We start from the raw sequence: 256,608 nt of genomic DNA, 5'->3' as shown, positions 1-256,608 counted from the left end.
GATGGAGAGTTAGAGTGAGAATTGACACTGTGGAGAAAATGTTCAGAGCTCACCTTTCTGCCACCAGTGTGTCTCCAACCACGTGCGGGGACATAATGCAGCCCTCAAGTTTAGTAATCTGAAACATAGTATAGAAAGAGTAATGGCAGAGCACATATAACTGCACACGCATAATTCTCTGTTTTGACGTTGCGCCCTCAGGCTGTTGCACACCATTGACTCCTGCTGCCCAGAGGTGTCTGCCCGCGTCTGTGCACCCAGGCTGCTGTACCCCATCCACTCCCACTGCCCGGATGTGACTGCCCCGCGCTGCGCACCCAGGCTGCTGCACCCCATCCAATCCCACTGCCCGGAGGTGACGCCAGTCGCTGCGCAAACAAACATCTCTCCTCACCTTCCGCCAACGGCGTGTGTAGAAGAGGGTCCAACACGTGCTGAAGCAACCTCCTCACGCATTGTGTACACACGGTTAAGCGGAGCTCACAATTCGAAATAGATGTTGATTGCCAGGATGGCCACGCAAGATCACAGGCTGCACACACACTCAGCTCTCGTAGCAGTAACTCAGTAAAACTGAAGTCATCGTCTCTTGGCGGGAGGTCCGTGTCGGGGGGCATGAATCTGTAAATCACAACCTGCTGGACAAAAAGGAATATAAGATTTTGCGTCATGCATTCATCAAAGGAGAGAGAGAGAGAGAAAGAGTGAGAGAGAGGAAGAGAGCGAGAGAAAGAAAGAGTGTGAGGAAGACAGAAAGAGTGAGAGAGAGATGAAGAGAGAGAGAAACAGTGGGAGAGAGGAAGAGAAAGAGAGAAAGAAGGTGAGAAAGAAAGTAACAGGAAGAGTGGGAGAGAGAGAAAGAGAGAGAGAAAGAGTGAGACAGAGAGGAAGAGAGTGAGAAAGAGAGAAACAGTGTGAGAGAGAGGAAGAGAAAGAGAAAGAGTAGGAGGGAGAGAAAGAAACAGATGAGGAGATACCGTGAGTGCCCACACTGTGAATAAAACTCTGAGAGCTCACCTTTACGCCACCGCTGTGTCTCCAACCATTGCTGGGACCTAGTGGAGCCCTCAAGCTCCCACATCTGAAACATAGTAGAGAATCAGGAATGGCAGAGTATATATAACTGTGCTTGACTAAATCGCTGTCCCGCCTTTTGTGCATCCAGGCTGCTGTACCCTATCCACTACCGCCACCCAGAGGTGTCTGCCCGCTGCTGCGCACCTAAGCTGCTGCACCCCATCCACTCCCGCCGCCCAGAGGTGTCTGCCTGCCCGTGCGCACCCAGGTCTCACTGCTCACCTTTTCGTGGACAGGGCACCCTTGACATCATACAGCACCGCTCTACAGGCCAACAGGTCTCACATTTGGTACTGAGGCTTGATTTTGCCATGGCAGAGGACATACTAGTGAAGTCCTTCACATACACATCACATATGGCATTTTACCCAGTAGAACAGACCCTCCACTTCCTGTCCCACCAACTGTGACCCCGTCCATTTTTACACGAGCCGTGTCCCTCTCAATAAAGTTTCAGGATTGCATTCCTCCAAGATGGCCGCCAACACCACTAGCATTCTAGCCTTTACCATATAAACAGGAGACCCGGACGATTTCACTACGGGTCCCGGAGCAAGGGTAGGACGAAGGCAAATTGCCTATCAACGCCTGTAGATATTCCTCTCATTCAGGAGCTCCCACACTACCGATAAACCATCTGCGCCTTTTAATCATGCTTGAACGCACCGCTTGTTCCTTTCCAGATCACCAGAACAACGACAAGCTTTGGCCAGCCTATGACGCTGAGACTAGGGGTGAGTTTATGCTAGCATTGTGAGGGTGTGTGAGTTTATGTCATTGCTGATTGTGCAAGTAGGCATACTTATGTCACTTGCCAGTAAGCACCCGTATAGTTCCCTTCACGCTATCATCACCGACGAGTAAGACTGTCAGGTTAACTCCACGGGATCCAGTCGCTGCAAGTATGGTTCCACCTCCAAATGTCACCAACACCCTGAAGTATAAACACAGGGTGTTCGAGCCATTAGGTGAGGGAGAAAAATAACAAACTAAAATAAAAAATTGTGGGATGGGTATAGGTAGGGTCAGCAGGGAAAGGACGCCTGAGTAGAAAGAAAACCCGACCTTGGATAGGAAACAACTACAGCCCTTCTGCCACAATCTGTGAGGAAGGCCACAGATGTGCCAGAGGACGCAATGTACAAGGGGTGTCCAAGGTATCCAAAGTAAGTATGTTTACTCCAACACAAAGTAAGAGGGATACGGTAGTGTGTAGGAAGCAAAAACTACAACACTCCGCTCTCGAAATAATGACCCCACAGTATATGCTTGAATAATGCCAAACAGCAAAACGTGGTTGCGACCACCACTGAATTCTGCCAACAATAAACCCAATGGGTGACCTCACAATGAGAACTGGAGAAACCTGTAGTGTCCTCACTACATGCCCAGCTCTTTAGTTTCTTGTAAATACCCGATTCATAACGGAGACGCGTAGTTGTCCTCACTACAGCGCCCCGCTTTCATAGTACCAGAACAATACCTGGGTGTACGGTAACACGTGGTTTCGACCGCCACCGTGTTCCGCCACACCCAAATTAGCCAAGTAAGTATCAGCAACCTTCAGGATCCGTGCACAACAGACTCTGTGCTTCCCCGCTATCACTAAACAGGATAGTACACAGCTGACCGCCAGAGCGGCCGAAGATAACGGAACGGCAATACCTGCTGGCGCTGTAATCCTTCAACGGCAGAGACAGCATGCAGGAGTCCTCCACACGGAGCCTTAAGGGAGGGGGCCAACAGGAGACTCAAAGGCGGGCGTGCAGAGCGGCCGCTCTCACGCCGAATGCAAAACAAACTCCAGAATAACGCGCACCCGGAAGCGCGTCTGTGTCGAAGATGTACATCCTGCGGGACTCCGCCAGCTCATGGGAAATGTAGTTCCTGAGCGTGGCAGGCGCGATCGCGCTGCGGATCCTGACAGTACATCCCCCCTCCCTAGCGCCTCCTAGGACCAGGGCGCAGCGGGCATCTACGATGGAAAGCACGTACAGCAGCCGGGGCGTGGACATTCCCGACAGGCTCCCAGGAGTCGTCCTCCACCGAGTAGCCCTTCCAGGATACCAGATACCACAGGACCCCTCTACACAGCTTGGAGTCCTTAATACGCCGCACCTCGTATTCAGCCCCAGCATCCCGAAGCACCGGAGGTGTGGCCCTTCGTCTTGCCGAACGAGCAGGTTTCAGTAGGTTACAATGGAACACCGGGTGTATACGCAAAGAACCAGGCAGTTTCAATTTAAAGGCAACAGGATTAATTCGTTTCACAATGGTGTAGGGCCCGATGTACCGTGGATGGAACACACTACGCAATTTGAACCGAATGTTGCGTGTCGACAACCAGACCCTATCACCAACCTGGAACGAGGGACCCTCCTTGCGGTGTTTGTCCTCCCACTTCTTGTACACTGCTTTAGCCTTCTCCAGATGCGCCCTGACCTTTTTGTGCAGAACACGGAGCTTCCGCATCTGTCCCAAAACCGAAGGCTGTCGAGACACCTCCTCCGGGATGCGCACAGGAAGGATACGTGCATCAAACCCGTAGTTAGCCAGGAAAGGTGAGACCCCCACAGAACAATGCCAGGCGTTATTGTATGCCATCTCGGCCATCCACAACAAAGAAACCCATGACTCATGGGCATCCTCGACAAAACACCGCAGGTATTTTTTCAATGTTTGGTTTAACCGTTCAGTTTGCCCGTCTGTCTGTGGGTGGAAACTGGTCGAGAGGGAAGACTGTATGTGCAACGCCTGGCACCACGCCTTCCAGAACCTCGCAATGAACTGAGGGCCTCTGTCAGACACTATAACCTCTGGGACTCCATGCAATCGTATGATGTTGGTTAGCAACAGTTGAGCCGTCTGCCCAGCGGTTGGTAGGTTGACACACGGAATGAAGTGGCCTAATTTAGTGAGGCTGTCAACAACCACCAACACAGCCGATTTTCCCTGATCAAGAGGGAGTCCGGTGACGAAATCCAGACTAATGTTCTGCCACGGCTTCCTTGGAGAGGGCAACGGCATCAACAACCCTTTTTTCTGTCCGGTAGAGGACTTAGCCCTTGCGCATGTCTCACACTGCCCTGTCCACACAGGGACATCGGTGTTAATGGACTCCCACCAGAAATGTCTTTTCATGAGATGCATGGTCTTTTGCACCCCCTGATGTCCTGCCAAAGGGGAATCATGACACCACATGAAGGCCTTTTTTTGCAATGATGGAGAAGGGAGAAACAACCTGTTATTTTGAAAAGGCAACCCATTCACCAAAGTGCGATTACCCCCATACGTGGCCCATCTGACCCAGGCGTCATGATCCTTTGCTTGTCTAACAAGATCCAAAAAAGTGTTTGCCTGTATTGCGCAAACCACTTTCTCGGGACTGATTATGGACACCTTAGCTTCTCCGTTGTCCTTCTCTTCCAACTGATCCCGTCGGGATAGGGAATCGGCTTTCAGATTTTCGGTCCCTGGTCTAAAGGTGATGGTGAAGTCGTACTCCACGAAAAAGAGCATCCACCTCATCTGTCTTTGTGTTAGGTGCTTTGCTGTCTTCATATACTGAAGGTTGCGATGGTCAGTATAGACAGTGACAGGGGATCTAGCCCCCCAAAGGTATTGTCGCCATTCCTGGAACGCTCTTTTGATCGCTAGCAGTTCCTTCTCAGATATGGTGTAATTCTGTTCGGGGGGGCTTAGCTTCTTGGACAGATACGCCACGGGGTGGAGTTGTCCCGTGTCCTTATCCCTTTGAGACAGTACTGCTCCGATAGCTTCATCGGAAGCGTCCGCTTCGACTACGTAAGGATATTCCGGTCTTGGATGTGCCAGGATCGGAGGCGTCGTGAACGCCTCTTTCAGAAACTTGAAAGCCACTGTGGCTTCGGGGGACCACACAAATTGCACTCCTTTTCTTAACAGTCTCGTCAAAGGAACCGCCACTTGAGAGAACTGCGCAATGAAACGGCGGTAATAGTTAGCGAAGCCTAAAAACCTTTGCACGTCTTTCACGCAGGTAGGGGTGGACTACTCCTGTACCGCCTGTATCTTTCTGTCTGACATTTGCAGTCCCTCGTGGCTTAGCATGACTCCTAAGAACTCCACCTTGTCCACACCAAATTCACACTTGCTCAGCTTGCAGTATAACCGGTTTTCTCTCAACCGTTGGAGCACTTCAGTTACATGCCGTGTATGTTCCTTGACGTTTTCTGAGTAAATCAGGATGTCATCGATGTATACCACTGCACTGATATCCACCACATCCTTCAAAACGTTGCTTAAAAAGTATTGAAACGCCGCTGGGGCGTTGCACAGCCCAAACGGCATCACAGTGTATTCGTACAAGCCGTATCTTGTTTTGAAGGCGGTTTTCCATTCGTCCCCCTCACGGACGCGGACCAAGTGATATGCCCCCCTTAGGTCCAATCTGGTAAACACCTTGGCATATCATACTTGGTCCAGCAAAACAGAGATAAGCGGCAGTGGGTATCGATTCCTGACAGTGTTTTTATTCAGCATTCGATAATCGACACAGGCCCTCAAATCCCCGTTTGCTTTTTTGATGAAAAAGAGGGGCGAGGCTGCAGGAGACCTAGATGGGCGAATAAAGCCAATGTCCACATAATGGTCCAAGTACCTCTTCAAATGAGTAGTTTCAGGGTCTGACAATGCATAAACCCTACAGGATGGTATAGTGGCTCCCTCCACTAGATCAATCCTGCAGTCATAGGGCCTATGCGGAGGGAGCTGCTCAGCCTGACTTTCGCTGAAGACATCCCTGTAAGCCCTATACTCCATCGGTAGACACACCTCTTTTTCCGCTGCTGTTGCTACCACCAACGGAAGAACAGAAGGTGAGAACCCGACGTCTTCTTCCATGTGCTTTTTGCACTCCTCGGACAGAAAACGAATCGACTTCTTCTTCCAGTCGATGGAGGGATTATGATGGCTAAGCCAGGGCATTCCAAGAATTATCTCATATTGAGGGGCTTCGATGATGTTAAGCACCAATTCTTCTCTATGCCTGCCGTCAAGTACAGCAACCGACAGTGTTACCCTCTCGGTTTGTTCCGTTATGAGACCAGATATTAAGGGTTTTCCATCCACCGCCAAGACCTCCTCAGGGGTGTCTCTGGGTACCCGGTCTATAGATAAAGAGGACACGAGTCCGCTATTGATGAAATTCCCTGTGGCCCCTGAGTCAATCATGACCGTGACAGTATATACCTGTAACTGGCACTCCAGCCTCATGGGCACCAGGATATGGGAATCAGATTCGCGTAGCGTCAACACCGTCAATGAGGGCACCTTCCAGGGCTGTGGTTCATTCTGGTGACCCTCTCCCTGTGCACCAGCTTCCATGAAAGCGTTACCCGCAGCTATGGCTACTCTTTTATTCCGAGTCCAAGAACCTGTGTTTCTGGGTTTGGAAGGGCAGTCCCTAACATAATGACCCTTTTTGCCGCAGTACAGGCAAAGACCGGCCACACGACGACTCTCTTTTTCTTCTCTGGTTAGGGGGAATCGGACTGTCCCGATTTCCATCGGTTCAGGGTGCGCATCTGTAGAAGGCAAAGCCCTACGTGGACTCCATTCCGAACGGGGGGGCCCCTATCCCATCTTCTCCTATCCCCTCCTCTGTCTGTCATTCTACCATCTAGTCTCAAGGTTAGATTTACCATATCTACGCATGTGGTTAGTTGGGGATCGATCTGGGCAATGACGTCTTTAAGACCATCCCTCAAGCCCTGGTAGAACAAGGACATTCTTTTTTCCTCCGGCCATGAGGTTTCCGACACCAGTCGATTGAACTTGGTAAGATATGTTATCAAGTCCGACCGCCCCTGCCGTAATTCCAGAAGTTCTCTATCCGCGCTAAAGGTGGTTGCCCTTCGGTCAAATACCTTTTCAAATTCGGCCCGGAAAGCCGCCCAATCTGAGAGCATTGGATCGTCGTTCCGTACCAAAGGAACAGCCCAATTGGCTGCATCCCCTGTTAAATAAGATATCGCAAAAGCTACTCTGGAATGGTTGTTAGGGAATGAGGCAGGCTTACTAGAAAAGTGCAACATGACTTGCGTCAAGAACGCCTGAGTTTTTGACGGATCCCCAGAATACCTCTCTGGACTAGCCAGAGGGATAGGGGGAGGAACCGTTACTTGTACCTGAGGTACCGAGGTAGAAAAGGGATTCCTCGACAACCTATCTACCTTTTCTCTTAGAGTCGCAGCCTCTGCTTTAGAGGAGGCAAGCTCCTGCTGCACTAAAAGCAGAGCCTGCATAACATCATCCATGGTTGCCATGTTGCAGCAACTGGACCGGGCAGAGCAACGTTCGTGGGCGCGTTATTCTGTCAGGTTAACTCCACGGGATCCAGTCGCTGCAAGTATGGTTCCACCTCCAAATGTCACCAACACCCTGAAGTATAAACACAGGGTGTTCGAGCCATTAGGTGAGGGAGAAAAATAACAAACTAAAATAAAAAATTGTGGGATGGGTATAGGTAGGGTCAGCAGGGAAAGGACGCCTGAGTAGAAAGAAAACCCGACCTTGGATAGGAAACAACTACAGCCCTTCTGCCACAATCTGTGAGGAAGGCCACAGATGTGCCAGAGGACGCAATGTACAAGGGGTGTCCAAGGTATCCAAAGTAAGTATGTTTACTCCAACACAAAGTAAGAGGGATACGGTAGTGTGTAGGAAGCAAAAATTACAACACTCCGCTCTCGAAATAATGACCCCACAGTATATGCTTGAATAATGCCAAACAGCAAAACGTGGTTGCGACCACCACTGAATTCTGCCAACAATAAACCCAATGGGTGACCTCACAATGAGAACTGGAGAAACCTGTAGTTTCCTCACTACATGCCCAGCTCTTTAGTTTCTTGTAAATACCCGATTCATAACGGAGACGCGTAGTTGTCCTCACTACAGCGCCCCGCTTTCATAGTACCAGAACAATACCTGGGTGTACGGTAACACGTGGTTTCGACCGCCACCGTGTTCCGCCACACCCAAATTAGCCAAGTAAGTATCAGCAACCTTTAGGATCCGTGCACAACAGACTCTGTGCTTCCCCGCTATCACTAAACAGGATAGTACACAGCTGACCGCCAGAGCGGCCGAAGATAACGGAACGCCAATACCTGCTGGCGCTGTAATCCTTCAACGGCAGAGACAGCATGCAGGAGTTCTCCACACGGAGCCTTAAGGGAGGGGGCCAACAGGAGACTCAAAGGCGGGCGTGCAGAGCGGCCGCTCTCACGCCGAATGCAAAACAAACTCCAGAATAACGCGCACCCGGAAGCGCGTCTGTGTCGAAGATGTACATCCTGCGGGACTCCGCCAGCTCATGGGAAATGTAGTTCCTGAGCGTGGCAGGCGCGATCGCGCTGCGGATCCTGACAAAGACTGCACACCATTTCTTCACTGCCGACATTAAATTCATTGAACCTTCAGCACTGTGCTCCGTTGTCATTACCCACTCATCATTCAGGTGGCCACTCACGCATAAGCCCCTTCCCAAATGGAACATCCCGCATTGTGATAAAGTCACTCGTGAAGTTTGCTAATAGGTCTCTCATGTAGCCACGCATATTAGCATTGACGATACTGTTTTCGGTACAACACATGTACGTTGGTCTAAGAGCGATGTTGGGACCACTTTGTTACGCAAACCCGTCACGCTTAACAGTATGAATGCCCATATTCACATGTGACTGTTGGTTCTTTGTCACGTTTGCACTTAAGTTTACTATCATGGTTTTAACTTATTCACTGATCAACCGCTTCCATTGGCCCACTTGCCATAAACCTGCCATACGTGTTGAAGATTGCTTTTAATTAATTCACTGACCAACTGCACCCATTGACGAACCTGCCAGATGTAATTGATTTATGAAAGTGCATCCATGAAAAATTGTGGTATCATCCTGTGTTGCCACCATGGGCAACACATTTCCCTTCTTGTGGTTTCCATAAAACTGCCATATGTGTTGTGTGGTATATAAATAAATAATACCGGATCTAGGTTTGTCTGGATATAGCAATAACAGATAGCTCAATAAATAAGAGTCAAGATTCGAGGTAGTAGGAGTTTTGCAGGTTTTAATCAGCATAAAGGACAGGAACAGGACAACCTGCACAGGAATAGGATGGCAGGGCCCGGCAGCTGCCGGGGCTGGATCTGGGATGAGCGCGCTAGCATTTAATAACAATACACACGCATATATAGTAAAACAGTTGCATTACAGTACATATGATAGGCGGAGCGGTGGGTGGAGCAAAAGGGTGTGACGCGTAGCAGTCGCGAAAGATAAGGGTGAAGGTAGGTGTAACAGGGCGTATACATAGACATGTGATGCAAACGTAACAGAATATGTCATGAATGGGGAGGAAACATGGAGGGGGCTACCTAAGGAGCCGGGACCTCTAACCTAATGGTGCGCGCAAGCTGGCAATGACGTGTTACTAGGAGAAGCTGGGGGCTATGAACTCTGTGCTAGGAGTAGAGACTGAAGTCTGGAGAGTCAGGGCGACATGTACCTAAGCAGTATCTAGTATCTGATGTTTAGAGAACATGTTGATATAAACTAAGAATCAGGAGGGTAAAGGCTAACAGACACTAAGACTGGAGCATGCCTTATTCTACATGTAGTGCGTGATGAAGAATATTAAATGACCATTAATACAGTATTTCTCTAACATGGAGACGTAAAGGCTAGACTATGACGGTAACTATTGATGCGATTCAGTAGCTTTAGGAATGCAGAGAAAGAGGGCTGGACTGATAACTAGAACTCTTGGCAGACTCAGAGGCAGAGCCAGGCTGAACCGGGCACTGTGAGGCAGGAAGTAAGTGAAGGGTCAGGGATACAGGTGGGGGCTGTATCGCTCCTCAACGAGGGTTCAGGAGACAGGAGCTGAATCTCATGTCCGGGCCCTTTTGAGGCCTAGAAACGGGGACTTTACAATGAAATAACGTGCACACTGAGAAACGTGGCAACGTAACTTTACCTAGGCCTGATATTCGTAGTATTCACGAGAACTGGAAATTGGCATACTAGAGGTGGACACAACTATAATTGCGTCTTTAATCGAACATGGGGAATAACATATGCATATTAATCATGCACACATAACATATGATGGAGGACGCGTAGGGACACAGAACATGGCAAAATTTACTTTTCCACATTCCCTCCTTGTCACTACGTTTCCATCAGGAAACATCAATATTCATGATACCATCTATCATTTCATACAGTATCATTTGCTCGTCTCGAATTTTCTTGGAACGGGATTTAGAACGGGACTTGGGACTAGGAATACAAGAGGTAGCACAAATGCCGCAAATCGCAGGGCCACATTGTATACAGAGGCAGCAACTGAATATGATCGCTACTGCAATACCTAGAAAGGACAAGACTTTCCATCCCCAGGCGGAAACTATATTCCAGAACCAACCGGACCATGTCCAGGTGCCTGGATTCTGGTGTAACAGATGGGCAATTTTATGAAGTCTGGTTATAGCTGAATAAACAGACGGCGCGTTATTTGGAATGAAAATGCAGCAACTAGATCCGATGACTCTACATGCCCCGCCCCTATCGGCCAGTATGACGTCAAGGACGAGACGATTTTGTAAAACTACAAATCTCATAGCAGATTGCTCTTCGGTTAAGTTACCTAGAGCAGAGGCAGTCTCATTTACTACAGCTTCAAGGGTTCTGGTTAACCTACGGATTAGTTTACTATTCTGGATAGGTCCTATAAAGAAGAAGAAACCTCTATTGAAGTCTGTATACTGTTCTAAAGCAGTTCCAGTGTAATCGACAATTGGGGACTCGATCTCCCTTCTATGTCTAATGTGTACTAGATGTGTGTTTCTATGATAATCAGATGGGGCTAGAAAAACAGGTGGCAGTAGGAAGGCAATGTAACATGTTCCCTCCCAATCGAGGGGCAGACGAACATATGCGGTCTGACCACAAATAAAATAAGAATGACGTGAAGCTTTGAAAATAGATTTCCCACTGTCACTATATTTGACAATAGTAGTACAATCACTATGTCCTACATGTGCAGAACCATTATTTCGGACACATAATTCGCCTTTGACTGGTAGTACTGAAATTGCAGGTAAGTCTGGAGTAGTATCAGACTGAACATTCAGGACCATAAAATTCGAAGAATAATTACCTAAATTATACACTTCATTTTCTAGATCTAACCCTGTTCTATGGGAAAGACCTTGCTTGTCTGGAAAACATGTACTGTTAAGAAAAGACATATCTGTTGAGGATGACGTTAACGTGGACCATGCTCCACACGAACCATTATGTGAAAATGGATAAGGAAAGAGTGGCAGAACTCCCTTCGGTGTCTGGAAAGGGGGGAGTCGACCACACACCCAACAATTAGTGGCATTGCTGGTCTGGTGTGAATAATGTAACATGCGGATAAAAGAATTGTTACGCATAGCGAGGCGGTAAGAGAGTTCATGAGGAGGCAGATCACTAAACGTGTGCTCTACCGTAACATTAGTAGACTTATTTACATGAGAAACTGGAAAATACAGATAAAATGCATAACTGGTGCAGGAAATCATAATGCTGAGAAACAATACGAAACTTAGAAAAACGATACATCGGATTGAGTTTTGACTAACTCTCTCACTATGGGGGTCTATTTTATACATGTCAGAAACAGTCTAACCGTTTCACCTAGGGGAGGACTTAGACAATCAAACTGGCTGACTTATTTTACTAGACCGGAGTTTCAACTTATACTCCTGCTGCGGAGTTTTCTCTAACAGGGAGGGTGCAGTAACAGTGTCTTTTGCGGGACAGTCCTTAAGAATAGTACTTTGGCAGTCTTTCAAATCCTGGGAAATGTTCTTTGAAACGGGCTTCAATCCATAAAATTTCTTGATATGCGATAGATGCACCCAGCCTTTGCGTCCCTCCAACTTCACGGCTGTACGGGTGGCCAGGAGGACCTGTCGGGGCTCCTTCCAGCGAGGCTCCAGCGGACTTGAACGATCAAAATTTCGCACTAGGACCATGGATCCGGGAACGATTTCATGCGGTGCCACCTCGGTATTGTCTGGAAATGCGGCGGCAACCTGTGAACGACAAGAGTTGAGGGCAGACATCAAGGAAGCTAGGTAATCTGTCAGCATATTACTTGAAACATCGGTAATACTTCGGGGTCTAGGTGTACCCCACATGTTAGGGGGGCGGCCGAATACGACCTCGTACGGGGACAGACCTGATCTGGAATGTGCGACCATGCGCATATAGAACAAAGCGACTGGCAGAGCTACTAGCCAGTCCACACCTTTCTCTTTACATACTTTGGCGATGCGAATTTTCAGGGTCTGATTATGTCTCTCTACGAGACCGGCTGCTTCAGGATGGCGTACACAATGGAACTTCCACTGGTACCCTAACAAAAGGGAAACGTGCTTCATTAACTCTGATGAGAATGGCTGGCCGTTATCAGAATATACGACCCTAGGGAGTCCATAACGGGGGAAGAATTCACGAACCAACTGCTTGGCAGTGGTCGCGGCTGTATAATCTGGGACTGGATATGCCTCTGTCCACCTGGACAAAGCGCATACAACTACGAGGACATACTTGAAACCTCGACATCGTTCCATCTGAATATAATCCATCTGGAGGACTTCAAAAGGGTGGTCAGGAGGCTGGAATCCCCCTTGTTCCACCGGGACACTTTTACCTGGATTAAACTGACAACATATCATACAGGTACGGACTTTCTGCTTGGCTGCAGCTCGTAAATGCTTGTTGAACCAAAGGTTCTGGATACTGTCTAACATAGCTTTTTCTCCTAAATGTGCTGGACTATGTGCGGTATTGATAATGACTTGAACCATAGAGTCGGGGAGAAACCATGTGGCTCTACCCTTCGTTAACCATCCCTGATCTGTCTGGACCCCTCCTTGTTCGGACCATTTCTTGATTTCATCGGGAGTAGCATGTAACTGGATATCTATGACATCTTGAGTAGGGTCCTTAACTGTCATACATGTAGTCGGATCTGGAGTGTGTGTCATGTTAACTGGAATGTCTGGAGTCTGAGCTGTGAGCTTGGCTGTGCGATCTGCTAGATCGTTACCTTGAGAAATAATGTCAGTGACTTTCGTGTGTGCCTTGCACTTCATGATGGCAATGGATGTCGGTAAATGTATTGCATCTAACAGAGCTTGAATGAGGAGACCATGCTGAATCTTGGTTCCATGAGAAGTCATGAAACCTCTCTCCTGCCAGAGCACTCCAAAGTCGTGTACGACTCCAAATGCGTAGCGTGAATCTGTGTAAACATTAACTTTCCGGTTCTTGGCGTGTATGCAGGCTTGTGTCAGAGCAACTAGCTCTGCTGCTTGAGCAGACAGGATGTCAATACGGTGTGTCTCTATAACTTCGGTGTCAGTAGTCACTGCATACGCGGCCACTAGATCTCCTGCACTTGTTCTCATACATGAACCATCCACATAAAGTGTCAGGTCGGAATCTGGTAATGGAATATCTGTCAGATCTTGTCTTGGCTTAGTCATAGTGTTAACTACTTCCACACAGTCATGTGTGGCAGGATTTGAAGTAACTGACGGCAACAGTGTAGCAGGGTTCAGGATGTTGCAGCGTCTGATTTCTATGTGTGGCTGGAACAGTGTCAATTCATAACCTGTTAAACGTGCAATTGTCAAGTGCTGAGTCTGTGTTCGGTTTAAAAGAACTTCCACAGAGTGTGGAACTTGTACTGTCAGGGAGTGTCCTAATACTATGGAATCACTTTCTCTGATAGCTAGTGCTGTGGCTGCAACTGACTTGAGGCACGCAGGCAGAGCTTTTAATTAATGTATTGAGCAGCCGCACCCTTTGGCGAACCTGCCAGATGTAATTGATTTACTATAATGTAATGAAAAGTTGTGGTTTCATGCTGTGCTGCCACCACGGGCAACACATGTCGCTCACCCAGGCCAATGCTTTAAAGCCTTTCTTTTGGTTGTTCCCACCCCTCTTGTCCCCCCTTTTTCCGACAGGTCTACAGAACTCCCCTGTACAAGTCTACTAGGGCATTCCTACCAACCCTGGTAAATTATGTCACTATACTGAATACCAGGTGGTAGTGCACTTTATCACACTTTACCGTTCCTGACGAAGTGCCTATTGACCCGTTAGGGGCAAGCCAGGCACGAAACATGTTGACCATTCACACATAGATTGACCCTTGAGGAATAATATTTTCCACACAGGGAACACACACAGTTTTTAATTAGGCTAGAGCTACCTATTTTATTAAAATTGTACTCAATAGGACTGCTCCATACCTATTTTAACTATTTCACCCCCTTGTGCACTACCTAGCCCCCACACCCGCATACACCTCGCAGCTTCCTCTTCAAAAGATCCCCGGCAAAGAGCCCGATGATGAAGCATGACACCTCTCGGGGTGTGTGAGGGCATCGTGAAGAAAGACCTGTCTTTCCCACACGTCCTGACAGGAACGGCACACCCCTTCTAGTTCTTAGCATTTGGAAAGTAACCACAATTATCTCCTAATCCAAGTGAAAATGAGAACAAATCTTTGGAAGGAACCCTAGTCAGGTATTAAAACGTCAGTGTATCGGATTATAATTAGGTTTGATTCATCAGTTGCTAAAGGTCCCAATTCTCCTAAACACAAAGCCAAAATTACTGTCAGTATAAAGGATGTATTGGCAGAGAGGAAATAAAAAGCCAATAACTCCAAGGGTTCAAACAGATGCTGTTGTAGGCTTCATAAAACCAGGAAGAGATTCCAGACAGGAAGCAAAGATCATGTTTGTGCTGTGCTCTCCTCTGGAGGGGAACTCTCCTGGCAGAGTTTACTCTTCCCAGGAGCAGCAGGGTCAGCACTGGTTTGCATATAGAAGCTCTCTGCTCAGGGTGACACTGTGGGGGAGAAATGCCAAATCCAAGGCCCCGGAGCAAGGTTTCTTTTATTCACATAATTACGTACAGTTTGATGTGTGTATGTGTAGGAGAATGTTGAATTTCTTTGTGATGGAACACGCCTTTTAGTAGACACATGTTTACTAGTGCAGAGGTGTGACCTAGAGGTTAGAGTTGACGACTTTACAACTGGGGAACTAAGACCGGATCCTGGCCTCATCTCAAAATCCTGTGGTTTTGAGCAAATAACTGTGTATCCTTGTGAGTGAATATAATTTTTATATATTGTTTAGCTTTCATATAAAATGTCAGGAGCTTGTGTAAAGGAATCTAATAACCTTTGGCAAAGTTTGCGCTATGAAAAATGAACAACTTGCTCTGAAAAAGGAGGGGTGCTCTTTAGTGGCCCACAGTCCTCGACTGAAAGCACTTGCTATACCCTGTTAATGGATGGTGAGGAATGCTGGTTTAGCATGGGTTCCTTTACGGTCTGTCTTCATATGAATAAGACCCAGCCCTTGCTGAAGGGCTCTTTGAATTTGCAGCATGTGAGGACCACATTTTGTGGCAGGGTTGAATAAATTATGCGGCATGAGAAGGCAAATTATGCTGCCTAATGCGGCAAAATTTGTTCTACTACTACTTAATTATTTTTTCATTTTTACATCCTAACACTGTCTAGGAAAAGATTTCACCTCATTAGCACCAGTTCTATATCCAAATATAGCAAAAACAATCTTTGCTAAGTGCCTTCCACTGTGCAGCAACATTTTGCTTTTCTTTTAGTAACTTGATACATTTTAACTAGAAATAATTGTTTCCTTGAAATCTGCAGATTATGCTGCGGATGGATTAGCTGGAAAAAGTGGCAAATCTACATTGATGCAGAAAATGCAGTGGCTGCAAAATCACTTTATTCCAGTGGCCCTGCTGATGGGTGAGGTGAGGCTGCCAGCATAGAGGCCTCAACCTGCCTCACCTCAGCAGGATCACAGATCTGTGCCCAACTCCAGCTGGAGACATAAACATGAAAGAGGGATGGTAAGTAGGAGTGGAGGTTTGTGCTCAGAAGTGTGAGTAATGAATAGAGTTAGGCGTTTGAACAGACATCTGGGGAATGGATGTGGCCTAACAGCTGGAGCGGTCAAACCCTGAAGCCCGGGACCAGGTTCAAGTCTGGCAGGGACACTCAACATCCCGTGGTTCTGGGCAAATTACTTAATCTTCCTGTGCCTAACAAAATCAATATGTCTGTCTGTAGCAAGACTGGTGCTCATGTAAAGCCTCTGATACCTCCGGGTAGAGTTCGCGCTATATAAAACTAAAAATAAATAAATAATAAAGCATATTAGCACATTCAAGATTTAAAACTTTACTGACATTTTGCTTTAGAGGTGCCTGTCACGGGGGAGGCCATCCTTTTCATAGTTAGTATGAGGAGGTTACGCGTTTGTGTACATTATGTAAGTTACTATTTATAGCAGCAATTCTAATGTTACAAGCAGAGGTAGTTAGTGTTGAAGCCTGTCTGCCCTCTCCGGACTGACATTGTGAATGTGTGATTTTAGAAGGAAGCGTCTCTGCAACACTGACCTACACAAGCTACTCAACAGCCGGGACCACCTCAAGCAGCACACAGCTTGAAACAACAGGTACACTTTGTGTTTCGATTTCAGCTGAATGATTGTTTCTTGGTAACAAAGTAACATTTTATGTCTGCCCTAGTGCTATCCTAGAGGGTTTAGTGTTCAAAGGACAATTTAGTGTGCAGAAAACGGTTTTATGACTTTAAAGCACTACTGGGCATTTCTTTGTCATGTTCCACTCTGAGTCAGGAGAGAGCATAAGTTGTGTCGTCTGTGAAAGAAAGAAAGTACCAATTGCTTCTTTCTGAACAGTCTTTGGGTGCATGTTTCTTTTCAGTAGGTTTGTATCTCAAATGCAAGACTCCTATGGAAAAAAAGACATCATATTATGTGTGAGGTAGACAGCATTATTTTCAAGCCAAGCATACTTTGCATTCTGGAATTTGTAGTTTCAGATTTACCATTCCAAATGTATGTCTACAATTCTCAGCATGCATAGTCCTGTTGGTTTACAGTACTGACTAAATGTTTCACAAACAGTGTGGGCAATTCAAGATAGCTGCTTGGGCTGTTCAAGATGCAAAACGAACAGATGATGGACGGAATGCTGGACAAATCAAGCATTCCCCCCAGGGTTAAATCCATGTTTTTTTGTATGCCAAGCCATTCCGGTTTAGACCCTGCCATATGCAAATCAGACTTGACCCTGCTCCCTATGGTAACAGTCCAGCCCAAACTGCCAGCCCAGGTGCTCCCTGGGCTAGAAAAAAAGATACTGAGGAGGAGGGTCTAGACTGATTTGAATATGGCTGGGTCCACCCTTGAGTGACATGGTGAGCCAAAAAACCCAGATCTTTGTGACTGCGGGTGAATGTTTGCATTGTTCAGCATTACGTCTATCATTTGTTTTTTAGCTTTTGTTGCCTAAGTGGGAAGGATATGACCAGACATGGGTCCCGTGCTCACTGCGCCACTGGATTCAAGTTAGCCTGGCTGATGAAGGGCGATACCCCAAACAGGTCCCAGAATGCTTGTTTACAGTCCAGGGAGGAACTGACTTGGCAGTTCAGGCTCGACTGTTCCCATGAGGAGCAGGGTCTAGAGTGATATGCATATGGCTGGGTCCAAACTAGGATGGTACAATGAGCAAAAAAACATGGATTAAACCTAGATTTTTGTGACTGGGGGTGAATGTTTTCTTTGTTCAGCATTCCATACATAATCCCTCTTTTAGCTTTTGTCACCCTGTGTGGGAAGGGTACGATCAGACGTGGGTCCCATGCTCACTGCGCCACTGATTTCAAACTAACCTGGCTGATTAGGGGTGAAATGCTGAACGCAGTCCCAGGATGCTGATTTCCGTACCAGGGAGGACCTTGCTTGGAAGATCAGGCTAGACTGTTCCCATGAAGAACAGGGTCAAGAATGATTTGCATATGGCTGGGTTAAATCCAGGGTGGTGGGACGAGGACAAAACAATAGATTAAACACAGATCGTTGTGACTGTGGATAAATGTTTGCATTGTTCAGCATTCTGTCCATCATTTCTTCTTTAAGCTTTTGAGCTGTTCAACATGCATGAAGTGTTGAAGATAGCTGCTAGGGTGTTCAAGATGGCTGCATTAAGTGTTGAAGATGGCTGCTTGGCTGTTCAAGATGGCTACATTAAGTGTTCAAGATAGCTTCTTGGTCTTGGTTCTCCTGCACACAGTTCAAGCTGCCTGCCTATCTCTACACTCCGGATTCTGAAAGTCCACCAGAGCATAAAGAACTGGGAGGACCACAAGATGGTGCCCGCAGGGAATTATTGTTGTAGGAAACATTGACGAACTAGAACAGCAGACAGCAGAATCTACAGCCATAATGGACAAAACAGATACATAAAAAAACTGCTAAAATGAAACTGCCGCAAAGCAGATCATAAAAAAATTGAGGTACCCTTAAATTTGTGGGGGAGCCCTCTGCGATTCTGCTGTATTAGCCTATGTTTGAAAATTGTCATATGTTTTATGACCTAATGGATGCACTGACTGATGGTGAGGGGCAGTATACAGGGCTAATAAAGCCTACTGAATTCGCCCTAATATGTAGGGGTCCAAGAGTCAGGGTGCACTCCACTCTGTGGTGGTGAGGGAGAAAATACTGCAGGAAGTGACCTGGAGGAGGTCAGTGATGAAGCGCGAGTGTACCCGAACCTGAATCAGGGCACCCTGGTAAGGAAACAGAAAACTAATTTCAGTGATATAGGAGTTTCTTGGCTGGGGGCTTGTGGCATCAATCACTTTCCCTATTACATTTACAGTGGCATATTGTGTCCATGGTCTGTCCCTGGACATGGGATGCCATCAGAAGCAAAGCAATGAGTGGTCCAGTGAGGGCTGCAGGGGGCGCTCCAACATCTTCTCAGCTGCTCCCTGTATCCTGTCCCTGAAGCAGCTGCTTCCGGGTATGTTATGTCATGTAACGTTAGGTTACATCAGTTATATATATTTCCTATTTACTTGAATTGCAGAATATGCACAGCTACTCTGTTGGTGAACAGGTAGGCTTTCATTATCATCCAGAAACCAAAGGAGCAATTGTTCAGATTCTACAGAAAGAGACAGAGATTTTCATCCTTTTACTGCTGCAGCTGAGAAGGCGCATTCACAAAGGGAAGATGTTCTGACCTATGCAACCTCCTGAGTCTAAAAGGAATGGAATCCAGAAACCCTTGGAGAATGGCCTTATGTTCAACAACCATTGATTTGAACAATATTTTAATATGGGTGGGAGGAAAAATGAGTTGTCTTAAGATGAGGGGAAAACTCTGTCTTCTTTCCACCTTACAAAGAAGCCTGCCATCTGTCTCTTGAATAAGACGAAGGTGATTCAAAACATTTTTGGGAAGTTAAATGAATGGCTTTCTGAAAATCTAAGTGAGATTAAACGAATGCAACAATTACAGAGACATAACTCTTTCTATCAACCAAATGTGCTGTAGAGTTTACAAATGAAAATAAGAGGAACCGGCTACCTTGACAGTCTGTGCTTCAGGGAACAAGCTAGAGGCAAGCATGAGTCCCAAGTGCTGAGGTTCTGAGGATGAAGAGGGGCAAGAACCAATAGTGAGTGGCCAAACAAGAATCTCATGTGAAAAATGTAGGAAACTGGCTCCATATATACTACACCAAAATGAGGTATAGTGTGTATAGAGTCCAGGTGACCCCAAGGGCAGGCAGAGTTTAAAGTTAGATATAACCTTACTCTCTAATTGTGGCAGAGTTTAAAGTTAGATATAACCTTACTCTCTAATTGTGGTAGAGTGGTCGAGCAGTAAGGCATTATGTACACACTCAGTCAGCAAATGAATTCACACACTCGGGAACTGAACTCTGGGCCAATTGATTTTGTATAAAAAATATACTGTTGTTTTACTTTTAGAACCAAGCAAGCCTGGCACAGGTAAGCAATAAATACGTTACAGTAATAAGTTGCTGAATATAGAACACTTTGAATATGCAATAGGATTTGTATTTTGTTTGAATTACAGGGGATGCAGTAGGGGGCAATACTTAGCAAATACAGTACATTGAAATGAATAGGTATTTTCAGTAAATACAGGTAAGTTACTTTTTACGTTACTTTTCTAGCTCAGTGCTTGATACCTAGATTCAGCATTGGGACATTTCCTACAAACAGGTAAGTAAATAAGTTTTAGTTATTCGTGCGATTTTTAACAAGGCGGCCGGGTGCAGAGTGTTGAGGCCCAATATTATCCTGCGGAGGATAGGTGGTCTCCCGTTGGTGGCTGCTAGCAATCAGGCCACGCGGCTGTGGGAGCAAAGCACCTAGGGTTTAGCTTAGGGCAAATGGGGAAACAAATTAGCACCAAAGGTGCACCATCGGCGGCACTAGGGCCGCCGGGTGCAGGATTCAGTTTCGAGGTCAGATGCCCTGTTGTTTCCAATGGAGAACCTCCGGTTTACAAAAGAAGTGAGACAAAGGACTTCTCGGTGCAACCACCACTTCGAGAGGTAAGTTGGGAAGTTAGGGGTTGGTTAGGCACTGTCAGTTTTGGCACACAAGTCCGTGGGGCGTTGGGTGCAGGTGTGCCTTTTGGGGTCAGGTCTTCTTACAAGCTCCTGGTCCCGGTTAGGGGGGCCTTCTGGATTTAGACCGCAGGAGTCGGATGGAGGCTTGAGGCAGGTCAGGGGTTGCTGGATCTCAGTTCAGGATTGCGGGAGTGACCTCCTTGTTGTGTTTTTTCACTTGAGCTCGGGCCGGGTTCGGCGGGTGAAGAGTGGGCTGGATTTGCGGTTTCCGGCTGCTGCCAGAGGTTGCAGTTGAACAAATCCTTGTTCACGGGAGAAGCAGTCTTTGGAAGTGAAGGCAGGCAGGTCCTCTGGGGTTTTTGATGTTGCTGGCTGTAGGACACACCGGGATTTCACAGGAGCACGTTTGAGGGGAGCCAGGCCTGTAGGGCTGGGGCCAAGTCAGTGGGCGTAGTCCTCGTGTTAGCTCTGTATGATTCTTTAGTCCTTTGACTTGTCTTCTTTCTTGTTGTATCTGGATCTGATGATGCAAGTTTCAGGGTGCCCCCTACATACTAGTTTTAGGGGTGTTACAGGTAGGTAGATGGCAAGGACCAATGGGTCCCTTTCCCTGGGGTGGGTACATCCCCTATTGTGCCACCCTCCAGTGGGAGGGGGGCATAAGCCTGTCCCTGGTTGGTTGGGTCCCCCATCCTCAAGATGGCAGGGACTCAGAGTTGTGGTTCACTTCCTCTCCCCCACCTGAGGGTTGGAGTTGGCAGAGGTGGGCACACCTCTTTCCCTCCCTTGTTTTTCCCGCCAGTTCTCCTGCCAAAAGTGGGGGGCAGAACCAGCGTGAACCTGTTGCTGAAAGCAGCAAGGGGTCTGGGGAAGCTCACAAAGGCGGCTTGCCTTTGAGGCTTCCCCTTCGTGAACCTTGCCCATCCTGGTGGAGGAGGCTCGGCACCTCGTCCCAGGATGTGCATTGTTTCAGGCCCCCGAGAACGGCAGGCTCTCGACCCAGGGGTCCAGAAACATGTCTGTTGATGGCAGCCTAAGCTGCTACTCAGTAGGGACACTAGAAGTTTGTCGAGTTTCAGGGGGCACCTCTAAGATGCCATCTGTTGTTCATTTTACATTCAATCCAACACTGGCATCAATGTGGGTTTAATGTGCTGAGAAGTTTGATACCAAACTTTCCAGTTTTCAGTGTAGCCATTATGGTGTTGTGGAGTTCGTAATGACAAACTCCTTGCACCATATACTCTTAATGGCAGCACTGCACTTACAATGTACAATAATGGACCTGGGCTCTGTAGGGGTATAGGGCTCATGTACGTGTACCCTCACCACTGGCATAGTGCACCCAGCTGGAGGGATGGCTGATCTAGGCCAGGGCAGTGGGTTGTAGGCATGACACACAGGGATGTGTGCCATGTCGACTCTTCACTTGTGTTCTGCACCACGACACTCAGCCTGCACAGGCAGTGAGTGGATGAAAAGGTGCAGGGCCTTCTCTAAGGGTGGCACACTTAGTGCTGCAGCCCTTAGGGGCCTTCCCTGGTCACAGTGCCCTGGGTACCTATGGTACCATTTACCAGGGGCCTACCTGTGGCCGGGTATGCTAATTGGGTTTAGGCTGCAATGCAATTTTAGGGATGGAACATAGGCCCTGGGTACCTGATTAGCAGGAGCCCAGGGCTCACTCAGTTAAAGCACATCAGCAATTCAGCAAAATGTGGGGGCATACCATGCAGAAAGAGGGTGCTTTCTCACACAACCCCCCAAATGAAATATGATGAGACTAACCTTTCCCTAGAGAGTCTTCATTGTCTAAGTGGAAGAACCTGAAAAGTCCATCTGCATTGGCATGGGCAGTCCCAGGTCTGTATTCCACTTCAAAGTCCATTCCTTGTAGGGAGATCGACCACCTCAACAGTTTAAGATTTTCCCCTTTCATTTGCATTAGCCATCGGAGGGGTCTGTGGTCGGTTTGAACTAGGAAGTGCGTCCCAAACAGGTACGTCCTCAGCTTCTTCAGGGACCAAATCACAGCAAAGGCCTCCCTCCCAAGGGCAATCCAAAGCGGCTCCCTGGGCAGAACCCTACCGCTTATGAAAGCAACAGGTTGGTCCTGGCCTTCATCATTGGTCTGGGATAGGATCGCTCCTATCCCTAGCTCAGAGGCATCAGTCTACACTATGAACTGCTTGGCATAACCTGGAGCCTTCAGAATTGATGCGGAGCACATTGCTTCTTCCAGGGTATCAAAGGCCTTTTGGCAACGAACTGTCCAGTTTACTTTCTTGGGCATTTTCTTGGAGGTGAGTTCTGTGAGGGGAGTCACAAAGGACCCATATCCCTTCACAAACCTCCTGTAGTACCCAGTCAAGCCAAGGAATGCCCTGACTTGGGTCTGGGTGGTTGGAGCTGGCCAGTCCAGGATGGCCTGGATCTTGGGCTTTAAGGGCTGTACCTGGCCTCCACCAACAAGGTGGCCCAAGTACACCACAGTTCCCTGCCCTATCTGGCATTTGGATGCCTTGATAGTTAGGCCTGCAGTTTACAGGGCATTTAAAACCCTCCCAAGGTGGATCATGTGATCCTGCCAGGTGGAACTAAAGGCAGCAATATCATCAAGATAAGCTGCACTAAAGGACTCCAACCCAGCAAGGACTTGATTCCCCAACCTTTGGAAGGTGGCAGGGGCATATTTTAAATCAAAGGGCATAACAGTAAACTGATATGCCCATCAGGTGTGGAGAATACTTTTTTCTGTTTTGCTTCTGGGGCCATGCCAATTTGCCAGTACCCTCTAGTTAAGTCAAAGGTACTCAGGAATTTGGCTGCACTCAAGTATCAATTCATCTGCTCTTGGGATAGGGTGAGCATATGTCTTGGTGATAGATTTGAGCCCACTATAATCCACACAAAACTGCATTTCTCTTTTCCCACCCTGTGGATGAGGTTTGCGGACTAGAACCACTGGGCTAGCCCAGGGACTCTCAGAGGGTTCAATAACCCTTAACTCCAGCATCTTGCTGACTTCAGCTTTGATGCTTTCCTTGACTTGGGCTGACTGGCAATAGATTTTGGTTTTGACAGGAGCACTGTCACCAGTGTCCACATCATGGGTACACCAGTTTGTCAGACCAGGGGTCAAGGAAAAGAGCTTAGCATACTACTTGCAAGACTTGCATACAGTCAGTCTGCTGTTGGGCAGAGAGGGTGTCTGAAAAGACAACTCCATCTACTTACCCATCTTTTGGGCTGTATGAGAGGCAGTCAGGGAGAGGTTCACTCTCTGCTTCCTGCTCCTCATTAGTCACCATCATCATGGTGATGTCAGCCCTGTCATTGTAGAGCTATAGGCGGTTCACATAGATAACCCTTTTGGGCCGAGGTCAACCAAGTAGCTGACCTCATTCCTTTATTCTAGGATAGAGTAAGGGCCACACCATCTGTCCTTGAGGCCCGTGGTGCCACTGGCTCCAAAACCCACACCTTTTGCCCAGGTTGAAATTAAACCAGTGCAGTTTTTTGGTCATGTCAGTGCTTCTGAAGCACCTGGCTGGCCTCAATATTTTTGGATGCTTTTCCGTGTACTCAGTCATTCTGGACCTTAGGCCAAGCACAACGTCCACAATATCTTGTTTGGGTACTTGGAGAGGCTTCTCCCAACCCTCTTTTATAAGACAGAGTGGTCCCCTCACAGGATGGCCAAACAGAAGTTCAAAGAGGGAAATTCCTACTCTCTTCTGTGGTACTTATCAGTAAGTGAAAAGCAGGCATGGTAAGAGGAGACCCCATCTCCTTTTGAGTTTTTCAGGGAGTCCCATATTCATGATTTTAATGTCTTGTTGAATCTCTCAACAAGGTCCTTGGTTTGTGGGTGATAGGGTGTATTAAACTTTTACTGCACTCCACACTCTTTCCATATTTGTTTTAGGTAAGCAGACCTGAAGTTGGAACCTCTGTCTAAAATCACCTCCTTAGGAAACCCTACTCTGGTGAAGACATCAACGAGGGCCTTGGCTACTGCAGGAGCTGTAGTAGTGCTAAGGGGAATTGCTTCAGGGTACCTAGTGGCATGATCCACTACCACTAGAATTAATGTGTTCCCTGATGCAGTGGGAGGCTCAAGTAGACCCACGATGTCCACACCTACCCTTTCAAAGTGAACCCCCAACACAGGCATTGGTATCGGGGGGCCTTTGGGTGGCCGCCTGTCTTCCGACTGACTTGACAGGTAACACAGGAGCTGACAAACTCCTTCACCTTTTGGTGCATCTGGGGCCAGTAAAAGTGGCTAACTAGCCTTTCTCAAGTCTTGGTTTGGCCCAGATGTCCAGCTAGGGGGATGTCATGAGCTAAAGTTAGAAGGAACTCCCTGTTCCTCTGTGGCACTACCACTCTCCTGGTGGCTCCAGGTTTGGGGTCTCTTGCCTCAGTGTACAGTAATCCCTCCTCCCACTAAACTCTGTGGGTACCACTGACATCTCCCTTTTCTTCTGAAACAGATTGCTGCCTCAGGCTTTCAAGAGTGGGACAGTCCTGCTGCCCCTGGCACAGCTCTTCCCTAAAGGGTCCCCCTGGGCCCAAGAGTTCAACCTGGTAAGGGTCAAGCTGCATAGGCTCAGTTCCCCCTGGGGTTTCATAGTCCTCTCCCTGAGGAGAGGTGTCCCGATCCTTTTGCTGAACAGAAGCTGGTTTCCCAGTCTTCTTACCTTTTGTCTTTTAAGGTTGGGCAACACTTTCAGGCTCCAACACTTCTTTTTCACCCTGCCTCTGTGCTCTTGTTTTTACACACACCATTTCAGGGATATCCAGCATTGCTGCATGGGTTTTTAGTTCAACCTCAGCCATGCTGATGTTTCCAGGTAATTGGCAAGCAGACATGCAGCTGGTAGCTTTGAAGAGACCACTAACTGTTTTAGGCCAGTAACTCCCCCCCCCCCAGTCTAACGTCACCATAGCCATTGCATGGTTAGTGGTAACACTGTCAGCATTGGTGACTGGGTACCTATGCCCAATCAAGTATTGCTTTGGGGAAATCAGTGTGTCTCTCACCATAGTGACACTGGCACCTCTATCCCTCAGAGCCTCTATCCTGGTTCCAATAATCCAAGGGTATTGTAAGTACTTTTTTTTAAGTGGGGTGGCCACACAGCTGCAGTGGAATACTCAACTTCCCCCTCTGACACTAGAACTGCTTTAGTGTGCAACCTGATTTGCTAATGGCACACTGTTAATCCCATCTGGAGACTTGGTACACCAGGATAGCTGTAGGACTAGGGGCCTTTTTGCTAGTGCAAGCATTGTCTCCAGTTAAGTGTCCCAACTTTTAAAGGATCAAAGTTCTTCCCTCTGTATCTAGGAACAGATTGGGAAGAGTTTTAGGACCCACCCCCCTGTGCAGGTTTTTGGGACCCTTTAGAATACTCGGCTTTTTATCTTGGGGATTCTCACCACCTTTCCCTTTGGGGATGTTTTCTAACCCCTTTCTTTTGGTCACCCCCAGTGGTCGTCTTAGTCACTCTAGTCTTGACCCAGTGGTCCGCCTTCTTTCCCAATTCGTGGGGAGAAATTAGACCTAGTTCTACCAAATGCTGATGCAACTTTTCTTTTGTGCAATTACTTAAACAATGTTCCTTCATACACAGTTTGTAAATTCCAGTAAAGTCATCCACATTGTGTCCAGTTAACCAACCATCGAGTGTCTTTACCGAGTAGTCTACAAAATCAATACGGGACTGGTTTGAAGTTTTGTGAGCCCACCTGAATCGAATTCTGTACTCTTCCATTGTGAGTCTAAATCCCTCAATCAGAGTTCTCTTCATGAGGTCATAAGACCCAGCATCTGCCCCAGAAAGGGTCAGGAGTCTGTCTCTGCAATAGAGAACAGTTCCCATAGGAGTGCCCCCAGAGAGGTTTCATCACCTTTCTCATTTCACAAGCCCTCTCAAAGGTTATGAACTATTTAGTGATGTCATCACCCTCCTCAAATTTGGTGACAATCCCTTTGGAGATTTGGGATCATAAGATTGCTCTTTATCCTTATTATTTTGATTGCTGCCACCATTGATGGGTGCTAAACCCATCGCCTTTCTTTCTTTCTTTCTTTCTTTCTTTCTTTCTTTCTTTCTTTCTTTCTTTCTTTCTTTCTTTCTTTCTTTCTTCAGAAGTCTGGTCTCTAGATCCAGTCTTTTATTCAGCCTTGCTAAAAGGATGTCCTCCTCATTGAGGCTGCCCTCAATGTCATCAGCAGAACCTGGGACACCTGTGTGGCCTCTAGGTCCCCAGAGGTTGATTCTTGGAAGTAAGGGTACAGGGTCCCTTTCTTCCCTAGGAAGTGGTGGAGGTGGGCACCTATCTCCGTCCTCCTCGCCTCCTTCTCCCTCTGACTGGTCATCACCATGTTCAGAGGGGTGGGCCTTTGCATATTCAGCTAACAGCTCCTTCAGCTTTTGTCTGGTTGGATGAGGACCCATGGGTATGTTTTTAATATTACATAAGGTCCTTACTTCCTTGAAAGACAAGTGAAGGTAAGGGGTGAGGTCAAGCTCCTCAACCATGTCCTGTATGTCAATATGGTTATATTCACTAGTAGCTAAGTTCTTATTTTGACACATTCTAGCAATAAAGTTCCAACCCCTCTACCCTTGATTACAAGGACTTTTTCTTTTCTAAAGAAGGTCCTAACAAGACTTTTAGTAGTTTTGCAAAAATGCTAATTTGAAAAAATCAGAATTCTAAAGGCAATTTAAGATGTGGTAATCAAGTAGTCCAACAAATGCAAAGTTGTATATCCCGCCACTCATCCACCAATGTAGGAAACTGGCTCTATATATACTACACCAAAATGAGGTATAGTGTGTATAGAGTCCAGGTGACCTCAGATGTAGGCAGAGGTTAAAGTTAGATAGAACCTTACTCTATATTTGTGGTAGAGTGGTCGAGCAGTAAGGCAGTATCAGAGGACAGTGTTAAGAATTTGATGTACACACTCAGTCAGCAAACAACTCAAGAACTGAATTCCAGGCCAATTGTTTTTGTATAAAAAATATACAAGCAAGCCTGGCACAGTTAAGCATTAAATATGTTACAGTAATAAGTTGCTGAATCTAGAACATTTTGAAAATGCAATAGGAATTGTACTTTGTTTGATTTACATGGGATGCAGTAGGTTGCAATACTTAGCAAATACAGTACATTGAAATGTATATCCTTTTCAGTAAATTACAGGTAAGTTACTTTTTACGGTACTTTCCTAACTCAGTGCTGGATACCTAGATTCAGCACTGGGACATTTCCTGCAAACAGGTAAGTAAATAAGTTTTGGTTATTCGTGCGATTTTAAAGAATATTTTTAGGTTTCAAAACTCCACACAGAAACTTTTTGGGAGAAAATTGTCAGTGTTATCTGATGAAGGAAAAAGAGGTTATCGGTTCAAAGGTAAGTTATCGATGGTGGCAGTTAAGCTTCTGGGGTTGGACTTAGGGGTCCCCCAGGGTAAGTGATGTACTCTTGTTACACCTTCAGCGGCACAATGGCGGCCGGGTGCAGAGTGTTTGAGGCCCAATGTTATCCTATGGAGAATAGGGGGTTTCCGGTTAGTGGCTGCTAGCAAGCAGGCCACACGGCTGTGGGAGCAAAGCTCCTAGGGTTTTGCAACAACCACCAACACACCACACGAGAGAGGTCTCACTAACTCACCCTTGTCATAGAGTGAAAGGCGCCTTTACGTCTCCAGTCTGCTGTGTGTCTGCACTGTGTCAATCGAGTACCTGTAGGCACCCATACACAGCCTGTGACCGCTCTCACCAACACACCACAGAAGTGAGATCACACTAGCTCAACTTTGTCATAGGGTGAAAGGCTCCTTCACTTCTCCAGTCTGCTGTGTGTGTGCACTGTGCCAATCCAGTACCTGTAGGCACCCGTGCACACCCCGTGACTGCTCCTACCAACACACCACACGAGAGAGACCTCACTAACACACCCTTATCATAGGGTGAAAGGCTCCTTCACTTCTCCAGTCTGCAGTGTTTGTGCACTGTGTCAATCCAGTACATGTAGGCACAGGTGCACACCCCGTGAATGCTCCCACCAACACACTACACGCAAGAGATCTCACTAACTGTCTTCTTCATCACCAGTTGAGCAATTAAGATGTTTAAAAAGAAAGGATGCTGCAAGAGCCCCACGTACATACATCCCACAAACAGCCCAAGACAGCTTTCTCCCTTGTAAGATGAGTAGACATTGCAAAAGCAGTGCTCTTACAGGGGGTGTGTTGAACACACAAGGAGTTCACTGCTATGCTCTTGCAGGGCAGTGCAGAACACACCAGGTGTTCGCTGCAGTGTTCTTACAGGGGGTGTGCAGAACACACCAGGAGTTCACTGCAGTGCTCTTACAGAGGGTGCGCAGAACACACCCGGAGTTCACTGCTAGGCTCTTGCAGGGGGTGTGCAGAAGACACCAGGCGTTCGCTGCAGTGTTCTTACAGGGGGTGTGCAGAACACACCAGGAGTTCACTGCAGTGCTCTTACAGGGGGTGTGCAGAACACACCAGGGGGTGCACGGAACACACCAGGCGTTCGCTGCAGTGCTCTTACAGGAGGTGTGCAGAGCGCACCAGGAGTTTACTGCAGTGCTCTTACAGGAGGTGTGCAGAAACACAATAAGCATTCACATGCGGTGCAGTGCTCTTACAGGGGGTGTGCAGAAAACACCAGGAGTTCACTGCAGTGCTTTTTCAAGGGGTGTACAGAACTCACCAGGAGATTGCTGCAGTGCTCTTACAGGGGATGCGCAGAACACACCAGGAGTTCCCCAGCAGTGCTCTAACAAGGGGTGTGCAGAGCACACCAGGAGTTCACTGCAGTGCTCTTACAGGGGGTGCGCAGAACACACCAGGAGTTCACCAAAAGTGCTCTTACAGGTGGTCTGCAGGACACATCAGGAGTTCACCAGCACTGCTCTTACAGGGGGTATGCAGAACACACCAGGATTTCACAAGAGTGCTCTTACAGGGGGTGTGCACAACACACCAGGAGTTCACTGCAGTGTCAGGGACTAAGGGTCCACACTTCATATCCCTCTGCCTAACTGTAAACATGTATGAAGTCATGTACCCATGTCAGTGACGTGTGGTGTGCTTCTAGATGGCCTGACAGATCTGAGCACAGGGGTGCTGAGCATAAGATGATCACATCTTCATACATAGACACAATAGACCTGCAAGACATGATGCCCACAGGCTCTTGTGCTTCTAAGCTGTGTCCACCCACTTCTCACAAGTGCAAGGGATGAGAATGGGTGCAGAATTAAAAGCTGTAATTGCACAAGCAGTGTCGAGTGATGCACCGAGGCACAGTGTTGGTGTGTTTAGCAATAGTGGTAAAAGTGCCATAATACTCAGGCTGCACCAAGGTATATTGTTGGTGTGTTTAGCAGCAGTGGTAAAGGTGTCATAGTAATCAGGCTGCACCAAGGCACAGTGTTGGTGTGTTTAGCAGCAGTGGTAAAGGTGCCTTACTAATCAGGCTGCTCAAGGCACAGTGTTGGTGTGTTTAGCAGCGGTGCCGTAAAGGTGCCGTAGCAATCAGGCTGCACCGAGGCACAGTGTTGGTGTGTTTAGGAGCAGTGGTCAAGGTGCCTTAGTAATCAGGCAGCACTGGGGTGTAGTGTTGGTGTCTTTAAGCAGCAGTGGTAAAGGTGCCAAGGTAATCAGGTTCCACCGAGGTATAGTGTTGGTGTGTTTGGCAGCAGTGCTGTAAAGATGCTATAGTAATCAGGCTGCACCTGGGCACAGTGTTGGTGTGTTTGTCAGTGTTGTCATTAAGGGGCCGTAGTAATCAGGCTGCACCGAGGTATAGTGTCTGTGTGTTTAGCAGCAGTGGTAAAGGTGCCAAGGTAATCAGGCTGCACTGAGGCGCAGTGTTGGTGTGTTTGGTAGCAGTGGTAAAGGTGCCAAGGTATTTAGGCTGCACTGAGTCACAGTGTTGGTGTGTTTGGCAGCAGAGGTAAAGGTGCCAAGGTAATCAGACTGCACCGAGGCACAGTGTTGGTGTGTTTGGCAGCAGTGCCATAATGGCGCTAATGTAATCAGGCTGCACCGAGGCACAGTTTTGGTGTGTTTAGCAGCTGTAGTAAAGGTGCCACAGTAATCAGGCTTCACTGAGGCGCAGTGTTGGTGTGTTTGGCAGCAGTGCCATAAAGTTGCCAAGGTAATCAGGCTGCACGGAGGCACAGTGTTGGTGTGTTTAGCAGTATTGGTAAAGGTGCCATAGTAATCAGGCTGCAAATTGGCCCAGTATTGGTGTGTTTGGCAGCAGTGTCATGAAGGTGCCAAGGTAATCAGGCTGCTCCGAGGCACAGTGTTGGTGTGTTTAGCATCAGTGGTAAAGGTGCCAAGGTAATCAAGCTGCACCGAGGCACAGTGTTGGTGTGTTTGGTAGCAGTGCTGTAACGGTGCCATAGTAATCAGGCTGCACCGAGGTATAGTGTTGGTGGGGCCGATTCACAGAACTAATTGAGACAGCGGCAGTGCCATAAAGGTGCCCTAATAATCAGGCTGCACCATGACACAGTGTTGGTGTGTTTTTAGCAGCAGTGCTGTAAAGGTTCCATAGTAATCAGGCTGCACCGAGGCACAGTGTTGGTGTTTTTAGCAGTGGTGCCGTAAAGGTGCTGTAGTAATCAGGTTGCACCGTGGCACAGTGCTGGAGTGTTTAGCAGCAGTGGTTAAGGTGCCATAGTAATCAGGCTGCACCAAGGTGCAGTGTTTGTGTGTTTAGCAGCAGTGGTAAAGGTGCCATAGTAATCAGGCTGCACCGAGGCACAGTGTTGGTGTGTTTAGCAGCAGTGCTGTAAAGGAGCCATAGTAATCAGACTGCACCGAAGCAGAGTGTTGGTGTGTTTAGCAGCAGTGCCATAAAGGTGCCCTAGTAATCAGGCTGCACCGAGGCACAGTGTTGGCGTGTTTGGCAGCAGTTCCGTAAAGGTGATATAGTAATCAGGCTGCACTAGGGCACAGTGTTGGTGTGTTGAGCAGCAGTAGTAAATGTGCCATAGTAATCAGGCTGCACCGAGGCACAGTGTTGGCGTGTTTCGCATCAGCACCATAAAGGAGCATAATAATCAGGCTGCACCGAGGCGCAGTGATGGTGTATTTAGCAGCAGTGGTAAAGGTGCCTTAGTAATCAGGCTGCACCGAGGTGCAGTGTTAGTGTGTTTAGCAGTAGTGGTAAAGGTGCCATAGTAATCAGGCTGCACCAAAGCGCAATGCTGGTGTGTTTAGCAGCAGTGGTAAAGGTGCCATAGTAATCAGGCTGCAAGGAGGCGCAGTGTTGTTGTGTTCAGCAGCATTGGTAAAGGTGCCATAGTAATCAGGCTGCACCAATGTGCAGTGTTGGTTTTGTTTAGCAGCAGTGGTGAAGGTGCCATAGTAATCAGGCTGCACCGAGGTGTAGTGTTGGTGTGTTTAGCAGCAGTGCTGTAAAGGTGCCATAGTATTCAGGCTGCACCAAGGCGCAGAGCTGGTGTGTTTAGCAGCAGTGGTAAAGGTGCCATAGTAATCAGGCTGCACCGAAGGCGCATTGTTGGTGTGTTTAGCAGCAGTGGTAAAGGTGCCATAGTAATCAGGCTGCACCGAGGTATAGTGCTGGTGTTTTTAGCAGCAGTGGTAAAGGTGCCATAGTAATCAGGCTGCGATGAGGCACAGTGCTGGTGTCTTTAGCAGCAGTGCTGTAAAGGTGCCATAGTAATCAGGCTACACCGAGGCACAGTGTTGGTGTGTTTAGCAGCAGTGCCATTAAGGTGCCCTAGTAATTGGGCTGCACCGAGGCACAGTGTTGGCGTGTTTGACTGCAGTGCTGTAAAGGTGCCATAGTAAACAGACTGCACCGAGGCAGAGTGTCGGTGTGTTTAGAAGCAGTGCCATAGAGGTGCCCTAGTAATCAGGCTGCACCGAGGCACAGTGTTGGCGTGTTTCGCATCAGCACCATAAAGGTGCCAAAATAATCAGGCTGCACCGAGGCTCAGTGCTGGTGTGTTTAGTAGCAGTGGTAAAGGTGTCATAGTAATCAGGCTGCACCGAAGTACAGTGTTGGTGTGTTTAGCAGCAGTGGTAAAGGTGTCATAGTAATCAGGTTGCACCAAGGCACAGTGCTGGTGTGTTTAGCAGCAGTGGTAAAGTGCCACTGTAATCAGGGAGCACCGAGGCACAGTGTTGCTGTGTTTGGCAGCAGCGGTAAAGGTGACATAGTAATCAGGCGGCACTGAGGTACAGTGTTGGTGTGTTTACCAGCAGTGTCATAAAGTTGCCCTAGTAATAAGGCTGCACCGAGGCACAGTGTTGGTTTGTTTAGCAGCAGTAAAGGTAACAAAGTAATCAGGCTGCACCAAGGCACAGTGTTGGTGTGCTTGGCAGCAGCGGTAAAGGTGACATAGTAGTCAGGCGGCACCGAGGCAGAGTGTTGGTGTGTTTAGCAGCAGTGCCATAAAGTTGCCCTAGTAATCAGGCTGCACCGAGGCACAGTGTTGGTGTGTTTAGCAGCAGTGCTGTAAAGGTGCCATAATAATCAGACTGCACCGAGGCAGAGTGTTGGTATGTTTAGCAGCAGTGGTACAGATGCCAAAGTAATCAGGTCGCACTGAGGCACAGTGTTGGTGTGTTTAGCAGCAGTGGTAAAGGTGCCACAGTAATCAGGCTGCACCGAGGCGCAGTATTGGGGTGTTTAGCAGCAGTAAAGGTGCCAAGCTTAATCAGCCTGCACCGTTGCACCGTGTTGGTGTTTTTGGCAGCAGCTGTAAAGGTGACATATTAATCAGGCAGCACGAGGCACAGTGTTGCTGTGCTTAGCAGCAGTGCCATAAAGGTGCCCTATTAAACAGTCTGCACCGAGGCACAGTGTTGTTGTGTTTAGCAGCAGTGGTAAAGGTGGCATATTAATCAGGCTGCTCCGTGGCACAGTGTTGGTGTGTTTAACAGCACTGTTGTAAAGGTGCCCTCGTAATCACTCTGCGCATTGGCAGAGTGTTGGTGTGTTTAGCAGCAGTGTTGTAAAGGTGCCATAGTACTCAGGCTGCACCGAGGCACAGTGTTGGTGTGTTTAGCAACAGTAGTAAAGGTACCATTGAAATCAGGCTGCACAGAGGCGCAGTGCTGGTGTGTTTATTAGCAGTGCCGTAACGGCGCCACTGTCATCACTCTGCACATTGGCACAGTGTTGGTGGGCTTGTCAGCATTGTCATTAAGGTGCAGTAGTAATCAGGCAGCACTGAGGCACAATATTGGTGTGTTTAGCAGCAGTAAAGGTCCCATAGTAACCACGCAGTACTGAGGCACAGTGTTGGAGTGTTTAGCAGCAGTGCCGTAAAGGTGCCATAGTAATCAGTCAGCACTGAGGCACAGTGTTGGTGTGTTTAGCAGCAGTGGTAAAGGTGCCATAGTAATCAGGCGCTACCGAGGCACAGTGTTGGTGTGTTTAGAAGCAGTGCTGTAAAGGTGCCATAGTAATCAGGCTAAACCGAGGCAGTGTTGGTGTGTTTAGCAGCATTGGTAAAGGTGCCATAGTAATCACTCTGCACATTGGCACAGTGTTGGTGTGTTTAGCAGCAGTGGTAAAGGTGCCATAGTAATCAGGCAGCACTGAGGCACAGTGTTGGTGTGTTTAGCAGCAGTGGTAAAGGTGCCATAGTAATCAGGCAGCACTGAGGCACAGTGTTGGTGTGTTTAGCAGCAGTGGTAAAGGTGCCATAGTAATCACTCTGCACATTGCCACTGTGTTGGTGTGTTTAGCAGAAGTTGTAAAGGTGCCATAGTAATCAGGCAGTATTGAGGCACAGTGTTGGAGTGTTTAGCAGCAGTGCCATAAAGGTGCCTTAGTAATCAGTCAGCACTGAGGCACAGTGTTGGTGTGTTTAGCAGCAGTGGTAAAGGTGCCATAGGAATCAGGCGGTACTGAAGCACAGTGTTGGTGTGTTTAGCAGCAGTGCCGTAAAGTTGCCATAGTATCCAGGCTGCACCCAGGCACAGTGTTGGTGTGTTTAGCAGCATTGGTAAAGGTGCTATAGTAATCACTCTGCACAGTGTTGGTGTGTTTAGCAGCAGTTGCAAATTTGCCATAGTAATCAGGCAGCACTGAGGCACAGTGTTGGTGTGTTTATCAGCAGTTTAAAGGTGGCATAGTAATCAGGCAGCACTGAGGCACAGTGTTGCTGTGTTTAGCAGCAGTGGTAAAAGTGCCATAGTAATCACTCTGCACATTGCCACAGTGTTGGTGTGTTTAGCAGCAGTTGTAAAGGTGCCATAGTAATCAGGCGCACAGAGGCACAGTGTTCGTGTGTTTATTAGCAGTGCCATAAAGGTGCCATAGTAATAACTCTGCACAGTGGCACAGGGTTGGTGTGCTTGTCAGCATTGTCATTAATGTGCCCTAATATTCACAGACTACCTTCATAGCTTCTGATCTGTTATTTGTGTTGTTGCAGGTGTGCCGCAGTGTGACCCTGCGTGTGCTGATAACGAGCTGTGCTCGAACAGTTCCGGGTACGTCGAGTGCAAGTGTCAAAGAAGCAAATACCTAAATGCAAGTAAGTATGGAAAGTTCTTATGTATTGATGCATACACAGACTCTGGTGCAATCATATAGTGAGAACTGCATTATAACACCACCCTCCACAGTCAATTGTGATGCATAAACACAATTGAATAAGGCAGCACAACAGTTTCACTCGACACAGACCTAAAATACAATCCGCACATGCCTTTCCATAACCTGAGCAGAGAGCAGCATTTTTTTACATAGATATAGCTGACCCAGAGAATGACAGAGTGCAGATGGAGAAACAAAACAAGAAGCACCGATGACATTAACCAGGTATGGTTGTGGTGCAGCACATAACTTCTGCCACCCCATCAGCACCAGGATTCCCTTATTAATGAGAGTGCATCTTACAAATATAACATTGCTCTGTGCATGACATCACACATGGCATTGGTGATGACATCACACGTGACATCACTGATGTCATCCCTTATTACATATAGCAAATTTCATTGCTTTGTTTGGTTTGAGTGAGAATCATAACTGAGTTCCAACCATGTGTTTTATTTTATTTAAAGGTCATGTTTTTTATGACACTCAATTTTGAACCTCTTCTGCTCATGGCCAAAGACTGGGCACAGCTGAGGCTGGTCATAGGGCTGGGCCTCTGACCAGGCCCTACGTCCATGCCACAAGGACTGGGCAATTCCTACGGCATAGGGTTCGCCATAGAGCTTGGCCTCCAGGCTGGCACTGCGCCCAATCTGTAGCAGGTGTCCCACCCCAGTGAGTGTGCATATAAGTGAGGAAGCGAGTGAGACGAATTGCACAAAGGGAGATGACTTTTAGCCAAAGCTGTGCTCAGCGAGGGTTCACGGCAGCGCCTGATCTCCAACCAAGCCCTACATGTTGCAGCTACAGATGGCAAACTCCAAATGCACATGACTGGTTCACAGCAGGCACTACACCCCCTGCAGCCCACGGCCAATACACCTTGGGCGGCCACCATCACTGTGGACAGCCTTTGATTGCTCACGGCAGGAAGTGTGCTCTGCACCTGGCTTCCACCAAGCCCAGGGCCTTGGCTTGCTTCAGGTGGCCAACTACTGCTCCACACAGCTTTTGGCCATGTGCAGCTAGGGTATGCCAAGATAACTGGGTTCCAGCCAGGCGCCTCCGCAACCCACTGTGGACAGCCACCACTGTTAGGGTTTGGATCTCCCAACTTTACATGTAGACAGACTGTTTTCTTAACATTTTTTTTTTAGATTTGTTCCTACTTTTGTGGAGCTGCAGATACAGGGTAAGTTTCATGCCTGGCCCTTGCAAACCAAGTCCAAGCATCGCCATCCTGTGCACATCCTGTTGGAGAATCCCGGTTCTGATTCCATCCCAGTGATTACTCTGTTGTAGGCTGGAAGAAATTTAAATTATGCATTTGTAATTTGCATGAGTTGAAGAATTTCTCATTTCACTCCTTATGGGAAATTCCAGAAATTGCACCATTATGTGACTTTGCCTAATTAAGTGTCATTCACTGTAAAACGTTATCACATGGAGGACAGAGCTAGGATCACACAGAGGTAGTCAGTCCCGGATAAGCTCTTATGTAATGCCATCCTGTACCCCTGTTACACATGGCATTGGTGACCCTGAATAACATTCAGGGGACGAAATCCAGAATACGAATGTCCGGGCTGCTGAAAATGAGTGGTGAGGACCGAGTGACCAGCCCAAAGTGCATCCTAATCGACTGTGGCAGTGTGGCCCAGCCATGAGAAGTCTAGTTGTTTGGAGCCAGAAGATCCTACCATAAGGTCCTCTGGACGTGCCGGCTTCTCCAGCTCTGGACAGCTGAAAACAGCAAAGAATCTCAAGTTCAATATAGATGATGACCACATTGAGAGAGACAGATCTCCTTAAAACTCAAGGCTTCCCATGCACAAACTGCTGGCGATTGGTGTTGGAATCGGTATGAAAGGAAGGTACTGAGTTATATGGGCTCGCCTTTGGCAGGACTGCTGAAAGCAAAAGGGGCCTCAGCCTTGTGGGGCAGTGGAGGAACAGTGGAGAGGCACTCCAATCCCTTGCACCGCAACACAGAAGGAGAAATAAGGCAGGACACGTTGAGGCACACTGCTCTCCATACTCCATGCGGCAAAACACGGGAGCTCCAAAAAGGTTTAAGGTGGGGTAGCTGAGGGGAAATATTGCCCTGATGTAAACTGAGGCAGTAGGAGGCAATTAGCAACACCATCAATCAATCAATCAATCAATCAATCAATCATTTGTAAAGCGCACTACATACCCGCGAGGGTCTCAAGGTGCTGGGGGGGATGCTACTGATCGAACAGTCAGGTCTTGTGTATCCTCCTGAAGGACAACACTTGGGTCTGTAATAGGCTCAGTGGGAGGGTGTTCCATGTCTTGGGGGCGAGGTGGGAGAAGGATCTCCCACCGGTGGTTGTTCTTCGGGACGGTGGTGAGTGAGAGGTCGGCGTAGCGTAGCTGGCAGTTGGAGATGTAGAAGGAGAGCCGTCTGTTGAGGTAGGCTGGGCCGGTCTTGTGGAGTGCTGTGTGTGCGTGGGTGAGGAGCTTGAAGGATATTCTCATGTTGACGGGGAGCCAGTGCAGGTTTCTCAGGTGGTGGGTGATGTGGCCGTGGCGTGGTACGTCGAGGATCAGTCTTGCCGAGGTATTTTGGATGTTTTGTAGTGATTTGATGAGCTCGGTTGACGCTCACGTGTAGAGGGCGTTTCCGTAGTCGAGTCTGCTGCTGACGAGGGCCTGGGTGACTGTCTTCCTTACTACTGACACTATAGGACAACCTTCACATCGCACGATTGAAGGCTGTGGAGGATTACTTCCAACTCCCTAATGCTCCCTCAGGAGCTATGGTAGCCGAAAACAGGCACCACATACAGGGAGGCAAAGATTGATTGGTGGGCACCTCAGCTATGAGGAGGATTTCAGTTTTATCCTAGTTGAGTTTCAGATGGTTGTGAGATAGCCATAGTTGGACTTCTCTTAACCCCTTGCCTGCTGGGGTAATTCCCCCACAGTGCGGGGGTGGGTGGGTCCGTGGCCCAGCTGTGCTCAAGACGAGCTGAGCTCGTCAGAGACCCGACCACTCATTAATTCTCCCGCACAAGTGGGGAATTAGCCGCGCGTGGGCGGGCCGTGGCAGTTATGACGAGCTCAGCTCATCATGAGCACAGCTCCACTGTGCCTCATGACGAGCTCAGCTCGTCGTGAGCATGGGAAGGGTTAAAGTGACATTAAGTCTTTGCATGTCAGACATGTAGGAAGTTTCCACCAAGTTGTTAAAGTGCTCTCTCTACCTCTCAAAAGACATAGATAAGCATACATCACACTTACCTTTGAAGCAGAATGCTCCTGGAACAGACTATGGGAACTGCCCCTGAGGGAACATAAAACAGGGCAGTCTTTCCTGCAAGACACTGGATGTATCCTTCCATATAATGAATATGATTGCTTCATTCAATTGCTTATTGTTGAATATTCCGTGATTGTATGCTTCTGATGACATGCCTCAATACAGGAAGGATCATTCTAGATCTCTCCATTCTTGGAGGGAGATTGCATTTCCTGAACTATTTTGAACTAGCAGGACTACTACTAGATAGACCGGAGTTCCCACAGTTGGAAGATGTTTTGATGACGTTGTTGTTTAAGACTCTCAGGCAAGTGTCTGTTGATGGAGTCTGCTTGAGCATTTTGGACACCTGAAAGGTGGGTTGCTGTGATCTTAAGGTTGCTGGCTAAAAGCCATTTTCAGATCGTCTGGGCCTTATGTGACAAGGGCCTAGACCTCTTCCCTCTCTCCGTGTTGAGGTGGTATATAGTTGTTGTATTGCCTGTATGAACAAGCAGAGAGTAGGATCTTAATGATGGATGAAGCATCTTCAGCACCAGATGGACTGCGTGCCGTTCAAGGAGATTGATATAGTGTATTGATTCTCTCTGCGACCACTTGCCCTGGATTTGGAGGGGATCAATGTGGGCCCACCATCCATTGTTGAAGCATCTGTGACTATGGTTTGAGGAAGTATCTTCTGATCAACTGGGATTGTAATCCAGCAGTTGTCCCGAAGAGCTGTCGAACTGCCACCGACGACCTGTCGATGTTCGTCTGACCTCTATCCTAATCAGGGCCTATGTTTTTGGAAACTTTGTAAAAGTCCAGAGGTCCTGATAAGCCCATCACATGTGCACATATGCTCCTACAAATCACTTGTGCTTTACCTTACACTTTTGTATCTTTGTGGGCCTAAGACGACCATCTTTGTACTTTTCCACATTATCCCAGTCTCCGATTTTTGCAATTGTGTTCTGTCCATTCAGTACGCCTGGATTGTTTTGCTTTTTGGATCACACAGTTTTGGACTTTTTATTCTAGGTGAGTCTCAGTATATGTGTCTCACCCATGATAACCACATATCAAATGTACTGCAAGTGTTTAAGATAAGGCCACACCGATGCAGCAAGGGTAAGAGGCACTTGAGTGCTTACATGAGAACATGTGTGCACATGCATCTACAGGATAATATATTGACCTGGGGAAGGACTTATAATATTAGCATACACCAATAGCAAAAGTCACCACAGTGCGGTCTAGTCTTTTACCGAAACTGATCACATGCCTGGAAAGAACCACTATGCATCAGTTAAAATAAGGAATGAGAGACACCCATCGCTAAGATGCGTTCTCAAGGGAATCAATTTAGACAAGTAGGCCGAGGACGGCCTTGGCAAAATAAGTAGACAGGGCGGTGTTACGTGGCATACCTCCCAGTAGCCACAATCGGAGATAGGCACTTGACAACCTTTGTTTTTTCTCCAGTCCCTCGTTGATCACTATCTCCTGACCATCAAATCTTCTGTTTTCTACCTTTCCGTAGGGTTTGACTACATGCCCCTCCTCCCTGGTAAAGACCATGATACACTAGTATGGTGTCAAAAATGTATGTAATGTAGCGTTCGTGTTTGTCTTGTTTTGTCTTCCTATGCCTCACCATAATGGTGAAAACATTTTCACAGCCAATGAGGGAAAGCGACGATGGTGGGCATTTTTGTTTTTCATGTACAAAGTGATCACCGTTTTACAGTTTTAATGAGCACTCACACAGTAGGGTGTTTAACATTTGTGTTTATTTGCATTACTTGGGTTTGTCAGGGAAGGATGAGCAATTTTGTTTTTTAATTTTTAACCTTCTTTTGTTTCAAAAATGGAATACCACTAAAGTTACCATATGTATAATAGAGGTATGCATGTGGCATGCTATCCACTATGTCCTTATTTGAGAATTCTGAGGAGTGTCCCAATGGGATTAGATTTCCTTTAGGTCCTGAAGAAGAGTCAATAGGGGAATGGCTCGAAACATGTTGACCGATCATTTCTGCAGAGAACAGACTCATTACAGTCCACGATTTCAGTCACAACCCCTGATTTTATCTTTACCGGCTAGCGGCGGGAATAAAACAATAGTCCTGGTCAGGTATTTTTAAACTTACCAGCACTTCTTTTCCACTCCCCTTCACGTACACTATCTTTATCATAGACTCCATCTATAAGTGATCCTGTATAACCGTTGGGTCGTAGTATGCCTCAGTCCATAGTGAACCCAATGATGAAGCACACCACCAAGGGGCAACCCTGGTGGGTGAGGCGTCTCTAGGAAAAAGGTTTTTTCCCACTGAACAATCTTCGCTGTATCTCATACACCCTCCCCATGGCAGGTTTTTTAATGAATCTTTTTTGGGGGGAAATGTAATCCCAAACATGCTTGCCTCCACCTGTGTACCCAATACGGTGGAAATAGTCTTACCCACAGCTAACCAGAATTCTTCTGGTATTGGGCAAATAGCAAATGTGCATATCACCTGCCTCATTTATTCCGCACCACTTACATTTGGACTGCCACTTTCCCTTTTTTTCTGCAGCCTTTTTAGGTCCAGTCGACTCTTATAAAGGGTATAAGAGTGATTCTTCCTTAATGCAGCATATTTAACTGCTGTGTAAAGTATAGATAAAGATACTTGCCATAACTCTTCCATCTCTGCGTCCGGCAAGTATCCATCCCATGCAGAAGAGGGTGCTCTCATCTTTACATTGGCTGCTGTGAGTAAGTATTGGTACCTTAATGCTACTACCTTCTTATTGGGCTGTGGATCTTGGAGGTCAATATCCATTTGGTTAGATTGCACTTTTGTCCAGTTCTGGGTCTTTAGCCATGAGTTTACTTGGATTATTTTAAACCTGGAGATTTTCCCTCCTGTCTTTTGATTCCAGTACTCCCATGTTAGATTCTGTCTAGCATCTGTCCCCATCTACTTATTCCACTGTGTCTGAGGGGATCCGTAAGAGTGTCAAACATAAATTCCGGAATGCCCGGAGAATCCCATATGGGAGACAGCTTACTGTGGTACGCAATACCTAAAAGGGATCCGGCCTCAAACCAAGTTCTGGCCGTTGCTTGTAGGCCTTTTAATCTGACCTTCTTGAAGTATTTGGGAGCCCCAAATGTATAACGAAAGCCTTCCTTAGGTAATCCACCAAGCATTACTCCGTACATTCCTCCCAATAGGGTTTCGTCAGGGCTGGATAGTAAGATTCTGTTGTTTTCCGCTGGAAGGCCCAGCAATATAACTGGAAGTCCGGGAGCCCTGTCCCCCCTGCTTCTACCTTTCTCCACAACTTCTTCCAAGAAAGAAGCACACTCTTATTTACCCAGATAAAGGATGTAATTTCCCTCTGTAATGCTAAAATGCTTTTTTTAATCGCATTTTAAGGGATATTATCATTCAGGAATGTGATTTTAGGTAAAATATCCATTCTTACCAGATTAACCCACCAGTAGATAGACAATGGGAGATTCTGCTATCTTTTTAACAATTTCCCCACTTCTTCCCTGGTTTTCTCAAAATTTGATGCAACAAGTTTCTCTAAGTCCCTGATTATATTTATCCCTAGGTATCTCATTTCCGAAGCGCTCTTTATTTCTCCTTCAGTTTGATTCCAGATCATTAATTCAATTTTTTCTTCATTCATTTTATACCCTGAAAAGGTGCCAATCAGTCTTGCCTCTGCCACAAGTTGTGAGGTAAACAGTATTGAATTGTCCGCATACAATGCATTCTTCCTAGAGAATGTGTCCAATTTGAAGTTCTATATTCCCTCATATAGTCTTAAACTTTGGGCAAATGGCTCAATATAAAGATCAAAAGGAATAGGTGAAAGAGGACACCCTTGTCCTGTTCCCCTTTCAATCCTCACTAGGGATGAGCAGTTGGATTTCTATAGATCCTCTCAAGTGTGTCTATCAGTAGTTTACCCATACCAAAATGCTCTAATACTGCAAAAAGGTAGCTCCAGTTGTCCCGGTCGCAAGCTTTACCAGCATCTACAGTTATCACCGCACGGAAGACACCCCTCGTATAGCTAGATATTTGGTAGCATTCAAAGCATGGTTCAACTCTCTCAAATTCCTCCCAGGGATAAACTCCTTTTGGTCTTCATGTATTAAATGTCCAGCTACATTGTTGATACGGGCTGCCAAAATACTAGTAAAGATTTTATCGTCACTATTGAGTAAGGAAATAGGATAAAATGATTGACATTGAAGTGAGTTCTTACAGGGCTTCGGAATGAAGGTTATTACTGCCTCATTCCATGACTCCGGTATTGGCTTACCCTCTATTAAAATTGAGTTTAAAAGTTTAAACCAGATTGGGATCATCTCGTCTGCAATGGTGGAGTAGAGTTTTCTAGGAAGGTATCGGATCGGATGCCTTGCCTTTTGTTATTTTCTTTACTGCTGCCAATATCTCCCCACCAGTTATTTCCTGACCTAGGTACCCTTGCTGTTCCTGAGACAGTTTTGGAAGATGTTTATCTTTAAGCCACACATCTCTACACACTCTATTTGTTACAATGTCATCTGAGTATAGTTCCTGAAAGAACCCCTTAAGACCTCTCTTGCTGCTCTTTTCTGTGATATGTCCAGCATTATCCACTTCGATCTTCCTGATATAGTTTCGATTCCTCTCTAACCTTGCCTTCCATGCCAACAGTTTTCCACAACACTCTCCCTGCACTATATCTCTGGCTCTGCTAGCTTCCCACAATTGCCGGACTTTCTCTTCTATCTTAACTTTAAATTCTGTTAGTAGTTCCTCAAGTGCTGCAACTATCTTTTTCCTTTCTTCTATATCCTAAGTCTTACTATTCAATGCCATTTCTACTCTCCCTATCCCTTCATCTAGAGAATTACATGTTTTCTCTCCTTGCCCTGTTTTTTCAAGTACTTTTAAGTGTCCCCCTTAGCCACTGCCTGTCTGCGGTCCGCCTAGTGACGCCTGATCTAAACCTGAAATTTTTTTTCTTTCAGGGCCAGACTTAAATGCCTCTCTTTTATGGTGTAGGATAGGAAGTTTACCAAAATCTTGTGGGGGCTCTTTCCCCCTGGGTGCAATTTAAAGGGATCTCTGTGCACACACTGTATTTCTGCTTCAAGGTTAGCAAGACTCTCCTCCTGTGGGAATGCACTTCTCACCAGTTTTATCACAAAGGGTTTAATGTCTGTTCCCACGGCACCTAATAATGTTGACGTTGTTTCACCTGGTGTTATTCTCCAATTTTTCTAGCTTGTCCGACAGTATTTTTTCTCTTTGTTTCAAGTGTATTATTTCTCAGATGTTTCCTTGAACAACTGTCTGACATTCTTTTAACCCGGACTCTAAAACCTGTGTACGTTGCGCCAGGTTCTCTAAATTTACTTGCAAACTCATGCAGGCTACCTGAATCTCCTTTTGATTGGACTAAGTGATCGAGAAATAATCTTTGATCTCTTGGACAAGTTGGCCTAAGATTCCCTGCACTGAGTCTTTTCCTTTTGGCCGATCGCTCAATGACACCACATCTAGGGCCAGATGTAGGTAGCCAAATACCGGTCGGTAACGGCCGAATTCGGCCGTTACCGACCGGTATTTGGCTTTTGAGATGTAGGTGCCAGAAAACAGGCCATTTCGGTAATTTTACCGATTCTGTAAATATACCGGTCGGTAAATTTACCGACCGGTATTTTTACAGAATCGGTAAAATCGAGATGTAGGTGGGACTCTTCTGAGTCCCACAAGCCCTACAAAATCGGTATTTTACCATCAAATACAATTTGATGGTAAAATACCGATTCCGGTGTGCATGCACATGTGTGCATGCACACCTGTGCCATATGACAGGCAGACCTGCCCTTAGGGCAGGTATGCCTGCCACATGGCCCCTGAACCTTTTTTGGGGGTGGTAGAGGGTGTCAAAGTGACACCCCCTGCACCCTTGTCAAAATCGGTATTTACCGAATCGGTAAATACCGACCGGTAATGCCCCATTCATTCCTATGGGCTTCAAAGCCCATAGGAATGAATGGAGCATTACCGGTCGGTATTTACCGATTCGGTAAATACAGATATTTACCGAATCGGTAAAAAACACATCTGGATGGACCTACATGTCCACCCTTCATATTTACCGATTCTTAATTACCGAATCGGTAAAATTCGGTAATTAAGAATCGGTAAATATTTTTTACCTACATCTGGCCCCTTGTGTTGGGCTGCATGGGGTGATTGTTACTTCCTCCATAGTGCCCTCTCTTCCCGGGTTTAATTCCTCTATATCTAAACATGAGAATTAATTTTGCATGGGGACTGGCTACCTTGACTGCCTATTTCCATGACTATTGTGCCTCTCATGCCTTACCCAGCATATTTGTTGGAGGCCAGACCACTTTGTACCCCACTACTCATTTCACCCTACTTAGGTCTAATTTGGGCTTAAAATAGGACTTTAGCAAAGGGGTAATTTTGTGGAGCTTAAAGACTGTCTGGTCCTGCTTTTGCTTTATTTTAGTGGCTGTTTCAGCTCTAGTGGGCGATGAGTCAAAAAAAGCACACAGCTGCTGCTGCATGGGCTGCCAGAAGGACTGACATTTCATGAGCCTTCTCCTACTGGTTGATGGTTGGCATCCTTTCTGATGATAGGGTGACTAAGTTTCACCACCCTCCCCAAATTCCATATTTTACCATCATCAGTTTTCATGGCATTGCAAAACAGTTTGATTATATGGCTTTGGCACCCTGTAGAAGTAGGTCCCTCATGAAAAAGAGATGAGGCGTAGTTTGTTGGGTCAAGTCTGCCTGCTTTTATGGACTTCGCTGGGAGGTACATGTGCGGTCCCTTTCCCATTGGGCCTTCACCTCGCCTTGCACCTCCCATTGCCGCCTGACGTTGCCTGACCTCTGACACCCTTCAGCGTGTTGCCTGATGTTGCCTGGCGTTTACTTCAGCACGCCTGATGTTGTCTGATCTCCGACACCCTCCAGTGTGTTGCCTGCTTTTGCCAACACGTAGGCGCCATTTTCTTTCTTCAATCTATTGCGAGAGTCACAGCCATTTTCTTTTCCAATCTTTACCCTATCTCCGACCACAACATTGGACATTTTGGTGTGTTTGCCTTGGTCCTATCTCTTTTTTCTTACCTCCTGGTGTATCATTTCTTGTTGTCTCCAGGGTTGTCTTGTGCACGTCTAGTAATCATTTATCCAATGTCATCCATGAAGGAACTAGTTGAGATTAGTGTTTTCTCCACCTTAAAAGCTCAAATGGGGTATTCAGAGGGTTTTATTGTGTAGTCAGAAGAAATTCTCTGGTCCACCTTTCAATTAAAGTTATTAACTTTTGCTTATTGTATTCCTTCCTTCAAGGTTTTGTTGAAGCTCTCTACGGAACAGATGATACCTGGGTGGTATAGTGCTAAGTGCGGATGAGTTATGTAATTTTCTTCTAAGAATGTTTGCATTTCCTTAGAGCAAAATTCTACTCTGTTATCTGATAGGATAGTCAATGGTAGCACTTCACAAGCAAATACATCAGTTAAAAACGTTATGACTGTCTTTGAATTAATGTCTTAAGTAATTCTAATTTCTCGCCAGTAGGAGTATAGTTCTAACAGGAGTATAATGTAGGGTATCACGTTTTCCCCAGCTATGGGACCAATAATGTCCAAGGACAAATCTTGCTGTGGGTTGTTTGCAAGTTTGCATATGTAAATGAGGGGTTTTCTTGTGATTAAAATCTTGCCTCTCTCATTGTCTGGTGCTCAGTCCCTTACACATTTTTCAATTTATGTCCATGCCAGTGCACAAAAAGTCCATTCAGTTTTCTCATTGGTCTTGGAAACACCAAAGTGGCCTTCATGTGTCTTTTTTATGGGTTTCTCTTGCATACTCCTAGGGGGAATTAGTTTGGGGCCTCTAAAAAGACATTCATCCAGTTCTGTCCCTTGTGCTGGTGCCCAGCCTCAGGACTACCCCTTATCCCATTTCTTGTTGTTGTCGGTGGGGCCATCCCCACCTTTCATCCTCCTTCCCTTTCCCTTCTTTCCCCTTTTTATTTCTCTTTTGTTCTTGAAGTCTCCCTGAAGTGGCAGGTGGAGGACATCGGGAGGCAAAGCACAGCCAGCCAGAGTATACAAAGGCAGCTTCAACAACTGCTAAGCAGGCCATGAAGCTATTCCGGTGCAGGTATCAAGTTTGCTAGCTCACATTCGCAATGCATAGTCAGTCAGGGCTGACTGGAATTCTCAGCACATATAATCGTCAGCTTGCATTTACATTCTAAACGGCCCATGTTGTCTTGGGGCAAATAGTGAGGAGAGTGCTGACTGCGATGGAGGGGTCAGGGAATGGCTTGGGAGAGGCGACGTTCTCGGTTACGAGCATGCATTGAAGTAGACATATTGGCATTCACCCAGCAGGCGGCCCACATGGTGATTCCTACGGCAATTCCCGTCACAGATAAATGAGAACAGATGATACTTATAGGCACTGTCAAAAATTGCTCACTGTGACTCGGGGGCACTTCCGAGCTGGATTAAGGCTGGGAAGCGCTGAGAGTTACACAGAGCGCTAGAGGTGATGGGGTACGCACACACTTTATATACACATTAGTCAAAGTTTGCTGCCTGAAAACATTGAACTGTTCATCAGTCGTCTTGCCTCTAGTGCTTAAAGGTTCACAAGCACAGTTTAGATTAACACACACTCATTAAGACATGTAGGTCCTCATCAGATAAGTTGCCACAAATGATCCCTTGGTTTCTCACCAATCATCTTCCAGGTTCAGACAAACCCATGCTCGTGCTGGCGTGTTGTGGTGTCATCAGCTCGATCCCATCCTCTGCCACCAGTGTTGAAATATTAAATGAATGACCAGGAGGACAGTGTGCTTGAAGAGAAGTTTATTGGTAACACCTCAGCCACAGCTCAGGCGCAGCTCTTCACTGAGGGGAACACTCACTGGAAGGTTGGAATGTCATTTTGGAACGTTCTATTGTTCCAAGAAACAGCCACAGCATAGGCAACGGGTGGAACCACTATGGACGATACCACACTGCACCATGCTTACATTTTCCAAAGAGCGGGTTACCCAGGCAACGCAGATGCAGCCTCAATGTTGACCATCATAGTTTCCAACTCCCGTGGCAGGAATCAATTATCTGGTGTGACAATGGTTGAAGGGTGATGAATAACTGGAATGTGGCAGTTCAGAGGAATGGAGAGGACACTTTATAAGTTTTTTTTGTTCAAAGAAATGTTTAATGGTTTTCTTTACAACACAAAATACATAAATGACATCAAGTCAGTTATGTCGCCAAAACTGGAAGTCTACAAGAGGTGGACTAGACACTACATTACACTCGGATCAATGCAAAGGAGCACATGTAAGTGAGTGTACGGCCTTGGACTGCAGAAGGTCGTAGAGACCAAGTCATCGAAGAGACAGCATGCACACTAATTGTCTTTGGTAGATCCGTGTCAGGTCAATGCACTTGAGTTATTCTGACCTCTGTAAAGAACCGTGATGAACAATCCGATTGAAGCTTCTGGTTATGAACAATATATTATTCGAGCAGTTACTGATAATCCTAATTCTAGAGTGGGACGAATTAAGAATAGTACAATGCCCGTAAAAAAAGAGATGAGGATAGGAAAGCAGAGACTGAAATAGGTATAGATGGAAGGGAAAGAAAAGAGATGCTAGGGCTCGGTGTGTCAAAGGGCTAAGACTAGAAGCGGTATACACTTAAATTCAAAAGGGAACCTTAATTTAATCCCAATGGGATGTCTCCATCATCATGGAGGGCTGTGAGGTGATATGCTGTATGAACATCTCGGCGTAGAACTCACGGGGGTTTAAAAACACTAGGACTAGAGTCGAGCGTCTTCCATAGTTTCTTGTGCTTGGGTTTCCAAGGTGAGGTGTTTAAGACAATATTGTCTGCTCCTCTTAAAAAAATTAACCATTCTTGCCATTTTTTTTAAGTGATTTTCCCAAAGCTCTTCCAATTACACAGGATTATTTTACACGCTAGTGTTAACATTAAATCAAGCAGAAAGCAGTCATCCTCCTCCGTCAGGGTCCAAAAACCCTGCCAATATATAAGAAAGTTCTTTAGCTGGGGAGATTTTGAGTGTCTGTGCAATGTATTTGAAAATTTGATACCAAATATTTTGTAGCATTTGGCATAGCAGGAGCATGTGAGATAGATCACCCATGTGTGATTTGCAATTCTAGCATAGTGGGGACTGGATTACATTTAATTTAAACAATCTGGCTGGGGTCCAATATGACCTGCTTATGATCATAAATTTTGTTTGTGATAGAGTAGGGGAGATTTTGTGTTTAAAGGCATTGTATGTATTTGCTTCCAGTCCAGTGTAATTGTTTTGCTGTTCGGTTCTGCCTCCCATTTTGCTCCATTATTCAAATGTTGTTTGCAGGGTTCAGGGAGTAGTAGTTTGTAAATCCTTGAGACTGTGTGCCCTGCGCTTATTAGTTTGGTGAGTCTAGAGGGTAGCGAGCGAGAGTTAAACATAGAGCTAAGTTTTGAGATCTGGACTTTTACTTCCAGAAAATTGTAAAAGTCTAATTCAGATAAACCCTTTTCTTTTATAAGTGAGGAGAATGGGATCGTAGAAGTCTTATTATATAGGTCTTTGAGGAAGATGATTCCTTTGTGCGACCAGTCTCTCCAAAATATCGTTTCTTTATTTATTTTTATCGTAGGGTTGTTCTAGATTGCCTGTAGATTTGAGGCACCCATTTTTGTTGTAGAGAGAGTATCCAGTCGTTTTAGGGCGTTTTTTGTATTTATTATGATGTATTTAGAGTGTTCCAGGTTATTGGTCTGCATTGTCATATTTGCTTTGAGTGGAATTCCTTTAGTGAGGTGTAATTCCACCCATTGTGGTGTGTAATTAGGGTTATCAATGAACCAAGCAGCTCCTTGCTTGCAAATATAAGCTATTTGATAATTTCTGAAATTAGGAAGGCCTACTGCTCCCATGTTTTTCCCCAACCTCAGTTTACTTGAGGAGATCCTCGCTTTTTTTCCTTGCCACAGGAAGTTACTAATAGCTTTATCTACCTTATTTATAAAGCTATCCGAGAGCAATATGGGTAACATACTAATGAGATAGTTTATAATAGGTTTGATCATCATTTTAATTGTTTCACCTCTCCCCCACCACAATAACAATTTTGGGGACCACCCTTCTAGAAGGTCAGTGATTTTTCTTGAAATTATGGTTTCATCTATCTCTAGAGTGGCAATGAGGTTGTTTCCGAATTCTAGACCTAGATATTTTATTGCACCGGGTTGCCATGACAGTCCAGACTCACCTAGAACCTCCCTGGAGCCACATAAATTAAGTAGTTTAACTTCGGTCTTGTCCCTATTAAGGTTAACCTGATACTTCTGCATATGATTGGATCGAGTTCATGAGGGACGGTATGGCTACATCCTTGGACACGACTAGTATGTTGTCTGTGTATGCTGTCACTTTGAATGTATTCTTCTCGAAGTCTATGCCTTTTATGTCCTGGTTCGCTCATAAATGTTGGAGGAGAGGTTCAATGGCCAGTAAGAATAGTGAGTGGGATAACAGGCAGCCTTGCCTGGTGCCCTGTTTTAACTGAAAAAATTCTGAGAGAGTTCCTCCGGCTCTCACCCGAGCCCTAGGTTTGTGATATAGTGCCATGATCATCCTGATCAAGTTCTCTCCTAGATTATATTTCCTAAGTGACGGCTCTAGAAATGACCAATCCACTTTATCAAACCCTTTTTCTGCGTTAATCGTTATTTCGACTGTCAGAGAGTGTATTAGTTTTGCTTTTTCTATTGCGTGATAACATTTTCTGGTATTATCACTGGACAACCTGTTTTTTAGAAAACCTGTTTGAGATGAGTGGATGAGTTTATCTATATATTTTTGTATTCTGGTAGATGAAATCATAGCATATAGCTTGCAGTCCTGGTTTATTAATGAAATTGGACTATAGTTTTTTGGTAGCGAATGGTCCTTTCCCTCTTTTGGTATAACTGTGATAATGGCTTCCGATGGTGTGCCAGTTATTTGGCCTGTGGCTGCGAACTGGTGATATAGGAGTAATAAAGGTCTCGTAGGTGGTCTTCGAATGATTTATAAAAGGATGCATTATACCCGCCAGGCCCCGGAACCTTACCGGTTTTAATTTTTTTAATGGCCATTTTCAGTTCCTCCATTGTGATTAATTCATTAATGGAGTCCCTCTCCTAGTCATTTAGCAAGTTCAGTGCTGCTTTATTTAGATATTCTTGTGTTTTATGTGGTTTCACTTCGGTATTGGCAATATATAACTTTTAATAAAATTCTTTAAATGTGTCTGAATTTTTTTTAGGGTTTGTGTGAACAGTTCTTTTGTCATCTCTGATTCCCCTGATCGCGTATCTCTGGGCTTTGAATTTTAGATAAGAAGCCAGCATTTTCCCAGCTTTGTTTGCTTCCCACAAGCAAAGACTTTTTTGTTTAATTATCCAGATACCCGGTCTCGTACTAATAATTTGATTGTATTCGTATTTTTTATTCTGAATTTCTGTCAGCGTCCTTGGATCGTTAGTACTGATGTGAGTTTTTTCCAGTTCTGAGATAACTTCCTCTAACTTCTGCAGTTCCGAGTTTGCCTCTTTATTCATTTTAGACTTAATTTTTATAATGACTCCTCTCAAGGTCGATTTTAGGGCTATCCACCTTGTAAGATGAGAGGTGTCATTCACTTTGTTATCTACTAGGAAGTTTGTGATGACCTCTTCAATAGTTTTTTTGTGCTCGAGTGAGGATAAGACTTCATCATTGATCATCATAGCGCCAAGAAACCGTTCAGGTGTATGTTGCGCTTTACAAATATTTTAAACTTATTGAATCTCCAGAAAGATTCTTCGGTTTGTGCGGATGTGTCTGTGAGTGCCAGTGTAATACAGGAATGGTCGGAGACAACTTTTGGTTCAATGGTTGATTGATTAACCCTGCTTATATCATTTGCCTGAAACCAGGAAGTAGTCTATACGAGAGTATGAATTATAGGGAAACGAGTAAAATGTGTAGTCTCTCTCAGTGGGGTTTTGCAACCTCCATGCATGTAGCATATTGAATCTTTTGCATAAGTGTGTAAGTGCCATGTGTGATTTGTTCACTTTGAATATACATGACTTACATGATGAGTTCCTGTCAAGGCAAGGGTCTAGCGGTAAGTTAAAATCTCCTGCGATTACGGAGGGGGCAGAGTCTGGGATCATGAGAATGTTCTGTTCTAGGTCCTCCCAGAACAAGCTGTTGTCATTTGTCGGGGCGTAGATATTAGTTACAAAGAGGACAGAGTTTTCCCTCTGTATTTTAGCGGTGATACATCTCCCTTGATTGTCTGTTGAATGTGAAATTCATTCTAGCCTAGATCTCTTTGTTATCATAGTTATTACTCCATTTCGCTTCCAGACTGCTCCTGAACAAAGAACTTCAGCATATTGGTTGCCCTACAGAGAGTCTGCTAATTTATTGTCTAATTTTGTCTCTTGTAGGAGAATGGTGTCAGCTCTCTGCTTGTCAATGATTTTCCTTCTTTTTACTGGATGATTCAGGCCCTTAACATTTAGAGAAACAATTTTAATCTGCTTAAGTGGATTATTCATATTTGTGTCTGTTGTGCTTGTATAGAGGTTCGTGAAGCCCTATCCCAGGGAAACATCTTTTGAGGCCGTACAGCCTAGTAGCCCTTTGACCACTTAGCCAAGGAGAGAGAGGGAAAGAGAAACAAAAAGGTGAAAAAAGAGGAAGAAGAGGAAGAAGAAAGAGAGGAGAAACAACTAAATATAACATCAGGAGGGACAAGTCCTGTAGATGCACCTAAGCCCTTCAGCAGGAATACCCATCCCCACCCCTCCCCCCCACCCCAACCCCAACCTCCCATCCCACCCCCCAAATGAGATGTGTAAGACGTGACGATGCAGGAAAATGTCAGCTCATTCCCGAACCGATGGAAACTATGCTTAAAAATGTTAAAACCCTTTAAACATTTTGTGCTACATCTTGTAAATTCTCTTCAAATAAGCAATACCATTAGATAAAACCTTAGAAAACTGCTGTGCAACTGAATAACATAGTACGTCGTATTTTAGTTTAAGCATCAACTAATGCCTAAGGTAGTACATCAAAACAGTAAGTAAAAAGTGTGGTAGTTAGTACGTGGCAGCTAGTGGTTACTACCCGATGCAGTAATGTTGATAGTGGCCATAAGTTAACCTTGATTTAATTAGGATGTCGTGTGAGATATAATAGGCTTCTGCTAGACTGAGATATACTAGCATCCTGTCAGTAGGTGTAGTTAGGATAACCTTGGAGGAATTTCTTAGGAGATAAAGTAGTCTCATGTTAGTCTGAGACATATGTTAGTTTTATGTGCATATCTTACCTGTAGCTTTGTAGTACGTGTAAATCCTATAACAAGCAGTGTTATCACTACAATGTAATCAATTTAGTGACCCAATATTTACAGTACAGCAAAACAACATCATAAAATGAAGATGTATAGATCAAAGCGATATATGACAATTTTTTTACAATTGAACCATGTAATATCCGAACATGGGAATATTCCAGGAAACATGGAGATATATAGAACCAGGGAATATATCAGGGAGGCCTCAGGCCTTACTATCACACTTCTGAGCATGATCCAGCATGAAGCTGCATTTTTGACACAACAAAAACATCAGAGGTCAAGCATCAGGACTCAACTGTATGTTCTTCGAGGCAGATTCCTGAAACTTAGATGTGTCCATTGAAAGTTTATTGAAACTGTCTAGAAACTTTTTTAGAGATGCACCATCACTGAAGAGGTGGGTCATTCCGTGAGCAATAATACGGTATCTCACAGGGCCAGCAAAGGAGTACTGAATGCCCAAGCTTTTCATTCTTGGGCGGAGCGCTAAGACGTTTTTCCTTGTTTCCACTGTCTCTTTTGAATAGTCTTGTCATATGAAGATTTTTTGGAAGTTCCAAAGCAGGTGATTTTGTTTCCTCATTAAAGCTAGTATTAGCTCCACATGCTGGTACCGTAGGGGTTTGCAAACAATGATTGTAGGCTGAGCTTGAGTGGGGTTTTTCCTCGCCAGGGACTCTGGCGTGGCTTGGAGAGCAGAGAAGATGGCGGCGTGAGCTTTCAGCTCCGTTTTCACGGAATAGAATTGAAAGCAATAACCCTCTTCAGAAGAAGCGCTAGATCTATAATTTGCTAGGGCTGTGCTCTTGAATTGCCTGACAATCCTTGTTTATGGTAGCGCTGCAGATAATGTAGGATTTTCTCAGGTGACACACACAGAGAGTACGGAGCGCTTCCTGAGCACATGGCGCTGTGACCCCGATCCGATCCTGAGCCGCACTACCCTGAGCATTTTCCGACCCGGTCTCACCTGCCAGATCTGGGTCTGTGATCGGAGTTGACGCCAAGTAGGTGAGTGCGGTTCTGTTGGCCCTGAATGACATCGGCGGCTATAGAGTGTGATGCAGGCTGAAGCTCCGGGATGTGCGAGAACTCCAAGTTACACTGAAGGTTACCGCTGCTATAGTGGCAAACGGACTTAAGCATTTCACTCTGGATGAGCAGAAATAATTATGTGCAGAATTTGAAGAATTTGAGCTCCGGTGCGCATGAGGTCCGAGATACGGGGTGCGGAAGAAGGTTACCGCTGCGATAGAGGCAAAAGGGTTTAAAGCATTTCGCACTTTGCATAGTTTGAAGAATCTGAGCTTTGGTGCCTGTGAGGTCGCTGCAAGATACGGTGGTTACAAATGCAGCAAAGCTTGAGACCGGCTGAACGGCGAGATTGTTTGAACCTAATCGAGCTACGGTGAACGTGAGTCCCCCGAGGTGAAAATGACAATGAGCGATTGAAACTTCTGATGCAGGTTGAGCTCCAGCGCAATGTACAATATGTTCAAGTTCAAACTTATTTGTTTGATTAATTAAAATCTTACAAAAATGCTTAAAATATCATCAAGTATAAAAGAATTTAAAACACTATATACACGATTTTTCTAATATCGCATAGTTACTAAAATTCAAGACTTAATATCTTCAAGTTTTGTACCAACAACACATAAGAATTTTACAAATGCAGAGTTCATAAATATATCTTTAGAGTTTAGGCATGCCATCAATGCTTGTCTACATGTCCTTACTCCACGAACATTGAATGGTCTCTGTGGGTGATTTTCCTTTCAATTTCTAATTCAGGACAAAGACATAATAGAAGTATAATATCTTCTTGCCCACATTTACATAACCTACATCTATTGTTCTCCTCATTGCTCTTCCATGGAGATAAATGATATAAACCCAGCAATAATCCAAAGCGTGCTCTGATAAAGATTTGTTTACTTTGCTGCTACCATGATGTTTCAAGGTATTCCTGGACTTCTTTTTTCAAAAAAATCCATTTATAATTGGCCATGCGTTTCTTCTTTTTACAAATATATCTTTATCTTTTATCAGCGACAGTTGATTAATTAGTCAGTTAGTTAATTGTTCTTTTAAAACTTTCCTGGGTAATTCTTTTCTCCCAAATTGGTACTACACCAAATTCTTCCTTTGCCTTATTTACATAGGCTCAGGCTTGAAGTTTCCGATTGTCTTTGACTTCTTCCCATAATATCTGGGACATTTGGTTTTCATGATCATTTTTTATTCGGTTCCACACTTTAAGGGCTTGACCTTTTCTTGCAATCAGCTGGGTATTTATCCGAAATTCCAAACTCACCTGCGCTTGCGAGGCATTGTTCGGTAGGCGAAATAAGATCTTATACATTTTAGCAACTGCGTTATTAAATATCTCCGCATCTTTCCCGTTTAATACCTCACAGCTGTATGTCAGGGTAGGTAGTAATTTGGCTGATATGATCTTTAGTAAAGGACAATAGGACAATGCAGGTAGGGTTTTTTGTATAATCCTAAATGCTGCAAACAAACTATTAGCTTTCCTGATAATATCTTTTTTCTCCTGGAGAAAGTTTCCATCGTCATTAAATACAACTCCAAGGTACCGGTAGGAATCAACCTGTTCTAATTGAGTTTGTTCTAATGTCAATTTGCATTTATTTTTAAATGTTGTATTTTTTGTAACTACCATTACCTTGGTCTTAGTTTTGTTTATTACCATTTAATTTTCTTTTGCGTACATTGATATACGATCAATGAATCTTTGCAGGCTCACTTTAGTTTGACTTAATAGTACAACATCATCTGAGTACAACAGATTAGATATTTGCTTTCCAGCTAGCCTCGGTGAATGTGCATTAACTTCATTCAGAATAATAGTGAGATCTGCTAGAAATAGATTAAAAAGCAGTGGAGCAAGGACGCACCCTTGCTTTAATCCTTCCTTCGTATGTATTTCGTTAGTCAGTGTTCGACCATCACCAATTCTTACCCAGGCCCAATTGTCAGAGTACAATAATTGTATCATTATTAGTAGTAATTCTGGTATTCCTTGATCCTTGAGTTTCATCCAGAGTAGGTGCCTGTTCACGCAGTCGAATGCCGATTTGAAATCGACAAAGCAAAAATAGAGGGGTTGCTTAGCTAAAAGCGCCTTATCCATTAAAACTGATAGGATTTTTATGTTTGTGGAAGTTCCTAGACCTTTAATAAACCCAGTTTGATTTGGGGGTAATACCCGCTTCTCCTTATCCCAGTCTGTTAAACTTGATAGTAATAGCCCGGCAAACAATTTTGCATCAGTATCTTGGAGAGTAGTCAGACGATAATTCTCCGGTAATTGCCAGTTTCCTTTCTTATAGATAGGAGATATTAATGATCCTCTCCACGATTTCGGTATTTGCCCAGATTGTACAACTTCATTAAAAACCTATGTCAAATATGCAGTCCATAAGTCTGGATCTTCTTTGTAGAGAGCAAACGGGATGCCATTTGGTCCTGGTGCTCCATCTTTTTGTTTCTTTATTAAATTGCTCACTTGACTTTCTGTAATAACAATTTCCAGATCACATTCTAGGTCTGTTTCAACCATCATTGTCTGCCCGTCTCTCTGAACATTTATTCTAGATACAAAGTTTCGTTTTTTTTAAGGAATGTAAACCATTCATCTTCAGTTAATGCAGATGCTACCACAGATTTATTGGGCCTGCTTAATCCATTAATAGTTTTCCAAAACTCCCTTGAGTTTGCTTGATTACAAGCATAAAAGATTTTTGTCCACAATTCTTGCCTGATTTTATTTTTTTGTTCCAAATTAATTTCCTCAAATTATTATTGACAATTTTTAGTATTTTTTTATTTCTTCATTATTTGGGCGCTTAGTTAACTGTTTCCTAAGCCTTTTACGTGTCTGCCTAACTTTTTTGATAGCATGCGGGAGTTTGATATTAGTATCACTTTTTTCCAATTGAGTCATTTGTTTTTTCTGTTCACAAGAAGAGGCATCATACGATTTAACTATTTTCTGCGTGAAATGTTCCCACTGCTTAATTGCAGACCGCGTGATGTACATTACGGAATACACACAGTGAAAACTTTGGCAGTGACAACTTTGGCAGGCAGGAGCAGTTGGATAACAGTTAGGTAGATAACAGTTGGGTGCAATAATTGTTCTTAAAAGGGAATGGAGCGGCGGACATTTCACGAACAGCTAGATAGCAGTTTGTGACGAGCTTTGAAGGGATTATCTCATACATGTGGGCAATCCCCTGAGTGTCTGACTGATCTCAGTATTAAAAAAGCTAACAACTAACAAATCAGTTCTGGTCGCTCTGGCTGACTGGCAAATGCAGATATTAATATATTATTCGCTCTCTTTTGCCTGACCTTAAGATGGAGGCACCCTGATAATACCTGCTGTATTGAAATGCAATGCATCCCAATAGCGAACAGAGGTGCTGTAATGTTCTGTAAGGTGATGTGATGATATCTACACAGTGTGCATGACTCTACAGTTTCTAGAGAGCACCTCTAACATCCACATTTAATACATGTATCCTACTGCCTGACCCTAAGATGGAGGCAACCTGCAATGCTTAACTCAAGGGAAAGACATCCCATGACCAGTTCTATTAGTACTATCATTACTGCTAGCTGTTCATAGAGCGCAATCGTCAAACTAGTGGTCCAGTGTCCAGTGCACCGCAAGTTTTCCGGTCAAAGAGATACACTAACCTTGTACCCTTATGTTTATTATTATAACGGCTCAAACAACATATGAACCAAAATAAGATATCAAAAACAAAGGACAAGTGGCATTCCATTATGGCAGAGAAAGATCCAAAAGGGAGTCTAAAAAGATTGAAATCTGACCCACCATCACCGGACTCTCCATTCAAATCCTAGAAAGATATGAGCAAGCAAGATATGAACGCAACCATGGAGACAATCTTAATGAAACTTGCCGTAGTGCATGAGATAGCTAAATCCACTAAAGAAAACACAGACACCATGCAAGTCGAGATTTCCACCATTCGAAAATACATAAGGGAAGCAAACCGCAAAATTGCTGAAGCGGAGAACAGAGTCAGTCAGCTGGAAAATGAAACGGTCACAATGAAACAAGAAATGGTCACAATGAAAAAATCAGTCACAAACCTAGATCTAAACACTCAAGCTTTTAACAAATAGATTGTAGAATTGAAGGATAGAAATAGAAGGGGGAATCTCCGCATTTTTGGAATCCCTGAAGGAAGTGAAGATGAGGTTGGTTCCTGCTTTTTGTTTCTAGAGAAATGGCTGCCACATATGACGAAAATAAAATTCGACAAACCGCTGGAATTTGAAACTTTATACGTTTTACTGTCATGGCTATCATCTCGTTCAGCTTTTGTAAAGGAGTTGTGGAAGGGAGGTATTTCTTACCTCACATATTGATCTTCTAAATCTCATGCACTGACCTACATTGTGAAGGCTTGCCCTTGGAATTAATTCCTAAAATGCACTTCTCAAGTCAGGCGAATGGCTGACTGGATGAGTCTAAAAGCCCTTTTCTGTATGCCTATGTATACGCATGTGAATACCTATGCTGTGTGTTGTTTACTGTGTGGAGTTTGAGTGTGAGTAATAGGAATTATAGGAATTATAACGAGATCTAAAGGGAGGCAGTGAAACAGTTACAAAAATACAAGTAGTCTAACTAGGTTTCCATGTCTTCCCCCTCATCTCGACCACTGACCTCCGGTGGCGTCTGTGATGTACTTACACATGAGCACCTTACTTTAAGAGAAAGGCTGTGCTCAGTGTAAATATGCTGTAGCATTGAGGCAGAAAAACCCGGTGTGCAGTTGGTGGTTATCGTGTTTGATTGTGAGCATACCGATTAGAAAGGGTGTGTCTTACAGAACTGTAAACTACAGGAGTCCATGCATGTGATTATTTCTCACCAGTCGTGTTTTGTTGCAGGTCGCAATGACATCGTTCCCACTGTGCAGTGTGAAGCTTCAGCAATGACATTGTCTCTCAACAAGTGCCTCCTGGAGAGGTTCAATTACAGCTTCCCACAGATGCATTTTGAGGATACGAACTGCACAGCCACAACTTATGTGCAGCTGGAGGGAAATGAACGGGTGATCCAAGTTAAAGCCATTCCACGGGCAGGATGGTGTGGAAATGAGATGGTGGTAAGAAAGGATACACTGTGTGCATTTCAGGCCTTTCAGTTAGTAAAGGTGGCTGTTGTCATATAACATATTTACTTCAGTGCAGAAAGTAAATGAGAAGTAATGCATTGTGTAGTGGTGTTCTTCAACTCTTTCCTAAATTGGAGCAGCGCTGGGGTGGTCCTGAAGTAGACAGGGTTGTTGCTCCAGATCCTGGGTGCATGACATAAATGGCCTTCTCGCTTGTTTTTTCTTTTTTATACTTCTAAGTCTGCAGCCTGATGGTTTCCTGGCTGCAAGTTTACCACAAATACCCAATTATGGTGAGCCTGTCTACAAGATAAGTGAGGGTGATGGTTGTGATGGTTTTGTGAGTAATGCATCTGGATCAGAAGATGTTGTGGTTGGCAAGGAGAGTCAATGGAGTTCCATTAGCATGGTGGTGATCATGTTTTTTCAGGCTCTGCAAGAGTCTTGCTGCGGTGCGTAGAATGCCTTTAAGCGGTGCCAGTGCAGATTCTGATAAGCCATGGAGCAGAGAGTAAACATTATCCAGATGCAAGAGCACTACGATTCAAACAACAATTCTGATGTCACTTTCTGAGAGAGCTGGTTCCAGTCCATCTTTTTTATTGATAATGTGCTCCTTGAGGGAGACATTGATGTCCAGGGTGAATTCAAGTGACTTGGCATTCGGGTAAGCTCGGATTCGAAATTATTAAGGTTCATGTTATTATAATGTCATGTCATACCAAGTTTGTAGGCTTTCTTGTTTTTTGTTCTTGACAAATAATGCAAATTCTGTCATGGTTGGGTAGAGCTTCCGGTAAGTGCTGAACATCCACGTCTGGATGATGTGCAGGCAATGTTTGAGGCTTTGGTTGTCTGAATAAAAGGAAACTTTAAAATAGAGCATAATGGTGCATTTTTGTGGTTTCTAGCCCATCAAGCTCCATGTGGGATCTAACAGCTGGTAGACACTCAGCAGATTCAAGGCTTGTGCAGGTGAGATCTAGCAGTTGTTAGATACTCATTAGAGTTAGATCTACTTCATGTGCAATCAAAGTAAAACTAGACACTCAGCAGATGTGCGGCTGCTAAATGGGAGATCTGGCAGCTGTTAAATACACATCAGACTCACAGCTACTTCATGTGGGCTCAAATAGCTGGTAGACACTCAGCAGATGCACGGTTGCTGCACCTGCGGTCTAATAGCTGCTAAATGTTCACTATTATAGCAATATAGCCCACTGTAGAGGACAATACAAGCCATTAAATGCCTGTTCCAGCATGAAAGGCCTGATCCAAAGGCTTTCCCTCATCCCTTGGGTCTTAATTTAGAAGTCGCTTGCTTTCGGTAACACGCTTTTTGGTAGATACTAATTCTAACTGCTGTTTCCTCACCTTTAAAATATCTCCAAGGGCAAGACTTTTTTCAGAAATGCACCTGTGAGCCACTAGATGGTGCCACATGGCTCCTTATTGAATTCATACTACCCTGAAGAGCGTGGTTTGTTGCTGCTTTGTTTATCCCATCCGTAAAATTGCTCACCGCCATACCCACCTCATTATTTGATTCATGGGCGTGCTCTTCAACAGAACCTCAAGCTCACCTCTGTCTATTTTCTGCCGTGGGCGGTACTTTAGAGCTTAGGCAAGTTTGGAGGGGTGGCAGTTGTTTTCTGGTACCACTACATTGAAAAAAATTGCTCTGTGATCTGTTCACATTAGTGGTAAGACTTTATGAGCAATCATTTACAATGCTTTAGGTCTCGCTTTTGGGAGAGTTTAAGCTATTGGTATTGTAAATAGCAATCTTTTTTATTAATCTGTTTTGATAATTAACACATAAATAAAAGGCATTGCCATTTATGATGCCAATAGCTCAAACTCTTGCACATGCGAGACCTATTTCACTTCAAAGAAGCGACCGACATAGTCTTGGGCTGCTTGGAAAGTGAAAGCGTTTATGGCGTGCTGAATGTTGCAGGAAAGCATGCCATGCCTGCAGACGGAGAAACACATTAAAGAAAATGATGCTTACAGAATAAATAAAACCTACAGTGTAACAACAGAAGTAAAAGGGCCAGTTCTCTTGGGGGCGTTACAAATGAAGACACGGCGGGAATAACAATCCTCTTAACGAATCAGAAGCCAGCATTTACAAAGGACAATGACACAAGCCAATGGAAAATATGGATGGAGAGTGGGCGGGCTTCAAATCCATTCTTGAATACAGCATGCCTCACAGAGCAGTGTATGCGCTGCCCAGGATCGACCTAAAAATGAGTCTGCATACATGACAATACTGCCTGATGGCTCCATATGCCAGCGCTGCTGTGTTTTCTCTTTCTCCGGAGGATGTGTGTTTTTCAAGTCTGGTCTGACAGCCTAGCTGACTGAAGATCTCTCTCTACCCGCGGATGGTGCTGGCTGAAAGGCATAGACGACCGCGTATCAAGGCGGAGTTCATCCCACTGGGGATTGAGGGCACTTATCCTTCTGAATTTTGTCATTCTACTGTCATTTATTGAGGTGACTTGATGCTGTTTTGATGATAGATTTTAGGTGAACCATTGTTCTTGGCCCAGCTTGTGAACTGACTTTTGCTGAAGACTAATATGCCTGTTTGTGTGATTTAAAGAGCCCCGAAAAAGTTCTCTAGGCTATTTGCCGAACTGAACGACACACGTTGGCTGCCTGTTTGTGAAACCTTGTGTAAATTTGAAAATAAAGAATTGAAAGAAATATAAAAAGACTGAATAAGCTCTTTTTGTTCAAGCACACTGCTCTACATGTAAATGTTGCAGATCTATTGTTGTCAATGTCTTAAAATACCTGATAAGGACTTTGGCTCTGCCCAGATGACTATTTTTGTTTTCACCTCATGCTGTATTATCAGCCTAAGGTATTTTATGCCCCCTATGTAGGCACAAGGCATTATTTCACATCTAAAAAGGATAACATATGTTGAATACTAAAATCAATCCTGTTTTTTTTGTTTTTTAACAACAGCAGAGTTTTCCAAATCTTTTAGTCAGGAAATGTATCACAGACAAATAGACATATATGTTTTCGACAAACAGCCTTGAAAGCACACAACCCACCTGCTTTATAACAAAACACACATTGGCAATGCAAATGGTTTTAATGTGGGAACGCATCAAAATATAGGCATACACAAATGCAGTTTGCATTTATCGGCACCTTAACGTCAGGCCTGTTGAGTTTGCCAATGCTTGTTTGCACTCATGGCATCTGGCAAAATGGAAGACGCTTATAATGGTGTCCCACATTGGGTTTTTGACCCGGGACCCACAGAAACATTGAACAGCCGATCTCCAAAACGTGCACTGGAGAGATACAATAGTCAACACTGCTGCACTTCAACACTAAGGATGCCTTACCCTGCGCCTTCCTACATCATTTCTGTGGCATGCATCCGTCATGCTGCACCACTGTCGCCTGCACATGCGCACACGGCACGCCTCTGTGGGCAAGATAACAGCACACAAGTGACAGCAAGCACCCACAGTAAAGAAACAGAAGGAGGTGGTGCAAATAGTTTTTGCCATTTTACATACTGAAACAACAGTTTTAACCCACTGACCCAACTTAAACAAGACTGATATGCTAACTGAAAAGAAATCTTTGAAAATGGAAACATTTAGAACATTTTGTAACATTTAATGGCCAGAATGCGGGCTACTAGTGTCTGTGTAGCGCCCAGACCCTTGTGAAGAAGACAGAAGAAGTTTAGCCCATCATTTAATCTTAACTCTTTGAGGAATTGTTTCCTTTGTTCACTATGTCTCTGTATTTTTCCTTTAATTAAAAAGAAATACAATCCAAGAGAGGCCAGAGTAGGGGGAGGATCACCCTGCAGTGTCCCCGGGGAGCTGTCTGTCTGCATGGGAACTCTTCACGACTGACAGCTCCATCTAAGCCCTCTGTTATCATTGAAAAGGCCTTTTTGCAGAGTCGGGCCAGTCGAGGGCTTTTGGTTTGATGGCCCCAGGGGGAGAGAGAGAAAACAAAATCGCCGTTTTCAGTGCAAGATATCAGCAAAATAAAAGTGCTGGGAGGCGATAAAAAAAACATATTTAAGGGCAAATTCTACTCACCCCCAGAAAAAAAAATACTGGACGCCCACCCATTGTTTTTAACTTTAATCCATTTTATCAACAAGATTAGGAGTGCTGCTTTGAAAGAGTGGTTAGCTATTCGAGAAACGTGCCAAATGTTACTTATTTAGAAAGTGAAACTGTATGCTTAGTCGAAAACGCCATGGGGGGAATATCACATGAGAGCGAATGCTAGGGCTGAGCTAACTGTAGCCTAATCCTTTGACCCGGAGGAGTTTGGAAAGACTTGAGTAAGAATTCTTTTTTTTCTGTCTGCCTCTCTCTCTTTCCCTTTCCTTGTTTCAGACGCGTTGTTTTTTTTTTCTCTTGTATGCCTTTTCTTCCTCTCACAACAGCCTCAGTTTTAAGGTAGGGTGACTAGATGTCCCGGATTTCCCCAGACGGTCCCCGTTTTTGGAGAAGTGTCCCAACATTTTTCTCCAAATTGTACAAATGTCCCGGTTATTGGGTAGTGCCAGGGTTATGTCCTGGTTTTTAAGGGAGGGTCAGGTGAACCTGCATGTTCATCACAGTGTTGTGCAGGCTCACATTTCGACCGGCTCTCTTAGAAACGGGAGAGCGTTCAATTCTTTAAACTCTCCTGCTGAGCTGTTTCGCCTCTTTTTAGCAGCACAGCAGGATTTAACGAGGGGTGAATCGGGCGGCAGAGACCATAGGGTAAGCCAGGTCCACCAGCAGCCGGACCCTGGAGCTCTTCCCAGAATAGGAGGGCTAAAGTAATGAAGGAAAGTGGTCACCAGTAGGTAGTTAAAGTTAGGACCTAGTTTCCATAGGAAATCCGCAACATTCTATTTGGAATAACTTTGGCGCCAGTGGACGAATCTTCGTGAAATTCTCCAAGAAGATGGCCCGCTCCGATCCTATCCTGAAAGTTTGGGGTGATTCATCAAGCGGGGGCCGAGTAAAAATGGGGGTCCCAAAACATGTATTTCCCTTGCAATTTTCCATAGGGACATTTAGCCGTGGCTACAGCTCGAGCTGCTGAACGGAATTAAACCAAATTTGGCAAAATGGTAGAGTCTGATTCGCAGATCACGCTTTTGCTTAAATGGTGTAAATCCCACCAGTAGTGAACCTGCGTGTTAATCGCTGTGTTGTGCAGGCTCACATTTTGACCTGCTCTCTTAGAAACGGGAGAGCGTGCAATTCTTTAAACTCTCCTGCTGTGATGGGTGAATTGGGGCGGCAGAGGCCATAGGGTAAGGCCAGGTCCACCAGCAGTCGGACCCTGGAGCTCTTCCCAGAACAGTGGGTAAAGTAATGAAGGAAAGTGAAAATATTTTTTAAAAGAACACACATCTAAATATATATATATATATATATATTTGTATATAAGAAGCCCTGAGCCCTCAGACCTAATAGGACATTTAGGCCTAGATGTAGGTAAATGTGAATTACCGATTCATAAATACCGAATTTTACCAATTCGGTATTCATGAATCGGTAATTCAAATGTAGTTAGAAAATCGGTAACAAATACTGAATCGGTAAGATTCGGTATTTACCGATTCTGTAATTACAGAATCGGTATTTGCCATTGATTCCTATGGGCCTTGAAGCCCATAGGATTCAATGGCAGTTACCGATTCGGTAATTACAGAATCGGTAAAAATACCGAATTTACAAGGGGGACAGGGTGTCACTTTGACACCCTGTTGCACCCCTGTAACTGGCTTGTGCGCCATGTGGCACACAGACATGCCCTTAGGGCATGTCTGTGTGCCACATGGCACAGGTGTACATGCACAGATGTGCATGTACACAAGAATTCGTTATTTACCATGCAATTGTATTACATGGTAAATAACGAATTCTTAAGGCCCTGTAGCACTGTTAGAAGTGCTACCTACATAGGAAAATACAGATTCTGTAATTTTACCGATCGGTAATTTTACCGATTTGGTAAAATTACCGATTCGGTAAAATTACCAAATCTGCATGTTTTCAGTGCCCCTACATACCAATGTCTAAATACCGGTCGGAAACGGCCGAAAATCGGTATTTTCGGCCGATTCCGACCGGTATTTTGACACCTACATCTGGCCCTTAGTGCTATTTCTATGTCTGTGCCCGTACCGTTTTTTCATTCAGAAAATCTGGTCACCCTATTTTAAGGGCACTGTGGAAAAAAAAGTAAAACGCAGAGGAAGTAACCAAGGTTTTGTTGTGTTTAAGAGGGGATGCAGGGCAGTGCAGGTAAAACTGAGGCTGTTGTGAGACGAAGAAAGGGCATCAAAGATATGGTTTGCACGCTGCGCATTCAAGCCAGGCTGCTGCTCACCTGGCTCTCGCAGTGTTGCAGGGATTCTGCTCATACACAGAACTGTGCCCAGAGACGCAGGACCTCAGTGAATTGTGGTGGACCAAAAACTCACCTCAGTACCTAGAAAGCCTAACCAACTAGCATCAGTGTCTCATCAGCTCTTTGTCCTATAGTAAAGGTACCAATGATTAGACAACCCAGAATATGCGACTTAGGTAACTCTCATGAATGGTGGAAATCGAGAACACTCTTTAGTTTTATTCTCATGCCAGTCCACAACATGGATAAAAAAAGACACAATAAAGTTTAAAATGTTTATTTTAACGGTGTGCTCTAAGATGCAGTATTTTGATAACAAAAGCAGGCATATGATTAAAAATAATACAATCAGCATTGTTAAAATTCCATAACACACAAAGGGAGAAACCATATTATAATGATAGTGGAAACAGGTCCTATAGTGCCTTGTATGCAACCTCCTTAGCTAGGAACTAGGTTTTATATAATATTAGGAGGTCTCTCAGGGTTCAATGGGGAACCCCATATCTCCAAGATCAGTAGAGATGAATCACATCAGGATCTGCAAAAGCTCTCTCTCTCGGGAAACAGATTTTCTCCAAGTGTTCATGCATGCAGTGCAATATTAAAGGCACTAGAATTTCAGTCAGCCTCAGCTGTGTGCATGTTGTGTCTAGAGCGTGAGCCGATCCGCCCGAATAACAGCTTACATTGTTCTGTTAACCATGGAGGCGTCTGCACACATTTCACAGACAGAGATTGTGGTGTAAGTCTAGAGATGTCAAAAACAAGGTTTTCTCCTGTGAAGCAAAGCCAAGCAATCTAACTTATAATAACAGATACATGCAGTGTTGTGTGCAAAAGCTGCAAAGTGCCCTGCCTTCAGTACAGCAGGGGACGGCTGAGACTGTGGGAGTAGGAATGAGGATGCATTTCCGCCTACCATTGTGTGAAAGTGAAAATGTGCTTGGTGTGCTGAAAACAAAAAAAAATTTGCAAAACATTAAATGCGAGACCTATGGCATGGAAAGAAGTGTCCGCCATTGCCCCGGCTGCTTGAAAAGAGAAAGCACACATGGTGCACTGAATGTAAGCAAAACAGGTCGCGCCTACAGTAAGAGAAACTCAATAAAGAAAATAGTGCTTACAGACTTAAGAACACATACCGTGTAACAACCTAAGAAAAAGGGCCAGTCGCCATGGAAGGGTACAAATGAAGACAAGGCTGTACTAAGGATGGACTCACTGTTATCTCTACTTTCTAAATGAAAATTGAAATCTCCTAGCAAAGTAAAGTTTCGAAATTCTATGCAAAACTCAACAAAATGGATGCTAAGAAGATGTCTTTGGGGCTAGGTGGATGATACAGTGCCAGCTCTCCATTGGAGCATGGGGGCATCGCCTCACTGCTTTTGTGCAGTGCGAGAAGCAGAAACATAAAATGGAAAAACTACCATTTCATGTTTCTGCTTCTCGCACGGCGAGAAAGCAAAAGTGCCTGGTTGGTGGTGGGCGGGTGTGCAGTTCTGCTTGAGGGTAGGAGGGGAGTGGCTTGCCCACTGTTGTGGGCCCTTACTTTTTGTTCGGCCCCGGGACAACCAAACCATTCATGCACACTCTACATTTTCTCTATGTAGCCTAAATACAGAAAATGGCCTCCCTATCGGAGCCCGACTGGGGCACTGTCTGCTACACTGCACCAATCACAATGCTGCCATTGCAGCATTGTGATTGCCTTAGGGGAGCGGAACGGAGTCTGCCTAGGTTAAACGCAGGCCCTGCCCGGAACAGCGGGAGCTGAGGCGGCAGTGTGTGAGGAGTAAGGTATGTTTTTAATTTTATTTTGATTACCGTCCCGCTTTGCCTCACTCCCTCCCAACCCCCGCGTGAAACCCTCCACCACCGGCCCATCTGGCCGGCTGCAACTGAAAATCAGGAGAGTGAAAATTTGATGTTGGATATCATTAGCTCACCATTCTTTTAAAAACGTGCATTCTTGTCTTCTAGACCCGCTACCTTGATTTCAAACAAAATTACAATCACGGTTTAGATCGAAGGAGCTTTTTACAAAATTGCTACTTAAAATAATAATACCTGTAATGCCTGCTTCTTCGTTCCTTTTTTTTACTTAATTGCTAATGTTTTCTTGTCTAAAACTTAATAAAACATGTTGAAATGAAAAAAAAAAAAGAAAAGGCACTTTTCTAAGGAAATAAAGTTTAGCTACTCAAGGTTTATTGGTTATGAATTTATTTTAATTATTCATTGTTTATAAGCATCATAAAATGGGAGGACAACCTTGCAGGTTCAGAAATTTAGTACCGTTTTCAGTAGCAAGTAAATAGTACCCTGTGATACAGCTTTCGCATAAAATATGGATATTTCTTTAAAAAACGGTATCACGTTAAAAGATAAAATATATTGCCCACGGCAATAGGCATCTTTCATCCCCGGTACCTCTGTATTCTGTCCCTTAATCACACGCTAGCTATTCTTATACCCATCGTCTCGACTTTGGTCACTGATGCGCTTGCCTGACGCCACACCCTTAGTCACCACAAGCTTCCTCTACAACCAGCAACGCAGCATTTACCACCCTTATGGTAACTCCAACCACAAATGGCTTTAGGCATAAGCGCCTTTTGCTCTTTTCATCTCTCCTTTCTGTCCCTCCGTGGTCCACACCACCCTGGGATTATTTTCCATTTACCCTTAGAACTGCCTTTCTAACCAGTCCTAATAATGACCCAGACTTCGGCAGGCTGAAACGCCGTCGACTTCAACAGCGTAACTTCTGGCGACCCTCTTACGGACACCATGTCTATTAATGTAAAGCAGTGCTATCTTACCATGTGCTTCTACATATGATTTTTAATATGTCCAACCTGTTTTAATTGATTCCAATACAAGCAACCTTTACATGCATATGTCTCCCTGTGTTTCTCCCCGTTCGGATTGTATCCATTGCAATTGATTAAGCTACCTTTTTCTGATAGATACATCTGCCGTGTGGATTCCTCACCTTGTGAATATCCCCCTTGCGCCAGCAACGTTCGGAAATTTTCTTCGTAGTACGCCGACGTGGGCGACGTCACAGGAGCACGGCATCGCGCGCGACTCCGTCTGACGTCACCGACCCCATATCAGGCCCACGCCGGCGTGATGACGTCAGTTCCCTTTTTTCCGCGTCTTCGACGCTAACGGATCTTCTGAGATACTTAGTATCTAGCTATTATTTAATTGTCACTGTTTCTCTTTTACGACTTAATTCTTCACCGAAGATGTCGTCGAGGAAAACAGGCTTTAAGCAATGTAGGTCTTGTGCCCGCATGATGTCTATCACTGACCCACATAAGGATTGTTTGTGGTGTCTTGGTTCGGATCACGACGTTAAAAACTGCAGTTCCTGTTTTAAAATGAACCCAAAGGCGCTTCGGGAGCGTGAAGCTAAACTACTTTTAGCGAAGGTAAAACAGGATACTGGAAGATATTCGAGATCGACGTCGAGACGATCGAAGTCGAAGCAAAGGTCTCGATCGAAGTCGAGATCGGCGTCGAGATCCAGAGCGGGTTCGAGATCTGGGGAGGAGTCGAGATCTAAAGCGAAGTCAAGATCCAGAGAAAGATCTAGATCTAGATCTAAGTCGACTTCAGGTCATGCTTCGAGCTCCTCGAGGAGAAAACATAAGAGGAGGAAGCACAGTTCAAGACAGTTCAGGGAAGGAATCCTCTGACTCGAAGAAAAAGTCTCACATACACCGTAAGGACTTTGTCTCTCCTTCACCTGTCTTGTCAATCGAAGGTTCTCCGACTCCGGAACCTGAACCGAATCCGGTATCCTCACATCCTTCGGAACATGAAGAGGAAGAGGAGATGATTCCTCAGACTCCTGCTCCAATGGAGACTCCTGCAGACCCAGAAGGTCAGAGTGAGAATGTCTCGGAACGGCCTCCGTTGGAACATCCGGTAGGTCCGTACCCTCCATTTCCTGGTCCTGGTCAGGATCCCTCGCATTTTCTCAATGCGATGTTTGGAGTATATTCCAGGGCGATGTACCCCGCTGGAGCGCCTGTTGGTCCCATGGGTCCATTATCGTACAATCTGGGTATTCCACAGTCGTACGCCCCAGCTCCATTTATGCCTTTTATGCCGGCGCCTCTTCCACCTTGGCTCGGTACGGCTCCACCGAGGTCTTCGACTCCGCATACGGCTTCGCCGACTCCGGATCGACCTCGTAGTCGAGATCGAGGTACCACACCTGTCCATGATTCTCATCCTACTGCTCCGGCTCCTCGATCGACGTCGGAACCGGCTCCGTCGGAGTCGTTACCGAATCCGTCGACTTCGATTCGATTGGAGTGGTCGAGACGAAGAGCTCAGCGTCTTCTCGAACAAAGGGATGATGAAAGTTCTGATGTGGAGGAAGGCGAACTTCCTGATCATGATGATGATTTCGATGAACTTCGGGATGCTAGTGGTCTGGAACTCTCTCCCGAGTGGGGTCTACCTTCGGCTTCGGATGCTCCATCTAGGGATGTGGCTCCCAATCACGTGGTTATTAAGAAGGCTGCTGATCTTCTCAACTTGAAGCTGCCCAAAGTTGAGTACAAGCCCAACATCCTTACTGAAGTCTTGCACTCTCCCTCTTCAATTGTGGAACCTACACTGCCATTTACTGATGCCTTGACTGATCCAATTAAAGAGGTTTGGAAGAGACCATTATCTGCTCCTGCAGTTTCGAGAGCTATTGCAAGACGCTATAGGGTGGCTCCTGATGACCCTGCATTCCTTTCTTCACATCCATCTCCGGAAAGTCTTGTGGTACAGGCGGCTCGCTCTAATAGGGTTGCAGGCTCTTTCCCTCAAGTGCCAGCTGACAAAGAATCAAAGAAGTTAGATCAGTCTGCGAAGAAGACTTTCTCTTCTGGGAGCATGTCTCTTAAGTCAACAAATGCTACTTGCCTTTTAGGAAGGTATGTACATGCTCTGATGGACTCAGTGAAGCAATTGTCACCTAAACTTCCTGAGGAAGATAGGAAAAACGTTAATGAAGTAATCTCTGACACTCAAGCTGCTGCGCGCATGGTCATTCAGAGCGGCATGGACACTGTGGATTCTGTTGCTAGAATTATGGGTTCCTCTATTGCGACCAGGAGGGCCGCATGGTTAAAGTCCTCGGATTTCTCTGCGGATGTGCAGTCTACATTGCTGGACTTGCCTTTTGAAGGAACTGGCCTTTTTGGTAAAAAGGCTGATGTAGCCTTGGAAAGGTTTAAGGACAGCCATGCCACTGCAAGATCTTTGGGTCTACAGATGAGAGGGTCGACGACTAGAAAATTCAGAGGATTTGGTAGATCTTCTTTTCGTCCCTTCAAGCAGGGTCAATAACAGCAGCAGCAGCAGCAGAACCCTCTATATAAGTCCTATAGAGGTAGACAAAAGGGTCGTGGACGTGGACGTCAAGTCTCCTCTTCCTCCACTTCCTCCAATAATGCCCAGCCCCCACCCGCATCAGCAAAGCAGCCCTAGATCTACCATTCTGGATCATGTAGGGCCAGTAGGGGGTCGGCTTACTCATTTTCTACGAGATTGGGAATCGGTTACATCAGATCTTTGGGTTCTCAATCTCGTAGAGAATGGGTATGCTCTTCCTTTTCAGGAGTTCCCTCCCAATTACCCTCCTTGCCAAGGTTTTTGTTCAGAGGGCCACCTGCTTCTCCTGCAGGAGGAAGTCCTGGCACTGTTTCGAAAGGGTGCAATAGAGGTGGTTCCAGAGTAGGAGAGGGGTCAAGGGTGCTACTCCCGGTATTTCTTGATTCCCAAGAAGGATGGCAGGCTTCGGCCGATCCTGGATCTCAGGGTTTTGAACCTCTATCTCAAGCAGGAGAAGTTCAAAATGCTCACCCATGCTCAGGTTCTTCTTGCGCTGATGGAAGAAGACTGGATGGTGTCAATCGACTTGCAGGATGCGTATTTTCACATCCCAATCCTGAAGTCGCACAGGAAGTATCTCCGTTTTACGGTGGGATCGCAGCACTACCAGTTTGCGGTCCTTCCCTTTGGACTTACTACTGCGCCTCGAGTTTTCACCAAGGTGATGGCAGTGGTGGCTGCGCATCTCAGAAGGTCAGGGATTCCTGTATTCCCTTATCTAGACGACTGGCTGATCAAAGCAGAGTTGCCGGAGAAGGTGCTCCATCATCTGCAAGAGACAACTCAGTTGTTACACAGGGTGGGTTTTTCGATAAACGCACCCAAATCTCACCTGGTGCCCTCCCAGCGCAACCTGTTCATAGGTGCGGTACTGGACACTACTGTATGTCGTGCATTCCCTCCACCTCAAAGGATTCACGACATTCAGGAGATGATTCCTTTATTCTACAATGGAGCGGTTGTTCCGGTCCTGAAGGTCCTTCGTCTGCTCGGTCTGATGGCTTCTTGCATTCTGTTGGTCAGTCATGCACGCTGGCATATGAGGGCACTCCGCAGGCAGTGGTATCAGCACAACGGAGATCTCAGGGAGTCAGTGAAGATCTCCAGAGAAGCTGCAGCGGATCTGTCTTGGTGGGGCGTGGAAGGCAATCTGTCGCAAGGAAAGCCCTTTCAACTGCCTCCATCAGTGGCCACAGTGATAACGGATGCATCCACTCTCGGGTGGGGTGCTCATCTGGGAGACCTGGAGGTCAAGGGTTTTTGGTCTCCGGAAGAGAGGTTGTTTCACATCAACCTTCTGGAATTGAGGGCGATACGTTTGGCGCTCAAGGCCTTCCTCCCTTCCCTTCGCGGTCGTTCGGTTCAAGTCCTGACAGATAACATGACTGCGATGTGGTATATTAACAAGCAGGGAGGAGTAGGGTCGCAGTGTCTCTGCAGAGAGGTTCAGGACCATCAGATTTGTCTGGTGGCAAATCATCTGGCCGGAGTTCTGAACGTTCGTGCGGACAGTCTCAGTCGGCAGTTCTCTGCCGACCACGAGTGGAGGCTTCACCCGGAGGTTGTTCACGACATCTTTCAGATGTGGGGGACTCCTCGGGTGGATCTATTCGCCACTCGCGAGAATGAGCACTGCCTGTCATTCTGCAGTCTCCAGTATCCGATGCAAGGAGCCTTGGGGGACGCGTTTCAGTTGAGTTGGGGAAATCAACTCCTTTACGCGTTTCCTCCCATACCCTTGATTCCTCGGGTTCTGAGGAAGATTCGTCAAGACCGGGCCCAAGTCATATTGGTCGCCCCGGATTGGCCAAGAAGGGTGTGGTATTCGGACCTACTCCACCTCTCCTCTCACCCGCCGCTCCGTCTCCCTCACAGGGCAGACCTTCTCTCTCAGATGGAGGGGCAGGTTCTACACCCCCACCTCCAGACATTACACCTTCATGCCTGGAGATTGAACGGGGCAACTTGAGTTCTTTTTCTCTCCCTCACGATGTGGTGGATGTCATTCTCTCTGCCAGGCGTGACACCACTAAGTCCATCTACTCCTATAGGTGGTCGAAATTTGTTTCTTGGTGCAGGGAGAGAGATATTGACCCTTTGAAGGCTCATTTATCTAATATTTTACAATTTGCTCTTTGTCTGGCGCAGCAAGGTTTGACTGTGGCTACAGTCAAGGGGTATCTTTCGGCCTTATCGGCGTTTCTCTGTTTGCCGGATCAGCCCTCTCTCTTTAAATCTCCGGTGGTTTTAAGATTCTTGAGGGGTCTCATAAATATGTTCCCTCCTACCCCTTTTATTGTTCCTCACTGGGATTTGAATCTTGTGCTGACCTTTTTAATGGGTTCTCCCTTCGAGGGTAAGTGAGCTTCAAGCTCTAAGTTCTAAACCCCCATTCCTGACCATTCATGCTGAAAGGATGGTTCTTAGGACCAGGGCTGCTTTTCTGCCTAAGGTGGTGACTCCTTTTCATCTTGGGCAGTCCATTACCCTTCCTACCTTCTATCCTCCCCCACATCCTTCCAAGGAGGAGGAGAGACTGCATCGCCTGGACCCTAAGAGGGCGGTGTCTTTCTATCTGGACAGGACTAAAGACTTCCGGATGGACGACCAGCTGTTTGTTGGTTTTGCTGGCTGCAAGACGGGCAGAGCGGTGCACAAGCGCACTCTTTCCAGGTGGATAATCCTGTGCATCAAGATCTGCTACTCCCTTGCGGGTAAGGACCCTCCTGAGGGTATTAGAGCACATTCAACTAGGGCAAAGTCTGCAACATCTGCTTTGTCTAGGGGTGTACCTGTTGAGGATATTTGCAGGGCCGCGACTTGGGCCTCCCTCCACACTTTCGCGAAGCATTACTGCTTGGATACCGAGGTGAGGAGGGATGGCCACTTCGCGCGCTCTGTCCTCCAAGATTTCCTGGTGTAGCAGAGTGGACACCCTCCTCCGGGAGTGGGGACTGCTGTGGGAATCTATTTACAAGGTGAGGAATCCACACGGCAGATGTATCTATCAGAAGAACAAGTTACTTACCTTCGGTAACGCTTTTTCTGGTAGATACTATATCTGCCTGTGGATTCCTCACTGACCCACCCGCCTCCCCGTTGTCCACTCTGCTATACCTGGTCTTTCTGTATATATGGTTTATACTATTGTATTGATTTTGTTCTATATGTACTGTGTACATTGTATATTTGCATATTTGCTATTGTTGGTCCGTCCGTGTGCCTCGAAGGCACGGAAAAAAGGGCGGAACTGACGTCATCACGCCGGCGTGGGCCTGATATGGGGTCGGTGACGTCAGACGGAGTCGCGCGCGATGCCGTGCTCCTGTGACGTCGCCCACGTCGGCGTACTACGAAGAAAATTTCCGAACGTTGCTGGCGCAAGGGGGATATTCACAAGGTGAGGAATCCACAGGCAGATATAGTATCTACCAGAAAAAGCGTTACCGAAGGTAAGTAACTTGTTCATTTGTTCTCTAAATGATACCCATGTTTGAGACACTGTGGGTTACGGGATACCTTCTGTCGTCTGATACTGTTTGGAAGATATGTAGCATGCGACACAACAAATATCAACAAATATTTTTTTTTAAATTGCTTGCTTGCTGTAAGGTTGTTCTTGCACTTACTATAAGTTGACTTGGCTTACGAAAAATTACAATGGGTTTGGGACAAGACCCACATACTCTTGAGATTCATTTCTTTCCTTGGCAGAACATCATGCTCAGCCAAAACTAAAGTGCTGCCTGCAGGTTAGACCGCATTACTCACTTGTCAGAGAGTTCGTCTTTATATCTCTGTATATGATAGTATTTATCAAAGTGTCTTTTCTTTGAACATGTGCAAAGGCAACCTCACAAAAAGGTTCTCCTTCACTCTGCCCTACTTGGCTTTAAGAATAAAAGATGGTGCCCTCTGCGTTCTGCTTGAGTGATGACATGTGTTTGTGCAGCAGGCAGCCTGCTGCTTCAGAGGTTGTAGAGCGCTAATTATCTCCAAGTGATATGGATGAGAGGAGAAAAATAGGAAGACGAGATGGGCAGCTCGTTTGTCAAGTGGCCCTTCCCTGGAGCCCTTAAGAGTCACAGGGAATTTGTTACACAGATATGGACTAAGCTGGTGGTTTGAAACAGGGTCTTGTGAGAGGTCAAAGGTTTCACCCTTCCCACTCCCTGTTCCTTTATTTTTCTGTAAAAGCAAAAAATATGTCGCAAAAGAAACGGTGGGAGCGCTGCTACCAAATGCAACCTTTCAGACAAAAAGGTGGACACTGCCCATAGGAATATTTACACATTTAGCTTTACGTACTTGTATGGATAGGGGATAAACTTCTCGTCTCCATACATGACATGAACTTAAAGTGGGCCTAAGTCAGCCCCTTGTACATGACTGGATGGCTCTAGTGTCTATCTTAGTTGTCTCGCACTATTTTGATGGATGAGTTTACATTTTGTTTAGAATACTAGGGCCATTTGTGGAATTCAAGTACTACCAGCTTAGTTTAGTGCAAACCATCTCTTGTGTAAGAATAGCACAAAGTGGCACAGATGGACAGAGCATGTGGTAGGCCGGTATCTGATATGCATCCAATTGTACTGACAGTTTTCCCAGTCACTGTCTTTGTTAGAACAACTTTACAATTGCTTTATTAACCTTCCTGCTTTCTTAAATTTGCTTGAAAATGCATTATTTGCCCACCTGTTTTAAAAAAAATTCTTGGGAGTAGAACCCCCCCAAACCCCTAGGTAGGTGGTTCGGGCGCACTCGATACGCTCGCACGCTACAGTGTTGCACAACAATGTTTTATGCCTCATCACTTTCAAATATAATTCACCACCACTGGGATGATATACCAATGCACCATTAAAAAGCATAGTATTGTTGGTTATAATATACTATATACTGTGGCTACTGCTCCCCCCCCATTTTCCTAGTCTGTCAACTCTGAATATCACATATTTGTCTGGAATAGCAATGCTCAAATCGGTTTCCGATGTAACATCTGTCCAAGTTTCTGTTAGGAACACTAGGTCAGGGCCATACAGCTCAATAAAATCAGAAAATTCACATCTATGTTTAACTAGTGATCTAATGTTGAGTCGTGGAGCTGAGTGACTTAGCTGAACGCCCTGAAATCATATCATTGCCTACTAAGGATGTATTCTCTACTTTACTGTGGTCACCTTTAGGCTGTAAGTTAAATACACAATGAGATTGTTCGCATCAGTAGTTGTTGGGAATATCCTCACAATACAACGTTTACAGTTAATTCACTTACCCCCATTACCCATCAGTTGCTGTGTCGTATAAACTTGGTTGTTAATAAGATCAGTGGTCCTGGTGGCGCTTTGCGCTGTCTGGCCGCAGACAGCCTTGTGTTTGGCACACCTTTGGCAGTAGTATTCTCACAGGACTAACTGTTCAGATATGCCTAACAATTTTTAACCCCTTCAAGCCCACCCAAGCACTTTATAAACACACATTTCTTGAAAAGGCTGAATTAATGTACACAAAATTTGAAACAACAATTACTTAGTAAGTTACTTTTTGTCAAATTCTGATCCTCCATTTCTTCAGAGAGAAAATTCTCCTATGGTAAAAAACATGGGAAATTCACTGAACAAAACAAAGGTTACAGGGACATCATAGTTAGGCTGATGTTTACTCGTAGAAAACCAGAGAAATAAAGCGTTACAGTTAGTGAGCTAACTATAACTCGGTGCCTCTGCAATGCACTGCTTATGACCTCACAAATTACTACACTCTTGACATGGTCGGTGACATCCCTGTTGACATTTCAAATGACATCACAGATGACATCACTGATGGCATCATCCACAAAAACTCTGACACACCCACTCACACCCCAAATAGCCTTTCATAAGCCCATTCCAACTTCCAGACTTCCATTCTCAAACCCATTCACACACCCATACCACTACTTACACAGCCTGTCACTGATTCCTACATCAACACACACATCAACTCATTTACCCATACAGCCACTCATGCACCCGCTCACTCACAAATACATCCACTGATCTATCCACCCATACACCAACTCACACACAGAGCCAGTCACCCATAGAGCTACTCACACACCTACTCACTAACCCATACAGTCAATCACACAGCCACTTACTCACCAATACAGTATCACATACATTCACTCACATACTCATACAGACACCAACACATACTCACCCGCCTATACAGTCACTGACAGAAGCACACACACACACCAATACAGACACTCCCACATTCCCTCACCCACCCCCATACAGTCACCCACATACCCCATCACTCACATATACTGCCTTGCACAAACCCAGTTACTCAACCATATGCCACTGATGCTTGCATTCACTCACCGACACATACCATACACATACACTCACTTACCCACACAGCCCCTCATACATGCACTAACTAACCCATGCAGTCACTAATTCAGCCAGTGACTCATCCATACAGCAAGTCATAAACACTCTCACCCATCCAGAGAGACACTCAGAAACCCATAGAAGTACTCAATCACTAACCCAGAAAGTATCTCATGTACCCAACACTCACAGTCACTGGCTGATGTCATCAGTGATGTCATTTGAGATGCCATCAGTGATGTCACTGACCATGTCATGGGTAATGTAATATGTGAGGTCATAAGCAGTGCATTGCAGGGGAGCGAGTTCTAGACTGCTCACTAATTTCATATATGCCTCTGTGTGTTATTTTTTGGTTAGCTCCTTTCTCAAATGTTTCAGGGCGATCTGTCCAGCAGACACCCAAGAAAAGGATGGGTCTTAAAACACAAAATGTCCATGCATTTTCCATGGATGTATTTGGAATGCAATACAGCTAAAAATGCTGAACAAAATTACATCAAGTTTGGGAGCGAGCTAGATCTTGGTCTTGAATGCATGCTATAATCATTTTTTTCCCCTTTTGTTATCCTTCGCTCCAGGAGTAAGGGCGCCACATGAGCAAGCACACAAAATACCTCACGGCCAATTGAACACATTTTTGCGGTGGACTTAGAGCCCTGTCCCGAAAAGGTTACAAAAATATATAAGGGGACAGGGTAGGGATACTCTGCCTACCAGCGATGGTATCCGCCATTGTATTTTTTTTATTATGACCCCCCCAGGGTCAATATGCAAAATTATTTAGGTAAGGGGTTTGTGGAGCTCAACTCCCTGAGCCTCAAAAGGCCCTGGAACCCCATCTCTTGTGTCTGATTTTTTAAATAAGTAGATGGGGAGCGAGTGGTCAAAGGTTGCATGTGGTATGGTGTTGGCTGTCCGTGGGGGGTTCGGTGCAGGGCCCGGCCCTTTGACCAAACCCACACCATGCACAGCCGAAGGCATAAGCTTGGCTTTACTTTGGATTTCAGGTTGAAAAAATTCCATAGATATTCACTGAAAAAACTAAAGCTCAAAGTGACTTTATAGTTAGGAATTGTGGTTATATCTAACTTTACATTAAAAAATACTTTAGAAATCACTGGAAAAAGCAAAGCTTAAACTCACATTGTAGTTAGGTCACAAATTCAGTGACAACATAGCATTTTAAACACAAAAACACTGACATTTACAAATTATAGTTATCTCAAGTAACTATACCTTGTACCCTAAGGTAACCATAACCTGGGCCCCCACCATGCACAGTCTTGTCAGCAATGATGCTGTGTCATATTTTGCGGTCATGTTATCAGTGATGTTATAGTACATCATGAGTCATGTAATATGTGGGATCCTTAGCTGTGCATGGCAAGGGTGCACGTTATAGTTACATTAGTGCGCAAGTTATAGTTAAGCAGTAATTATAACTGGTAAAGTTTAAAACATTACATTGTCACCGCCATTTTCATCTAACCAGAGCTCAATTTGAGCCAGGGGTTTCTGATGCTTGACACTGATGCCTAATTGTCACTACCAGCGCTAGTGACAGTCTACCACAAGGTAGTGCTGTCTGGCTAATTTAGAAATGACGACAACAACAGATATTTATTTATTCAGTATATATTAAAAACGAATATTACCTGCTGTCCAAGCCATTCGTATAGCTTTGAGGGCCTGCCATTGTCCCCATTTTTACATGTGTAGGAGTGTGATGATTATTATTGTGTTCTTCCTAACATTGATAGCATGGCTGGGGCAGTGTATGGTGTAAGGTGCAGTGGCCTCCTGAGGAGAACCCCGGCACACACTGTTTTTTAAAAATGAAGCACTGCAACTAAATATTACATCACTTTAACCTTTGATTTTTGTATGAATGAATGTTTGTGTTTATATATGTACGTGTGTATATATACTGTGAACAAGGCCAGGCTGGGCCAAAACGTGTCATGACAGACTGAAAGAACAAAGTAAAGAATTTCGCATGAAACAATTGTGTCTGTATCGTTATGTCTACTGGAGCGGGAATGACGGGAAAGGAGAGAAAGTGAGATATATTACCTACTGGAGGTCGCCAGTAGGTAGTTATCATTAGGAACTATTATCCATAGGAAAACTGCATCATTCTATTGGCAATAACTTTGGCTTCAATTGGTGAATCTTCTTGAAATTTTCCAAACTTTTGTCCGCTCAATTCTAATTGGCTGCCAAGCGGTTGTAAACATTCGAAATCAGGAACTGTTGGCAGCCATTTTGTGCCTGGGTAGAAGCGAGGCTGAGGAAGTAATTGAAATATGCGTGCAATGTGTGAAAAGGGGGCAGGGTAGACACACCCTGACTCCCCAGGCCTGCTCAGGGGGTCACATAAGGACCCGTAGGGGCAAAAAAGTAAGATAGTATTTCTCTTTTTAAAAAAGGTCACGGGATGCGCGTAGGATCCGCGCATTTCACCGCCGAAAAAAAAGAATCATGTATTTTGAGATATACATCAAGCTTATGTGTATAGATGTTGGGTGGCTCTAAAAAGTGCTCTTGTGTTTATTGAGAGATTTTAGTACTTAGAAGTAAGTACTGATGCAGAGTCTAAAGTTCATGAGAAAGACTGTTCTGTTCTTAGTTATAGTTAGGACCTATTATCCATAGGAAAACCGCAACATTCTATTGGCAACAACTTTAGCGTCAATTGATGAATCTTCTTGAAATTTTCCAAACTTTTGGCCAGCGCAGTTCCGCTCCTTCCCTGAAAGTTTGGGGGTGATTAGTGAAGCAGGGGCTGAGAAAATAGGGCATCCTAAAACATGTTTTCCCTATGCAATTTCACATAGGACCTTTAGCCACGGCTACAGCTTGAACAGCCGAACGGAATTACAGCAAATTTGGCAGAGAGGTAGTCCTCAGTTCCGAATTGCGCCTTTGAAAAATATGGTTAAAGTCATTTATATATCTACGAGTCCGGAGGATCCACGGATCGTGCGAGGATTGGCCTCGTAGGATAAGCGCACCGTCCCAATCATGCACTCAATCCTAAGTCTGAATGAGGTCGCACACTGCTCGTCCCATCAGGATGTGACCCCGGAGCATGATGGTCGATGTGGTCGGTATCAGCGGGTGCGCTTCTACCCGAGTTTAAAGTCTTGAGGGTGTTCACTGGTGTGCTTGCCATCCCTGGACACGTGTTTTGCGTTCATTCATGCTCATCAGCAGGGATTAGGCGTGTGCACGGGGTTGCTGCGTGGGCTGCCGAAAATACTCATAGGTCCAGATACCTCTTAATGCACGCAGGTGCATTGTCTCGAGGTCGTCACCTCCACCGGCTCAAGGGAGCCTGTATAAATAGTAAGTCCGAATGAGGTCGCACACTGCTCGTCCCATTAGCGTGTGACCCTGGAGCATGATGGTCGATGTGGTCGGTATCAGCGGGTGCGCTTCTACCCGAGTTTAAAGTCTTGAGGGTGTTCACTGGTGTGCTTGCCATCCCTGGACACGTGTTTTGCGTTCATTAACGCTCATCAGCAGGGATTAGGCGTGTGCACGGGGTTGCTGCGTGGGCTGCCAAAAATATTCGTAGGTCCAGATACCTCTTAAGGCGTGCAGGTGAGTTGTCTCGAGGTCGGCACCTCCACCGGCTCAAGGGAGCCTGTATAAATAGTAAGTCCGAATGAGGTCGCACACTGCTCGTCCCATTAGCATGTGACCCCGGAGCATGATGGTCGATGTGGTCAGTATCAGCGGGTGCGCTTCTACCCGAGTTTAAAGTCTTGAGGGTGTTCACTGGTGTGCTTGCCATCCCTGGACACGTGTTTCGCGTTCATTAACGCTCATCAGCAGGGATTAGGCGTGTGCACGGGGTTGCTGCGTGGGCTGCCAAAAATATTCGTAGGTCCAGATACCTCTTAAGGCGTGCAGGTGAGTTGTCTCGAGGTCGGCACCTCCACCGGCTCAAGGGAGCCTGTATAAATAGTAAGTCCGAATGAGGTCGCACACTGCTCGTCCCATTAGCATGTGACCCCGGAGCATGATGGTCGATGTGGTCAGTATCAGCGGGTGCGCTTCTACCCGAGTTTAAAGTCTTGAGGGTGTTCACTGGTGTGCTTGCCATCCCTGGACACGTGTTTCGCGTTCATTAACGCTCATCAGCAGGGATTAGGCGTGTGCACGGGCTTGCTGCGTGGGCTGCCGAAAATATCCGTAGGTCCAGATACCTCTTAAGGCGCGCAGGTGCGTTGTCTCGAGGTCGTCACCTCCACTGGCTCAAGGGAGTCTGTATAAATAGTAAGTCCGAATGAGGTCGCACACTGCTTTTAGAAAACTGCATTTACCGTGATGCTCTTAGGGTATACCCGCTGGATTGGTGGAGTAGTGTGCGACCTATGAACCCTTTACGTAAATATGGCTCCCTCGAGCCATCGAGCTGACGAGCTCAGGTTACGCACCTACGCGCCCGGAGAGGTACCAGACCTGATAACACTTTGGCAGCCTGCACAGCAAACCCCTGAAAATCTACCTATACTCTGCTGATGAAGGACAATAATCCTGAAACACCGGTGTCCAGAGTTGGCCTGCAACCTTGCATTACACTTCGTAACTTTTGAAAAGCGCACCCGCTTTTAGAAAACTGCATTTACCGTGATGCTTGTGGGGTATACCCGCTGGATTGGTGGAGTAGTGTGCGACCTATGAACCCTTTACGTAAATATGGCTCCCTCGAGCCATCGAGCTGACGAGCTCAGGTTACGCACCTACACCCCCGGAGAGGTACCAGACCTGATAACACTTTGGCAGCCTGCACAGCAAACCCCTGAAAATCCACCTACACTCTGCTGATGAAGAACAATAATCCTGAAACACCGGTGTCCAGACTTGGCCTACAACCTTGCATTACACTTCGGAACTTTTTAAAAGCGCACCTGCATTTACCGTGATGCTCTTGGGGTATACCCTCTGGATTGGTGGAGTAGTGTGCGACCTATGAACCCTTTCTGCGCTCAATCCTAATTGGCTGTCAAGCGGTTGTAAACATTCTAAATAAGGGAACTGTTGGCAGCCAGTTTGTGCCTCGGTAGAAGCGAGGCTGAGGAAGTCATTGAAATATGTGTGCAACGTGTGAAAAGGGGGCAGGGCAGACACATTCTGACTCCCTAGGCTTGCTCAGGGGATCACATAAGGACCCGTAGGAACAAAAAAGTAAGATAGTATTATTCTTTTTTTAAAAAAGTCGTGGGATGCGCGTAGAATCCGCGAATTTTGCGGCCAAAAAAAAGAATCATGTATTTTTGAGATATACATCAAGCTTATGTGTATAGATTTTGGGTGGCTCTAAAAAGAGCACTTGTGTTTATTGAGAGATTTTAGTACTTACAAGTAAGTACCGATGTAGAGTCTAACGTTCATGAGAAAGACTATGTTCCCTTCATCTGTAAAATGTACAGCATCTGTCCTATAGATGCCATGCATATTGTAACGCAGATTTATGTGGTATATGGACACCATTCTATAGTCTTGGAGAAAAGAAAAAACAGGTTTATTCACATTTTTTCCTAGTTTTCTCAATCTGTGGACAAAATTGATTGGAGTATTTCCTTTTCTGCCTTTGGCATATGTTAGAATAGACAAAGGGAGTTTGGGGAAAAGTGAAGTCAAAATGATTGGTTGCTTGACAACATTCTACACAGAAAACTAGGGTGTTTCTGTTTTTTAACTCCTTCGACGCTCATGACGAGCCCAGCTCGTCATGGAGTTTCCATTGATTTCAATGGAAATTACATTTGTGGAAAATTAGTATGATTTGGTAAACATTATCTGCGCCATCTTGCCTTTTCCCCTGATGCCACACTTTTTGTCATACGCACCCGCCATTTTAGGTGCCTCGATCAGAACCACCCTCTGCACGCCACTGGCCCCCAGCACAGCCCTTCGCCCTCACAAGCCCCCCACGCACTGGCCACCCCCCCCGCTCTCACATGCCTTGGGTCGTAAACCCCTCTTCAGCGCAGCTCTGCCTCGGAACCCCATCCTGTTCCCAGCGCGACACCTCCCTTCATTCCTTTCATGGTCCCAGACCCTTTGATACAAACCCCTTTTCCTGTGTGCCCGTTTGTCTTCCTCGTTCCCAGGCCGCCACCTGGCCCTGCGGATACTGTTTATTGCCCCCCCCCCGTACAGTAGGAAGCTTCCCCCATTAAAGGACCCTCGAATTGATCAAAGCCCCCACCCTATGATATCCGATCAACCCCACACATTCCGTGAATCGGCGGAATGTCCAGCTGCGCGATAATCATCACCTATTGTGACCGGGGTGGGGACTTCAACTGTAAATGTGTGTGGGAACGGGCCTGAAGGGGAGATTCCGAGGATGTCCTTTCATACTTCAAAGCATTGCAAGAATGTGTTACCTGCAATAAAAATCATAAACCTGTGTATAAGAAGCCAGGCCTCAGAGATGCGGTTAGAGCACCTCGTGACGATACTGGCTGTCCGAACTGATGTGTTCTCCTCCGGAGAGAATAAACCTTGTTTCCTGCCTTCCAGTCTCCAGCGCCTGCCTCTTCATTGATTAATATTTTGTGGGTTAAAGAGGCGATACCGCCGGGCAAATATTGGTTGTCCGTGAACTTTTTTACACATTGAAGATCCAAAATAGCCTTAGCATCCAAGTGGTTAAAAGCATGATTCTTATTGGTTATCAGAACGTGATTGAAAATAACATTACAGTAGTTTATTGAGAAGTGGAGCACACTTGCTGTTTCTTTTAGCAACATTGTGTGATGAACTTTTGCGTTCTTCGGGAGCCAGTATTGCTTTTTTGCATGGGTAGATGCTAATTTGTATATGGAAATGCAATATGCTTTGGAGTTTGAAAGTGAGAATAGATTTCACTGCTCTGTCTTTCAAAATGCAAACTATGTTTGCAATGGGAGGGCCGGAGTCGTGAAATTCCCGCTCTATCAAAGCAAACAGCAGTATACCAGGGTAGGCAACCCGGGACACTGCAGGAGCCGGTCGTAGTAGTTTTCAGGGCTCTCGAGGGCACCAGGAAGAGGGCTACGCAGTCTGCCTCCCGTAATACACAAATTGCCGGGGTTGGTGATTCCCGGAGCTTGAGGGGAGTCGTTGAGGCCCACATACTTGTAATTTTGTAGAGGGGGTTGGATGCGAAAGTGGTGCAAGGAGGTTGTAAATCTGGTACACAGTGTTTTGTTTTACTTTGCTTTCCTTTCTGTCATGTAGAGGATCCAGGGTAAATATAATGGTTTCTGTACAGCCAGTAACTTTTAACCCTACCCCAAAATGGCTTTCTGCCTGTTACTATAGTAACAGTTCATGGAACACTTACGGAGCACAGAGGTTATAAGTTCACCACACTATGTTGCTAATGGCGTTGTACTATTTATTCTTCTGAATTGGAACCGTAAGTTGTAGCTATACACTCTGGTAAAGATCTGGTGAAGAGCTATCCTCAGAATTATACTTCAAATTATAAATATAATTTCTATTGTGGACTGCTACCTCCACAAAAAAAAAGAAGTAAGTATTTTTGTATCAACGTTTATTAAAACAATAAATAACTGAAAATAAAACTAAATAATAACAATACAATAAATAACTAGAACTATAACTTTAACAAAACAATATAACAAACAACATATAATATGGAGTTCAATAGAAGTACTGTAGTTAATCTGCAAAACAAAAAAGAAAATTAGTGTTAAAATTAGATCGATGTGACTAAATGAGGTCACATATTACAAGTCAAAGTAACACTTGACGATATTTTCAATTTTTTTAATGTGTGCAGTGTACCTGATGTATTTCACTTATCTTATGAGCTTGAATTCAAACGGTGTCAGTATAGAAGTGCCTACTGTGTCATATTTATATTACAGATGAACAGACCTTTAAAATGATTCACAGATGAGACAGAATTAGGTGAGAGATGAAGTCATTATGCAGGACAATATTTTTTAGGGCTTATTCACAAAACTCTTGTGCCACTTTTGTGTCCCTTTTCTCATGTTGAAAGTGACGCAAAAGTGGCACAAGGGGTTTGTAAATAAACTCTTTCATTTCTAATGCATTTAATTGGAGGTACTGTATATCTAGGCCGCTCTGCTTACCTTGTGTAAACACTATGGCCAACAGAGTTCACAACTTGAACTCCGCTTTGGTTGATTTCTTGCCGGATATGCAAGACTGCTTTCAAGAGGAGACCTCAATAAAGAGTACTAGTGTGGAACTGCAAGTATGCGGAAGGACTTGCAGACTAAGAATCCGGTCAACTTTGGAAGGGAAGAATTAAAGATATTGAGAGAGACTCGCTTTTTATGTCATCACAATACCTAATCATCCATTAGTTACACAGAGATCCACCCTGTACATTCGTAGAAGTGTGATTTGGACATTATCTGACACCAAAAACCCCTCAAATATTCTGTTACTTTTTAACTTCGTCGACTACTCATATTGAGAGTATTTACCTTAACGTTGTCTGTTAAAAATTTGTGAATCTGCATGGCTTCGGACAACTAGTAAATGCCAAATTTGAGACATCGGTTTAATCAGCTGGAACAGGAGGATATCGTTTTCTTCAACCTCGGCAACAAACATTTTGCAAATTGAAAAAAGAGTTAAAAACGTATATGTTGTACATATGTCCAATATTAATATAAATGTACATAAAAACATATGTTCTCAATAGGATTAGGGATGAAAAGCAATTATCAGAGGTTATATTTGGCAAGCAAAATAGGAGATAGCATTGCATTATACAAATGTTAGGCCGAGATTGGTCACTCACTTTATTTACAAAGTCCTGGCCTTGATCTGAAAGAACCCTTTTTGGTCTTCCATTAAGCGTGGATGTAACATCCATTTAGTTCGCGGCATTTGCGGATTTCTGGCAATTTCGCAATCTGCAAATCCCGCAAATGTGCCCAAAAATCTGTAAATTCGCAAGCTTGCGGATTTTTTTGCTTGGTCACTCTTGAAAAATACAATATCGCGGTCGTGGCGCTGACTTACCGCGATTCTGAGTCCGCCGAGTTGTTTTTCTCCCAGTTTGCGTGTGCTGTGCCATTTTGGATCTTGCTGCGTGATCGCGCAAGAGTTTTTCGACCGCAATTACGTCATCGCGGCCCGCCACAGCGAGAGTTTGACAATGCGAGTACGACATAAGGGCCCGCGATCACGCATCGTGGGAGTAAACAATGCCGAACACGTAGATGCGGCGCGCAGCTGACTTCTGGCGGGAGATTTGAACAGCTCGCTTTCCCGAACTTGCAAAAATTGCAATTCTGCACAAGAAATCCACCGCAGGCAGCATAAACCTTCTGAAAATCATGATTTTGATCAGAATAACTCCTCAGATTGACATTTGGCTGCACTTTTTTGTGCAAGGAGTCAATTTTTAGGGGGGGGTGGGAGGAAGGAAGTGCCCCAGAGTCTCCAACTTCCTGTTCCTGTCCAGCAGGCTCCTCCCAGTGCTTTGTCCATGTCCTGGTCACTTTTAATTTGGATCTGGAGCTGGAAGGATTACTTTTTGTGGCTGCTGCTGGATATTTGTATTCGAGGACTTTTTGTTTGGATCACTTTTGGATTACTTTTGGATTTGAGATTTTACAAGTAAGTTGGTGTTGTTTGTTTGGGGCATTGCAGTTGCTGCAACTACACTTGTTAATATATTGTGGGTAGCCACAGTATGCAGTAGGCCCAGGGTTAGTCATGGGTGCATGATACAACTGTTTCTGTGAGTTTTGTTGAACTTAAATATCATTTATGTCATGGAATTGAATAGCTCACTGTTATATGTGGAATTTTTTTTAAATTTTGGGGTGCGTGTAAAGCCACACTATCCAGTAGGCCCGGGGTAGTCAGTGGTGCATGGACCAAGTCTTTCCGTGGGGTGTCTTGAATTTAAACATCATTTAGGGCATGGATGGCATTGGATTGTCGTGATTTTTGTGTGTTTTTTTTTTACTTTTTGGGGTGTTGTTGGGGCCTGTCCAATTGGGTGGGGGCCATTTTGAGGCCTGGTCCACGCAGGGCCTGGCCATGTAGCTGGGGGTCAAGGGCCCATTTTGAAGCCAGGCAGTATGCTCAGGCCTGTACCCAGTTTGCCTTGCTTTCTTCCATTAGGCCCAAGGGTCGTGAGTGGTGCATGGACCAAGTCTTTCTGTGGGCTGTCTTGAATTTAAACATCATTGAGGGCATAGATGGCATTGGATTGTGGTGATTTTTGTGTGTTGTTTTACTTTTTGGGGTGGTGTTGGGGCCTGGCCATGTGGGTGGGGGCCATTTTGAGGCCTGGTCCAGGCAGGGCCTGGCCATGTAGCTGGGGGTCAAGGGCCCATTTTGTAGCCAGGCAGTGTGCTCAGGCCTGCACCCGGTTTGCCTTGCTTTCTTCCATTAGGCTCAGGGTTAGTGAGTGGTGCATTGACCAAGTCTTTCTGTGGGGTGTCTTGAATTTAAACATCATTGAGGGCATGGATGGCATTGGATTGTGGTGATTTTTGTGTGTTTTTAGACTTTTTGGGATGTTGTTGGGGTCTGGCCATGTGGGTGGGGGCCATTTTGAGGTCTGGTCCAGGCAGGGCCTGGCCATGCAGCTGGGGGTCAAGGGCCCATTTTAAAGCCAGGCAGTGTGCTCAGGCCTGCACCCAGTTTGCCTTGCTTTCTTCCATTAGGCCCAGGGGTAGTGAGTGGTGCATGAGCAAGTCTTTCTGTGGGGTGTCTTGAATTTAAACATCATTGAGGGCATGGATGGCATTGGATTCTGGTGATTTGTCTGTGTTTTTCGACTTTTTGGGGTGTTGTTGGGGCCTGGCCATGTGGGTGGGGGCCATTTTGAGGCCTGGTCCAGGCAGGCCATGGCCATGTGGTGGGGGTCAAGGCAGGGGTAATTTTGAAGCCAGGCAGTGTGCTCAGGCCTGCACCCAGTTTGCCTTGCTTTTATCCATTATGCCCAGGGGTAGTAAGTGTTGCTGCATGGGCCACGTCTTTCTGTGGGGTGTCTTGAATTTAAACATCATTGAGGGCATGGATGGCATTGGATTGTGGTGATTTTTGTGTGTTGTTCGACTTTTTGGGGTGGTGATGGGACCTGGCCATGTGGGTGGGGGCCATTTTGAGGCCTGGTCCAGGCAGGGCCTGGCCATGTAGCTGGGGGTCAAGGGCCCATTTTGAAGCCAGGCAGTGTGCTCAGGCCTGCACCCAGTTTGCTTTGCTTTCTTCCATTAGGCTCAGGGGTAGTGAGTGGTGCATTGACCAAGTCTTTCTGTGGGGTGTCTTGAATTTAAACATCATTGAGGGCATGGATGGCATTGGATTGTGGTGATTTTTGTGTGTTTTTCGACTTTTTGGGATGTTGTTGGGGCCTGGCCATGTGGGTGGGGGCCATTTTAAGGCCTGGTCCAGGCAGGGCCTGGCCATGTAGCTGGGGGTCAAGGGCCCATTTTGAAGCCAGGCAGTGTGCTCAGGCCTGCACCCAGTTTGCCTTGCTTTCTTCCATTAGGCCCAGGGGTAGTGAGTGGTGCATGGACCAAGTATTTTTGTGGGGTGTCTTGAATTTAAACATCATTGAGGGCATGGATGGCATTGGATTGTGGTGATTTTTGTGTGTTTTTCGACTTTTGGGGGTGTTGTTGGGGCCTGGCCATGTGGGTGGGGGCCATTTTGAGGCCTGGTCCAGGCAGGCCATGGCCATGTGGTGGGGGTCAAGGCAGGGGTCATTTAGAAGCCAGGCAGTGTGCTCAGGCCTGCACCCAGTTTGCCCTGCTTTCATCCATTATGCCCAGGGGTAGTAAGTGGTGCTGCATGGGCCAAGTCTTTCTGTGGGGTGTCTTGAATTTAAACATCATTGAGGGCACGGATGGCATCGGATTGCGGTGATTTTTGTGTGTTGTTCGACTTTTTGGGGTGGTGATGGGGCCTGGCCATGTGGGTGGGGGCCATTTTGAGGCCTGGTCCAGGCATGGTCTGGCCATGTAGCTGGGGGTCAAGGCAGGGGTCATTTTGAAGCCAGGCAGTGTGCTCAGGCCTGCACCCAGTTTGCCTTGCTTTATTTCATTAGGCCCAGGGGTAGTGAGTGGTGCATGGACCAAGTCTTTTTGTTGGGTGTCTTGAATTTAAACATCATTGAGGGCATGGATGGCATTGGATTGTGGTTATTTCTGTGTTTTTTTACTTTTTGGGGTGTTTAACTGATGTTCCTCTGGCTTCCATTGCTTTTAGGTGCACAAGAGAACCACCAGTGCCAGGAAGACGTCCTGCAGCGGTGTGTGCAGCACAACGTCACGTGATGTCACGTGTGGCCACAGGCAAGACAACTCTGCAACTCGTGTAACTGCGGCCCGCTGTTCTGACATCTGAAGAAGATAGGCCCAAAGAAAGGTGGCCGTAGCGCCTCAGCGAAAAAAGTTGCCCGTGCCATTTCCAGTAAGAAGGAGCAGAAGAAGCAAGTGGCAACACCTACCATGGAGACTGGTGCGCCCACCGACACCTTTTTTGGGAAAAAAAACTACGTTTGCAGCAGCACCTCCACTTCATTGGGCTCAGTGCCACCACGCCAAGTTAGGTCCAAGACCATGAGTGCTACTGAGGCTGCCACTTTAGTTTCTCAATCACCATCGACCAGTGATGCTGGCTCATCACAAGAAAGTACCATCCAATCAACGCTGGGTGTAACTCAGCAGACGAGTGTTCAACAACCACAGCCACACCGACAACCACAGGTGCAACTAGTACAAGCGCAAGTACATGGGCAAGTAGAGGCGCAAGTAGAGGCGCATGGAGAGGCGCATGGAGAGGTGCAACTAGAGGTTCATGGAGCGGCACAACTGCCTACAACGCTTGTTCCTCCAGAAGTAGGGGCACATCAGGAAATTGATATTCAAGCGGAGGTATCATCCGAGGAAGCCACTCCTCCTGATGATGATCCATTGTCTTCCAGATCCCCAGCAAGAAAAAGGTCAAGTAGGGCTACTACTACTACAAGTTCTTCTTCAATCCCCCTTCATTCTGATGACCTTGATCTTGATTGGAACCCACCAATGCAGTCTAAGAGTGAGGCACGCCATGAGCCGACAAAGGTTGCTAAGCCTAAAAGGAAGGTTCCCACAAGGCTTCCACTTATGGGTGATGAGGACGAACAAGAAGTGGTGTCTTCTGCGGCTGACGACCCAGTCATCACAGTCGTCACTCCAGCCCCAGCGGGCATGCAGCAGACAGACATTTTCACCCTATCCCGATTGGCTGCTGAGCGGGATGTGGGCGGCGTGGCACTGGTATCACCACTAACGCAGTTAACTACAACACCAACACGGCCTACAGCTTCCATATTTTTTAGTCAGAAGGGCCGGCAGGGACCTCCATCCAGCTCGACCTCCATTACCTCAAGTAGTGGTGCTGTAAGTGAACAACAGAAAGGAATTCAGCCACGCCCATCCTCCACTTCATCCGGCATTGAAACTCAAAGCAGCACCTCCACCACCAGCAGACATCTCCAGTCCCCAGTTTGGGGACTTCTTTACTGTTAGCCAAAAGGCGGAAAACATGGTTGTTTGTTCGATTTGTAAAATATTAGTTAGTCGGGTAAGCTTCGTACCAACTATGGTACCGGAGGCCAGAGAGGCCATCTCAAAAAACACCACACTATCCAGTGGGAGGCGCACCTAAGGAACATCCGGGAAGCCAAAAGTAGAACTGATCCAAATGTATCCATTCACATTGCATCTGATGCTGACGAGGGGCTGATTGTGCAGGGGGGAAGTCAAGAACCGACCAACATTTTGTTCTGGTACATCCAGTACCCCTGGTAGCAGCACTGCAGTGGTAGCGCCCACACCCTCTACCCCTGCAACATGTATGAGGCACACTAAGAGTCTGGGAGAGACACCAATGCGAAAAAGTACATCAATCAGCCTAACTGGTTTGAAGAAGTCTGCATCATCATCATCACGTAAAACGGTCCAGACCACCATTAGCAGAATGTTTTAGTCAGATGCGCCATTTGACCGCAACCACCCAACAGCACGTCTGTATAACGTAAAGCTGGCTAAAATGCTAGCGCTGGACCTTCTCCCTTTTTCTTTCGTGGAAGGGGTGGGTTTTCTAGAATTCGTGGCAACAGTCTGCCCTACATGGAACGTTCCTAGCCGGTCCTATTTTGCCAGGGTTGCTGTTCCAGCACTACATCAAGATGTGCTGGAGGTGATTGGCTCAGCTATTCTGAAGAGTGCTGTTCACACTATCCACCTGACAACAGACATGTGGACCAGTTGCCAATCCCTTGATTACATGTGCATCACTGCACACTGGGTCTCTTTTGCAGTAGTTAAAGACCAGTTAAAAGAAGGTGTTGACACGGACACAGTTATTCAAGCTACTCGGAAACATGCAACAATAGCCATGTTTGCCATGGAGAAAACTCATACTGCACCTAACCTTTTGGAGGAGTTTCATAGGAAAGTCTATGAATGGCTGTATCCGAGAAATCGCATAGTTGGTTATGTTTCCACGGATAATTGCAGTAATATAGTTAAGGCCATGCAGAATGGTGAGTACTTCAGAGTGCCGTGTTTGGTGCACAGTATTAACATCGTGGTGCAAGATGTCTTGAAAAAAGAAAACACAGTCAGCAAGTTACTGACCACCTGCCGAAGAATCTGCACACATTTCAGCCATTCTTTTAAGGCCCGGAAGCACCTGAGGAGCATTAAACATGAACGTAGACTGCCAGTCAAAGGACTCATCCAGGTGGTGGTACCACGTTGGAACTCAACCTTTTACATGCTTGAGCGTCTGTCTGAGCAGTGGGGGGGTAAAAGATGATTATGTCTATAAACTGGGTTCTACTATGAAAGACATGAGGCTAGAGTTGGAGGAATGGAAGCTAATTGCAAGCCTGACAGACATGCTTTGTCCTTTTGAAGTCTTCACGCGTGAAGTCAGCAGGGAGGACTGTTCTTTGGGCAAAGCTATCCCATTGTTGGTCATGCTAGAGCACCAACTGAAGGCGGTGTCTTCAACGTTCCGGGATGATGCTGAAAAGCAAGACGCATATCAGTTGGCGGAGAGGTTATTAAGCCGCCTAGTTGACAATGAAAGGCTTAAAAACATACATACAGAACAACATTACATTTGTGCAACTATTCTGGATCCACGGTACAAAAAGGCAGTGGCCAGCAAAGCACTAATTCCTTTTGATGAAGCAGATGTTTCAAAGTACAAACATTGGCTAGCTGGGTCAGCCACTCGGTGTGAAAAAGAGCGGCAGTAGATTCAAGGAGCCGGCAGAAGTACAACTGAACCAGAAGGCAATCCGGCATCAAGATCCACTTCTGAATTTGTGGCCGAAGGGAGTCACTTTCCCTCACAGCCGTTAACGACATCAGCAACCGTATCGTCATCCTCACCTGTACCAGGCCCAGCCATAATATTGTCGGAAGCGGATTGGCTAACTCATCAAGGGTTTGCTCGTTCCAGTGCTGCAAAGGCCACAGATGGTACGCAAAGTGGAGCAACCCTGGAGAACCTTGATTCGATGGTGCAGGCCTATCTGGATGACCCAACAGAGGTCTTTGTTAATCAGAACGCATTGCTGTACTGGCAGAGGAAAAGGCCTCTATGGCCACTGATCACCAACCTGGCTCTAAATTATTTGTCTTGCCCACTCGCAAGCGTGTCTTCTGAACGTGTTTTCAGTGCTGCTGGTGCCATTGTAACGTCAAAAAGGACCTGCCTCTCACCCAAAAATGTGGAGAGGTTAACACTGATCAAGATGAATCAGCAGTTCATACCACCAGATTACAAAATACGTGAATGCACGCAGGAAGAAGAGGACACCGACTTAGGTGACGGAAGTTCTTTTCTGTTAGCTGACCTACTCCCGTCTCAATTCATAGAGTTTGAGGATGAGCTCTACTTCCATGACACCGAGGCCTGAAAATGACTTCCTTTTTTTTGTCCTTATTCACTTTTATTTCTGTATGTCTTTCTTTGTTTTACAACTTTTCCCACAACAAAACTCTAATCACCTAATCACAACAAGTCCATCAGCAGCACTGTCTTCATCTTATTTTCCTTATTGATTTGAAGGTGCCACAGCCTGCATTCCTGAGGTTCACAAGTTCACAACTCAATCATGCTCCTCTATCCTCCTCCTCCAGACTCCCCCTATCCATTTCCCTCAAGGCAGATGGATGGATTACGAAGAATAAAGAAACGTTGTCTTCCTAGACGAATGCCCTCAAGTGGGACTGAAATTACTGACTGACTACATACTTGCTGATTGCTGACAGAGTTACTTCTGAAATTGACAGGAGAGGCTGCCCTGTGGGCCCTCACTTTCCGAAGAAGATGCGGACAAAAAGTAGAACAGGTAATGAACAATGAGAAGATGGCATGCAGTGGACAGCAATGGCTGTCTGGCTCTGATGAAACCAATTGCTGTTTGTTTTTTGTGCATGAAATGAATCATATGTCTTGTCTTAGTGATTATTTATTCTTTAACACAATAATTGTAACTCATGTCTACTACTCTGTTTTTTTGTTACCTTGTTTAATTCAAATTGTACTTCAACTTCAGGGGCCACTATGTTGCATTTTCTAATATGCAAAATGTCCTTGGAGTGGACTCACTTGCCAATATACCATGATGATTGATTAAATAATATATCTTTTTTCTTTACAGTCACTCACTGGGATGGATGGATCATAGGCGTCGGTTTACGGAAGAACTATGGCCAATTTGTGAGTGGCAAACAGGTAAACCAGTCTACAACAACTACTACAGCAGAACTACATGTCTGTCTATTCGTGGTATGTAGTGGTCGAGGGCGAGGCAGTGTACTGTTGTTGTTATGCCAGGCAGAGTCCACTCCACTCCAGACAGCAGTTGATGTAATATTGGGGCTATGCGGCTTGCTGCATACAATTAGATATGCTTTGTCTGTCTGACAAAGAGCCTAGGTATGCTACATCAGGTTGCTTCACTCAGTGGTGCCTGCCTTGACAGTCTGCATGGCCCTGCCTCAAGCTTGGGCCAAACATCCGTTATGTTTGCAATGTTGTTTTTCAGTTTTTCGCGAATCTCGCAAAATTACTGAAAATTCGCAAATTCTTGAGCGGAATGGATTTTTGGCCCATGATTGCGGCAGGGCCATGCAGACGGTCAAGGCAGGCACCACTGAGTGAAGCATCCTGATGTAGCATACCTAGGCTCTTTGACATAGACAGACAAAGCATATATAGGGTTTAGGGTTCAGTGCGATTTACTAGGGTTTTTGGGTTTAAGTTGGTAGGGTTCCTGCTGAGTCTAGGGCTCAGGGCCCGATGCATGCTACTTCATAATGATGTTGGCAAGGTTTTAGGGGGGTTTGGCGTTCTTTTGTCCAGAATTGGTAGAATTTTGGCCTCTTTTGGTGTTTTATGGGCGCGTGTGTTTGGAGGAAACATGAAAACTAGTCGTAGACCTTCTTCTTCTTCTTCTGCAAAGGGCGCAGTGGTTCGATTTTGTCCTGCCTTGCTGAGATTCTAGGGAATTGCTGGAACAAGTGTCCAGGTACGTTTCAAGAGGATTGAAGTAGTGGCAGTGCCGAAAACAGCAATTTTTGGTGAACAGCGCGATTTGCCATGTTTTGGATATACCAGTATTGCATGTTTTTTGGGGGCTGTTTGGGGGTGTTCTAGATTTGTGGGGGTAGGTCGGGGGCACTGGGAGCACTGCTGGGAAGGTCTAATTTTGACTGCAAGTGGTTTGAAGAAAATCCATGGTGGAAAAGGGGGGTTAGGGCCAGGCTGCAGAGCGCGTTTGGAGCGATTTTCAGGTAGGCCTCTGTAGATTTTGTAAGTGTGGCATTTTCCATTTTTGCTTTTGGCCTGTTTGGGGGTGTTCTACTTTTTGAGGGTTGGGTTGAGGGGTCTGGGGGCTCTGCTGGGAAGGTCTAATATTGGATGCAAGTGGTTTGGAGAAAATCCATGGTGAAAAAGATTTTCTTTTTTAGCTCACTTGCGTGTTTTGGGGGGCTGTTTGGAGGGGTTCTAGGTTTTTGGGGGTGGGCTGGGGGGTCTGGTAGCACTGCTGGGAAGGTCTAATTTTGATTGCAAGTGGGTTGAAGAAAATCCATGGTGGAAAAGGGGGGTTTGGGCCTAGTTGCAGACAGCGTTTTGGCACAATTTAAACTGAGGCCTAGCAGTTTTGCATGTTTTTGGGGGGCAGTTTGGCGGGGTTCTACATTTTTGGGGCTGGGTCGAGGGGTCTGGGAGCACTGCTTGGAAGGTCTAATTTTGATTGCAAGTGGTTTGAAGAAAATCCATGGTGGAAAAGGGGGGTTAGGGCCAGGCTGCAGAGCGCGTTTGGAGCGATTTTCAGGTAGGCCTCTGTAGATTTTGTAAGTGTGGCATTTTCCATTTTTGCTTTTGGCCTGTTTGGGGGTGTTCTACTTTTTGAGGGTTGGGTTGAGGGGTCTGGGGGCTCTGCTGGGAAGGTCTAATATTGGATGCAAGTGGTTTGGAGAAAATCCATGGTGAAAAAGATTTTCTTTTTTAGCTCACTTGCGTGTTTTGGGGGGCTGTTTGGAGGGGTTCTAGGTTTTTGGGGGTGGGCTGGGGGGTCTGGTAGCACTGCTGGGAAGGTCTAATTTTGATTGCAAGTGGGTTGAAGAAAATCCATGGTGGAAAAGGGGGGTTTGGGCCTAGTTGCAGACAGCGTTTTGGCACAATTTAAACTGAGGCCTAGCAGTTTTGCATGTTTTTGGGGGGCAGTTTGGCGGGGTTCTACATTTTTGGGGCTGGGTCGAGGGGTCTGGGAGCACTGCTTGGAAGGTCTAATTTTGATTGCAAGTGGTTTGAAGAAAATCCATGGTGGAAAAGGGGGGTTAGGGCCAGGCTGCAGAGCGCGTTTGGAGCGATTTTCAGGTAGGCCTCTGTAGATTTTGTAAGTGATGCATTTTCCATTTTTGCTTTTGGCCTGTTTGGGGGTGTTCTACTTTTTGAGGGTTGGGTTGAGGGGTCTGGGGGCTCTGCTGGGAAGGTCTAATATTGGATGCAAGTGGTTTGGAGAAAATCCATGGTGAAAAAGATTTTCTTTTTTAGCTCACTTGCGTGTTTTGGGGGGCTGTTTGGAGGGGTTCTAGGTTTTTGGGGGTGGGCTGGGGGGTCTGGTAGCACTGCTGGGAAGGTCTAATTTTGATTGCAAGTGGGTTGAAGAAAATCCATGGTGGAAAAGGGGGGTTTGGGCCTAGTTGCAGACAGCGTTTTGGCACAATTTAAACTGAGGCCTAGCAGTTTTGCATGTTTTTGGGGGGCAGTTTGGCGGGGTTCTACATTTTTGGGGCTGGGTCGAGGGGTCTGGGAGCACTGCTTGAAGGGTCTAATTTTGATTGCAAGTGGTTTGAAGAAAATCCATGGTGGAAAAGGGGAGTTAGGGCCTAGCTGCAGAGCGCGTTTGGAGTGATTTTGAGGTAGGCCTCAAATTTTCTAAGTGTGGCATTTTCCATTTTTGCTTTTGCCCTGTTTGGGGGTGTTCTACTTTTTTGCGGGTGGGTTGAAGGGTCTGGGGGCAATGCTGGGAAGGTCTAATATCGGATGCAAGTGGTTTGGAGAAAATCCATGGTGAAAAAGTTTTTTCTTTATAGCTCACTTGCGTGTTTTTGGGGGGGTGTTTTGGGGGGTTCTAGGTTTTTGGGGGTGGGTTTGGGGGGTCTGGGAGGACTGCTGGTAAGGCATTTTTTGTTTTTGCTTTTGGCCTGTTTGGGGGTGTTCTACTTTTTAAGGGGTGGGTTGAGGGGTCTGGGGGCACTACTGGGAAGGTCTAATTTTGTTCTAAAATCGCAGTTTACACTTTACACCTAGCTTGAGTGGAAAGATCCGCAAATTTCACCCACACTTATTTATCCTTGAAATGGAAACTCAGAGTACGCACTTTCAAAATTTGCTTGTATGTATTGTAATACTATCGACTCTGAAACTGAAAGTGTTATTTTTGTACCTTATATTTTTTTCTCCGTGGTGTTTTAATATCTCTTCCTGCTTTTCCATCAACAATTACAGGCCGGATCTTACCCTGTGCAATGGGAATTTTTTTTAACTCGGGCTTACCATTAGTAAGCCGCAATTCAGCATTCGCCAGGCAGGCAGTGGACAAGGTGTCTTATGGTCCCCAGCATTGATCGACAGAGCGTCAGATGGAATGGAGGAGTACCGCGAAAAAGAGGAATGGCTGGATGCATGCAACTTCCCAAATTCAAGAGGACACTACAACAACATACATTTACAGTATCCATCTTTATTTCTACTTATCTTTTAAGTAATGTTATTGCTGTGAACTTCTATGAGTGTGACTCTGTGCATTTGTTTGCTCTCTGCTTCAATTCATCCCTCCAGCCATTGTATACTTTTTTCTTTGCTATTTGCAAGTGAAATTGCGTAATTACTGCAGCCCTGTACTGTCACAATGTTTCTTCATAGTTAGTACATTGTAGAAAGTACTACTTACTTTTCAGTAACCTATCCATTTAGCAAACAACTTCATGCATGCAGTAGTGCATGCACTTCCTTTATGTCCCTTAAAAGATTTATGGATATCTTTGTATCCAAAGATTTGTTTATCTTCATTTGTTGTGTTTTTTCCTCTCTCCACAAAACATTCCCCACAAACCCCATTCCCATCCAAGTTTCAAACCCTAACCCTCTTCCCCCGGGCTGTGTGGTTTTCATCGAGGTGTGAGTAAAATACAACAATAATTCCACACACTTGCTGGGGAGGATAAGGTGCAAGCAACCTCCACAAATCAATTTTAAGGCAGCTAGATGAATCCTAGGATATTGTAATTCTGGTTAAAAAAACAACAATGATTATTTTAAAATAAATTCTGAATTTCAGGCCCACCATCGATTGGATCCATCGTCAACATCATCCTCCTACATGTCAGGAAGACTTGTTGTTACGCTGCTGTGTCACTGTTCTTGTTGTAGCCATAATCATCCATGCAATTCTTTTTTCCCCATACTTATCTTCAGCATTGCTTAGGCTACTGTTCCTTCTAATACTCCTCTCAGGCCACTCAATGTCTCATTTTTGTACTTTTTTTTTCATATGCTGCTACTGCTAGTGTGGTACCACTCCTACTAACACCACAACAACGGAATTTCGGTCCGGGATGGCGTAATCGCCATTTGCCATGCAGCCAGCGCTGTGTCTAACTCTATTCTCAAACACGAATCACAGATAAGATAAGCATTTTGGGGAGGTAGAATAATGGGCTAGGACTCGGAGGAGAGACTGACAGTAGTACTAGTAAAGTACTAGTAGGCCAATTGAATTCACTAACTCTGTTAGTGGCACTTTTGAAAATTTTTGGACGTTTTAGATAATTCATGCTGGTAAGTTTGAGGAAATCAAACGTGCAGTAACCCCCGCTCACCACCTCACAAAATAAGATCAACGCGTACACTATGTTGAAGTATGTAAAATGAATAATGATATATTTCCCCTAACAAAAATAAACTAGTCCCACCTCTCCCTAACCCAAACAATTGTCCTTTTCAAATAGTCCACTAGTCTCAAATAATCCCCAACTCCCGATTCCCACCCCCCCAACAGTCTTTAAAAAAGGGGCAAGGGACACAGTCACTTCCGGCGGGACCGCCTGTCCAGACACCGCAGAGGTCCCGGAGCTGTTTTTCAAGGTCGTCCACCTTCTGCTCCAGGTAGTCCACTCTTAGGCTTAGGCGGCGCATGCGTGCCTTCCAGGCTTTGGGGGGGGGGGGCAGCTGCTGGTGCTTTGCCGTGCTGGAGGCTGCTGGCTGGTGGACACTGGGTCAGTGCTGGAGGAGGTTGTTGACGCCCTCCCCTCCTGGTCCCGAGCCCACAGCCTGCAATATTCCACCCGAATGGCCTCCAGCTTCCGGGTCCTGGCCCGTATAGCCATCTCCCTTCTGGTGAGCTTTTTGGGAGCATTTACATGAAGAAAGAAAGAAAAATAATGTAACCAATACTCTTTAAAAATAACACAAAATAATTCAACCGAAAGTTCTCACAGTAACACTAGCAATTTACAAGCACAGTATAACATTTTGGCATGCATCTTTCCGCCGTCTTAGTAGGCCTGTAACAGTGGGAGATTCAGGAATTCTACTACCAGGCAGCACTATGGACTCAATAAATTGTCGGAGAGTACACCAGTATTCTTCTTTTTTTCTCTAGTTTTGCGAACGAAAGTACTTGTACGTGAACTTGTGTTAGCCGGCATAATGCCAGCTCAGTCAGCTTGCACCCAAGAAAAAGAGACTCAAGCCATGATGACGCAGACTTGCATGCATTACTTTAAGCAGTACATGCTGGTGGGGATAGGGAAGCTCTTACTTTTGTATAGTGGTGGCACTGGCCATACTCGGTTACAAGGGCTACTGCTCAATGTAATTTATATTTCGCACTGACCCCCCTGGGCCTTCAGTACTACAAAAGGAAAATGAAGATTATTCATTTCTGATCATGTATCCAGCTGATCACATGATCTCTTTGCTTATATGATGGATGACTTTAGGTGCTTTGTTGTGATAGATTGAGTGAACAACAGCGATAGTCCACCCATGATTAACACAGCAGAAAGAAAATTATGAACGTAGGGAGTGAGTGTGGTAACCATAATTGCCGGAGGAAGGGACTTGACTTGATATAATTGTCAACTATACAATACATACACACTATATGCTCTGCTTGTAAAGTAAACTACTGTACTGTTACTTTAGGCAAGGCAGAGTTTCTGAACAATCACAACTTGTAGTATTTGGATTTCTTCTGCTTTGCTACTCTGGCACGGACATGCTGTTCGAACAAAGTAACACTCTTCATGCACTGAGCGTCTGCTCTACATACACCTCTGCTATGTATGAGGAAGAAGATACCATTCAGGCTTCCAAAGTAAACGTCCATCATTCTTCTTAATGTCTCAACTGTAACAACTTTACTTTTTCTCAACAACCAAATAACACCCTTTTCATTTTATTTGGTAAACCACCGTCTTGACTTGCATTTGAGTTTCACCAAAATAAAATATTGCAATGTACACCACACATGAATTTTCAGATTGACCCACACAGGCAGTCATTTTTTCTTTCTCCTCCAACCATCCTTGCTTCAAGCAGCCACGCATCTGATTCCTTCCTATCAGCCAACTCTGCCTGCATTTAAAAACACGTATCATTCTTTAGTCGTAAATATTACGACTCGCTCGTCCTTCCATTGACCCTAAGTTTTTTCCCTTTTCGTTCATCACATCCCTCAAGTTCATCTGATATGACTTGGCTTCACGATAAAAGTTTCCCAGCTGATTTGAAGTCAAATAGAGTGTGCCATTGCTTACTCGATAACTACCGCCGCTAATGCTATTGCTAAGTCAAGGGTGACTGTCTTCTCCGTGATTTGCAAAAAAAATGTAGTTCTAAATCAGTAACTGTTCTTAACAGCGCAGTGTACTTGTAGTAGTGTACTGTCTACTGTACAGTACATCATACACTCCTTTGCGAGCCTACTCTAAAATGTCAATAAGTAAGGAGTATAATAATAACTTACCACCGTCCACCACTGCTGAGCCATCCCCCTCAGCTCCTCCTGGTGGCGCCGCCACATCCGCCACTTGAGTGGACCCCTCCACGCTGCTGGCCCTAGCACTGGTGGTGGCAAGTGCTGCATCCGATGCTGTGACGCCTAGAAAAAACATGTCATATTTTTAGATACCATACACCACCCCCTACTTCGTCTCGTAATGGAAGAGAAAGTGTTAAACAATTTTTAGTTATTGGGACTGAAAAGAAGTCACGGTTATGGGGAGGGTGTTAACTTATATGCTTAGCCATAACATACAACTCTTTTTGGCACAACTGATGAATGCTTGCTCTTTAACGTGCAACATTTTTATAATTACAGACAGAACCAACTACTCCTCATCACCATCTGGAGGACTTGAAGTTCCAACAAGGTGAGGGCTCCCGAGTCCCGCACAGTTACTTCTTACTGAGGTATGTGGAAAGTCGAACTGCACCTATCACCAACAATGTCCTATTTCTCTTGTCCATACTTTTGTATGTGCAGAATAGTCCCTGAAACACTAGCGGTATGGTATGTGCTACTATGAAATCAAAAAGCCAACTACTAGCTTATTCTTGGTGGACATTGACATTTTGTTGTTGGAAATTGTCAAAGCACTAACATTGCAAGGGCAACGCAGAGGACTGCACTGAGTGCCTCTAGAGCTATTGCTGGATCAGAGTTTTGTTTAACTCCGTTTACCGACTGGGCAAGCTTAGCTACCTACACAGACCGACTCATAAATAATGGTAAATAGAAGTAGCACAGAGAGTGATGGTAGAAAGGCAGGATAAGAAACTAGAAACAGTCTACAAGAAGATCAAAGACTATTTTGTAAAAAATAGAATTAGGAAACAGTTTGGAATGAATAGGAGCTGTAAAAGTTAGGGAAGTATAATTATATTAACAACAGAACAACTTACTGGGGCCAGCAGAAGAGCCTGCAGAGGACCGTTCCTGCCCACTCTGTTCTGCCGGAGTCTGGGATGTTGCTGCCTTGCCCCAGCGAGGTGCTGATGATCATGGAATAAACACAAACATGGATGATTGTTTTTTGGAAATATTTGATTTCTTTGACCACAATCTAAAATTATCTTGGGGAAACAAATTAGCAACAATTGCCCTTCATGTATTGACCTATCTGATCTGGTCAACTAGGAGGATACTAGTACAGTATTGCTGGATTCGCAGACCGTCTACTTGGAAAGTTATGTAAATCACTAACTAAACCAACAACAAAAACGTTCTACTATGACTGCCAGCACTCAGCAGTACGCGACGTGACAGACACAGTCCATCATCATGATTGCAGAGCACTAAAAAATGTCCTACTACTAATAACAAGTCATAATATACTCACCCAATCAATCCATCACTATCTCTTCTTCTTAGTGGCAGCAGGAGTACAAAGGAAGGTCTAGACTTGAGCCTCTAGTCTCTCTAGCATTACGCAGTTCTGTAAAGTACTACACTCATACATATTCAGGCCAAATGAGCACAAAGTTGCAAACATGTAAGCATAGTAGCAATGCCACTGAGGAGGCGAGCACCTGTAATCACAGAAGCTATTTAAACACTATTTTACCTGCAATGTAATCGAATAGGCAGCATTCTTGCTCTTCGGGAAAAACATATATTAGCAATATAAGACAGAGCAGAAGAATACAAAGTAGTTATTAAATAGCTACTCACCAAGGCCAGGGATCTCCACGCCTAGCAGGTGGAGCAGGTCCTGCTCCCAGTCGAGGACGTCGGCCCACCGGTGCGTCGCTTGGTCATCGGTGCGCCGGACCCCCGACTCCCTCTGCATGGCCCGGCACACCTTATCCCACCGCTGGCGACGCTCCCGGAGGCCATACCCTTGACCGGGCCTGCCCCCTGCTGCCACGGTCTTAGGGAGGTGGCGCAGAACAAAAAATATAAGAGCGACCACCTCCACCACGGTAAAAACCTCCCTTGCCACTACATCCTCCCCCTCAGTTGCCCGCATGGGAGCCGGGTACGGGGTGCGGGACCCTTCCCCCTTGCTTTTCCCGGCTCCCTTTGCCATGGTCCTGGGCAAAAGAAGAAAAGAATAGGGGGAAAAAGTAAATAAAATAAAAGAGAGCTAAACAAAAAAAGTAGTTATTAAAGTAACAAAAAGTTGAAAAAAACACAAAATATAGATCTAGACAAATAGAGATAGATAATGAGCAAAAAAGAGCAAAACAAAGTTCAAAGAAACAAAGGCTTGCAAAGATTGAAAGAGGATAGGAAAACCATGCCCAGAACCATAGCAATGAATGAAAAACAAGATGGCCGCGGCCATTGAGGACCGCGTGGGTAAGTTTGCGCGATATTTCCCCCGCGAGCACGCAAAAACACACGCGAAATCGTAATAGTGTGTCGCACACAAAGCGAGCTTGCCAATAGCGCCCGGAAACGGAAATACGCAACACGTACAAGTACGACCGCGCAAAAAACCCCGCGAACACGCAAAAAAATCTGCAAATTCGCACAAATTTGCGGATTATGCGGATCGCAAATTCGATTTCGCGCAAATTTGCGGACCGCGAATTTGCGAATTTGGCCCATACTTATCTTCCATGATCTAGAAATTGAGAAATAAACATCAAGAAAAATTGAAAGACAAGTCTTCAAATAAAAACATTCAAAACGACATTTTCACTTTGTGTCTCAAGTGCAGGCTGAAAACTTGTAACAAGCATTTAAATGAGAAACATGGGTTTCAGAAACAAACGTCTATAAGACTATCACAATGGAGATTTACATTTTATAAAAAATATTTATAGATGCAAGAAAAATTATGACACACATTGTTCAATTTCAAATCACATATTTGGCGAATAAAATCACGAAGACATGCTTTTATTCATTTTCTTACTACGAGAATGCCCACTAATTCTACCAAAACCTGAGAAAAGCACAGTTATGTCTGCAAACACATAAAATACACAAATGGTTATGTCAGAATGCTTTTCATTCATGAAATGTTAAAGTCAAACCTGATACTCCATTAGGTCCATTGCAATTTTCGGCTGATAGCATATGGAGAGCAGTCAGTGAATCTGGTTTGTCGAGTGGTTGACTACCATCTGGTATAGTGCATGGGCAGGAATAAACAGCTTGTGACGACCACTACGTTCCATGGTTGAGATATCTGTATAATGAGATAGAACAGGGGCCAAATCAAGTTTAAGGTCATTAAAAAAATTGGAGAGGGTGGTAAAATACAACATTGGCTAATCGATTATATGTGCAGTGCATGGGGAGGAAGTAGCACGTGGCGCACTACTTTCAAAAATTGAAGACGGCAGGATTAAGTGATTTGCCTAGAAACATCGCCTACCAAGGTCAGATATTGGAGGTATAAGAGCTGGAAAACATGCTAAAATACAGCCTTGCCGAAAACATTACTTTTGCAATGGATGGGGCACATGACGCACTACATACACGAGAAAAACTACATCACATTAAGTTGAACAGCACATAGCACACTGTTGCGAGAAAGGTCACGTGGTGCTTGGCAAATTAAAGAAACGTGGCAGGATTAAGTGATTTGCACAGAACAAAGGATAGCAGATCAAGTTTAACATTATTCAAAAGCATAGAGAGCGAGCTAAAATTCAATATTGGTCAATTTATTACATGTGCATTGCATGAGGAGGAAGCAGCATGTGGCGCACTACTTACAAAATTAAAGGCACAGGATTAAGTGATTTGCCTAGAAACTTCGCCTGCCAAGGTAAGATATTGGAGGTATAAGAGTTAGAAACCGTGCTAAAATATAGCATTGCCGAAAACATTACTTTTGCAATGCATGAGGCGCGTAACGCACTACTTAACGCGAGAACAACTACATTGCATTAACTTGAACAGTACGTAGCACACTGATGCGGGAAGGGCCACGTGGTGCTTGGCAAATTAAAGAAACGTGGCAGGATTAAGTGATTTGCACAGAACAAAGGATAAGAAATCAAGTTTAACGTTATTAAAAAACATGGAGAGCGTGCTAAAATACAACATTGGCCAATCGAGTGCATGTGCACTGTACGGGGAGGAAGCAGCATGTGGCACACTACTTACAAAATGAAGGCGGCAGGATTAAGTGATTTGTTCAGAAACAAAAGTTATGAAGTCAACGTTAACAATATAAAAAAGTAGGAAAGCGCGCTTAAAAACATTGTCAAATCAAACTAAAATTTGTATTTACGCGGTATTTAAAGATCATTCACACTAATGAATTTAATTATTCTTAAAGAAAAGTGCTTACCTACGAAAAAGTGGATATGAACACTATCAATGGCTGTGACTGCGGAATAGGAAAAGTTAGAGAAGGTTGGCAGGTTATAAATGCTTTGCAGAAGGATGATTGGTTGAGCATGATTTCACTGGGTGTGAGAGCTGTGATTGGGCATGTTGTAATTGAGCATACGCAAATAAAATGAAATACGTTAGGAGTACATAGCCAGATGGTGGGACGTATTGTGCGTATAATGTAATATTAATACGCATGTGCTACCACAAACGTGCATGCGCAAAGTGAAGGCAACTCCTAGGTGGTACATACACAGATGGACTTCAGATGTCGATAGAACACCGGCTCCCGCAGGAGGCAGGGAGCCGGCGGGACAGTGGGGGAATTGAAGACCCTCCCACAGTCCCCAACGGTGACGGTCTTATTAAATTGTTTTTAAAAGGCCGTCACCGGAGAATGGGATACCCGGGGTCTTGAAGTGGCTTCAGTAGGGGGGCTATGCAATCCTCCTCCATAAAATAATAATATATAATTAGCCATGTCCCGGGGGTGGGGACCTCGGTGCCCGGAATTGAGCATGGGAGGGGGGCTATGCGGCCCCCTTCCCATAAAAAAATTGAATACGGATACTCCGCTTATTGTCATCGTAGCATAAGCCTTCCGATCACGCGTTGTATACTAAGTGGCTGTGAAGTGCTTGTCAACATTCAAAACTTGAAACTGTTGGCAGCCATTTTATGCCACGGTAGAAGGGAGAGTGAAAAAGCCTGTGAAATGTGAGTTTGAAACGTGAAAAGGGGGAGGGTAGACACACCCTGACCGTCTAGGTCTGCGCAGGTGGTTCCACAAGGACAGCAATTCCTAACTATAACATGTCTGAAACATCTGTATTTTTCAGTGTATATATATATATATATATATATATATATTGTTCACGAAAGGAAGACCAGCACTCCGCACTTTGGAATTAAGGTTTTATTCAGACACTGTTAGAGCCTACGCGTTTCGAACCAGATGGTTCCTTCTCACGGCAGTGTTAACAGTTGTCCTACTTCACTTGCAACTATATAGCTTATAATGCTTATCCAGGTGCATTGTGGGACATGCAGTTTTAGCATTATTTTCGCATTGTTATTTACAATTTTGTATTTCTGTGCATGTTTACATTTAGTTTTGATTATAGGCTAAGTGCCATACATTCAATTATGAATCTTTGAGCACGAGGACTGGGTGTCTTGGCAGTGTGGTAGACTGAACATAAATGCCTTAGGGCACTCAGCCCGAGTAAATAGGAAATGACTGCACAGCCGGACTAATGACCTCATGGCTTTATCGCGAAGGACAATTCGAATTTATGATAGTGATAGGGCACTGTTGGGTTTAAGTTCAGACAGGTACTTGTGAGTTTATAACAGAGAAGTAATCTATGGGCACTGTATGGTTTCAGGCGTGAAGTAGTACTATTAAAAAGTGCCTGTGAAGAAGCCTAAGTAAATTCATAATTATACCACAGAAACCTAAATCAATCCATAATTATAATAAAGAAGCCTTTCTCAATGTCTAACTCTTACAGAGGGATAGTATATAACTATCTGAAAATGTTTTCAAATTTATAAAATAATATCTCACCTTCTAAAAACAAGTTTAAGTTGTGAGTGAAAATGATCTTGCAATGTAATTCAGGAAGTAGTAGTCAAAATGGCTGTGTTTCTCTCTCTTTCTTTATATATATTCAGGTACATAACCAATCAAATGTCAGGTAAAAAAAGTAGAAAATGAAAGTAACATTTTAATTGGTTGTCAATTCCAACACTTCAAATGTGTTTTGAGAAGTAATTTACCTCAGGGTATTTAGAGAGGTCTACAGGCTAAATGGCTAAATGGAATTCCAATCAAATTTGTGAAAATGGTAGGGATTGGTATGTAGTATGAGCTAATCTATATTTGGTGAAATTGTCTCCAGTCGCTTTTCTGTAAACTACTTTCCCACCTTTTTTGATGGTGCGCTTCCCAGGGAGCGACCCGGTACGCGAACTGTTGAGCGCCCCGGTTCGCGAACCTTAAGCGTTACGGGAGTCCACCATTTTGTGTTTCGGTCGAATTAAGATACAAGATGGAGGGCAAATAATGTTCAGAATGGGTAGAAGGGGGCACGGTAGACTTATTTTGACCCCCTAGGTTTTCTGAGGGTGGCTGAGGAGGCTTATATGTGCGAAAAAAAAACATTTTTAAAAAAAAATTTCGCGAGGTTAGCTCCCGGTTCGCGTACCGGGTAGCACCCCAGGGAGCGTACTTTGTTGAAAATTAGTGAAAAATGTTACAGTAAAATAATAATTGTGAGTGATCAGATGTAGGGTAGCTCTGAGAAGAGCTTTTGGGTTTATGGTACATTTAGGTACTTATAAGTAGGTACCAATGCACAGTCTTAAATTCAGAATGAAAATTCTGTTGCCCTCATCTGAGAAGTGAACTCCATCTCCTCTGTAGATATCTTGCATGTAGTAACGCAAGTTATTGTTGTACATGGAGCCCATTCCATGGTCTCTCATGTAAGCTGAAACAGATTTGTTTACATGCTTCCTCGACTTCTCAATTTGTGGACAAAATTGGTTTGACCACCTCCATTTCTGTCTTTGGCATATATTTGAATATACCAAGGCAGTTTGAGGAAAAAGTGCCATCAATTGCTCAAAGGTGCCCTTTAAAAGCATTTCCAGACCTACCCCAGTCAAAGTGCCCAAATCATTACCTCCACAGTGCACAATTAACAGGTCAGGTTTTGGCAAATGCATAAAGGTTTTCACCAATGGTATCAATTGGTGACATTTTAATCCTCTGTGGCCAAACCACTTAATTTCCACATCTTGTAAATTGAGGTTAGGTAAATTTCTGTTCTTAGCATACCTGTGAGCCCAGTGGATATAACTATGTCCAACAATCCAGACAGAAAACATGGTGAGAGAAGGTTCTGCTGCAGTCAGATGAAGTGTGGCAATGAAATGGCAGTTGAAAAAATGAGAGTTTAAAATGAAAAAAACTGTGGAGTTTCTGTGTTAATGAAGCAGTAACAGTGATTGGTGGATTTTGATTGCTGAAAACAGAAAGTTAGGGTGCATGGATGAGTTCTTTGAAAGATGTATTTTGAATGGTCAATAAAAAATCATTAAATGAAAGATTGCAGTGGATACGCAGGTGCACTGAGAGTTCAGAGTTCAATTGCAACATTGTTGTGTGAACTTGCAAACACCAGAGGTCTTCCAAGAGGTGGTTGCCATGCAAAAAAGGCAAAGAGGGCAGAGGGGGGAAGGGTTTTCATTTGAAAAAAAGTGAGGGAAGAGTTTTGATTGGGTGACATGAGAGATATGTGTGAAGAATTACAGCATTTCTGTGCTTTTGATAGCTGCAGACTCTGGAGTGCATACCTTTTGCTCTGCTGAAGACAAATTGGTGTGTTTCTGAGACTGTTTTCAAACTCAAAGTATTTGCTAAGGTGAGAAAATATTTCTTTAATTTAGATAGAGAATAGTGTGCTTTAAGGAGAAAATTATGAAGAAAGTTGTGTTTTTCAAATGTTGCTTTGTCTCAAGTGTTTTACAAATAGATTTTGTTTCTTTGAGAAAATGTAATTGGAGAAAATGTGAAGTATTAGTACTGACAGGGTGTTTTTCTGCATAGGAGCTGTGGAGTCTTTTCAAATTATGACTTGAACATCGTTTTTGAGGAAAATGAATGGTTATAATATTTCTGACAAGGACATAATGGTGTATGCTTCTTTATAATGCAATTGACTGTCTCTGATGTTATTTTTCCCATTTTAATGTAAGACCTTTCTCTGTGGCGCAAATTGCTTGTAAATATGCTCCCACCTGTGCATGGCAAATTTAGATTTTGAATGTTTGTGTTACATAGCCATGTTAAAAGTGATACAAACATGCTGCAAAGGCAATCAAAAAACGCTTTTATGTGTCTTAAGGACATTTTAAGTCATTTTCCCATGTGCAGTGTTTTGAAATTATGATTTGAAAATCGTTTTTGGGGAAAAGGAATTGTTTTTAAATTTATGACAAGGACATAATGGTGTATGCTTCTTTATAAGGCAATTGACTGTCTCTGATGTTATTTTTCCCATTTCAATGTAAGACCTTTCTCTGTGGCGCAAATTGCTTGTAAATATGCTCCCACCTGTGCATGGCAAATTTAGATTTTGAATGTTTGTGTTACATAGCCATGTTAAAAGTGATACAAACATGCTGCAAAGGCAATCAAAAAACGCTTTTATGTGTCTTAAGGACATTTGATGTCATTTTTCCCATATTACATTAAAAGACCTTTCTCCGTGGGGCACATTCCTTGTAAATATGGTCACACTTGTGCATGGTAAATTTAGATTTTGACTGTTTGAGTTACATAACCATGTTAAAAGTGACCCAAAAAAATTGCAAAGGCTTTCAAAAAACACTTTCATGTGTCTTAAGGACATTTTAAGTCATTTCCCTGTGGGCAGTGTTTTCAAATTATGACTTGAAAATCGTTTTTGAGGTAAAGGAATGTTGTTAAAATTTATGTGCGCCATATGCCCCCAAATTTCTTTTTCAGGGGTGCAGCAGGGTGTTCTTGAGACACCCCTGCACCTTTGGAAAAATTCCTAATTTGCGATGAGCTAATTGCTAATCGCAAATTGCACCTTCATTCCTATGGGCATCCTGGCCCATGGAAATGAATGGGTAATTTGCAATTAGCAATTTGCTCATCGCAAATTAGGAATGGTAAAGAATCGCTATTTATTCCTTAAAATTCGCTATTTTGGAAATGCAAAATAGTTTGATGATACATATGGCGGTTGATCTCTAACAAGATAAGAAGCTTAGGGATACATTTATGATGACTGGCGCAATGAAGTGGACATCACTTACTTCATTGGTAGAGCTTTACATGTATTATCTCCTCTGTATTCTTCATCAAGCGTAACTTTAATCTGCAATCCTGAGTAGGCCTCACCTTAAACAAACCTCTGGATAGGCCACACCTTATCGTCATCATGAATTAATCATTTAAAATGCTAGGGACAGATTTATGATAGGTGTATGCCTCTTTTGCGCCACTTACAAAACACTGCCCATGGGGAAATGACTTAAAATGTCCTTAAGACACATGAAAGTGTTTTTTTAAAGCCTTTGCAATTTTTTTGGGTCACTTTTAACATGGCTATGTGACTCAAACAGTCAAAATCTAAATTCACCATGCACAGGTGGGAGCATATTTACAAGGAATGTGCTCCATGGGGAAAGGTCTTATAATGTAATATGGGAAAAATGACATCAGAGATAGTGAAATGCCTTATAAAGAAGCATACACCATTATGTCCTTGTCATAAATTTTCAAACCATTCCTTTTCCCTAAAAACGATTTTCAAATCAAAATTTGAAAACACTGCACATGTGGAAATGACTTAAAATGTCCTTAATTCAAAATTTGCTATTCCTTATTTTGCGATTGCACTGAAGGATTTGCAAATTTTGCGATTCCTTAAATGCAATGTATCAAACAAAAAATATGTAAAAAATGACATTAAGGATTTGGAAACTACCACCAACTTCTAGTTTGTGGTAATTTGCGAATTCTTTTCAAAAAGCTTTTTTTCCTAAAAACAAAAGGTGCCATATGACGCCAATACATGCCCTTAGGGCATGTATGTGCGCCATATGCCCCCAAATTTCTTTTTCAGGGGTGCAGCAGGGTGTTCTTGAGACACCCCTGCACCCTTGAAAAAATTCCTAATTTGCGATGAGCTAATTGCTAATCGCAAATTGCACCTTCATTCCTATGAGCCTCCAAGCCCATGGAAATGAATGGGTAATTTGCAATTAATAATTTGCTCATTGCAAATTAGGAATGGTAAAGAATTGCTATTTATTCCTTAAAATTCGCTATTTAGGAAATGCAAAATAGTTTGATGATACATATGGCGGTTCATCTGTAACAAGATAAGAAGCTTAGGGATACATTTATGATGACTGGCGCAATACAGTGGACATTACTTACTTCATTGGTAGGCCTTTACATGTATTATCTCCTCTGTATTCTTCATCAAGCGTAACTTTAATCTGCAATCCTGAGTAGACCTCACCTTAAACAAACCTCTAAATAGGCCACACCTTATCGTCATCCTGGATTAATCATTTAAAATGCTAGGGACAGATTTATGATAGGTGTATGCCTCTTTTGCGCCACTGTGCGTCACTTTTATGATGCAGCGGCGGTGCAAAAGATTTGCTATGAGGCGACAAAATTACAAATTGATGCATTTAGGCAGATGTGTCATGGTGAAAAAAAACGTGCCACATGAAACCGATGCAGCAGTGATGCAAAAGATGCACCATGTTGCAAGACAGGCCTCACTTGGGGCCATATGTATCAAGCTAATTAGCATTCGCAAAGATCAAAATTCTGCGAATTTCGGCCTTTGCGAATGCTAATTAGACAAATGGTATGTATCAAACAAGTTTGATGCAAAATAAGGAATAGCAAAATTTGCTATTCCTTATTTTGCGATTGCACTGAAGGATTTGCAAATTTTGCGATTCCTTAAATGCAATGTATCAAACAAAAAATATGTAAAAAATGACATTAAGGATTTGGAAACTACCACCAACTTCTAGTTGGTGGTAATTTGCGAATTCTTTTCAAAAAGCTTTTTTTCCAAAAAACAAAAGGTGCCATATGACGCCAATACATGCCCTTAGGGCATGTATGTGCGCCATATGCCCCCAAATTTCTTTTTCAGGGGTGCAGCAGGGTGTTCTTGAGACACCCCTGCACCCTTGGAAAAATTCCTAATTTGCGATGAGCTAATTGCTAATCGCAAATTGCACCTTCATTCCTATGAGCCTCCTAGCCCATGGAAATGAATGGGTAATTTGCAATTAGCAATTTGCTCATTGCAAATTAGGAATGGTAAAGAATTGCTATTTATTCCTTAAAATTCGCTATTTAGGAAATGCAAAATAGTTTGATGATACATATGGCGGTTCATCTGTAACAAGATAAGAAGCTTAGGGATAGATTTATGATGACTGGCGCATCACCAGGGATGTGCCAGTCATCCTGCGCCGCTGTTCCGCCACCCATGGTGTGCTGCATTTACAATGCGGCGCAGCATGGGGCAAAAATGGCACAGATGCGTGACGTATCTGTGCTGTAAAGGTGGCGCATTGCTGGAGTTGTATCGCAAGTGCGATGCAGCTCCAGCAAGGCTCAGGGGTGCCCCATCTCCACAATGTTGCGTCAAGACCTATGCCTGCTTAAACCAGGCGCAGGGTTTTGACGCAGTTTTCTCCTATCTGATTGTAAATGCGGCACACCATGGGTGGCAGAGCAGCGGTGCACGTTAACTGGTGCATGCGTGGGGATGTGCCATTTAACATAAATCTGCCCCTTTACATTTAAGTATGTGCAGGGGACACAGAGTCGGTGAGGCTTATCCAAAGTTAAGAAGAGATGAGTCCTGTTCACTGAAAAATTAGACCTAGGCTTCACCTGCTCAGCATCGCTGGACATGGCTAAATAATAGCTGCAAAATGTTACTCTTGTTAAACAATTTTACTATTATAATCTCTGAGATTTGTCTCTTACTCTGCAACATCTCATTGTTGTTATCTTTCTTTAAAGATAAAGACAACATCAACATGAGCGATAATCTGCAATCAGTTGATTTTGACCTCATCATTGAACTTGTAATTGAAACATCAGTGGATGTTGATCCCTTGGATGATTTTAATCCTGAGGATGAAGAAGAACGTGATGAGGATGCAGATTTGTCCGAATTATATGACATAGGGTGGGAAGCTGACCTGCTTGATGCTATGGAACTATGAACATCTTTTTTTAAAATTTATAATAAATAAAAAGTAAAAATGTAAACCGTTTAATTTAAAAATAAAGACACCTTCAAAAACAGGTTATGTGTAGTGTCTTCAATAAAATATTAAAATATGCTCATAAAATTAGATCAGATTCACATATAAGATAGCACAGGTAACATGAATATAAATTCCATTTCTTTTCTGCTATTTTTGTATTCTAAAATTGCCATGCACTAAAAAATCTTATATGTAAAAATGTAAAGTAGTGTTTTAACTTTTTGATTACTGTTATTGATGTACTGTTGGGTAATAGTGGTTAATAACATTTTTTAATATATTTTACCACAGATTCAACTGCAGATCATTTCAACATTTCACCATGCCAACGAAAGAAAGACTGAGAAAGGCTGCAAAACGTCAAAGACAGCATGTGATTGAAAAAAAGCAGCAGTCCTCTAACAAAAAGATTTGTCAAGTCAACAAGAAAGCACCGGGTAAGAGTACATAAACATTCATAAGAAATATTTGCAGTAAAAAAAATATTACTACAGAAAATGTTTCAGTCCAGAAAAAGAGAAGCAATTCAAATGGAAAGGAAAGGCCAATCAAAAATGTTACTGCTAGAGCAAGAGATAACTCTGTGCATGATAGTAGAAGGAAACAACAGTTTAGGGACATTCGTAAATGAATGTTCCGCAACAGGATAATTGGCAATTTGTTAAAAAATATTAAGAAAGGTCAACAGAAAGTGGTTTTTTATAAGAGAAAAAAAAAAGTTGAGAAAGTTATTGATCAGGCATTTGAAATTAAACGTAAGTTATTTATTTTGATAATCAATAGAATTAGGAAGCTAAACAAGGCAATTTATGATTTCAAAAGAAATAGTAGATGGAAGAGAATAGTTAATCGTAGTAATTTTTGTGAAGTTTTTTCTGGAGAATGGATGCATAGTTCAAGCTGTGAGGCATATTTTAATGAGGAGAGTTATTTCCAGGATAATGATTTGGTGCATGCAGTTGACACCAGTGGTCGTGCTTATGAAGTGAAAGATGGTTGTCCAGTTGAAAAAGAAAAACTTGTGACAACAGAGGCAGAAGAGGTGTTAGGTAATGAGGTTTTAGGAAGACGTGCTAAGGGTCCTGTGTACACCTGGAAGTGTAGTAGTATTTGCAGTGTGCGACAGGATTCCATCAATTTGCTTTGTGATTTTGTACGGTCATTTAATAAGAAAAGTTTGAAGCAGAAAATAAGGTTGTTGCAAGAATTAGATCCTTGCAGAGTGAGAGAAGTGAAAGGTTTGCATGGTCATTCACTGGCTTGTCTTTCCAGGAGAGTATGCCAGAGTGTTTTTCATCATTTCAGGATGCTAGCAGTGCATCATAATAAAGTGAGGAAATTAGTTAGAATGTTGTATTATGCTAAGAGTCCAGCAATTATGCTTAAAAAATTATGTGCTGCTCTTTTGCATGGTTCTGAAATAGATGTGAAGAATATATGTGAAGAAATTGAGTTTTGTTACTTTGGAAGTAAAGAGGAGAATGTTGAAATTGACCAAGAAGAAGCGGGTAATGTGGAAGATAGTGTACAGGTTTCCAGTACAGATAATTTCCAGAGGGAAATTGCCACGTTTCAGGTCAAATCAAGTGAGAGGCCAAATTTCACTTGTGTGTGTTGTCGACGCACTTATTATAAGAATCAGACTAAGTTAGTGGATTTATATGCAAAAAGTGAAAGGGAAAATAATAGTGAATGGAAGGATTTCGCAACATACTTGATGGTAGAAAATTGTTTTGATTTGGGATTGGATCAACGTGTGTGTACTTATTGTTGTTGCAAATTAAATCAAAACCAGATGCCTGCTAGAGCAGTTCATAATAATCTGGAATTGGTTGAGATTCCTTCTGAATTGAAGGATTTAAATACTTATGAATCTATTTTGATTCAAAGTATCCATCCCTTTCAGGCTATTGTAAGAATGGAGCCAAAGACAGGGAAATTGCCTCCATCAGATTTACAGAGAGGTTTAAAGGGAAGAGTTGTTTATTTGCCTCTAGATTTGAAGAAAAACATTAACACAATTGGAGTAGAAAAAGTGGACGAGGAACCTCTGGTTATCTTAGTTAATGGGGTTCCGACAAAGAATAAGAAAATATGGCAAGATTTAGTAGATGTTAGGAAAGTTAAAAAGGCAACATTGTATTTGAAAAAAAATAATAAATACTATAAGAATGTATATGTTGCAGAAGAGGAAGTAAGTGAGGAAGAGGATAGCGATTTGTGTGCTGGTCAAATTGAGAAAGTAGAAACTTCTACTAGTGAAGAAATATATGAACATTATAGTGTTCATCCTTTGCATTCCAAGGAAGTCATGGGGAATGCTATTGAGTTGTTTCAAATGAAACAAGCCAAAGGGAGTCCCATTAGTGTTTGGGAGGAAAGTTTGGAAGCTCGGTGTTTCCCACAGCTTTTTCCAACAGGTCAGGGAGGAAGATATGATGAGCGACCTCATCAAATTCCTGCTTCTGAATACCGGACTTTGCGATTGTATGCAGGAGATGCTAGGTTTCGACAATGCATTCCTTATTTGTTTCATCTCCTGTTTGAAAGCGAACTGTCTGGACTGTCATATGCAGTGAACCACATCTTGAAAAGTGGTATACACATGCAAAACATCTCGGCAAGTGACTTTATGGATAAAGTCAATGTCCAAGACAGTATTTTGGATTCTCACCTGATTAATCTCATGGCGTGTCAGCGTGGTACTAATGAGTACTGGTACCGTCGTCATGGTGATTTAAAATGTATGCTGAGGAACTTAGGTACTCCCACATGGTTCCTCACTCTGAGCTGTGCCGAGTATGGCTGGGAAGACTTACTTGAATTTCTACGAGAGGCAAATGCTAACGTAGAAAACATCGAATTCAAGACACCCGGAGAACTGTGCTCTTTGGATCCAGTCAATGTATGTAGGTACTTCAATCATAGATTTGAAGCTATGATGTCTTTCATCATGAATAAGAAGAATCCACCTCTTGGAGAGGTGTTGGATTTCTTCTGGAGAAAGGAGTACCAAGCAAGAGGTGCTCCTCATATACATATGTTGCTGTGGATCAAGGATGCACCTAAATTTGGAACGGATCCAGAAGACTCAGTGATGAGTTTTATACAGCAGTATTCTACGTGTGCTGTTCCAAACGCAAAGGAGAAGAAAAGCCTAAGAGAAAAAGTTCTGCGTTTCCAAAGCCATCAATGTGGAAAGTACTGTCGTCGTAAATTCCGAAACAAGGACAAGTTCTACACCAAATGTCGTTTCGGCTTTCCACGACCGGTGATTTCTAAAGGAAGAGTAAACAGTTTGATGTCTTCGCTGCGACATAATGTGATGAAGAAATCACCTAAAAACACATACAATTTGAAGAGGAACGAAGACTCCAAGTACATCAACGACTACAACCCGGTGATTTTGTCCATGTGGAATGCTAACATGGATATACAGTTTGTGGCTGATAACTGTATGGCTGTGGCTCGGTATGTGACGTCTTACATCACCAAAAAAGAGAAGACAGAATTGAAGGATATGTGGGAGGACATTTCCCATGAAAAGAGCCTCAGCAAGAAGTTGTACAGTTTCAGTCTGAAGATGTTGTCGCATCGAGAAATCGGAGCGTACAAATGTTCTGACCGGTTGTCTTCAGCAAGTCTCTATGCCAAGTCCAGGAGTATCATTTGGGCGAGTCTTGGTCTTGCTGCAACGCTTAATCGAGTTCTCAAACCTGTGCGGGAAATTGAGTATTTGGCGGAAAAGGAGCCAAACAGTACCGACATTTTGAAGACCAACATGTTGGATACATATTATCCAAATCGAAGCATTCACCTCGAGAATGTTTGTCTGTATGAGGTTCTTCAAAATTACATATTCAAGAGGAACATCAAAGAAGATACTGAGAAAGGAGTGTATGCTGTAATAGGAAGTGAGGGATGTCTGGTCAAGCAAAGAAAATGCCACTTGGTAAACCATCGAAAATTGAGTGGCGAATCTCCTGAAAAAAAGGAGTTTTTCTATTTAGCACTTTTGCAACTTTTCAAGCCTTGGCGTGCAGAAGAGGAACTGTTGGAGATTTTCTCTGTTACGAAGACTCTTTCAATGCCGCCAAGGAGACCATAGAATGTCCTGCTTTTCCCAAATATGTACAAATGTTGAATGCGGAAATTGAGCAGGAAGCAATGATTGCAGCCGAGATTGCCAGAGACAGTTCTCAGGACAGTCAGAGTTCTGCTTCATTGAGTCAGGATCCACTAGGAGGACCTGTTATCGAAAATGAAGCTGCCACTGCTATGAATGAAGTGGAAAGAGCCATGGCACATGCTCAGGAGGATGCGGTTAACTTAGAAGAGTTGGAAAGACAACTCAACGTTGAGCAGAGGAAAATATATGACGAAGTTACCATGCAAATTGATCATGGATTAAGTCATGACAAGAAAGAGTGCTCATGTACGTCGTTGAAGCCTGTCCGACTGTACGTGAGTGGAGAAGCGGGAACTGGAAAAAGTTTCCTCATTAAAGCAATTTCATGCTATTTGCAGGAAAGGACAGAGTCATCGCTGTCTTGTGTTGTCACCGCTCCAACTGGACTGGCAGCACATAACATTAAAGGGATTACTTTACATCGTTTACTGATGCTGCCAGTGGAGCATGACAACAAATTACAATATCACAAGCTATCTGGAGATGCTTGTTTTGAAGTTTCAAGAATCTTGAGGAAAATGAAACTTCTTATCATTGACGAAGTAAGCATGGTTTCCAATGTCATGCTTGCCTTTGTGCATTTGAGAATGCAAGAAGTTCTCAAAACAGAGTATGATGTGTTATTTGGTGGCAAACACATCATTGTTTTCGGAGATCTTCTGCAGCTGACACCAGTGAAAGGGCAACCTGTGTTCAAAATGCTCACGCATGAAGATACCAGGAAGTGCCTAGGCAGCATTGGCAACGTCAATATATGGTTAAACTTCAATTATGCTGAACTGCATGAAAATATGCGTCAGGCGAAGGATGAAGTTTACAAGACTATTCTACAAGATGTTAGAATTGGAAAAGTGACCGAGCATGGGAAAGAAGCTTTACATGCACAATTACTGTCAAATTTATATCCAGAACAAGATGTTGTGCCTGAGAATATTTTTCAGAAAATTACTGAGAAGAAATCTGGAATATGTTTGATGCCAACTCTTGCAGAATGTGCCAAATTCAACAACAAAATGTTGCATTTAGAAAAGCAAGAGATTGTGAAACTGGAAGCTATTGACAGAGTAGAGCATATGGGATCAACAATTATTTTGTCTGAGAATCTGAAAACAAAATTGGATTCATTAGAGAAGAGTATATCTAAAACTGCAGGTTTTGAAAAGACTCTGAATGTGTGCTTGAACTGCCGTATAATTTTAAGAAGGAATTTACATGTTGAAAGAGGTCTGGTAAATGGATCAATGGGTAATGTTGTTGATTTTGTAAAATACAGAAATAGAGATGGAATTGAATTTTTAAAAATTAAATTTGATGGCATTGAGGAAGTACAGCTAATTGGTCGTTGTTCTGCTAGATTTTTGCTTGTAAAAGACTTATATGTTCGCCGTAAGCAGTTTCCTGTTTGCTTGGCATATGCGGTGACAATTCATAAATAGCAAGGTTTAAGTGTAGACAATGCATTGGTGAATATTGGCAGTTCTGTGTTCAAGGAGGGTATGGCATATGTGGCATTGTCACGAGTTAGAACTTTATCGGGATTGTACTTGATTGAGTGTGATGTCACAAGCATTTGTGCGGATCTAGATTGTGTTAAGGAATAAAATAGGTTAAGAAGAGAGTATGCGCCACATTTGCCTCAATATCCTTTGTTTGAGAAACGTGTGGTAGGCCGGAAACGAAGAAATGTGACCAATACTGGGGAGGTTGTAGCAAAAAGACGAAAAGTCGATGAACCTGAAATTATAAGCAGAAACAAAAAGGATTCTGTTGAAGATGTTGTTGGTTTTCAATTTGAAAACAGTTCTGGTGTCAACTGCTATGCTAATGTAGTGGTTAATGTTTTGTTTTCTCTAGAAAATGTAAAAGAAGAGATTGTGGTCAATTCTGATCATTGATTTTGCAGTTTGTTAAATTCTGTGTTAGAGAAATGTAGCACTGATAGAACAAACATAGAAAGTGTGTCTGAAATTCGAAATCTGTTAGACAGATGTTCAGGCCAAACACAATTCTCTCAAAATATTCAGCAAGATTGTCAGGAGTTTTTAATGTATATGCTTGATGTATTGCATGCTGAAGGTGTAGATGTAGATCAGCTGTTTGGGCTTTCTTATCAATGGCAGCATGACTGCGAGAACTGTATGGTATCAAGTACTACTAGTGTAGACTCAGAAAGATTTATATATTTAACTTTGCCAGACAGTAAATCAGTCTCCTTTAATAAGCTAGTAAAAGCAGCTGATCACAACATGGAGTGTAGCCAATGTAAATCTGAAATGATGTCCACATTATTTATACGAACATATGGCCAGTATGTAATTTTAATGTTCCAACGATGTAGGCCTGATGGAACAAAATTGACAACTTTAATGAAAAATTTTGTGGCTTCGCAGTTGTCAATATCAGGAAGGACTTTTGTAACTGCAGCAATTATATATCATGACGGTCCTTCAATAACATCAGGACATTACACAGCTTATTTAAAGTCTAGAAATGGCTGGTCATTTTGCAATGATTCTGTTTTAATTTTCAAAAAAAAATTGCCGTATGACCTTAAAAACTCTTACCTGGTGTTTTTAAAACCAAAATTTTAGGGAAAGAATCTCGGGATGTGCTCTGTGAAATTTCCAGAAGTTCTAATGGCTCCTACACGATTTGGCCTTGAGGATAAGTGTAGTTCAGAGACATAACTTCTAACCATAAGACTGGACGTCATGGAGAAATAAGTGCACTTTGAATGAGTTCAGAAAAACTATTTCTTTTTATAAGCTAATTGAAGCAGCCAATCAAAACATAGAGTAGAGGGAATGTAAGTCTGCAATGCTGTCTACTGTTTTACATTGCTTTGTGATTAAAAGTGATGTAGAGAATTAAATAATTGTAGTAGTCATAGAGGTAGTGTAAGTCTGCTTCATAGTAAGCAGTATCAGTGTCATAGGAAATGTAGAACATGACTGAGCAAGAAGGGGAAGATATTACTATTCCAGGATTGTGAAAATGATCTTCAACATTTTAATTCTGAAAGTTGCAGAAATGCCAAATGACGGGATTGGCTTACAAGAAATCCAAGAGTTATAAATGGCTCTGACAAGATTTGGCCTTGTGGAAACTTGTGGTAGAGAGCAAGAAGTCATTTATTGCATGTAACATGTTTTTAAAAACGATGGAGGTTTTCTTTCAGAAAGTGGCGGGCTGAAAGTAATAACAGCACAACAGAGTGTAAGCTGTTCATAGGACATCCTTTGACGTCATGGAAAGTAAGTTAACTTTAAGGAGTTCTGAATTCTGATTTGTTATGTTGTATGGGTTTTTTAAACACAATCATTTTGATTGTGTTTTTTTTTCCCCGCTGTTATATGATGAATACCTTCAAGTCACTGTTTTTAGTGAATTTTGATACATTCTGAGAACAGCAAAAATAAACCATTTAACATGTATAATTAATTCTGTACTGTTTGCATTTATGATGTATATGTAGAACTGTGTAGGAGGCATGGAGAAGGTGAGGCTTCTGTAAGTGACAAAGTTGTTACATGCAGTGCTGCACTTCTGCGTACTCTTTCATATGCTGGACTACATCTGCACAATGAGATACCTAAGCAAAGGAAACACAAGTGATGTGATTGTGAAATGAGCAAAAGAAATTGCACGTATTTCAATTACATCACCTGTGTTTCCTATCATTACGAATCACATTGTGCAGATCAAGTTTAGGTCTGTCCAGGGAAACAGAGGAGGTTTGGCCTTTGTTCAAGAGTGCAGTGGACATGACTCACTTCATTGGTAGGCCTGCAAATGTATTATCTTCTCTGTACTCTTCAACAACTCTAAATTTCATCTGCAACCCTGAGTAGGCCTCACCTCAAACAAACCTCTGGATAGGACACATCTTATTGGCATCCTGAAGCAATCATTTAAAATTTTAGTGTCTTGCGACACTTTTCTGAGACAACAGCAATGCAAAAGATGCACCATGTTTTAAGATAGGCCTCACTTCATCTGCATCAAGATACTGTTAGTTTAAAATGTATATCTTTAGGACTGTGTAGGGGGCCTGGAGAAGCAGAAGCTTCTGTAAGTGTCAAAGTTGTTGAAAAACTGTTTGTCCTTCAATCTTTTCCCTTGTCTTTTGTAATTTTTAAATACATGTTTTAATATTTTTCAAATGTTTGTTCTCTCTTTCACAGATTGAAAGTATAAAAACAAAAAGTGAGTAATTTAACGACAATTATAAGTAAATGTTTTGTACTCTTTTCGTTACATTTCTATCACATTTAACTTCTATTAGTTCCACTGCTTCATTTCTTTAACCCTCAGTTTCCTGCCTTTGCTACTTCCCTCATTCCTTTCTCTATTACCTACTTACTCAACTCCTTCCACTCTTTTTCTCAGTCCCTCTCTTCTCATAGTTCCTCACTCTTGTTCACTCACTCCGTCTCTATTACTCTTAGTGTCTTTGACTGATCACTCTATCACTACTTGTTCATAATGCTTTCTCTGTGTAGTTGAAGCACACTAAGGGGCATATTATGAACACAGCCAATAAAATTATTGCTGTTTTTATTGGCAGAAAACTGGTGCAAAAGTGGTTTTAGCGGCAGTTTTCTGCCGCAAAAGCGGCTTTAGCAACACATTTCTGCCGATAAAAGCTGCAAAACTTTTATTGCCTATGTTGATGATATGGCTCTATGTTACTTACATTTCTTTGCTGTTTCAATTAATCTTTTTCTGTTATTTTTTGTTTTCTGTTTTCTATTTTTTCTCTCTGTCATTCCCCATGTTTTAATCTTATTTTGAACATTCACTCACATTCTCCAAGAAACTCTTCTTTGTTATTGTTCTACTCTCTTTTTTTTTCTTTCACTTCCTTATCTATTTTGTTTTTCACAATTATACCCTCTTCCGTCTTTTCTTCGGTAAATAGATCTATTAAACAGTATCTCTTCCTTACTCCCTATAGCTGTCTTTCTTTTAACATCACTCTCTGTTTACTTTCCTTATACTTACTCTTTTTAAAAAAAAAAAAAAATTTTGGTTAGCTCCCGGTCCGCGTACCGGGAAGCTAACCGGGAAGCGAACCAAAAGAAATAGAGCTTGCCAGAGTGCTAAACATTCTAGCAATTTTTTTTGAAAGGGGAGGTAGTTCTGAAAAGAACTTTTTTTTAATGTTTTTGTTGTTTTATATTTTTTTTTTATTTTGTGAACATTTTTTGTTTTTTTTTGTATTTTTTGAACGATTTTATATTTTTTTTGGTTTTTTTGGGGGGGGAAAACAACAAAAAACAGGCATTGAAAAGGGCTCAACAGGAGCAAAAAAAAAATTACTGGGGGCGGTTAGGGCAATTATGATTGTTGTAAGCTAGGTTTATTGAATTGATACTCATGTTGCCACATGCTATCAACGCACCACAGTGCATACAAGTATGTTTCATGTGGCCAAAATTCTCTTGGATGTTTGGCACAGTTTCCCGTGCCTCTGCTGGTGTCAATGATATTGACGATCTTGACCTGGCCACAGGAGTTGATGTTGGATTTTCTTCCATATCCCGTATTTCCGCCCGGCTGTAATTGAGTGGATGCCTCCTGGTCATGTGCCTATGCATGGTATAGTTCCCATAACTATACTTTTTATCAGTCCCTCTTGATAATTTATCTTTGCAGATGAGGCAAGTGACATACCTCGTATTCACTTTCTTTTGCCCTGGAGGGATTGAATAAAACTGCCAGATGAAACTGGCTTTCCTATGGGAAACCCGGGGCATCTCTTCCAAGAACTGTGGTTCTTCTCTCTCCTCTTCCTCTATTTCTTCTTCTTCCTCCTCTGTGTTGGTCATGACCTGGGGAGGTGGTCCTCTCTTCCCATGAGGAGGTGGAGGTGGTGGTGAGGGTGCACCAGCTGAAGCAACTACTAAAGCCATTTCTCAAGTATTAATAAAGGTCTTCCTCTCACAATGATGAAAGTCAGAGTGAGGAAAGAAGGAGGGGTTTTCATCATTTGGGAAAAACAATAGTTCTCAACCAATGAAAAGTGTTATTTTTAGGTCACCTGACCTAGCCTTACATGATTATGAAACCAAAAGTGAAATGAACCAATGAAAAGTGTTATTAACAAGTCACATGACCTGTTATGCTTACGTTACGCGCTGCGGAACGCGCCCCGGATCGCTTCCGGGTCGCTGCGCTTCGCGCCTCGGTCCGCGCCCCGGGGCACTTCCGGGTGCGCTAACGCGGTACGTCATAAGACGCATTACGCGGCAACGCGATACGTCGCGCTTTCGCGACGCGCCGCGGATCGCTTCCGGGGAGCTGCGTTTCGCGCCTCGGTCCGCGCCCCGGGGCACTTCCGGGTGTGCTAACGCGGTACGTCATAAGACGCATTACGCGGCAACGCGATACGTCGCGCTTTCGCGACGCGTCACGATGTTGATTTCTAAAGCGGCAGTTGCGCAAACGGAACGTTTACCGGTTCGCGGACCGGGTCGCGGCATCAATTTAAGCTAACGGAAAGCTTTCCGGTTCGCGGACCGGGAGCGAAACAAAAAATAATATTTAAAAAAAAATTATTAATAAACATATAAAATATATTTTGGGATTTAAAGAAGAATACATTTTACAGCTATAGATATTAGCTTTTAAAAAAACAATGAAATTCACTGAAAAAAACATAGGTTATAGACCATATATAGTTAGGAATTAGCATTTACAAAACCTTGAAAATTCACTGAAAAAACCATAGGTTATACACCATATATATTTAGGAATTAGCATTTAAAAAACCTTATTTTACTCACACAAAACCATTGAAATTCCATATATAGTTAGTTGTACTAACTATATATCGCGCACCTGCAATCCACTGCTGATGATGTCACATATTACATCATTCATGACATGGTCAGTGACATCACTGATGACATCACTGATGACATCTCAAATGACATCACTGATGACATCACTGATGACATCTCATTTGACATTACTGATCACATCACTGATGACATCATTCATGTGATGATACAATGAACCTCTTCAGACTCTAATATAACCTTAGATACACTCAGTGTAAACAGACACTCACAGACTGTCACTCATCCATGGAGTTACTCACACACCTAGTCAGTCTTGCAAAGAATCAATCACACCTCGATTTCCTCAACTATATAGTTATACACACCTTACTTATTGGAACATATAATAACACATATTTACTCTGTTATACAATCCCTGATACAAGTTCACAATAATCCATACAGCCACTCACACATTCACTGGCTCTTATGCACAGTTATTTATATATGTCAACTATCACATGTACTGTGTTTTACATATGTACTTACTTTGACATGTAGCACTGAGATATCCATTCACTCACCAATACACTCATGCACACAGTCAACCGCCCATACAGATGTTTCCACATGCACTTTTGAACCCATACATCTAGTGAATCAACTGCTCACACATCTATGCACAGAGTCATACACCTCCCAGACACCCACACACACACTCAGTCTCCCATACAAATACTTGGGCAACTAATCAATAACCCATATAGTTAGTCATATAGCTAATGATCAACACATGCATCAGATTACAAAACAACAGACACAATGATGCACAATTTAAAACAGTTTAGTCACTAACCCATGCACTCAGTGAGACACATTTAATCACTCACTTATACAGTCAGTCATGCACCTACTAAATCCTTCATCCAGACACTTATACATCCACTCATTCTTCAATATGTAAGACATATTTTAACTTTACAGAAGCATACAGTCACTGGATGTTGTCATCAGTGATGTCATCAGTGATGTCATTTGAGATGTCATCAGTGATGTCATCAGTGATGTCACTGACCATGTCATGAATGATGTAATATGTGACATCATCAGCAGTGGATTGCAGGTGCGCGATATATAGTTAGTGCAACTAACTATATATGGAATTTCAATGGTTTTGTGTGAGTAAAATAAGGTTTTCTAAATGCTAATTCCTAACTATATATGGTCTATAACCTATGGTTTTTTCAGTGAATTTTCAAGGTTTTGTAAATGCTAATTCCTAACTATATATGGTCTATAACCTATGGTTTTTTCTGTGAATTTCATTGGTTTTTTAACAGCTAATATCTGTAGCTGTAAAATGTATTCTTCTTTAAATCCAAAAATATATTTGATATGTTTATGAATAATTTTTTTTTTAAATATTTTTTTTTCTTCGTTCCCGCTTCGCGAATCGGGAAGCTTCCCGTTAGCTGACCTTGATGCCGCGAAATAGACCGCGAGCCGGTAAACGTTTCTTTACCGCAAGTGCCGCGTTAGAAAACAACATCGTGACGCCTCCCGTCCGCATGACGTTCCACGTTGTCGCGTGATACGTCATATGACGTGCTACGTTAGCGAACTGGTACGCGAAGCGAGTGCCAAAGCGCAGGTTTCTGGAAGCAAACCGGGAGGCCCTGCAAAGCGCTTAACGTAAACACAGCAAGTCATGTGACTTGGTAATAACACTTTTCATTGGTTCATTTCACTTTTGGTTTCCTAATGATGTAAGACTAGGTCATATAATCTAAAATGAACACTTTTGATTGGTTGAGAACTCTTGTTTTTCCCAAATGATGAAAATCCCTCCTTCTTTCCTCACTCTGACTTTCATCATTGTGAGAGAAAGACCCTTTGTGATCACTGAGCAATGGCTTCTTTAGTAGCTTCAGCTGGTGCTTCCCCACCACCTCCACCACATCCAAGGAAGAGTGGACCACCTGCTCAAGTTGTAATTCAACAAGAAGAAGAAGAAGAGGAACAGGAGGACGAGCACGAAGAGAGGCAGTTTTTGCCTGAGCAGCCCAAGACGTCTCACCGGAAAGAAAACTTCATTTGGCAATTTTTTAAAATTCCCAAAGGTCAGAAAAAAGTAAATGCAAGATACGTAACTTGCCTTATATGTCAAGATAGACTGTCCAGAGGGACCGACAAAAAATACAGTTTCGGAAACTACACAATGCATCGCCATATGACTAGGTGGCATCCTAACAACTACAGTGCTGCACAGTTTCGGAACGACCTAGATAATCTCCCTATTATGGCCAGAAGATCTGTTGTACCGGAAGTAACGGGACCAGAGGGCAGGGAGATGGTGCCAAATATACAAATGAGATTTGGTGAAGTAAAACACACCTGCGTATTTTGCGATGGATTCATTTCCTACGGAGAAAGAAGCATCACTCTGATCAACAGAGCTATTGACTATCATATGCAAGTTTGTCCGAAACGCCCAAAATAATAAATACTTCTTTTTTTTGTTTTGTTGCTCCTGTTGAGCCCTTTACAATGAATCGTTTTCATTGCCCCCTCCAAGAAAAACCCAAAAAAATATAAAACTGTTCCGAAAAATTCAAAAACAGTAAAAAAATGTTCAGAAAAAAAAAAAAAAAAGTTCTTTTCAGAACTACCTCCCCGTTATTAAAAAATTGGTACAATATTTGGAACTGTGCCAACCTCTATTTCTCTTAGTTCGCTTCCTAGTTCGCTCGCTGGTACGCGAACTGGAAGCGAACCAAAAACAGTAAGTATAAGGGAAGGAAACACACACTTATGTTAAAAGAAAGACAGCTATAGGGGAGTAAACTAGAGATACTATTACCCATAATCCACTACTGATGATGTCACATATTACATCATTCATGACATGCTCAGTGACATCATCAGCAGAGGATTGCGGGTTTTTTGGCAACATGCCTTATCCACGGTTTAATAACGCTGCCTTTTGCTTTATATAAGTTTTCAAATTGTATGAAATATATACCAATAGGTCTTTATGAACCTTTAGGTAGTGCTTTTGTTCATGAGGTCTGGTCGCTTCCATACACATACAGATGTTTCAAAGATGATCAAGAAGTTTATCTGAATGGAGAGGAATGCACTGAGACGCCAGATCATTCACTAATGTGTAGGCACATACAGTTACACGATTCATGCAACAAACACCGACCAAATATGGCTTGCGTGTTGCAAGGCACGCCAGTTCCTGCTATCATCCCCACGTTCAAGTTGTTGGAAAATGGTAGTTATTTGATGCTCAATAATGAAGATTGTTCTGAGTTAATTAAAAGTATTCCTTTTATCGTAACAGTAAGTGAACGGGTTATTTGCTGCAGAAATGTTCTATTTCCTCCCACACATGAACATAGGGAGTTTTCAATCTGGCCACAAATACCAACCTTGGGACACGTTTCAACGGCATGACAAGAATAAGAGCTCTTTTGTCTCAGAGAGAGGTGGCCTTGAGTTCGGCCCGTGAAACTTTCGTACTTCACATAGCGAACACCCGTACACAGGTTTGCCTTTCAATTTCAGCAACATGTTTCCGACTATCTTTAACGCATCCTCCACAAAATCCCTGGCACACTTTTTTAAAGTTGTTACCAGTGGTCTCGTGACTTCATTTGAGAAAATCTTTGGAGTCATCCCTGCTCCCTTTCATTGTATTTTCTGCACTCTGGTTCGTGGATTGGCATTTTTACTTGCATTACCAGCGGACGCTCTTGTGCTTTTTTACATTTTTAAATATGGATGTCCCTCCTATGCAACCTCCGACCCTGCAGCTGCTGACACTGTTCCGCAATCGCATGCTAGAATATTATGGCACAATGCCGTTGGCGATATTAAGCACGGCATATGGATTATCTTTTCGGTTCTCCTACTTCACCTGTGTCCAGCCTGTATTTCACTGCCTGACCTGTGATTTCGATTGGGCCATTGATTTGTGTCTCTGCGGACCGGTTTCTCCTGACGTCGACTTTAATCAGCTGATGACTCCTATCATTACTCACGAGTTGATTTGTCCTGGCGAAAGGATTATGGCTGTGGCATTGATGCATGGACTACTTGGTCCCTGGAATTTACTGGCGGCAGCACAGTCTTTCTTGGAACACAGCTTTCTTGAAAACCCACCGAGCTGTCCTCTGATGGTGATAGAGGATCCGGTGCTGGGAGAGCACGTATGTTCTTTTCCGCTTTTAAATTGGATGGCTGAACTGTTTTCGGATGAAGACGGTGACTTCCTATTGGAGGCTGTTGCAGCTTATTTTGCATACACAGTTATGTCATAGACCTTTTTCATGTTTGATATGCTGAGTACTAGCATTTCATTGACAATTCATTGACTTATTTGTCAAGTTTTTATTATTTACCTTGCCTATTGGCTTAAGACTCGATAAAGTACTTGGCTGTTTTATTTTTCTTTAGCATTGAATTTTCCTAGTTTTTAATGCTTTACCTTGCGGACCGTCCACATATAAACTTGCAATCTGCTCTCATGAGATGGCACTTCTATTATCTTATTCAGTTCGTTTCCGGATCATGAGGAGGTGTCATCTAGGTCCTGGATATCTTTACACCGTGTTAAGTTAGCATGGGCTCATTACCGGTTTAAACGCCATTTTTCCTTTTTTGCAACTTCTGCACACGACACTTAGTTGTTGCTTTAGCTTTCCACCTAGTAGTTCATCGTGGTTTACATGAGAATAATATGTTATTGGTCTACTATCTGCTTTACTTGTTAAACTATATCTGTACAGCGAGTGCTAAAGTTTCAAGAACAACACGATACAGAATTGTTATGAGGTCTGATCTCCACGACTTCATACTCATAACATAAGTGCAACTTCTGCCAATTCTGGGCATGAGGCGGGTTTTATATTGCTTTGCCGAACACACATACACAACAGTTGATGCGGTTCACATGAAGAGAGAGCTGGTGTATGCTGATGTGATTCCTTCAAATCTAAGACACTAAAGTATGGGCACGCCCTAAACCAACACAAAGAGACCTTCTTAGCAAATAATATAATATGTGTATTAGGGAGGGTGAGATATAAGCAGCCGCGGGCCGTGGAGGGAGTTACGGTGAGGCAGGGAGGCGGGGAGGGGGAGAAGCAGGGTGGAGCCCTCTCTACCCTGCCCCTCCCCCTCCCCGCCTCCCTGCCCCACCGTAACTCCCTCCACGGCCCGCGGCTGCTTATAAGTGTTGCTAACTCTTATTCATTTACAGCATGTTAACATACTGTCACCATTCGCTTTTTATGTACTAGTAACTATGCTGGTAATTTTGCTACTGATAATATGTGTACTTGTATTCTCCACCCTGCTTCTCCCCCTCCCCGCCTCCCTGCCTCACCGTAACTCCCTCCACGGCCCGCGGCTGCTTATAAGTGTTGCTAACTCTTATTCATTTACAGCATGTTAACATACTATCACCATTCACTTTTTATGTACTAGTAACTATGCTGGTAATTTTGCTACTGATAATATGTGTACTTTTATTATCTAAGGTACTACGCCTGAGAAGACGGCATTAGTAAATAAACATTTCAAATACACATGTGTTCTTCTTAACTCCATGTTCTGGTTTCTAAGAAATATATAACGACCGACTGTTCATGAGTTCCACGTATCCTGAGGTACTATAAGTTCATATTCTGGATTGTCTAAACATTGAGAGTTTGTTATATCCAATGTGACACTGTACCTAGCTTGCTAAATAGTTTTTGATTACTAACGTGAGTTTTGGGACACCCTAATTCGCCGAGGTTCCAATCCTCTGTCCACAGTTCTGTGTGAGAACAGAAACCCTGCGACAGGGGCACCCCCGACCCTTGCTGGAGCTTCATCACACTTGCGATACAACTCCAGCAATGCGCCACCTTTACGGCACAGATACATCACGCATCTGTGCTGTTTTTGCCCCATGATGCGCCGCATTGTAAATGCAGCACACCATAGGTGACGGAACAGCGGCACAGAATGACTAACACATCCCTGGTGATGCGCCAGTCATCATAAATCTATCCCTATGCTTCTTATCTTGTTAGAGATGAACCGCCATATGTATCATCAAAGTTATTTGCATTTCCTAAATAGCGAACTTTAAGGAATAAATAGCGATTCTTTACCATTCCTAGTTTGCGATGAGCTATTTGCTAATTAGCCGAATGTAGCCCAATGAAGCCCAATGTAGCCCAATGTAGCCCAAAGATGGCCGCCAGACACACAAAAAAACAAATGTAGCCCAAATATCAGCCAGATGTAGCCCAACTATAGCCCAGTGACAGAATGACCAATCAGCTTCGCAAACCTCCGTTACGCGAAGCGGAGCGCTGTTACAGATATATATCTTTTTTTGAACGTTAATTTCTCAAAATCCACTGGAGCACATATATTGAGACCTAGCAAAGGCACATCGGGCTACCAGTCCCTAATATTTTGCCAAGTTTCGTGCAAATCCATTCAGCCGTTCAATTATTATTTTTATTATTTTTTTTTGCCCCGCGGGGCCCTTTTAAAACCTCCACATCAAACCTAGGGGGTCAGCGAGGATCTACTATGCCCCCTTATAGTTATTTCCCCCTTTGTTTTGACCTCCTCTTGTCTCTCGATCCTACCGAGAGACAAGATGGCGGCCGCTACGGACTGTTTGGAATGTTGACAGACGCCGGAGAACCAATCAGCTTCGCTTCACAAAGCTCCGTTGCGCGAAAAGTCCGCGAACCAGAGCGCTAACCGGTCCGCTGTTACAGATATATATCTTTTTTTAAACGTTAATTTCTCAAAATCCACTGGAGCACATATATTGAGACCTACAAAAGGCACATCGGGCTACCAGTCCCTACAATTTTGCCAAGTTTCGTGCAAATCCATTCAGCCGTTCGGGCTAAAAGTGAGGCCAACCGCCCTATGGAAAACTCAATGTTAAAAACACGTTTTGGGACCCCCCTTTTTTCTCGGCCCCCACTGGACGAACCCCCCCCAAATTTTCAAGGGCTGCTCAGAAACAAAATGTGCCATTTTCCTGAAAATTTCAGCCAATTCCGTCCACAAACGCCAAAGTTATTAGACATAGAATTTTCAAAAAACCCATAGAGAAAAAATCCTAACTATATATACCTACTGGCGACCGCCAGTAGGTAATATATATATATATATATATATATATATACAAACATCCTATCTTTCAGACTTGGGGGTAAAATGCCTTTTCAGAAGTTGGTCTTTTCAAAAATTAGATCAGTGAGTTTATTTGTCATGGTTGTATATGTCATCTATTCTAATAATCCTAAAGGATGCTTGCTCAATCTGCCCACCCATTTCTTTTCCTTTCGTCCCAACTTCTTTTGATAGCTGCTTCATATTTTATTAAAAGTTTTTAATAATTTGTTTTCATAATTAAAATTTTATTTTTACGCAATGATGGGTGTTTTATTTTGCTAAGAAAAGAAAATAAGAACATATGTATAAGTTTGTCTTATATTTTTTCTATTTTTTCTGTTTTAGATCTATGACAAGACAGTGACTTATTCAAATATCCTCTATATTCCCCCTGACGATACAAGTGGCATTATAATAAGTAGTAGCCTGAGGTTCAACTTCTCATGTACATATAACCGGACAATGCAGACCAGCCTGCTCACGGCACTACATCCCACTATGGAGTAAGTATTCATAGAAAATGCTGAAGGCAGAAAGGAACGACTTCCTCTAATGCATTAATGAATATTGTTGATCTCTTGTTTTTTGTTAAATATTTTTACTCTGGGTATCCTTTATGCCCTTACTTTCTCTTTCTGCTCTGTTCTGTTTTGTTTCTTTACATTATGTTTATATGAAGCAATATTCTATGGCAATGTGGGCACTTTGCAGTATGCGGAATGAAAAGGAAGGCCTTCCTGGAGTCTACAGACAGTAGTTTACCAAGACTGTAGCCGATATTTCTACTACTCAATAATAAAATACAAAGGAAAATTACTGTGATTGATCACTCTTAAAGGAGACAGCGACAAGACATGGTCAGCATGACTCAAAAGTGAATATGCAATGCAAAAAGAACATTTTTATTCAACAGATGCCTATGAGAATGCTTTAGATTGTGGAGGTAGGTGCAATGGTAGAAAATCTACAGGTAGAGTATCCACCTGGAAGATCGGTACCGTAGGGAAGTTACTTTTTTTTCATGTGGATACTACTACCCACAGATTGCTCACCTGCTCAATAGATACTTTAGTAGCACCCCCTCCTAGGCGGTAGGTCTGAAAGAGTAGTAAGGCCAGGAAATCCTGATGTATTGAACAAGCAAAATGCCCATCCTTTCTCACTATCCGATCCAAGCAATAATGCTTTGTGAATGTGCATATGAATGGGAGATCTGGTCACCTTGCAACATATATCTGCTATGGGCACTCCTGTGGGCAGCGCTAGGGTAGAAGTTTTGCTCTGTTGATGAGCATGAATTCCTTCTGGTGGATTATTTTATAGCAATGCAGAGGTCAATCCATAGTGATAGACTTCTCTTTTAGAAAGCCTTGCTCTTATTGTTGCCCACATAACCAACAAAGGGCTGATCTTCAAATCAATTAAAATCAAACAGTATTTGTAAAGCGCTGTTAATCACCCGGCGGGTATTGAGATGTTGCCGGTCTTAGTCGGAGAGCCAGGTCTAAAGTGCGTTTCTCAAGTCTCATAGTGAAGGTGCAGTTCAGAGGTGTAGGGAGGGTCATTCCAGGACTCATTGTCAAGGTAGGAAGTCAGTTGTCTGGATGGTTGGTAGAAGGTCAGTATATGGTTGAAATATTCAGGTTCGTGGTTGTAGTGGGCTTTGAAGGAATGGGTTAACCTTTTGAACAGGCATCTCTTCTGGAGAGGGAGCCAGTGGAGGCTTCTGAGGTTGGGGTGATGCTGGTCTATTTGGGAAGGTTGAGGATGAGTTTGGCTGCAGTGTTCTGTATGGTGTGGAGTAATTTGAGGAGCTGTGTGGAGGTCCTAATGTAGCTGTATTTTCGTAGTCGAGTTGGCTGGTGATGAGGCCTTGCATGGCTGTTTTCCTGGTGTTCATGGGGGTCCATCTGAAGATATTAGGGAGCATTTGTGGGGTGTGGAAGCAGGAGGAGGTTACTGAGTTGACCTGGTGCTGCATTGAGAGCTTGCCATTCAGGATGATCCAGAGATTGCAGGCTAGGTTGGATGAGGTGGGTGTGGGTCAGAGTTTGGTGTTATCCCATTGTGAGGTGTTTCTCCCCAAGATAAGCACCCCCATCTTGTCCGAGTTCAGCTTTAGTCAGTTGGCCTTCATCTAGTCTGCGACATTTGTCATGGCCTTGCTGAAGTTGGTTCTGGTGGTGGCCGTGTGCTTAATGAGTGAGAGAATGAGTCGGGTGTCCTCCACGTTGGAGATGCTGTTGAGTTTGAGGGTGTGTACTACATTGGCCAGCGGGGTCAAGTATATTTTGTGAAGTAGGCTGAGGGTGGAGCCCTGGAGGACACCACAGATGATACTCTTGGTTTTGGAGGTTTAGGGCTATAGGCGGATTCTCTGAGTGTGTCCGGTGAGAAAGGATGCAATCCATTTGAGGGTGTTTCCCTCGACTCTGATGTGGTGGAGTCTTCTCATGAGGATGTGTTGGAAGACAGTGTTAAAAGTCACTGATAGGTCGAGGAGGATCAGGGAAGCTGTTTCTCCTCGGCTGAAGAGGGTTCTACTGTCATCGGTTGCAGTGATAAGGGCGGGTTCAGTGCTGTGGTTGGTGTGGAAACTGAATTGGGAGGTTGTTTCTTTCCATGAATTGGGTGAGCCACCGGTTGATAGGCTTCTTGAAAACCTTGGCAGAATAAGGTAGCAGCAAGATTGGGCGGTAGTTCTTTAGGTTCTGGAGTCGGCAGAGGGCTTCTTCAGGAGGGGGTTGATCTTAGTGCATTGGGAACTTGGATTTGGAGATGGATGCATTGAGGATGTCTGTGACTGTGCTGCTGATTTCTTTGTGCCACAGGTTGAAATGGCTGGCGGGGGCAGGGGTCTGCGGGATCTCTGGAGTGAGTGGAGGTCATGATGGCTGAGGCGTTGATTTGCAAAAGTGACTTCCATGCATTGAGTAGGTGGAGGTCTGAGGTGCCGGTTGGTGTCAGGGAGTGGTCAATGTCTGTGAGTTGTGGCTTTTAAGTTACCGTAGATGTTGATTATTTTGTTGCGGAAGTGGTCAGCCAGGGTACTACAGAGAGCTTGGGATGAGAAGATCCTGCTCTCGGTGGCTTAAGGTAATTAGAACTCTCTTAGGATGCTGAAGAGTTCCTTGGTGTGGTTGGTGCTTTCTTTGATTCGAATTGATAGGGCATCTGTCTTGGTTTCTTTGAGGTGATAATGGTATTTCCTGAGGGTTGCTCTGAAAGTGACAGGTCAGTGAGGTTCCTGGTGGATCAACATCATTTTTAGGTCAAGCCTATAGCAGCACACATGTGCTGCAATAGGAAAACGACCTTTTGGAGCTCAACACAACTTTTCACACATGCATGCGTGTGTTTTCTTTTTGGCTAACAGCCTATTGGCCTTTGTGTGTGTCATGTCCCTCCTTTGCTCCGCCCATGGCCTGTTGCTTGCAGTTACCCACACAGGCACCATCTGTTTTGAATTATCGTACCCTGACGCGTGTGCAATATGTCAAAACAGATGTCTCGCTATGGTGCGCGCACCACTCGTGTGCTTGTTCTCTCTCCCCTCGAAATTGGGATGTTTTTGTTTCTCCATCACTAGTGCTGACTCCCACAGTTTTATCTCACTCCCTGGTTGTCCTTCTCATTCTCTCTTTCTCCCGTGCCGCCTCCCTCTCCGTGTCTGCCTCCCACTCTCAGATCGCGCCTTTACAGCACCTCCCAGGACTAGTGGACAAGGCACATCTCATAAGTGCCTGTTGCCTGTTGTGGACTGCCCTACAAGTCCTGTGATGCCCCTCTCTGCCTCACCCCCGGTCACCTCCTCTGCCCCCTGCAGTCTGTGCCCAGGCTTTGATCGATGGAAGCCTGCTGGGCTTTGCTGCTCGCTCTGTTCCTCCTGCTCTTCTCCTCACGGCTCTCTATATCAGGTCAGTGCTGCTACTTTTAAGCTCACTCCATTTCTGAGCCTGCCCAGTGACGCGCATTGTACACACTGAGTGCAGAGCGCTTCATTCATTCACTGTATGCGCCCAGCAGTCACCACCGAGCAGAGAGGGTACACAGCCTGCACAGGGGACGCAGCGTACCTCTGTGGGCACAAGGACTGCTTCTTCGATGCGTCTGCACACCGCATAGCAGAGCACCATACCTTGCCATGCATGGGACGGGAAGCACTACATGCATAACGCTCCCCAATATATAGAAGGAACCACACATCAGAACACCACACCTTGCTATGCACAGGACAGGAAACACTACTTCCATAACCCAGCACAACAGATACAGAGTGCTTAAAATACGTTTTTTTATAACTTTTCAACATGTTGCACAGCACCCACGCTGCTCTACAACATAGCTTAAAGACACTGACAAAACCAATAGCTCTGCCTAAACAGTTACAAAACCCCAAAGGTGAGACCTATTGGCTATACCAATACTTGTTCTAATTGCTTGCATTACCTGTTTGGACCCACAGAGTTCAGGGGTGAACCAGCCGACATGTCTGCTGGAACTGCTGGTGGTGACTGGTTTTGTGGAGGCAACTGTGTTTGCGCAGTTGGAGATCCAGCTGGGAAAGGTTAGGATGTCCAGCTCTAGGTTGCTAATGATCATGGCCCTGGTGATGCGGAGAGCAATAGTCTACAGGATCTCTGTGACTTTGTTCCATCTGTGGTGGGGGTGGTCGGGAGGCATGGTGGAGGAGCCGGGGGCACCTGCAATGGTGCCCCCGGCACTATGCTGTAGTCGGTCCACTTTAGCTCGGAGACATGGCTGAACTTGACTCTGTAGCTGGCTGTGAAGATGGGGTCAAATGTGTATCCTGCGATATTTCTTATGCTCTCCAGGAGGTTGATAAAATTGGTGTCTGTTGGGTTGTCCAGATGGAAGTTGAGGTCCCCAAGGAATATGTTGTGTTTGGATTTGATTGCTACAGGGAAGATTAATTCAGAGATGGCTCTGCAGAAGCCAGGGCGGGGGCCCGATTGTTTGTAGTAGAAAGTTTCTCTGATGGTTGTTTGTGGGTTGGTTCGGATTTGGAAGTTAAGGTGTTCCATGATTGGTGTGATGTCATCTTCGGTGGTTGTGTATTGGATACTGTCCTTGTCGATGATGGAGATGCCTCATCCGTGCTTGTTGGTGCGGTCTCTGTGTATCATCTTGTAGCTCTGGGGCTTCATCCTGTCCATTTTAAAAACTGACCACCCTACAAAGACCAGCTGGTGTATCCTTTCCTCCTTTTTGTGGGATGAGGTGAATGAAAAATGTGAAAAGTGTGATAGACTGCCCAAAATTCAGTATCCACTTTAAGTGCTGAAGATCATCTTGTCCCAGTGACTACAAGTAACAGGCGTAATGAAGCATAATGACACACTACGTTAATGTGAAAGCCATCCAGTTTTCTGAATCATAAGCTGCAAATTTCTGCTGTGTAAGCGCTCAAATTGAGACTTTATCAGTCGCAGAAAAATATATTTTAATGATAGGATAATGCAGGGTTCTAGGGTTCTTAAAGGTATAGAGGTGTTTTAAGCTTGTTGTACTATTTATACTGCAACACCACTTCATGTTTTTTATGTAAAGTTGACTTTTCTAGCCAAATAGACTGCTATGTTTTCATTTTATGTAATTTGTTTAAAATGAAATCAGCAAATCTTGCTGTTTATTTTTATGGAATGGACTAGGAAATATGAAAAAGTATGTGTTTTCCTGGATCTTGCACATGCTCAGAGATATCCTGACCTTTATGAATATCAGAAGACATCTCGTGGTGAAGAACTACTTGTATAATATGATGGCAAGTCCTTTTCGCACCAAACAATCTCTTGCCACCAAGGACATATGAGAGACCCAGTCAAAACTGTCCTGTGATCCAGCCAATGTGTCATGAATGCCTTTGATCATGACACAGTTCTTTCATTCCTCAGATGTATGACTTCACATTCCCTTCTGTTAGATCAGCACCAAAATCACCCTAATCAGGGTCTGTAACACCCTCTGCCTCAGGTACTTCATCTGGAGTCGCGTAAGATGTCCTCAAGCCTATTTCCTGAACACTTAACCAAATAACATTCTAAGTTTATTAATCAATACATTTTAACCCCCTCTCTTCTATGTAACCTAAAACTTCTTATTTGTATATGCAGCAACATTACTGGACCATCAGAGGATGGCTCTGGATCAATTACTGCCACCATGGCCGCCTTCAAGTCCAATTCCTTCAATGATCCAGTCTTAGAAAACGACACCCTGAAGGTGGGCACACCAGTCTACATTGGTATTTCAACTACATTCCCTGATGGAGACACATTTACCCTAAGGGCAGAGCGGTGTGTTGCTGCCCCCAGCATCAACCTGGGTGATCCCAGCATTGAACTCATATCAGGCGGGTAAGTGACCATTTCTCAATACTCACCTACCTGTCTCCTCCTACAATAACCTAGTCGGTCCCTGTGCCCAGTGAAATGTGAGCACTTTAGCATGATTACAATGCAATTAATAGAAGACCCTGAATATCAGCAGCAAATGGTATTGATAAATAAAAAAGAGAGGGAAATGTTAAATAAAAATAGAAATCAAATGACAGTAAAATGAAGGTAAATACATTTATGCAAATATTCATCAAGAACCTATGCGTGTTTTGCTTGGAATGTGAATAGACATGAGTATGTTAATATTGTATTATGTGCATGATGGCGACTCGCATGACACAGCGCCCTCTTCTTAAATGATAGTGGTGAATCCATTCTTCATGGGAAACAATGGAGTATATGTTTGCAATCTTATTTAATTTCAATTCATTTAGGAAACACAATACATGACTTCACAGTAGAGTGTGTGTATGTGAGTGCTTCTGTCTATGTCAGCACATAGAGGTCCATGGTAAAATCTGACAGACACTTCACCATACCTAACTGAAAACACTTGTACCCAACTGTTTAGTACAGCCTACATGTTTTAGGGGGTGTATCACCCCAAACACCTCCTCCCTACCTGAAGCTATGCTCCTGGTCAAGTATCTGCTAAGGGATTGGATGGTATATTTATACTAGTGATGGGGGATTGTAAACAAGGCTGTGAACTGTTCTTCTATGAAGAAACTAATTGAGTTTTATGAGACCTTCATCTAAAAGGAATTCCTCACATACGGACCATGGGTCCCAGTCAATGTCTGATGAAATGAAATTTATTTTACAGAGTTTGAAAATGAAGCATCATAAAATAGCACCATATTGTCCTAGGTTCAATTAATTAGATGATCTTGTTAACTGTATGATTAAAGAGTATCTATAAATGGTCTGAGTCAATGCTTACAGTGAATGGGATGATTTGCTAAATATGGTATAGGATTCCACATTTCCCCCATCCTGTGACTGTTATATACCCTTTTGTATGCCTTAGAGGAAGGGAATCTAGTACTAATCTGCACCATCATCGGGTTAATAATAATTGGTAAGTGCACGTAGATAAGGACGACATAAAAAAAAGGCAACAGAAAGATAAAAGTAAGCATGGTAAATTGTAAAGTGTAGGAATGCTCAATTGAAGAGTAGGGTATGTCGTTAAAGTTCAATGGCCTGAGCATAATGTGAACTAAGGTACAGAATCTTAAAGAAGTGCAACGAATAAAAAAGTGTAAAACATGTTTTATTACTAGATCATGGGCAGGACTGGAGTAAATTTGCAAATAATATTGTCTTATTCCCTCCTGTATACTCTAAGTCAGAAACCTGTTGTGCTCTCCTCAGTAATGTTCTATAACTTTTAGTTTATTATGCGCCTGTGAGCTACTTGAGGTGGAGTGACTTTTTTTGCCTTAAATCTCAATAAACTTATTTTGACAGAAACTCTGACTCTTTATTTAATGCCCAGTAATGGGAAACCAAGCAAAATCAAAAACAATGCAGCGGAATGGATACAGCAATAATTATTTCAATAAATGATGGAAACCTAAGTTAGTCCATCAATGAGAAGTCATTCTCAAACCAACCGATTATCTTAATTCAAGAACACACTCAAACTGGGTTGTAGATCTGATGTAAGTCATTATACATCAGTTTTTATATATCTATATGTTTTTTCATCACTTGTACAATACAGATTTTTTTACAAAGACATAAAAAAAATATACATACAAACAATACATTTATATATCTGAAGACAAAACAGAATCCTTGGGACCCTAATACTGGTATTGCTGCGAAACAAACTTAGAAGAACAGAAAATATACAGTTCGTAGTTCACATTAATCAAGATAACCCTTGTCTCAACACCTCTCAGGGTATATGTTATTGCACCCTATTGCACTATTGACAGGTGTTACAATTATTTCTGTTCACACATAATTTTAAATAGTAAAGGGCTTCTTTTTATAATAGGAAACAGCTGGATAATTTCAGGTCCCATATATGTCCTTACATTATGAAGAACACATGGTATCTGTACTTGAAAAGAGAATTATCAAGGACAAACACTCTCATTTATTCTTGTGTAGGCTTCATCATAGGGCCTCTCCTTAACCCTTTAAATGCGCCAGTACGCCAACGGCAGTCACGAGCATTACCTCGGTAGTGCTGCCCACGTCCGTTGCCCGATGCGGCCCTGCCCTCACAATCGTTCGCCCGCACCGTGGCGGAATTGCTGCTGCGGTATACGGGTTAAGTTAAACCCCTTGCAGATGATTGTGGTGTGGGGTAGGACTCCCCACAGTGTACAGGGGAATACTTATGAGATGGTATATGTCATGGTGGTGCTATGTCAGCAGGTCACCCGCATACAAAAAACCAAAATGGCTGATCAGACCAATCTTCACAATTTCCATCCAATCTCAACCATTCCTACACTGGCAAAACTCCTGGAGAAATGTGTTCACATCCAACTTTGTAGATTTATTGAACAATTTAAACTCCTTGACAAATTCCAACCAAGCTTCAGGCAAGGTCATATCACGGAATCTGCTCTTATTCATATTGTGGGTGATCCACTATGTACGCTAGACACAAAGAAATCATGCCTTTTGATCCTACTTGACCTTTCGTCAGTGTTTGACACAGACAAACATGATACTCTCATCTGTCTACTGGATCACATGATGGGGTTATCAGGGATGGTGCTTAACTGGTTTTCTTCTTTTCTACACAATAGATCCCAAAAGCTGAAGGTTACTCAGTCCCTGTCCAACCCCTCTCCACTCACCATGGCTTACATAAGCTTTAGTAGGAGGTCATCATGTGCTACCCTCTTTTTTAGAATTCCTCATGCCCCCGGGACCTGGCCCACTTGGGGGCTAAATCGTTTAGTAGCAGGGGAGGCTGCGCTTCTTTTTTAAATGGTTTTTCAGCAGAAGCCGTGGAGCCACATGATTTCCACAGAAAAATAAATATAAACATTTTTTTTTTTTTGCTCTATGCAGGGTAACCAAGATGCCTAGCGTGGCCAGGGTATTGCTACCCTACCCCCTTCTCTTTTTTTAACTGTTTATTTTGAGTCCCAAGATGGCTCCCAAAACTTTCTGCTTCAAGTGTTGGAAGCCAATCACATTTTAGCAATGGCACTGTTGGGTCCTTGGAGGATCCATGTCCCTATATTTACAAATTCTCATTTCTTTTAATATCTCAAACTCTACTGAATGGATTTACACCAAATAACAAAAAAGATTGTTTTTGGACCAAAAGCTACCTTTCTGCCAATTTGGTGTCATTCTGTCCAGCTGTTCGGCTGTAGTCGAGACTAATATCTCTATGCGAATTAACCTGGGAAAAATACTTTTTGACCCCCCTTTTCTTGGCCCCTGCTTGATGGATCGCCTTGAAACTCTCCATGGACAACAAGAATCATGGTATACTTTTATGAAGATTCGTCAACCAACATCAACGATATAGGGAAGTAAATATGGCCCTAACTATAAATAACTACTGGCAACTAGAGAGAAAAAGAAAGATTTAACGTTGTACTATATGAAGTCCATATATATATATATATATGTATAGAGCAATAGTTTGAAACACCGACTTTCACATGGTGCTATACATAAAGATAATTCATTTCTGTATCTTTACCATTCTTTTCTTAATTTTTTGGGATTTTTTTTAAATGTTTACCTACATTTCTTTATTTTATTTGATATTTTTTATATATATATTTGTGTGTGTATTTGTGCATAAGTATATATACATATTTATGTGTATATGTATGTTCACTGAAAAAAACATAGGTTTCCGACATGTTATAGTTAGGAATTAGCATTTAAAAAACCTTAGAAATCACTGAAAAAAACAGGTTTCAGAGGTGCTATAGTTTTTTTTTTTTTTTTTTAACAAACTTTATTGTCGCCAAGGCAGTGATACACAGCTTCAGGCCTACAACCCGGAGGCCGGCCGCAGGTAAAATCGGGGTCAGATAATAATGACAGACTACTGAAAAACAGCCATGTGGCCGACAACCCTGAGGTCCGGCGGCAATGCAACATTCTGATAAAGGCTGACTCCAAATAGTACCCCTAAGTGGGCGACAATCCTCCCTAATATGGAAGAGAGGTCTCCCTCCCCCATCAGCAGTCCCACCCCGGAACTAAAATAAGCGATAGCCAAGATGATCATCGCCCTTGTTCATACAGAAACACTGGCTCAGAAACAATTAAAGAACTCAACCCCCTCCCCTCCCGCCCTCAAACCCGCCAAAACTGCCTTTAGCATTCCTGCAAGTTGTGTGTCCATTACACACCCCTGACGCCTCAACTGCTACGGTCATAGTTTTGCACTGCCTCAGTCCGTTCAAAGTCGCCCGTCACCTCCGCAAGAGGAAGTAGATAGCAACCCCCAAGCACCTGGAAGCCCCGCCACAGCCTCAGTCTCAGGAAATGCGTCAAGTCTGCTCCCTGTCGTGATGTAGTCTCTGCAGCTACCAGTGTGCCATCACCCACCTCCCGCGACTCTTCCTCTGCGCTCATTGTGTTCAGGTGTGTCCAATACAACCCCCAGAACTTCTTAGGTCGGGAAGTTGGAGGAAGCAGTTCGCTATAATGTTCTGTTTGTGTGCAGCAATAAATCATGTCGTGTGCCCATCTCTTGGTGGTCGGGGGTGGTCCCCATATCCAGCTAATGCCACTACTCGCCTGCCCATCAACATGCCCATATCCGCCAGTCGTCGCAACGCCACCGGAAGTCATTTAGAATACCCCTATAGAGCAGGGTGTCGTCTGCATATGTAGAAACTATGATTTTGTGAGCTGGAAAACTAACACCCTCATGCCAATGGTATTCGCGCAGTGCGCAAGCCAGTGGCTCCGCCACCAGCGCACAGAGCAATGGCGAAAGAGGGCACCCCTGTCTGGTCCCCCTGCCGATAGGAAAGCGGTCCATTACCAGGTCCCCCACTGGCAGCCTCGCAGACAGGCCATGATATAAGGCTCCGATCATTTGGATAAAGGGCTCACCCAGTCCCATACGCCGCAGCACTTTAATCATAAAAGTCCACTCAACAGAGTCAAAGGCCTTTTCCATGTCTAGGAAGACTGCTATAGCTTTCGCCTCTTGTTTTACATGTTGAACCACCCCTAGGACCGTCCTAACGTTATACGTGAGGTTGCTATTGGGGATAAAACCCGCTTGTTCCAGGGCAACTAACTCGGGTGCTAGAAGAGCCTGTTGCGTAGCCAATACCTTGGCATACAATTTGGCATCAACATTCATGAGCGAGAGCGGTCTGTTCGAGCTGCATTCATCGGGAGGCTTAAGGATAGTCACCAGCAATCCCTCCCTCATCGATGGTGGCATGCTGCCCTCCACACAAATGTCATCAAACAGTGCGAAAAGATGCAGGATGAGGTTTTCCTGGAACGCTTTATAGAAGCCCACAGTGAGCCCATCGGCGCCCGGAGCGCCGCCAGAATGCATGCTCGCCAAAGCTTCCACCATCTCGTCCTTGCCAATAGGCATCATTAGGAATTCCCGCTGTGTATTTGAGAGCATGGGTAGTGCAATGTGTTCTAAGTATTCAGTGATGTCATCATCCACGTTCCTGCCTTTAGCCGAATACAGGTTTGAGTAAAAGTCTCTGAACCGATCAGCTATCTCAACAGTCTCGGTAACCACTCCACCATCCGCCGTCCTCAACTCCGTAATCTGTGTCTTCCCTCTAGGGCCTTTCAGAATTTTCGCTAGCAGAGAACTCGGACGCTCCCCCTCTCCATACGTCCTGGCCACTGCGTATTTCCCCATATGGACCTCCCTGTCCGCTTCCTCGTGGTATTCAGTAAGCAGGCTCTTAATTTCCTCGAGGACCTCTGTGTTTGGGCTAACGCGCTGCCTTTCCTCAAGGGCGGATAACTGCTGCTCTAGGAGCGACAACCGTCCCCTAATTGATTTGAGGACACTGGAGTGTTTGGACATCGCCATGCCTCTAATATATACTTTAAAAGCCTCCCATAGCGTCTGGTAGCTATCCACCAAACCCACATTTGTGTCGAAGAAGACATCAATGTCCTCCGCGAGCTCCCCTCGAAACTTCTCGTCAAGCAGTGAATAGGGAGGGATACGCCATGTGTACGGTGGTATGATTTTGGTAGGCGAATATAGCTCCAAAAGCACTGGGGAGTGGTCCGAGAGGGTGCGCGGCAACACTATACAAGACTTGATACTACCCAGCAATGCTGGCGTCGCCATCCAGTAGTCAATCCTAGTGTGTATATCATGAAATGCGGAGTAGTGTGTGAACCCTCCCCTCTCAGCATGTCTATTGCGCCACACATCCTCTAGATCTAATGTGAGGAGCTCCCTGCTTAGCGCCTGTGCAGCTGCCGATGGCTTACGCAGGGGGCCTGCAGACCTATCCAACGCCGGGTCAAGTACCAAGTTAAAGTCTCCCCCCCCCCCATAGCATTCGGGATGAAGCATGAGAGCGAACTGCAGATGCCAATGTGTTATAAAAAACCGGAGAGTCAAAGTTGGGGCCATATAAATTGACTACCACAAAGTCCCACCCCCCCTGTGCTACACCTGGTATTGACATATCTCCCCTCCGAATAAGCTTTCAAAAGGGTCTGAGTCAGTGTGGTTCTCGGGTTAACCCAGGTCAGGACTCCCCTTGAGTGTGTCGTAAATCCAGCTGCCGGCAAGTGGGTCTCCTGCAGAAGAGCCAGATCCACCCTATGACGCTGAAGATAGCTCAACACTCTCCTAAGTTTACGATGGTGGTTTAAGCCTCCGACGTTCCAAGTGAGGACTCGCAGAGAGGGTGCTGGATCATGACCACTCGGTACGCTATTTGCAGACATTCTTATATAAGAAACAATATGTTTGAGGCAAGATCAGGCGTGCTCTAGACAATGACAGTATGTGTGAAAGGCATCTAAAGTTTCTTCCCCCCAGATTGAATGCATCCAAAGTTAAAAAAATAACTCCTTCCCCCTCCCACAGCAGACCTCCCCCAACCTGGCCTGGCCGACCCCCTTCCCGCCCCCTCCCCCTCCCATTTTAGACCCAACCGTAGAAAGAACAACCCTATGGTGCGTTGCAAGCTGGGGCCAAGTTCACCTAGAACCCATAGTATCTTAGACATGCACAATGTGCTCCGAGAGCCGCACCCCCGCTACTGTCGTGCCCTGTAAACCAGCACCAAATGAGCGTAGTAATAAAACAATATAACAACCACTGCATGTATCAATCCCCCACCTCCTCCCCCCCACCCAGAGTCCCAGTTTTGGATGAGCAATATGCACAGCATAACTACTAAGCGCAAAAAACCCCAAGTGTCTCACCGTTCTCAGCAATGTCTATCCCCCCCCCACAATGCAAAAACAAACATCAATTGCAATACCAACTTGTGAGACGGGGGCATCTCAATCAAGTGCTACCGCCCAGTCTGAAGTTCAGCTACTCCTGTTCATCTAGCCGGCTGCTGTCCTCTCCCTCCTCATTCGATCGACCCACATTATTAGATTGTTCCTTGGTCCAGCTTTTTATTGCGCGCTGGAGTGTGGCGGTGTCCGTGAATATGTGTGAATGACCCTGACGATTGACCCTGAGTTTCGCCGGGTACAGCATCGCATAGTCCAGGCCTAGGTCTTTCAGCTGCTTCTTGTACGGAATGAATGGCTTGCGTGCCTCCTGCACCCTGGCGGTGAAGTCAGAAATGGACGAACCGTCATATTGCAGGGTAGGTTTGGATCTGGCCAATCGTAGAGCAGTGTCCCTGTCCCGATAATTAAGCAACTTCGCTATGATAGGTCGGGGGGGGGGGGGTCCCCGGCCGTGGTCTCGGTCCCAATGAGCGGTGCGCCCTTTCCACCTCAAACATTGCTGAAAAAACACCCTCACCCAAGAGAGTCGTGAGGAGTTTCTCCACAAACGCTTCCATAGGTCCTGTTGAAGTGGTCTCCGGCAGACCCGTGATTCTGAGGTTACAGCGCCGGGAACGGGCCTCCAAATCCTCCGTTTTATCTTGGAGCGTTTGCATGAGCTTATCCAGTTTTTTGTGTCCCGTATCAAGTTCCATCTGGGCCTCCTCCACTTCCGTGAGCCTACATTCCGACATGTCCAGTCTTTCCGCATGCTTATCTATGCGTTCTGCCATGCGATCCATCCTGTAGGTTAAGGCGTCAATCTTAGAGCCCAACGAAGATATACTCCCCTGTATCCCCTTCTCCATGGACATCAGGAGAGACTTAATGTCCGACCCAGCCGCAGTCTCGTCTTCCAATGGCGCAGTCGCCTGGTCCACCCCCGTGGCTCCCTGCAGTTGTGAGCGCCTCTGCGAGAAAAGAAGCTTGCTCTCGGTTTTGTCCCCTTGAACCATTTTCTTGGGTCCAATCCCCAGCAGGACACGTGGAGAGTCAAAGAGTTGCGCTTCCCAGCCAGCTAGTTGGGTGCACCAACAGACTCAGACCTGCCAGGTTTCGCCGTTGAGCAGCGTAGTGCGCAGTACCAGGGCTGAATCCTAATCTAGCTGCGGTAGTTCCGTCCCAGCACGCTGCACTCGCTCCCAGTGTCCAACCCTGGTCGGGCCCGTCCGCGCACCGCTGTATATTCCCAGTGCGGTCCTCGTGCATTCGTTGTAGTGAAGGGGGGCACCTCGCACCAGTCTCGTTGTGACGCAAGAATCGCTCGGCCTCACTTTCAGCATCCCCTCTATAGGGCCGCAAGATGTATTCCCATCGGTTGTTCGTTACCTCTGTGCAGCTACAGGGTAGGGTTTGCGTTATGTCCTGGCATCCTTCTCTGTGCCGGTGCTGAAAACGATGCAGTGCACCACCCTTCAGAGTCTAAGCTTCTGCTTCCGCAAGGAGCCCGGGACTGCAGCAATTGTGATGGCTCACCGTGCCCTCTCGCTGGTCTCTGCCCACCTCAGTTCCCGTGTCGAACTTCCAGGGGGCCAGCAGTCACCTGCAGCCAGATGGTGCATGGGGGGTCCGCCGCTGCCTTCCCCCAACCACCAAATCCCAGTCCGAGTGATGTAGGGTCGCCGGACCTGGTGCCGCGCATGTCCCACCCGCCATTGAAATTCCTCAGATATAGTTAGTTGTACTAACTATAATGGGTGCGCCCACAATCCACTGCTGATGATGTCACATATTACAGTCATTCATGACATGGTCAGTGACATCACTGATGACATCACTGAAGACATCTCAAATGACATCACCGATGACGTCACTGATGACATCATCCAGTGAATGTGGTTTGGTCCGCTATATAAATAAATATTATATATATATAGCAATCTGCATTGAAGACTTAGCGGATGTATAATTGTGTGGATGAAGGATTTAGTAGCACTGTGATTGACTGTCTAAGTGACTAATTTAAAGTGTCTCACTAAATATATGGGATAGTGATTAAACTGTGTGAATATCTATCACTCTGTCTCTTGTTGTGTAAACTACTGCATAAGTTGGTTACTCGCTATTTGAAAGTCTATATTAGTTATTAATTAGTTACGTGAGTATTTGTATGGTAGAGTGAATGTGTGTGTGGGTGGGTGGGAGGTGTTTGACTGTCCAAAGATGTATAAATAGTTGATTTAGTAGGTATATGAGGTTAAGACTGCAAGTGGAAACAGTTGTTTGGGTGAGTGAATCTCGTTATGGGTGTGGTAATGAGTAAATATATTTCTCAATGATACATGTCTAACAAAGTAGAAATATAAAAGGCAGTGTATGTGACAGTTGTTGTTTATACATAAATGTAAATGTAGGTGTACTTATATAGCGCAAACCTGTCACCCAAAGGGCATCCTGGCGCTTGCTTAGGGAACCCGTCCTGGTATTCCCCTGTGAGAAACCCCGGCAGGGTGTCCACAAGGTGAAAGCCAGGCATCCCGCCGCGAGGGGCCGTAGTGGAGATTAAGCAAGCTATTGCCCAGAGTTGCAGAGAGTGACCCTGTGATTCGAGTAGGCACCGGAGCGAGAATTGTCGAGTCCGTGGAATTTTTGAGCCCGAGACCCGCCGAGGCGGGGAATCGAACCCTGGTCCACGGTCGATCTCAGCTTCCGGGTCTGCCGCCTCTAACCACTGAGCCACGCTTCTCCACATAAGACTCAGTGATAGTGTGAGTGACTGTATGGAAAACAGAATACTTGTAATAATGATTTTATAACACACTAAGTATGAGTGGATACTGACTGGGGAATAATAGGCCTGAAACACAAGTGTGTAGGTGGTTAGAGAAATACATCCATAGTCCTTAGGAGTTTGTACCAGTTCATGTGTTAAAGTCCGGGATCACTGCATGAGTACTTATGTACTGATTGAACGATTAGAGTAATATAAGGAGAGACACTGGGTAAATCTATAATTGGTTGTGTTTTACTGCAGTGAATGGATTAGTACATAGTGCTGATAGGGTCACTAGAGGAGCGCAAGGGGAGTAACAGGGTGTTTGCAGGAGTGCATGGCTACTGACTGAGGAATTGTAGGCCTGACACACAAGTGTGTAGGTGGTTAGAGGACTACATGCAAAGTGCATAGGAGATTGTAGCAGTTCATATGCTAAGGCCTGGCTCGCTATATGAGTACTTGGATACTGACTGAATGATTACAGTAGTATAAGGAGAGACACTGGGTAAATGTATGATTGGTTGTATTTTGCCTCAGTGAATGGGTCAGTACATGGTGCTGAAAGGGTCAATGGAGGAGTGCAAGGAGAGTAACAGAGTGTTTGCAGGAGTGTATGCATACTGACTGGGGAATTGTAGGCCTGAAACACAAGTGTGTAGGTGGTTAGAGGACTACATGCATAGTACATAGGAGTTTGTACCAGTTGATGTGCTAAAGTCCTGGATCACGTCATGAGTACTTATGTACTGATTGAATGATTAGAGTACTACAAGTAGAGACCGTGGGTGAATTTATAATTGGTTGTATTTTACTGCAGTGAATGTATTAGTACATGGTGCTGAAAGGGTCACTAGAGGAATGCAAGGGGAGTAACAGGGAGTTTGCAGGAGTGTGTGGATACTGACTGGGAATTATAGGCCTGAAACACAAGTGTGTAGGTGGTTAGGAAGAGGTGTGGCGCCGTGGCTAGGGCAACTGACTCCGGAATCTGGGGATCACGGTTTGATCCCTGGCACCGGCGGCAGGTTAGCCCAGCACCATGTGACTCTGGGCAATAGCTTGCTTAATCTTCCCGACGGCCCCTAGCGCCTAGAGACCCTTATGGATGATTGTGCGCTTTACAAATGTGGATTATTATTTATTATTGTTAGAGGACTACATGCGTAGTGCATAGGAGTTTGAAGCAGTCCATGTGCTAAGGCCCTTGATCACTGCATGAGTACTTGGTTACTGACTGAATGATTAGAGTAGTTCAAGGGGACATGAAGTTACCGAATGCTTCTCTGACAATGGTTGCCTAAATGCACAAAGTCTCACAGTATGATTCTAGAAAAGCAAGACTATTCCCTGGATTTTAGCAGAAGAGACCCACCAGTCTGGAAGGTGTTAGGTGGCTGCATACATTCTACACAATTCCCTACAGCACTGCTACTGTGCATGCCTTGCTCATTCTGCGAATGCATAAGAAATGACTGGCTTCTAATTCTACCAAAGCTTGAGAACAGGATAGTTTTTTAGGCAGTTATTTGTTTGCAAAGATATGAAGTACCCAAATGCTTATCTCACAATGGTTCCCAAATGCACTCAGACTCACAGTGTGACTCTAGACATGCAAAACTATCCCTTGGACTTTACCAAAACACATTCACTAGTCTGGAAGGGGTAAGGTGACTGCACACATTCTACATATATTTCATTGATGCACTTTAGTGTGGAACCCTGACTCATTTTGCGAATGCATAAGCGATGGCTGGCTTCTAATTCTACCAAAACATGAGAACAGGATAGGTTTGTAAGCAGTAACGTGTCTGCAAAGACAGAAGTACCCAAATGCTTCTCTCACAATGGTTTCCAAATGCACACAGACTCACAGTATGATTCTAGACAATCAATAGTATCCCTTGGACTTTACCAAAACACATTCACTAGTCTGAAAGGAGTAAGGTGACTGCGCACATTCTACATATTTCAGAACTACACTCTAGTGTGAACGCCTGACTCATTTTGCGAATGCATAAGCAATGACTGGCTTCTAATGCTACTAAAACTTGCCAACGTGACCAGTTTTAAAGCAGTTATCTGTCTGCAAAGTAATGAAGTACCCAAATACTGCTCTCACAATGGTTCCCAAATGCAGACAGACTCACAATATGATTCTAGACAAGCAAGACTACTCCCTGGATTTTAGCGGGTGAAACACATTACTCTTATTAAAAACAAAGTCACCACATACAACCCCTCACGAATTAATAACTCACCTTTTAAATTGATTTATAGATTAAGAAGTATGTCAGTCACACCCCAGATTTTATTATACAGAATCTCTGTACTTCACTGCTTTTAGCAAAACCAAACAAATGGCAGACTTTTCTTCTCAATCTGCACACATATACATGTAAATATCAAATCACATTGCTCCCCACATTAATTCAAAACCTAACACACATTTCTATTGGTTACACATTTCAACTCTTTCCAATTGACATAAGTTTTAACCCTACCCCCAATCTGCTTACTGCCTGTTACCATAGTAACAGTTCATGAAACACTCAACTGAGCACACAGGTCACAAATTCAGCACACAATGTTGCTAATCCAAACAGCAAGTGTGCTTGACTTTTCAAAATATCACCTTATCCTATGTAATGTTCGTTTCAAACAGTTTTTGTAAACCGATAAGAATCATGCTTTTAAAAAACAGAAACATGCACCCTACTTTTCAGTATAGAATGTTCTCAAACAACCAATCATTTATTTTCTTTTTTCAAAACTGCATCTTATCCAACATTGTAGAAAAATCTTAGTTATCAAACTGCCGTTTCACATACAGACACCTTCTGAGTGCATCCAGACCTCCCTTCAATATGCTTAGAGTGTGGATTGTGGGACACAGCTATATTTTCTGAAGCCAAATGTATGCAGAAAACAGAGACATTGACAAAAACCTAGCTTTGCCAAATGTAGACATTAAATGGATTGGATAGAGAGGATTAAAGTGGTACCAATTGATGCCATTGGACACATCCTTTTTGCATCTCCAACACCCTGACCTCATAATTGTGCACTTTGGTGGCAATGACCTAGGCACTTTGACTTGGGTAGGTCTGGAAATGCTTATGAAGGATACCCTTGGAGAATTGATGTCACTTTTCCCCAAACTGCCTTAGTCTATTCTAACATATGCCAAAGACAGAATAGGAACTGGACCAATCAATTGTGTCCACAGATTAAGAAAGCTAGGAAACATGTCAATAAAGCTGTTTCTGCTTTTCTCTGAGATTATAGGATGGGGTCCATTTACCACAACAATCTGCATTTCAATATGGATGGCATCTACAGGAGAGATGGTGTATATTTTACAGGTGAGGGTAACAGAGTCTTCCTCATCAACTTTAGACACTGCATAGGTACTTACTTATAGGTACCAACATCTCTCAATAAAGACAACAGATCTTTTTAGAACCACCCAAGATCTAAACACATAAGCTTGATGTATATCTGAAAAATATGACTTTTTTTGCTTGGAGTCGTGCACCCAATGCGTTAGGAGTCATGCACCTAACACGTTAGCAGTCATGCACCCAATGCGTTAGGAGTCATGTACCCAACGCGTAGGAGTCGTGCACCCAGCTCGGGCACACCAGGGGGCCGCGCTGGGTACAAGACTCCTAATTTGACAGTAAAAAATAAATTTGCACATATCACTAATTTCTATTTTCCCAGGTTACTCCATCCCCCGGGGCCAGTATACAACTTTGGGGACCATGGGGGGAGCCCCAATGCCCCCAAGGTCCCAGCCAGCTCCTCGCATCCTTTGGGAGCCGGCATTGCTTTCCCACACGGGGAGCTGCTAACATGCAACTCCCCGTGTGGAAAAGCAATATGGTTTGCATTTTGAAAGAGAGAGCAGGTTTCCCTGCTCTCTCTTTCAAAATCAAAACCAATTTTGCTATGACAGGGCGGAGACTTCGGCTTTCACCCTGCCATTGCAAACAGCAGTGTCCCGGGGATGGGCACCCCCGGACACTGCAGGAGCTGGCCCTGGGGGGTGGCGGTCCTCAGGGCCCTTGACGGCTCCAGGAGGGTGGCCACAAGGCCTTTGAGCCCCCCTCCCATGTATTTTGCTGGGGGAGTCCTTTGAGCCCCCCCACTCATTTACTTTGTAGCCCCGGTGGGTGGGGGACACCTGAGTTGGGGGGCCCCTCTGGGCCCCCATCAAATTTTATATTTTTGCCCCCAGAATTTGGCCCCCCCGGAGGCTAATTATTTTTTTATTATTAATTATTATCCCACGCTTCATTTTAGTTTTATTTTTATGGCAGGATCCGCGCACCCTGTGTGTATTTTGCAGTTTAAAAAAAAAACATTTTTTGGGCCCTGGGGGTCCTTGTGTGAACCCCTAAGCAGGTCTAGAGGGTCAAGGTATTTCTACCCTGCCCCCTTTATACGTGTTGCACACTTGTTCTACTGACTTCTTGAGCCTCTGTTCTACTGAGGCACAAAATGGCTGCCAACACTACCTGGTTTGGAATGTTGACAGCCAGTTGACAGCCAATTAGCATGCAGCTCGTGATCGGAAGGGTGCGCATAGGGTGCGTGGATCCACCGCGGCCATAGATATATATGTGATTTTACTTTGATTTTCTCAGGAACTACTGAACAGATTTACACCATTTAACCAAAAGGCACAAGTCTGAACCTAAGCTAGCTCTTTGCCAAATTTGGTGAAATTCTGTTTAGCAGTTCGGGCTGTAGCTGCGACTAAAGGTTCCTATGGAAAATTGCATGGTGAATACACGTTTTGAGACCCCCTTTTTTCTCAGCCCCCGCCTGACGAATCACCCTGAGACTTTCAGGATAGGAGCGGACCGGAGCGGGTCACAAGTTTGTAGGGAAAATAAACTTTAACTATTTCCAATTCACTACTCTATGTCTCATCCAATACCTCTTTCAATATATCCTATAGCTTCACTCTCTGTCTTATCCCAAACCTCATTGTACTATTATGATCTCCTAGAAACTAACTCTTTGCAGACTCGACCCTTATCCATCCATCCATTGACTCATCCCAAACCTCATTTTACTACTATGATCTTCCAGAACGCACTTTCTAGACTCTCCCTTCCTCTATCCCTCCTTTATCTCAGTCAATACAACAAACAAACTCACATGTCCACTGATAAAATAAAAAATGTACATTTCCCTTTACCAACCCACCACCAATCCATGTTGGGTTCCGGAGTAGCAATCTGCTTGCTGAAAAGCCCATCAACACTGTATCAAGGGTAGTAAGCGCCATATAAATACAATTTAAATTGCAATTATGTTTATAAAGTTTTACTTCAAGTAACTTGTTCGCTATTCCTATTGTGGGGATGCATTGATGAGGGTTTGTGGCATGATATGGCCCCTCGCGGCGGGATGCCTGACTTTCACCTTGTGGATACCCTGCTATCTCACAGGGGAATACCAGGAAGGGTTCCCTAAGCAAGCGCCGGGAAACCCACTGCGGGTAGCTGTGCGCTATATAAGCTCAACTACATTTACATTTACATTTACATTTACATATGGATTGTGATAGTGCATATACAATATGTAGCTGTGAGCATGCTAACTCAAGGCAATTGGTTTCAACAGGTTGAGTGCTTTACAACTACAGGACTCAACCAGCAGTGATAGAATAAAGCTATCATGCTCACTGTAAAGTGTGGTATAATGTGAAACTGTACATCAGTACCTCTATCAATGACTGACTACACAATACCATGTATGTTATTTTCAAGTCCTGAAGAAGTAAAAAATTAAGTTTCTAAACACATGTTGACTTCTGGTTCTTTTGTGCTATTAAAGTGGAACAAGAGAAGTCGGAAGTTCATTTTGTTTTATAAATGATCCCAAAGCAAATAAGCTCTTATTCAAGTATTTTCAAAAAGATGGAACAACAAACACATCCTGGGAACTGATTACTTTGTCAAACCTCAGCTTTGTCTTTATAAAAAGTACTGAATTCACACATTTGTAAAATAAAGAAATCTTACCCAATACCATTGTAAGGCACTGATGGACACATTGCGGGCCCAATCCACAGAGGTAAAAACTTGGATTTAAGTTTAATACTTTTTGGAATCCACAAATGTAAATGACTAATAGTAACTTTACTACTGCCAACTTTATTACTAGTACCTTTACTTGCAATAAAGTTACTATTAGAAGCTTAGCATTGTGAATACCAAAAACAACTAAATGTAAGTCTAAGTTTACTACTTTTTGGTATTCACAAAGGTAATTTACAACCAGTAACTTCACTACTTGTAGGTTTAGAACTACTAATAATGTTACAAGATTTACTAGTAGAAAAGTTAGTAGTAGTAACTTTCCTTTATGAATACCAAAAAGTAGTAGACTTAGACTTAAGTTTTAGTTTGCCCTTGCGAATCAGGCCCTGCAAGTCGGTTGCCTTTAGGAGGCACTGTGCCTTTATATGCTGATATTGAAATCTAGCTTCACAATGCTTTTCTCTTTGCAGCTGTGCAATGACACAAACCATGAATGTACAGGTAGTAGAAAATGGCCAGTCAATGCAAGTCATGTTTGAGATCGAGGCATTCATCTTTAATGGGCAGCCTGATGTCTATATGTGGTGTGATGTGTCCCTTTGCCTGAAGGATCCATCAACTACCTGCCAGGTGAGTCATGAGGATTGATGCAGAAAAAGAATGTAAAGAACTTTTTAAACATGAGATGTATGAGCCCTGCTAGAAGCAGGTTTGAGCACAGTCACAGTCAGTTACTGTCATGAACAGTGAAGGGCAGGCGCATGTGCAACGAGACACTTGAACATGCAGATGGAATCCTCATCTAGATTATATACCACTAAACTTCATGACTACGATTCCTCTTTCTTCATCCCAGTACTTATTGAAGAATTATCCTCCAGCCGCCAATGGTCACACTTTCCAAGCTCTTTTTCATTTTCATGGATGACGCCAGCTATCCTCCTATAAACCCCCAATGCCTCTTTCTTGTGACAATTTTGTGTCTCAGCTAGACAGATCATTTACTGTCTCTTCAAGACCTTTAGCTTTCTAACAGTGGGCTTACCACTTGGCTTCATTTTCACTCTCATTTGCTTACTTTATATTGGTATCTTGCAGTAGTCTTCATTCCTTTTCATGTGTATGTCTCTTCCTTGGAGCATCGATGCATTACTTGTGTCCTTCCACATCTCATTTTTGGAGAGTCTTTTTCAGGTTGATTCCTCTTATATTCCTCCCACCCCTTTTCCTTCCCACCTTTATTCCTGTTGCTCGCTCCCACCCAACCTGTTTCCAAAAGCCCTCTATCAGATTGTTGAGGGAGGTTTGCAGATAGTAAGGGATGCAGGGAGGCTTCTGACTACTGAGATGAGGAAGGAAACTTACAGTTAAGTAATCTAAATATTACCTCGACATCTCTTTCCTCTTCCCATTCTTTACATATTGAGGATATGCCCAAGCAGTATGTCATAATCACAGTCACCCACAAGACATTCTACCAAGACAAAACCATCCTTGGGTGCAGAAAAAACAATTTCATCATTACTACACTGTATTAAAACAAAGACACTGTATGGAAAGTTCAATATCAACCTTAAAAAAAATGCCTGCATTACAAGGAAACCATAATTGCAAAACATAATTAAATTCACTGAGTTTCATGTGATAAACCAGAGAACAGCCCAAGAGAAATCCTAAGGATGTCCACAAACATGACATGACTAAATCACCTCTATAACACATCTATATTGAACATATAGGTCCTTTGTTCAAATAGTAAGAAATCAAAAAAGGTGAGTACTTCCAAGTAGATACAAAAGGGATACCGCCTCTCTTAGTTGATCTCTTAGTTGATTAAAACATAATATTTAGATCTCTTCCATTCCTCAACAGAAAATATTCATTTAACCTCAAGAGTATGAATCTTAGACCTTGACTCTGAAGAGATACTGCCATTCAGAAAGGTTTGAAAGTACCTTAGTTTCTAGTAACAGTTCAAATAACACCATAATAATATTTATAATCCACAAACAAAAACAAATCTACCCTTATACAATCTTAACTATAGATGGGAGCTAGAGATGTTTTCATTATCCATACTCCTTGATGTTGAGTATGCTACCAAGAAGAAACTCCTTGTAGATGGGAATTCTGCTGAGTCTTGTAAAGAAGGTAACTTTAAAAAGAGAAAACGGCCATAGTACATTCAAGGAAGGGGAAAGACGTAAACCTTTGTCCTCAAGTAGGTAAAACCTTAGAAAAAACAAGAGCTGTCTACAGACCAATAAAGGCTTAAGGTTGCTTAATCTTACCAACTGACGATACAAGTCAGGATTCTGCCCTCCTGCCACTAGATGTCACTCAAGACATGGCCTATCGATGGAGAGAAGCACCCTCAATGTCCAGATACCCTAAGGATGACAGTGGTGTGGTATACAAATACTGGTTGATTAACTCACAAGGGCCCTTTGCGATTCGGGCCTTGCATCAATATAGGAAAGCATTCCCATCTCCACTTAGTATACTTCATTTCCCTCCACCTCCCAGTCCAGGTTTTTGTTCCACTTCCCTAATGCATTATTGTTCTTGTAGTTCCCTCTGTCAGACCCATCATAGATCATGGCCTGGTGGTTGTTCCCTATTCATTAGCTTGGTTCCTAACCCCTTTATATATGCATTCTGGACACTTCTCTGCATCTGTTCCAATCCATACTCTATTCCAGGTTTTCATATTCCTTGTCTTGTGTCTCCTGGTTCCTGTGGTCTTTCCTTTTCCAGGCCCCTGTTCAGCTTTCCCTTCATTGGTGGTTCCTTGATTCCCTACACCTGGTTAAGTCCTTGCACCTGGCTTTCTACCTGCACATGCCTTTCTCCCTACACCTGTGCTCCTCCCCGGAACCTCCATCTTTTTCATCCCTGTGAGCGCAGATTTGTGTGACTTGCAATTGATTTTAGCATGTCCTTGTGTTCTGTTGTGTTCCTGCTGGTGTTAGTACAGGTCTGTTCTTTGATTCTGTTTCCTTTCTGCTGTACCCATTTCCATTATTTAGCTATTTGTAGTATCTATTTTCTGTCTCTTGTTTTCTTTCATCTTTTTCCTGTGTTAGCCATTGATCGTAGTCTCCTGCCTGCACTTTTCTTGAATTGCTCTGTTACATGCAGACTCCCTGCCTTGTGTTTTATGTTCCTGTTTGTCTGCATATTTCTGGTGTGTCTTTTTTGACTGCACATCTTTCCTAGCCTTGTTTTCAGTATTTCAGCTTGGTGTATTTGAGTCCAAGTTTTGACCCTAATTTCAGTCCTGCTTTTCCTGAGCCCGGTTTCTGTTTTGGTTTTCCTTGTTATGTTCCCTGTTTATCTGTCTAGTGGTTATATTGTACTTTTGATTGTCCGACCTTCCACAGGTGCCACTTAGACTCCAAGGCTTGTGCCTTTGACACAGAGAACCACTAGCGCTCCTTCTCCATAGGAGCTGCTGGGAGTCTAAATGAACTCTGTGAGATTAATCAGCTCCTTGCTTTTGTATAAGATCATCCCCCCCTCAGAGATAGATCATTATCCAGGGAGTATACAAACTATCATTCATGCTAGTTTGAATATTGTTTCCCTTGATTCCCTTTGTGGTAGAACTTGTTATACTATATTTTCCCTTTTCAGACTTTCAGTTTCCTAGTCAAAGCCTGTCCCTGCCTACTTTAGGCCTCAGCCTCTGTGCTCTGTTCCTTCTTAGCCTTCAGGTACATACTTGTATATGGTTTATACCAGCACTGGGAATCTCACACCCCCTATATTCATGCCTTGACCCCGGGACACCCAGCTAGGCCCCCTTCAGAAACATTTGTTAAAAAACTCTCCTGCATGAATATTGAAACACATACCATAAAACCATAAATTGTAAGAAGGTTTTTCCTTTTTTCATCACTGATATGAGCCAGTTTAAAAATACCTGATCACTAGTTGAAAAACCTGAAGTCCCTCTTGGTAACACTAAATGCCTTAGAATAACTAGGCTTCTAAAGTACTCATCAATTCAAGCAGGAGGTATTTATACTCAAAATGTCTTGGATCCTAGAGTGCAAACGCAAACCTTTATTCCAGATGTCAAGGGTTGAACTACTAAGATAACCTCTCATGAATACTCCATAGGACCGAAATGAATGTCTCATCAATTTATGATGACGATTTAGGGCTACATTCGTCCAGATTCATTTTTGTGCAAGGAATAAAAGGAGTGTCGCCATTTGCCCGCACAAATATTCCTTACTTCAATATCATTAGCTCAAGAATGCATTTGAACTGCTATCTCGATGCCTAGAGAAGGGTAAATAAAAATGGGCAGCCTGATGTCTATATGTGGTGTGATGTGTCCCTTTGCCTGAAGGATCCATCAACTACCTGCCAGGTGAGTCATGAGGATTGATGCAGAAAAAGAATGTAAAGAACTTTTTAAACATGAGATGTATGAGCCCTGCTAGAAGCAGGTTTGAGCACAGTCACAGTCAGTTACTGTCATGAACAGTGAAGGGCAGGCGCATGTGCAACGAGACACTTGAACATGCAGATGGAATCCTCATCTAGATTATATACCACTAAACTTCATGACTACGATTCCTCTTTCTTCATCCCAGTACTTATTGAAGAATTATCCTCCAGCCGCCAATGGTCACACTTTCCAAGCTCTTTTTCATTTTCATGGATGACGCCAGCTATCCTCCTATAAACCCCCAATGCCTCTTTCTTGTGACAATTTTGTGTCTCAGCTAGACAGATCATTTACTGTCTCTTCAAGACCTTTAGCTTTCTAACAGTGGGCTTACCACTTGGCTTCATTTTCACTCTCATTTGCTTACTTTATATTGGTATCTTGCAGTAGTCTTCATTCCTTTTCATGTGTATGTCTCTTCCTTGGAGCATCGATGCATTACTTGTGTCCTTCCACATCTCATTTTTGGAGAGTCTTTTTCAGGTTGATTCCTCTTATATTCCTCCCACCCCTTTTCCTTCCCACCTTTATTCCTGTTGCTCGCTCCCACCCAACCTGTTTCCAAAAGCCCTCTATCAGATTGTTGAGGGAGGTTTGCAGATAGTAAGGGATGCAGGGAGGCTTCTGACTACTGAGATGAGGAAGGAAACTTACAGTTAAGTAATCTAAATATTACCTCGACATCTCTTTCCTCTTCCCATTCTTTACATATTGAGGATATGCCCAAGCAGTATGTCATAATCACAGTCACCCACAAGACATTCTACCAAGACAAAACCATCCTTGGGTGCAGAAAAAACTATTTCATCATTACTACACTGTATTAAAACAAAGACACTGTATGGAAAGTTCAATATCAACCTTAAAAAAAATGCCTGCATTACAAGGAAACCATAATTGCAAAACATAATTAAATTCACTGAGTTTCATGTGATAAACCAGAGAACAGCCCAAGAGAAATCCTAAGGATGTCCACAAACATGACATGACTAAATCACCTCTATAACACATCTATATTGAACATATAGGTCCTTTGTTCAAATAGTAAGAAATCAAAAAAGGTGAGTACTTCCAAGTAGATACAAAAGGGATACCGCCTCTCTTAGTTGATCTCTTAGTTGATTAAAACATAATATTTAGATCTCTTCCATTCCTCAACAGAAAATATTCATTTAACCTCAAGAGTATGAATCTTAGACCTTGACTCTGAAGAGATACTGCCATTCAGAAAGGTTTGAAAGTACCTTAGTTTCTAGTAACAGTTCAAATAACACCATAATAATATTTATAATCCACAAACAAAAACAAATCTACCCTTATACAATCTTAACTATAGATGGGAGCTAGAGATGTTTTCATTATCCATACTCCTTGATGTTGAGTATGCTACCAAGAAGAAACTCCTTGTAGATGGGAATTCTGCTGAGTCTTGTAAAGAAGGTAACTTTAAAAAGAGAAAACGGCCATAGTACATTCAAGGAAGGGGAAAGACGTAAACCTTTGTCCTCAAGTAGGTAAAACCTTAGAAAAAACAAGAGCTGTCTACAGACCAATAAAGGCTTAAGGTTGCTTAATCTTACCAACTGACGATACAAGTCAGGATTCTGCCCTCCTGCCACTAGATGTCACTCAAGACATGGCCTATCGATGGAGAGAAGCACCCTCAATGTCCAGATACCCTAAGGATGACAGTGGTGTGGTATACAAATACTGGTTGATTAACTCACAAGGGCCCTTTGCGATTCGGGCCTTGCATCAATATAGGAAAGCATTCCCATCTCCACTTAGTATACTTCATTTCCCTCCACCTCCCAGTCCAGGTTTTTGTTCCACTTCCCTAATGCATTATTGTTCTTGTAGTTCCCTCTGTCAGACCCATCATAGATCATGGCCTGGTGGTTGTTCCCTATTCATTAGCTTGGTTCCTAACCCCTTTATATATGCATTCTGGACACTTCTCTGCATCTGTTCCAATCCATACTCTATTCCAGGTTTTCATATTCCTTGTCTTGTGTCTCCTGGTTCCTGTGGTCTTTCCTTTTCCAGGCCCCTGTTCAGCTTTCCCTTCATTGGTGGTTCCTTGATTCCCTACACCTGGTTAAGTCCTTGCACCTGGCTTTCTACCTGCACATGCCTTTCTCCCTACACCTGTGCTCCTCCCCGGAACCTCCATCTTTTTCATCCCTGTGAGCGCAGATTTGTGTGACTTGCAATTGATTTTAGCATGTCCTTGTGTTCTGTTGTGTTCCTGCTGGTGTTAGTACAGGTCTGTTCTTTGATTCTGTTTCCTTTCTGCTGTACCCATTTCCATTATTTAGCTATTTGTAGTATCTATTTTCTGTCTCTTGTTTTCTTTCATCTTTTTCCTGTGTTAGCCATTGATCGTAGTCTCCTGCCTGCACTTTTCTTGAATTGCTCTGTTACATGCAGACTCCCTGCCTTGTGTTTTATGTTCCTGTTTGTCTGCATATTTCTGGTGTGTCTTTTTTGACTGCACATCTTTCCTAGCCTTGTTTTCAGTATTTCAGCTTGGTGTATTTGAGTCCAAGTTTTGACCCTAATTTCAGTCCTGCTTTTCCTGAGCCCGGTTTCTGTTTTGGTTTTCCTTGTTATGTTCCCTGTTTATCTGTCTAGTGGTTATATTGTACTTTTGATTGTCCGACCTTCCACAGGTGCCACTTAGACTCCAAGGCTTGTGCCTTTGACACAGAGAACCACTAGCGCTCCTTCTCCATAGGAGCTGCTGGGAGTCTAAATGAACTCTGTGAGATTAATCAGCTCCTTGCTTTTGTATAAGATCATCCCCCCCTCAGAGATAGATCATTATCCAGGGAGTATACAAACTATCATTCATGCTAGTTTGAATATTGTTTCCCTTGATTCCCTTTGTGGTAGAACTTGTTATACTATATTTTCCCTTTTCAGACTTTCAGTTTCCTAGTCAAAGCCTGTCCCTGCCTACTTTAGGCCTCAGCCTCTGTGCTCTGTTCCTTCTTAGCCTTCAGGTACATACTTGTATATGGTTTATACCAGCACTGGGAATCTCACACCCCCTATATTCATGCCTTGACCCCGGGACACCCAGCTAGGCCCCCTTCAGAAACATTTGTTAAAAAACTCTCCTGCATGAATATTGAAACACATACCATAAAACCATAAATTGTAAGAAGGTTTTTCCTTTTTTCATCACTGATATGAGCCAGTTTAAAAATACCTGATCACTAGTTGAAAAACCTGAAGTCCCTCTTGGTAACACTAAATGCCTTAGAATAACTAGGCTTCTAAAGTACTCATCAATTCAAGCAGGAGGTATTTATACTCAAAATGTCTTGGATCCTAGAGTGCAAATGCAAACCTTTATTCCAGATGTCAAGGGTTGAACTACTAAGATAACCTCTCATGAATACTCCATAGGACCGAAATGAATGTCTCATCAATTTATGATGACGATTTAGGGCTACATTCGTCCAGATTCATTTTTGTGCAAGGAATAAAAGGAGTGTCGCCATTTGCCCGCACAAATATTCCTTACTTCAATATCATTAGCTCAAGAATGCATTTGAACTGCTATCTCGATGCCTAGAGAAGGGTAAATAAAAATGGGCAGCCTGATGTCTATATGTGGTGTGATGTGTCCCTTTGCCTGAAGGATCCATCAACTACCTGCCAGGTGAGTCATGAGGATTGATGCAGAAAAAGAATGTAAAGAACTTTTTAAACATGAGATGTATGAGCCCTGCTAGAAGCAGGTTTGAGCACAGTCACAGTCAGTTACTGTCATGAACAGTGAAGGGCAGGCGCATGTGCAACGAGACACTTGAACATGCAGATGGAATCCTCATCTAGATTATATACCACTAAACTTCATGACTACGATTCCTCTTTCTTCATCCCAGTACTTATTGAAGAATTATCCTCCAGCCGCCAATGGTCACACTTTCCAAGCTCTTTTTCATTTTCATGGATGACGCCAGCTATCCTCCTATAAACCCCCAATGCCTCTTTCTTGTGACAATTTTGTGTCTCAGCTAGACAGATCATTTACTGTCTCTTCAAGACCTTTAGCTTTCTAACAGTGGGCTTACCACTTGGCTTCATTTTCACTCTCATTTGCTTACTTTATATTGGTATCTTGCAGTAGTCTTCATTCCTTTTCATGTGTATGTCTCTTCCTTGGAGCATCGATGCATTACTTGTGTCCTTCCACATCTCATTTTTGGAGAGTCTTTTTCAGGTTGATTCCTCTTATATTCCTCCCACCCCTTTTCCTTCCCACCTTTATTCCTGTTGCTCGCTCCCACCCAACCTGTTTCCAAAAGCCCTCTATCAGATTGTTGAGGGAGGTTTGCAGATAGTAAGGGATGCAGGGAGGCTTCTGACTACTGAGATGAGGAAGGAAACTTACAGTTAAGTAATCTAAATATTACCTCGACATCTCTTTCCTCTTCCCATTCTTTACATATTGAGGATATGCCCAAGCAGTATGTCATAATCACAGTCACCCACAAGACATTCTACCAAGACAAAACCATCCTTGGGTGCAGAAAAAACTATTTCATCATTACTACACTGTATTAAAACAAAGACACTGTATGGAAAGTTCAATATCAACCTTAAAAAAAATGCCTGCATTACAAGGAAACCATAATTGCAAAACATAATTAAATTCACTGAGTTTCATGTGATAAACCAGAGAACAGCCCAAGAGAAATCCTAAGGATGTCCACAAACATGACATGACTAAATCACCTCTATAACACATCTATATTGAACATATAGGTCCTTTGTTCAAATAGTAAGAAATCAAAAAAGGTGAGTACTTCCAAGTAGATACAAAAGGGATACCGCCTCTCTTAGTTGATCTCTTAGTTGATTAAAACATAATATTTAGATCTCTTCCATTCCTCAACAGAAAATATTCATTTAACCTCAAGAGTATGAATCTTAGACCTTGACTCTGAAGAGATACTGCCATTCAGAAAGGTTTGAAAGTACCTTAGTTTCTAGTAACAGTTCAAATAACACCATAATAATATTTATAATCCACAAACAAAAACAAATCTACCCTTATACAATCTTAACTATAGATGGGAGCTAGAGATGTTTTCATTATCCATACTCCTTGATGTTGAGTATGCTACCAAGAAGAAACTCCTTGTAGATGGGAATTCTGCTGAGTCTTGTAAAGAAGGTAACTTTAAAAAGAGAAAACGGCCATAGTACATTCAAGGAAGGGGAAAGACGTAAACCTTTGTCCTCAAGTAGGTAAAACCTTAGAAAAAACAAGAGCTGTCTACAGACCAATAAAGGCTTAAGGTTGCTTAATCTTACCAACTGACGATACAAGTCAGGATTCTGCCCTCCTGCCACTAGATGTCACTCAAGACATGGCCTATCGATGGAGAGAAGCACCCTCAATGTCCAGATACCCTAAGGATGACAGTGGTGTGGTATACAAATACTGGTTGATTAACTCACAAGGGCCCTTTGCGATTCGGGCCTTGCATCAATATAGGAAAGCATTCCCATCTCCACTTAGTATACTTCATTTCCCTCCACCTCCCAGTCCAGGTTTTTGTTCCACTTCCCTAATGCATTATTGTTCTTGTAGTTCCCTCTGTCAGACCCATCATAGATCATGGCCTGGTGGTTGTTCCCTATTCATTAGCTTGGTTCCTAACCCCTTTATATATGCATTCTGGACACTTCTCTGCATCTGTTCCAATCCATACTCTATTCCAGGTTTTCATATTCCTTGTCTTGTGTCTCCTGGTTCCTGTGGTCTTTCCTTTTCCAGGCCCCTGTTCAGCTTTCCCTTCATTGGTGGTTCCTTGATTCCCTACACCTGGTTAAGTCCTTGCACCTGGCTTTCTACCTGCACATGCCTTTCTCCCTACACCTGTGCTCCTCCCCGGAACCTCCATCTTTTTCATCCCTGTGAGCGCAGATTTGTGTGACTTGCAATTGATTTTAGCATGTCCTTGTGTTCTGTTGTGTTCCTGCTGGTGTTAGTACAGGTCTGTTCTTTGATTCTGTTTCCTTTCTGCTGTACCCATTTCCATTATTTAGCTATTTGTAGTATCTATTTTCTGTCTCTTGTTTTCTTTCATCTTTTTCCTGTGTTAGCCATTGATCGTAGTCTCCTGCCTGCACTTTTCTTGAATTGCTCTGTTACATGCAGACTCCCTGCCTTGTGTTTTATGTTCCTGTTTGTCTGCATATTTCTGGTGTGTATTTTTTGACTGCACATCTTTCCTAGCCTTGTTTTCAGTATTTCAGCTTGGTGTATTTGAGTCCAAGTTTTGACCCTAATTTCAGTCCTGCTTTTCCTGAGCCCGGTTTCTGTTTTGGTTTTCCTTGTTATGTTCCCTGTTTATCTGTCTAGTGGTTATATTGTACTTTTGATTGTCCGACCTTCCACAGGTGCCACTTAGACTCCAAGGCTTGTGCCTTTGACACAGAGAACCACTAGCGCTCCTTCTCCATAGGAGCTGCTGGGAGTCTAAATGAACTCTGTGAGATTAATCAGCTCCTTGCTTTTGTATAAGATCATCCCCCCCTCACAGATAGATCATTATCCAGGGAGTATACAAACTATCATTCATGCTAGTTTGAATATTGTTTCCCTTGATTCCCTTTGTGGTAGAACTTGTTATACTATATTTTCCCTTTTCAGACTTTCAGTTTCCTAGTCAAAGCCTGTCCCTGCCTACTTTAGGCCTCAGCCTCTGTGCTCTGTTCCTTCTTAGCCTTCAGGTACATACTTGTATATGGTTTATACCAGCACTGGGAATCTCACACCCCCTATATTCATGCCTTGACCCCGGGACACCCAGCTAGGCCCCCTTCAGAAACATTTGTTAAAAAACTCTCCTGCATGAATATTGAAACACATACCATAAAACCATAAATTGTAAGAAGGTTTTTCCTTTTTTCATCACTGATATGAGCCAGTTTAAAAATACCTGATCACTAGTTGAAAAACCTGAAGTCCCTCTTGGTAACACTAAATGCCTTAGAATAACTAGGCTTCTAAAGTACTCATCAATTCAAGCAGGAGGTATTTATACTCAAAATGTCTTGGATCCTAGAGTGCAAACGCAAACCTTTATTCCAGATGTCAAGGGTTGAACTACTAAGATAACCTCTCATGAATACTCCATAGGACCGAAATGAATGTCTCATCAATTTATGATGACGATTTAGGGCTACATTCGTCCAGATTCATTTTTGTGCAAGGAATAAAAGGAGTGTCGCCATTTGCCCGCACAAATATTCCTTACTTCAATATCATTAGCTCAAGAATGCATTTGAACTGCTATCTCGATGCCTAGAGAAGGGTAAATAAAAAGAAACCCATTTCAAGAATAGTATCATATCATGGCCCAAATTGAAAAATTTTCTCCATGAATCTAGTCTCCACAATGAGTCCACATTCTGCCCCCTCCAAGTTAATTACCAAGTGAAGTTATCACCTTTGATAAAATGGTCATCTCTGCAATTAACTAACTCAGGAAGAAAAAAATATATTTCAAACATACTGTGCCATACTCTCAAGTGAAATTGATGTCACCCTTTGAAGAATGTGGTTATAGAGCGGGCAGACAAATATGGCTTTAGGGACAAAGAAAAGTAACTGGAGGAGGGGTACCTTCAGGTTTATTATCAACTCTACTACCAAAACATTTGTAAGGCCCTACTGTGGAAATCAAGTAAGACCTTTTCAAAATACTTTGGCAATGTTTTGACAAAGGTTATATTAGTTCAAAGTAATTCTAATTTCTAGAACATAATTCAATTTGAGATTGAAAACCAAACCTGCAGGACCATTCATTACTGGGCGGCAGTCTCTTCGAGAGGCCATATAAAAGAAAATTCATATATTTAAGATACCTCAGATTTCATCAAGGAAATTGGAGGAATACCTTTTGACAAACAAACACAATGGTTAGCAACACTTGACATTGTCTCCCTCTATACCAGTATATAACAGGGAAAATAATTGGAAGTGAATTAACTTTATTTAAAAGACAGGGCACAACCATATCAGGTACCAGCCCAATTCAGTCCTGTCTTTATCCAGAATTACTTGAAAAAACCTTTTCTTGCTCGGCAATGATTTTTTGCAAGTTAAGGGTACTGCAATGGGTTGTTCATCTGCCCCTGTAACAGCATTTTCTTGTGTTTTACTCTCATTGTTTTATTATGAGCTGGAATCCCAAGAAGTCGGGTGGTGAGTCATAGGGAGGTGGTGCCTCAGTGAAAAACACAATGAATGTGTTTGTTCATACATGTGAGGAAATGCGGTGCTAATGGGGCAGGGAGAACCACCTCATTCCTTGAAATGTAGTCAAACATAGCATAGTAATAAACTAAACACCCTCGAGCACACGCTAATAAATAATATTAATAATAAAACTCAAAAATGTAACAGTTGTATTCTTTATTTGATCTTTATTTTGGAATTCTCTTGTTTAGTATTTGAAATCTTTTAGCCCCATAAGCCAACACGTGTTTCGGCTCTCACAGGTAAATATCCTGCGACTTCATCGGGGCTATTTTTTTCAAAGTTTGGCCATGGCTAACTAGGTAGCCAGCCAACGGTGTACATAATAAGACATGCCGGACGGACGGAGATCTGAAATGTCATGTTGTATGACCAGCTGGGACGTTTCATTACTTTTTAATGCATCACTCTTTAACAAAAATCTTTTTCCGTTTTATTTTTTCTGTTTAACTTTCCTACTGATCACCCAGACACTTTATTTGCTGATGCCATAATAGATCTCTTATCTATCCTTATTCTTGCATCCTTCCATCCTCTATCCCTACTCTAAATAGCTCTCTTTTGCGGGGGTGAGGGTCTTAACTGCAGATTCCTTACCTTTCAAATTCCCTAAGACTAGACCAGGAACTCTTTCTAGTGATTGCTCTTGCGTGCCAACAGGTAGAATCAAGGAGCTCCCTTTACATCCCTTCCGTAAGTAACAACACAGAGCCATTTATTGGTGCCACACCTAAACGCTTACTTAATTATGTGACCTTTAGAGATTCCTAAAAGTTTCCTCTGAAGAACGGTGAAGAAGTAAGAAATTGAGAAATGTATGGTTAAATAGTGTCAAAAAGACAGGAAAGTTACTTACCTGCAATTCTAGTTCTCCAAGGGCTTCATAAAAACCACATAAGCCCTTAATAAATATACCTGTATACAGATGAACAAAGGTCTTCATGCGAAAAGTGCACTTTACACAGAAGAAAAACTGTCTACATAGCATGTAAGAAGGTTACAATTGGCCAAAATGCTTTTCACTATCAAAAGGCAGTGATTAAAAACAAAATACTCCCTATTTGTGACCAGAAACATCTGTCACAGACCTTTTATAATAGGAAGAAGGAAGGAGATGGTGTGCAATGGTAGCAGATAGACTGACATAGAAATGGAAGTAAAACTGGTGCTATGCCTGGAAGGGCCTCACCCTTCCACCTCTGTCCCAGCGTCCCCCACGGTGATAGTTAGGTCTTTCAGTTTTATGAACCCAGGAGGATCCTAGGTGGAAGAGTAAAGAGCACTGCATAGTACAGCAAGTCCATCTCACTAGAAAAAGACTGACTAGAGAGCAGAAACAGCATCCACTGTCACCCAAATCAATTTTGAATGGAAGCCTGTCCTAGTTGGGCAGCAGCTGAGGAGTCCAGATAAAGACATAGGGCCTAATTACGATGTCGGTTGGAAAGCATTCCAACCGACTCCTTGTCGGAATGGTTTCCAACCGACTCTGGTTCGGTGAGTCCAACTGACCGATTATGATCTTTCCGAACACCATTTGGTTGGACTTCCATTTATTTCAATGGGAGCCGCATTCTGAGCGACAACATAGGCTCACATTGAGAAAAGGGGTATTTCCATAAAACCTTGCACCCTGTGGCGGGCAACCAATAGTGCCTGTCACACTGTACATGGTTGTATAGAGCAGTCCCATGGATACTCCTACAGGCCCCAACCTGAGGTGTCTGAGTGAAGGAGGTCTGCTACAGGCCCCTAAAGTGAGTTTCCAACAGCCATTTTGTGTCGTACAGACCGATTCAGAAAAGCTGTAGAATCCGACATTGTAATACGTCGGTCGGATATACAGTCCATAGACCTGTACCTTCTGGCTCTGATCAACTCGGAGTGTCCGAATGCCAGTCGGACTGAGTTGGAAAGACTGAACATTTACCATCTATTGCAACATAGTTGGTCAGAAATGTTTCTGTGTCTGTCGGAAACATGGGTTCCAATAGGGGTTATGAAATTTCGAATGCCATTTGGAGCCTTTCCGACCAACATCTTAATGAGGCCCATAATGTCTCATGAAAGTATGGACGCACGTCCATGTTGCAGCCTTATAAATCTCTGAAATAGAGACATTCCTTATTAGAGCCACAAAGCTACTTTTCCATGGTGAAGTGAACTTTGGGTGTACCAGATACAAAAGTGTTTGTTAACTGGTAACATCGCAAAAACAATCACCTCCGCTGCTTCATTTCTATTGTTCTGTCCAAACAGCATTTTAAAACTCAATTCGCATCCCACATCTAGAGAACTCCCTCTTCTGGTGCTGAAGGGTTAGGAAAGGAAGCTGGTAAGTCTACTGCCCAATTGATATTTGAAGTCTGAAATTACTTTCTGTTGAAAACCTGGGAGAGTTCCCATCACCATGTGTTCTTAAAGGACACAGTGTAAAGTTCCTGGGAGCCCAATGCCTAAAGTTTGCTTACTTTGTAGGCAGAGGTGAATTGATGCCAGGAGACAGCTTTCCAAGTAGATTTTGGCTTGGTTATAGGATCAAAAGGTAGACCATTAACTATGTTTAGCACACATAGCGAGGACGAGAACTAGCAGGATGAAATCCTAATTCCTTATAGGAAAGCTTTCACAAAAGAAATTCCAAAGTAAGAAGTTTTTCCAGATTTCCTGTAGGCAGGGATACTGCTGAATGTACCTCAAATGATGAAAATTGAAGCAAGGCCTTGCCAAGTGTAGCAGGTAAGAAATCTCTACTTCTTCCTGAACTCTTGATAGTTCACAGTTGTTTTGGATACTCCAGATTCAGTACCTCTTCCATTTAAAAACATATTAGGTTTTTTGTGTTTTTTATGTTGCTTCTTTTAATGCTCCAATGCCGTCTTGAGGCAGGTTCAAATATCCATACTGTAAGAATTTAGGAATTCAGAAAGCAGGCCAAAAAGTTCAGCAATCGAAGGATCTGCCCCAAATGTGTACAGGAGATCCAGTCTGCATGGCAACCTCCTATTTGGTCACTCAAATAGATAAAGAAGGCCCCTGATCCTCCAATGACGTGGCTACTCAGGTGCAATCAAAACATTCTGGCTTTGCAACGGTGCACTTGAGCAGCACATTCAGGATCCACCAAATTGCAAGAAAACACATACAGAATTCTCCCTGACCTGTCCATCAAAATGGCATTCTCATTCGACCCAAGTTAATAGTATCCTGAAGCACAGTCTGAGCATTTGTGTTACCTGCTTCTGTGAACAAGTCTATTTGATAGATACTATGTAGCACATTAGCATTGACAACCCACTCATCGGTGTTGGAAAGATAGGCTGTGCAAGTTTGCTTCTGTATCCTGGATCCCTGTAAAAAGTAGCTGTCTTTTGCTGTCAATTGTAATTCCAGAGGCACTAGTCAGATGCTTCTGGCTATCTGGCTCTGAAACAAAACTTCCAATGAATATTCTGGGAACAGACTTACAGAACAGTCTTAAAGTTGTGCCCGAGAATTTACAACTCCTTTTCCCTCCACTTTGGGCCTTTATTTAGGCCTTTATAACATCCACTGTTGCTCTAGGTATCTACAGCCCACTTAGCTTGGTCTGTTGCTAATATAGGTAATCATATACTGTACAGAATGGGGTTATGGCAATGTGAATGCTCTTGTAGACTATGAAGCCTGATGTTTAGGTAATGAAAATAACCATGTGTTCTGCGCACACCGAGATTAAAACAACAAAGATAACCTTGTGTATTAGGCAGCATGGAGTTAAGGCGATGTCAGTTATATGATCTTGCAAGTAGTGGATATGAGCGATTGTGACATTTTGTACGGTGACGATTTGCCAGATAGAAAGTAGGGAGTGGCATGAGAAGGTGTTGAATGTCTGTGTGACAGATGAGCAGCTTTTGAGTGAGAAGTAGTATTTGGATATCATCTTATGCCCTTTGTGAAGAGGGCTTGTTTGTGAGCAGGTGCTGAGTGTGTGAGCCTGGTGGATACAAGGGTTCCAGCGGTACTTTTCTTGCTGGGCGCAGTAGGAGCATTCGACTAGTTTTTGTTCCAGATGTTAAGGTTGGTGTTGAATGGAATGCCAGATGTTAGGGGTTTGCTGAGTCACTATGTGGGAGGTGTATAGTGTGATGGAAGTGCATATTATGATCTGTTGGTAGTTAACAGGGGTGCCTGGGGTGAGTGGGATGTTTGGTGTTCTGGATGAATGAGAATTCCAGATGTGATGGAGGCTCCGTTTGTGAGAAAAAACGTAAATACTCTCTGCCTTTCTTATTCCCTTTTAGTGTTCATCTTCATCTGATTCTGCAAGTACGGGCCCCTAACTCGTGAAACGGCTTCGATTAGGATTTCAGGTTTGTTTTACATGTTGTCTCACTTGCACTGCTGTGGAGCATTGTTTTGGGTAATCAGTAACAGCTATATAAGAAGTCCATCCTAGAATACCCTGCTCTGAAATTGACTCACCGCTGTAGTAATACCTACTTATCAAGATATGCACCCAAACTTCCTCTGTATGCTCCATTAAATACATTATTTAATTATGTGTTATGCTACTGGCAGGAAGAAACAGGTGGAGGCACCTGCTGGATAGGATGGGGAGCCACATGACTATCCCATACCAATCAGCAAACCCTTCTGGAGTCTGCTGTGAGAGTCTTTGCTTACCTGCATGATCTGGGGAGACAAGGGCACTGGCGGGACCAGCCTGCTCTTTTACAATAGAAAGAAGACGCAGGCAAAGTCTCACCCTGAGTAAGACACTGAGGTGCTGGTCCAGGCGGCCTGGACACCCCATGGAACTGTTGTTCTGAACTGCTGTAGAAATGTGCTGAATGGAGATGTGTAACAGGCAGGAGCACGGGCTCTGGACTGCCAGGTGGCATCCGGGATTAGTGCCACCCAACCCCACCCATCTGGTCAGATCATAGGGAGAGGGGCGCAGGCTTCAAGGCTGCTTGGCCTTTGCTCTTCTGGGTGGGTTCCACAAAAGGCAGACTCTTATGTCTGACAGCCCTGGCAGAGTGGAAGCTCTTTGCTTGAAACAACAGTCAATGCTGGGCAAGCAGTCAATCCATAAGTCGACCATGTTTGCTAATTTCCAACAGAGTACAGTGCTGCTAAACCAACTGTGACCAGTCCGTCCTCTACGTGGATGTCAGCTTCACATTCCTCCTGGTTCTCAATTAAAGCAGGCTCTGAGGAAAGGCCCATTGAATAGGGCTAGAAAGCAGCAGCAGACCTGGGACTAGGGCAGGCAGTTCAGGGCCCTTGTGGAAAGTAGGGCAAACAAATAGATGACAAAGTAGCATTGTCCGTAATAATCCTGAGAAAAGTTAACTGCCTAACTTGTAATCCTTGTATCCCGAATAACAAGAGAGCAACATTCAAAACCAACCTCCTCAAACTCTGGCTGTGCTCAAAGAGTCAAATTAGCCCACATCTTGACTTTCAAGACAGGTTGGCCATTTGGGCACCTATTCATTCCTATGGCAAGTGTGACAAGACAGCCAAGCTAGGAGTCCTCAGATTACACAGCTTGGAGGAGGGTCATCTGGTCGCACCATATCTTAAGGATCAGTTTCCACTTGCCATTGGGTGCCAGGGACTCCTTGTCTGGGTGCACTGCACCCAGTCTTGGTCTTAGGCATAGGTATCTCACAGAGCACTGAATCAAGGCCTGGTCATAGATTTGTCTCCCAGCCAAGCAGGGAAGCTTTGCCTGGGCAACTTGATCCTGTTTGGGCACTAAGGGCCAGATGTAGGAAGCCTAATACCGGTTAGTAACGGCCGAAATTACCGAATTGCGGCCGTTACCGACCGGTATTAGGTTTTTCAGATGTAGGGGCCTAATTTAAGGATTCTGTAATTTACCGAATCAGTAATTTAAGGAATCGGTAAATTACCGAATTCTTAAATACCGATTCAGTAAATTACCGAATCCTTAATGTAGGAAGCACTCACTTGTAAGGATTCGGTATTTACCACCAACTACAAGTTGGTGGTAAATATCGAAAACCCTAAAAAAGCAATGTTGTGCTTTTTTCAACTGTGCCATGTGTCAGACATATAGGGCATGTATGTGTGCCACATGTGCACCCATGCACTATACAGGGGTACAACAGTGTGTCAATGTGACAGCCTGCCACCCTTGTAAGTCTACCCCCTTTTACCAGTTTGGTAGTTACCGAATCGGTAATTCTCATTCATTCCTATGGGCCTCCAGGGCCATAGGAATGAATGGGGAATACGAATTGGTAAATACTGAATCGGTATTTACCGAATTTTACCGATTCGGTAAAATTGACCAAATCATTAGCTACATATTATTTACCGATTCTAAAATACCGAATCGGTAAAATTCTGTATTTTAGAATCGGTAAATGATATTTACCTGCATCTGGCCCTAAGTGACACAGAGGGCCGGGATAAGGAACCCATAGCCAGTGGGCCAGCAGGAGCTCTGAACAGGGCCCGGTCAGAGCTTCTTTACCTGGACACATAGGGGAGACATCCACAGACTTGCAAGATCTTATCCTGGGGACTTTGGGACATAGTGGTCTAAAGAATGGAGCTCAAGTCTGGATGCTTACACCCTTTAGCCAGCTGGAGCTCTGACTCAAGGTTTGACAGAGCTTCTGAACCTAGACAGGCAGGGGATGCCTCCTTGAACATGTAGGATCCCTTGCCCAGCACTTTGCGACACAGAGGGAGTAGGAAGCCATTTTTTATGTGGTAGTGCCATTGTAAGGACAAACTATGGAAAAAGTCCAGAACACCCTTATTAGTTTACAGGGCTTAAGGTAATAACCCCAAGTTCTCTATTTTTTGAAGTGTGGTCGAGCAGCTCGGGCTTATCAGAGGGTAGAGCTAAGCATTTGTTGTATAGAGTCAAAAAATGAGAAACATACTCAAGAAGAAAATTAGAGACCAATTTAGAAAATAACACAGATTTGTATATAAATTTAGACACCAAGATCATCAATATCAGGTAAGTACTTTCGGGGATAGTTCTGAGGTATGAGCCTCAAACACGGTAATGTTATGGTATGGGATAATCATTCACTGCATAAATACACTTATGAAAAGTTTTGAGGGATACCTTTAGGCACTTTAGGTGCTTAGGGACCAAGGTTCAAGAAACCATCAGCAGTTCAGGTTTACCCGCCCTGAAGAGTCTGGGAGCACAGGTCTGGTTGTGTTGGTATCATTTAGCACTATACTGTAGAGTGAATGGCAAAGATACCTGCAAAAGAAAGGCTGCAAGTGGGAACTTGGAGACAAGTCTAGCAAAACCCAAAGGGGGGTTCGGCTCTTGCAGGGCTCTGGAGCACAGGGACACAGTTGAATTCTATGAACCTGGGCTGGGTGGCTCGGGTACCGAGGTGTTTTAGCCGGCAGTTTGCAGTAGTAGGAGGCTCTCACTTGTCCGAATCCTTCCCTGTCGTCATGATGGGAGTCCCAGGTACCTTTAACATGGTAGTACCATAATAGGTATAGACTAGCAAAGACCTATACCTCTTAGTTTAGAAACCTATCACAGTCATTATTAAAAAAGAGACCAAAGTTATGTCTCAACCAATCAGCATTATTCACCCTCTACAACACTCCTGTGAGAAGCCCAGTACCTCAGACTTTCGAGAACTAGTGCTAACATAAATATACTGAGATAGGAAAGGTGACCTTCCCCAGGGGAGGAGGGACAGTCAAATGTGAATCTAACAAAGCTTCCAAAATTGAACATCTACAGTTACAGGTAAGGCACACGCGAAAGCGGAAGGAACGACCTGCAGGCTCCTAACTTCGGAACTTAGGGATTTCCCTTCACAAATCTATACTGTTGAAAAATCGGATTTTTTTTAAACCAGCGTAATAATGAGGAAGAACTGCAATGAGCAGACTCAGATTTAAATAGCCTTGAAAAAGCCCTGGCGCGAATCGCCAAAGGGGGCGAAACACGTGTCGGCTGTTCATGCTTTTACCTGAATCAATAAAGATCTCCTTTCTATAAAAAAATGGACTTTTTGACTCAATTTACATGAGTAAGGATTCAGCCTGATGAAAAGAAGATTTTTTTGTAAACACACTCGCCACCCTTTAAAGACAGTTATAGGTAAGTAACTCATTTCTTACTCCAGTATTGAAACTTTCACATATTCACATGTTCGAATCAGGATAGCAAGCAGAAGTACATATACATTAGCATAGACTTCTCAAAAGAATCAATGCGCTCATACACGGATATAGATATAACTGAATCATAACATCCAGCAATCTGTAATTAAAAAACAATATTAATCATAAGGACATTAATGATACATATATCCATCTGTGCATTAAAATAGTAAACAATTGATAATTATGGATATGTGCATACTGAAATAATGGAAGGAGGGTAGACAGGCATGGTTCATCTTATTTGAAAATATGATGGAGCACTGCTTGGCCTTCCGGTATATCCTTGAAATTTACTGAATCCAAGCAGGAATGTTGAGTAAATATGAGTAAATATGTGTCTGTTCTTCCATATTGCTGTAAGGCAAATTTCAGGAAGCAACACTCCCCCAAATATAGCTGCAGAAGAAGGTATAGATCTTGTGGATTGAGTTTGGACTTGTGAAGACAATGATCTGCCTGCTTTCTGTTATCAAATTGTATGGCATTTGAAATCCATTTAGAAATGCTCTGCTTGGAGAGCGGGAAACATTTTCTTGGAGTGCTGTAAGTTACAAAAAGTTGAGAAGTCTTGCCAACAGCTTGCATTTTTTGCAGATAAAACTTTAGGCATCGCCTGACATTCAGCGAGTGAATCAATTGAGTGAAAAACCTTTTTTTACTGTTGTCGCAGAATTTGGGAAGAAAGTTTTAAGTGCTACAGGGTCATTAAGATGAAAGTCAGAAGAGACTTTGGGTATGAATTTTGTATTTGTGCGGAGAAGAACACCATCAGTCCAGAACTGCACAAACTGTTCCTGTATAACGAAAGCCTGAATCTCACTAACTCTTCCAACTGAAGTTAAAGCGAGGAACAGAGCCAGGTTCCATGACGGGAATTTGATGTCCACTTTGTGTATTGTTTCAAAGTGATATTTCATTAACTGTAAGAGAACAATGTTCAACAGCCACAAAGGAGGTGGAGGCATTACTGAAGGAGAAGTACAGAAGTTTCCTTTCAGGAACTCTTTGATTATTCTAGAAAACCATAATGGTGGAGATGAAAGATATCTGCTAAAATGGGAAATAGCTGCCCAATGAACTTTTCTGGAATATACGCTAAAACTGCCTGTGCCAAATGTAAAAAATATGGTATAACAGCTTGTTGGCAGCAGAGGCAAAACATATTCTACTTGAGGCAGTGTGTTGTTTGTACTGTCAGCCGGACTGTGGCTAGGATTTTTCTACACTCCCTTGGCATGTTCAAATGTCGAAACTCATGGAACTCAGGAGCCATGCCTTAAAGTGGAGGTGCCTCGGATCCGGGTGTGGAAATTATCCTTGGTTCATTGTCAGATGATTGGGGAGAATTATAAGATGTGTTGATTCTGGCACAGGAGAAGTAATTGTGTGTACCAGTGTTGACATGGCCAGGCTGGAGCAATGAAAATCTGTTCGCAGGGTTCTGCCTTCATCTTCCTGATGACTCTTGGAAGGAGAGGATTTGGCGGAATAGCGGAGGCAAAGATGCTGGACCATGCAACTGAAAAGGCACTTCCCCATGAACCTCACTAGTGATGCCAACTCACATAGAACCAGCATTTGCAGATCTGGAGATTTGGGAACAGATCCAAGTCTGATCTACTCCAGAGAAAGAAGATCCTGTCTAAAGTCTGCTGGTGCACTTCCCACTCATGGCAGGAAGATGTTAATCTGTTGAGTGTATCTGCCATAGTGTTTTGTCCCAGAACATGCTCTTCAAGGAGGCAGATCTTTTACACTTCTCTGGAAAGTGGGTGAGAACTTGTGCTGCCCTGCTTGTTGTTGTAATGCATGGGTGTCGTATTGTCCGTATGGACAAGCACTGTTGAATGATGTATTCTTGGAAGAAAAGCCTGCAGGGCCAGATGTACTGCCCTCAATTCCAGTACATTTATGTCTGATTGACTTTGAGTTTGGTTACACCTTCCAGGGATTTATCTGTAGTGATCACCAAAGGGGCTGCTATCTGCTGTAGGGATAGGTCAATTGACAGATGCTTCTTGTCTGCCACCACTCTAAGGCTTTGATTATTTGTGGAGTAACTTTGATAATGGCATTGAAGGAACCGTCAGACTGTATCCACAGCTTTCCCAGTTCCTCCTGAACCGGTCATATTTTGAGGTGACGGAATGGGATGAGGGGTATGCATGATGACATCATTCCCAAGAATGACATGCACAGTCGGACCGAAAGAGACTTTTTTCTTTGGATGGGATTTGTTAGCATTTCAAGCCGTTATTGTCGTTCTTCTGTGGAATACACCTTTGAAAATATAGTGTCTAACTTGGCTCCTAGAAAGACAATCGTTAGCGATGGGTTTTGTTTGGATTTTTGTAGGTTAAGAGAAAGACCCAGTCACCGAAACTGAACTGTGCATGCATTTGTGGATGCTAGCACTGCTGCCTTGGACCGTGCCTTGATTAGCCACTCGTCCAGCTGTGGAAAGAATTGATGCTGGTGTTAGCTGAGAAATGCTGCAACCTGTGCAAGGCACTTTGTAAAAATCCTGGGTGTGGACTTGACACCAAAAGGGAGCACCCTGAACTGGTAGTGGCATCCAACAACCATAAACCTTAGATATTTCCTGTGCTTTGCATAAATAGGTATGTGGAAATAGGCATCTTGGAGGTCTAGGGTGGTCATAAAGTCTTGCTGGTTGAGGTGCTTTAGAACTTACTGAAATAAGACCATCCAAAACTATTGCTTTTTCAGGTAGATGTAGTAGTAGATGAGGCTGGGGACAGGCTGTTCTGCTCTTGGAGCAGAGCAGTGGAAGAGTGGTTTGCATTGACTGTTTGGTCAGCCCTCTCAGGCCACCCAAAGGAGTCATGCGCACTTGTCCTGTTCTCCATGCAGGCTACATTCGAGCCTGCTTGTAGAAAAAGCCCAGGCCCCCATTCCCTGATTGAGCATCGAACCAGGAGGCTCAAAACCAATCACAACTCTGCACTGCAGTGTTGTGATTAATCGGAGGAGCATGGGTGCTTACCAATCACAACAATGTGATTGGTCAGTGGAGCCTGCTTCCTGTTCCTCGAGTTCCACGAGGAGAACAGGAGCAGATACGCTGGACCCGGCGCAAAAGTATGTTTATTTTTTCAATTTAAAAGAAAAAAATGTGCTTGACCCCCCCACATCCACCATGCTACCCCCACTCACGAACCGCCTCGCCACCCATGAGCCATGATGGCCACAACTATACAGGGGGAGACCAAACCATATACTAAAGAAGTAGAGTGGGAACGGCGACCGAAGTTGAGACTAGACCAGAAGACACAGAAGAGCTGGATACACAAAGAACCACTTGAGGTAAGTAACCAGGAACCTCACGGAGTTTGTGTGCAAAGTGGAAACACAGCCGCGTACTCAATGCGAGTCAAGGGGAACGTTGCGGTTGAAGTTTCAAGAAGAAGGACCCTGAAGAAACCCAGTGGAAGACAGAAGTTTGGAGATTCAACCCACTTGTGGATAGCCCAGGAACCAAGATACCTACACCTCAGAAGCCGGGTGCATAGGTGCAAAGTGATGTCGGAAACTGCCACATACCACAATGGAGGACTTCAGAAAAGTTGTCGCTGGCGAAGAAAGTGAGATTGGCCAGTGGAATCCAAAGATAGATTCTTGAAGAGGACTACTTGCAAGCAGATGGGACATAATCTATACCACTCAGGAGTGACCAGGAGGCATGGAAGACCAATGACCACTGATGATGCAATATGCAGGAGAGTTGACAGTGCAGCTGTGATGGCCAGGCAATGCTGTGGAACACCTGGAGACGTTCACAAGCTGTCCCACGTTGGAAGTCAAGAACCAAGGGGTCGGTGTCTGGCAGGAGCACCAACAAGTCTTGGCAGCAGCAACAGACATGGCAGACAAACAAGGTGCAGCGTTGGGACTAGCCATGTTCAAGGGACTCACCAAGTGCTGGAGAGTCAGTGCAGACCCTGAGCCAGCTGGAAGCTCACTAAAGCCTAAGAAGACCCTCCAGAGGACCCAAAGGCACAGGAGTCTCAAGAGGACCTCGAGCAGCTCACCAAGGATGCAGGACCACGGTTCAGATGATGTGGTGAGGACAAAGATCTTGACAGCAAGAGATGCTGGAGCCTGAAGATATCCGGAGGACAAAGTCAACAAGCCTTGGCAACGGCAAGTTGACACGGTGCACAAGGGGTGCTGTTCCAGCAGTTCTGACGAGGGACACTGGCCTAATTTTTGCTGAGAAGACAGTGCAGGCCTGGAGGAGGTTACAGAACCACCACTTGTGTTGCTGGGCCTTTCAAATTCCATGGGCCGTCAGGAGCAGCAGACCAGTCAGCTGGGTTGCAGTGCCAGGAGATGCAGGGGAGTGACTCCGTCTCTCGAAAGGGACATTCCTTCGGGTGTCTTTCATACCCACAGGCCTGGAGAAGAACCTGGATGAAGCACATGCACAGATGATGCAGAAGACTGGCAGGGCAGCAAGACCAGGAGCAGCAGGAGTCTTTCTTGATGCAGTCTTGGTTCCCAGGTGAAGTTCAAAAAGTTCCAAAGTGCCCAGATGGTAGAAGTAAAAGTGGTTTTGGGTCTGAATCTTGTCCCATGAAAAATCTGAAGAGCCACCCACAGGTAAGCCTTTAAGTCCCCAAGGAAAAGGGTTGGGTCAATTCAGGGATCCCTCCCAGGGGATGGTCTGGACAGAAGGGAGGATACTCCCATGCCCTTTGTCCAGTTTCACACCAGAGCCAGGCAAACGGCTCCCTGAACAAGTTCCAACTGGAATATGCAAGCAAGGCACCAAATGTGCCCTTCAAAGCAGTCAGTTGGTGCTGGCAAGGGACCCCACCCCAGCCCAATACAATAAGTCATGTCTGGGAGGTGATCACACTTCCCGGTGGCAGGAAATCTATTGTTCTACCTTCCCCTGCTCGCTTCAGCTTAGCAGCAGGAGGGCAGAAATGTGTCTGTGGTTAGTAGCAGCTCTAGCTTGGTGTTAGACCCTAAAAGGCTAGTACCAGCAATGCAAGGGGGCTCACTAGGGGAGGCCCCCGGCACATGGGATCCTGCATTCAATACTAAAAGTGGTGTTGGGGCAGGATTCTAACATGTTTGATACCAAACATGACTGGTTTCGGTGTAGCCAATATATTGGCTGCACTGAAACCAATTGCACCGAATTGTAATTTACTTGATGCCCACTATTGGCCAGATGTATCAAGCAATTTCACCCTTTCTGTGTCTATGGGAAAATGTGTTCGTACATCTGGCAACATATGTATTAAATAGCTGCCTTGGAAAATCGACTCCGGGGGTGTGTAGGGGGTGTCCTGCTCATGCAGGACACCCTCACACTTCTAACCAAGCACCCTGCCTTCAGGATTGAATGGCATGCCTTAGGAGTGACCTATAGGTTTTTGGTGCAGTGACCTCAGACTTTAGGACACTTATATCTGTTTCAGGAGGTGCTAGTACCAGGTTACACAGGCTGCAATGGCAGGCATATCGTCACAATTTGAGTGGTCTCTCCTAGGTGGCATAATACATGCCGCAGCCCATGGGGGACCTCTGGTGTACCTATCTCCTGGGTACCTTAGTACCATATACTAGGGACTTAGAAGGGTACACCAGTAGCCAATTAGGAAGGTACCAAAGTACTTACCATAGTCACATGTAGGGACAAAGCACACTGACTGGGGTCATGATTAGGAGGCTCCAAGTCAGACTCGTCAAAAAGCAGTAAAACACCAGAAAAAAGTGGGGATAAGCATGAAAGCAGTTCCTACTTTTCTACAGTATCCTTGCTAGCATGCGGCGTTTTGCTCGATCTGACATAAGATGATTGAGGCAGTTGACTTTGCTGGAACTAGGGACGGCAAGACTACGTATTCGACGAATAGGAAGTGTAACAGTACTGTTGATACCCCCTCTGTAGAAAGGTTGTCCCTTTCCTCTGGATTTGCAAAAAGGAGTTTCCAGAATTGCAACGTCCCCAATGTCTTGGCAGTATCGGAGTCTGCCCTGATTGTTTTGAAGGCCTCCTCTACATGATTTCCAAAGAAGGCCTCTCAGCATAAGGTAGGTACAAGATCTTTTTTTGAACTACCTGACGGAATGAGTTGGCTTTGAGCCACACTTGTCGCCTACGAACCCGCCGCCCCTGTCAAGTGTCTGTACCCTGTGATGGCAACATCTATGTCTGAATCTATAATCTCACTAGATGCTATTTCTCCTTCAATTAAGATCTTTTTATCCTTCTCTTTAGCATCCTCAGGAAGCTGGTTGATGTAAGAGGCAATGTCTGACTATATATGGCAGTCATACCCTCACTGTTAGCTCCAACATGGCACAAAATGGCTTGCCAATGGAATCTAGGTGCCTGCCATCCTTTTTCGGAGGAGCAGTGGTGCCGAGGATTTTTTGAGCAGCGTTGAGCTACTTGCATGACCACTGAGTCTGGCTTAGGGAGCCCTGTGAGACACACTGGTGCATTATCTGTAGTTTTGAATTTCTTTTCAAGGCATGGAGGTACAGCTGGTATAGAAATTGAGGTCTTCATGATCTTAATGCCTTCTTCGCAGATGTAGTCTATTATGGGTATGGCACTGACAGATTTATGGGACGGTTCCTTAAAATCATAAAGAAAACAGTCAGACTGTATAGAAGGCATTGGTAAAGGGAATCTTTTTGTTTGCTGCACGTCCCAACAGATTATGGAATCCTCCTATACGCTCTGGAGGGAAATCTACCGGAGGCAGTGTTGATTATGCAGGAGGAGACATCATATATTTGTTCCATTCTGTGGCAGTGTCACGAAGCTCCCCTTCCCCTCTCTCTTCGTCTGAAGTGGAATTAACTGTGAGTATTCAGCACTGAAAGCATCGTTGGAGTAGTTGTCTGCACTGGAGATCCAACTGGTGGAGATGGAAGTTTGGCCGCAGGCAATGAAGGTGGTAAGCATCAGCAGTAATCCTCTAACAAGAATTGGAGAGCCGAGAGTAAGGCAGATGGCATCATCACCACCTCTTGTTGATATTGCTGATTACAGGCTGGGCATAATAAGTCCGGCCATAGTATTCCTGCTCATCCTAATCATCATCATTAGGTTGACCCTTAATGTGCAAGTAAGACGGACTATAGGCATCTCCAAAAGTACCTTCCCTTTTGGGATCTTCTGCTTCTAGGAGATGAGTGGGCAGAAGAGGCGTGATTTTCCTGGGGGAAGTATGTTCTGGGGCAGTCACAATAGTTTTGTATTGTTTGTCTTGTTTTTCAGTAGGTGCATTATTTTTCGTTGTCAGTGATTTGGCCGTTGACAGTGATTTTGGTGGCAACTGAGCCTTTGTCTACGGATGGGCTTCTGCTGATGGTTGTGTCATTGGTGATAGAAGTGAACTCCACAACAACGTCATTGCCTCTGGTGATACAGACATCTTCGTTGATGTTGTGTCTTTGTTGATGATGCTATCTTAGTTGACGATCGTGTCTTCATCGACGATGGCTTTTCCAACAAAAATGGCGTATTCATTGATGATAATATGCTTGCCAATCATGGCTCCTCCGTCAATGGCAATTCTTCGACTAATTTTTTGTAGATGACATGGACTGTAATTTGTCCACGGCGAAGAGTCTACCGGCTTTCTTGACAATGACAATGGAATGGTGGACAAGATCGGGGTCTGACTCGATGACGAGAGAGATGTTCTCGATACTGGGAGCAGTCAAGAAGGTAGTCAACGTCTATGTTTGAGAAGTTTAGCCTTTCTTTGTCAACTGTGCTGAAAAACTATTTTTCATCAGCAGAGAGCTCATCAAGTATCTTTCTGAAGAAGGGTCTTTGAGTGTCATTTTGAGCTCTGGAAGTGGTGTTGGAGGCTCAAATACAGTTGGTTCTTTTCTGAAAGACCCTTTTTGCACTCTGAAGATGAGTCATGAGAGAACTTTTTGTCACATTTACTATGAGACTCTATAGTTGAATATGACAGATCCCTCTCCCATGAAGAGCCTGCGAGGCAATGCCAGTTACCATTGCTGTGACAGTGCGGATGCACTGTAGCACTGTTTAAAAATCTTTCCATAGCACTACTGGTGCAGCATCACTGTTCAGGCAGTGTCACTGTGTGTGCAGCATCACTATTGCATTGTTGCTTGAGTATAACTTTAGCACTGCTGTAGCAAGACAAATGCTGCACTACAGGCAACATCTCTCCCAGGAGCTAGTCGTGCAGGATGATTATAGCCCAGTGCCACAGTATTTTTATTGTATTATTAGATTACTGTGACTACAGGAAGGTCTACTACAGTGAGGATTTACAGTTTTGACCAGAGGTAAAGAAAGGAAAAATAATGTTGTCCTTATTTTTGTTTCTTTCTGTATTCATGGATACAAACTATGGATCACACACAAGTAACCATTGTGGTTGGCTCCCTTTCTCTGTTATCATTCTCCTGGGGTTACAGTTAATCCATATAAAATCAGAAATTTGGAAGATTAATCTCCTCGCTCGTTCACCTGATTCTGATGATATAGGCTTAGTGAATATGTTTTTTGATCCTGCTTTACTATAAAAATAAAAAGCATATTTTAGTCTGTGTGTGCTTTTGGTCCTTGAGTGAAGGCTTTCTTCTTGCTAATCCATGAGGCGCTAGTCGCCATCAATCAAATTTATGCACCAGGGGGAGTGCCTGGTTTTCACCAAGTGTTGGTATAGACAGCTGGGCATTTTCCAGGCGTGGGTTGAGCTCAATGGTTTCCTCAGCTCATTCTGTACTCTGAAGCTTTCTCTACAAGGGATGCTGGGCCCTGTTTAATTTAAAGGAAATCCGTACACAGGTGAGGTGGAAAAAGGGTTGGAGCTATAGACATCAAAGGGAATGTTACGGAGATGTGGCAGGCGTGTTCTGGCAAACATCTGTTTTCTTGTGTTAATACACATCACACAAGCATTATCTTTTTTGCTTCCAGATATCTCCTTTTCCGCTTTGGTAGGAGGCCTCCTGCTGGTGATGCTGAGTCTCTGGTTGATGTGAGGAGGACTAACCACACCCAAAGCCGGACATGGACCTGCTACTGACATCTACAGTTATCATTATGCAAACTGATGGGTTTTGTTTTGCAGCTTGATTCCAATGTTTGTCTTCTTCCCAGGATGATGTGTATGGGAATCTCCTTTATGGTCATTTCTTTTCTACAAGGTTTAGGATTAGATTATAAGTATTAACGCGCGTAGGGACACATTTATTTTTGGAAGGAAAGAGTAAAGGCAGATAGTGGAGGAGCACATTACGCCCACCTATTTGACTTTACCTCACCAGAGATGTCCATCAGCCCCACTGACCTCACTGTAAATTGGCAAGGGCCACCATCAGAGTGGTTCCTGTCCATGTTTCAAAGGTTTGACGGACAGCCCAGTCAAACATGACAGGCTGCAAACAAACTTTTGAAATACTTTTAATTTTTAAACTTTTAAAAATAGACTCCCAAAGCAGGAGTTTTTTTTTTGGGGGGGGGGCTAATGGACCACACACCATGGGACATTTCTTCTGTGGTTCATTATTTTTTATCCCTGTCCCTCAGCACCAGACTTTACAAGGCAGCATTGGATAGGAAAAAACTGTTAGCATGAACCTGGTAGTCTGCCCGACTCGAAATTGAGCTGGTGGACAGGGCGTTTGGCAAAACTCCTCTTTCACAAAGGCTCAGTGTTTCTCACACAAGGTAGGTTGAAAGATAATCTACACCTGCCTGGGAATTGAGGGCGTTGAGAATCAGTGAAATGGTTATTGAACTCTCTTGAAGTCTACACCTGACTGCGCAGGAAGAAACATGAGAACCGATGATGAACTCAATGCTGTGCATCGAGGAAGATGAGACCAATGACGTAGATGCAGAAATAGATCTATGAAGATCCTACATGATTAAGTTCTAATAAACAGAAAAAGGGGCCTGTGGATTCTGGCGTAGATGAACTATCCACAGGATGATTGGGAAAACCCTATTGTTTTTTTTAGATAACCCCCACCCACCAGGGTTGCCCATGGTAGCATGCTTCATCATCGGGTTCTTGCCTTTCCACTGCCGACCCACGACCTACGAAGCACACAGGAGCTCTGCATAGTATAATAAAATGATGAACGTGACTAGGAGTGGGAGGGGTCTTGTGTAGAAGGTTCAAAATACCTGCCTCATAGGTTGGTGAATCTTTTAAGCTATCAGCTAGACCGTATGGTTAAAAAGCTTGGGAGAAATTGGGATAGCTAGGTGATAATGCACCTGCCTTCCTATAGGTCTAGATGGTTTAAGCCTATCCACAAGGCTTTTCATCAGGACGAAGGAAATTATCTCCACTAAGGTAGTGCTCAAATTGACCCCTCCTGCTCCTATTCACTTCCATCATCTTATTATACTATTTAGTGCTCCCGCAAACTTCCTAGGTCACAGCACGCCCTGTTCTTCAGCAGAAGGGGTTTTTACCATCATCTTGTGGAGATATAATCTATGACATAGCTGACAGGCCTTCTTTTGTTTGTTAGAACTTAATCAGTAGGAGGACAGGCCTTTTCTTCGAGTTTACATCTTACCTCCACTTGTTTTTTGATAGCCTACATGAGTCTGAGAATGAAAGATTAAAACCAATGATTTGGCTACCGAACTAGACATATGAAGATAATCAGATAACAGATAATCTACACATGTGTGAATGAAGGAAGGAGAGACACAATAAAGTAAATGTATGACAATAGTCTACACCTGACAATCGAGCACAGAGAGACCAATGATGTTGGTAATGAACAAGATATAATCAGGTAGTCTATACACATCTGCAAATCGAGGGAGTAAAGACCAATGATGTTGTTATTGAACTAAACTTATAAAGATAATCAACACCTGTTTGCACATTGAGGAATGGAACTAAATGTATGAAGATCAGTTACAACCACCTGCAACAGGAGAAATGTGAGAACCGATGTTGGTATTGAAGTAGATGTATGACGAAAGTGCACACAAGTCTGTGAATGAGGCAGAGGAAAATCAATATAGTGACATCAAAACAGACTAGACAGGGAATAGCATCATTGACGTCTCTCTCCAGTCATGGGCAACAGAAAACTGTTCCTTATGTCTATGGTCATTCAAGGATTTGGAGTTTGAAACTACATCTTGGGATCACCAAATTCTGTAGATAGTAACTCCAGATGTATGTACCTTTAAAAACTTAATCTAGAGTATGTATAGGTTATGCATGTTTACCCCCATGAGAATCCATTTCTTAATATTTTGGCTGTTTTTGTAGAAGGGTATTCAAATGTATGGTAGGGTGACATTTAACTGTATTTTGTAAGTGTCTGTATGATTTTGTGTTTTTATTGGCTGCTCTAACTGCCTTGGTGGTTGTAGATATATTTTCCGTCTGCATATTACCCAGTATGTGTCCCTTGTGTCTGTGTGCGCATGTAAGCTGTGTTTGTATGAATGTACTTTGTAAAGGTCACACATATTGGCTTTATCAGATCCTGTTATGAACTGTCTTAATTATTTAGTGTGCATTATACTTAAGACATGTTTACAGCTTAGCATTTTTATACTAGAGTTATTGAGGAATCCAGAATGGAAGTAATTTTTTAAACATATGATTTAAACCAAAAAACGTTTGATTTCTTTAATAAAAATGCATAATTATATACAAATATACAGGCCTTTCAGTCAGTACTGTTAATAAATTGGTCTTATTTATTATTTTATTTTTTGAGTTTTATATAGCGCTGGCTAGACCCGGAGGTATCAGAGCGCTTTACAAAGGTTTCCACAAAATTACATCAGTTACCAGTTGCATTAGTTTCTTTAAAAACATTTCAAGAGCGTAAAGACGAGATTCAACTGTCATTCACATTTTGCTTTTATCAATCACAGCATGCACGTTGGGCTTCGCTAAGTCCACTTTACTCATTGGCTGTTTTCAGAGTTAGTAAAGAAACAATACTTGTGCATGATGAATGTCTACGTCTGAGTTAGAAATGGGGTTTCTGGTTGGGTAGGGTTTGCACCTTAGTCAGACAGAACCCACCACTCTAGTCAGGGCAAGTAAGTCACACACCAAAGGTATCTGTGCTTACCCTCTGGTAGCTTGGCACAGGGCAGGCAGGTTTATCATCAGAGGCAATGTGTAAAGCGTTTGTGCAACACACTCACATAGACTCACCATGAACACACCACAAAAGAGCCACTACATGGGATTATATAATAACATAGTATATATTATATATAAATCATAGATGAAAACAACATAACTCATAACATCTGTGTACAGTATAGAAATCCTGAAGTATTAATAGTTATCCTGAACAGTGCAAGGATCAAAATAGTATGCATTGTTCACCAGGCATTAAATGTAGCAGGTTGATCAAAATGAGCAAACGCTAGAATCACCAGTGGTACAGAAATCATAAAATCTCACCATAAACACATCAGCAATATTATTCCCAATTAGGCAAGTGAAACCCTGTGCCCCTATTAGCGGGGTTAGGGTAAGTATTTTATAAGCACTAGTGAGAAAGATGATTTACTGGCATAAAAGAAGGCCGCTGAAGCACCTGCCAGCCTACGACAAGTGTTGCAGTCATTTTCCTTGGTCAACAAAATGGGGGCCTCTGCCAAGGACTCACCCTGGAGAACCACAGTGGTTTCAGTGCCCCCACAAGGTTTGGCCCAATGGAGGGGCACACGGGGGAGAGGCAAGTGCTGCTGCCCTTAACCGCGTGGAGCAACTGCTCAACAGAGACTGCAGAACTCCTTTTGTGATAAGCCTAGTCCGCCTGCGAGGGAGCACAGGATGTTGGGCTCTCTTCTGTGACTGTGAAAATTCCTCAGTTATTTCAAGAAAGAGATGGGAAGCCTCATTCCACATCCAGTTTTTAGGCCCCAGTATCTGAAGGTTGTAGGTGGACATTGGATCCCTTAAAGTTGGCCTGCACACACAACAACAGACCTTGGGAGCAGGGTCTGCATAGTTTAACAACCCAGCGTTCTTGGGGAGTGGGGCTTAACAATGCACACTTTTGGTGTAGGCCCAAAGAAATCTTGAATGTCTGGGTAACGCGCCTGATCAAGATGCATCGGACAGAACCTCCTGCAGTACTCGTGCTAGAAGCTTAACTCTCTGAGGCTCACCAAACAAGATGCCCTGCTCCCTGGGCACTCCTCTTGGAGTAAAGAGTGGTTCTAGTAAAACTAGATAAGGGAATGGTGGGACGAAGCCATGCCATGGAGAGCACTGTCAGTGGGCGCAGGTAAAGGTGACAGGCAAAGTGTCAGTCCCTACTTCCGCTCAGCAAACTGAAAGAAGTATAGAAGAAGCAAAGCAGTTCATCTGAAAGGCGGTTTTTCCTGGCAGCACAACAGTCATCTGGTGCAGTATGTAAAGCCAGCAGAATCAGGTTACAAGTCCATGCAGTGTATAAAATTATGGGGTCAGAGCCCATGTACTTATATTCCAATGTCTTCGATGTAGAGGCAATTTCAAAAGAAACCTTAGAAGTGTACAACAATCCCTTTCAACCACTGCCATGGCTCCAGACATCATTTTTTTTGTACTTTATTTATCAACTTTTCATTGATCATACAACATATACATAGCATGTTCATAGCAATTCTGCATATACCAAAATAGTGTCATTCAATGAACTTTAACAAAACAAAGCCAAAGAGTACAGTGATTCCTGTATGAAGTAGAGTACCACAATCAGTATAAAATATGGTCCAGCTCAAACAGGTCATGTTATGATAGCAATGATCAGGCATTATCTTAATCCCCATCCACACACTCCATGTTTACAATTCATCCTCAGTGTCAACCTCACTGCATGTTAATAAATATTCCCGTAAGGGGGCCCAAATGTCCCAGGGCTTGGAGGAAGTCGTGAGCTCTTCTGCATATGTCTCGAATTGGTCTCTGCAGTACACCATGTCTTTCAGCCAGCGGTCCGCTTTTGGACACCTACGGCTATCCCATGTGAATAGTGTGCGTCTCTTCGCCATAAGGAAGGAGAGCTGTAGAAAGTGCCCCAGCACACCTTTAAGTTGTGGGGCGTGTCCTAGGAGGCACAGCTCAGGGGCGTTTTGCAACTCCAGACCAGTTATGTCCTTGAGAATAGATAACACCTTTGCCCAGTAACAGAAAACCAGTCTACAGTGCCACGCCAAGTGTATGAACCCCGCCCGCTCAGCCCCGCAGCGCTTACCTCTTCCCGTTGCTCTGAGACCTATCCGCCATAACCTATGGGGAGTGTGGTATGTTTTATGCACACATTTTAGGTGTATTATTCTAAGGTTACTGTTAGAGTTTAAACGCCCTGTCACAGAGCATATTTGCGTCCACTTCTCCTCCGTGATGGGGGTGTCTAGCTCACTGTTCCACCGAGCTAAGCTGATATCAGTGCTGTGCGGTGTGTCTTTCTGGATTGCCTTATATAGTTTGGTGACTAGTTTCTTCTTCTTTGGGGCAGTAATTATCAACTGTAGTGCCGGCAACGCCTCCGGTTCAGCCGGAAAGCTAGCGTAATGTTCCTTAGCTGCTCGTCGCAGCCTATAGCAGATGAACTGGAATAGAGGCGTGGGATTGCAGATATAAGATAGATCCTCCCCTGTAATGTATGTGCCCTCAGGGAACAAGTCACTCAGATACGTGATACCCACCTCCCGAAGAGCCTGCACAGAACCCCTATCTTGAGCTACCGACAGTGCAGCATGGCCTTCGATGGGAAGGGCAGGGGCGTACAGGGGGAGTTTTTGCGCACGCCTGCCAATCACCTGCCAGGCCGAAATGGTAACGTCAATCGTGTTTATCTCTACCCGCGGAGTGTGTCTGTGTGTGTGTGTTATGAGGCCACTCAACGGTGTAGGGTGTGTATCACCTTCCTCCACGGCAACATGCGGTAGAAATTCATGCAGCTTGTACCAATAGTAAGCGTTTTGGGCTTGACAACAGAGATAGTATAGATAAATGTCCGGTGCTTTGACCCCCCTCTATCGTAAGGCAACACCAGAGTGCGCCAGCTTATTCTCGGTTGCTTGGCGCCCCATACAAGCCGCAAGAGCTGAGTTTGGACGGTTTGGAAAAAGCGTTCTGTTAGTGGAACTGGGACATTACAGAATAGGTACAACAGTTTAGGCAAGATCACCATCTTTATTATGGAGATCCGGTCCGCCAGCGACAGGGGTAAACGTATCCATCTGTCTCTATGCACAACTATAGCTGTGTATGCCGTGCCATAATTTTCGGAGACCACTATTCCCGGGTCTCTGTGTACCCACACCCCTAAGTATTTTACAGGGTCAGCAGACCAGATCAGCGGATACTCAACCACCGGCGATGTGGTTACAGTAGTCAGGGGAATGATTGCGGGCTTGTCCCAATTTATGTGGAGGCCAGATTATATAAGCTAAATTTAACTTATTCACGGAGAACAGGTGATAGATACTGGTTTGGCTCGCAGACATATAGGACCATGTCATCCGCGTACATGGAGATTCCCACCGGCCTATTGTTGAAATTGAGGGCTGCCGTCCTGTGTATCTGACGGATCTTGCATGCCAGAGGTTCTATGACAATGGCGAATACGAGTGGGGACAGGGGGCAACCCTGTCCTGTACCCCGCTTGATTACAAACGGCTCAGAAGTGTCCCCTCCCACTCTGACTCCCGCTGATGGGTCAGTGTGTAAGAGCTGAATCCAATGCATAAACATGGGGTGGAAACCCATCTTGCCCAGTACGTGCAACATGTATCGCCATTCTATGGAATCAAATGCCTTTGCGGCGTCCAACAGGACAGCAACCGCTGGCAAATCTGGATTAAGAACATGAAACATGGGAAAAATGGTGCGTAAATGGAGGGATGTGGATCTGTTGGGAATTAACCCAGCCTGGTCCGGAAGTGCCAGCAGTGGCATTAGCGGCTGTAACTTTATAGCCAACATTTTTGATAGTATCTTAGCATCTAGATTAATAAGAGACAGGGGACGGTAAGAATCACAGCACTCGGGGGGCTTATCTTTCTTCAATAGAGTTATAATCATAGCCTGCCGCAAAGAGGGGGGTAGCCTGCCTGTTTCGTACACTTCTGCATACATAGCCAGAAGATGTGGAGCGAGGAGAACAGCGTGTGCTTTATAGAATTCCGCGGTCAGACCGTCTGGGCCGGGAGCTTTTCCGTTTGGAAGTGATTTTATAGCTTCTACCACATCCTCAATATCTAGTGGGAGGTTAAGGTATTTTCTGTGTACGTCTGATAACCTCGCACAGGCAATGTCGTCTAGGTAGGAATTTAGAGCCTGCTCATCAGTTCCCCCACCGGAGGTGTGGAGCCCTGCATAAAACTGTCGAAATTGCTCTACTATGTCAGTAGGGGAATAGTGTGTCTGCCCAGCAACATCCACAATCCGGTCAACCGGGAGTTGAGCGGCTCTGGTCTGTAGTCTACCCGCTAGCGATCTGCCCAAAATGAACACCCTCATTTTGTTCCTTTGCAAATTAAATGTTTTAAGTGTTACCACTTTATTCCAATCAAGATGACTTCAGGTGTGGCATACTTTTGTCATAAGTAAGACTGTTAGCGCTCTAGTTGTTCTTTAGAACACTCTGGGACATTCTGTCATTGGGCTATACTTGGGCTACATCTGGAGGATATTTGTGCTACATTTGGGCTCTTTTGTCTCTGGTGGCCATCTTGAGGGACTTATTTGTTATGAAGTTTCCTAATTTCCTCATTTACTACAGTCTCCTCAGTAGGAAATACTTCTACTTTGATTCCATCAAGAAGGCATTCAGATGTGACACACATTTGCCATAAATTCAAAATGTTAGCACGATAGTTGCTTATTAGATCACTGTAGTAAAGCTACTGCTCACCAGGGAAGTCTGCTGCTGGTATTGAAAGTGTATGTTTCAGTCTGCATGTCAGAATTTTTTAATGAAATAGATGAGGATTTGAATAGTCACTCAAAATGTGCCCTAATTTTACTTTCTGAAGCACTAATCATAATTTCTATGGCAAAATTAACCCCCTCATTTTGTTACTTTATAAATTAAATGTTTTCAGACTTACCACTTCATTCCAATCAAGATGGCTTCTGGTGTGCCATACTTTTGTCATAAGTAAGACTGTTAGCGCTCTAGTTGTTCTTTAGAACACTCTGGGACATTCTGTCATCGGGCTATACTTGGGCTACATCTGGGTGATATTTGGGCTACATTTGGGCTCTTTTGTCTCTGGTGGCCATCTTGGGAGACTGCATGTCAGAATTTGTTAATGAAATAGAAGAGGATTTGGGAAGTCACTCAAAATGTGCCCTAATTTTTCTTTCTGCAGCACTAATCATACTTTCTATGGCAAAATATACCCCCTCATTGTGTTCCTTTTTAAATTAAATGTTTTAAGAGTTACCACTTTATTCCAATCACAATGGCTTCAGGTGTGCCATACCTTTATAATAAGTTGGACTGTTAGCGCTCTAGTTGTTCTTTAGAACACTCTTGGAGGCTGCAGTAGAACACAAAGGAATCAACTGACAGTCTCTGTCCTTGTTGGATGTACATGTTTTACTGAGAATGTTAGACTTCATTCTCACATGACTGAGAAAGATAATGTGAATTTACAGAAAATATGCTTTCAGTTTAGCTTATAGATCCCCTTCCAAACCACTGTGGGAAAAGCATGAGATAATAGTTTTCTTTCAAACATGGTTCATGATATCCCTGCAGAAGGCTTTTTCACATGGTAAAATCACCTTAGATCACACTACAATTCCTAAAATAAGTATGGTCCCATCAACAAATGATTTATAATGTAACTAAAGTCCTAAAAGCCTCTATTAACTACAATGCTTTTTAATGAGGTGCTATCATGTATATTGGTCCCAAGATGGCTGCCAACACTTCTTGAAAGAAGTGCTGACAGCCAATCAGATCTCACGATGAGATGTGTGGTTAGGCTCGTTCCAGATATATATGTGTTTTTGAAGTTAATTTTCATAAAAACCACTGGAGCAATTTTCACCAAATATAGCAAAGGCACTTCTGTGTACCAGTCCCTACAATTTTGCCAAGTTTGGTGTAATTCCTTTCAGCGGTTCGGGCTGTAGCCTTGTCAGAACGTCCTATGGAAATTAACATGGGGAAAACACGTTTTGGGACCCCCCTTTTTTCTCAGCCCCCACTTCACGAATCTTTTAGAAAATTACACGCAAATTCCTCAACCGGCGCCAAAGTTATTCCCAATAGAATGCTGCGGATTTCCTATGGTAGCTAGGTCTTAACTATATGTACCTACTGGCTATTCCCTTCCTATTCCCTTCCTCTTGCACTTAAGTCATCCTGCTCCCTCCTCTCCTTCAGAAAATCCTTAAAAACCATACTCTTCCCCCATTAACTCCCTTCCCTTCCTGATTGTTCCCTTCTTTTTCAGTCCAATCAGCGCCAGGAAACCTCCGGTGGCAGTGCGCTCAAGAAATTTGTTATAACATAACATAACATATATATATATATATATATTCACTGAAAAAACCATAGGTTATAGACCATATATAGTTAGGAATTAGCATTTACAAAACCTTATTTTACTCACACAAAACCATTGAAATTCCATATATAGTTAGTTGCACTAACTATATATCGCGCACCCGCAATCCACTGCTGATGATGTCACATATTACATCATTCATGACATGGTCAGTGACATCACTGATGACATCACTGATGACATCTCAAAGGACATCACTGATGACATCACTGATGACAACATCCAGTGACTGTATGTTTCTGTAAAGTTAAAATTTGTCTTACATATTGAAGAATGAGTGGATGTATAAGTGTCTGGATGAAGGATTTAGTAGGTGCATGACTGACGTATAAGTGAGTGATTAAATGTGTCTCACTAAGTGCATGGGTTAGTGACTAAACTGTCTTAATTTGTGCATCATTATGTCTGTTGTTTTGTAAACTGCTGCATGTGTTGATCAGTAGCTATATGAGTAACTATATGGGTTATTGATTGGTTGCCCAAGTATTTGTATGGGAGACTGAGTGTGTGTGTGGGTGGTTGGGAGGTGTATGACTCTGTGCATAGATGTGTGACCAGTTGATTCACTAGATGTATGGGTTCAAAAGTGCATGTGGAAACAGATGTATGGGCGGTTGACTGTGTGCATGAGTGTATTGGTGAGTGAATGGATATCTCAGTGCTACATGTCAAAGTAAGAACATATGTAAAACACAGTATATGTGAGAGTTGGCATATATAAATAACTGTGCATAAGAGCCAGTGAATGTGTGACTGGCTGTATGGATCATTCTGAAATTGTATCAGTGATTGTATAAGAGAGTAAATATGTGTTAGTATCTGTTTGAATAAGTAAGGTGTGTATAACTGTTTAGTTGAAGTAATGGAGATGTGATTGATTCTTTGCATGACTGTCTAGGTGTGTGAGTAACTCCATGGATGAGTGACACTCTGTGAGTGTCTGTTTACACTGAGTGTATATAAGGTTATATTAGAGTTTGAAGAAGTTCATCATATTATCACATGAATGATGTCATCAGTGATGTGATCAGTCATGTCAAATGAGATGTCATCAGTGATGTCATCAGTGATGTCATTGGAGATGTCATCAGTGATGTCATCAGTGATGTCACTGACCATGTTATGAATGATGTAATACGTGACATCATCAGCAGTGGATTGCGGGTGCGAGAAATATATAGTTAGTGCAACTAACTATATATGCGAATTTCAATGGTTTTGTGTGAGTAAAATAAGGTTTTGTAAATGCTAATTCCTAACTATATATGGTGTATAACCTATGGTTTTTTCAGTGAATTTTCAAGGTTTTGTAAATGCTAATTCCTAACTATATATGGTCTATAACCTAGGGTTTTTTCAGTGAATTTCAATGGTTTTTTAATAGCAAATTTCAAAAGCTTTAAAATGTATTCTTCTTTAAATCAAAAAATATATTTTATATGTTTTTAATATAATTTTTTTATGTATATATATATATTTTTTTGTTTCGCTACCGGTCCGCGCACCGGGTAGCTTCCCGTTAGCTCAATTTGGTGCCGCGACCCGGTCCGCGAACCGGTAAACGCTCCGTTAGCGCGTTAGAAAACAACATCGTGACGCGTCGCGTAAGCGCGACGTATCGAGTTGTCGCGTAATGCGTCTTATGACGCGCCGCGTTAGCGCACCCGGAAGTGCTCCGGAGCGCGAACCGAGGCGCGAACCGAGGCGCGAAGCGCAGCGCACCGGAAGCGATCCGGGGCGCGGCGCGGAGCGGAGCGCGTAACGTAAGCGTAACAGGTCATGTGACTTGTTAATAAAACTTTTCATTGGTTCATTTCACTTTTGGTTTCCTAATGATGTAAGGCTAGGTCATGTGACCTAAAAATAACACTTTCCATTGGTTTAGAACATTTTTTTTCCCCAAATGATGAAAGCCCCCACCTTTTTTGTCACTCTGACTTTCAACTTTGTGAGAGGAAGACCTATTTTGATTAATAAGAGATGGCTTCATTAGTAGCTGCAGCTGGTGCACCCCCACCACCACCACCACCTCCTAGGAAGGAAGGACCACCTACCCAGTTCCTTCCCAACCCTGTGGAAGAGGAGGAAGAAGAGGAAGAGGAGATACAGGAAAGAGTATTCTTGCCTGAACAGCCCCGGAAATCCCACCATAAGAATAATTTCATTTGCCAATTTTTTTCATTTCCAGAAGGCCAAAGGAAAGTCAATGCCCGTCATGTCACCTGCCTGATCTGTAAAGAAGTTCTGTCCCGAGGCACAAATAAAAAATATAGCTTTGGGAACCATACCATGCATCGCCACATGCAAAGGTGACATCCAATAAATTACAGCGTGGCTCAGGTGCGTGACTTGCGAGAAAACCCACGAACTCCTGTGGCCACCACCTCAACACAGGAAAGTTTTTCGGGACCAGAGGCGAGGGAGACGGTCCTCAATATTCAGAGCAATTTTCAGCACATCAAGCTGGTGTGTATTTATTGTGGGGGACTACTTTGCCACGGGGAGATGAGTGTCATTTTAATGAACAGAGCATTTGAAAATAACAAGTGCTCAAAACACCCCAGAAAGTGATTTTTTTTTTGCTCCTGTTGAGCCGTTTCTAATGCCTGTTTTTCGTTGTTCCCCCTCAAAAAAAACAAAAAAATGTTTAAATTGTTCCAAAAATACAAAAAAAATGTTCAGAAAAATAATAAAAAAAATATAAAACAACAAAAACAATAAAAAAAGTTATTTTCAGAACTACCTCCCATTTATAAAAAATTGCTAAAATGTTTAGCACTCTTCACTTCATTTTTCTCATTGGTGCACTTCCCGGTACGCGCACCGGTGAGCGCCCCGTTAGCGCAATTAAAAAAAAAAGAGAAAAAAAACAAGAGAAGGAGAGCATAAGAGAAATAGAAAGAGAGAGTAATGTTAAGAGACAGACAGCAAGAGAGAGCAACACAGATGTACTGTGTAATACATAGTAAAACAGTGTAAAAGATATAACAAAGTGTAAGAGAGAAAATGTAAAAAATATAAGGCTGTGAAACAAAGAAAGAGAGAAGAAGAATACTAAAGCAGAGGCACATGAAGAATGTGAGTGTCTGTAAAGACTAAAAGGAAAGAGAAAAAATGATGTACAAATAAAAGGTAATAACGGAACCAGATTTAAATAACACTGGTAAAGGAGAGAGAGAAAAAAATAGTGTGCATAAATAAAGAGGGATGAAATAAGATGGATAACATCGAATAAAGTTAAAACATGTGGATTGACAGAGAAATGCGCTACCCATAGTATAAGTAAAGAGGGGTGAAAGAGGGATAAATATTGAATTAGGATAACACATGGTGAGTGACATAGAGAGTGGACATAGAGAGTAAAGGAAACAGTACCTGAATGGGCTTGAGTAAAACAGCAAAAAAAGTTACGTAATGCAATGTGTGTGACTTATAGGGAGTCAGTGGGTGTAGGTAGGAGTTTGGGTGTGTAAGGTGTGTCTGTGGGTGTGGTTGTGTGGACTGTTTTGGTGAGGGTAGAAATGAGGGTGTGTGAAATATGTATGAAAAGTGTATGAGTGTGGGGTGTATATGTGTTCGATGTATGTGTGTGTATGGAATGTGTGTGTGTTTTTGAAGAGTGTGTGTGGGAGGTTTTTTTGTGTGTATGCGGTGTGTGTGTGGTGTGTGTGTGGATGTATGTTACAGGTGTGTGCATGTGTTGGGAGGGGGATGAGCTATATGTGTAGGAGTAAGGTAAATAATTTAAAAAAAGAGAATGACTGAAGAAGCAAAGGAAGGGAACAGAGGGTAAGTGAAGTAAAGAATAGGGATCAAAAGAAGTTGAATATGAGAGGGTAAATAGGGAAAGGGGAGTAAACATGGAGAATAAGAATAAGTGAAAGAAGCAGAGTAAAAACACAGGAGTGAGGCAGATTGAGAAAATGTTAGTGACCTTAAAGCAAAGGGTGATAACAAACTACATGTTTTTAGTCATACTTACCATATAATAAATGTAACTTTAATTTTTTTTACTACACTTGGTATCTGTGAGAGAGAGAAGAAAAAATAAGTTATAATTAGTAAAATATGTATTTTAAATTAAAAGATACAAATGAAGAGCTAAAAACATCAGAACACTCTATTTAGAAATAAAGTGAGAGTGAAGAACACAGAAAAGGAAATAAACTAAGGTAGAAGGACAAAAAGAGGGAAAAAGAAATAGAAGGAGAGCAAATTACAAAGAGTAAGGCATATAGATTCAATAAGAAAAAGAGAGAGAAGTACAGAGAAATTAACTGAAGGTAAGAAAGATACTAAAACAATGTGAGTTAGCAAAACTAAATCAGGAAACAGAAGTAAGTAAAAAGATAATGACTGAGACAGAAAACAGTCTAATTAAGGATGCATTTAGAAGAATGAGGAATAGAAGATAACTGAGAGTAAGAGAAGAACAGTCATAGAGTTAAAGGCTGAAGGGAGACAGAATAATATACAACAAATGAAGGGAATGGACTGAGGAAGTTATAACGTAGACACACTAAGAGAAAAACTGAGTGAGGTGGAGTACAATGAGTGAGAAAAGAAAAAAAGTAAGTCTGCAAAAAAAAGGAAAGAGAGGAGAAGACGACTAAAACAGTGGTACTGAGAGAAAATAATTTGGTGATGAAAGTAAAGAGAAGGACATTGAAAGAAAGGAAATGATGGATAGTAACGGAACCAGAGTAAAAGAAATCGGATGAAGAACGATGAGAGAGGAGCAGTGAAGTTGTTGTAAAAGAAATGATAGAAGGTAGATAAACACAAGTGAAAATAACACAAGTAGAGTGAGGCACTGAGCACAGAGAAGTAGTGAACGAAAAATAGAGAGAAGAGGTCAAAAGTAAGAAGCAAACAAAGATAAGCGAGGGAGAGTGGATGTCAGAGAATGGGAATACAATTTAATTTACACAATCCAAAATATAGAATAATTTCTACAACATGTTACATAGTTTATTTTTGCTGTTCTCAGAATATATTGAATTTCACTTAAAGCAGTGAGTTCAAATTACTCATCATATGACAGCGGAAAAAAAAACACAATCTAAAAGATTGTGTTTTAAAAAAACCCTTACATACTGACAAACGACAAATGTACGCTAATCTTTGATTGACATACTTTTCCTTGAGGCCAAATAGTATATCATGGAGGTCCTATTCTCGTTACATAGTATTTTGCTGTTCACTTAGAAATCCATTTAATCGACTTTCTACAAGAAAAGCTCCAAGAACATCTGAAATATTTTCAAAATTTTAATATACTCCTTTTTCAGTCATGACTCTTTACTCATTCTTGCACCTTTCCATTTGGCCAAATAGTGTCACATGTATGAGTGTATATGAGTACTCCTCCCGTCTTCATAGGCCAATTACCTTTACCTAAACTTTGGCTGTAAAAACACTAGGTATGAATTTATAAAGCCAAAAGGCAAACGTTGTTTGAAAGTCAAATTATTGGCGTTACATTGGGTCCAACCTTTAGAAATTTTTAAATAGCATGTGTAATGCCCTGATGTTGTAGAAGGACCGTCATGAAAAATAATAGCTACAGTTGCAAAGGTTCTTCCTGATATCGATAACTGAGAAGCCACAACATTTTTAATAGAAGTTGTCAATTTAGTTCCATCAGGTCTACATCGTTGGAACATTAAAATAACATAGTGACCATAATTTTGTAGAAATAATGTGGACAGCATTGCAGACTTACATTGAGTACACACGATATTGTGATCCTCTGCTTTAACTAGATTATTGAAAGACACTGATTTGCAGTCTGGTAAAGTTAAATATATAAATCTTTCAGAGTCTATTCTAGTAGTACTTGATGAAGCACAGTTATCACAGTCATGTTGCCATTGATAAGAAAGGCCAAATAGATTTTTTATATCTACTCCTTCATCTTGTAATACATCAAACATATACATTAAAAATTCCTGACAATCCTGCTGAATATTCTGTGAAAATTGATTTTGACCTGAACATATATCTAGAAGATTTCTAATTTCTGAAACACTTTCTATTTTAGCTCTATCACTACTACATTTCTCTAACACAGAATTCAATAAACAGCACAATGTTTGTTCCCGATTTTCAACAATCTGTCTTTGTAAATTTTGAAGAAAAAAAACAACATTAACTACTACACTAGCATAGCAGTTGACACCAGAACTGTTTTCAAACTGAAATCCAACAACATCTTCAACAGAATCCTTTTTGTTTCTCTTTACAATTACACTTTTATCTACTTTATGTCTTTTTGCTGATACCTCACTGCAATTACTCTCATTTCTTCTTTTTCGGCCTACCACACGTTTTTCAATCAGAGGATATTGAGGCAAATGTGGAGCATACTCTCTTCTTAACCTATTGTATTCTTTTACACAATCTAAATCTGCACAAATCTTTGTTTCATCACACTCAATCAAGTACAATCCTGCTAAAGTTCTGACTCGTGATAATGCCACATATGCCATACCCTCTTTAAACACAGAACTTCCAATGTTCACCAAAGCGCTATCTACACTTAAACCTTGAGACTTATGAATTGTCACCGCATATGCCAAACAAAAAGGAAACTGTTTTCGGCGAACATATAAGTCTTTCACGAGCAAAAATCTAGCTGAACAATGACAAATTTGTTCTATTTCATCAATGTCATCAAATTGAATTTTTAAAATTTCAATTCCATCTCTATTTTTGTAATTCAGAAAACCAACAACATAACCCATTGCTCCATTTACTAGACCTCTTTCAACATTTAAATTCCTTCTTAAAATGACACGACAATTCAAACACACATTCAGAGTCTTTTCAAAACCAGCAGTTTTAGATATAGTCTTCTCTAATGAATCCAATTTTGATTTCAAATTTTCAGACAAAATAATTGTTGCTCCCATATGCTCTATTTTATCAATAGCTTCCAGTTTCACTATCTCTTCATTTTCTAACTGCAACATTTTGTTGTTGAACATGGAACATTCTTTCAGAGTTGGCAACAAACATATGCCAGATTTCTTCTTGTTAATTTTCTTAAATATGTTCTCTGGAAGAATGTTTTCATTTGGGTACAAATTTGAAATTAATCGTGCATGTAAAGCTTCTTTCCCTTGCTGACTTACTTTTCCGATCCTTACATCTTGTAGAATATTTTTATAATCTTCATGTTTTGCCTGCCGCATATTTTGAAGCAGTTCTGCATATTTAAAGTTTAACCATATATTAACGTTTCCGATGCTCCCTAAGCACTTCCTGGTATCTTCATGTGTGAGCATTTTGAACACAGGTTGTCCTTTCACTGGAGTCAACTGCAGAAGATCTCCAAAAACAATAATATGTTTTCCACCAAATAAGACATCATAGTCTGTTCTAAGAATTTCTTGCATTCTCAAATGCACAAAAGCAAGCATGATATTTGACACCATGCTTACTTCATCAATGATAAGAAGTTTCATTTTCTTCAGGACTCTCGAAACTTCGGAACACGCATCTCCTGATAGCTTGTGATACTCCAATTTGTTATCATGCTCCACTGGCAGCATCAGTAAACAATGTAAAGTAATCCCTTTAATGTTATGTGCTGCCAGCCCAGTTGAAGCAGTAACAACACAAGACAGCGGTGATTCAGTCCTTTTCTGCAGATAAGTTGCAATGGCTTTAATCAGAAAACTTTTTCCAGTTCCCGCTTCTCACGTACAGTTGGACAGGCTTAAATGATGTACATGAGCATTCTTTTTTCTCATGACTGAATCCACGTTCAATCTGTTCTGTGACTTCAAAATATATTTGTTTCTGCTCAAGGTTTAGTTGTTTCACCAAATCTTCTAAGTTAACTTCATCATCTTGACCTTGTTCCATAACTCTTTCCACCTCATCCATGGCAGTAGCAGCTTCATTTTGGATAATTGGTCCTCCTAGTGGATCCTGACTCAATGAAGCAGAACTCTGACTGCCTTGAGAACTGTCAATCAATCAATCAATCAATCAATCAATCAATCAATCAAAGCATTTGTATAGCGCACTACTCACCCGGAGGGTCTCAAGGCGCTGGGGGGGGGGGTCCGCTACTGCTCGAATAGCCAGGTCTTGAGCTGCTTCCTGAAGGCGAGGTGGTCCTGGGTCAGGCGGAGGTGGGTCGGAAGGGAGTTCCAAGTCTTGGCGGCCAGGTAGGAGAAGGACCTTCCTCCTGTGGTGGCTCTTCGGATGCGGGGGACGGCGGCGAGGGCGTGGCTGGTCGATCGAAGCTGGCGCGTGGGAGCGTAGAAGTTGAGGCGGCTGTTGAGGTATCCTGGTCCTTGGTTGTGTAAGGCTTTGTGTGCGTGGGTGAGGAGCCGGAAGGTGATTCTCTTGTTGACCGGGAGCCAGTGCAGGTCTCTCAGGTGTCCGGAGATGTGGCTGCGGCGGGGGATGTCCAGGATGAGTCGTGCTGAGGTGTTCTGGATCCGCTGGAGTCTCTTCTGGAGTTTGGCGGTGGTTCCGGCGTAGAGGGAGTTGCCGTAGTCCAGACGGCTGGTGACGAGGGCCTGGGTGACCGTCTTCCTGGTCTCGGTGGGGATCCATCGGAAGATCTTGCGTAGCATTCGCAGGATGTGGAAGCACGACGAGGAGACGGCGTTGACTTGTCTGGTCATGGAGAGGGAGGAGTCCAGGATGAAGCCCAGGTTGCGTGCGTGGTCAGTTGGTTTGGGTGCGCTGCCCAGGGCGGGGGGCCACCAGGAGTCGTCCCAGGCGGAGGGTGAGGATCCCAGGATGAGGACTTCCGTCTTGTCTGAGTTCAGTTTCAGGCGGCTGTTCGACATCCATTTGGCTACTTCTGTCATCCCTTCGTGCAGGTTGGCTCTGGCGGTGGCGGGGTTGTTGGTGAGGGAGAGGATCAGCTGGGTGTCGTCGGCGTAGGAGATGATGTTCAGGTTGTGCTGGCGTGCGATGGCTGCGAGGGGGCTCATGTAGACGTTGAAGAGAGTTGGGCTGAGCGAGGAGCCTTGAGGGACGCCGCAGATGACTTCGGTGGCCTCCGATCTGAACGGGGGGAGGCGGACTCTCTGTGTCCTTCCGGTGAGGAAGGAGGTGATCCACTCCAGTGCCTTCTCCTGGATTCCGACGTTGCTGAGGCGCTGTACTAGGGTGCGGTGGCAGACAGTGTCGAAGGCCGCGGAGAGGTCCAGGAGGATGAGGGCCGCTGTTTCTCCGTTGTCGAGCAGGGCTCGGATGTCGTCTGTGGCTGGGATCAGGGCGGTCTCGGTGCTGTGGTTGGCCCGGAAGCCAGACTGCGAGAGGTCGAGGGAGCCGTTCGTCTCGAGGAAGGCGGCCAGTTGCTTGTTGACGGTCTTCTCGATGACTTTGGCCGGAAACGGGAGCAGCGAGATGGGGCGGTAATTCTTGAGGTCGGTAGGGTCTGCTGATGGTTTCTTGAGTAGAGCGCTGAGTTCGGCGTGCTTCCAGCTCTCCGGGAAGGTGGTGATGTCGAAGGAGGTGTTGATGAAGTCCCGCAGGTAGGGTGCGATGACAGTGTCAGCCTTGTTGAAGACGTGGTGAGGGCAGGGGTCGGTCGGAGATCCGGAGTGGATGGAGTTCATCGTGCGGATGGTGTCTTCGGTGCTGATCGGGGTCCAGGCGCGGAGGGTGGTGGTGGGGGGCGGTGGTTCGGTCGTGGCGTGCGTCGGTTGAGTGCTGAAGCTGTTGTGTATGTCCGCGATCTTGTTGTGGAAGTAGGAGGCGAGGGAGTTGCAGGGGTCTTGCGAAGGGGTGATGTCGTTGTTTCCGGCGTTGGGGTTGGAGAGCTCTTTCACGATGTTGAAGAGTTCCTTGCTGTTGTGTGCGTTGTTGTCCAGTCGTTCCTTGAATGCAGTTTTCTTGGTGGCGCAGATCAGCTGGTGGTGTTTTCGGGTGGCGAGCTTGAGGGCAGTCATGTTGTCCGGTGTTGGGTCTGTGCGCCAGGTTTTCTCGAGTGCTCTGCAGTTCTTCTTGGAGCTCTTGAGTTCGTCGTTAAACCATGGGGCTTTCTTGCTGCCGGGTCGGCTCGGCGGGGTCTTCAGCGGGGCGAGTTTGTCTGCGCAGTCGCTGATCCATTTCATCAGGTTGGTGGCTGCTTGACTGGGGTTCGTTGTGCTAGTGGGAGGGTTCTTGCTCAAGGACGTGGTGAGCTGGTCTGCAGTGATCTTGTTCCAGCTTCTGCGGGGAGCCTGTTGCTGGTGATGGTGGAGCGTGGTCCTTCTGAAGCTGAAGTGGACGCAGCTGTGGTCCGTCCATGGGAGTCCCGTGGCATGGCTGAAGGCGATGTCCTTGCTGGAAGAGAAGATCGGGTCGAGTGTGTGTCCGGCGTAGTGGGTGGGGGTGGTCACCAGCTGCTTGAGTCCCAGGTTTGCGAGGTTGTCCAGCAGGGTGGTGGTGTTGCGGTCGTTGTTGTTCTCCAGGTGGAAGTTGAGGTCCCCGAGGAGGATGTAGTCGGCTGAGGGGAGGGCGAGCGGGCTGATGAAGTCGGCGATGTCCTCGCTGAATTGTGTGCGTGGTCCCGGGGGTCTGTAGATGAGGGTGCCTCTGAGGGTGGTCTTGGGGTTGACGTGGATCTGGAAGTGCAGGTGTTCGGCGGGTGCGATGGTGTCATCGGTGTTGGTCGTGATGCGGATGGTGTTCCTGTGGATGATGGCGATGCCTCCTCCTGTCTGGTTGACGCGGTCCCTCCGGATGATTTTGTAGCCGTCCGGGATGACGATGGCGATGTCGGGCGCTGAGGAGGCGTTCATCCAGGTTTCCGTGAGGAAGGCGACGTCTGCGGCTGTGGTGTCGAGCAGGATCCAGAGCTCGACGGCGTGTCTGTGGACGGAGCGGGTGTTGAGCAGGATGCACTTCAGGTGGTTGCTGCTGGTGCTTTGCTTGGTGGACGCTGGTGCAGTGCAGGTCCGGATGCAGGAGAACTTGCAGGACTGGCAGATGAAGGGTCCGTGGGTGCGTCTCGGGGTGGCTCGGTAGCATCCAGGGGTTCGGCCGGCGTTGAGTGCGTTGAGGGTGGCGGCGTCGTACGTCCGGCGGGTGGGCTGGGGTCTGCGAGGGCCAGGGGTCCTGGCGCTGGGCGCGGTCCAGGCGCGGACGGGCACAGACGGGCTTACCTTTGGCGCACCTTCGGCGCTCAATCGGTGCTCCCGCTGCGCGGTCGCTCAGGGGGCGTCATAAGAAGGGGGACAGGAGGGCGGGTCTGCTGGGCTGGGTGAGCGTCCGGGCCAATGGGCCGGTGGTGGGCGGGGCCTCAGGGGCCAGCGGCGGGAAAAGTGGCCAGCGGCCGGCTCCTCTGTGGCTGGGCCGCTCTGGGGCGCTGGGGGGGCGGCGGTGGCGGCAGGCAGGCGGCAGGCAGGCAGGCAGGGCAAGGAGGCTGGCTAGCAGGGCAGCAGGCGAGTGAAGGGGGTGACCCGGCCTCGAGAGGCACAGTGGTCACTCCCGCGGTCACCCAGGTGCTCCCCTTAAGAAGGGGGACGGGAGGGTGGGTCTGCTGGGCTGGGCGAGCGTCCGGGCCAATGGGCCGGTGGTGGGTGGGGCCTCAGGGGCCAGCGGCGGGAAAAGTGGCGAGCGGCCGGCTCCGCTGTGGCTGGGCCGCTCGGGGGTGCTGGGGGGGCGGCGGGGGCGGCAGGCAGGCGGCAGGCAGGCAGGCAGGGCAAGGAGGCTGGCTAGCAGGGCAGCAGGCGAGTGAAGGGGGTGACCCGGCCTCGAGAGGCACAGTGGTCACTCGCAATGTCTGCAGCAATTGTGGCTTCTTGCTCTATTTCTTCATTCAACATTTGCAAATAATTTGGAAAAACAGGACATTCTATGGTATCCTTAGTTGCATTAAAGGAGTCTTCATAACAGAGAAAATCTCCAAGAAGTTCCTCTTCTTCACGCCATGGTTTAAACAGTTGCAAAAGAGCCAAATAATAAAATTCTCTTTTATCTGGATTATCACAACTCAATTTGCGATGATTAATCAAATGACGTTTTTTCTGTTTCACTAGACATCCTTCACATCCAATGACTCCATATATTCCATTATTGATATCTTCTCTGATGTTCCTCTTATAAATATATCTCTGCAGAACTTCATAGAGACAAGCTTTCTCAAGGTGATGAGTTCTATTTGGATAGTATGTATCCAACATGTTTGTCTTCAAAATATCTGTACATTCTGGTTCTTTCTCCGCCAAATACTCTATCTCTTGTACAGATTTCAAAACTCGATTTCGTGTTGCAGCAAGACCTAGACTCACCCAAATGATGGTTCTAGATTTGGCATAGAGACTTGCTGACGACAATCGATCAGAACATTCATACGCTCCAATTTCTCGATGCGACAACATCTTCAGACTGTAACTGAATAATTTCTTGCTTAGACTCTTTTCATGTGAAATGTCCTCCCACATTTCCTTTAGTTATGTCTTTTCTTTTTTTGTGATGTAAGACGTCACATATCGAGCCACAGCAATAGAGTTGTCAGCAACCAATTAAATATCCATGTTAGCATTCCACATGGACAAAATCACTGGGTTGTAGTCGTTGATGTACTTGGTCTCTTCGTCTCTTTTTAAATTGTATGTATTTTTTGGTGATTTCCTCGTCACAGTATGTCGCAGAGAAGACATCAAATTATTTACTCTTCCTTTAGAAATCACTGGTCGTGGAAAGCTGAAACGACATTTTGTGTAGAACTTGTCCTTGTTTCTGAATTTGCGACGACAGTACTTTCCACAACGATGGGATTGAAAGCGTAAAACTTGTTGCCTTAAACTGTTTTCTTCTGTAGTTTTCGGAACAGCACATTTTGAATACTCTTCAATGAAACTCATCACTGTGTCATCCGAATCTGTTCCAAATTTGGGTGCATCTTTAATCCACAACAACATATGTATGTGAGGAGCACTTCTCGCTTGATACTCCTTTCTCCAAAAGAAATCCAAAACCTCTCCAAGGGGAGGATTTTTTTTGTTGGTAATAAAAGACATCATAGCTTCAAATCTATGATTAAAATATCTGCATACATTCACTGGATCCAAAGAGCACAGTTCTCCAGGTGTTTTGAATTCTATATTTTGTATATTAGCATTGGCCTCTCGTAGAAATTGGAGTAAGTCCTCCCATGCATACTCGGCACAGCTAAGAGTGAGGAACCATGTAGGAGTTCCTAAGTTTCTTAGCATACATTTCAATTCCCCATGGCGACGGTACCAATACTCATTTGTACCACGCTGACATGCCATGAGATTGATTAGATGAGATTCTAAAATATTATCTTGAAGATTCACTTTCTGCATAAAGTCCCTCGTCGAAACATTTTGTAGATGTGCTCCACTTTTCAGAATATGGTTTACTGCATAAGAAAGCCCAGACAAGTCACTTTCATACAGTAGATAAAACAAATAGGGAATGCATTGACGAAACTTTGCATCTTCAGCATATAATCTTACAGTTCGATATTCAGATGCAGGAATTTGAAGTGGTCGATCGTCATATCGTCCACCTCGACCTGTTGGAAATAGCTGTGGAAAACAACGAGCTTCCAAACTTTCTTCCCATACACTAATGGGACTTCCTTTTGCTGTTTTCATTTGAAACAAGTCAATTGCATTACCCATTACTTCTTTGGAATGTAAAGGATGAACAGAATAATGTTCATATATTTCTTCACTTCTAGACACATCAACTTTTTCAATTTGGCCAGCTGAACAATCACTGTCTTCATCTGCAGCTGTTTCCTCTGCTGCAACACATATATCTTTGTAGTACTCATTGTTTTTGACTAAAGACAACGTTGCCTTTTTGACTTTCCTAACATCCACTAAATCTTGCCAGATTTTTTTACTCTTTGTTGGAACCCCATTAACTAGAATAACTAAAGGTTCCTCTTCTACTTTTTCTATACCAATTGTATCAATATTTTTTTCAAATCTAGGGGCAAATAAACAACTCTTCCCTTTAATCCTCTCTGCAAATCTGTAGGAGGCAAATTCCCTATCTTAGGCTCCATGCGAACAATTGCCTGAAAAGGATGGACACATTGAATCAAAATAGACTCATATGTATTTAAATCTATCAATTCACGGGGAATGTCTATCAACTCCAGATTATTATGAACAGCTCTAGCAGGCATTCTATTTTGATTTAATTTGTCATAACAATATTTACAAATACACTGATCAAAACTCAAATCAAAAGAATTCTCCCCCACAAATAAGTTGCTAAATCTTTCCGCTCATAATTATCCATCTTTTCACTTTTTGCATATAAATCAACTAACCTAGTCTGAATCTTATAATGAGTCCGTCGACAACACACACAAGTAAAATTCAGCCTTTCACTTGATTTCACCTTAAACCTGGTAATTTCCTTCTCAAGCTTTTCTGTATTTAAAATCTGTACATTGTCTTCCACATTACCTTGAATTGCTGTCTCAATTTCTACACTGTCCTCTTGCTCACGAAAATAACAAATCTCAATTTCTTCACAAATCTTCTTCACATCTAATTCTGTTCCATGCAAAAGAGCACTGTTTAATTGTTTAAGCTTAAGTGCTGGACTTTCTGCATAATACAACATTCTCACTAATTTCCTCATTTTGGTATGATGCACTGCTGACATCCTAAAATGATGAAAAACACTCTGACAGACTTTTCTAGAAAGACAAGCCAGTGAATGGCCTTGCAAACCTGTGATTCCTCTCACTCTGCAAGGATCTAAGTCTTGCAACAACTTCATTTTCTGCTTTAGACTTTTCTTACTATATGTACGTAAGAAATTACAAAACAAATCAATTGATTCCTGTCGCACACTACAAATACTGCTACACTTCCAAGTGTACACTGGACCCTTAGTACGTCTCCCTAAAACTCCATCAGATAACACCTCTTCTGGTTCTCTAGGCACAAGTTTCTCTTTTTCAATCGGACAACCGTCTTTCACTTCATACGCTCGACCACTGGTGTCAACTGCATGCACTAAATCATTCTCCTGGAAGTAACTCTCCTCATTAAAAAATGGCTCAAAACTTGAACTGTGCATCCATTCTCCAGAAAAAACTTTACAAAAGTTAGTCCGATTAATTACTTTTTTGCATCTACTGTTTGATTTGAAAACATCAATTGTCGTGTTAAGTGTCCTAATTCTATTGATTATTAAAATAAATAATTTTTTCTTAACTTCAAAAGCATGATCAACAATCTTCTCTACACTTTTCTTTTTCTTATAAAAAGAAGCTCTCTGTTTACCTTTCCTAATGTTTTTTAACAAATTTAAAACCACCCTATTGCGAAACATTCGTTTACGAATGTCTCTAAACTGATTCTGCCTTCTATTGCTATACATATTATTCTCTCCTGCTCCAGTTTTAGGATTCTTTGAATTTCTCTCCTTCCTTTTCAATTTTACTCTCTCATTTTCTTTTTGTACATGTTGTCCATTATTTTTTCTGGATGTACATATGTTGCGTAAAAAAGACTTAGTTGTCTTACCAGGAGCTTTGTTCCTGTTTTTTGAAGTATCTGTTGTGGAAGAATGCTGTAATTCCGTTGCTATTTTTGATTTTTCCCGGTTGCGTTCTTTCTTTGTCCTTTCTTTTGTGGGCATCTTAGCTTTTTCTTCAAATAACGATTTCAATCTGTGTTAAAGAAAAACAGTACCACATTATAGACCACTATTACCAAACAACAAAGCAATGACAAAAAGCAAACGATCAATACAGGGTTTCAGATCAGGTGAGGATTCTCCAGTGGTGCACAAAAGGTGAGGAGTGTATTGAAAAATATAGTGGAAGACAGCTCGGTCCACAACTACAAAGAAGATCAGACCTATGTCTAACTCCACTGCACTCTTATACACAGGCTTCACCACCTATGCTTCCCAAGAAAATATTGAGTTATATAGTTATATAAAATTGTATTTTATAAAATTGTGAAGCTCCATGAGAAAGCGTTTGCCTCAGTCTTATTCCTGTTGTGAGGCAGGTGCAACATGTTGCCTCAGTCTTATTCCTGCTGTGAGGCAGATGATTGTAAATAGGATCTGTGCTGTGTTTCCTAAATGTGATGTCAAAAACGATTTTGGAGAAAATGATTGGTTTTTACATTTTTGATTATAATGTGGCGCAGAGGTTTAAAAAGTGACGCATCTACCTACATGCATCAATTTTTAAATATGCACCAAAAAGGTACTTGTTTGGGTTTTTCTGGGGAGCATAGTTGGTGAAGCTTGTGTCTAAGAGTGCAGTGGACTAGGCTTCATGAAGCATATACCTGTCTGCATTCTTAGACGCAGGTGTCAATTTGACTCTTTACAGTGATGTTAGCTGTGTTTTAAATCAGTGTAGGAATCATATTGAGTTTGTTTGCATAGAGGAATTGTATTTTGTAAAATTGTGAAGCTCCATGTGAAAGCGTTTGCCTCAGTCTTATTCCTGTTGTGAGGCAGGTGCAAGATTTTGCCTTAGTCTTATCCCTGTGTGAGGCAGATGATTGTAAATATGATCTGTGCTGTGTTTCCTAAATTTGATATCAAAAACGATTTTGGGGAAAATAAATGTATTTTACATTTTTGAGTATAATGTGGCACAAAGGTTTAAAAAATGACGCACACATGCGTCACTTTTTAAATATGGGGAAAAAAGGTACATGTTTGGGTTTTCCTGGTGAGCCTAGGTGGTGAGGATTGTACCTAAGTGTGCAGTGAACTAGGCTTCATGAAGCATATCCCTGTCTGCATTCTTAGAGACAGGTGTCAATTTGACGCTTTACAATGATGTTACCTGTGTTTTAAATCAGTGTAGGAAGCATATTGAGTTTGTTTACATAGAGGAATTGTATTATGTAAAATTGTGAAGCTCCATGAGAAAGCGTTTGCCTCACTCTTATTCCTGTTGTGAGACAAGTGCAAGATTTTGCCTCAAAACACCTGTGTCTAAGAATGCAACAGAGATAGGCTTCATAAAGCCTAATCCACTGCACTCTTATACACAGGCTTCACCACCTATGCTTCCCAAGAAAATATTGAGTTATATAGTTATATAAAATTGTATTTTATAAAATTGTGAAGCTCCATGAGAAAGCGTTTGCCTCAGTCTTATTCCTGTTGTGAGGCAGGTGCAAGATTTTGCCTCAGTCTTATCCCTGCTGTGAGGCAGATGATTGTAAATAGGATCTGTGCTGTGTTTCCTAAATGTGATGTCTAAAACGATTTTGGAGAAAATGATTGGTTTTTACATTTTTGATTATAATGTGGCGCAGAGGTTTAAAAAGTGACGCATCTACCTACATGCATACATTTTTAAATATGCAGCAAAAAGGTACTTGTTTGGGTTTTCCTGGGGAGCGTAGTTGGTGAAGCTTGTGTCTAAGAGTGCAGTGGACTAGGCTTCATGAAGCATATACCTGTCTGCATTCTTAGACGCAGGTGTCAATTTGACTCTTTACAGTGATGTTAGCTGTGTTTTAAATCAGTGTAGGAATCATATTGAGTTTGTTTGCATAGAGGAATTGTATTTTGTAAAATTGTGAAGCTCCATGTGAAAGCGTTTGCTGTTGTGAGACAAGTGCATAGCAAAGGCACATCGGGCTACCAGTCCCTACAATTTTGCCAAGTTTGGTGAAAATCCATTCAGCCGTTTGAGCTAAAAGTGCGACAGACTGCCCTATGGAAATTAACATGAGGAAAACACGTTTTGGGACCCCCCTTTTATCTCGGCCCCCGCTTGACGAATGCCTCCCAAACTTTCAGGGAAGGAGCGGAGCACCGCGAGGCAAAGTTGTTGAAAAATTCAGGCAGATTCATCAACCGGCGCCAAAGTTATTCCCAATAGAATGTTGCGATTTCCCTATGGAAATCGATCCTAACTATATATACCTACTGACGACCGCCAGTAGGTAATATATATATATATATATATATATATTCACTGAAAAAACCATAGGTTTCAGGAGTTATATAGTTAGGAATTCAGGTGTGCCATACTTTTGTCATAAGTAAGACTGTTAGCGCTCTAGTTGTTCTTTAGAACACTCTAGGACATTCTGTCATTGGGCTATACTTGGGCTACATCTGGGTGATAGTTGGGCTACATATGGGCTCTTTTGTCTCCGGTGGCCATCTTGGGAGACTGCATGTCAGAATTTTTTAATGAAATAGAAGAGGATTTGGGAAGTCACTCAAAATGTGCCCTAATTTTTCTTTCTGCAGCACTAATCATACTTTCTATGGCAAAATATACCCCCTCATTGTGTTCCTTTTTAAATTAAATGTTTTAAGAGTTACCACTTTATTCCAATCAAGATGGCTTCAGGTGTGCCATACCTTTGTAGTAAGTAGCTTCGCCAAGGGAGAGGCCGCTTCGCCAAGGGAGACCGCCACTGTGTTCCCTGCTTTCCTGCTACGGCCCTGACAAGAGGGGAGAACTGCCCGTCCCAGGAGCCCCGCGCCTCTAACACCTGTGACGCATTGACCCTGATTGCTGCCAGCACTTAATTTCTCGCGGCACCCGCTCTGTGGGACGCGCACCGGCGCATGCCGGGCGAAGCCCGGCCCAAGGATGGGCCCGTTTGAGCCCGTTCGAGAACGGAAGAGGACGGGCCGGGTTCCCCCTCTGACCGACCTTCCATTTTAAGCGGCGGTTCCTGGCTCCAACCTCTGAGGCACAGCGTCACTTTATCCAGCACATCAGCGCACCGGCCCACGGGCCCACTCCTCGCCGCACCCGCTCCGTGGGTGCCGCTTCGACTTGTGCAGTGGACACCAGCATTGCGGGGCATTGTTTGTGGCAGTAAGGCGGCTGCGGGCGCGAGGCGACAGCGGGGCTGCGAGCGTGCGGGGACTTCAATACCCAGAAGTCCCTGCAAGACCGACGGATAGCTTCCGGTCCGCTCTCCCTGCTGGCCCGCCCCCCACACCCCTATATTACAGCCTCCGATTCCCGCAGGGCGGGACGCAGCCCGGGCGAAGACTGGGCAAAGACTGGGCCGTTTGAGGCCGTTCGAGGTCTGAGAGGACTGGACTGGCCTACCCTCTTTCGCCCAGCTCTCATTATTGACTAATTGGGTTTGATGTTGTGATCTCTCGCATTCCCTAGGAGGCCTTACCCGGGTCCTTGTTCTTGCTTAATTATGTGCACCAGGTTAACTCGTAGCAAGGCCGTTAAGGGAGGCCCATCAATTAGTGGTCCAATGGATGATTTTATCACTCGTACCAATCTTGCGATTGACCAGGAAATTTCCAAACTGCAGACTCGCGTCTCTCTAGAATTGGCTGCCGACAGAAGATTATCGGAGGTAATTGCAGTCTCAAAAAAATCTTCAATGGGGCATATAGCCACTGCTGTTACCCCGGAGCGACCCGCCAATCCCAGTTCTTTAGTCTTGCAGGCAGAAGTCCACCAGGCTCCGATTTCACAACCCCCCTCCCCAGCCCCAGGGCCAGCTGTTGACGCAGGTGATTCGATTCTGCCTGTGTTGTCTTCCATGCAGAATGTCAGTTTTAACTTTCCTACCCTGGTAATTTTAAAATCACTCACTGGCAAGCAGGATCCCAGTTATAACTTCCCCGCCCCAGTAATTTTTAATTCATCTAGGATTAATACAAATCAGGGTAATTTACCCAAAAGGAAAAAGACTTCCCGGTACACTTACTACCGCAAGAAGGCAAGAGTTGCGGTGGTACAGAAACCGAAATTGCCCAGTGTACCACTACCCAATACAACAGAAGGGACTATCCCTAGGGAACAGCCACATCGAGAGGGGGTTTCTGAGGGGACAGAGCCTGCTTCTACCACCACCACAGTACAGGAGGGGGGCACACATGTTGAGGGTCGGGAAGGGAAGGATGAGGAATTTATAGGTATAGTTTGGGAAACACTCAAGAAACTTCTATCCCCCCTTGCTCTTAGACTCTCATGCATCGAAAACAGCTTGCTGGAGATGGAGAAAAGCATCATTGCTTTGGCCACTCTTGGCTTGAGAAGTCTTGAAAACCAGGGCTTCGGGGTAGAGGACCCAATCCCACAAGCATTACATCTTCCTCCCCCTGTACCATCACCTGAACGCCCGGTTCCCAAGCCGCGAACCCTGGGTGTGAACCAAATCACTGCTACCTCTAAACTTAAGGTCCCCACTCGTCCCTCCCCCCAACCATCTCTAAAGCCTACTACAGGCCCTCCTCTTAGACCTCCCCCCAGTGAATCTCGCCACCAACACTCTCAGGGCCCTTCTGCCAAGAATAACTTTAGAGGGGGTTACATCGACCTTCCCCCAGAGGCCATTGATTATGTGGTTGTTCTGACGGGCGTTTCCCAGATTGAAAACGGCCATTACGAGAACCACTGGTCTTTAAAGAACAAGACAATGCACTGGCTTAATGCGAACCGTCCAATCCCCAATGGTCGGAAGAGCAGAGTCCTGATGGTGCGTCGTGTCCCCTGGGTGGGCTCCACAAAGAAAACCACGGTTGGGGACTGTATAGTGGTGACCTTCGAGGACCCACATACAGCACATTACATTTGCTCTTGCCCCACTGGTGAAGGTTCCCGTGTCATACCTAGGCTTTTGCCTTTCTTCTATCCGCCACCTCCCAAAAAGTTACGGGAAGACGATTGGTCCCTGGTACAGCGCCACGCATGGAGGATCCATCCCCCCAATTACCAAGATCCTTTTGTGTGCCGGAATGGCCTTTCTACCCTGAATAGGTTTGGCAGCCTTGAGGAGGTAGACTGACTTGCAAGGCAACCTACTATTGATGTAGTGGCAATGGCTTCCTTACCCCAGACCCTAGGGCTCACTGATAGTCTCTCTGTAGTGTCTGATTATAGCCTTGGATATATGGAAAGTCATTCAGTTTTGAACTTAGTACATACCGATATAGTTGAGGATTGTACAGGTGGGAAAATTAGCACTTCAACAGGGGCTCTGATCACCGATGAAGAGATCAAAATAGATGACTCATACCAAGATAGAGTAGTTCCCCCGCTGGTACCAGTGTCGCCCATTGCCGAATGTGATTCTTCTGGTAGTGGGCCAACCCCACAGTTGTTTTTCCTGTCATGGAATATTGCAGGGGTAGGCAAAAATCTGAAAGATCCAGAATGGGCAGATTATGTCGATTCCAGTGATTTCTGCCTATTATAAGAAACCTGGGCAATGGATATTCCACACAGGATGGGATATAAAACCTTTGGCATTGAGGCCACTAAGTCTGATAGGGGAAGGCCATCTGGGGGATTGATCATATGGCTTAAAATTACTCTAGCTATAAAGGTTGAACCCATAGATACAGGAACCCCTGATATTTTGGCTTTAAAAATTGCATCTGCAAAAGGGGGTGAATACTACATTGTTAATGTTTACAACAGACCTACAGGGCATTCCAGGGTCTCGCCCACTTTGGAAATCTTGGACTCTTTTCTGAAAAGGGTGGCGGGCGAAGTCCCTGTGATATTGGGAGGTGATTTGAATTGCAATTTCGAACCGATCCTCGGGATTACTGATGTTTTCCTAGATGAAGATCAAGCTTATAATATTCCTCAGCTTGAAACTTCGAATTATGTTCCATGTACCACTTTGGCGGTCCAACTATTGAGGCTAACAGTTGACCACGGTCTTAGAGCGTGTAATGGCCGCTTTCCATCAGACCTAACCAAACAACCAACCTTTGGGAAATCAAAAAGTAGGCTAGATTTTATTTTTGTTTCATTAAATATTTGGCATTTTATGATTGATTTTAAAGTATCAACAAGGGTCGAGAGTGATCATTATCCTCTGGAACTTTATATTGACGTACACATGATTAGAGACATCCCCGCCATCGAGTGAGATAGTTACTGATGATCTACGCGAACATGCACATATAATTAATAATAACAGACGTGCTCTAAAATGGCCGCATCTTTTAACTGAAGGTAAGACCTTAGCATCAGTCTACTCACTTTTTGGTGAGATTTTCGCACCTCTAGTAGGACAACCCTTGTTAACTGATAGCCGTGATCACTTTGTTGAGCTACACAAGGTTTTCTTTAATGAACTAAGAACCTACATGTCCAAAATGCCAAGGAAGAAACAGCAAAATATACGAGTGGGATGCCATGGGAAAATTTGGTATGATCACTCATGTAAAATGGCCAAGAGGAAGCTTTTAAATGCTATTAAAAATAAATCCAAAGAAGACGTTAGAATTGCCAGGGATGAGTACAAGCATGCTCAAAAAGTTTTAAAAACAACATGGGAGGAGTCGATTTGGGCTGACATGTTGACTGCTGCAAAACAAAATGATAATGTTGGCTTCTGGAGGTTGGTTGCAAACGGGGGGCATGCAGGAAGACCTGTGAAGGACACGTTCATTGATGAAATGACATGGGTGACACATTTTACCAATTTGTATAAACAATATGATAGTGGTGCTGAGGAGATTCCATGCTTACTTCCACTACCTGTATGCCTTGATTTTACCCTGGACGAAACAAAAAGGGCAATCAATGAATTAAAAAATAACAAAGCTCCCGGCCCAGATAAAATACCGGGTGACCTCTATAAACACTAATCTGAAGTCTGGGCCCCCTATATTAATTGTTTGTTTAATGCTCTGTCTGGAAGTTGCAAATTCCCTGATAGTTGGCGTGCAGCAGAAGTTGTCCCAATTTTCAAAAAGGGGAATAGATCCGTCCCCATAAATTACAGACCTATTAGCTTAATGGACATTCTGCAAAAACTCTATGCCAAACACTTGCTATTTAGGATAAATGATTGGTTGGAGGAGTCAGCTATACTTTCCAAATTTCAGGCAGGCTTTAGGTCTAAGACCAGCACCATAGACCAGGTCTTCAGATTTTGTTGTCTATATTGGAAGTACGTTCACATTAGGAAAGGTCATTTGTATGTAGCTTTCATTGACCTGAGAGCGGCATTTGACCTTGTTCCCCGCAACTTGCTTTGGAGATCTTTAAACAAAGCCGGCCTGCCAGGGAGCCTTTTGGTCCATATAATTGAGCTACACGCTAGAAATCATGCTAACATCAGATGGGGTCCGAATGGTGAACTGACGCGTGACATCCCGATCAAGCGTGGTGTCCGACAGGGATGCGTCTTTGCCCCACCTTATTTTCTATTTTTGTCAATGATGTTCCTGATTACCTGAATGCTTGTAGCAATGATTCACCTCAGCTCAATGGAGAGCGGGTGCCTGCGTTGCTCTTCGCGGATGATACCATCTTAATATCCCAAACCAAGAAGGCCCTCCAGGCACTCTTAAACTCCTTTAGTAGCTACTGTGTGACCAAAGGGCTAGAAATAAACGTTGATAAAACCAAATGTATGGCTTTGAATCCTAGTAGGCCGGACAGAGGGAACCTGACCCTGAATGGGGAAACTTTAGGTACCGTTGAGAACTTCATCTATTTGGGGGTAGTACTTGACTCTAAGTTAACATGGAAGGCTCAAATCGAGAAAAGTAAGGTGTCATATGCTCATAATGCCAAACCAATAATCTGTAGATTGAATGCTAGTACAAGTAAAAGTGTAACACCTGTACTTGAACTTTTTAAATTCAAAATCCAATCTGCCGCCCTATATGGGGCCGAGATATGGGGACCTTGGGCCAGGGAGAGTTTTCAAGGCCTGGATAATAAATTTATGAGAACAATTGTAAGGGTCCCAACTAGTACACCATTAATTCCCCTTCAGCTCGATTTGAACTTTAAACGAACCGATCATCTAACCACTATAAGACCGTTAATGTTCTGGATAAGGATTTGGTCCACCCCAGAATTGATAGACTACAGGAATGGTCTCCGAGAAGTAATGAACTTAGATTCTTTTAATTCCCTTTGGTGGTTCGGGCATATTAAAAAATGGCTCATAATTCTGGGCTTGCATTCGTTCTGGGAAAACCCAGATAATTTACCTCCCTTTGCTAAACCCATGGTAAAAAGAGCTTATTGGTCCTTTATGAATAATAGGCATGTTCATGAAAGCAGAATTGGCATTCTTACCCAAAACTTTTTATCCTTCAAAGATGAACCTTGTTTCGAATCCTTTTTGGACGAAATAGAGCCCCCTGTTGCTAAGACTCTCTATTTGAAATTTAGGTATGGGAACCTCATGTTGAATTCCAACATAGAGCGTTGGTCAAAGAATAAACCGGAATGTCTGAATAGTATAAGTGGGAGATGTCCTATGTGCTCAGTTTTGTGTAAGGAGAACGAGGTCCACATGTTGTTTATATGTAAAGCGTATTTGAAAGCTCGGAAAAGATGGCTTAAACCCATGTGTGTACTTCTAGGAACTAGATCCTGTTTAACAGCATACAGGATCTTAAAAACTAATACTGCTCAGTCTATCGTATTCAGCATTAGCAGGTTCCTCTATTCCGTGCATATCGTCCGAAGGAGATTGGGACAGATGCTTTAAGTAGGACTAATTTTAAAGACTGAACCTTGCTGCTAAACGAATGATGTTTTAAAGAGACTGGTGAAAATTAATTCTGCATTTCATTTTTAGAATTTGTTGCTTTAAATGAACTGATGCATGTATATTGCTACGATTTTTTGTTTTATGTATGTACATACGTGTGTCTTTTATGGCCACTCGGCCGAAATAAAGAAATAAATAAAATAAATAAAAAGTAGGACTGTTAGCGCTCTAGTTGTTCTTTAGAACACTCTAGGAGGCTGCAGTAGAACACAAAGGAATCAACTGACAGTCTCTGTCCTTGTTGGATGTACATGTTTTACTGAGAATGTCGGACTTCATTCTCACATGACTGAGAAAGATAATGTGAATTTACAGAAATATGCTTTCAGTTTAGCTTATAGATCCCCTTCCAAACCACTGTGGGAAAAGCATGAGATAATAGTTTTCTTTCAAACATGATTCATGATATCCCAGCAGAAGGCTTTTTCACATGGTAAAATCACCTTAGAACACACCACAATTCCTAAAATGAGTATGGTACCATCAACAAATGATTTATAATTTAACTAAAGTCCTAAAACCCTCTATTAACTACAATGCTTTTTAATGAGGTGTTATCATGTATATTGGTCCCAAAATGGCTCCCAACACTTCTTGGATGAAGTGCTGACTGCCAATCAGATCTTATGATGAGATGTGTGGTTAGGCTCCGCCCAGCTATATATGTGTTTTTGAAGTTAATTTTCATAAAAACCACTGGAGCAATTTTCACCAAATATAGCAAAGGCACTTCTGCGTACCAGTCCCTACAATTTTGCAAAGTTTGGTGTAATTCCATTCCCTTTTTTCTCAGCCCCCACTTCATGAATCTCCCTGAAACTTTCAGGGAAGGAGCGCAGCGGAACTGGCCAAAATTTTGGAACATTACACGCAAATTCCTCAACCGGCGCCAAAGTTATTCCCAATAGAATGTTGCGGATTTCCTATGGTAGCTAGGTCCTAACTATATATACCTACTGGTTATCGCCAGTAGGTAATATATATATATATATATATTCACTGAAAAAACCATAGGTTATAGACCATATATAGTTAGGAATTAGCATTTAAAAAACCTTATTTTACTCACACAAAACCATTGAAATTCCATATATAGTTAGTTGCACTAACTATATATCGCGCACCCGCAATCCACTGCTGATCATGTCACATATTACATCATTCATGACATGGTCAGTGACATCACTGATGACATCACTGATGACATCTCAAATGACATCACTGATGACATCACTGATGACGTCATCCAGTGACTGTATTTTTCTGTAAAGTTAAAATATGTCTTACATATTGAATCAGTCACTCATACAGTCAGCCATGCCCCTACTAAATCCTTCATCAAGACACTTATACATCCATTCATTCTTCAATATGTAAGACATATTTTAACTTTACAGAATTATACAGTCACTGGATGACGTCATCAGTGATGTCATCAGTGATGTCATTTGAGATGTCATCAGTGATGTCATCAGTGATGTCACTGACCATGTCATGAATGATGTAATATGTGACATGATCAGCAGTGGATTGCGGGTGCGCGATATATAGTTAGTGCAACTAACTATATATGGAATTTCAATGGTTTTGTGTGAGTAAAATAAGGTTTTTTAAATGCTAATTCCTAACTATATATGGTCTATAACCTATGGTTTTTTCAGTGAATTTTCAAGGTTTTGTAAATGCTAATTCCTAACTATATATGGTCTATAACCTATGGTTTTTTCAGTGAATTTTCAAGGTTTTGTAAATGCTAATTCCTAACTATATATGGTCTATAACCTATGGTTTTTTCTGTGAATTTCATTGGTTTTTTAACAGCTAATATCTGTAGCTGTAAAATGTATTCTTCTTTAAATCCAAAAATATATTTTATATGTTTATGAATAATTTTTTTTTTAAATATTTTTTTTTCTTCGTTCCCGCTTCGCAAATCGGGAAGCTTCCCGTTAGCTGACCTTGATGCCGCGAAATAGACCGCGAGCCGGTAAACGTTTCTTTACCGCAAGTGCCGCTTTACAAAACAACATCGTGACGCCTCCCGTCCGCATGACGTTTCACGTTGTCGCGTGATACGTCATATGACGTACTACGTTAGCGAACTGGTACGCGAAGCGAGTCGCAAAGCGCAGGTGTCTGGAAGCAAACCGGGAGGCCCTGCAAAGCGCTTAACGTAAACACAGCAAGTCATGTGACTTGGTAATAACACTTTTCATTGGTTCATTTCACTTTTGGTTTCCTAATGATGTAAGACTAGGTCATATAATCTAAAATGAACACTTTTGATTGGTTGAGAACTCTTGTTTTTCCCAAATGATGAAAATCCCTCCTTCTTTCCTCACTCTGACTTTCATCATTGTGAGAGAAAGACCCTTTGTGATCACTGAGCAATGGCTTCTTTAGTAGCTTCAGCTGGTGCTTCCCCACCACCTCCACCACATCCAAGGAAGAGTGGACCACCTGCTCAAGTTATAATTCAACAAGAAGAAGAAGAAGAGGAACAGGAGGACGAGCACGAAGAGAGGCAGTTTTTGCCTGAGCAGCCCAGGACGTCTCACCGGAAAGAAAACTTCATTTGGCAATTTTTTAAAATTCCCAAAGGTCAGAAAAAAGTAAATGCAAGATACGTAACTTGCCTTATATGTCAAGATAGACTGTCCAGAGGGACCGACAAAAAATACAGTTTCGGAAACTACACAATGCATCGCCATATGACTAGGTGGCATCCTAACAACTACAGTGCTGCACAGTTTCGGAACGACCTAGATAATCTCCCTATTATGGCCAGAAGATCTGTTGTACCGGAAGTAACGGGACCAGAGGGCAGGGAGATGGTGCCAAATATACAAATGAGATTTGGTGATGTAAAACACATCTGCGTATTTTGCGATGGATTCATTTCCTACGGAGAAAAAAGCATCACTCTGATCAACAGAGCTATTGACTATCATATGCAAGTTTGTACGAAACGCCCAAAATAATAAATACTTCCTTTTTTTTGTTTTGTTGCTCCTGTTGAGCCCTTTACAATGAATCGTTTTCATTGCCCCCTCCAAGAAAAACCCAAAAAATATAAAACTGTTCCGAAAAATTCAAAAACAGTAAAAAAATGTTCAGAAAAATAAAAAATAAAGTTCTTTTCAGAACTACCTCCCCGTTATTAAAAAATTGGTACAATATTTGGAACTGTGCCAACCTCTATTTCTCTTAGTTCGCTTCCCAGTTCGCTCGCCAGTACGCGAACCGGAAGCGAAACAAAAACAGTAAGTATAAGGGAAGGAAACAGACACTTATGTTAAAAGAAAGACAGCTATAGGGGAGTAAACTAGAGATACTATTACCCGTAATCCACTGCTGATGATGTCACATATTACATCATTCATGACATGCTCAGTGACATCATCAGCAGAGGATTGCGGGTTTTTTGGCAACATGTCTTATCCACGGTTTAATAACGCTGCCTTTTGCTTTATATAAGTTTTCAAATTGTATGAAATATATACCAATAGGTCGTTATGAACCTTTAGGTAGTGCTTTTCTTCATGAGGTCTGGTCGCTTCCATACACATACAGATGTTTCAAAGATGATCAAGAAGTTTATCTGAATGGAGAGGAATGCACTGAGACGCCAGATCATTCACTAATGTGTAGGCACATACAGTTACACGGTTCATGCAACAAACACCGACCAAATATGGCTTGCGTGTTGCAAGGCACGCCAGTTCCTGCTATCATCCCCACGTTCAAGTTGTTGGAAAATGGTAGTTATTTGATGCTCAATAATGAAGATTGTTCTGAGTTAATTAAAAGTATTCCTTTTATCGTAACAGTAAGTGAACGGGTTATTTGCTGCAGAAATGTTCTATTTCCTCCCACACATGAACATAGGGAGTTTTCAATCTGGCCACAAATACCAACCTTGGGACACGTTTCAACGGCATGGCAAGAATAAGAGCTCTTTTGTCTCAGAGAGAGGTGGCCTTGAGTTTGGCCCGTGAAACTTTCGTACTTCACATAGCGAACACCCGTACAGAGGTGCACACCCTTTTCAATTAAGATTTGCCTTTCAATTTCAGCAACATGTTTCCGACTATCTTTAACGCATCCTCCACAAAGTCCCTGGCGCACTTTTTTAAAGTTGTTACCAGTGGTCTCGTGACTTCATTTGAGAAAATCTTTGGAGTCATCCCTGCTTCCTTTCATTCTATTTTCTCCACTCTGGTTCGTGGATTGGCATTTTTACTTGCATTACCAGTGGACGCTCTTGTGCTTTTTTACATTTTTAAATATGGATGTCCCTCCTATGCAACCTCCCACCCTGCAGCTGCTGACACTGTTCCGCAATCGCATGATAGAATATTATGGCACAATGCCGTTGGCGATATTAAGCACGGCATATGGATTATCTTTTCGATTCTCCTACTTCACCTGTGTCCAGCCTGTATTTCACTGCCTGACCTGTGATTTCGATTGGGCCATTGATTTGTGTCTCTGCGGACCGGTTTCTCCTGACGTCGACTTTAATCAGCTGATGACTCCTATCATTACTCACGAGTTGGTTTGTCCTGGCGAAAGGATTATGGCTGTGGCATTGATGCATGGACTACTTGGTCCCTGGAATTTACTGGCGGCAGCACAGTCTTTCTTGGAACAGAGCTTTCTTGAAAACCCACCGAGCTGTCCTCTGATGGTGATAGAGGATCCGGTGCTGGGAGAGCACGTATGTTCTTTTCCGCTTTTAAATTGGATGGCTGAACTGTTTTCGGATGAAGACGGTGACTTCCTATTGGAGGCTGTTGCAGCTTATTTTGCATACACAGTTATGTCATAGACCTTTTTCATGTTTGATATGCTGAGTACTAGCATTTCATTGACAATTCATTGACTTATTTGTCAAGTTTTTATTATTTACCTTGCCTATTGGCTTAAGACTCGATAAAGTACTTGGCTGTTTTATTTTTCTTTAGCATTAAATTTTCCTAGTTTTTAATGCTTTACCTTGCGGACCGTCCACATATAAACTTGCAATCTGCTCTCTATTATCTTATTCAGTTCGTTTCCAGATCATGGGGAGGTGTCATCTAGGTCCTGGATATCTTTACACCGTGTTAAGTTAGCATGGGCTCATTACCGGTTTAAACGCCATTTTTCCTTTTTTGCAACTTATGCACACGACACTTAGTTGTTGCTTTAGCTTTCCATCGTGGTTTACATGAGAATAATATGTTATTGGTCTACTATCTGCTTTACTTGTTAAACTATATCTGTACAGCGAGTGCTAAAGTTTCAAGAACAACACGATACAGAATTGTTATGAGGTCTGATCTCCACGACTTCATACTCATAACATAAGTGCAACTTCTGCCAATTCTGGGCATGAGGCGGGTTTTATATTGCTTTGCCGAACACACATACACAACAGTTGATGCGGTTCACATGAAGAGAGAGCTGGTGTATGCTGATGTGATTCCTTCAAATCTAAGACACTAAAGTATGGGCACGCCCTAAACCAACACAAAGAGACCTTCTTAGCAAATAATATAATATGTGTATTAGGGAGGGTGAGATATAAGCAGCCGCGGGCCGTGGAGGGAGTTACGATGGGGCAGGGAGGTGGGGAGGGGGAGAAGCAGGGTGGAGCCCTCTCTACCTTGCCCCTCCCCCTCCCCGCCTCCCTGCCCCACCGTAACTCCCTCCACGGCCCGCGGCTGCTTATAAGTGTTGCTAACTCTTATTCATTTACAGCATGTTAACATACTGTCACCATTCGCTTTTTATGTACTAGTAACTATGCTGGTAATTTTGCTCCTGATAATATGTGTACTTGTATTCTCCACCCTGCTTCTCCCCCTCCCCGCCTCCCTGCCTCACCGTAACTCCCTCCACGGCCCGCGGCTGCTTATAAGTGTTGCTAACTCTTATTCATTTACAGCATGTTAACATACTATCACCATTCACTTTTTATGTACTAGTAACTATGCTGGTAATTTTGCTACTGATAATATGTGTACTTTTATTATCTAAGGTACTACGCCTGAGAAGACGGCATTAGTAAATAAACATTTCAAATACACATCTGTTCTTCTTAACTCCATGTTCTGGTTTCTAAGAAATCTATAACGACCGACTGTTCATGAGTTCCACGTATCCTGAGGTACTATAAGTTCATATTCTGGATTGTCTAAACATTGAGAGTTTGTTATATCCAATGTGACACTGTACCTAGCTTGCTAAGGAGTTTTTGATTACTAACGTGAGTTTTGGGACACCCTAATTCGCCGAGGTTCCAATCCTCTGTCCACAGTTCTGTGTGAGAACAGAAACCCTGTGACAGGGGCACCCCCGACCCTTGCTGGAGCTTCATCACACTTGCGATACAACTCCAGCAATGCATTCGCCGAGGTTCCAATCCTCTGTCCACAGTTCTGTGTGAGAACAGAAACCCTGCGACAGGGGCACCCCCGACCCTTGCTGGAGCTTCATCACACTTGCGATACAACTCCAGCAATGCGCCACCTTTACGGCACAGATACATCACGCATCTGTGCTGTTTTTGCCCCATGATGCGCCGCATTGTAAATGCAGCACACCATAGGTGACGGAACAGCGGCACAGAATGACTAACACATCCCTGGTGATGCGTCAGTCATCATAAATGTATCCCTATGCTTCTTATCTTGTTAGAGATGAACCGCCATATGTATCATCAAAGTTTTTTGCATTTCCTAAATAGCGAACTTTAAGGAATAAATAGCGATTCTTTACCATTCCTAGTTTGCGATGAGCTATTTGCTAATTAGCCGAATGTAGCCCAATGAAGCCCAATGTAGCCCAATGTAGCCCAAAGATGGCCGCCAGACACACAAAAAAACAAATGTAGCCCAAATATCAGCCAGATGTAGCCCAACTATAGCCCAGTGACAGAATGACCAATCAGCTTCGCAAACCTCCGTTACGCGAAGCGGAGCGCTGTTACAGATATATATCTTTTTTTGAACGTTAATTTCTCAAAATCCACTGGAGCACATATATTGAGACCTAGCAAAGGCACATCGGGCTACCAGTCCCTAATATTTTGCCAAGTTTCGTGCAAATCCATTCAGCCGTTCGATTATTATTATTATTATTATTTTTTGCCCCGCGGGGCCCTTTTAAAACCTCCACATCAAACCTAGGGGGTCAGCGAGGATCTACTATGCCCCCTTATAGTTATTTCCCCCTTTGTTTTGACCTCCTCTTGTCTCTCGATCCTACCGAGAGACAAGATGGCGGCCGCTACGGACTGTTTGGAATGTTGACAGACGCCGGAGAACCAATCAGCTTCGCTTCACAAAGCTCCGTTGCGCGAAAAGTACGCGTCCTGGGCCGCTGCCCAGTCCGCTGTTACAGATATATATCTTTTTTAAACGTTAATTTCTCAAAATCCACTGGAGCACATATATTGAGACCTACAAAAGGCACATCGGGCTACCAGTCCCTACAATTTTGCCAAGTTTCGTGCAAATCCATTCAGCCGTTCGGGCTAAAAGTGAGGCCAACCGCCCTATGGAAATTAACATGGGAAAAACGCGTTTTGGGACCCCCCTTTTTTCTCGGCCCCCCCTTGACGAACCTCCCCAAAATTTTCAGGGGCTGCTCAGAAACAAAATGTGCCATTTTCCTGAAAATTTCAGCCAATTCCGTCCACAAACGCCAAAGTTATTAGACATAGAATTTTCAAAAATCCCATAGAGAAAAAATCCTAACTATATATACCTACTGGCGACCGCCAGTAGGTAATATATATATATATATATATATATATATATATATATATATATATATATATATATATATATATAGTCACTGAAAAAAACATAGGTTTCACACATGTTATAGTTAGCTGGACATTTCACTCATACAAAACCATTGAAATTCCCCTGTTATAGTTAGTTCAGCTAACTATAACTCGGGCCGCGCAATGCACTGCTGATGACGTCACATATTACATCACTCATGACATGGTCAGTGACATCACTCATGACATCACTGATGACATCTCAAATGACATCACCGATGACATCATCCTTGTGAAAAAGTGGCAGACTTCCTCTCACCGTAATATAATCTTTGATACACACATTCAAAAATAGAAACAAAAATTTTCAAAAAAATGGAGATACCAATACCAGTTACAACAACCTATTCAGTAATTCCAACCTCTACATACACATCCACTCATTCACCAACAGTTCTATATAGTCACTCATACATGTACTCACTCATCATATGTTCTCATACACCAATAGATCCTGTTAAACACTGATACTCATCCATAGAGTTACTCACACACATACTCACATACTCACACATACAAATAAACTATCATTCATTTACTTGCATATACAGCTATACACACACCACTACACTTACTTCAACAGAAACATACACATACTTACTCTCTTAAACAATCACTTATATAAACACATACTTATTTATACAGGAACTCTTCCAATCTCTCACTCTCACATATACTCACTTATATACATCAATACTCACATATACTAGTTTAAAACATATGTAGTTACTCATAAAGATACTATTGAGACAGTCATTCACTCACTAACACACCCATATACACACTCATCCACCCATACAGTCCTGCACACATGCTCTCTTCAAAACACATACAAACAGTGAGTCACTCATTCATGCATCTATGCGCTAAGTAATTCCCACCACCAAACCATACAGACACTTATACTGATACTCAAAAAAAAAACTAATAACCCATATAGACACTCATGTAGCTACTCACCAACCCATGCAGCCACTTATACACAAAGTGAGACACTGATACAGATATTTACATATATAAACACTACTCGCTAGTACATGTAGTCACTAAGGTACACTTAATAAGTCAGTTATACAATCAATTTTACCCCAAAAAAACATCCATTTAGATACTTATTTACCCATTTATTCTTCTATCGACCTTTAGATATACATATATAAAAAATAATTATTTTTCAGAAAGATACATATTCACTGGATGATGTCATCAGTTATGTCATCATCATAGCACAAGATGGCTGCCAACACTTCCTGGTTTTGTGTGTTGACAGCCAGTTGACAGCCAATTAGCATTCAGCCCGTGCTTGTAAGGGTACGCGTACCCTACTTCATCCATAGATATATCTATGAACTACTGCGCGGATTTACACCATTTAACGAAAAGCATAATCTGCGAACTAAACTGTACCTTTTTACCAAAATTTGGTGTAATTCCGTTCAGCAGTTCGGGGTGTAGGTGCGCTTAAAGGTCCTTATGGAAAATTGCATGGGGAAAACACGTTTTGGGACCCCCTTTTGTCTCTGCCCCAGCTTCCCAAATCACCCCGAGACTTTCAGGGAAGGAGCAGAGCAGAGGGGGCCATCTTCTTGGAGAATTTTGCAAAGATTCGTAGACCGGCACCAAAGTTATTCCAAATAGAATGATGCGGATTTCCTATGGAAACAAGGTCCTAACTATAACTACCTACTGGCGACCGCCAGTAGGTAATATATCAGACTCAGCTTCCTTAGCTGCATGCAAAATAATCGACCGCTGTCGGGTGGTTGAAGTCAGACGGGTTTATTTTCCGTGTAAATCAACTAACAGGACACGTTTCGGCATCACGCTTTTTTCTCACTGTTCAACTGAGCATTATATTTAGGGGGACGGGGCATATAATATATATATATATATATATATATATATATATATATATATATATATATATATATATATATATATATAAGGCTCCTGTACACCAGCAACACGAGTCACTCCAATAGCGGGTGCTGTAAACGCGGCGGTGTCCCGCGATACAAATAGTAGCTCCAAATCCTCTGAAAAATACCCAGCCGGGCCAGACAGAAGAAAACAGCACTCTCGAGATTTAAGCAGCTTAACAGCACGAGTTTATTTTTAAACAAAAATAAACTCGTGCTGTTAAGCTGCTTAAATCTCGAGAGTGCTGTTTTCTTCTGTCTGGCCCGGCTGGGTATTTTTCAGAGGATTTGGAGCTACTATACATATATATATATATTCACTGAAAAAACCATAGGTTATACACCATATATAGTTAGGAATTAGCATTTAAAAAACTTTATTTTACTCACACAAAACCATTGAAATTCCATATATAGTTAGTTGTACTAACTATATATCGCGCACCCGCAATCCACTGCTGATCATATCACATATTACATCATTCATGACATGGTCAGTGACATCACTGATGACATCACTGATGACATCTCAAATGACATCACTGATGACATCACTGATGACATCTCATTTGACATTACTGATCACATCACTGATGACATCATTCATGTGATAATACGATGAAGCTCTTCAGACTCTAATATAACCTTAGATACACTCAGTGTAAACAGACACTCACAGACTGTCACTCATCCATGGAGTTACTCACACACCTAGTCAGTCATGCAAAGAATCAATCACACCTCCATTTGCTCAACTATACAGTTATACACACCTTACTTATTCAAACATATACTAACACATATTTACTCTCTTATACAATCCCTGATACAAGTTCACAATGATCCATACAGCCACTCACACATTCACTGGCTCTTTTGCACAGTTATTTATATTGTATGCACTGTGGTGCGTTGATAGCATGTGGTAATATGAGTATAAATGCTATCAACCTGGCTTATGAACATCATAATTGCCCTAACCGCCCCCAGTAATTTTTTTTTTGCTCCTGTTGAGCCCTTTTCAATGCCTGTTTTTTGTTGTTTCCCCCCCCAAAAAAAACAAAAAAAATATAAAATCGTTCAAAAAATACAAAAAAAACAAAACATGTTCCCAAAAAAAAAATATATAAAACAACAAAAATATAAAAAAAAAAAGTTATTTTCAGAACTACCTCCCCTTTCAAAAAAAATTGCTAGAATGTTTAGCACTCTGGCAAGCTCTATTTCTTTTGGTTCGCTTCCCGGTTAGCTTCCCGGTACGCGGACCGGGAGCTAACCAAAAAAATTTACAAAAAAAAAAGAGTAAGTATAAGGAAAGTAAACAGAGAGTGATGTTAAAAGAAAGACAGCTATAGGGAGTAAAGAAGAGATACTGTTTAATAGATCTATTTACCGAAGAAAAGACGGAAGAGGGTATAATTGTGAAAAACAAAATAGATAAGGAAGTGAAAGAAAAAAAAAGAGAGTATAACATTAACAAAGAAGAGTTTCTTGGAGAAGGTGAGTGAATGTTCAAAATAAGATTAAAACATGGGGAATAACAGAGAGAAAAAATAGAAAACAGAAAACAAAAAATAACAGAAAAAGATTAATTGAAACAGCAAAGAAATGTAAGTAACATAGAGCCATATCATCAACATAGGCAATAAAAGTTTTGCAGCTTTTATTGGCAGAAATGTGTCGCTAAAGCCGCTTTTGCGGCAGAAAACTGCCGCTAAAACCACTTTTGCACCAGTTTTCTGCCAATAAAAACAGCAATAATTTTATTGGCTGTGTTCATAATATGCCCCTTAGTGTGCTTCAACTACACAGAGAAAGCATTATGAACAAATAGTGATAGAGTGATCAGTCAAAGACACTAAGAGTAATAGAGACGGAGTGAGTGAACAAGAGTGAGGAACTATGAGAAGAGAGGGACTGAGAAAAAGAGTGGAAGGAGTTGAGTAAGTAGGTAATAGAGAAAGGAATGAGGGAAGTAGCAAAGGCAGGAAACTGAGGGTTAAAGAAATGAAGCAGTGGAACTAATAGAAGTTAAATGTGATAGAAATGTAACGAAAAGAGTACAAAACATTTACCTTATAATTGTCGTTAAATTACTCACTTTTTGTTTTTATACTTTCAATCTGTGAAAGAGAGAACAAACATTTGAAAAATATTAAAACATGTATTTAAAAATTACAAAAGACAAGGGAAAAGATTGAAGGACAAACAGTTTTTCAACAACTTTGACACTTACAGAAGCTTCTGCTTCTCCAGGCCCCCTACACAGTCCTAAAGATATACATTTTAAACTAACAGTATCTTGATGCAGATGAAGTGAGGCCTATCTTAAAACATGGTGCATCTTTTGCATTGCTGTTGTCTCAGAAAAGTGTCGCAAGACACTAAAATTTTAAATGATTGCTTCAGGATGCCAATAAGATGTGTCCTATCCAGAGGTTTGTTTGAGGTGAGGCCTACTCAGGGTTGCAGATGAAATTTCGAGTTGTTGAAGAGAATAGAGGACATAATACATGTGAAGGTCTACCAATGAAGTGAGTCATGTCCACTGCACTCTTGAACAAAGGCCAAACCTCCTCTGTTTCCCTGGACAGACCTAAACTTGATCTGCACAATGTGATTCGTAATGATAGGAAACACAGGTGATGTAATTGAAATACGTGTAATTTCTTTTGCTCATTTCACAATCACATCACTTGTGTTTCCTTTGCTTAGGTATCTCATTGTGCAGATGTAGTCCAGCATATGAAAGAGTACGCAGAAGTGCAGCACTGCATGCAACAACTTTGACACTTACAGAAGCCTCACCTTCTCCATGCCTCCTACACAGTTCTACATATACATCATAAATGCAAACAGTACAGAATTAAATATACATGTTAAATGGTTTATTTTTGCTGTTCTCAGAATGTATCAAAATTCACTAAAAACAGTGACTTGAAGGTATTCATCATATAACAGCGGGGAAAAAAAACCACAATCAAAATGATTGTGTTTAAAAAACCCATACAACATAGCAAATCAGAATTCAGAACTCCTTAAAGTTAACTTACTTTCCATGACGTCAAAGGATGTCCTATGAACAGCTTACACTCTGTTGTGCTGTTATTACTGTCAGCCCGCCACTTTCTGAAAGAAAACCTCCATCGTTTTTAAAAACATGTTACATGCAATAAATGACTTCTTGCTCTCTACCACAAGTTTCCACAAAGCCAAATCTTGTCAGAGCCATTTATAACTCTTGGATTTCTTGTAAGCCAATCCCGTCATTTAGCATTTCTGCAACTTTCAGAATTAAAATGTTGAAGATCATTTTCACAATCCTGGAATAGTAATATCTTCCCCTTCTTGCTCAGTCATGTTCTACATTTCCTATGACACTGATACTGCTTACTATGAAGCAGACTTACACTACCTCTATGACTACTACAATTATTTAATTCTCTACATCACTTTTAATCACAAAGCAATGTAAAACAGTAGACAGCATTGCAGACTTACATTCCCTCTACTCTATGTTTTGATTGGCTGCTTCAATTAGCTTATAAAAAGAAATAGTTTTTCTGAACTCATTCAAAGTGCACTTATTTGTCCATGACGTCCAGTCTTATGGTTAGAAGTTATGTCTCTGAACTACACTTATCCTCAAGGCCAAATCGTGTAGGAGCCATTAGAACTTCTTGAAATTCCACAGAGCACATCCCGAGATTCTTTCCCTAAAATTTTGGTTTTAAAAACACCAGGTAAGAGTTTTTAAGGTCATACGGCAATTTTTTTTTGAAAATTAAAACAGAATCATTGCAAAATGACCAGCCATTTCTAGACTTTAAATAAGCTGTGTAATGTCCTGATGTTATTGAAGGACCGTCATGATATATAATTGCTGCAGTTACAAAAGTCCTTCCTGATATTGACAACTGCGAAGCCACAAAACTTTTAATTAAAGTTGTCAATTTTGTTCCATCAGGCCTACATCGTTGGAACATTAAAATGACATACTGGCCATATGTTCGTATAAATAATGTGGACATCATTTCAGATTTACATTGGCTACACTCCATGTTGTGATCAGCTGCTTTTACTAGCTTATTAAAGGAGACTGATTTACTGTCTGGCAAAGTTAAATATATAAATCTTTCTGAGTCTACACTAGTAGTACTTGATACCATACAGTTCTCGCAGTCATGCTGCCATTGATAAGAAAGCCCAAACAGCTGATTTACATCTACACCTTCAGCATGCAATACATCAAGCATATACATTAAAAACTCCTGACAATCTTGCTGAATATTTTGAGAGAATTGTGTTTGGCCTGAACATCTGTCTAACAGATTTCGAATTTCCGACACACTTTCTATGTTTGTTCTATCAGTGCTACATTTCTCTAACACAGAATTTAACAAACTGCAAAATCTTTGATCAGAATTGACCACAATCTCTTCTTTTACATTTTCTAGAGAAAACAAAACATTAACCACTACATTAGCATAGCAGTTGACACCAGAACTGTTTTCAAATTGAAAACCAACAACATCTTCAACAGAATTCTTTTTGTTTCTGCTTATAATTTCAGGTTCATCGACTTTTCGTCTTTTTGCTACAACCTCCCCAGTATTGGTTACATTTCTTCGTTTCCGGCCTACCACACGTTTCTCAAACAAAGGATATTGAGGCAAATGTGGCGCATACTCTCTTCTTAACCTATTGTATTCCTTAACACAATCTAGATCCGCACAAATGCTTGTGACATCACACTCAATCAAGTACAATCCCGATAAAGTTCTAACTCGTGACAATGCCACATATGCCATACCCTCCTTGAACACAGAACTGCCAATATTCACCAATGCACTGTCTACACTTAAACCTTGCGATTTATGGATTGTCACCGCATATGCCAAGCAAACAGGAAACTGCTTACGGCGAACATATAAGTCTTTTACAAGCAAAAATCTAGCAGAGCAACGACCAATTAGCTGTACTTCCTCAATGCCATCAAATTTAATTTTTAAAAATTCAATTCCATCTCTATTTCTGTATTTTACAAAATCAACAACATTACCCATTGATCCATTTACCAGACCTCTTTCAACATGTAAATTCCTTCTTAAAATTATACGGCAGTTCAAGCACACATTCAGAGTCTTTTCAAAACCTGCAGTTTTAGATATACTCTTCTCTAATGAATCCAATTTTGTTTTCAGATTCTCAGACAAAATAATTGTTGATCCCATATGCTCTACTCTGTCAATAGCTTACAGTTTCACAATCTCTTGCTTTTCTAAATGCAACATTTTGTTGTTGAATTTGGCACATTCTGCAAGAGTTGGCATCAAACATATTCCAGATTTCTTCTCAGTAATTTTCTGAAAAATATTCTCAGGCACAACATCTTGTTCTGGATATAAATTTGACAGTAATCGTGCATGTAAAGCTTCTTTCCCATGCTCGGTCACTTTTCCAATTCTAACATCTTGTAGAATAGTCTTGTAAACTTCATCCTTCGCCTGACGCATATTTTCATGCAGTTCAGCATAATTGAAGTTTAACCATATATTGACGTTGCCAATGCTGCCTAGGCACTTCCTGGTATCTTCATGCGTGAGCATTTTGAACACAGGTTGCCCTTTCACTGGTGTCAGCTGCAGAAGATCTCCGAAAACAATGATGTGTTTGCCACCAAATAACACATCATACTCTGTTTTGAGAACTTCTTGCATTCTCAAATGCACAAAGGCAAGCATGACATTGGAAACCATGCTTACTTCGTCAATGATAAGAAGTTTCATTTTCCTCAAGATTCTTGAAACTTCAAAACAAGCATCTCCAGATAGCTTGTGATATTGTAATTTGTTGTCATGCTCCACTGGCAGCATCAGTAAACGATGTAAAGTAATCCCTTTAATGTTATGTGCTGCCAGTCCAGTTGGAGCGGTGACAACACAAGACAGCGATGACTCTGTCCTTTCCTGCAAATAGCATGAAATTGCTTTAATGAGGAAACTTTTTCCAGTTTCCGCTTCTCCACTCACGTACAGTCGGACAGGCTTCAACGACATACATGAGCACTCTTTCTTGTCATGACTTAATCCATGATCAATTTGCATGGTAACTTCATCATATATTTTCCTCTGCTCAACGTTGAGTTGTCTTTCCAACTCTTCTAAGTTAACCGCATCCTCCTGAGCATGTGCCATGGCTCTTTCCACTTCATTCATAGCAGTGGCAGCTTCATTTTCGATAACAGGTCCTCCTAGTGGATCCTGACTCAATGAAGCAGAACTCTGACTGTCCTGAGAACTGTCTCTGGCAATCTCGGCTGCAATCATTGCTTCCTGCTCAATTTCCGCATTCAACATTTGTACATATTTGGGAAAAGCAGGACATTCTATGGTCTCCTTGGCGGCATTGAAAGAGTCTTCGTAACAGAGAAAATCTCCAAGCAGTTCCTCTTCTGCACGCCAAGGCTTGAAAAGTTGCAAAAGTGCTAAATAGAAAAACTCCTTTTTTTCAGGAGATTCGCCACTCAATTTTCGATGGTTTACCAAGTGGCATTTTCTTTGCTTGACCAGACATCCCTCACTTCCTATTACAGCATACACTCCTTTCTCAGTATCTTCTTTGATGTTCCTCTTGAATATGTAATTTTGAAGAACCTCATACAGACAAACATTCTCGAGGTGAATACTTCGATTTGGATAATATGTATCCAACATGTTGGTCTTCAAAATGTCGGTACTGTTTGGCTCCTTTTCCGCCAAATACTCAATTTCCCGCACAGGTTTGAGAACTCGATTACGCGTTGCAGCAAGACCAAAACTCGCCCAAATGATACTCCTGGACTTGGCATAGAGACTTGCTGAAGACAACCGGTCAGAAAATTCGTACGCTCCGATTTCTCGATGCGACAACATCTTCAGACTGAAACTGTACAACTTCTTGCTGAGGCTCTTTTCATGGGAAATGTCCTCCCACATATCCTTCAATTCTGTCTTCTCTTTTTTGGTGATGTAAGACGTCACATACCGAGCCACAGCCATACAGTTATCAGCCACAAACTGTATATCCATGTTAGCATTCCACATGGACAAAATCACCGGGTTGTAGTCGTTGATGTACTTGGACTCTTCGTTCCTCTTCAAATTGTATGTGTTTTTAGGTGATTTCTTCATCACATTATGTCGCAGCGAAGACATCAAGCTGTTTACTCTTCCTTTAGAAATCACCGGTCGTGGAAAACCGAAACGACATTTGGTGTAGAACTTGTCCTTGTTTCGGAATTTACGACGACAGTACTTTCCACATCGATGGCTTTGGAAACGCAGAACTTTTTCTCTTAGGCTTTTCTTCTCCTTTGCGTTTGGAACAGCACACGTAGAATACTGTTGTATAAAACTCATCACTGAGTCTTCTGGATCCGTTCCAAATTTAGGTGCATCCTTGATCCACAGCAACATATGTATATGAGGAGCACCTCTTGCTTGGTACTCCTTTCTCCAGAAGAAATCCAACACCTCTCCAAGAGGTGGATTCTTCTTATTCATGATGAAAGACATCATAGCTTCAAATCTATGATTGAAGTACCTACATACATTGACTGGATCCAAAGAGCACAGTTCTCCGGGTGTCTTGAATTCGATGTTTTCTACGTTAGCAGTTGCCTCTCGTAGAAATTCAAGTAAGTCTTCCCAGCCATACTCGGCACAGCTCAGAGTGAGGAACCATGTGGGAGTACCTAAGTTCCTCAGCATACATTTTAAATCACCATGACGACGGTACCAGTACTCATTAGTACCACGCTGACACGCCATGAGATTAATCAGGTGAGAATCCAAAATACTGTCTTGGACATTGACTTTATCCATAAAGTCACTTGCCGAGATGTTTTGCATGTGTATACCACTTTTCAAGATGTGGTTCACTGCATATGACAGTCCAGACAGATCGCTTTCAAACAGGAGATGAAACAAATAAGGAATGCATTGTCGAAACCTAGCATCTCCTGCATACAATCGCAAAGTCCGGTATTCAGAAGCAGGAATTTGATGAGGTCGCTCATCATATCTTCCTCCCTGACCTGTTGGAAAAAGCTGTGGGAAACACCGAGCTTCCAAACTTTCCTCCCAAACACTAATGGGACTCCCTTTGGCTTGTTTCATTTGAAACAACTCAATAGCATTCCCCATGACTTCCTTGGAATGCAAAGGATGAACACTATAATGTTCATATATTTCTTCACTAGTAGAAGTTTCTACTTTCTCAATTTGACCAGCACACAAATCGCTATCCTCTTCCTCACTTACTTCCTCTTCTGCAACATATACATTCTTATAGTATTTATTATTTTTTTTCAAATACAATGTTGCCTTTTTAACTTTCCTAACATCTACTAAATCTTGCCATATTTTCTTATTCTTTGTTGGAACCCCATTAACTAAGATAACCAGAGGTTCCTCGTCCACTTTTTCTACTCCAATTGTGTTAATGTTTTTCTTCAAATCTAGAGGCAAATAAACAACTCTTCCCTTTAATCCTCTCTGTAAATCTGATGGAGGCAATTTCCCTGTCTTTGGCTCCATTCTTACAATAGCCTGAAAGGGATGGATACTTTGAATCAAAATAGATTCATAAGTATTTAAATCCTTCAATTCAGAAGGAATCTCAACCAATTCCAGATTATTATGAACTGCTCTAGCAGGCATCTGGTTTTGATTTAATTTGCAACAACAATAAGTACACACACGTTGATCCAATCCCAAATCAAAACAATTTTCTACCATCAAGTATGTTGCGAAATCCTTCCATTCACTATTATTTTCCCTTTCACTTTTTGCATATAAATCCACTAACTTAGTCTGATTCTTATAATAAGTGCGTCGACAACACACACAAGTGAAATTTGGCCTCTCACTTGATTTGACCTGAAACGTGGCAATTTCCCTCTGGAAATTATCTGTACTGGAAACCTGTACACTATCTTCCACATTACCCGCTTCTTCTTGGTCAATTTCAACATTCTCCTCTTTACTTCCAAAGTAACAAAACTCAATTTCTTCACATATATTCTTCACATCTATTTCAGAACCATGCAAAAGAGCAGCACATAATTTTTTAAGCATAATTGCTGGACTCTTAGCATAATACAACATTCTAACTAATTTCCTCACTTTATTATGATGCACTGCTAGCATCCTGAAATGATGAAAAACACTCTGGCATACTCTCCTGGAAAGACAAGCCAGTGAATGACCATGCAAACCTGTCACTTCTCTCACTCTGCAAGGATCTAATTCTTGCAACAACCTTATTTTCTGCTTCAAACTTTTCTTATTAAATGACCGTACAAAATCACAAAGCAAATTGATGGAATCCTGTTGCACACTGCAAATACTACTATACTTCCAGGTGTACACAGGACCCTTAGCACGCCTTCCTAAAACCTCATTACCTAACACCTCTTCTGCCTCTGTTGTCACAAGTTTTTCTTTTTCAACTGGACAACCACCTTTCACTTCATAAGCACGACCACTGGTGTCAACTGCATGCACCAAATCATTATCCTGGAAATAACTCTCCTCATTAAAAAATGCCTCACAGCTTGAACTATGCATCCATTCTCCAGAAAGAACTTCACAAAAATTACTACGATTAACTATTCTCTTCCATCTACTATTTCTTTTGAAATCATAAATTGCCTTGTTTAGCTTCCTAATTCTATTGATTATCAAAATAAATAACTTACGTTTAATTTCAAATGCCTGATCAATAACTTTCTCAACCTTTTTTTTTTCTCTTATAAAAAACCACTTTCTGTTGACCTTTCTTAATATTTTTTAACAAATTGCCAATTATCCTGTTGCGGAACATTCGTTTACGAATGTCCCTAAACTGTTGTTTCCTTCTACTATCATGCACAGAGTTATCTCTTGCTCTAGCAGTAACATTTTTGATTGGCCTTTCCTTTCCATTTGAATTGCTTCTCTTTTTTTGTACTGAAACATTTTCTGTAGTAATATTTTTTTTACTGCAAATATTTCTTATGAATGTTTTTGTACTCTTACCCGGTGCTTTCTTGTTGACTTGACAAATCTTTTTGTTAGAGGACTGCTGCTTTTTTTCAATCACCTGCTGTCTTTGACGTTTTGCAGCCTTTCTCAGTCTTTCTTTCGTTGGCATGGTGAAATGTTGAAATGATCTGCAGTTCAATCTGTGGTAAAATATATTAAAAAATGTTATTAACCACTATTACCCAACAGTACATCAATAACAGTAATCAAAAACTTAAAACACTACTTTACATTTTTACATATAAGATTTTTTAGTGCATGGCAATTTTAGAATACAGAAATAGCAGAAAAGAAATGGAATTTATATTCATGTTACCTGTGCTATCTTATATGTGAATCTGATCTAATTTTATGAGCATATTTTAATATTTTATTGAAGACACTACACATAACCTGTTTTTGAAGGTGTCTTTATTTTTAAATTAAACGGTTTACATTTTTTCTTTTTATTTATTATAAATTTTAAAAATAAATGTTTATAGTTCCATAGCATCAAGCAGGTCAGCTTCCCACCCTATGTCATATAATTCGGACAAATCTGCATCCTCATCACGTTCTTCTTCATCCTCAGGATTTAAATCATCCAAGGGATCAACATCCACTGATGTTTCAATTACAAGTTCAATGATGAGGTCAAAATCAACTGATTGCAGATTATCGCTCATGTTGATGTTGTCTTTATCTTTAAAGAAAGATAACAACAATGAGATGTTGCAGAGTAAGAGACAAATCTCAGAGATTATAATAGTAAAATTGTTGAACAAGAGTAACATTTTGCAGCTATTATTTAGCCATGTCCAGCGATGCTGAGCAGGTGAAGCCTATGTCTAATTTTTCAGTGAACAGGACTCATCTCTTCTTAACCTTGGATAAGCCTCACCGACTCTGTGTCCCCTGCACATACTTAAATATAAAGGGGCAGATTTATGTTAAATGGCACATCCCCAGGCATGCACCAGTTAACGTGCACCGCTGCTCTGCCACCCATGGTGTGCCGCATTTACAATCAGATAGGAGAAAGCTGCGTCAAAACCCTGCGCCTGCTTTAAGCAGGCATAGGTCTTGACGCAACATTGTGGAGATGGGGCACCCCTGAGCCTTGCTGGAGCTGCATCGCACTTGCGATACAACTCCAGCAATGCGCCACCTTTACAGCACAGATACGTCACGCATCTGTGCCATTTTTGCCCCATGCTGCGCCGCATTGTAAATGCAGCACACCATGGGTGGCGGAACAGCGGCGCAGGATGACTGGCACATCCCTGGTGATGCGCCAGTCATCATAAATCTATCCCTAAGCTTCTTATCTTGTTACAGATGAACCGCCATATGTATCATCAAACTATTTTGCATTTCCTAAATAGCGAATTTTAAGGAATAAATAGCAATTCTTTACCATTCCTAATTTGCAATGAGCAAATTGCTAATTGCAAATTACCCATTCATTTCCATGGGCTAGGAGGCTCATAGGAATGAAGGTGCAATTTGCGATTAGCAATTAGCTCATCGCAAATTAGGAATTTTTCCAAGGGTGCAGGGGTGTCTCAAGAACACCCTGCTGCACCCCTGAAACAGAAATTTGGGGGCATATGGCGCACATACATGCCCTAAGGGCATGTATTGGCGTCATATGGCACCTTTTGTTTTTTGGAAAAAAAGCTTTTTGAAAAGAATTCGCAAATTACCACCAACTAGAAGTTGGTGGTAGTTTCCAAATCCTTAATGTCATTTTTTACATATTTTTTGGTTGATACATTGCATTTAAGGAATCGCAAAATTTGCAAATCCTTCAGGGCAATCGCAAAATAAGGAATAGCAAATATTGCTATTCCTTATTTTGCATCAAACTTGTTTGATACATACCATTTGTCTAATTAGCATTCGCAAAGGCCGAAATTTGCAGAATTTTGATCTTTGCGAATGCTAATTAGCTTGATACATATGGCCCCAAGTGAGGCCTGTCTTGCAACATGGTGCATCTTTTGCATCACTGCTGCATCGGTTTCATGTGGCACGTTTTTTTTACACCATGACACATCTGCCTAAATGCATCAATTTGTAATTTTGTCGCCTCATAGCAAATCTTTTGCACCGCCGCTGCATCATAAAAGTGACGCACAGTGGCGCAAAAGAGGCATACACCTATCATAAATCTGTCCCTAGCATTTTAAATGATTAATCCAGGATGACGATAAGGTGTGGCCTATCCAGAGGTTTGTTTAAGGTGAGGCCTACTCAGGATTGCAGATTAAAGTTGCGCTTGATGAAGAATACAGAGGAGATAATACATGTAAAGGCCTACCAATGAAGTAAGTAATGTCCACTTTATTGCGCCAGTCATCATAAATGTATCCCTAAGCTTCTTTTCTTGTTACAGATGAACCGCCATATGTATCATCAAACTATTTTGCATTTCCTAAATAGCGAATTTTAAGGAATAAATAGCAATTCTTTACCATTCCTAATTTGCAATGAGCAAATTGCTAATTGCAAATTACCCATTCATTTCCATGGGCTAGGAGGCTCATAGGAATGAAGGTGCAATTTGCGATTAGCAATTAGCTCATCGCAAATTAGGAATTTTTCCAAGGGTGCAGGGGTGTCTCAAGAACACCCTGCTGCACCCCTGAAAAAGAAATTTGGGGGCATATGGCGCACATACATGCCCTAAGGGCATGTATTGGCGTCATATGGCACCTTTTGTTTTTTGGAAAAAAAGCTTTTTGAAAAGAATTCGCAAATTACCACCAACTAGAAGTTGGTGGTAGTTTCCAAATCCTTAATGTCATTTTTTACATATTTTTTGTTTGATACATTGCATTTAAGGAATCGCAAAATTTGCAAATCCTTCAGTGCAATCGCAAAATAAGGAATAGCAAATTTTGAATTAAGGACATTTTAAGTCATTTCCACATGTGCAGTGTTTTCAAATTTTGATTTGAAAATCGTTTTTAGGGAAAAGGAATGGTTTGTAAATTTATGACAAGGACATAATGGTGTATGCTTCTTTATAAGGCATTTCACTGTCTCTGATGTCATTTTTCCCATATTACATTATAAGACCTTTCCCCATGGAGCACATTCCTTGTAAATATGCTCCCACCTGTGCATGGTGAATTTAGATTTTGACTGTTTGAGTCACATAGCCATGTTAAAAGTGACCCAAAAAAATTGCAAAGGCTTTAAAAAAACACTTTCATGTGTCTTAAGGATATTTTAAGTCATTTCCCCATGGGCAGTGTTTTGTAAGTGGCGCAAAAGAGGCATACACCTATCATAAATCTGTCCCTAGCATTTTAAATGATTAATTCATGATGACGATAAGGTGTGGCCTATCCAGAGGTTTGTTTAAGGTGAGGCCTACTCAGGATTGCAGATTAAAGTTACGCTTGATGAAGAATACAGAGGAGATAATACATGTAAAGCTCTACCAATGAAGTAAGTGATGTCCACTTCATTGCGCCAGTCATCATAAATGTATCCCTAAGCTTCTTATCTTGTTAGAGATCAACCGCCATATGTATCATCAAACTATTTTGCATTTCCAAAATAGCGAATTTTAAAGAATAAATAGCGATTCTTTACCATTCCTAATTTGCGATGAGCAAATTGCTAATTGCAAATTACCCATTCATTTCCATGGGCCAGGATGCCCATAGGAATGAAGGTGCAATTTGCGATTAGCAATTAGCTCATCGCAAATTAGGAATTTTTCCAAAGGTGCAGGGGTGTCTCAAGAACACCCTGCTGCACCCCTGAAAAAGAAATTTGGGGGCATATGGCGCACATAAAAATTAACAACATTCCTTTACCTCAAAAACGATTTTCAAGTCATAATTTGAAAACACTGCCCACAGGGAAATGACTTAAAATGTCCTTAAGACACATGAAAGTGTTTTTTGAAAGCCTTTGCAATTTTTTTGGGTCACTATTAACATGGTTATGTAACTCAAACAGTCAAAATCTAATTTTACCATGCACAAGTGTAACCATATTTACAAGGAATGTGCCCCACGGAGAAAGGTCTTTTAATGTAATATGGGAAAAATGACATCAAATGTCCTTAAGACACATAAAAGCGTTTTTTGATTGCCTTTGCAGCATGTTTGTATCACTTTTAACATGGCTATGTAACACAAACATTCAAAATCTAAATTTGCCATGCACAGGTGGGAGCATATTTACAAGCAATTTGCGCCACAGAGAAAGGTCTTACATTGAAATGGGAAAAATAACATCAGAGACAGTCAATTGCCTTATAAAGAAGCATACACCATTATGTCCTTGTCATAAATTTAAAAACAATTCCTTTTCCCCAAAAACGATTTTCAAATCATAATTTCAAAACACTGCACATGGGAAAATTACTTAAAATGTCCTTAAGACACATAAAAGCGTTTTTTGATTGCCTTTGCAGCATGTTTGTATCACTTTTAACATGGCTATGTAACACAAACATTCAAAATCTAAATTTGCCATGCACAGGTGGGAGCATATTTACAAGCAATTTGCGCCACAGAGAAAGGTCTTACATTAAAATGGGAAAAATAACATCAGAGACAGTCAATTGCATTATAAAGAAGCATACACCATTATGTCCTTGTCAGAAATATTATAACCATTCATTTTCCTCAAAAACGATTTTCAAGTCATAATTTGAAAAGACTCCACAGCTCCTATGCAGAAAAACACCCTGTCAGTACTAATACTTCACATTTTCTCCAATTACATTTTCTCAAAGAAACAAAATCTATTTGTAAAACACTTGAGACAAAGCAACATTTGAAAAACACAACTTTCTTCATAATTTTCTCCTTAAAGCACACTATTCTCTATCTAAATTAAAGAAATATTTTCTCACCTTAGCAAATACTTTGAGTTTGAAAACAGTCTCAGAAACACACCAATTTGTCTTCAGCAGAGCAAAAGGTATGCACTCCAGAGTCTGCAGCTATCAAAAGCACAGAAATGCTGTAATTCTTCACACATATCTCTCATGTCACCCAATCAAAACTCTTCCCTCACTTTTTTTCAAATGAAAACCCTTCCCCCCTCTGCCATTTCATGCCTTTTCTGCATGGCAACCACCTCTTGGAAGACCTCTGGTGTTTGCAAGTTCACACAACAATGTTGCAATTGAACTCTGAACTCTCAGTGCACCTGCGTATCCACTGCAATCTTTCATTTAATGATTTTTTATTGACCATTCAAAATACATCTTTCAAAGAACTCATCCATGCACCCTAACTTTCTGTTTTCAGCAATCAAAATCCACCAATCACTGTTACTGCTTCATTAACACAGAAACTCCACAGTTTTTTTCATTTTAAACTCTCATTTTTTCAACTGCCATTTCATTGCCACACTTCATCTGACTGCAGCAGAACCTTCTCTCACCATGTTTTTTGTCTGGATTGTTGGACATAGTTATATCCACTGGGCTCACAGGTATGCTGAGAACAGAAATTTACCTAACCTCAATTTACAAGATGTGGAAATTAAGTGGTTTGGCCACAGAGGATTAAAATGTCACCAATTGATACCATTGGTGAAAACCTTTATGCATTTGCCAAAACCTGACCTGTTAATTGTGCACTGTGGAGGTAATGATTTGGGCACTTTGACTGGGGTAGGTCTGGAAATGCTTTTAAAGGACACCTTTGAGCAATTGATGGCACTTTTTCCTCAAACTGCCTTGGTATATTCAAATATATGCCAAAGACAGAAATGGAGGTGGTCAAACCAATTTTGTCCACAAATTGAGAAGTCGAGGAAGCATGTAAACAAATCTGTTTCAGCTTACATGAGAGACCATGGAATGGGCTCCATGTACAACAATAACTTGCGTTACTACATGCAAGATATCTACAGAGGAGATGGAGTTCACTTCTCAGATGAGGGCAACAGAATTTTCATTCTGAATTTCAGACTGTGCATTGGTACCTACTTATAAGTACCTAAATGTACCATAAACCCAAAAGCTCTTCTCAGAGCTACCCTACATCTGATCACTCACAATTATTATTTTACTCTAACATTTTTCACTAATTTTCAAAAAAGTACGCTCCCTGGGGCGCTACCCGGTACGCGAACCGGGAGCTAACCTCGCTAAATTTTTTAAAAAATGGTTTTTTTTCGCACATATGGGCCTCCTCAGCCACCCTCAGAAAACCTAGGGGGTCAAGATAAGTCTACCGTGCCCCCTTCTACCCATTCTGAACATTATTTGCCCTCCATCTTGTATCTTAATTCGACCGAAACACAAAATGGTGGACTCCCGTAACGCTTAAGGTTCGCGAACCGGGGCGCTCAACAGTTCGCGTACCGGGTCGCTCCCTGGGAAGCGCACCATCAAAAAAGGTGGGAAAGTAGTTTACAGAAAAGCGACTGGAGACAATTTCACCAAATATAGATTAGCTCATACTACATACCAATCCCTACCATTTTCACAAATTTGATTGGAATTCCATTTAACCATTTAGCCTGTAGACCTCTCTAAATACCCTGAGGTAAATTACTTCTCAAAACACATCTGAAGTGTTGGAATTGACAACCAATTAAAATGTTACTTTCATTTTCTACTTTTTTTACCTGACATTTGATTGGTTATGTACCTGAATATATATAAAGAAAGAGAGAGAAACACAGCCATTTTGACTACTACTTCCTGAATTACATTGCAAGATCATTTTCACTCACAACTTAAACTTGTTTTTAGAAGGTGAGATATTATTTTATAAATTTGAAAACATTTTCAGATAGTTATATACTATCCCTCTGTAAGAGTTAGACATTGAGAAAGGCTTCTTTATTATAATTATGGATTGATTTAGGTTTCTGTGGTATAATTATGAATTTACTTAGGCTTCTTCACAGGCACTTTTTAATAGTACTACTTCACGCCTGAAACCATACAGTGCCCATAGATTACTTCTCTGTTATAAACTCACAAGTACCTGTCTGAACTTAAACCCAACAGTGCCCTATCACTACTGATATATTTATTTTTTATGCAAATTACAGCAATAAAATGGAAGGTGAGCAGAATGTTTCCTTCGAAATTGTTCTGGACAGCAACAATGAACAAGTTATGGAACCCATTGATGACTTAGAATTCATGGATGAGTCACGGGACTATGAATTACTTCAATGTGTAGAATCTGTCGATCATTTACTCCATTAAGATGACGGTCAAATGTGGGAACTTATGTTCACTCAACAAGAGGACATATCGGACAGTCAAATGCTAGACGTTCTATTAAATTTTGAAAAACAATCTGAAAAATAAAATTGTATGTAAAATAAAAAAATTGTTTGAGTCTTTAATCATTTTTATATGTAATTCATAAACTAGTTAAATGTTAGAAATGTTATTAAATTTTGAAACACAATCACAATAATAAATAAATGCTTAAAAAATAAAAAAATTAAAAAATAATCAACAAAACCAACAATCAATTAACATACAGTATTTGAAAAGTCTATCATTCATTTTTCATTATAGTACGCTGCCCAGAACGCTTCCCGGTTCGCGAACCGGGCGCTACCCACGCAAAAAAACAAAAAAAATATTATTATTTTTTTGCCCAGCGGGGCCCTTTTAAAGCCTCCACATTAAACATAGGGGGCCAGGGAGGATATACTATGCCCCCTTATGGTCTTTTCCCCCTTTGTTTTGGCCTCCTCTTGTCTCTCAATCCTACCGAGAGACAAGATGGCGGACTGTTTAGAATATTGACAGACACCGGAGAGCCAATCAGCTTCGCTACGCGAAGTTCCGGTACGCGTAAAGTCCGCGAACCGGAGCGCTGCCCGGTCCGCTGTTACAGATATATATCTTTTTTTTAACATTAATTTTTCAAAATCCACTGAAGCACATATATTGAGACCTAGCAAAGGCACATCGGGCTACCAGTCCCTACAATTTTGCCAAGTTTCGTGCAAATCCATTCAGCCGTTCGGGCTAAAAGTGAGGCCAACCGCCCTATGGAAAACTCAATGTTAAAAACACGTTTTGGGACCCCCCTATTTTCTCGGGCCCCCCTTGACGAACCCCCCCCAAATTTCCAGGGGCTGCTCAGAAACAAAATGTTCAATTTTCCAGAAAATTTCAGCCAATTCCGTCCACAAACGCCAAAGTTATTAGACATAGAATTTTCAAAAATCCCATAGGGAAAAAATCCTAACTATATATACCTACTGGCGACCGCCAGTAGGTAATATATATATATATATATATATATATATATATATATATATATATATATATATATATATATACATATATATGTATATATGTATATATATATATATATATATATATATATATATATATATATATATATATATATATATTCATTGAAAAAACCATAGGTTATAGACCATATATAGTTAGGAATTAGCATTTACAAAACCTTGAAAATTCACTGAAAAAACCATAGGTTATAGACCATATATAGTTAGGAATTAGCATTTAAAAAACCTTATTTTACTCACCAAAACCAATGAAATTCCATATATAGTTAGTTGTACTAACTATATATCGCGCACCCGCAATCCACTGCTGATCATGTCACATATTACATCATTCATGACATGGTCAGTGACATCACTGATGACATCACTGATGACATCTCAAATGACATCACTGATGACATCACTGATGACATCTCAAATGACATCACTGATGACATTACTGATGACATCTCATTTGACATTACTGATCACATCACTGATGACATCATTCATGTGATAATACAATGAACCTCTTCAGACTCTAATATAACCTTAGATACACTCAGTGTAAACAGAGACTCACAGACTGTCACTCATCCATGAAGTTACACACACACCTAGTCAGTCATGCAAACAATCAATCACACCTCCATTTTCTCAACTATACAGTTATACACACCTTACTTATTCAAAAATATACTAACACATATTTACTCTCTTATACAATCCTGGATACAAGTTCACAATGATCCATACAGCCACTCACACATTCACTGGCTCTTATGCACAGTTATTTATATATGTCAACTCTCACATGTACTGTGTTTTACATATGTACTTACTTTGACATGTAGCACTGAGATATTCATTCACTCACCAATACACTCATGCACACAGTCAACCGCCCATACAGCTGTTTCCACGTGCACTTTTGAACCCATACATGTAGTGAATCAACTGCTCACACATCTATGCACAGAGTCATACACCTCCCAGCCACCCACACACACACTCAGTCTCCCATACAAATACTTGAGCAACCAATCAATAACCCATATACTTACTCATATAGCTACTGATCAACACATGCAGCAGTTTACAGAACAACAGACACATTGATGCACAAATTAAGACAGTTTAGTCACTAACCCATGCACTCAGTGAGACACATTTAATCACTCACTCATTCATTCAGTCATGCACCTACTAAATCCTTCGTCCAGACACTTATACATCTACTCATTCTTCAATATGTAAGACATATTTTAACTTTACAGAAATACACAGTCACTGGATGTTGTCATCAGTGATGTCATCAGTGATGTCATTTGAGATGTCATCAGTGATGTCATCAGTGATGTCATTTGAGATGTCATCAGTGATGTCATCAGTGATGTCACTGACCATGTCATGAATGATGTAATATGTGACATGATCAGCAGTGGATTGCGGGTGCGCGATATATAGTTAGTACAACTAACTATATATGGAATTTCATTGGTTTTGTGTGAGTAAAATAAGGTTTTTTAAATGCTAATTCCTAACTATATATGGTCTATAACCTATGGTTTTTTCAGTGAATTTTCAAGGTTTTGTAAATGCTAATTCCTAACTATATATGGTCTATAACCTATGGTTTTTTCAATGAATTTCATTGGTTTTTTAAAAGCTAATATCTATAGCTGTAAAATTTATTCTTCTTTAAATCCAAAAATATATTTTATATGTTTATTAATAATTTTTTTTAAATATTTTTTTTGTTTCGCTCCCGGTCCGCGAACCGGGAAGCTTCCCGTTAGCTCAATTTGATTCCGCGATCCGGTCCGCGAACCGGTAAGAAATCAACATAGTGACGGTATCGCGTTGCCGCGTAATGCGTCTTATGACGTACTGCGTTAGCGCACCCGGAAGTGCCCCGGGGCGCGGACCGAGGCGCGAAACGCAACTCCCCGGAAGCGATCCGCGGCGCGAAAACGCGACGTATCGCGTTGCCGCGAAATGCGTCTTGTGACGTATCGCGTTAGCGCACCCGGAAGTGTCCCAGGGCGCGGACCGAGGCGCGAAGCGGAGCGACCCGGAAGCTAACCGGGGAGCGTTCCGCAGCGCGTAACATGAGCGTGAGAGGTCATGTGACTTGTTAATAAAACTTTTCATTGGTTCATTTCACTTTTAGTTTCATAATTATAGAAGGCTAGGTCAGGTGACCTAAAAATAACACTTTTCATTGGTTGAGAAGTATTGTTTTTTCCAAATGATGAAAACCCCTCCTTCTTTCCTCACTCTGACTTTCATCACTGTGAGAGGAAGACCTATTTTGCTTGTTGGAAGACCTATTTTGCTTGTGTGAAAATGGCTTCATTGGTTGCTTCAGCTGGTGGACCCCCACCACCACCTCCACCTCCTCATGGGAAGAGAGGACCACCTCCCCAGGTGATTACCAACACTGAGGAGGAAGATGAAGAAATGGATGAGGAGGGAGAACAACCACAATTCCTGGAAGAGTTGCCCGGGGTTTCAAGAAAGAAAGCCAGTTTCATCTGGCAGTTTTTTTCGATGCCTCGTGGACAAAAAAAAGTCAACGCGAGGTATGTCACCTGCCTCATATGCAAGGAACAATTGTCCAGAGGGACGGACAAAAAATACAGTTATGGTAATCACACCATGCATAGGCACATGACGAGGAAACATCCCCTAAATTACAGCCGGGCGGAATTAAGGGATATGATGGACAATCCTAGACCAACTCCTGTGGCCAGACCAACAACACCGGTTTCTTTAACACCAGAGGAGGCACGGGAAACTGTGCCAAATATCCAACAAAATTTTGGGCATATGATACATTTATGTATGCACTGTCGTGCATTATTAGCTTGTGGCAACATGAGCATCAATGCACTCAACCTTGCATATGAACACCATGATTGCCCTAACCGCCCCCAGTAATTTTTTTTTGCTCCTGTTGAGCCCTTTTCAACGCCTGTTTTTTGTTGTTTCCCCCCCCCAAAAAAAACAAAAAAAATATAAAATCGTTCAAAAAATACAAAAAAACAAAAAATAAAAAAAAATAAAAAAAAATATAAAACAACAAAAATATTTTCAAAAAAGTTCTTTTCAGAACTACCTTCCCTTTCAAAAAAAATTGCTACAATGTTTAGCACTCTGGCAAGCTCTATTTCTTTTGGTTCGCTCCCGGGTTAGCTTCCCGGTACGCGGACCGGGAGCTAACCAAAAAATTTTTTTTTTTTTAAAAAGTGTAAGTATAAGGAAAGTAAACAGAGAGTGATGTTAAAAGAAAGACAGCTATAGTGAGTAAAGAAGAGATACTGTTTAATAGATCTATTTACCGAAGAAAAGACAGAAGAGGGTATAATTGTGAAAAACAAAATAGATAACGAAGTGAAAGAAAAACAAGCATTGGCATAGCCAATAGGTCTCGCCTTTGGGACCTTCTAAGTATTTAGTTATGCAGCATAATATCCTTGGTGCAGCAACATCAACTGTTGCATGGCTAAACACGTATAAGGTCCCAAAGGCGAGACCTATTGTCTATGCCAATGCTTGTTTCTTAAGTAGTATTGCAATACGTCTGACTCTTCCATGTGAAAAGATCTTATCTTGTGCTCTAAAGATTGCTAAAGTCTCGACAGAGAACAGGCTAGGCTGTAAGTAGGGTAAATTGCGCTTGGTGATCTGTTTGAGGGAGCGTCTGCTTTGCCTGGTGTCTTTGGAGAGCAATTTTGATTGTTATACTGGACAATGTTAGTTTTATTGGTCCAGTAGACAATTAAACTGCTGCATGACCACACTGTGTGATCATGAGCACACTTTACAAATCCTACCTACCATCCAGCGGCTGAAGTGCAAATTGTAAAACCTGATAGCTGGGCACAATTACAGTGTCATTGCAGGCACACCCTGTGTGATCTTGGACATTTATCACATCTCAAAGTACTTTTAAATGCTTGAGCTTGGGATAAACCCTAGAAAAATACTCTCATGCATTTGACCTACCCAGGTGTTTGCTGCTACGTGCTTGATAAGAAATAATGCAACACACAATTGCAACTTCTGTGCCCCTTCCAAATAAACACTAGAAATCAGAGTTGTAATTAGTCTCTAGAATGAGTAAGATGCCCTCCAGCCTCCACTTGAAAGCAGGGGTGTATAGTTTGAGGGGAGTGAGGGGGGGGGCGAGGGAGGCATGCAATACTTTAACGCAGGTAAAAGTGTCCAAAGTCACACCATCTGCCCACTAAAGAGCGGCTCGCAGTGGCCGGCTGGCCCGGCTGATTAGGGGAGCTGTTGGTGCCGAGCCTGGTGGGGCAGGTCCCAGCTGTGCTCTGCCGGGCTGCAGGCAGCTCAGTTATTAGGCAGCTGGTGGCGTGGGGACCACTGCTATTCCGTCTGTAATGTGCCCGAGCCTCCCGGCAGGCGGGGGGATCACAAGAGCGACCGCTCCCACCCTCGGAGGCTAATTAATTGGCAGAACAACAGCGCATTAAGGCGGATATAGGAGGGAGCCCTGTGCTGGCACCTTCTGAGTGTATGAGCTAAAGGCAGGTGGTTGTGTGTTTCAAATGCCTCTCAGACTACAAAACGCAGCGAATGCTACGTCCAAATCTGAAATTAGGAGTGCTCGTGTGCACGTGCCTAGGTATGTCTATCTAAGTGTGTGTGCTTCATAGTAATAGTCTATGTGTCACTGCATCTTAGACTGTGTGCCACTTTAAGCATGTAACAGTGTGAGGGTATGCACTACTGCGCTTGTGAGTCACGCTGTTTGCGAGTGGGTTTGTACCTGACAATTACTGACCTTGCAGTTGTGTGTGACTCACTCTGTGTTTGTGCCACTTTATGCGTGTGCATTTAACCTTGAGTGCCTGTGTATGTGGAGCGTGATGTACTGCGTGTGTGTGCGCGTATGTGTACAGCGAGTTACTGTATGTGGCCTACTGTGAGTGTGCGTGTGTGAGCCACTGTGTTTGTGTGCGTGTCCCACGCTGTGCTGTGTATCTATCTATGTTTGTTAGTGTGTGTGTGCTGCTGTGTAGGTACCACTGTATGTGTAAGCGGGTGCTGGAGTGTATAGACAAACACACGTGAATCCTCAGTTTGTATGCAATGTACGTCACACGTAATTTACGGTCCTGTTCCGCTTTATTTTATTTTGATTGCAGTATAAAAAATGCTTGTTTATATTAGACTGGGGAATACAAACAGGAATCTAGTCTTCAAAGGGAGAGCTGCATGCCAATGTAGAACAAGCACCGGCCAGCTTATAACCCTACTCTGCGATGTTCTTGACTCCCATGCCATTGTTCACCATTTGAGTGAAGTCATGACCCCGCCTACCGAGCGGGGTAAGAAATGCTGTTCACAAGTGTGGTTGTAGCTCTCTGGGCACTTAAATATGTTGCAGCTGTCACGTTACTTAAAAACATTGTGAGAGCCTAAGTAAAACTAGAGTGAATTATCGCATGGCATTTTATGTACAGCCCTAATGTAAATAACATAGGGGCATATTATCAACATAGGCAATAAAAGTTTTGCAGCTTTTATCGGCAGAAATGTGTCGCTAAAGCTGCTTTTGCGGCAGAAAACTGCCGCTAAAACCACTTTTGCACCAGTTTTCTGCCAATAAAAAGAGCAATAATTTTATTGGCTGTATTCATAATATGCCCCTTAGTGTGCTTCAACTACACAGAGAAAGCATTATGAACAAATAGTGATACAGTGATCAGTCAAAGACACTAAGAGTAATAGAGACGGAGTGAGTGAACAAGAGTGAGGAACTATGAGAAGAGAGGGACTGAGAAAAAGAGTGGAAGGAGTTGAGTAAGTAGGTAATAGAGAAAGGAATGAGGGAAGTAGCAAAGGCAGGAAATTGAGGATTAAAGAAATGAAGCAGTGGAACTAATAGTAGTTCAATGTGATAGAAATGTAACGAAAAGAGTACAAAATATTTACCTTATAATTGTCGTTAAATTACTCACTTTTTGTTTTTATACTTTCAATCTGTGAAAGAGAGAACAAACATTTGAAAAATATTAAAACATGTATTTAAAAATTACAAAAGACAAGGGCAAAGATTGAAGGACAAACAGTTTTTCAACAACTTTGACACTTACAGAAGCTACACAGTCCTAAAGATATACATTTTAAACTAACAGTATCTTGATGCAGATGAAGTGAGGCCTATCTTAAAACATGGTGCATATTTTGCATTGCTGTTGTTTCAGAAAAGTGTTGCAAGACACTAAAATTTTAAATAATTGCTTCAGGATGCCAATACGATGTCTACTATCCAGAGTTTTGTTTCAGGTGAGGCCTACTCAGGGTTGGAGATGAAATTTCGAGTTGTTGAAGAGAATAGAGGACATAATACATGTGAAGGTCTACCAATGAAGTGAGTCATGTCCACTGCAATCTTCAACAAAGTCCAAACCTCCTATGTTTCCCTGGACAGACCTAAACTTGATCTGCACAATGTGATTCGTAATGATAGGAAACACAGGTGATGTAATTGAAATACATGCAATTTATTTTGCTAATTTCACAATCACATCACTTGTGTTTCCTTTGCTTAGGTATCTCATTGTGCAGATGTAGTCTAGCATATGAAAGAATACGCAGAAGTGCAGCACTGCATGCAACAACTTTGACACTTACAGAAGCCTCACCTTCTCCATGCCTCCTACACAGTTCTACATATACATCATAAATGCAAACAGTACAGAATTAATTATACATGTTAAATGGTTTATTTTTGCTGTTCTCAGAATGTATCAAAATTCACTAAAAACAGTGACTTGAAGGTATTCATCATGTAACAGCGGGGAAAAAAAAACACAATCAAAATGATTGTGTTTAAAAAACCCATACAACATCAGAAATCAAAATTCAGAACTCCTTAAAGTTAACTTACTTTCCATGACGTCCAAGGATGTCCTATGAACAGCTTACACTCTTTTGTGCTGTTACTACTTTCAGCCCGCCACTTTCTGAAAGAAAATCTCCATCGTTTTTAAAAACACGTTACATGCAATAAATGACTTCTTGCTCTCTACCACAATTTTCCACAAGGCCAAATCTAGTCAGAGCCATTTATAACTCTTGGATTTCTTGTAAGCCAATCCCGTCATTTGGCATTTCCGCAACTTTCAGAATTAAAATGTTGAAGATCATTTTCACAATCCTGGAATAGTAATATCTTCCCCTTCTTGCTCAGTCATGTTCTACTTTTCCTATGACACTGATACAAGCAGACTTACACTACCTCTATGACTACTACAATTATTTAATTCTCTACATCACTTTTAATCACAAAGCAATGTAAAACAGTAGACAGCCTTGCAGACTTACATTCCCTTTACTCCATGTTTTGATTGGCTGCTTCAATTAGTTTATAAAAAGAAACAGTTTTTCTGAACTCATTCAAAGTGCACGTATTTCTCCATAATGTCCAGTCCTATGGTTAGAAGTTATGTCTCTGAACTACACTTATCCTCAAGGCCAAATTGTGTAGGAGCCATTAGAACTTCTTGAAATTCCACACAGCACATCCCGAGATTATTTCCCTAAAATTTTGGTTTTAAAAACACCTGGTAAGAGTTTTTAAGGTCATACGGCAATTTTTTTTTGAAAATTAAAACAGAATCATTGCAGAATGACCAGCCATTTCTAGACTTTAAATAAGCTGTGTAATGTCCTGATGTTATTGAAGGGCCGTCATGATATATAATTGCTGCAGTTACAAAAGTCCTTCCTGATATTGACAACTGCGAAGCTACAACATTTTTAATTAAAGTTGTCAATTTTGTTCCATCAGGCCTACATCGTTGGAACATTAAAATGACATACTGGCCATATGTTCGTATAAATAATGTGGACATCATTTCAGATTTACATTGGCTACACTCCATGTTGTGATCAGCTGCTTTTACTAGCTTATTAAAGGAGACTGATTACTGTCTGGCAAAGTTAAATATATAAATCTTTCTGAGTCTACACTAGTAGTACTTGATACCATACAGTTCACCTTCAGCATGTAATACATCAAGCATATACATTAAAAACTCCTGACAATCTTGCTGAATATTTTGAGAGAATTGTGTTTGGCCTGAACATCTGTCTAACAGATTTCGAATTTCAGACACACTTTCTATGTTTCTTCTATCAGTGGTACATTTCTCTAACACAGAATTTAACAAACTGCAAAATCTTTGATCAGAATTGACCACAATCTCTTCTTTTACATTTTTTAGAGAAAACAAAACATTAATCACTACATTAGCATAGCAGTTGACACCAGAACTGTTTTCAAACTGAAAACCAACAACATCTTCAACAGAATCCTTTTTGTTTCTGCTTGTAATTTTAGGTTCATTGACTTTTTGTCTTTTTGCTACAACCTCCCCAGTATTGTTCTCATTTCTTCGTTTCCGGCCTACCACACGTTTCTCAAACAAAGGATACTGAGGCAAATGTGGCGCATACTCTCTTCTTAACCTATTGTATTCCTTAACACAATCTAGATCCGCACAAATGTTTGTGACATCACACTCAATCAAGTACAATCCCGATAAAGTTCTAACTCGTGACAATGCCACATATGCCATACCCTCCTTGAACACAGAACTGCCAATATTCACCAATGCACTGTCTACACTTAAACCTTGCGATTTATGGATTGTCACCGCATATGCCAAGCAAACAGGAAACTGCTTACGGCGAACATATAAGTCTTTTACAAGCAAAAATCTAGCAGAACAACGACCAATTAGCTGTACTTCCTCAATGCCATCAAATTTAATTTTTAAAAATTCAATTCCATCTCTATTTCTGTATTTCACAAAATCAACAACATTACCCATTGATCCATTTACCAGACCTCTTTCAACATGTAAATTCCTTCTTAAAATTATACGGCAGTTCAAGCACACATTCAGAGTCTTTTCAAAACCTGCAGTTTTAGATATACTCTTCTCTAATGAATCCAATTTTGTTTTCAGATTCTCAGACAAAATAATTGTTGATCCCATATGCTCTACTCTATCAATAGCTTCCAGTTTCACAATCTCTTGCTTTTCTAAATGCAACATTTTGTTGTTAAATTTGGCACATTCTGCAAGAGTTGGCATCAAACATATTCCAGATTTCTTCTCAGTAATTTTCTGAAAAATATTCTCAGGCACAACATCTTGTTCTGGATATAAATTTGACAGTAATCGTGCATGTAAAGCTTCTTTCCCATGCTCGGTCACTTTTCCAATTCTAACATCTTGTAGAATAGTCTTGTAAACTTCATCCTTCGCCTGACGCATATTTTCATGCAGTTCAGCATAATTGAAGTTTAACCATATATTGACGTTGCCAATGCTGCCTAGGCACTTCCTGGTATCTTCATGCGGAACACAGGTTGCCCTTTCACTGGTGTCAGCTGCAGAAGATCTCCGAAAACAATGATGTGTTTGCCACCAAATAACACATCATACTCTGTTTTGAGAACTTCTTGCATCCTCAAATGCACAAAGGCAAGCATGACATTGGAAACCATGCTTACTTCGTCAATGATAAGAAGTTTCATTTTCCTCAAGATTCTTGAAACTTCAAAACAAGCATCTCCAGATAGCTTGTGATATTGTAATTTGTTGTCATGCTCCACTGGCAGCATCAGTAAACGATGTAAAGTAATCCCTTTAATATTATGTGCTGCCAGTCCAGTTGGAGCAGTGACAACACAAGACAGCGATGACTCTGTCCTTTCCTGCAAATAGCATGAAATTGCTTTAATGAGGAAACTTTTTCCAGTTCCCGCTTCTCCACTCACGTACAGTCGGACAGGCTTCAACGACGTACATGAGCACTCTTTCTTATCATGACTTAATCCATGATCAATTTGCATGGTAACTTCGTCATATATTTTCCTCTGCTCAATGTTGAGTTGTCTTTCCAACTCTTCTAAGTTAACCGCATCCTCTTGAGCATGTGCCATGGCTCTTTCCACTTCATTCATAGCAGTGGCAGCTTCATTTTCGATAACAGGTCCTCCTAGTGGATCCTGACTCAATGAAGCAGAACTCTGACTGTCCTGAGAACTGTCTCTGGCAATCTCCGCTGCAATCGTTGCTTCCTGCTCAATTTCCGCATTCAACATTTCTACATATTTGGGAAAAGCAGGACATTCTATGGTCTCCTTGGCGGCATTGAAAGAGTCTTCGTAACAGAGGAAATCTCCAAGCAGTTCCTCTTCTGCACGCCAAGGCTTGAAAAGTTGCAAAAGTGCTAAATAGAAAAACTCCTTTTTTTCAGGAGATTCACCACTCAATTTTCGATGGTTTACCAAGTAGCATTTTCTTTGCTTGACCAAACATCCCTCACTTCCTATTACAGCATACACTCCTTTCTCAGTATCTTCTTTGATGTTCCTCTTGAATATGTAATTTTGAAGAACCTCATACAGACAAACATTCTCGAGGTGAATGCTTCGATTTGGATAATATGTATCCAACATGTTGGTCTTCAAAATGTCGGTACTGTTTGGCTCCTTTT

At 43.0% G+C, this 256,608-nt stretch overlaps 1 protein-coding gene across 1 annotated transcript; it reads left to right on the top strand.

Moving 5' to 3' along the window:
• Window positions 1-18,964: 18,964 nt before the first annotated feature.
• Window positions 18,965-186,648, top strand: LOC144827858 (uromodulin-like). The gene is made up of 8 exons (XM_078686023.1): window positions 18,965-19,076; window positions 35,147-35,248; window positions 59,054-59,271; window positions 131,788-131,945; window positions 137,577-137,819; window positions 154,511-154,670; window positions 171,076-171,144; window positions 183,924-186,648. Exons 1-7 carry the CDS (start codon window positions 18,965-18,967, stop codon window positions 171,112-171,114), a joined length of 1,032 nt encoding a protein of 343 aa, XP_078542149.1. The 3' UTR covers window positions 171,115-171,144; window positions 183,924-186,648.
• The last annotated feature ends 69,960 nt before the right edge of the window (window positions 186,649-256,608 follow it).

Source organism: Lissotriton helveticus, chromosome 4_1, assembly GCF_964261635.1.
Source record: "Lissotriton helveticus chromosome 4_1, aLisHel1.1, whole genome shotgun sequence".
NCBI lineage: Eukaryota > Metazoa > Chordata > Amphibia > Caudata > Salamandridae > Lissotriton > Lissotriton helveticus.
Note: the sequence above shows the minus strand (reverse complement) of the source record. Positions and strands in the feature narration are given on the sequence as shown.

Bases quoted from the DNA above. Each gene is read 5' to 3' on its own strand.
- LOC144827858 (XM_078686023.1), top strand. From the start codon at position 18,965: ATGGGATGCCATCAGAAGCAAAGCAATGAGTGGTCCAGTGAGGGCTGC. The intron at 59,272-131,787 runs GTAAGAAAGGAT...TTTCTGTTTTAG, and splicing joins GGTGTGGAAATGAGATGGTG to ATCTATGACAAGACAGTGAC. The intron at 131,946-137,576 runs GTAAGTATTCAT...TTGTATATGCAG, and splicing joins GCACTACATCCCACTATGGA to CAACATTACTGGACCATCAG.